Genomic DNA, 247,241 nt, shown 5'->3' on the forward strand with positions numbered 1-247,241 from the left:
TAAAATATTGTATACAATGAATATGTAGATGTATTGTGATGTTTGACTATACATTTAAAATTATTACGATTTGACATTTGTTAAAAAAAATTGAAAGAGAGAAAGAAGAATATCTTATATTTCAATATGTTGTTTTATTATTTATCTTTACAAATAAATAAAAAACTAATATAAATTATTAGTAAATATACTGTAAAAAATACAAACATTCTTGTCAGGTTTACATTACGCCGCAAAAATATTTTATAGGTCATTAAGAGTAATATTGATGAATTGCAAAGGGTTGAAGCAAAGTCAATAGTGATTTATGATTGCAAATATTCCAAGCCTGATGGCCATTAATTATGGGAGAAACTCCCTCCAGTGATGTGTCCACAAAACCCTCTTATCTGGATTATTCCACACCGCTGATATATCAAATCTGAAACCCGTCTGAAATCTGCGATCCATTTATTGATAGTCGATTTGTCCACACGGTATCCTTAATACTTTGACCTCCAACACAAGAAACGTGTCTTAGTGTGGTTTTTAAATAACCTTAACACGTCAAACGCCAATACTAAAATAAGTAAATTTTGAAATTCACCAAAAAAACGGTAATTTACGTATTTTAATAATAACATAATGTATCAGTTTATTTAATTTGTTACATTTGACTATGGGTTCCATAGTTAAAGCATTTTGATTTAGGTCACCAGTCACCCCTATGGCGTTAAACGTGTCAGTAAAAAAAAACTTTGGTGAATTCAAATAGAGCCATTTTCGTAAAAAATAATTAAAAAATAATTTATTATTACTATGCTGCCAGTTAAGCTTTCACTGAAAGGTTTCCATTTCATATTTGCCAATCATACTATCATAGTCATTCTCATATGGTATAATAGAATATATTCATATATTATTATACCCTCTTACACACTTCACAGATGAACATCTTCTCTCATAAATACGTGTTCATTTGTAAGTATGCACTTAATATTATGTACTAATCTTTATGTTAATATTATATATCTTTATGTTAATAATCTGTCCGCCTCCGTAGTGTAATGGTCAGTACGCCCTGGTACCGTTCTGGAGGTCCCGGGTTCGATTCCCAGGGGGCTGTCAAATAAATATAAGTGATTTTTTCGCTCTAATATTTATTCAATATTACACTGGACTGGTACCTGAAGTGGAGGGCTGATCACCTTTCCTTCACGTGTAAACGATCGAGATAACACTGCGTTTATATGAAGCAGTGCCCTATGCACCATTGGGGTGCGGTAAGGGTTTCGAAAATTAGTAACATTCTTTGGGTTGACGAGATCACTTAATAACGAAGAAAAAAAGTAAAGGTAAATTAAGAAGGTACTATCAAGCAGGGGGCGCAGGAACGACGCGAATGTTGTTTTTTTCTCCCAGGAATCGTTTGCGTTCGTAATATTTACGATAGTTTAGTATTCTAGGGTAATTTAGCTTTGGCCAGCTCGAATAAGGCGTTCTCAAGGGTCTGAAATCCCGAGGACCTGAAAAATTACGTCTTCGAAGTATATTTTTATTTTGTAAGATGTCACGTGCTTGAGATGAGGGTAATTTATCATCTGTCACCCGCAGATAAGAAAAATAGTGATTGCATACCCTTCGAAACGGAATGGCCACCAAAAAGCAATTAATTACTTTTAGGTTATATTGAAAAGTAATTCGTACACTTTATTTCAACATGTAATCCATATAAATAAATATGTTAACAACATTTCGAGTGTGTCCAAATACTTATTCACAAATCTGGATTATCTCCAATTACAGGAGTTATTTTTCATATTTTTATTATTTGTATCTGACCAATAGATGTCTCTAGTGATTCAAGAACAAAGTTTCAAAATCGGTGAATGTTACACGTGTGTAAAGTGATCACTTAAACTAGCCTATGACGGTTGTCAGCCCCGTAAATGCCCAGACTTACATATTCTTCTTCATCTTTGATGAGAAGACAAAAAATAATATGAAATATACTAACGTTCACTTTTTCAAAATACTAAATCTCCCATATATATGGTAGTCAAAACATATAAATGAAACACTTATTTAATACCACTTTTTGAGTTTATTAATGCAAATACGACTTTTTTCGAGAACAGCTGTTCTCATGAACAGGTGGAAATACAATCTGGCAAGCAATACATAAATACTCTAAGTTACATAATTATAACTACCGTAACATAAAGGGTTATAAGTAACATTACATTTTCAAACCTTTATCCGCACCCCAATGGTGCATAGGTCACTGCTTCATATGAACGCAGTGTTATCTTGATCGTTTACACATGAAGGCAAGATGATCAGCCCTCCGCTTCAGGTACCAGTCCAGGGTTATATTGAATAAATATAACAGTGAAATAATCACTTATATTTATTTGACCCCCCCGGGGAATCGAACCCGGGACCTCCAGAACGGTAGCCGAGCGTGCTGACCATTACACTAAGCTACATTATCCAAATATCTACTGTAATATGAAGGGTTATAAGTTACATTAAATAGGCGTTATAATTTGCAATTCAGCCTTAATTATGGAGAAGAATTTTAGCTTCGTTCTGTTATGATCTTTTATCGTGTTATCAATTATGAAATTCGAGTACTTTTGACTGGATTCTTTAAGCGTTTGTAGATTTTCTAAGGCCATAACATCTCTTATTACTGAGGGGAAATTTCCTCTTTGATATTTCAAGCCTTTGTTTATTCCTTAACCTAGCGAGATTCATCCTTTTTATTCCATTTTCTTGGATTTTCTTAATAACGGGAAGAAGAATTTTGAACTAAGGAAAACAGTATTACGATAGCTAATTGCGAACTTGTGGCGTTGAAATTTGTACTTTGGCGAAATCGTGTATTTGTTGTTTTTTTTGGTAGATAATTGCGAACATGTGGCGTCAGTTTAACAATCAGATTTGATTCACCAACTATATGACAACTATGGAACTATGACCTATTTAAATGCATAAAAATATCGTTCATGAAGCTAACAGCATCCCGACATCACTTCTAAGATATTCTAAGAGTGTGTCGGACGTGACGGTCTACATTTAGACAAAATATTTTTTTTTTAGAAAACAAATCCGCACTCTTTTCTTTGCAATCGTTTTTGAAATAAATGTTAATCGTTTGCAGTTTATTTTTAATTGAAATTATAAATCTTAATTCTGCCACCGGACACCCTCTACACAGAGCTTTAATGTTGAAATTTATACTTCTGCAAAATCGAGTATTTTTCCTTTTTTGACAAATTACGAACCTGTGGCATTACTTCAACAATCAGACATCAATTCAACAACAATGTGTCAACTATGGGCTATTTAAATGTGTCATTATTATATGATTTATTTATTGTAACTGCAGACACTTGGTAGAATTCCATATTGAATTGGGTAATATATCCAAAATTAAACACGATTTTCGGATTGAATTCTACTTTTATTTACATATATTATATGATAATATGTGACGCGTTTCGTTTTATTAAGACATTATGAAAAACAAAGTGCTAGACATTATGTCTTAATAAGACGAAACGCGTCACATATTATCATATTTACGTAAATAAAAATATAAATTAATCCCAAAACCGTGTTTAATTTTGGATATTTTACCGAACAATTATTTATGATTTTTTTCATTCATTTTAAAACGCCCTAATCATCTTTGTATTACTTTTGTCACTATCTTTATATCTCGAAATTTGATTTTCGACATTCCATTAATATAGCTGACGAAATTTATTTTAAAACGCCCATAATACTTTTCATAATTCGATTTCTGACATTTCCAATAATCTAGTATGATTTTTTATTTCAAAGCACCCTTATTACATTTATAAATTCGATTTCCGATTTTGCAATTAATGTACCTAAAATCTGGCGGTGTCAAAAGTCTGCGTAATCGGAAGGCATGTATGACTAGATGTATGGATGTGAAGGAGGCGAGGAGTGTATGTCAGGACAGAAGAGTGTGGCGTTCCATCCTCTCTGCCTACCCCTGCGGGGAAACGGAGTGATGGTAGTAGTAGTAGGAGTAGTAGCAATTAATGTACTAATTTTAATAGAGTGTTCCATCATTCCATTATTATAAAACTATTGTAAAGGAAAAAGAATTATAAATTATTTTAAATTCAAGTTTTACTTGGTAAATACCATGAATTCTCAAAATCAAACATGTTTTGATGCATTCCGCATCATTTTCAAACACCGAACGTGAAGCTAGTCTAATAAATGGAAAGATATTACCACATAATAAATTAATTAAATTACAAAATAATTTCCACATTATTTAATCGTCGAGTCACGACCGTGGTTATGTTGGCACCAGTGTAAGAGTGACGCTCTTGCGTCACGCGCATATTAAAGTTAATTCGTAAGCGGTTGAAACCACCCCATGTCGGTTTGATAGAGGGACAAATTGAACAAGTAACAACCCTGGAACGCGGACGTCGACACTAATAAAGGTTGCTGCCACATCTTGGCGGAAATGCCTCATTTGGTCTAGACTTTGCGACTGATTAACACCCTTCTTTCATTCCTTCTAGCATTTTTCTCGACACGAGCAAACTATGTATAAGGGAATTATAAAATGCGAAATTTATAAACGTACCTGCATTTTCGTATGTTTTATTACCACAATTGTGTAATTTCAAAATGTGTTTATTATACATATAATATTACTATTTTTTTTGTACATCTTGTCAAAGATGAAGAAGAATATGGAAGTATCATCTTTGATGAGATGTCAAAGATAAAATGAAAATAATTCCTGTAATTGGAGATAATCCAGATTTTGTGAACAACTATTTGGACACACTCAAAATGTTGTAATATTACTATTATTTCTTCACTCATTCGATTCACATGCCCAAACTATTTTAGAATTAAAATTTTACGAATTTAACAGCAAGCAATTTTTAAAAGTATTTAAAAAGTAATAAACATAATTTTGGATTTATTTTCTGACAATTGTATTTAATTTTGTAGTAACTGAATATTTTTTGTATTTTCGAAGTACGAATTAATTACATATTATTTAAACAAAATTTACTTAGGGTTTTTCTAGACTCCTCCTTTTCTAGACTGTCCGCCTCCGTAGTGTAATGGTCAGCACGCTCGGCTACCGTTCTGGAGGTCCGGGGTTCGATTCCCAAGGGGGGTAAAATAAATATTAGTGATTTTTTCACTCTAATATTTATTCAATATTACTCTGGACTGGTACCTGAAGCGGAGGGCTGATCACCTTTCCTTCATGTGTAAACGATCAAGATAACACTGCGTTTATATGACGCAGTGCCTTATGCACCATTGGGGTGCGGATAAGCGTTTTATTATTATTATTATTGTTTTCTAGACTTCTATAAAAATGTTCCCCCGGGTTCGATTCCAAGAAGGAATCAAATTAATATGAGTGATTTTCCGCCTTTATATTTATTTAATATTACCCTGCACGCTTAAGATTTGTCACCTTGCCTTCATGTAAGTAATGATATAGATAGCACAGCATCAATACAATGCAGTGCCCTATGCACCATTGTATGCGGTTAAGAGTTACAAGAGAGAGAAAAAAACAAAAAACATGAATTTTTTGTGAAGAGAAATATTTGTGTTTTTATTATTTAGCATACAAAAATAATTTCATACTATTTCTGTGAGCCTAAGCGTCTCATTATTAAAAATAGGTATCATATTTTGGTACACAGAGCTCGAGCCCAGAAACTCTGACTCAAAAATCCGCGACACTAACCACGACACCACAACCCGACATTTTTGAATAAATAAATTTCTTTCCATAACGTATGACGTGAATACGTACATAGATGTACGGGTGTTGTGATATTTTATTGTACGTCTAAAAGCAGTAAAATACAATTTAATTATTTTATCCCTTATCTTGAGCCCTTCAATGTTATTTGTATCCTTGTTCCAGATAACATCCCCCCGAGCAATTGTTGCTTCGACTGTTTCTCTGTTATCGAATAGGAAGTCGTATAAATGATTTTAGTTTATGACGAATATATCCGTTGTTTATTGAAAGGGGCAAAGTAAAACCATCCCCTGTAATCATTGTAGGCGGTTGTAAAAGAGAGATAAAACAAATTATTTACTACTTTTTTATTGTTTATTGATTTGGCATTAACCCTGTAAAATAACATGATGATTTAAATGTAAAAATAAAACACTTGTTATTCCATATACCACTGTTGAGGTTATTTATGTTAACAAGACTAGTTTTGAGAACGTGTAAGCGAGTGTTTTTGCCTAGAATTTTCACTCATGAATTACATGAAATTATAGTAACTTTAAACATAAAGAGTAAATCCACTCACAAGTAAGCATAGGCTATGAAACTTTTAAAGTTGAAGCCTGAGTAGGGACATGATAAACGGTGTTGCATAAGCCGTAGCTAGATTTCAGAGTCACTTGGACGTTAGGTAATTCAAAAAAAAATATTTGAGAACGTGTTTAAGACTACTTTTCATATTCTCATCACCGTGAAAATACAATTAATTTATTGGAAAACAATGAAAGTTTTTTTTTCACCAAACCATTTTTTTGTATATGTAATTTATATTTGGAGCACTAACTTTGTGATTTTCCATTTTATAATTAAAATGTAACTTTGTTTTAAAATCACTGTAAATATTTTATTATAACTCAATTATAATGTCTACCTGTTTCAAAGCTAACCGCTTCTTTATCAAGACTGATTAATACAAAAACTTTTTTTTTTGTATTTCCACTTGTTGGTGAAAACATATGTAGTTTACAAATTAGTCGTGTACTAGTTTGTAAACTAGTTTGAAAACTCATAAAGTGGTCTTGTACAAGTGTTTTACTTTTGTATTTAAAAATACTTTTTTCATAGTTACTAAATAATTTTTTATTATTTTTACTATAAAAGGTATTTTTTTGTATATTATTAATTATTTTTTGGAAATTTTAACTTGAATAATTTCTGAGACCAAGACATTGTTTGCTTTAGTTAAAATATTTTATTTTTATTTTGTTGTTTCTTATTTAATATTTCTTCCAGATTTATGCATCTCCTCATACATACCCGCCTATTATTCCGACTCCTTACCTGACCACTCCCAAGTATTTGAAATACTTGATCATTACAAGTTTTCATCGGTCTTCCTCTGCTTCTATTTCCACCTACATTTGCTTTATATAAATGTTTTAATTTTAGTTTACTAGAATGGTTTTGTAACGATTTTAGTAGTTATTTTAGTGTGAGGCGTTTTTTACAACATTTTGAGTGTGTCCAGATACTTGTTCACAAAATCTGGATTATCTCCAACTACAGGAGTTATTTCATATTATTATTATTTTTTTGTGCAATTTTTGTAATTGGATTCCTGTAATTGGAGATAATCCAGATTTTGTGAACAAGTATTTGGATACACTCAAAATGTTGTAAATAAATTATCTGGTCAAATTGTAAGCTTAAATAATAAAACTGAAAATGGTATTTTCTGGCGTTTCTCATGTGTGTGATCCAGGATTCGGACCTCACATACTAATAGAAGAGTTTCTGCTTAGTAAAAAGTTTCTTAACATCTCATCAATAGATGTCTCTATTGAAGTTCTAGTGATTCAAGAAAAAGGTTTCTAAATTGGTTCATATTTATAGAACCTCCAAGAATTTTAATAGTGTGGTTGTCAATAATGGGTAGAATTGGTGAATGTTACACGTGTGTAAAGTGATCACTTAAACCAGACTATGACGGTCGTCAGCCCCGTAAATGCCCAGACTTCCATATTCTTCTTCATCTTTGATGAGATGTCAAAAAAATTATAATGAGGCGTTTTTTTTTTACATTTTTAAAAATAAAATAGGAACATTTTCTATAAATAACTGGGTAAAAAGACCAAATTCTACAGCCTGTCGAGAGATAATCCACCCCAGATTGAAGGATGCTATTCCGACAGCTGCGGAGCTACCTAAGAAACTTACTCTAGTAATACAATCTTAGATTTACGTGTAGATTCAGACTGGATTCAGCTTTCGAGAAATAATTAAATTCAGGCTCAGTCTACTGTCTTTAAACAGTACACGACCAGGCTTACCATGGTCTGCAAACAATTTTGTTCCTACATTTTTATGAGCCATATTTCTCTGCTATGTTCAGTGAAGCGATGAAGAGTTCGCCTTCCTTTTAAGTAGGTACCCAACCATTTAAGAAATTTCAGATTCGCGAGTGTTTTTGTCTAGAATTTTCACTCATGAATTACATGAAATTATAGTAACTTTAAACATAAAGAGCAAATCCATTCACGAGTAGGCATATGCTATAAAATGAAAAAGGTTGAAGCCTTAGTAGGGTCATGATAAGCGGTGTTGCGTAAGCCGTAGGTAGATTACAGAGTCACTTTGACGTAAGGTAATACAAAAAAATAAGAAATTTTACAATCTAAGTATGATCTTTTGTATGATCTTATTAAAAACATATATTTTTAGTTTTGTACTGACGTTTGACTTTAAAAACTATATAGTTGTTATTTTTTACATTATTTAATACATTGGTGGAACAACATTTTTATAATGATTTAATAAAAAAAAATAATTTGAAAAATGTCGGGTTGTGGTACCGTGGTTAGTGTCGCGGACTCTTTAAGTCAGAGTTTCTCGGTTCGAACCCACTCTACCACAATTTGATACCTATTTCCAATAATGAGCCGCTTAGGCCCACCGAAATAGTTTAAAATTGAAATATTTAACACAATTATTTCTCTTAAAAAAAAACATTACAGTTTTTTTCATGTATATTTTATTTGATCAGTGACCGGGTTTCATCGTTACCGACAAACATCGTTATTAGACCAGTATGATTATGTCGGTAACGACGAAACCCGGTCACTGGTCAAATAAAATATACGTGAATGAAAAGTGTGGTCGATTTTTAAATACCAAATACGAAGTTTTCTCACATAATCGCTCACTCCTTTCAAGAACGTCATAAATAAAATAAAAATTTTCAGGAGAACGTTTGTAAGTTTAAAAATATAATACAATTTATTAAGAATAAATATCAAGCCACTTATTGCTGTGAAATCTTTTTACTATGCAACAGATCTTTTTAGGTTAAACCTGAAAGTTTTTTCTCCATTTTAAAAATATCTAGTTTAATAAAAAAAATAATCAAAAAATACCTTTTCTTCAAAATGCAAAAACAACACTTTCTGCCCTGTAGCGGGTAAATATTAAGTTAAAAATATGCCTATTTTTCTGGGATATAGTAAATTTTTTGGGCATTTAACATGCACAACTGAAAATGGACGATTTTTGATTTTGACGTTCTTGAAAGGAGTGAGCGATATATTTTATTTGACCAGTGTACGGGTCTTGTATTTTATTATGTTTTTTTTATATGAGGTAAAGGGTATGTGTGAGGAGATGCTTGAACGTGAAAGAGGCGAAAATTGTTTTCAAAGACAGATTGGTGTGGTGTTCTATTCTCTCTGTCTACCCAAGCGGCGAATCGGCATGGTGGTAAGATAGTTATAAACAGTTTAAGAGTGTCATACTCTTTTATCTATTTTGTCCTACGTTTTAATTTTTTTTTTTCATTTTTGTTGTTGATAAATCGCATTAGTACATTTTATATTATTATATGTGCTTATTCTACGAAATAAAACACTAATTTACCTTAATGTGAAATTGAGAGAATTTTCGCTAGCTTATCTAAAGCTTCATAAAATGAGAAGAGCAAACAAACAAAATATGTTTGCTTTTGCGCAGAACTCCAAACATCTGGATTCCACGTCCAGTTGCAAACGACCTCTATGTCGGCATTCAAAATACCCCTTAACACGGGTCTGGTCTGGTGAAAATAAACTTTATGCTTTATTTCCGTGAGGGTGTGCGAGGTTGGATAAAGAGAACAATTTGTACATTGTTAAACGTCTCTGGAGTAATGTCAAATGAAACTGTGAAATAAAAACACGGAATTGCGTTGTTTCTGTGATAAACGTTTATGGAATTACTCGATTTTCAGTTATTTTCAATATTCAGCAAATTGATTCGCTTTGCGCTAAAAATGTAGTGATTCAATATTTTTTAACACATCATTAAAGGGGTTTTGTGTTTATTCCAGAAAAAAAATTTGTGCAATGAATTACAGAAATAAAATGTCCAATAGCCAAAAAATTAGCAATACATATTTTCCAGAAAATTGTCTGATTGTTTAATTTCAATATAAGTATAAAATACTTTTTGAAGGCCACTTTTGGGTCTATTTATGTAAATATGACTAGTTTAGAGAACTACAAACGTACTCATTAATAAAGTCGAGAATAGGAATTTGTATTTAAATCTGTTGAGTTAGTACTTACTTATACAATATTTAATAAAACACTTATTTTTTGACATCTCATCAAAGATGAAGAAGAATATGGAAATCTGGGCATTTACGGGGCTGACTACCGTCATAGGCTGGTTTAAGTGATCACTTTAAACACGTGTAACATTCACCAATTCTACCCATTATTGACAACCACACTGCTCAAATTTTTGGAAGTTCTATATATATGAATCAACTTAGAAACCTTGTTCTTGAATCACTAGAACTTCACTAGGGACATCTATTGGTGAGATGTAAAGAATCTTTTAATTTTTTTTTTATCTGGTCAAATTATACGACAGTTTATTTTTAGATTACTTAAGTTAAAATTTGTAAATGAAGTATTTTTTTCAAAATTGTATTATATTATGTTATTTTTGTATGTATTTTGTTGGTTTTCCAATAAATAAAAAAAAATAAAAAAATAAAAATGAAAACATGCCACACGGCGGGTGCCACCATAAATTTATTACGGGAAAATCGAATTTGAATACCTCTAAAATAAACACCCTTCATAAAACATTGATGCAATACGTATTTTAGAATTGCCTTCCATGACAGCTGGTACGCAGAAATTTGCAATAAGAAAATGCTCCTTGTTACGAGCGAGAGAATTCAAGGGGTGGAAAACTTAATTTGATAGTAATTTCCTGAAAGCGTTTGGTAAGGAAAGTTCGGATTATATTTAGTTGAACTTTGGTTCAGAATTGTCTTCCGCTATTTACTCTCGTAATTCAAAGATGATTGACACCCTTTTCGGATTTACGAACTCGCGTATTATATACGACTACATGTATAGAATGTATATTACGGGTATATGTGATATATTCACAATATCAAACGTTAATTCAAGTACTTGTCGTTGGCAAGTGTTTAGATTACTTCGCAGTAAACTATTTGAAAATAACTATAATCATACATGTATATATATATATATATATATATATATATATATATATATATATATATATATATATATATATATATATATATATATATATATATATATATATATATATATATATATATATATATATATATATATATATATATATATATATATATATATATATATATATATATATATATATATATATATATATATATATATATATATATATATATATATATATATATATATATATATATATATATATATATATATATATATATATATATATATACTTCATATATATATATATATATATATATATATATACTTTATATATATTCACTGTAATATTACACTGGACTGGTACCTGAAGCGGAGGGCTGATCACCTTTCCTTCACGTGTAAAACGATCAAGATAACACTGCGTTTATATGACGCAGTGCCCTATGCACCATTGGGGTGCGGATAAGGGTTTTATTATTATTTATATTAAAATATTTTTTTAAATTATAAAATTAAGTTTTCCTTGGTAATCACCACTATTACTTAGATTCTATTGTGACATGTGTTTCGATGCATCCTGCATCATTTCCAAACATCGTACGGTGTTTGAAAAACGATACGGCATCTCTAGATAGAGAAATAAAATATCTCCTAAATAGCGAAAACCCAGACTTGTGAACAAGTATTTGGACACACTCAAAATGTCGCCTTGTGTACCAATATTTGCAAATAAAACATAAAACAACGAGAAAACAAAATGGGTGCGATAAAGAGAAATGTTGAAATGAGATTTAAACCAATTATTTAAATTGAATAGAATTGCAAAACTTTCTGATGTTACGAGCCCACGAGCTTTAATCTAATTTAAGATAACTGTTCTGCGCTTATTGTTCAAATACAATCAGAAATGGAAAATGGAATTGAAGAGATTTACTTTACGTTAAAAAAATACAATCATCTTTTGTATGGCCCATTTATTTAATATACCTAAGGTAAATCCGTATCAAGAATAAACGGTAGTAAAAAAATATATTTTACCTAGTATTCGATTTTCATCAATTTATTCAGCAGTCACTTTGTAGCTATTCATTATTTATAAATTTCGCGTTGAATTTGTAGAACTCCATTTTAATTTATGTTTTAAATGTTAAACCAAAAAATGATTTTTAGTCTACTGAGTTATATTTTATTGTAAAAAAAAACACATTAAAAAATCAATTTTGTGATAATTGTTTCGCCTCGTTATGCCATGTTTAAACGATTTGCTAGGCGAAATAATTGACACAAATTTGATTTTTTTAAAACAATAAAATACAACTTAGTAGACTAAAAGAATCAGTGTTCAATTTAATATTTAATACATAAATCTATTCATTATTTTTTGACATCTCAACATAGACGAAGCAGATTATGGAAGTATTTACAGGGCTTATAATATGTCATAGGCTGGTTAAGTGATCACTTTACACAGTGTAATATTCACCAATTGTACCCACCATTGACAGCCCCGTAAATGCCCAGACATCCATATTATTCTTCATCTTTGATGAGATGTAGAAAAATAATATTAAAAATAACTCCCATCATTGGAGATAATCCAGATTTGTGAACAAGTATTTGGACACACTCAAAATGTTGTAAAATTAGAGTCACAAAATACTCGGTGTCGGAATGCATAGCTCTCTTTCTCCTTCTCTCTACGTTTATCTTTCGTCTCTCTTATGTGACGAAATGTGCCCAATAAACGTGACCTCGAGTGCGGTATCCAAAGGCGCTAACCACTACTCTACGGAGTCGGACGAAAGAAGAAATGTACTTTAATAAAATATTACATTGGTATGTTATTTGATAATAGCCTTTTTCAGTCTTAATCAGGCTGGCATATTATATATTTTAATTGTAAAGTAGTGGGGTGATGTGACTGAATACAGAATTACCAAAAATCAGTCTCGCTGTTGCGTTTAACATTGTTTTTTTTGAAGACCATGGATATACTGACTGTTACAATTATCGACTTTTGATACTATGGGCAGCAGCAACTGGCTAATTCTTTCTTCTTCTTCTTCTTCTTCTTTTACCATATATTTTCCCCATGTGGAGCATATGGAGTCCACAAATTGTCTCTAGGCTTTTCTGTTGGCCGCCAGGTCGATTGCATCCTCCCAAGTCAGGTCCACGTACCGAAGTTCTGACGAGAACTGCCGACAAATTGTCAGCAGTGGTCGTCCTGGGCGGCGCGAACCTGATGCCTTGTAAAAGAGACAAGCTTGATTAAGGCTCTCGGGAGGCATGCGGAGTACATGGCCCAGCCAACTGAATCGCCTTTTCTTGACGAAAATTTTTGCCAGGATTTGCTGCGTTCTGCGCCTTATTTCTTCATTCCTCACAAAGTCAAACCACCGCACACCTAAAATTCTTCGCAGACACCTATTCTCAAAGCTAAGTTAGCTATTTTTTTCTGGTTCTTATAATTTGCCTTAGCTGATAAAACATGTACTTATTTGTTTTGCGTATTTAAATTTCAAAAGAGAGATCAGAATCTAAAGACACAACTAGCAGTTTGACAGCCAATGAAGTGGTTCAATCAATAATACATGAATTTCATTTGTTTCAAGAATACTTCAATAAATGAATATAAATATTTTGTAATTAGATAATACCGTTAATAAAAAAGTTTGTCGACCCCTGGGTACCAAGGTCGACAAGTCGTGGCTTTTGAAGGGTTCGTAAATATTAGAAAAGTTTGGTAATATACAATATAAAGTTTATACACAGCTCAAACTGAGTTAAAGTTCGTATTGAAAAAGTGTTCACAAATAATGTTTTAGAGATGTTATCAACTGTTACTTTTAACTTTTCGACTAACGGCTAACCGATTGGGATGATAATCGTTCACAAAAAATTATATATTAATTTTGTTTATATCATATATTGTCCGCCTCCGTGGTGTAATGGTCAGCGTGCTTAGCTACCGTACTGGAGGTCCCGGGTTCGATTCCCAGGGGGGTGAAAATAAATATTAGTGATTTTACACTGTAATATTTATTTAATATTACTCTGGACTGGTTCCTGAAGCGCAAGAGTGATCACCTTGCATTCATGTAAGTAATGATCAAGATAACACTGCATCAATTCGATGCAGTGCCCTATGCACCATTGGGTGCGGATAAGGGTTATGAGTTATATCAATTTACTTTGTTCTGTGTTGTATTGCTTTATTATCTATAAATTGTATATTTTCTAATATTTAAAAAAAAATATATAAATGAACGTCATGTCAAGGGATTTGCTTAGTGAGACGTTCATTAAAAAATATAATATCGTAAAAAAATATTACTATTATTTATATGAATAACATATTTTTAGGACATTTTTAAATTCTTTAAAAAAAATATTTATGTTTTTATTATTTACAAAAATACTTCACTTACATACTTTTTCTGTGAGCTTCAATATTAAAAAAGGGTATCAAATTGTGTTAGAGTGGATTCGAGCCAAGAAACTGACTTAAGAATCCACGACACTAACCACAGGACCACAACCCGACACTATGAAAAACTAGAAATACTCTGAAAAACATCTTATAAAATTAATTGAAATAATATACTCATATAATTTTTTTAAATCTATTAAGGAATCGTTATTTTTAATATTATAATATTTTCTTTGAATTTTCAATTGCCGTCGATTTTTTTTTTCAGTGAAAACAGACATTCAAATTGCGGTCTTAGGAAAATTGTATTATTTTGTTTATTTGTTAGCGGACAAAGTTTTAATGTGTTAAGTAGGCACTAAGCAATACTTAAGAGTTGAAGAAAACTTTCGAAACAAGTTCTCATGTTGCCGAGAACGTTCTGAGAATATTCAGACTTTGAAAACAAACGGCGTTGAATATTCACATCAACCAGGTACTCAACATGTACAGGTTGACGCAAAAATAGTCACCCTATCGGAAGATCTTATAATTGTAGCAAATGACGTCGTACGTCAATCGTATTTGACATTTGTAAACAAAAAAGGCGCCGTGGTGTAGTTGGGTAGACGTTCGTCTGCGAAACTGGCGTCGCGGGTTCCAAATAAATTCAAGAAATATTAATTTTCAATTAGTCTGGGTATTTGTAATAGATTTTTCACATTTACCTTCCCTATCTTACTATCATACCTGCAGACAAGATTCTAATAGAGGTTTTGCGGGTTGTTCCTTCAGTAAAAATTATTTTAAATAGACAGCTGCAGTATGCAAACAAATTGGAGGCGTAAAATTAATCGTCCAATTTTGTTTTTATTTAACCTTTTTACTTAATAAAATAAAAGCAATTTTGAGTAATGCATATCTTTATTCAAACCTTAAGAATTTTTACTGTTAAGTGAAAAAGATGATATCCGTCAAGTGTTGATTAATACATATTTGTACTTGTTTTATTAATTGGTTTGTATACTGCAGCTATCTAATTTATTAATGTCAAATATGATTGACGTATGACACTATTTGCAAAAATTATGACATCTTCAGAGTGATTAATTTTGTGCCACTCTGACATTACACATTACGAGCGTCTTAACGCAAATGTCCGTATCTTGGGGTAGGGGTGTTTTTTTTTATTAAAATTTATGTTGTATAGAAATGCTGTGAAAATGTTTTAAAAACCAGTTAATGCACAGAGCGTTCAGAAAGCAATAAATGACGACATGAGACAAACGACGTAAAGGCAATATACGGAGTGGTGACAGATTGCACGAGTACGTTTTACTTAAAGCATATATCGACAACCACCGGCCCGCGGGGCTATTTTGTTTGGCCCCCCAAGTATTTTGTAGAAACAAATTACACGAATTTGCAAGAAAAATCATTTGTCTTTTTGGCAGCACATATTATATACGTGCGAACAGTTTTTTTTATCGAGAATGAAACACAAAAAAATTTAACAGATGAAAATTCTAAACGATTTTCCTTTAGCAATACCAGCGCCAATATTGATATTCTCTTAATTCAAGTTCAAAGCCAATTCTCACATATTAATTTTATGTCGTTCATTATATAAAACTTTATCCATTCTACCTTTTATTAAATATGATTTAAATATGTTTAGTCCAGCCCTCGGAGCCAGAATGAGTTGCCCATGCCTGACTTAAAGGATAAGAACATTTTTAACACTCCCCGTCTGTAATAATATTAAAATTACAATTCAACCGAAGATTACACTGAACACATCTCACAGTATATCAGCAGTTGACCGGTTAAACTCAGTGCAAAAATATTTGCCTTTTCTTTCGTTACATTCAAATACCACAAAGATCGGAAAACTCTAACGACAGATTGAACCGCTTGTTTCTGATGTGATAACTGTCCGTTTTCAGTTGAAGACGTGTCAAGCTCACGGTTTCAGCTTGACTTGATCAGAAAATTTGTATGAAAACGAACGTTTACATCTGAATCCAATCTAGCTGATTGATTTGCATACTTTAGTGTGAAGTTAAGAAACTTTTCAAACTGATAAAATATAACTATTATGAGATTTTTATAACTTTCTCTAATTTTATAGATAAAAAAGAAAATGAAAATGAAATTCTTTTGAGGTGAAAATTTGGCCATCTGGGCATTTACAGGGCTTACGACCAATCATTGGCTGGTTTGAATGATCACTTTGCCATGTCAAAAAATAATATGAAATAACTTCTATAATTGGAGATAAGTAATCCAGATTTGTGAATAACTATTTGGACACACTCAAAATGTTGTAAAGATTTAGAGACACTCAAAATGTTGTGAAAAAATTCTTTCAAATTTTGAAGAAACACTTTATTTCGGTCGATAAGATCTACTTTACCATCGACTTGAGGACACGACAATAAACTAATTTCCCTCTAATTACAACCCCTTAGTAAAAAGCCGCCTTCGGACGAGGTCGAGGGAGCAAATGGCCACTTTATTTTAATACAATTATCATCCCACGATAAGGGGCTCTTCTTTCTGCGTCCCTTTCGTTCGTATTGCGAAGAGCATTGGTGAGGTGAGACGCACTTAAAGTAAAATAATATTGTCAATTAATGGCTCTCAATACTTTTAAAATACCTTTATCTAATAAGCGTAAAACAGTCAAAGGGATGAATATAAAAATATAATTAAAAACGTCATTTACTCACTTAAAACTGATACATTAAAAATTTACATGTCATTTATTGATTCGGTAGTCATTTTGTGGTAATATTTGTTCAATTTTAATTAAGGTTTTACTCGGTAAATACCACTATTCCGTGATTTTCGAAATAGTGATATTTACAAAGTATAACTTCAATTAACAATTTTTAAAAAAAGAGATTGAAAAATAAAAATAATAATAAAAATGAAAAAGAACGACACACAAATAAAAAAATAAAACACTATATGAAAATATTCTGACGCTGAAAATATTCCGAAAACGCTGAAACACATCAGACAAAATTAAATATGTATCACGTTTGGCCAAAAAGAAAGAGTATTTTGCAATTAAGTTCTGCAAACTGTTGTTACTTTCCATTAATTAATTCAATTAAAATAAATACATTAAACATACATTTATATATATATTTATATATATATATATATATATATATATATATATGTATATATATATATATATATATATAAATATATATACATATATATATATATATATATATATATATATATATATATATATATATATATATATATATATATATATGTATATAAATATATATACATATTTATGTGTGTGTGTGAATATTTCTCACATGTATATATATATATATATATATATATATATATATATATATATATATATATATATATATATATATATATATATATATATATATATATATATATATATATATATATATATATATATATATACATATATATAAATATATATACATATATATATATATATATATATATATATATATATATATATATATATATATATATATATATATATATATATATATATATAAATATATATACATATATATATAAATATATATATATAAATATATAAATATATATACATATATATATGGCCAAACGTGATACATATTTAATTTTGTCTGATGTGTTTCAGCGTTTTCGGAATATTTTCAGCGTCAGAATATTTTCATATAGTGTTTTATTTTTTTATTTGTGTGTCGTTCTTTTTCATTTTTATTATTATTTTTATTTTTCAATCTCTTTTTTTAAAAATTGTTAATTGAAGTTATACTTTGTAAATATCACTATTTCGAAAATCACGGAATAGTGGTATTTACCGAGTAAAACCTTAATTAAAATTGAACAAATATTACCACAAAATGACTACCGAATCAATAAATGACATGTAAATTTTTAATGTATCAGTTTTAAGTGAGTAAATGACGTTTTTAATTATATTTTTATATGTATATATATATATATATATATATATATATATATATATATATATATATATATATATATATATATATATATGTACATATATATATATATATATATATATATATATACATATATATATATATATATATATATATATATATATATATATATATATATATATATATATATATATATATATATATATATATATATATATATATATATATATATATATATATATATATATATATATATATATATATATATATATATATATATATATATATATATATATATACATGTGAGAAATATTCACACACACACATAAATATGTATATATATTTATATACATATATATATATATATATATATATATATATATATATATATATATATATATATATATATATATATAAATATATATACATATTTATGTGTGTGTGTGAATATTTCTCACAAATATAAAAGTTACGTTTTAATTCAATGGGCGATACACATCATAAAGGTTGATGTTTATTTATCGTAAGAATAATATATGTATATATAAATATATATACATATATATATAAATATATATATATAAATATATAAATATATATACATATATATATGGCCAAACGTGATACATATTTAATTTTGTCTGATGTGTTTCAGCGTTTTCGGAATATTTTCAGCGTCAGAATATTTTCATATAGTGTTTTATTTTTTTATTTGTGTGTCGTTCTTTTTCATTTTTATTATTATTTTTATTTTTCAATCTCTTTTTTTAAAAATTGTTAATTGAAGTTATACTTTGTAAATATCACTATTTCGAAAATCACGGAATAGTGGTATTTACCGAGTAAAACCTTAATTAAAATTGAACAAATATTACCACAAAATGACTACCGAATCAATAAATGACATGTAAATTTTTAATGTATCAGTTTTAAGTGAGTAAATGACGTTTTTAATTATATTTTTATATGTATATATATATATATATATATATATATATATATATATATATATATATATATATATATATATGTACATATATATATATATATATATATATATATATACATATATATATATATATATATATATATATATATATATATATATATATATATATATATATATATATATATATACATGTGAGAAATATTCACACACACACATAAATATGTATATATATTTATATACATATATATATATATATATATATATATATATATATATATATATATATATATATATATATATATAAATATATATACATATTTATGTGTGTGTGTGAATATTTCTCACAAATATAAAAGTTACGTTTTAATTCAATGGGCGATACACATCATAAAGGTTGATGTTTATTTATCGTAAGAATATACCAAATAAATACAAATATTCCACAAATTCATCCAGTCTCCAATTTCTATGGGTTGGATATTTGACAGACATATCTTTTATGCAAACAGAATACTCGATGACGTAATGTCTGCCAAGTAATATACGAAAATTGTAAGTTTTGTTTAATATTTTTCAATGTAAATATTTGAAAAGGCAAAATAAATATTTTATCATTTTGAGAAACTGTTACATTTATTTAAATAATCCTAGCAACTATTTTCACTTTTACAAAGCGTATCATATTTAAATGCTTTGTTATTCAACCTGTTTTATACACCGGTAAAATATCAAATATCAACACTCCAATTATTTTATAGCACCCATAAAATTTTGTTAAAATCAGGTCTCTTTGTCGAATGTTTTGAAATATTTTATGTGTAAATGTAATCCCAAATTTGAAGTGAAGTATGCTAGCCTCCAAGGAACACACGCTCACTAATATATATATATATATATATATATATATATATATATATATATATATATATATATATATATATATATATATATATATATATATATATATATATATATATATATATATATATATATATATATATATATATATATATATATATATATATATATATATATATATATATATATATATATATATATATATATATATATATATATATATATATATATATATATATATATATATATATATATATATATATATATATATATATAAATATAAATATAAAAATTGTGATTTTTCATATCAATATTCATCCAATATACTTAATAAAACAGTGAATATTTCTCTTCTTGAAGGTTAGTACAAATCCATCCCTAAATATGACGAGATGCATGTTGAAACTTTCGATTGGTACCTGAAGCGTAAGACTGATCTCTTTGCATTCATGAAATTAACAATCTAGATAGGAGTCCACACAATGCAGTGCCCTATGCACCATTGGGTGCGGATAAGGGTTAAAAAAGGAGCCTTTTGCAGCTGTTTGAAAAAATAGGGTGGATAGTATTTGTAAGTCAAAAAGAAAACAAAATACAAAATGGTTTAATTATGAAACTGTAAATTGATCAATATAAGGAAGGATGGAGTACGATCAATCAGGTAAGGAGTTGAAGATATGATGGACTGCTACGGCTCTAAGGAAACAAAAGCATTGTTTTAGGCATTTACATTCCTAGATTAAAAAAATGATTTTAATATCGCGTCGTTCTGATCGGTGCCTTATGCACCATTTGTGTTTGTTTAAAAAATAAAAATAAAATTGCTCAGTATTCAAATAGTAGAGCTTTGCTTTGACTAACTTTAATGTAGTTTGCAAAAGTTATCCAAGCGATAATTTCAGTTAGTTTTAAATAGTTTGTACTAAAAGTCAGCAACGTTGGTCCTTGTTAAACACACTATGTAGCTGTTATTTGAGTTGAAAATAAAATAATTATAACTGTTAACTTTAATAATTGAGAAAACTTTGAGGATTCATTTTAATTTAAAGGATGTTTCTTATGTTATTTGTTAAATAGTGAAATTGTACAGTGTTAATTTCATTATTTTAGAAATATAAACAATTATAGATTCAAAAAAGTATCTTTTCTTTAATGTTTTTTACTGATACTTTGTGGCACTTTATATGCATAACATAAAACTGAAACATTGTTTTTTACTACTTTTTTTTTGGTATTTAATTTCAATCGTTTTCGACTAGCACTTTGTCATCTTTAGGGATGAATACGTGCCAAACTTATTCTTTAAATATTTAAGTATGAATATTTTCACTTTTAAGTTTAGTACATATCCTTAAGATGAAAAGGTGCTTGTTAAAATTGTATGGAAAAAACATACCAAAAAAATATTGACACGGTGCACACACACACACACATATATAAATATATTTATATTTATATATATATATATATATATATATATATATATATATATATATATATATATACATATATATATATATATATATATATATATATATATATATATATATATATATATATATATATATATATATATATATATATATATATATATATATATATATATATATATATATATATATATATATATATATATATATATATATATATATATATATATATATATATATATGTATACATATATATTTATATATTATTTATATTTGTATGTATATTTTAAATAGTAATAAGCGTATTGTTAAAATACACCATATATTCAAGATATATTATTAGATTAAAACCAATATTTTTAGCTTTTCCACTTTATTTGGAAAATAAAATAAAGTGGAAAAGCTAATATCTTTAATTTTTAATCTAATAATATATTAAAATGCAATTCCATCACGAAGTGTCAGTGGATAATATAAATATATTCAAGAGTTAATTATTTAAGGAGAGAAAAATTGTTGAAAATTTAAAAATTAAGATTAAATTAACAACAACGAAAAGATTCAAAGTATGCAATTAAGATTTTTAGATTTTAAAAAGAGATCAATTCCCATCTCTAAGGGGGAAAACTTAAATCGAAAACGTGACGTAATACACTGTACTGTAGTTGTGTAAAATGCTCGTTCAATCGGTTGTTGTTCTTTAGACGTGTGATCGAAGGGAGAGGATAGATTTTTCAAGACATTTTATTTTATAGTAACCGATCTTTAATCATCTCAGACCAAATATGTCCGACGCCGCAGTTCTCTCCCCAGGGCATATTCCATTCAACCCTAGTGAAAATTCAGCCTCAGTATTATCAAACTGTGGCCATTTTATCAACCTGAGCGTAGGTTTGGTATTATTTGAAATGATAATAAATTTATAAAATGGGATTAATATAATCTATCTATATGACGTAGTGAAATGGTCAGAATAAGATAACTGTGATAAAAATCAATCCTAAAAAAAAATACCCTCTCAAACATATTTTTTTTTAAAGTATATAAAATCTTCTTTTTTTTCTTCTTTTTCTTCTTCTTCTGCTTTAGTTAGGACTGTATCTAGCAATCACTCTCATTGAAATTTTAACCCCCTCGTTTTAAAAGAAAGTACAAAAACTTCTAGTGTGAGATTTTTTTTATGTTTTGAATATTGAGAGCACTAACTTTGTGGATCATATTGACATATTATTTTGGGAAATAAAGAAACTTTGTTTTTTGATCCGCTCACATTAATATATAATTTATTTATTTTCGCTCAGGGTAATTTATGACTGAAGAGGGCAACAGGCTGTTGCCGAAACTAGTTGGTTGTTAATAAAAATGTGAGTGGATCAAAAGACAAAGTATTTTTATTTCTCAAAATAATATAAGATTTAAAAAAAATATGTTTGAGAGGGTATATTTTTTATAAAGGATTGATTTTTATCAAAGTTATCTTATTGAACGCAATGTTTTTTTAAGGACCTTTATATAAATGTGCATTATGTGAAAGTAGAGGCAGAGGATACAAGGCAATAAGGATTGGTCAGCGCAGGACTAACGGAAAGGGTTGTAAAGTACAGTTCAGTGCCCGCAAATGATAAAGGCACCGTGCCCTTTCCGCGGTGTGAAAGCTACATATTAACATTATTATCACTTTCAATTTTCCGCTCTCACCGAGTCGAAGTTGCCAATAAAATGTGGTTGTTGGTTGTTTTTAAGATTATGGCGTTGTAAAAATTCTGTTTTGGTATGAACCAACTCGTAAAATTATATAAATATACATATTTAAGCACAACACGAGCGTAAACATATCTTGAGAGATATAATTTTTATGATACAAATACGTTTTTATAGAGTTTAATCACGATTAAGTGTTAATATTCTGAAGTAAAAGCTGTCTTTTTAATCTTTAAATTATAAAGAATGTGTACAAGAAAATGCGTACAAAATGCACTTTAAATTTGGGTTAACATGTACATAAATATGTATACATATCGCTCACTCCTTTCAACAACGTCATATACCAAAAAACTTGATTTTGTAAGACATCGTTTTTAAAGTTTAAAAATATAATGAAATGTATTAAAAATAAATATCAAGCCATTTATTGTCATTTATCATTTGAAAAATATTTAGTATATTTATAAAAATAATTAAACAATCTCTTCTTCAAAATGCAAAAACAACACTTTCTGCCCTGTAGCGGGTAAATATTAAATTAAAAATATGTCCCTTTTGCTGGGATATAGTACATTATCTGGGCATTCCGAAAACATGCACAACTGAAAACCTGAGCATTTTTGATTTATGACGTTGTTGAAAGGAGAGAAGCGATATATACCCACATTTAAAGTTAAAGTTAAAAAACACTTGGCATCGTAATGTAAAGCTCTCTTCATCCTCCTATCTACGTTATGTATTTTTCGAAATTGTAGATAAGCATAATAGTGAAATTTCCTTCCAAGTACAGGTCCAAGAATATTACATTTTTCAGAATCAAAATTCATACTATTAAATACAGCACGTCTTTGAAATCAAACGGTCATGCACAATATGTTTTTGATATACAATAGGAATTACTGGTATTATCATCACTTGATATAGGAATCCGCGTGATACGCCATTAAGGAGAGATTTGTATAGTACATATAATTTCACTTATAATTAAGCTACACAGCCTTACAAAGGATTAATAACCCATTAATTTTGGAGAAACCGTGTCGCTTGAAATTTGTAACACAATATTTTGATAGCAGATTGATACAAGTAACACTAACGATTATAGAGAATACACAAAATGTATACAAAGTATTAAGGGTTGAGGGAGCTCGAGACGAATACGTTTTAAGAAGCATTAGAAAAGAGAAGCAGTCACCCAGTGGAAGGATGTTTCAGCCAGTGTCGAGTATTGTTTTTATTTACAAAGAAAATAACAAAATAATAAAAACAATCAATACAAAATTTCATTGTTTAAACGCGTTTAGTTTTATCATTTTAGAAATTATGACCGCAATTCTAGAATTAGGTTCAGAAAGAAGGGTGGATACTTGGGCAGGGAGTTGGATTCCTGCCTGTGTTAAAATATTTAGGTTTGCATCTTACGTATCGCTCACTCCTTTCAAGAACGTCATAAATCAAAATACTTGATTTTTCAGGAGAACGTTTTTAAAGTTAAAAAATATAACACAATGTATTAAAAATAAATATCAAGCCACTTATTGAACTTTTTACTGTGCAACATAAATTTTTAGGTAAAACCTGAAGGTTTTTTCTCCATTTGAAAAATATTTAGTATGTTTAAAAAAATAATTAAACAATACCTTTTCTTCAAAATGCAAATACAACACTCTCTGCCCTGTAGCGGGTAAATATTAAGTAAAAAATATGCCTCTTATGCTGGGATATAGTGCATTTTCTGGGCATTCCGAAAACATGCACAACTGAAAATTGACGATTTTTGATTTATGACGTTCTTGAAAGGAGTGAGCGATATCTTGTTCACATTCGCAATATGGTGATGTAACCTTATCTTATACACAGGCAGTGAGCAGTGCCCAGATCTATATAGGTAGTGTATAAAGTTTTAGTCTAAGGAGGGTTGTGAAGATCTCAGCTCCGTCCATCATAAATTTTACGAATAACCCGTCATCTAGGGTTTACTGATAAGATAAATTAAATTTCACTTGGTAAATTTTTGTTCGCCTCCGTAGTGTAGTGGTCAGCATGCTTGGCTACCGTTCTGGAGGTCCCGGGTTCGATTCCCAAGGGGGGTAAAATAAATATAAGTGATTTTTCACTGTCATATTTATTCAATATTACCCTGGACTGGTATCTGAAGCGGAGGGCTGATCACCTTTCCTTCATGTGTAAACGATCAAGATAACACTGCGTTTATATGACGCAGTGCCCTATGCACCACTGGGGTGCGGATGAGGGTTATATTATTATTATTATTATTAAATACTACTATTTTATTTACCAAGGTCAATTGAAAAATGCCGAATCAATCAATAATAATAGGAATTAAATAACGACTTCTTTTAAAGAAGTCATTTTCAAAATCATTTTTTTCATTCAAAAGCTCGCGTTTATTTTTAAACTCCTAATATAATTGGGCCAATGACATAGTCCCTATCGTCGGTAAAAAATGGGTAAAAAATGCCCAAACTGGAGAAGTTTGGACGACATTGGAAGAGCCCTACATCCGGCAGCAGAGAAACCGCTGATAAAGAAGAAGAAAAAGCAGAAAAACAGAGCAAAAGTAATGAAAATCATCCCAATCGATTAAGCAACAGTTACCCGTTAGTCACATCACTAATTTAAACCACCGTTTCATTTCATATGCAACGAATTATCTTGGTTTAACCTCTATCCTGTTTTTCCTTAAATAATAATAATCAACCTAGCATCATAAATGAAAATTATGACATGAGCCATTCCAGCCAGAAATCGAGGCGTTCTATTGTCTTTGTGTTTTAGCTTCATCATTTTACTAGCTGTCACTAACAAAATTTCCGTCTGCTATTCAACAAACAATGTCGTATTAAAACCGGTCGTTATATTTTTATTGTTAATTAAAAACGTAATACCACATATTAATGGCCACCTTTTACGTTTAATGCTGCCATTCGATCTAAGACAGGCAACGCAATTATTATAAAAGCTGAATGGTCTTTAAAAACATTTTATTCCCGTTCACAAATTTCGATAAAAAATAAACCACACTAAGTATTTATTTTGAAAATTTTCTTCATGAAGAAAAAATACATTTTTTATTTTAAATATTTTCATCTTTAAGATGAAGAAGAATATGTATGTCTATCATAGACTGGTGAGAGTGATCACTTTATACACGTGTAGCATTTACCATTCTAGCCTTGATTGCCAACCATACCACTAAAATTTTGCATATATATCATATATACATCTTATAATTGACACGACTTTCATATGTGAGTTCTCGGTAGCATTTATGGTTGAATTGAGTAGGCTTTCACTCAAAACTAGCCTTTCAAAGGTTGTATGTAAAAGTAAACGTATGTCCGCCTCCGTACTGTAATGGTCAGCACGCTCGGCTACCGTACTGGAGGCCCCGCGTTCGATTCCTAGGGGGGGGGGTCAAATAAAAATTTGTAATTTTTTTCACTCTAATTTTTATTCAGTATTACTCTAGCCTGGTATCTAAAATGGAGGGCTGATCACCTTTCCTTCACGGGTTAACGATCAATATAGTACTGCGTTTATATGATGCAGTGCCCTATGCATCATTAGGGTGCGGATAAGGGTTTGAAGAAGAAGAAGTATAATGTTATTAGCTTACCCTGACGAAGTACTGCACACTCTCCAGCAGCATGCCGTACATCTTGATGTTTTTTAAACACAGCCAATGATAATTGAATGTCGTCTCAATAGGTAGTTTAATTGTTTAATCGTTACCGGGCAATAACACCGCTTCTGTAATAAAATTAAATAAATTAAAGACATCCACTCCCTTAATTGTAATTGTCACTTGAATTTTAATGGGATATCGATTTTACTCCGAACTTTACGACGGAAATAAAAGAAAATGGAGTTATTAAGTCGTTTGGGTATTAATAAAGTTTTTTTTTCATCGAGAAATACCTTTCTGTTCAAAAGAATGATAATTAAATATTTAAACTTCCCTTCATTGTACATTTAAAACCTGTATTCTTCGTAATAATTAGTGTTATGAGTTTTTGTTTTAATTCTCAATTGATGAATTTTATTTTCTTATAAGATATTCTCGAAAATTAATATTTTTGATCCCAGACAAACCCAAATTTGTGAACAAAGATTTGGACAAGCTCAAAATTTTGAGAATAAAATAAGTGGTCAAATTAAAAGCTACAAAAAATTTTAAATAATTTTTTCAGGCGTGTAAATAAATTGGAAGGAATCTTGCACACAAAAAAAAGTATTTTTTACTCTGTCTAATTTCACGACTCGAATCACTAGGGCAACTAACACTTCTAACGAGTAGAACAAACTCTATACAAGGTTCCTACGTTTATATTTAATCAAAATTGGCTAAGGATAATATGGGGATTTTGATATTATATCTTCAACTCTCCATTATTTATTTATTTCAAAACATATTACATACATAAGTCATATATACATATAATATTCGCGATGAGTAATTTCTATTTCTCATTTTGTGACATGGGATTAAGGTAAACAAGACTGGAACACAAATAATAAAGCAACAAAAAAGATTTTTTCAAATAACCAAAACTAATAATAATACATGGCAAAATATAAAAACAATAAACAGGTGTAATAAATAGGCATAAGAAGCATATTTAAAAGAAATAAATGAGAAAAACATAAGGTAAGAAACATAATCAGCGCTAAGATCATTCTACATTGTCAACTTGTACAATTTGAACTTGACTTGAACTGAAATCTATCTCCTTCTCTCCTTTTCACTCTTCTGTCCCTCTTCCAGGAATTTTTCTAAAGTAAATCACCAAAAAGTAATTTCAAATAAACGAGAATAAGTCCGATTAAATACATTTTCTGTAACCCAAATTTCATATGCCTGTATTCGAAAAATGAACATAAAATTTAGAAATACTCTCAAATATCTCGCGTAACGTCAATTTTGTCAAGCTTCGATAAGATGCCTTTTGTTCCGAGACGGAATATTTTCATCGGTGTTAGAGAAAAAGGTAACATCTCCACCCTCGTTTCTTCCTGTTCGGAACGTTATATATAGGGAAACGGGAATAAATTTGAATACAAATAAAGTCATATCCGGAAAATTCCCTTTCGATATTGAAGGACCAAGAACTTACCTATCTAAAGGAACGGAAATAATAATGTTCTTAGGACTAGGCTTCACAAATATATTTTTTATGATATATTTATTTAATATTTTTTTTTTTTTGTTTATTTTTGGCAAAGCACCCAATTTTGGGTGATACCTGCCATACTAGTGATTTTATATACTTAAATAATTTTTTTTTTTTTTATTGATTTTTTTTGGGGTCACACGCTTTTGCTATACTTTTTTAAATGTTTAATAATCGCACCGTTAACATTTTTCGAGTTCATTGACAATAGGTGTTGGACATTCAGCGGGAAGGACAAACCCTCAGACCGAATGTCCTGAATGAACTCGAGGTTAGGGAGTAAGGGGCAGTCGAAAAATACGTGGTCAGCAGTCTCATCCTCCTGTCCACACGCGCACAACGAACAAGTTAGAATATTAATCCTTTTGAGGTGGGATGCAAGTACTGTGTGTCCGATCCTCAGCCTACACAGAAGGGACACATTCAGCTTGGGAATCCTAACTTTGCGGAACCAAGGGGATTTGGGTATCACGGGTTGGATTGACTTGTAATAGGATCCAGTGGATGTTATGGAGAACATTTCATTCCATTCCTCGCTTGCACCAGCTTTGAGCCCACTAAGGTAGTCAGGAATGGGAAGGGTGAATAGACTGGGAACCACGCCACAGTCCCGGGCTTCCTTGGCCATGGAGTCCACCCTCTCATTACCTGTAATTCCTATATGAGATGGAATCCAAACTATCGAGACAATTTTATTTTCAACATTAACCATATATAACATTCTTTTTATATCACAAAGAATATGATTATTCTTAAGGACAGAGTGATTATTATTTGAAGATAAAAGGTTCACAACGCTGAGAGAATCAGTAAAAATTACTGTCGGTGACAAGGATTGTTTAATAATTATTCTCAGAGCCTCTCTAAGGGCCACACATTCCGCTGTAAATATGGATGCTTCACGAGGTAATTGGAATTGCTCTTCTATATTAAGGGAAGGAATATATAATGCAGCACCACACGCTCCTACGGCACTTTTTGAGCCATCAGTATATACTGCAACGTGGTTAGGCCAAAGTTCTTCCAACTTTTGTATGAATAATCGTTTAACATAAGAGGCATTAAGAACCAACGAGGTCTTATCTATTCCAATAGAAAGAAATACATCAGGTTTATAAATAGCAGCTTCATATGAAATGTTATATAACGGAAGAGTGGCTTCAAGAGGACATGACATGGTGTTTACAATGTGATGCCAGGATCTACAGAGAATAGGAGGACTGTCAGTATTTTTGTTGGAGGTTGATTGAAAAAAAGCATGAAGAAGTTGAAGCCTCGGAAAAATTGGATGATTACTATCGTTAGTCCTATTGAGGATGAATTTGTTGGATAATAGTTTTTTCCTCAAAGAGTACGGCATATCAACACACTCCGCTTGTAAGGCAATCACAGGAGATGATTTCATTGCTCCCAAAATTAATCTGAGGCATTTATATTGTATCCTATCTAATTTAGATTGCAGATACTTTGGAAGAGGGTCCATTATAAAGCACGCATAATCAATATGACTTCGGACAAGAGCGCAGTAAAGCATGTTCATTGTAGTCGGGTGGGCACCCCACCACACTCTTGAAACTGCCCGTAGGATGTTAATATTCTTTTCACACTTAGCCACAATGTTTTCAATGTGTTTGTTCCATGACAGCTTATTATTCAATGTGACGCCCAAAAATTTTACATTGTCCTTCACAGGAATCCGAATTTTCCTCAATTTTATATTTAACTCGGGGATGTTACGCTTTCTAGAAAATACTACTATTTGGCTTTTGGACGGAGCCAATTCCAAATTACTTTCCTCGAACCATGCCCCGACGGGTTCCAGTGCCCTATTCAATACACTCGAAGCGCGAGGTGTGGATTTGTCTGATGTATACAGCACGAAGTCATCCGCATACTGCAAAATGGAGATTTCAGGGGGAATATGTGTTTGAAGATCCTGAGTGTAGATGTTAAATAACAGTGGACTCAATACCGATCCCTGTGGCAGACCTTTGTACACCGTTCTAATCACGGATCCTTTTGGAGTATCTATGGCAATATCTCTATTGCACATCATATTAAATATCAGGCAGCCAACACCACTGGAGATCCCGAGGGCATTCATTCTTTCCAGCAGTAATGGGAGAAGGACATTATCATAAGCACTACTTGCGTCCAAGAAGCAGGCGATTAAGTCGGTTTTACAGGACCGTGAAACATGGATATCAGTAACTAGTACACTTAGGTTGTCGATGCAGGATTTATTTTTTCGAAAACCAAATTGCCAGTGCGGTAGGAGGTTATTTCTCTCTACAAACCACTCGAGCCTAGTCTTTACCATGCGTTCCAGAATTTTGAGAAAACAACATGAGAGGGCAATTGGCCTGTATGAAGTTCCAAGGGATATATCCTTACCAGGTTTGGGGATCGGGACTATGATTTGTCTTTTCCAGGAGTCTGGGATTGTGCAAGATTTTAAAATGAGATTATACATTTTTAGGATTAGGATCATAAATGGTTTAGGAAAGTGTTTGAAAAAGGAATAGGGAATCATGTCATGGCCCGGAGAAGAATCTCCAGAAGATTGGATTGCCATCGATAATTCATCGAGTGAAAACGGAGATGTTAGGTAGTCAGCGCCTGGAAGGATTGGGGGTTCTCTAGGGAGTTCGGAAATACTGGGAACGTAAGATGGAGCAAGTTTCCCAACAAAATCCTCTATCCAGGATGTACATTTGGAAGTGTTCACCTTCGGAGAGTATGATCCTCTGAATCTTCTTATTGAATCCCAGACATCCCCGAGCGGGGTTTCGGGAGACAAAGAGTTACAGAGATTTTGCCAACCCTGTCTTTTTTTTTTTCTAAGAAATTTTTTAGTTAGGGCCTGTACGTGTCTAACCTCCAAAAAGTTGTCAGAAGTTATATTTCTTTTATACTTTCTTATACTGGATGCTCTATTTTTAACCATTTCCGTGCATTCCTTATCCCACCAAGGAGGGGAGTACTTGTGCAAAACCTTTTTAGATATGGGGATAGCAACGTTGGCCACCTCGATTATCAACTCGTGGATTTTGTTAGCTATTGTGTTGGGGTTGTTATTGTCACCATCGATCGACAGGGACTTGGACTTAGCATTCAATGAATCTTCAAAGATTTTCCAGTCAGCCCTACCGATCAAATAGTTAGATCTCTTGGGTTTATGATGACTGTGATTTGAGGAATTAATCATTTTGATGATGATAGGGAAATGATCACTGGAGAAAGGGTCACTCAATAGATTCCAAGAGGACAAGCTTGCCAGGTTGCAGGAACAGATTGAGATGTCCAAGGCGTTTTGGCTATGATTAGCCGGAGCAATACGCGTTGGATCACCATTGTTCAATATACATAAGTTTGATTCCTCCATGAAATCAACGATGGCCCTTCCTGCAGTGTCGGACGACGTACAGCCCCAGGACGTAGAATGAGCATTAAGGTCTCCCAAAATGTAGAAATTTGGGGAGAGACAACTCACGATAGATCTCCAGTATGATTGCTTAAATACGTTTCTGGGAGCTGAGTAAACGGAAACAATTGATAAATCTAGAATTTTTATGGCTAATATTTGCATTCTGGGATGTGATGGAAGTGGAATCAAATCGAAAATTAAATTATTTTTTATTAAGATAGCTACACCGCCCCTTCCGTCAAGGCGGTCGTCTCTGACACAAGAATAGCCAGGGAATGAGATAACTGAACCCGGAGAGAACCAGGTTTCAGATAGGGTCGCAATATCAATTTTGTGAGAGCGGATTAAAAGATTGATGTCATCTCTGTTGGATACTGCGCTACGACAGTTCCATTGGAGAATCGAAAGAGAATTAATTGAAGTGATTTGGGCCATTTTGTATGAAAGCTTGAAGGACAGGAATAATAATAGCAACGTTGGACGGTAAGGATTTTTGGGAGAGTAAGAGATCAAGTAATATGGTTAGAATGGATTTAGAGAAAGATTCATTAGAGAAGGCGAGACTCTGTGATAAACTTTCAGCAGAGTTTGAGTTGATGGCTGGAGAAGAGCTTTGATTGATAGCACATCCATCGGGTGATTGGTAATTTACCGAGCCATTGGGATGGATGAGAAGGGAGTTATGGTTGGATCGGTCGTAGCCGGGAATAAGAGGAGCTCTGGGAGTTTTGTATGTAAATTTGGCACGATTTTTTTGGGGAGCGGTAATTGTGGCGGGTAGTGAATTGAGTGTAGCTTCACCATCTAAAGAGGATTTTGAAATGTTTTGAGAAGGATGTTTATTTGAGGATTTTAAGCTATCCGCATAGGATTTCCCCTTACTAAACGTCTGTTTAGAAGCTTCAAAATAGGAAATATTTAATTCTGACATATTTTTCTTAATCAAATTTTGGCGTATAAACTCTGGGCAATTACGATTGGTAGAAAAATGGTTGCCAGAACAGTGTATACAGCTGGCGTTTTCTAAGGAAGCGGAACATGACTCTCCTAGGTGGTTGGATCCACATTTGTAGCACCGAGGCTGGGAACGGCATACTGGTTTCGAATGACCAAATCTACAGCATTGAAAACATTGCATTGTGGGAAACATATAAAATTCCACCTCTACAGCGGAGTAAAAAAAGAAAATTTTTTTAGGGAGAATTTGTCCTTGAAACGTAAGCACGACTGTTTGGGTCGGTACCCATGTATGATTAGAAGAGTCTGGAGATGTTACTTTCCGAGAGAGACGGCGAGATTTGATAATTCTACCGCAATTATCTGGGAGGGTCACATTCTCCAGAATGTCCTCATGGGACCATTCTGTCGGAATGCCCCTAACCAAACCCATGCGTGACACCATATGATATGGGATGTATGCCTTGTAATTATTTTGATTGAGAATACCTTGTTTCTCTGCAAAACTATTTGCAGCCTCGAATGAATTAAGTTCTATGGCAATCCTATTGCGGCCAATAGCCCGTATACCACCTCGAGGTATGATTTCCTGTATTTTATTATTAAAAAGGAGTTTTCCTACCTCTAAGCTATTGATGGAGGAATTTTCTGCAATTTTTTGAATATAAACAATAAAAGGACCGACATCCTTTTCTGTATACAAATTTTTCATTGTTTCATCTCTCGAATGAGTGTTCATACTTACCTGCTTTGACGGTGGAGGACCTTCTTCAAAAGAATCTGCCTTAAGGTTTCGCTTATACCTCACCGTTGGGTGAATAATGGGCGAACCCACATTGGAGTAATCTTCAAATCTAGGATCTGGGGGATCTGGAGGTTTTTCACCTGCCTCCATATTTAATAAGTTTTAAAGTAAAAGACTTTAAATATAAAGAACAAAAAAAATATATAAAAAAATTATAAAAAAAAAAAAAATAAATAAAAATATTATTGTTACAAAAAAATGATTTATAACTTGAAATGTTTAAAAGGACTCTAGTTTTATAAATAAAGGGCACAGAAAACGATAGTTTTAATGCAAAACTATATAATTTAATAAACTACGATAACATTTGGTTCACAAAACTTCGATTATATTATTTTTAAACACAAAAAACTAGGAGCACTATAACTAAGCAGTTGTATGTTTGACAGTTCGTCGTGTTCCTATTTATTTAATAATACATGTATAATTTGAATTACGAAAAAATGTTACAAAATAATTTCTGTGCAACAAAAAGCTACACTATGAAATTCTAAAAATGTGTAAATAATTTTATTTAATGCTTCGGCAGTCAATTTAAGTTATATTAGTAAATATTACTATTATTACTTAAAATCTATACGGTGTTTAAAAATGATGCGGAATGCATCGAAAAACGTGTCACAACAGATTTTATTAAATAGTGGTACTAACCAAGTAAATCTTAAATTAAAAGTATGTAAATGTTTGAGAAATAACCATTATAATAGTCTCCTACGGATATTAAAAAAAAATTATAAGTTATTGGTAAATTCCGATTTTACATGAGAAATGAAAAAAAGCCATTTTTGAATTGTAATGCAATATATCCATAATAAAGTGCAATAAATAAGTATTGATTGTAAATCCCTCTCCAAGTACAAGAGCTTAGTGCTTTTTTTGAGAGGCACAGCGTAACTAGAATAGGATATTTTATAATGGAAATAATTCTTGTAACAAGATTAAAACAAATTAAAAATCTTTGCTTTTTTAAATAATATACTTTTATCACTAGAAATCGATAAATAGTTTTCGTTAATTAGTTTAAAGACAATCAAAATAAGCAAGGAAAACCCGTCTTGTGATAGTTGAAGACAATATAGTGAATTAAGTTAAAATAATGAAGAAATAAAACTATTAATAAGTATTTTAAAAAAAAAACTTCTCATACTCAAAAATCGTTATATGACCATGTGATTTTTCAAATTTGTTACCTCTAATATATTGTTAAAATGTTTTCAGAATGAAATAGTTTTCAGTGTGATTGTAATTCCTTTATAAACAAAGTTTGATGTAATGATACGATTCATTATAAACTACGTTTTCCAGAAAAATCAGCTATTATTTTATTAACATCCTTACGAGTTTTCCCAAAATATTAATAATTTCCACCTACTTTTGAATAATTGAGACTCGCGAAGTTAGGGCTTGTAGACTCTCCGTGCAAAACTCACATGGGCGGTGTTCGCTCCGCTGTAGGCGGAATACTGACCTCTCCGCCCTGGATTCGCGCTATTTATACGAAAAGTTGCGTGAAGGTTGTTCGGAGGGAATTGTTGTGTTTATTAGGAAGGGCTGCGGTTGTTAAGGGAGGAATGGGGATAAAGCGATGATTAATTTATGATTTGTGAGGAAGATACAATAGAAGAAAGTATAATGGGGAATTGGGGAAGCTAATATTATATCTTGGTGAAGGATATACGAAGTCTTTTTCTTGGGTTTATCTCACGAAGAAAGAGAATTAAATCTTGCGGGTAAACAACATAATATATCATGACTTTATATGTATCTCAACATACATACAGAAATTTACAACATTTTAAGTGTATCCAAATACTTGTTCACAAAATCTGGATTATGTCCAATTACAGGAGTTATTTTCATATTATTAAAAAAAAAAAAAAATAATAATAATAATAATATGAAAACAACTCCTGTAATTGGAGATAATCCAGATTTTGTGAACAAGTATTTGGACGCGCTGGAAATGTTGTAAATAAATTATCTGGTCAAATTATAAGCTTAAATAATAAAAATGAAAATGGTATTTTCTGGCGTTTCTTATGTGTGTGATTGTAATCCAGGATTCGGACCTCACATACTAATATAAGAGTTTCTGCTTAGTAAAAAGCTTCTTTACATCTCACCAATAGATGTCTCTAGTGAAGTTCTAGTGATTCAAGAACAAGGTTTCTAAATTGGCTCATATAAACAGAACTTCCAAGAATTTGAGTAGTGTGGTTGTCAATAATGGGTAGAATTAATGAATGTTACACGTGTTTAAAGTGATCACTTAAACCAGCCTATGACGGTCGTCAGCCCCGTAAATGCCCAGACCTCCATATTCTTCTTCATCTTTGATGAGATGTCAAAAAATAATAGATAAAGAAGTTTATTGAGATGGGATTATAGACGTCTTGGGATTTACAGACATTACGACCCGTAAGGATTATTAATGATTGGTTTTATAATGTGAGGACTTTTTTCAGTCAATAAGTTTGGACAATTTAAATAGCGTTAAATAATTTTCGTAAAATACTACCTCAAAGGATTTTTACTGTGATTGAATTGAGGGAAGGGCGATAGAGGAAATGATTCAGCAAACAATCCGTTTTTAGTTTTTTTTTCTAAAGATTATCTCACTCTCACTATTTCTAACTTCTGGGGGAAGAGCATTCCACGTCATCGGACCGCAACAGCAAAGTCACGCTCGCCAAATTTAGTGCGCTCGTTGCGAGCTGGTAAGATCACTTCGCCCATAGCAGTTGTTGTAGCCGATCGAAGCGTGAGATGTCTTATAATACACCTTCGTGAAATGTGTGTAAGATTCTTTTAGAATTATTTTACTTACGAGACGCTTATAAAGTATGATTTTTTTTGACATCTCATCAAAGATGAAGAAGAATATAGAAGTCTGGGTATTTACGGGGCTGACGACCGTCATAGGCTGGTTAAGGTGATCCCTTTACACACAGTAACATTCACCAATTCTACCCATTATCGACAACCACACTACAAATTCTTGGAAGTTCTATGTATATGAACCAATTTTCAATCATTATTCTTGAATCACTAAAACTTCACCAGAGACATATATTGGTGAGATGAAAAGAAGCTTTTTATTGAGCAGAAACTATTTTATTAGTATGTATATAAAAAAATAAATTAAAAAATAAAATAATTCCTGTAATTGGAGATAATCCAGATTTTGTGAACATGTATTTGGACACACTCAAAATATTGTAAATAAATTATCTGGTCAAATTATAAGCTTAAATAATAAAAATGAAAATAGTGTTTTCTGGCTGATGTCAAAAAATAATATTTTAAAAATGTATTTTAATAAAGGGCGTGAAAAGGTGGTGTCGGCTGGTTATTGCATTCTATGTTTGCGTTGTATCCCATTAACTAATTTGTAAGATAAGTAATATTTAAAACAATTAAGCGGCACTTTTAACTTGGTTTTGTTTATGACCCTAAATGGGGGTTTAAAATAGGAAAGGGCTAAATGTATATGATAAGAGAAATTTACCCAGTATTTGGTTTGAAATATCGAAATAAATCTCACATTAAAAACTTTTTTATTGTTGTCGATATTTGTTTCCAGAAGTTATTATTTGAAAATGACTGCCATCTATGAGAGATAATACAAAGCTTTTGTTTTCGTAATCGTTGGTTTTCCGGCCGTGCTCAATGTCGGTAAAGAAGAAATCTGCGATAAATAGATTCTTCAAGTTAGTTGTCATCTGCGGTCAAACTGTTGGCTATCCTGCAACAGTGTTCAACAGCAGCTGTTCGCGAGATGTTTAGGAAATTGCTTTCTCGCCCGGATTGACATGAGGACAATAAAATGTTAGTTGTTTTGTTCAATCAGAAGTGCTTGAACGTATAAAAACATGTGCGAGTTCTTGTGCTTGTTGTGAATCAGTGAGACGTGATATTGACTAAAATTGTGTTAATTTCTATGTAAGTACCACTGCCTTTCAATATTTTTAGGGCGCAAGGTTTGTTCGGAACTAATGCAACACGTTACCGGGGTACAACGGCAATTATTGTTTGCAAATTAAGAATATTAGCAAGTACACACGCGTATTCTTTTGTTTTAATTATTTAAAATTATGTTTTAAACTTTTGTTTGCATTCGAACGTCAGATACCCACCTTTCACCGTTATATTAGGCGTGCAGAGAAATAAATTAGGTGTAGTTTATTAAATTACGATGTGATAAACGTGGCTGAGAGTGTTTTTAAACAAATTATTTGTGTTTACAAATACCGTATTGAGTGCGCGACATTTCTTAATCGAATCAAAGTTTTATTTTGACATTTCATCTCCTGTCTTCTGGCCATTTTTAAGAATTATTGTCATCCTGTCAGGTAGTATGTGGATTAGTTTAATCTCTCGATTCGTTTGTTTTTAATTAGTTCTTAAGTAGTCATTTTCAAATCTCTGATAATCTGATATGTTGTTGAATACCTCCATATGGGTAAAGTGACATTGCTTGACTAATTGACTAACTGATAATATCTAGGGTCCAATGCTATAAGTAACTAGATTTTTACAATAAATAGCACTCTAAATGAATTAACATAATATATATGTCGGTTGACATATCGCTCACTGCTTTCAACAACGTCATATATCAAAAATCGTCAATTTTCAGTTGTGCATGTTTTCGGAATTCCTAGAAAATGTACTATATCCCAGCAAAAGCGGCATATTTTTAACTCAATATATACCCGCTACAGGGCAGAAAGTGTTGTTTTTGCATTTTGAAGAAAAGGTATTGTTCAATTATTTTTTAAATGTACTAAATATTTTTCAAATGGAGAAAAAACATTCAGGTTTTACCTAAAAAGATCTGTTGCTCAGTAAAAAGTTCAATAAGTGGCTTGATATTTATTTTTAATGCATTTTATTATATTCTTAAACTTTAAAAACGATCTCCAGAAAAATCAAGTTTTTTTGATATGTGACGTTGTTGAAAGGAGTAAGCGATATGCTGAAATATGGTAGTAGTATTATAACTGAACATATATTGATATCAACCTATTTATTGATTGGAATTGTTTTTTGCTGTTGTGAAATTACATATTGAAAAGTGACAAATCAAAGTGCTTCGGAATATTTGAAATAATAATTGTCAACAATAATACGATAACATATTACTCAAATTTGTTTTTAAGCTAATTAGCTTGAAATTGTAATATAAGAGGAGCATATAATTAGAAAGAGTAGAGAACTGTTTATGTACTAATATATGTATTTGTACAGAATTAATACAGTAAGTCGAATTCTCATATTTACGTTAAGGTATTAAGTTTATCTCCCAAATAAGCCCATTGATCATTCATTTATAGAAAACTTTGTTTGCTAGAACGATATTTATATATATGAACAATTCTCTTCATTCAGTTATTAAATATCCTAACAATTTTTATCAATTACTAATTGGAGGTCCCGGGTTCGATTTCCAGAAGGAGGTCTAATAAATATAAGTGATTTTCTCACTTTAATATTTATTCAATATTACCCTGTACTGGTACCTGCAGTGGAGGGCTGATTACCTTTCCTTCGTGTGCTAACGATCAAGATAACACTGAGTTTATATGATGTAGTGCCCTATTCACCATTGGGGTGCGGATAAGGGTTCGAAAAATTAGAAGAACGACAAATGAAACGCCTTTTTCACAGCATTTTTAGTGTGTCCAAATCCTTGTTCACTAATCCAGGTTTCCTCACTTTGGAGTTTTTTTTATATTGACATCTCGACATAGATGAAGATGAAGATTGAAGTCTGGGTATTTATAGGGCTTACGACCCGCCAAAGGCAGGTACTGTAACATTCATTTAGAGAGATTGTCGGCCTAGGTTACCAAAGAACAATATTTATAATATAATATATTTCCGCATTATTTTTATTATATTGTTTTATGTATATCGTTATTAAGTATTTGATTAATTTTTTAACAATAAGCTGTGTAATTTAACGTTTAAATCAGTGTTTCCCAACCTTATTTGTACCATGCCCCACTTTAATGAATCAAAAATCTCACATAATATTTGAAAAAACCGTAAATATCATACAAAAACCGCAAATCGACGTGGGTTACTGCAGCAATAAGATAAAAGAATTTCATAACTGGTTGAGTACGGATTTTTAATCGCAATTTGATCAAATATAATATGTCGTTGCATCTCAAAACAATACTGCCCCCCGCTTACGATGAAATGTTTCGTGTGGTCGTACGGAATACAAAAGAATTTTCATCCAAATTATTGATAACATATCTTCCGAAATTAATGACACATATTCTGAACTATTCAAACCTAATTTTTTTCAACTGGTCAACAACAAGCTTTACGACAGATATAAACTGAATTTTCTAAATGACGAATTAGAATCTATTCACGCCCCCCCCCTATCAATTTTTTATTTACGTCATTACGTTTATAAACGTCAGTAACAAGGAGTATTTCAATAATATTATGCTTAGGGGTAATGATCAATGGGTAATGAATTACTTGCACTTAATAAATAATTACTCGATCATTATTCTCGTTAATATTTTATTGTCTATTTGATTTTAAATTTGGCTAATTCATTACAATTTTAAAGATTGTTACAACATTATTGCAGGGTCATTTGAAAATTTGCCCAAAGGCAGTATTCGGTGGTCCTCAAATAAATGGACTCGTCTGACCTATGGATAATATCTATATACAATACTCATATAAAAATATAAATTGCAATATTTTGAGTGTGTCCAAATACTGGTTCACAAATCTGAATTATAGGAGTTATTTTTCATATTATTTTTTGACATCTCAGATGAAGAATAATATGGAAGCCCCGCATATTCCCAGACTTCCATATTATTCTTCATATATGTTAAGATGTCAAAAAATTATATGAAAAATATAATTATTCGTTTGTTTAAATATTTAATCTTTTAAAAAAAAATGTTATTCGCCGATTGCTTTGAAATTTTGACGGAAAATTTCATTTACGAATACGCTCCTGAATTTATCTTTTTTTAAAAAAAAATCTGTATCTGTATAAACAAAAATAATGTATGGTATCCTTGCTTATGTATTTTGCTAGTTTAGTAGTACTGTGTATGAAGCAGGATCTGGTTATATCTATAATTTAAGCCTGCAAAGTGTAAGCAAAGCACAAAAAAAGGAGCGACCGGGTTTCGTCGTTACCGACATCAGACTGGACCAGTCTGATGATGTCGGTAACGACGAAACCCAATCGCTGGTCAAATAAAAATAAAGTGGAAAAGCTAAAAATATAGGTTTTAATCTAATAATATATTAAAAATGCAATTCCATCACGAAGTGTCAGTTGATAATATAAATCTATTAACAAAAAAAGGAGTTTGTGTGCATCGTAATATAACTCTCCATAAAGGCCAATGTTGGCAAATTTACCAAACAAAGATGATTTATCAAAGTGTTTCAAATAAACGCCAGAAGTTTCATTTGATTTAACCCACCATTTTCATAATTATAACACTTTTAAAAAACCCTTAAATAAACATGAAATTTGACAAAAATGGGCCGGGCACTGGGGAAGTTTTGAGTTTTCGGCCGGGGCGCAAAGAGTTAATGTTCCTTTGTAAAGGTGAAGTAAAAGTTACATCTACGTTTAAAATTTTACATTAAATTTTTGTTTTATTTGATAAAAATACCTCACAGATTCGCTGTACTGTAATTCGAACGCTCCACTAGTCCGAACAGAGGATAAATTTTCGGCGTTCGGATTATAGAGTTCCTGCTGTAAATAAAAATAAAAATTACTCTCATAAATTTGTTCGTATTGTGAATTACTAGAGAGTGTCACACGTATTTACATAACAATAAAATAAATCATAGCACACTCACTGCCGTCAATTTTTTTATTGTTGTTCAAGTAACCTGGTTTCTTTCTGTCGAAATTAATATACTTCGCCCCAAATTAAAAGACAAGCTGTCAGTAAATTGGGCTAAAAGTTTTGTCGTTTCAATTAGAAAACTTATTTTAGACGATTTAAAGCAAAATCAGATATTTCGCGAGAGAGCAGATACCTATTTGCGCTTTATTTCATTCAACCTAGAAAAACAATCTTCATTATTCTATTTTTCATTAAACATAGATAAAACATGTATGGATGAGCAGGGATCTAAAGACGTGTGTGGGGCAAGACACTGTAATATTTATTTAATACTACCCTGGACTGGTTCCTGAAGCGCAAGAGTGACCTTGCCTTCATGTAAGTAATGATCAAGATAACACTGCGTCAATTTGATGCAGTGCCCTATGCACCACTAGGTGCGGGTAAGGGTTAAAAGTAAGTATATACGACATTTCAAACTACTTTGCCAGTTTATAGGACGTTAAAAACTTATAGTATGCATCATTGAGTCAAAATTGCATATTTTAGATTTGACGCTTTTTGCCACCACGATATAAACTTATTGGAAATGCACATACCTGACACACGACCGAAACGGTATAAACTGATAGGAGACGACACGTCACACACGCGTCCAAATAAATATGAGGAAATCCCTTAGTAATAAAAAAAAAACATTTTTCGGTTCCTCGGTGAATCACTGAACAAAAAATGTTTGGATAGAACAGCGTTACGCGGGGCATTACTGTATGCCTGTTTATTATTATTCGGAGTGTCTCGTTTTGCGTGAAAGTTATTTGCGGACCGGATTGCGTTTTGAATCCGTACCGGAATTATCTGCCGATTGAAAAAGCGACGCGACTATTTATCACATCCGACGTGATGCAACTATCGCGACGCCCTCAAACACGCCGAGAAATTAAATTGTTTGGATTGCGAACTTCTCACCTTTGGCCGCTCGAGTGACGAACGACGACGCTCTCGCAAACTTACTTTGTTTACAACATTTTGAGTCTGTCCAAATGTTTGTTCTCCAAATCTGGGTTTGTCCACTTAGGATTTATTTATATTGACATTTCAACATAGACGACGAAGGACGACTACCGGTTTCGGAATAATCATGCCATCATCTGAAAATCGTGCCCTGATGATGGATTTGTAATTCCGAAGCCGGTAGTCGCGAAGTACAGTTTTATGTAGTTATTATACAAAGTGAACGATGAATGATAAGGATTGTGTTTTAAAAAATATATATTTATCAGTAGCCTAAGAAAATTCTTCTTTTTAATCTAATTTTACTTAGTTAATACCACTATTTCTTAAAATCTACCGCGACTTCGGCTGTCCAAATTCAAAACACAGTAAGGGACATTTTTTTGTAGTACGTTTTTTTTTTGCATTTTGGACTTAGTAGATTTTACTTAGTCTAAAAATGCAAAAAAAAATGTCCCTTACTGTGTTTTAAGTTTGGACAGCCGACGTGTTTCGGTGCATTCCGCATCATTTTTAAACACCGTACTAAGTAAAACTTAAATTAAAAATGGATGGATTTTACCACAAAGTGATTGCTAAATCAATTGATGAATCTTGCCTATTATGTACAAGGATTTATAGCATATTTAGTTGATATATCTTAAAATGATGGGGAATGTGTATAGTAAATAATTAACGAATCAGGTTGATCCCTAGAAATAATACAGAAAATACAATGGATTCAATATCTTATATCAATCAATAAGATTAGTTTTATATTACCATACCACAAAGTTTACAATGCTTTTAATATGGAAAATACTAATTGTAATAATTTTAAACCAGAAGCATAGGCGGAAAAACAAGAGGAAGAAAAATAAATTTAAATTCATGGTTTATTGTGTCCGTAATATCCTATGTCCGCCTCCTTAGTGTAATGGTCAGCACGCTCGGCTACCGTTCTGGAGGTCCCGGGTTCGATTCCCAAGGGGGGTAAAATAAATATAAGTGATTTTTTCACTGTCATATTTATTCAATATTACCCTGGACTGGTACCTGAAGCGGAGGGCTGATCACCTTTCCTTCGTGTGTAAACGATCAAGATAACACTGCGTTTATATGACGCAGTGCCCTATGCACCATTGGGGTGCGGATAAGGGTTTTATTATTATTTTTATTATTTAACATCCTATTGAATAATAATTGTGAAGGTCCCCATCAAAACGTTATATTTCAATTATTAAATGAATTTGAGTAATCAGGAATTCTAGCTTGTTAAATTTTTACGTTTTGGTGCGATTTAATGATTTCATATTGGTTTAACACAGGATTGGTCACGTTTTGTCGCAACTTTAATTAATATTCCTATAGAATACAGTAAACAGAACAGATTTGCATTTAATGGATTTTTTCGTGCAATATTGAAATTGTAACTTTTTGGTGAGACCTCCACAATTATCGTGTATGCACCTCGACTCGTGATGTCGTGATTTTTGTACAACCGTAAAGATTTCACAATGGATCATTTTCAGACGGGAGGAATATCTAATTTAACATACTCAACCTATAAAGGATTATATTAGACTCGCTTTGTGTTTATAACAGCCGATGTAATCAATATTTCCATTCGTCATTTTCGTTTGGAAAATTCGCCTTCGCAAAAACGTCGATTTTTGTAAGTTGGTGATGAATGGCGTCACAGAAACGATGGACTTATTTTAATATTGGTGACATTGCTAAATTATTGGCGGCTCTATTTGTTGATGTCTATGGTCCACCCTTCCACCCCCCGTTCATATTATATCACAAACGGTAGTGTAGTGGTAAACAAACAATCTACACTACTAATATTATAGCTATTAAAAGCAGATACATTTTGGGATACGCCGCAAAACACACCCGATGACGTATAGCGGTGTCCGTTTTTCATTTTATTCAAATATCTAAAGTTTAAACCTTCATATCTCCCTTATTTATCTACAGATTTCAATAAGAATCGTACCGATAGTCTTGTGATTTCTCATATTAATTTATTAGCCAATAAGCCAACATCATGAGAAAAATCCATTGTACTTTGATAATAACTGTGGTGCATATCGCTCACTCCTTTCAAGAACGTCATAAATCAAAAAACTTGATTTTTCAGGAGAACGTTTTTAAAGTAAAAAAATACAATACAATGTATTAAAAATTAATAACAAGCCACTTATTAAACTTTTTACCGTGCAGCAGATCTTTTTGGGTAAAACCTGAATGTTTTTTCTCCATTTGAAAAATATTAAGTATATTAAAAAAATAATTAAAATACACCGTTTCTTCAAAATGCAAAAACCACACTTTCTGCCCTGTAGCGGGTAAATATTAAGTTAAAAATTTTACTTTTTAACTGGGATATAGCACGTTTTCTGGACATTCCGAAAACATGCACAACTGAAAATTGACGATTTTTTATTTATGACGTTCTTGAAAGGAGTGAGCGATATGCACCACAGTTATTATCAAAGTACAATGGATTTTTCTCATGATGTTGGCTTATTGGCTAATAAATTAATATGAGAAATCACAAGACTATCGGTACGATTCTTATTGAAATCTGTAGATAAATAAGGGAGATATGAAGGTTTAAACTTTAGATATTTGAATAAAATGAAAAACGGACACCGCTATACGTCATCGGGTGTGTTTTGCGGCGTATCCCAAAATGTATCTGCTTTTAATAGCTATAATATTAGTAGTGTAGATTGTTTGTTTACCACTACACTACCGTTTGTGATATAATATGAACGGGGGGTGGAAGGGTGGACCATAGACATCAACAAATAGAGCCGCCAATAATTTAGCAATGTCACCAATATTAAAATAAGTCCATCGTTTCTGTGACGCCATTCATCACCAACTTACAAAAATCGACGTTTTTGCGAAGGCGAATTTTCCAAACGAAAATGACGAATGGAAATATTGATTACATCGGCTGTTATAAACACAAAGCGAGTCTAATATAATCCTTTATAGGTTGAGTATGTTAAATTAGATATTCCTCCCGTCTGAAAATGATCCATTGTGAAATCTTTACGGTTGTACAAAAATCACGACATCACGAGTCGAGGTGCATACACGATAATTGTGGAGGTCTCACCAAAAAGTTACAATTTCAATATTGCACGAAAAAATCCATTAAATGCAAATCTGTTCTGTTTACTGTATTCTATAGGAATATTAATTAAAGTTGCGACAAAACGTGACCAATCCTGTGTTAAACCAATATGAAATCATTAAATCGCACCAAAACGTAAAAATTTAACAAGCTAGAATTCCTGATTACTCAAATTCATTTAATAATTGAAATATAACGTTTTGATGGGGACCTTCACAATTATTATTCAATAGGATGTTAAATAATAAAAATAATAATAAAACCCTTATCCGCACCCCAATGGTGCATAGGGCACTGCGTCATATAAACGCAGTGTTATCTTGATCGTTTACACACGAAGGAAAGGTGATCAGCCCTCCGCTTCAGGTACCAGTCCAGGGTAATATTGAATAAATATGACAGTGAAAAAATCACTTATATTTATTTTACCCCCCTTGGGAATCGAACCCGGGACCTCCAGAACGGTAGCCGAGCGTGCTGACCATTACACTAAGGAGGCGGACATAGGATGTTACGGACACAATAAACCATGAATTTAAATTTATTTTTCTTCCTCTTGTTTTTCCGCCTATGCTTCTGGTTTAAAATTATTACAATTAGTATTTTCCATATTAAAAGCATTGTAAACTTTGTGGTATGGTAATATAAAACTAATCTTATTGATTGATATAAGATATTGAATCCATTGTATTTTCTGTATTATTTCTAGGGATCAACCTGATTCGTTAATTATTTACTATACACATTCCCCATCATTTTAAGATATATCAACTAAATATGCTATAAATCCTTGTACATAATAGGCAAGATTCATCAATTGATTTAGCAATCACTTTGTGGTAAAATCCATCCATTTTTAATTTAAGTTTTACTTAGTACGGTGTTTAAAAATGATGCGGAATGCACCGAAACACGTCGGCTGTCCAAACTTAAAACACAGTAAGGGACATTTTTTTTTGCATTTTTAGACTAAGTAAAATCTACTAAGTCCAAAATGCAAAAAAAAAACGTACTACAAAAAAATGTCCCTTACTGTGTTTTGAATTTGGACAGCCGAAGTCGCGGTAGATTTTAAGAAATAGTGGTATTAACTAAGTAAAATTAGATTAAAAAGAAGAATTTTCTTAGGCTACTGATAAATATATATTTTTTAAAACACAATCCTTATCATTCATCGTTCACTTTGTATAATAACTACATAAAACTGTACTTCTGCGCAAGCTTATTTCTGCGCAATTTTCTACGGAAAAAAACGGACGAAGAAAGCGAGAAGCGGCCAAGACGAGGCGGCATTTTTCACAAATGAAAGTGTCGCCTTCAAACATGGAAATTGGACTTGTGGATTCCGTTTTCGCTGCCGGATCCGCGGCCGCGGCGAATGCTAATGACCAAAACTATTGTAACAGACTACTAAATGAATAGAGAATAGATATTTGCATAATCGAAAGTGAGGTCAAAAAGCGAAATATCGAAATTCAGCTTCATGCGTTCATTTTCGTAAAACTCGAAAAGCAGACGATGGATCTACTTGAAATCTTCACAAACGCGCCCTAATGTTGAATCAACTTAATAAATATGGCTTTTAGAAATGAGTAAGATATCGCTCACTCCTTTCAAGAACGTCATAAATCAAAAAACTTGATTTTTCAGGAGAACGTTTTTAAAGTAAAAAAATACAATACAATGTATTAAAAATTAATAACAAGCCACTTATTAAACTTTTTACCGTGCAGCAGATCTTTTTGGGTAAAACCTGAATGTTTTTTCTCCATTTGAAAAATATTAAGTATATTAAAAAAATAATTAAAATACACCGTTTCTTCAAAATGCAAAAACCACACTTTCTGCCCTGTAGCGGGTAAATATTAAGTTAAAAATTTTACTTTTTAACTGGGATATAGCACGTTTTCTGGACATTCCGAAAACATGCACAACTGAAAATTGACGATTTTTTATTTATGACGTTCTTGAAAGGAGTGAGCGATATCTTACTCATTTCTAAAAGCCATATTTATTAAGTTGATTCAACATTAGGGCGCGTTTGTGAAGATTTCAAGTAGATCCATCGTCTGCTTTTCGAGTTTTACGAAAATGAACGCATGAAGCTGAATTTCGATATTTCGCTTTTTGACCTCACTTTCGATTATGCAAATATCTATTCTCTATTCATTTAGTAGTCTGTTACAATAGTTTTGGTCATTAGCATTCGCCGCGGCCGCGGATCCGGCAGCGAAAACGGAATCCACAAGTCCAATTTCCATGTTTGAAGGCGACACTTTCATTTGTGAAAAATGCCGCCTCGTCTTGGCCGCTTCTCGCTTTCTTCGTCCGTTTTTTTCCGTAGAAAATTGCGCAGAAATAAGCTATTAACACTTTCCGGTCCTCCAAAATAAAAATAAAAAGTAGGTAGACAGTTATATTCCAATAGGAAAAAAAATATTTTGACCTCTGCTCCACATACTGTTGTTATAGATACGAGTGACAAAAATTTAAGCTTGGCATTTAAGTAAATAATACTGATGATGAAAAAAATGTCGAATAACATCCGACATGGGACCTAAGAGGAAAAAATCGATGTCGAATGAGATTCGACATTGGACCATTAAGGGTTAAGGTTCGTTTCACGTGTTTGTTCGTTTTTTATTTGTTTGTTTGTAGCAATACGTCAAAACTCTGCAGTGAAGTAATTATGTTAGACATTTACGACATTTTGAGTGTGTCCAAATACTTGTTCACAAATCTGGATTGTCTCCAATTATAGGAGTTAAAGTGTAATTAAGCTTAATATAGAGAGAAATTCTCCAGTTCTTTGGACACGTTGCGCGTGGCAACGAGGATAGCCTGGAAAGACTAGTTGTGATCGGTAGCCTGGAGGGAAAGAGAGGGAGAGGAAGATCCCCACACGATGGACCGATCAAATTAAGGCAGCAGCAGGCACCTCAGTGATTGGAGCGCTACGTGCAGCGCAGTCAAGGGATAACTGGAGAAGAGTCATTGCTTCTGCAAGGGTCACAACCCTCAGCAATGAGGATTAAGACGGAGAAGAAGAAGAATAGAGAGAAATATTTCAAAATTGGTTCATATAATTTTTTCTAAATTAGTTCATTTTCAAAACTTCCAAGAATTTGGGTAGTGTGGTTGTCAATAATGGGTAGAATTGGTGAATGTTACACGTGTGTATAGTGATCACTCAAACCAGCTTCCATATTCTTCTTCATCTTTGATGAGATGTCAAAAAAAAATCATACGAAAATAACTCCTGTAATTGGAGACAATCCAGATTTTGTGAACAAGTATTTGGACACACTCAAAATGTTGTAAAATTTTTTTTCTGTTGTTGCTATTTTTGGGTTGAGTTAAAAAAACTAATATAGCTTGGTTTGGAATTAGGCTCAACATGCATCAATACCGGAGCATAAAGAACGAGGCAGAAATGCACACGACATGACAACTGTGATAACATCCTTTGTGCAGTAATAATAAATAAATAATAATCGTCATCCATTAATTAATATCAATTAATTTGACGTCACACAAATGCAGTTTTCGATTATTAAGTGTCTCTTCAATGTATTCTTCAAACCCTTATCCCCACCCGATGGTGCATAGGGCACTGCACCATATAAACGCAGTGTTATCTTGATCATTAAATTATGAAGGAAAGGTAATCAGCTCTCCGCTTCAGGTAGCAGTCCAGGTTAACATTGAATAAATTTTAGAGTGAAAAAATCACTTATATATGTATATATTTATTTGACCCCCCTCCCCTGGGAAACGAACCCACGACCTCCAGTACGGTAGCCGAGCGTGCTGACCATTACACTACGGAGACGGACATTTTCTTCGTATACTTCCATAACTAATAATTCAATTAAAAGTTTGATTTTTGATTCTACTGAATTGATTTATTTTTTGCGATAGCTGTTTCGCCTTACGAGGTCATATTTAAAATCTAACAAAAAACAATTAAATGTATACTTATACTGTATGTATGAACTTTGTTTAAAATGCAGTCAATTACATTGGATTCTACTGTTAATTGGTGAGTGCATTTTTCTACGATGTTCGTTTGTGACATGTGTACAAGGCAATTCGCAAGGTTGAGTCGAAGGTAAAATGCAGCACAGCAAGAAGACGTATATCCTGCCCTAACAACACGGAAAGCGGTTCCACTGTAGCGCTTTGTCATTGTTTTGAGCGGTCGCAGACAAAGTGAAAATTGCCGTGATGATTGCCAACCTTCAGCGTTAAACGGTGCAGCAGAGAAGGAAAATATATTATACGATAGTGTTGAATAACATTTTGAGTGTGTAAATAAATTGTCTGGTCAAATTAAAAGCTTAAATAATAAAAATGAAAATGGTATTTTCTGTCGTTTCTCATGTGTGTGATTATAATTCAGGATTCGGACCTTACGTACTAATATAAGAGTTTCTGCTTAGTAAAAAGCTTCTTTACATCTCACCAATAGATGTCTCTAGTGAATTACTAGTGATTCAAGAACAAGGTTTCTAAATTGGTTCATATATACAGAACTTCCGAGAATTTGAGTAGTGTGGTTGTCAATAATGGGTAGAATTGGTGAATCTTACACGTGTGTAAAGTGATCACTTAAACCAGCCTATGACGGTCGTCAGTCCCGTAAATGCCCAGACTTCCATATTCTTCTTCATCTTTGATGAGATGTCAACAAATAAAAGTGTTGTATAATATGTATGTACACATTGAATTTGAATATTTGTAACGTACATCTTGTTTATCTTAATATATTGAGTTTAAAAAACAATATGCCTGAAATAACAAACTGATATTGAAAAAAATATTGAATATTTAAAACACCTCCATTTTCGTAAAATACTACCTAAACCCTTAATAACTGAAATTTCGTCTGGCGGACTACGCAATAAAAAACGTGAAACTTAATAAAAATTATTTATTGAAATAGGAACCGGATATATAGCACTTAAGTTTGGATTATTGTAATTTTCCTTATTGTTCAGAATACATATTGAAAAAATATTTTTTTATATATTTTTTTACATTCTTACCTTTCACTAACTTTTAATTTTTAAAAGCATTTTATTCCGAAGAAAAACTTATTTTATTCAATACAAAAACGGTGTTTTAAGCAAAAAAATTAATAACGTTAAATGTTTCCTGTTAGACTGAGAAAAACATGGCACGATCAGGTATGCCAAATACTTGAAAGCGGTCAGGTTAGAAGTCGTAATAATCGGCGGGTATGTATGAGGAGATGCATGAACGTGGAAGAGGCGAAGAATGTTTGCAAAGACAGAGTGGTGTGGCGTTCTATTCTCTCTGCCTACCCCTGCGGGGAAGCAGCGTGATGGTTAGTTAGTTAGTTAGTTTCCTGTTAAAATTAATTTGCGGGCTATCGAAATATACCGCCTTAATACTGATGCAGTCGAGACATTTTATTGTTTGGTTGATCATATACCGTTACAATAATCGACTCTAGATACTACAAATCGATCCCTCCTTTCAACAACGTTATATATCAAAAATCGTCAATTTTCAGTTGAGGATATTTTCGGAATGCCCAGAAAATGTACGGGGCAGAAAGTGTTGTTTTTGCATTTTGAAGAAAAGGTATTGTTTAATTATTTTTTTAACATACTTAATATTTTTCAAATGGAGAAAAACCATCCAGGTTTACCTAAAAGATCTGTTGCACAGTAAAAAGTTCATTTCATTAAGTGGCTTGATATTAATTTTTAATAAATTTTATTGTATTTTTAAACTTTAAAAACGATCTCCTGAAAAATCAAGTTTTTTGATACATAGTATGACGTTGTTGAAAGGAGTGAGCGAAATGTATAATGTTTATCTATGGACGGGCAGCATCAACTGGCGAATTCTTGCGAAATGTTGCCATAGCAACTATACGAAATGTATCTAGAATATGATTATTCTCTGAGATGTTTTCTCTTTTCTACTTGTTTATTTTGATGGTGGCCTTACTCAACGATTGTTGCTGATTCGTATTCTTGCACGTTCGCAGCTTGCATAACACAACACAGAACAAACACAAATCCACTTTTATAATACGGTAAAACCTCGATATAGAGGACCTCTTTTCAACGAACTTCGAATATAACGGACAAAATATCCGATCAATACCCTAATTTTAGAAATTAATAATATAAAAGACACAAAAACTAAACAAGATAACTCCCTCTCACTGCATAAAAATGATTTTCCAAGTAATATATTTTTGAAATGTATAACATATCATGAAAAAAATAAGAAAAAAGTCCCTCTCCAAGCACAAGAGCTGTATTTTGTTTGGAGAGGCTCAGCGCAACTAAAATTATAAGATTGTGTTAAGTAGGAACGTATAGAAATTGTACAAAAAAGACTAACTATTATATATTGAATAAATATTTTTCATTCTCTCTTTCTTAAATGTTAACAAAATAAATACGTCCTTTTCATATTTACATTTTACATTCAATTGTCGCCGCGTGTAAACAATTTTTATAATTATGTCTCAAAACTTCAAATGTGCAATCAAAACTTTTCCAAAGCAGAATAACTGAAAGCAAGCGCCTCGATATCTGATAGCAACGTCACTTCACGACTAGTGTCCGAAGACAATAAATAGAATTTTGTTTGTGTTTTATATTGTTTATTTATATCTAAATACAGTGTTCATATTTTTTTTTTAAAATTGATTTATTTTAAACTCATTTTTTATATAACGGATTTTCGGTTTTAACAGACACCACCTCCACTTATTGGTCCGTTATATCGAGATTTTACTGTACCTACTAACACCAGGGATGGTGTACCCATTTCATACGTTCTGTCAATTTGGTGACAGAAAGAAAGCGCACACGAGCATTGCGCACATAAATAAAACTGATTGTAAATTTTCGCTTGGAAAATGCGCAAATTAAAATGGCTATGTGATTAAATAATATAAATATTTTATTTCACTGCCCAAATTATCGCCAATGACTCAAGTCTAATTTTAGAGTAATTTTGATTTTGATTATGTCGGGGATTTTTAAGTAACGGCATTCTTGCGTGTCAATTTTTAAAAGTTTCCAGAGGTCGCACACTTTTTATTGTGAGATTTCTTAAAAGATTTTTGATTTTTTTTTATTTTGCAGTCACATAATCATAAATTGTAATTTGTATTTTTATGTATAGGTATATTGATCAATCTCGTGACACGTATTAGTTGAAACATATTAATATAAAACAGACACACACAAAATAAAATTAAAAAAAAAAACACCATTGTATCACTCATAAGCATAAACAATAAACAATGAGTGTAAGTCGCTCTCCAAGCACAAGAGTTTAGTCTCTTTATTGGAGAGATTAGCGTAACTAATTTCAAGATTGTCAGAAGGAGCAATGTCAAGCAAATTAATTGTATTATAAAAAATACTTATAAGAAAGAATGGAACTATATTAAATAAATAAAAATGAAATAAAATGTTGAGATATGAAAAATGCCTCCTGGACATAATCCAAAATTGTGAGAGTAAAAAAAATATAAAAGTAATAAAATGTGAAGTATTTATATATTTAAAGATTTGGCGTTCAATTTGTAGAACTCCATATAAATGTATGTATTAAATCTTAAATCAAACACTGATTTTTTTGGGTCACAAAAAAAACACATGAAAATCAATTTTGTGACAGTTGTTTCGCCTAGTTTACAAACGAATGCTTGAAAATATGAAGTATGGACAGACAAATGTTTGAAAATAAGAACTAAGAAATTGTGAAAAAGTGCACTCTTTTGAAGATGTGTATTTGGACACACTCAAAATGTTGTAATGTTTGATAAGTGCTACGTCTGGGTCGAGTTGGCCCAAGTTTGCGCACCCCTGCTCCAAGCCGAGTCGGTCACCGGTGGTAGTCAGTAGTAGTAAAACTGTTTACGCCACAAATCGAAAGTGATTCCTTATGCCGACTGGTATACTTAGTATCGGCAACCAGTTTACCCGACATGTGTGTGCGGCGAGACGTTTAGAAATTTAGCACTTTGGCAGCGATTGTTGGAAAAACATAAACACAAGTCAGAAGGCAATTTTAAAAATATAATGCAATATATATATATATATATATATATATATATATATATATATATATATATATATATATATATATATATATATATATATATATATATATTTATATATATATATATATATATATATATATATATATATATATATATATATATATATATATATATATATATATATATTGGCGAATAATGTTTTCAAATACAGAGTGGTGTGGGGTTCTATTCTCTCGGCCTACCCCTGCAGTAACCGGCGTGATGGTTAGTTAGTTAGTTATCTTTTCAACACCATTAATCATTACCCAATTCGCTTTATTCAAATGGTTTTTAAAAAATGTACAATTTTTAAGTTAATTAGCAAAATATTTGAATCCAAAACATGGATTCCAAGTGTCTCTAATTTATCACAAAGTATTAGTTCATTTTTTAGTATACTCGCAGAATATTGATATTTATTGTCCAGGAATAGAAGTAGGGTAAATAGAAAATTGATCTCACTTTTATGAACACGGGAACATTGATATTGGTTATTTTTCACTCTAATATTTATTTAATATTACCCTGGACTGGTGCATGAAGCGCAGCACATATTTATATTTTGTATAGTTGTAAGTGTGTGAATAGGACTATGGTAGAGATGCGTAGTATTGTTAGCATGCTGGTGTAGTGATTGTCCTGACGAAGAGACGGGTACGCCTCGAATCAGGTAGATTATAATATCAGCGTGTGGTTTTATGCCATCAATACTAGCATTTTGTTGAAATGCGTCAAATATTAAAAATATATGAAAGGTCATAAGGCCTGTAGAACCCACACTTCCATATTCTTCTTCATCAATGTTAGGATCTCAAATATTAAAAAATTAACACCTCAGCGGATAAAACCAGATTTGTGAACGAGTATTTGGACACACCCAAAATGTTGTGAAAAATATACATTTTATATCTCCTGAAGTTATTAGACAATCAATTAGAAATTTTGTTATAGCGCATCAGAATACGCTTGTGTTTGTATAAACTCTTTATTATTTTCTTTTTAACCACACTGAGCCACAGCAACGCGTGGCCGGGTACTTACGATGTTATTTAATATAATTACCTTGTGTTTTTATTCTGCAGTGATGAGATCATAATTTTACTTGGAGGTAGTAGTTATATATATTCCATTACATATCGTAGTCGTACAGGAGAAAGTGACCAACTAACAAAACGTAAAATGTTCAGGAGGGCCATTTAAATCACTTTTGCTTGGCAAGAAAATAAACATGAATGCAGTCAGTCATTTTTAAAAAGGCAATATATTATACTTCCAAGTTTTAAATCTTTTGGGATTTTTTTCAGGGCAATATTAAGCTAGTAAGATATCATATTGTCAGTGATCACGTACTTGTACAAAATGCACTGGGTCATTTTCTCCTGTATGACTACGATATATCCGCTATTACTCAAATGTGTGTTCTAATGTCGACGCATTTAATGATACCTAAAGCGAATCGTTGACAATATCATTAGTACGTTTCTTGACGTATAAAGCTGTTTAACCTTCAATTATCAATACGTATAATTAATGCTAAGTAAATGGTTTGGTATTTACATAATATCACACACCATAAAGGGTTCAATAGAGATTCCTCCTCATTAAATAATATTAATATATATTGCTGGGTTATTAACCATTTACGTATGTTCGTTATATGTTAATGATGTATATTGGTATTAATTGATGATAAATGTAGGTATTAATTTATCGCTCACTCCTTTCAACAACGTCATATATCAAAAATCGTCAACTTTCAGCTGTGCATGTTTTAGGAATGCCCAGAACATGTACTACATATATCCCAGCAAAAGCGGCATATTTTAAACTTTATATTTACCCGCTACAGGGCAGAAAGTGTTTTTTTCTTTATTTTAAATTCTTTTGCATTACATAGCATAAATTCAAATACAAAAAATATTAATAATATATAAAAATTAATACAAAAAAGATCCCACAAAGGCATGGCCTGTGTGTGGGTATACAAAATAAATAGTCATAGTACAGGGTATAGGTTTCTAATTAGAATTAGTTGATACAAAATACAAAAAACTTCATATAAAATACAAAAAATGCATGACTCTCAGCAAACAATTTTTTTTAAAAATAAAATTAAAAACTTAAAAACATAAAAAATATGAAAAAGTAAAAAAGTAAAAAGCTAGCGATCATGTGCTAAAAGAAAAAGGAGCTTAAATCTGTCTCTTCTATAAATAATCTAAGCAATTTTTTTAAATTTACGCGAACTAAGGGGAATAAATATCTGACAAATAGTCTTTGTGGATGTGGTCTTGTTTTTGCATTTTGAAGGAAAGGTATTGTTTAATTATTTTTTTAAATATACTAAATATTATTGAAATGGAGAAAAAACATTCAGGTTTTACCTAAAAAGATTTGTTGCACAGTTAAAAGTTCAATGAGCGGCTTGATATTTATTTTTAATACATTTTATTATATTTTTAAACTTTAAAAACGATCTCCTGAAAAATCAATTTATTGATATATGACTTTGTTAAAAGGAGTAGGCGATATGTGATAATTTCATTAAAGAGAAATAAAAAATACGTTTAATACTCACAAAATTTTGAGTGTCTCTAAATCCTTGTTCACAAATCTAGGTTTCTCCACTTAGGGTTTTTTTTTACATTTGACATCTCAACATGTTACAAATGTTTTTACAAAAAATAATTTTATAAACGTTTGTACTTATAATATTAAAATTATAAACGCAGTTCTCTTCAATAAAGAGACTGAGATCGTGTGCTTGGAGAGGGACTTACACTTGTTGGTTATGTTTGTTGGTAATACTAACTAACTAACTAACTAACCATCACGCCGCTTCTCCGCAGGGGTAGGCAGAGAGAATAGAGCGCCACACCACTCTGTCCTTGCAAACATTCTTCGCCTCTTCCACGTTCATGCATCTCCTCATACATACCCGCCGATTGTTACGACTCCTGACCACTTTCAAGTATTTGGCATACCTGATCGTGCCATGTTTTACTCGGTCTTCCTCTGCTTCTTTTCCCGCTAACATTCGCCTCATAAATTTGTTTTACCGTTCTTTCCTCACTCATTCGTTCTACATGTCCAAACCATCTCAACACACCTTTCTCAATTTTATCGATAATGCTTATCTCGGCTTTGCATTCCTTCCTTATTTCACTATTCGTACATCTATCATACATCGTTTTGTCGCACATTCTTCTGAGAGATCGCATTTCGACTGCATTCAGTCTACTTTCATCCTTCTTTTGCCAACTCCATGTTTCACTTCCATACATTAGAGTTGGAACCAGGACTCCGTTGTGCACTGCCAGTTTAGCTTCCGCTGATAGGTATATAATAAATATTAAAAAAAAGATTTTTTAAAAACAAAACTGACTAATCGTTAATTAATTCGGCTAATGGATTTGTAAAAATCTATCAATTTTTATTTTTTTATTTTTTTTACAACATTTTTAGTATGTCCGAATACTTGTTCACAACATCTGGATTATCTCCAATTACAGGAGCTATTTTCATATTGTCAATAATGGGTAGAATTGTTGAATGTTACACGTGTGAATGTTAAAGTGATTAAACCAGCCTATGACGGTCGTCAGCCCCGAAAATGCCCAGACTTTCATATTCTTATTCATCTTTGATGAGATGTCAAAAAATAATATTTTAATTTTTACTTTATAACTATCACTTTTTCTTAAAATCTATTGTGACACGTGTTTCGGTGCATTTCAGATCATTTGTATGATAGAATCACTAGTGCAATATGCTATCGAGGCCGTCATTATTCTTAGGCCTTTGTCTCTTGCGCAAGCGTTCATTGAGATATAAATATTATGCATCCGCGCAATGCACTTTCATCAGCTGCGGTCTAAAAATGTCTCCAAACAATGGTCCGTGCGCGATCACATATTATGGGAGCCATTGCTAGGCCGCCGAGTAATAGTATGGAAATCAGTCGCAAGAGAGAGCACATGTGATCGCTCGAGACGGTTTTTGTTTTTTTACTAAGTAGCTTATTACTCGAGAAGGCACTGGAATAGGTCAACGCGAAACTTGATTGCTCAACAAGATGAATGGAAAATAGACGTTTTATAAATATACGTGAATGTATGTTATTCTCAATATTATTAATATTTAAAGCATTTACTTTGTGGTTAGTCATTTTTACTTATTTATTTTTTTACAAAAATGTTAATAAAATGAGTATATAACCACTCACCGAGATTTTTACGTCTACCGGTTTCGAGACGTACCCGTCTCTTCGTCAGGACAATCACTAGCACAGCATGCAAACAATACTACCCTTCACCACCATAGCACCATTTTCACACTCAAAACTACACAAAATGTCTAACACATGCGATTTTTGGTCGACCCGAAGACCAGTGCATGTTGCGTGTTGGTCTTCGGGTCACTACACATGCACTATAGTGCATGTTGGTCTTCGGGTCGACCAAAAATCGCATGTGTTAGACATTTTGTGTAGTTTTGAGTGTGTAAATGGTGCTATGGTGGTGAAGGGTAGTATTGTTTGCATGCTGTGCTAGTGATTGTCCTGACGAAGAGACGGGTACGTCTCGAAACCGGTAGACGTAAAAATCTCGGTGAGTGGTTATATACTAATTTTATTAACATTTTTGTAAAAAAATAAATAAGTGAATGTATGTATTTAGAAAGCATCGGTTTTATCATAACATTTTAATATTAAATTATTAACTAATGTGTACAGGCAACTAGCCGTAACTCAATTTGCGGCTGTTTGGCTAAACACGGCTCAAAGCATTCTTATATCTGGCCTCTATCTTATACAATCACAGATTTGCTCTATCTCTTTCCTTTACCGAGATATTCACTTTCCAAATAGCCGCAAAATTGTATTCATTTGATACATGTGTTGGCAAAAAGCATCATTTTAAGTTAACAAGAAACTCGTTTATCTCAAAATTACTGTTTTTAACTAGCGACTGTTTGCCTTTGCACATTAGTCAAAACAGGATAATGCAATATAAAGTAAAATGTGTTCTAATGTCAGTTTTGTTTTAAATTTAAGTTTTACTTATAAAATTTTGAGTGTTTCCAAATACTTGTTCACAAATCTGGATTAAACCAGCCTATGACCGGTCATACGCCCTGTAAATACCCAGACTTCCGTATTCTTCTTCATCTATGTTAAAATGTCAAAAAAATGTAAAAATAACTCCCTAGTGGTTAAATCCAAATTTGTGAACTAGTACATATTTGGACACACCAAAATGTTGTATATTATTTGTTACTTGGCGAGTATGTGCGATATTTTTCATTGAATTTTTACATATAATTGTAAAAAATAACATGTTTATAATTATGGAATCGAACCCGGGACCTCCAGAACGGTAGCCGAGCGTGCTGACCATTACACTACGGAGGCAGACAAATGTCCGCCTCCGTAGTGTAATGGTCAGCACGCTCGGCTACCGTTCTGGAGGTCCCGGGTTCGATTCCCAAGGGGGGTAAAAATAAATATTAGTGATTTTTTCACTGTCATATTTATTCAATATTACCCTGGACTGGTACCTGAAGCGGAGGGCTGATCACCTTTCCTTCATGTGTAAACGATCAAGATAACACTGCGTTTATATGACGCAGTGCCCTATGCACCATTAGGGTGCGGATAAGGGTTTTATTATTATTATTATTATAAATATGAATAAAAATCAACATTTGAAGCACAAACTTCGTTATTATCCATTTTAAAGCTTGTGAAATGACCAACAATAATCCAATTACAGATGGCTATTGTGAACTCAATCACGGAACGTCATGTGTTGATCATATGTATATTACAAAATTTGAGTAGTGTGGTTGTCAATCATGGGTAGACGAGTGAATATTGCACGTGTTAACATAACCAGCCCATGACAAATTGTAAGCTCTTTAAATACCCACACTTCGATATTATTCTTCATCTTTGTTGAGATGTCAAGAAGGTAAAATAATATGCATTTTTGGTCGCTCGTTCACGACATCAACGTCACAACTCAAAATTCCTTTACCTCGATTCCTCATACAAACGTTATGCAAATCTTTAGATTACATCGCAGTCTTTTTTTTATCTGACGTCATCACATTGTAACTGGCAAAATAATTTACATTTTTTCCTCTGAGGAAGTAATGACCGACGTTCATTATTTTCCTCTTATGAATATTAAGGTATTCGATTTTTTACAGCAGTGTTTAAAGTTCATGTGTTGTTTTTTTTTCTAGGTTTTTAAGGATTCGTTGAACAGCTTTGTAAGAAAACTCCTAAAAGGTAAGACATTATTTCTATTATTTCGTAAAACTTATTCAACTTTTTGTTTTTTATTTTTTATTTAACTCAACCTTAAATATGTCTTTAAAGATATCGGTTCTTTTTATCGGACATATCTTTCTATGTTCGACTATCACCTTTTCCTTCATGCTATTAACGATCAAGATGACACTATGTCGATAAGATGCAGTGCCCTATGCAACACTGCATGCGGAAAAGGATTAGAAAAAGAAGACAAAGACTCTACCCATTTTCGCATTCAAAATTTTACACAAATTTTGACTTTACGTACCAATACCAGCGAATTCTTCGCTTGGGATTTAGTGCACAATGGAGTCCTGGTTCCAACCCTAATGTGTGGAAGTGAAGCATGGAGTTGAAAAAAGAAGGTTGAACGTGTTGAATGCAGTCGAAATGCGATCTCTCAAACGAATGTGCGGCAAAACGATATATGCGAATGGTGCTATAAGGAAAGAACGCATGCCTGAGATAAGCTTTATCGATAAAATTAAGTAAGGTGTGTTGAGTTGGTTTGGGTATGAAATAACAGTAAAAAACATCAGGCGAAATTTAGTTGGAAATAGCAGTAGAGGAAAACCGAGAAAAACTTGGCATGATCAAGTATTTCAAATACTAGGGCGTGGTCAGTCGGAATATTCGGCGAGTATGCATGAGGAGGTTCATGAATGTGGAAGAGGCGAAGATGGTTTGAAAAGACATATTGGTATTGCGTTTATTCTCTCTGCCTACCCCTGCGGGGAAGCGGTGTGATGGTGACTTTTTTTAAGGGTTTATTGACTTTTTCACATCTTTATTTTTTTCATTTAAGAAAAGTCTGTACGGGTGGTTTGATTTGCCCCTTATATTTTATTTATTAATTTGCCCGTATTAAACTTCATCATCAAATCGGCTGTCCAAATTTAAAACACAGTAAGGGACAATATTTTTGCAGTAGGTTTTTTTTTGCATATTTGGACTAAGTAGAATCTACTTAGTACAAAAATGCAAAAAAAACCTACTACAAAAAATTGTCCCTTACTGTGTTTTGAGTTTGGACAGCCGAAATATCCTTGTGTCCTTATTTGGGATATTTATTGCGGGTCGGTATGATGTTTAATTAATTCAAAATTTAACCCTCATTCTGCCCCGGGCCTTGCAAAACTCGTACCACTTTCAAATGATGATAATGTAACTTGGCAGAAGTCTGCGAGCGACAATGGAAATTAATTTGGATAACTAATAATACTTATCACGAGTCCTAACTCCTGGCCGTGTAACTTGTAAGCTAGGAAGTGTAAATTGGTGTAACTTTGATGCTGTCCTTGAAGATCACTGGTATTCTACCTTTATCTCTCCGGCCTGTACTTTTTTAATGCCGCATTTTTTTACAACATTTTGAGTTTGTCCAAATACTTATCTCTTATTAAAGGAGTTATATGTCCCAAGAAGACGACACGCGTCACTAATTAACATATACATAAATAAATGTAGAATTCAATCAAATAAACCTTGTTTTATTTTGGATATATTACCCAACAATTCAATATGGAATTCTACCAACTGTCTGCAGTTACAATAAATAAGTTATTTTTCGTATTATCTCATTAAAGATGAAGAAAAACATGGAAGTCTGGGCATTTACGGGGCTGACGACCGTCATATGCTGGTGATCACTTTAGACACGTGTAACATTCATCGATTTCATTCCAAGAATGTGAGTAGTGTGCTTGTCAATAATGGGTAGAATTGGTGAATGTTACACGTGTGTAAAGTGATCACTTAACCAGAATTTCACAGTCGTCAGCCCCGCATATGCCCAGACTTCTATATTCTTCTTCATCTATGTTGAGATGTCAAAAAACAATGTAGGAAATTGCTTCTTATCTGCGATCAGCGTACAAAGAAAGGCTACACAATCAGGACATCATGGTATATTAAATTCCTAATCAAATATTTGGACAAGCTCCATTCCGTTATGAATGTATAATGATAAACTGTAAGGGTAGAAGGGGGAGGGGGTAGGTCTCCGTAGACTAAAGAGACAAAAGGCAAATGAAATATTTCAGAATCTGTTGTCACAGTTCTGAACAAGAATGAGTAATCTTAATCCTTTCCACTCTGACCATTTTTTCTCATAACTGATGAGCTACTGGTTTAAGTGATCACATATCTAAATAATTTTATCATGTTATACCACAAAGTAAATGCCAAAACATAAAATAATAATACAAATCTGTGCTTTCGTTTTTCTTTCTTTTCCATTTCACCAGACTGAGCCACATGTACGCGTAGCCGGGTACGGCTAGCTAAAACAAATATTTTCTTATGTAAAAAAAATATATGGAATAAAAATTTGCTAAAGGAGTGTTTTTGCAGATACGACATTGTTTAGTTTTGGGTCCGAAATGACTATTATTATTCAAATGCCTTACGCAGGCCCTGGATATGATATTGGCTTAGGCAGGCAGCACATGCGTGTTACATATTCTCATTCGTAATTCTCTACGTGTAAAACTCGTACAAATACTGCCAATTTGGAATATTTTTTGCCCCTAAAAAAAAAGGCTGTGCTTTGTAGTTTTGTATGGGGTTTGTGCGTTCGGAATTTCGGAAGAGGAAAACGCCGCCGGAAGACTCGCGTGTGCTGGCTACCTTACGTTTGTAATTTTAGCAAGCTTAGCACGGAAATTCTGTTTATCTTTAGTTTCCAGAAGATGTTTTGTTTTCGCCGTATGGCTAAAATTAAGTACATACACATCTACTTCATGCGCCAAACATAAATGTATGTATGGTGTGTGTTTTTTTATAAGCCATTAATAATATATTATTAGATTAAAACCAATATTTTTAGCTTTTCCACTTTTTTATTTGACCAGCGACCGGGTTTCGTCGTTACCGACATCATCAGACTGGTCTCATACCAGTCTGATGATGTCGGTAACGACGAAACCCGGTCGCTGGTCAAATAAAAAAGTGGAAAAGCTAAAAATATTGGTTTTAATCTAATAATAAATCAAAAATGCAATTCCATCACGAAGTGTCAGTGGATAATATAAATCCATTAATAATAAACAGTTTATAATAATAATGAATTTAAATAATTTATACTATGCTATTTTCGTAAAATACTACCCCAAAGGCGCTTCATTGTGTTTCGATTGGGGATAAGGAGATTGTGGATATTATATATATATATATATATATATATATATATATATATATATATATATATATATATATATATATATATATATATATATAAATAAATAAATATATTCATATATATGCATATTCCCTTTTTCCTCCCTCCCGTCCCTATTTCAGGTACTTTCACATATTTACAATTTACAAATGTATTCCACATTTGTAATTTTGTAAATTATAATACAGAACCATGTTTACTGACTTCGTACCTCAGTTGAATGGCATTGATGTCGCTCACTCCTTTCAAGAATGTCGTAAATCAAAAATCGACAATTTTCAGTTGTGCATGTTTTCGGAATGCCCAGAAAATGTACTATATCATTGCAAAAGAGGCATATTTTTAACTTAATATTAACCGCTACAGGCCAAAAAGTGATGTTTTTTGCTCTTTGAAGAATATGTATTGATTAATTATTTTTTTTAATAAACTAAATATTCTTCAAATGGAGAAAAAACCTTCAGGTTTTACTTAAAGATCCTTTGCACAGTAAAAAGTTCAATAGGTGGCTAGATATTTATTTTTAATACGTTGTGTTATATTTTTAAACTTAAAAAACGTTCTCCTGAAAAATCAAGTTTTTTGATTTATGACGTTCTTGAAAGGAGTGAGCGATGTGATAAAGCTGTGGTTGCAACAAGATTGCGCAACATGTAAACATCCTATGCGTGTACTTATTTTGTAATACAAGTACTCGTATTTGTGAACGACTTGATGTAACTATTCTGTAAAATTCTCAAACAAAATAAAATCAGACCGTGTGTCATCTCTGAACGGAGAACTTTCTGCTTCTCGTCAAACCATCTACCTGCCTGCAATGTAGTATAGTTGTAATGTAGAAATCATATAGTAATTCGAGGAGAGTACATACGAGTAAGTATTATTACAATCACCTTATTGAGTTGGCGCACTACTTGGTTCACAGCGCGTGTTGTGTTGCACAATTCGTGTCAATGAAGTATACCTACTTACTTATTATTACAATATATGAATTAGAAAATATTTACTAAATTAATGCGAATTAAATGTATGAAACTACGTACGAGTTTAAAGTACATATCGCTCACTCCTTTCAAGAACGTCATAAATCAAAAAACTTGATTTTTCAGGAGAACGTTTTTAATGTTTAAAAATATAATACAATGTATTAAAAATAAATATCATCTGTGCAACAGATCTTTTTAGGTAAAACCTGAAGGTTTATTCTCCATTTGAAAAATATTTAGTATATTTTAAAAAAATTATTAAACAATGGCTTTTCTTCAAAATGCAAAAACAACACTTTCTGCCCTGTAGCGGGTAAATATTAAGTTAAAAATATGCCTCTTTTGCTGGGATATAGTACATTTTCTGGGCATTCCGAAAACATGCACAACAGAAAATTGACAAATTTTGATTTATGACGTTCTTGAAAGGAGTGAGCGATATATATATTTCTTTTGCCTTTTTCTCTTTATTTTTACATACTAATAATTATTTGTTAGTTATTGGTGATTTATTTATTTATATATGGTTCACAAACAATGAAAAACACAATACAAGAAATGAAATACAGTGCAATGCAAATTGTTTGAATATTTTTCATCAATTAGATGAGAACACAACAAACTTACAGAAACAAATAAAGGCGCAGGTGAAATACGTAGATATATAATATAAAGAATAAAAATTTGGTTGTAAAAAAAGAGTAAAAACAATTCAATGTAATGAAAAAAAATAATGAGTAAAAATTAAAAGTGAAATTAAACTAAGCTGTATAAGGCACAAAATTCAAGACTGTATTTCAAATTGATTTCACCAATCTGGTAATACCATAGACCTCTTGTATTTTTATGAGGCGAATTTAGTTTGAAATGAAGCAGAGGAAGACCGAGGAAAACTTGGCACAATCAAGTATGTTAAATACTTGAAAGCGGCCGGGTCAGGAGTCGTAATAATCGTCGGGTATGTATGAGGAGATGCATGAATGTGGAAGAGGCGAAGAATGTTTGCAAAGACAGAGTGTTGTGGCGTTCGATTCTCTCTGCCTACCCCTGCGGGGAAGCGGCGTGATGGTTAGTTAGTTAGTTGATTTTTCTCAATGCCATCATTAAAAATGTCGATTTGACATTATCAGTATTTTCTAAATTATTATTCAACCTTAGCATCCTATAGTGATATAAGGAAAGAAACCGCTCTTACTTCTCGATCACTCCCGAAACGATTTCGTTGGGGTATTATTGTCTTGTCCGCCTCCCTATTGTAATGGTCAGCATGCTCGGCTACCGTTCTGGAGGTCCCGGGTTCGATTCCCAGGGGGATTTAATAAATATAAGTGATTTTTTCACTCTAATATTTATTCAATATTACACTGGACTGGTACCTGAAGTGGAGGGCTGATCACCTTTCCTTCATGTGTAAACGATCAAGATAACACTGCGTTTATATGAAGCAGTGCCCTATGCACCATTGGGGTGCGGTAAGGGTTTTATTATTATTATTTATTATTATTGTACCGCATATTACTGTTCTGTATTAAAATATCGTCGCTGTGTAAACTATAATTTTACATACTCTAAATTGTTAGACGTCCCAAAATAACTCGAGGAATAACAAACAGAATACGTGCCGAATATATCAATACTATGTGCTTGCAATGATATTCTACGCATTCGAAGAGGTGAAGAGTTATACGTGTATCGACTTGATATGAACCATTCATCGTTCTTTTTATATGTCGCTCACTCCTTTCAAGAACGTCATAAATCAAAAATCGTCAAGTTTCAGTTGTGCATGTTTTCGGAATGCCCAAAAAATGTACTATATCCCAGCAAAAGCGGCATATTTTTAACATAATATTTACCCGCTACAGGGCAGAAAGCGTTGTTTTTGCATTTTGAAGAAAAGGTGTTTTTTAATATATTTTTTAAATATACTCAATATTTTTCAAATGGAGAAAAAACCTTCAGGTTTTACCTAAAAAGATCTGTTACACAGTAAAAAATTCAGTAAGTGGCTTGATATTTATTTTTATTACATTGTATTATATATCAAAACTTTAAAAACGTTCTACTGAAAAATCAAGTTTTTTGATTTATGACGTTCTTGAAAGGAGTGAGCGATGTACGAAAGATGAAAGTCTGAATATTCTTAGAGTTCACGACACGGCATTTGGCTGGCTTAAGCGATCACTTTATACACCTGTGAAACGTTCACCATTCTGCCCATTGTTGAACATCCTGGCAATCATGGGTACAGGGAAAATTGTCAACCTACTAAGATTACAGAAAGGTCGTTTCATCTTGAGTGCCCACAGTGAATTGTAAACAAAAAATTATAACATGCGACGGAATGATATATCGCTCACTCCTTTCAAGAACGTCATAAATCAAAAATCGACAATTTTCAGCTATGCATGTTTTCGGAATGCCCACAAAATGTGCTATATCCCGGCAAAAACGGCATATTTTAAACTTAATATTTACCCGCTACAGGGCAGAAAGTGTTGTTTTTTCATTTTGAAGAAAAGGCATTGTTTAATTATTTTTTTGAAATATATTAAATATTTTTGAAATGGAGAAAAAACCGTCAGGTTTTACCAAAAAAGATCTATTGGCTTGATATTTATTTTTAAAACATTGTATTATATTTTTAAACTTTAAAAACATTCTCCTGAAAAACCAAGTTTTTTGATTTATGACGTTCTTGAAAGGAGTGAGCGATATGACAGAGACAGAATGATTTCCGCCATTTTGATGTGCGACCGAAAACCGACGATGAACGGATCGCCGAGAGATATATCGCTGACAAGAGACACTATAGACCAGTGGTAGCAAACTTATTAGCCAAAGAGCCAAACATGTACATTAAACGATTAAAAAATTATTTATAGCCAAATCTGTTTGCATATTATTTTTTGACATCTCATCAAAGATGAAGAAGAATATGGAAGTCTGGGCATTTACGGGGCTGACGACCGTCATAGGCTGGTTTAAGTGATCACTTTACACACGTGTAACATTCACCAATTCTACCCATTATTGACAACCACACTACTCAAATTCTTGGAAGTTCTATATATGAACCAATTTAGAAACTTTGTTCTTGAATCACTAGAACTTCACTAGAGACATCTATTGGTGAGGTAAAGAATCTTTTTACTAAGCAGAAACACTTATATTAGTATGTGAGGTCCGAATCCTGTATTACAATCACTCACATGAGAAACGCCAGAAAATACCATTTTCATTTTCAATAATTTAAGCTTTTAATTTGACCAGATAATTTATTTACAATATTTTGTGTGTGTGCAAATACTTGTCCACAAAATCTGGATTATCTCTAATTACAGGAGTTATTTTCATATTATTTTTTGTCAAAAATTAATACGAAAATAACTCCTGTATTTGGAGATAATCCAGATTTTGTGAACAAGTATTTAGACACACTCAAAATGTTGTAAATCTGTTTGCAATTTTAGTAAACCTTTATTATAATGTAGACCTTTATTAAATTACGAATGCATCCAATAAAACTTGATTACATGCTTAATACGGATTTTATTCATTGATGAATAATCTTTCGAAAGTAAGATATCCATAAGAACACTTTTTATCGCGAATAATATCCTCGCATCTCCTTTGAAACTTTGATCAAGTCACGTTTGCATGTCGTTATTTTTAGCACGTTTCGAGGTTCTCATCAATAAGACCATTTCTCAGTTTACTTTTAATAAGGTTCGGGCTTGAAAAAAATTGTTTGCATGAATACGTAGAGTCGAAGAGCCTTCCCGCGGATATTTTTCGTGCTGGAACTACACTTTGCCAACCTGTGCTTTAGACCAGTGCTCCGCAACCGGTGTGCCGTGAGCCGGATACAGGTGTGCCGCTATCAAATTCAATGTAAATGACATTTTATGATTACGAATTATTTTCCATAATACGAATACAACATTTCGTGATGACAAATTAATTTTCATAATACGAATACAACATTTTATGATGACAAATTATTTTTCATAATACAAATATAACATTTTATGATGACAAATTATTTTTCATAATACAAATATAACATTTTATGATGACAAATTATTTTTCATAATATTGTCTGTTTTTCAAAATGTAGGATATAATAATTCTCTCTCAACCCTTATCCGCACCCCAATGGTGCATAGGGCACTGCATCATATAAACGCAGTATTATCATGATGGTTAACACATGAAGGAAAGGTGATTAGCCCTCCGCTTCGGGTACCAGGCCAGGGTAGTATTGAATAAATATTAGACTGAAAAAATCATTTATATTTATTTCACCCCCCCCCCCCCTGGAAATCGAACACGGGATCTCCAAAACGGTAGCTGAGCGTACTGACCATTACACTACGGAGGCGGATAATTTTTATTTTTTATTTTGAATTCTTTTCCATGACATAAATTCTAATACAAAAAAATATGAATAAAATATAAATATGAATACAAAAAAAGATCCCACAAAGGCACGGCCTGTGTGTGGGTATACAATATAATTTATTCATAGTAAAGGGTATAAGGGTATAGGTATTATAAATAATACCTATACCCTTATACAATCATTATAATAATTACTACTATCAAATATTTTTTCAATGGTCTCTGTACTTTAGCTTTTAGTGTGCCGCGGAATTCTCGGAAGAATTTAATTGTGTCGTAGATGAGAAAAGGTTGCAGAGCACTGCTTTAGACAATACCAAAATATAGAGACAAAACGGATTCTGCGTCATATGCATTCTTGAAAACATTTGCCACTCTATATGTAGAAGCAATAACGTATCAAGTATGTGGAGATATAAAAATACCACAATGTAACTTGTTTCTCGACTTTGGCCGATATCTCGTTACAGTGGAACCTCTCATAACGAGTAATGTGCATAACGACCAAAAAAATGTCAAAAATTCTCCTTCAACGAGTAACATTTCGCAAAACGAGACAGAAAAGGGCGAGTCCCTTTTCACGACGTTCTCTTGTGAGCCAGGACTTCTGCGCCAGTCAAAACAAAAATGTTTCTATTAACGAGTAAGATTATAGAACGAATTTTGCTCGTTATAAGAGGTTCCACTGTATTACGTTCAAATTTAAACTATTTTTCCGATATCGATCTTAGTTCGGTCGTCAGTCTTAGATCGAGAAAATTCCATCGAATGACCTCACCGAGCAATAGAGATTTTTCTCGAGATAGGGACTGAAATGCCAACGTAAACTTTTGTAATGTTGATTGATCAGGGCTAAAAATTGTGGTAGGTGTGTAAATCTAGACGGGCGCCATGTTGTAGTTGGGCAGACGCTCGACTACGAAACTGGCGTCGCGGGTTCGATTCGCGCCAACTGCAAGGAAAATTGAAGAAATATTTATTTTAAACTATTGTAGCTATACTCGACCACGCTAATCAGTGCCAAAATTTGGTTGCGCAGTATGTATTTATGCGTTTTCTAGGTATATAAATATGTCGATATCATCTCAATCGGTAACCGAAAAAGTAACAGTTACTCATTAATCATTCGATAGTAAAATTATACTAGCTGTTTATGTACATATTTTAAATTTCAATGTCTGCGTTATTCCGTTCGGCCAACGCATATCGCAAAATATTATAATTCTAAGTGTGATCATAATAAGTGATAACAAATTTATTGTCTTAAATTATATCGCGCTAAACTTTTGCTAGTTTCGAAATCTATCTATATAATCTTATCTTTCTTCTTCCGCATTCTTTGTTCATATCTAAAAATAATTTCCAAATTGCTCCTATCTTGGTCCGCGTTATATATTGTTATTATTACATATCGTATAAACTATTCACTGTTCCGCACTTTAAGAAAAGTCGTGTAACTAAGCCTAATATAGAGAGAAATATATTATTTTTTGACATCTCATCAAAGAAGAAGAAGAATATGGAAGTCTGGGCATTTACGGGGCTGACGACCGTCATATGCTGGTTTAAGTGATCACTTTACACACGTGTAACATTCACAAATTCCACCCATTATAGACTACCAATTCTACCCATTTTAGACTTCCATATTCTCCTTCATCCTTGATGAGATGTTAAAAATAATATGAAAAATACTCCTATAATTGGAAATAATCCAGATTTGTGAACAAGTATTTGGACACACTCAAAATGTTGCAGAGAGAAATATATATGTATCCAATTATTTGCTAGATACTTTAATACTTTTTGCACCCCGCAAACTTTCGCTTTTTGCTGATGTTTTCTCTTTCGGAATTCCGGATGCTTGAATCTTATATGAACACCAAGCACGCGATCGTTTTTTTCTGAACGAGTTGTATTCTCATTTCACCGGTCCGCCCTCAAGATTGGCGATTTTTATTATTATGGCAATTTTCACTTTGTCTGCAGCCGCTCTAAGCTGTGACTAAGTGCTATAATAGATCTGCTATCTCAAGTAAGGATATAGTCTTCTTCCTGTGCTGCATTTTTCACTGAACGGAATTCATGCTTTCGGAATTTGAAAGCTGAAAACATAAGCCAAAAAACGCAAACAGAAAACGCCCGTGTCCAGGCAGGCTAAAACTCTATTACTTATTACTTTTTACTCGTAGACTGTTGTGGAATATCAAATTTATATTTTTATTAAAATTTTATGTAAAAATAAAATGTTATGTATCGCCTCATACGATGAGAAAATGAAAATGAAAACTGCCTACGTTTGGGGCAGAATTATCTTTAAACCCAAGTAACATTTATATTTATTGTATTTTATAAAATTAAACACCTTCGTTTTAACCAATTTCTTATTATTACTTAGTACACTTTTTAACCTACCGGTTTCGACAGGAACCTTATCATCATCAGGGTTTATTAAATTCTAAAACATTAAAAAACTCAATTATATTCTTATACCAAAAAACCGGTAGGTTAAAAAGTGTACTAATCATAAAAAAAAGTGGTTAAAACAAGGGTGTTTAATTTTATAAAGTTTATAAAATGTGCCACAAAGTATCTGCGAAAAACATTCAAGAAATTTATTATATTTTTCACTCAAATATTTATTCAAGTATTCTCTAATATTAATTCCCTTCATGTGTTAAGGATCATGGTATCACTCCGTTTATATGATGCAGTGCCCTATGCACAATAGGGGTGCGGATAAGGGTTTAAATATATTTAACTTATTTTTATTAAAACGTTATTTTATTATTGAAAAAATATTTTCCTTTGAAATAGATGTTTTTATAAAAAACTGTTATTGAAAAGTGAGGAGTTAAAAAATATCATTATATGTATATACTAAAAAAAACAAATAAAAAAAATGCGCGGAGCGAAAAAACACGTATGTACTTGAGAGTTCATCTCAATAGTATTTATTCGTAAAATCAACGAGTATTTATATGAAATGGGTGTAAACAATGGAAATTTCCTAATTCTTTTTTCTAATCTTGCACTGCCAGTAATTGGTACACTGCCAATAATCGGTCGTGTCACCCTATAAATTACAATAACGCTAGTCAATCCAGCGCAGCTTGCTTACGAACGGTATGGAGAATGGAAATACGTATTGAAAATAGAACCTGTCTTAGCGAAATCCGCGCGCGTTTTCGTTTATAATTTTGTACCTGCTTGCATAATATTTTTTTTTGTTTTATAAATTGTAATATATTTATACCTTGTACGCCAAACTACATTCGCTAATATTATATGGCGCCGCTTGATGTAACGGATCTATAAAAAAAACAGTAATAATAATTAGTTTTAACCAGTTTTAGAAGATAAAAAGTAATGTACTGTTGTACGGCATTTGAAGTCGATATGAACACAACTTATGACATACAATGTATAAATAGACTGTATTTTTTTTCGATCATTGGAATCGCTTTGCAAACTTTTCATCGAAATGTGTTTAGTAATTATGCAGTACTTAAATGTATTATGAAATTATCTTTGAAGAATGTAAATTTAACGGTCTTCAAAATGCCACTATTTTTTTATTACATCAGATTCTCACTCTTCCAACCCTTATCCGCACCCAATGGTGCATAACTAAACTGGCCATTTATTTTTGTTTTCAAAACGGGACATCTACCATTTTTTACGTAATAGCATGTGTTTTCAAGAAAACACGTATTTTTTTATGTATTAATAAAAAGAAAAGGAATTTTGATGAAGAAAATAAGAGGAATCAATTATATAAATATGAAAAAATTCTGTTGTTTTATTATTTATATAAAGAGTCGGCAGTCTTTATATAAATTAGTTAGTCTTTGCACATGACTCACCAGCCACCTGCTATAGCCATATGCACCGAAATCAAGCTAGGATTTGTTCAGCAAAGTTTTATGAAACGGCTATTCTACAAACTATCGTCGTTTTTATCCACTTTTTTTTTAAATTGTTACCTTGTGTTGCTCTTTTTTTGAAAACGGGACATTTCGACGTCCTGAAACTTCACTTGGGGACAACGGGGCAGGCTATTCAAAATCGGGACGGTCCCGTTCAAAACGGGACGTATGGTCACTTTATGCATAACATACTGCATCTTATTGATGTAGTGTTATTTTGATGATTTCAAATTAAAAATCCTTTTACTACTCTCATTAATTCCTCTCCTTTCAAATTCTATTCAATGCAAATTATATTTTTATACCATACCCTAAGCCTTTTACTAAGCCCTTCCCTAAGCCTTACCCTAAGCCCTTCCTCACACTCACACTGCCACTCTTTTTTGTACATTTTTTTTATCTCTTAATGTTTTTAATAGTTATTATAACATAAATGTGGAATTGTTTAATTGGCTTTATTTTTATTAATGTAATGTAATGTTTATTTTTGTTCATGTAACAATTTTTTATTGTATTCTTTTTTAAATGTATAAATTAATAAATAAAAAATAAATAAAACCCTTATCCGCACCCCAATGGTGCATAGGGCACTGCTTCATATGAACGCAGTGTTATCTTGATCGTTTACACATGAAGAAAAGGTGATCAGCCCTCCGCTTCAGGTACCAGTCCAGGGTAATATTGAATAAATATTACAGTGAAAAAATCACGAATATTTATTTGACCCCCCGTGGGAATCGAACCCGGGACCTCCAGAACGGTAGCCGAGCGTGCTGACCATTACACTACGAAGGCGGACAAAAATAAATGGATAAATTAATAAATAAATAAATTAATAAATTACTTTTGTGAAAGCGAGATGATCACTCCTGCACTTTAGGGACCAGTCCAGGGTAATGCTAAATAAATATTACAGTGTAAAATCACTAAGATTTATTTTCCCCTTATCCTGGAAATCGAACCCGGGACCTCCAGCACGGTAGCTAAATACGCTAACCATTACACCACGGAGGCAGACTAATTTATACATAGCACTGTAATTTTTTTCGTCCCTTGAAATTGCTGGCATTTTGTAAAATTATATCACATTAGTTTCAACAAGTCTTTAAAATAAATGAACAACAATGTTTAGCCATACTTCATATGCAGTCATTTTAAACACAACTTATGACATACTCATTATAAATAGTAATGTAATTTTTTGACCTGGAAATTGCTTGCAATTTTTTTCATTATATCAGATTACTTTCAACAAGTCTTTAAAATAAATTAACAACAATGTATAGCTATACGGCATATGCAGTCATTTTAAACACAACTTATGACAAACCTACTCTTTACAAATAGTACTGTAATTTTTTGACCTGGAAATTGCTTGCAATTTTTTTCATTATATCAGATTAGTTTCAACAAGTCTTTAAAATAAATTAACCACAATGTATAGCTATACGGCATATGCAGTCATTTTAAACACAACTTATGACAAACCTTACTCTTTATAAATAGTACTGTAATTTTTTGACCTGGAAATTGCTTGCAATTTTTTTCATTATATCAGATTAGTTTCAACAAGTCTTTAAAATAAATTAACCACAATGTATAGCTATACGGCATATGCAGTCATTTTAAACACAACTTATGACAAACCTTACTCTTTATAAATAGTACTGTAATTTTTTGACCTGGAAATTGCTTGCAATTTTTTTCATTATATCAGATTAGTTTCAACAAGTCTTTAAAATAAATTAACCACAATGTATAGCTATACGGCATATGCAGTCATTTTAAACACAACTTATGACAAACCTTACTCTTTATAAATAGTACTGTAATTTTTTGACCTGGAAATTGCTTGCAATTTTTTTCATTATATCAGATTAGTTTCAACAAGTCTTTAAAATAAATTAACCACAATGTATAGCTATACGGCATATGCAGTCATTTTAAACACAACTTATGACAAACCTTACTCTTTATAAATAGTACTGTCATTTTTTGACCTGGAAATTGCTTGCAATTTTTTTCATTATATCAGATTAGTTTCAACAAGTCTTTAAAATAAATTAACAACAATGTATAGCTATACGGCATATGCAGTCATTTTAAACACAACATATGACAAACATACTCTTTATAAATAGTACTGTCATTTTTTGACCTGGAAATTGCTTGCAATTTTTTTCATTATATCAGATTAGTTTCAACAAGTCTTTAAAATAAATTAACAACAATGTATAGCTATACGGCATGTGCAGTCATTTTAAACACAAATTATGACATACTATTTATAAATAGTACTGTAATTTTTTTCATTACATCAGATTAGTTTCGACAAATATTAAGTAGAAATAAAAATAAAAGGTTTATACTGTCGTTATGAACCTAACTTATGAAAAAATACTTTATGGAAAGATATATATGAAGTGTTTAGTCATATTTTCTTATTTTGTTTTTACTTTATTTTTTTTTATATTTTCTTTTTTGTAAAATTTTCTCATTTTTTATATTTTCTCATTTGTTTATTTTAAATATGTTTCTTACCTTATGTTTTTCTCTATATTTGTTTTAAATATGCTTCTTATGCCTGTTTATTATGCCTGTTTATTGTTTTTATATTTTGCCATATATTAGTTTTGGTTATTTAAAAAAAAAAAAATGTAACTTTATTATTTGTGTTCTAGTCTTGTTAACCTTAATCCCATGTCCGAAAATGAGAAACAGAAATTACTCATCAGGAATATTATATGTATGTATGACTTATGTATGTAATATGTTTTGAAACATAAATAAATAAATAAACTTATGATATACTTTTTATAAATACAGTACTGTAATTTTTTTCATTATATCAGATTAGTTTTAACCAATATTTAGTAGAAATAAAAATTTAAAAAAAAAAACAATGTAAGGCTTATGTAGCCTGTCGTTATGAACACAACTAATGACGTACTATTTATAAATAGTACTGTATTTTTTTTCGACCCTGGAAACTGCTTGCAAACTTTACATTATAATGTGTTTAGTAATTATCAAATTATCTTTGAAGATTTAAATTGAATGTTCTTCGAAATGCCACTCGAATCTGAATTATGTGATTAAATCATTAATTCAGTATTTTTTTAAAATCTCTTGTATATATTTTTTCATTGATGTACAAATCCGCTCAATTAAAATGTGCATAATCAGCTCACGTTTCGTAGTGGTCAACACGTTTGTCTTCTGTTTACAAGGTCAGAGTTCGATTCTTGATTGAATATGCATAAAACGTATTTTTATAAATTAACTTGTAATTAGTAATGTTTTTGATTTTTATTTATTGTTTCGGCATTAACTTTGTGGTAAGATATGTTACAGTGATTAATTACTCATTTCTAACTAACTAACCATCACGGCGCTTTCCCGCAGGGGTAGGCAGAGAGAATCGAACGCCACACCACTCTGTCCTTGCAAACATTCTTTGCCTCTTCTACATTCATGCATCTCCTCATACATACCCGACGATTATTACGACTCCTGACCCGGCCGCTTTCAAGTATTTGACATACCTGATTGTGCCAAGTTTTCCTCGGTCGTCCTCTGCTTCTTTTTCCAACTACATTCGCCTCATAAATTTGTTTAACCGTTCTTTCTTCACTCATACGCTCCACATGTCCAAACCATCTCAACACACCTTTCTTAATTTAATCGATAATGCTTATCTCAGCCTTACATTCTTTCCTTATTTCATCATTCGAACATCTATCAAACATCGTTTTGCCACACATTCGTCTGAGGGATCGCATTTCGACTGCATTCAGTCTGCTTTCATTCTTCTTTTGCCAACTCCATGCTTCGCTTCCATACATAAGGGTTGGAACCAGAACTCCATTGTGTACTGCCAGTTTAGCTTCCGCTGATAGATTTTTATTTGCTAAAACTGATTTTAGTGCACCATTCACTCATTTCACTCTCATAAATTAAAATTATTACACCTTGTTCCATATAAAGGCCAAATTATGAATTATCTCGAAAATTTAGAAATCCAAAAAAACCTGAATTTTAATAATAATTTATTAAATAATATATCGTTTCAAAATTCTTCACCATTGCTTTCCATTTTTCCTTTGTTTTCAAACTCCGTCCCTTGACTAACCCCTTCCCCTTACTTTCCCCTCTCCTTATTTATAGAACAATTTTATATTTTATATTCTAGTTATTATACAGACCTGAATGATGGAAATTTAACTTCTGAAACATGTAGTCTATAATAAAACTCAAGTGGTAAAAAACGAAGTGTTTTCTTGATCAATGTTTGTGATTCATTCCTTGAATGTGTGTAAGTAAATAGTACTTTTTTTCACATAATTATTTAAATAAAATTGACTGGCGTCTGATTTCTTTTTAAATATTTATATTTATTCATTAATTAAACTTCTCGTACAGAATATATGAACATTGACAGGCTTATTGCTAAGAAGCAATATCTTCCAACAAAACAAAGTTTTCTTCTGTCTGTCTCTGTTTTTATTATCAACCACATTTGCCTCAGAAATTTGTTATAATGTTCTTTCTTCACTCATTTGATTCACATGCCCAAACAATCACGCCGCTTCCCCGCAGGGTTAGGCAGAGAGAATAAAACGCCACACTGATCTGTATGCACACAATCTTCGCCTCTTCCACATTCATACATCTTCTCATACACACACGCCGATTATTCCGACTCCTGACCTGACCGCCTTCAAGTATTTGAAATACTTGTGTCAAGGTTTTTTTCAGTTTTCCTCTGCCTCCATTACCAACCACATTCGCCTCATAAATTTGTTTTAGTGTTCTTTCTTCACTCATTCGATTCAAATTCCGAACCATCTCAACACTCCCTTCTTAATTTTATCGATAATGCTATGCATTCTTTCCTTATATCACCATTCGAACATACATACAACGTTTTTCTGTAAATTAATATGTTTTTTTAATTTGTGAAAATAAAGTCGGTTGCTTTATCTTGATTTTAGATAGTACACTATTCGCACCTCGTAAGTTATATAACACTAAACAATGCCCTATTATCTTTCCCATAAGCGAGTCTCTCGCAGTACGTTATATGATACCTTAACCGAACTCCGACCTTAACCTTTTCACACCCGAATTAATTTACCCGAAAGAGTAATTAATTTTACGCCTGTAATTTCTTTACCTCGTTATTTTTGTAAAAAAAAAACATTTTGTTTTTTCGTCATCTCTTATTACTTATATATCGTAGTCGAGTGTCCATTGGTGGCGTAAAGCTGTCCAATATACGATATGCGGACGACACAACACTTCTGGCCAAAGACCCAAAAGAGATGGTAGATCTCCTTAAACGAGTAGAGATTGAGAGCAAGGCACTGGGACTAGAGATTGGTCCGGAGCTTGGTCCACTCCATTTTTCTCTATGCTGCTGAAACATGGACTATAAAAGCAGCAGAAAGGAGAAAAATTGATGCCTTCGAAATGTGGTGTTGGAGGCGCATGCTCCGAATTCCATGGACAGCTAGACGCACCAATGAGTCCATTCGCCAGGAACTACGCTTGGATGGCTTGTCTCTGGCCAATATCTGTACCCGACGGATTCTCCAGTTCTTTGGACACGTTGCGCGTGGCAACGAGGATAGCCTGGAACGACTAGTTGTGATCGGTAGCCTGGAGGGAAAGAGAGGGAGAGGAAGATCCCCACACGATGGACCGATCAAATTAAGGCAGCAGCAGGCACCTCAGTGGTTGGAGCGCTACGTGCAGCGCAGTCAAGGGATAACTGGAGAAGAGTCATTGCTTCTGCAAGGGTCACAACCCTCAGCAATGAGGATTAAGACGGAGAAGAAGAAGAATCGTAGTCGTACAGGAGAAAGTGACTAACTGACAAAACGTAAAATGTTCAGGAGGGCCATTTATGTCACTTTTGCTCGGCAAGAAAATAAACATCAATGCAGTTAGTCATTTTTAACAAGTCAATATATTATACTTCCAAGTTTTACATCCTTTGGGTTTTTTTCAGAGCAATATTAAGCTAGTAAGATATCAAATAGTCAATGATCACGTTTTTGTAAAAATATACACTTGGTCACTATCTCCTGTATGACTACGATATATATATATATATATATATATATATATATATATATATATATATATATATATATATATATATATATATATATATATATATATATATATATATATATATATATATATATATATATATATATATATATATATATATATATGTAATAAAATAACTAGGTACCTACCTATACATTTTATTAAGTACTTACAAATAGTACCTACACAAAACAGTTCCAGCTCAGAATAAAACAAAAGACTTCCGATAATATTATTAACTGTCAGAATCAGATAGATAGATAGATAGATAGATATAAAAATTATTATAAAGATAAATTAAGAATAAACTTTAATTACAAAGCAACACATTGTTTATTTTATTATTATACACCCACTTTACATATTATTTACACGCAATTTTCAAAAGGAAAATATTACCACGTTATATATATATATATATATATATATATATATATATATATATATATATATATATATATATATATATATATATATATATATATATATATATATATATATATATATATATATATATATATATATATATATATATATATATATATATATATATATATATATATATATATATATATATATATATATATATATATATATATATATATATATATATATATATATATATATATATATATATATCAACATACCCGTCCAACGTGTCCATAACGGTCAGCGTGTTTAGCTACCGTTCTGGAAATAAAAATTAGTGATATTATACTCAACTATTTATTTGATAATACTCTGGACTGGTCCCCGAAGCGCAGGAGTGATCACCTTACCTTCATGTAAGTAACGTCAAGGTAACACTGCGTCTATACGATGCAGTGCCCTATGCATTATTGGGTGCGAATAAGGGTTAGAAGAAGATATGAACATGTGATTACTGATTCTGCTGAGATATTTGTTTTTGTTAAAGGTGTTTTGCCTTGCGAGGGCATTATTAAACTGTTTCGAAACAAAAACAGATATGCTTTTTTAAGTAAAAATTGTCAAGGATGCACTAACGCTAGATTGTAATGAATAAAAATATATTAAATCATCGTTATGTCATTTCACATTGTCTATAGCAAAAAAACGAGTGCAATTTCTCGATCGCAGTGCCACCTACCAGGTCCAATTGGATTCCTGGCCCGGCCGCTCTGAAGTATTTGACATACCTGATCGTGCTGAAGTTTTCCTCGGTCTTCCTCTGCATTTTTTCCAACTACATTCACCTCATAAAGTTGTTCAACAATTATTTCTTCACTCATTCGATTAACATGCCCATCTCAAAACACCTTTCATAATTTTATCGATAAGGCTTATCTCAGTCTTGGATTCTTTCTATATTCCGGCTTCTCCTGAGATGTTTTACGGGGTTTCCTTCCAGCAGCGAACAAATGCTGAGAAGTTTCTGATTGACCCACACTAGATTATCCCTCCTTTTCTCAACATAGATTTAAAAAAATATTTTTTTTAGTTAGAAGTAACAAAAATCCACTAAATGATACATGAACCTTGTACATAATAAGCTAGGTAAAAAAATAAATGCAATTCCGAAGGCGATACTGGAATGATCATGTAAACAGAATGTCTGAAGACAGACTTCCACGTATCGCCCTCCAAGGAAACCCTGAAGGACGCGCAGACCCCCAGGCAGACCTTCAAAACGGTGGAGAGATAGCTGGCAGTCAACATCCCAAGAGCGATGTTGACTGCCAGCGACAGATGGCGTCATGGGCAAATTCCGAGGATCTGTAAAAAGAAGAAGAAGACTTCTCATTAAAAAAAAACTTTCAATATTTCACCATTCCAACATCTATTGCAAATTTGTGCGATTACAAGACACTGCGTCAGAAAGAGTTAAGGCAGTCTTATCTGTAAGCGGTCCCTACAGCCGGCCGCGCGGAGGCCATTTCGAAAGTGAGCACGATTCGCAACATTTTTTTTTATGTATTCCTACACTTTCTCCTTTTATTTCTGCTTCATCTGAACGGGTGTTGCGTAAGCCCCCGACCGCCGCGAGCGCGGCTCGGTTACGGGGCGCGTTGCGTCACCGCTCGGTACCTACGCACGTGTCGGTTACGTGTAATATTTGCCGTAAGTGATTACGTGCTCGTATTGTGTACTGCGGCCGAACTGATTGTGAATGGATATATATCACGATGTGTGATTATTGGCTAGTAAATTAATACGAAAAATCACAAGACTATCGGTAGCATTCTTATTGAAATCTAGAGAACTAAGGGAGATATGAAGGTTTAAACTTTAGATATTTGAATAAAACGAAAAACGGGCGTTCACATACGTCATCAAATTTCCGTCATCGAACGTTTTATGGCGTCATATGGTATATTGTATATGGTTTATAGAGCTGTAATAGTAGCAGTGTGGATTGTTTGTTTACCACTGCACTACCATTTGTGTTATACAAATATGAGGGGTGGAAGGGTGAGGGAGAGACCATAGACATCAACAAATAGAGCCGCCAATAATTTGGCAATGACACCAACATTAAAAATAAGGGTTTGAATTAAATGAATTTAACATGCCATGATTTCAATCACTGCAATGGGGAAGTCCCTCTGAAACAATCGAGTGAGTAGAAGGCGCGTTGGACATTAGAAAATCAATGCCGCGATGATTAACGCATTGATAACCCATCAGTATAAAGATCAAGGTCGCTTATCACAAATATTTTACGATAGTATACTATTGAATACTGGACCCGCGAGTGCGTGAGATGACGTTTGAACCGCATGTGTCCTGAATTTGTTTGGCCGGCAGCTTCACATGTCGCTCACTCCTTTCAAGAACGTCATAAATCAAAAAACTTAATTTTTCAGGAGAACGTTTTTAAAGTTTAAAAAATATATTACAATTTATTAAAAATAAATATTAAGCCATTTATTGAACTTTTCACTGTGCAACAGATCTTTTTAGGTAAAACCTGAAGGTTTTTTCTCCATTTGAAAAATATTTAATATATTTAAAAAAAATACTTAAGCAATACCTTTTCTTCAAAATGCAAAAACAACACTTTCTGCCCTGTAGCGGGTAAATATTAAGTTAAAAATATGCCTCTTTTGCTGGGATATAGTACATTTTCTGGGCATTCCGAAAATATACACGACTGAAAATTGACGATTTTTGATTTATGACGTTCTCGAAAGGAGTGAGCGATGTATGCTGCCGATTGCCGAGATGCGAAGGTCTTATACACTAACCTCGATTGCCATTTATCTAAATTTATTATTGACTATTATGTAAACCTTCGTGGATATTTATATGTCGTTCCATCATTTTTCACACTTCATGATGTTTTATTATTTATTTATTTATGTATTTACGAAGGTTGATGGATGCGAAGAGTATTATTGACTGTAGATTTATAATTTAAAAATTCTAGCTTCTGCGATAAGCGAAATCGAGAAACACAAACATGATTATTTTATAATATTATTTGTATTCACTTAGTTATTTTAATATTTATTTAGACGTCGTTTTTTATTTACGAACTAAGCTAACACATGATACCATTTTAAAGCAGGAATATAAAAATAAGATGGAATTTAAAATGTTCAAATGTTTGTTTTGTCCATTTTGACATTTCAATATGGATGGAGAAGAATAAGAAAATCTGGGTATTTACAGAGCTTATGACCTGTCATAGGTTGGTTAAGTGATAACTTTACACACGTGTAACATTCATCATTCAACCCATGATTGACAACCATACTGCTCATTTTTTTGGAACTCTACATCTCCTGACTCAAAAGATAAATAAACCGGTAATTGTCCAAATTTTAATCTGCTAACTGTCCAAAGGGTTTATTGTGCAAAAAATATAATTCACGTATTTCGAGTGATTTTTCACTATAATTTATAAGTTATTTAATATAATACCCTGAAGCGGAGGGCTGATCACCTTTTGCTCATGTTTGAACGATCAAGACAACACTGCGTTTATATGATGCAGTGCCCTATGCACTATCGGGTACGGATAAGGGTTTGAAGATGAAGGTTTCGACTTTTTACGATTTTTTCGATTATCTCATTGCATCATTACTTTTGAAAGTTTTTTATTCTAAGCACGTTTTTGAATTTGGACCCTTATGGCCGGAGACTAGCTTATGAATTCATTCGCAAATGTAACAAATCTTGAAACATTGTCCTTTATTGCTGTCTCCCGCGCCAATATGCTAATATGTATTATTACTGCTAATAAAAATAACACGGTACTAATCTGTATTAAATAACAGTGAGTGTTATTTAATACAAAACAACGTCTGATGTATTTCTGAACGCATTCCCAACGCAACAGGAGCATGTTGTCACATACATTTTTTTCGATATCTTATGAGTGGTGAATATTGGATAGTTACATGTTTTCCTCGATAAAAAAAATTACTGTATTATATCCATCGCTAAAACATATGTTCTTGACCCTACCCGCGGCCAATGGTGTACAAGGCACCGCATTGGGTCGAAGCTATGACAATTTTTTTTTTAGTGTCCATTGTATATGCAGTAAGTAAAGGAACTAAGGGTTGATGATATGCGAAATATGTAGTATAATATGGAGGAATTACGTGAGAAATTAGAATAGCAGCTTTGAAAATAAAACTCGAGGTTGCATAGACATAAACTCAATCATTGGATTTTTTTCAATTATTGATTCGGCAGTCACTTTGTGGTAAAATCTATCCATTTTTAATTAATGTTTTACTTAGTAAATACCACTTTTTCTTAAAATCTACCGTGACACGTGTTTCGATGCATTCCGCATCATTTTCAAAAACCGGTTTTTGACACAGTAGATTTTATGAAATAGCGGTATTTACTAAGTAAAACATCATTTAAAAATTAAAAAAATTGGAAATATTCTTTTGTTTTATTTAAACTTTCCATTATTCAATGCTTTAAAGAAACCTAAAAGCCTTTTATGTAGAACACTTCTTTATATATTTTTTCCTATTGTTTATTTAAAAAAAAAATCCATTTCACTTCTCATCATTTGTTTACATGCATTACGGCTGTCCAAACTCAAAACACAGTAAGGGATATTTTTTTGGTAATACGTTTTTTTTGCTTTTTTGGACTTAGTAGATTCTACTTAGTCCAAAAATGCAAACAAAACGAACTACAAAAAAACGTCCCTTACTGTGTTTTAAGTTTGGACAGCCGATTAGTTTACATAATTTTCAAACATCTTTTTGGTTGTTATATTTTTAATTATCAATCATTTAATGCTTTAAATAATTGAAAGTAAAAATAATAATTCCGAAAATGTATTATTTCGTGTTGAAGACTCCAATATATTTTTATATATTTTTGAATCCATTTGACTTCACGTCAAATAAACAAATTTACATACATTTTTAATTTAATGGCAAAGCACCCAATTTTAGGTGATACCTGAATTTACATACATTAATTTACATATATTTTAAACATAAACAAGACATCCCTCATATTCCTGTGCGTGGGCACACAACATGTATAATGCAATGTACCCAATGGTACGAAGCAAATTGCGATGATTTCAAACCAGCAAAATGGGTGGAAAAACAAGATAAAGAGTGAAAAAATCACGACTGTCGAGAAATGCTCTCATTTTAGAGCACGAAGATATCGACAGAATTGAAAATATCGCACGGCGTTATTTTTATATATGACCCATTTGTTTTTATTCAACGCCGACCGACCGGCGGGAATAGCGATTGTCTATTATCGATACTTATTTTTATCTGCCAGCTTGAAAACAATGCGTGACCCACAAAGCGTTTGAATGGAATAATGGAGTAAAGATGTCACAAACGCAGACTCGGTTGCGTTATCGAGTGCATTATTGCGGAATTCGGCTGTCCAAATGTAAAACACAGTAAGGGACATTTTTTTGTAGTACGTTTTTTTTTGCATTTTTGGACTAAGTAAAGTCAACTAAGTCCATAAATGCAAAAAAAACGTACTACAAAAAAATGTCCCTTACTGTGTTTTAAATTTGGACAGCCGAATTGTGTGTCGTATTGGCCGACGGTTGACCCGGTTTGGGTACCTACAGCCGCAATGACTCTGGACTCGAAAAACAGTCATTCATTCGAACCCTTATCCTCACCCCAATGGTGCATAGGGCACTGCAGCATGTAAACGCAGTGTTATCTTGATTGTTAATACACGAAGGAAAGGTGATCAGCCCTCCGCTTCAGGTAATATTGAATAAATATTAGAGTGAAAAAATCACTTTTATTTATTAGACCCCCTCTGGGAATAGAACCCGGGACCTCCAGAACGGAAGCCGACCAACCGGCGGGGATAGCGATAGTCTATCATCGATACTTATTTTTATCTGCCCGCTTGAAAACAATGCGTGACCCACAAAGCGTTTGAATGGAATAATGGAGTAAAGATGTCACAAACGCAGACTCGGTTGCATTATCGAGTGCATTGTTGCGGAATTGTGTCTCGTATTGGCCGACGGTTGACCCGGTTCGGGTACCTACAGCCGCAATGACCTGTTGGTCAATCGGGGTCATTTTGAAACATATTCTGCCTACTCTTCCACAAAGCTGATTCCCTGGTATTCGAAGTGTGTCTGTCGGTAGTGTGTTTGTGCCTCACTTAAACAAAGTGACTATTTATCTTATATGAATTGATAAATCATGGTCTATCACTTCATTCTTCCCAAGAAAGGACACTTTCTATTCCTCGCCATAACACATCATTCTTCAGTAATTCCTTATCTGTCCAAGCGGCCAGACTATGGAATGAATTACCCTGTAAAAATGCACCTTCTCTAATAACTTTTAAGAAATGTCTGAGACATTACTATTTATCATTAAAATCCTAACGGTCCATCAAACCTCCTCCCTTAGTTTCTCCCTCTACCTCCTTTATCATCTTTTATCTTTTCGATGTCGATTTGTAATGAATGTTTTTTAAATGTGTTTTTTTCGTCCGCCTCCGTAGTGTAATGGTCAGCATGCTCGGCTACCGTTCTGGAGGTCCCGGGTTCGATTCCCAAGGGGGGTAAAATAAAAATATTAGTGATTTTTTCACTGTCATATTTATTCAATATTACCCTGGACTGGTACCTGAAGCGGAGGGCCTGAAGCGGAGGGCTGATTACCTTTCCTTCATATGTAAACGATCAAGATAACACTGCGTTTATATGACGCAGTGCCCTATGCACCATTGGGGTGCGGATTTTATTATTATTATTTATTAAATGTGCAAGTACTATCAACCCTCTGATTGCAAACGGCTATATTTAGCATCAAACGTTTTGATAAATATCACTAGTCTGTTTTTGATTGGTTGGAAGATATTGCTTTTTAGCAATAAACCGCCAATGTACTTATTTATTTTCTGTACATAAAGTTCAAATAAATAAATTAAATAAATAAATACTATACGTAAAAATAAAAATAAATAAATAACATAAGGGTGTATCATAGACATCAACAAATAGAGCCGCAAATAATTTAGTAATGTTACCAATATCAAAATAATTCCATCGCTTCGGTGACGTCATTCATTACCAACTTACGAAAACAACGTATTTACGTAGGCGAATTTTCCAAAAGAAAATGTTGGATAGAAATAGTGATTATATCGGCTATTATAAACACAAAACGAGTCTAATACAATCCTTTAAAGGTTGAGTATGTTAAATTAGATATTCCTCCCGTCTGACAATGGTCCATTGACTTTTGATACATTTTTCTTGTAAGTTTCGATCAAGTGCTTTGCTCATTGAACTTCACAGTCTGGTAGTCTTGTCGTGAAATTGATTTTCACCCACGATGACGACGACCTTTATTATTAGGTTCATGACGTTCTGTTAATATTAATGTATTTTTATGCATAAGAAACGTAAAGCCTTGATTTGACAGACTAAGGATTAATTGTTGAATACCCGTATAAAAAAATCCCATTATTATTTGATCTGTTACGAAAATTCCAGAATTTTAATCTCAATTCCACCGCGTAAAACGAGGCATCATAGCTGTGCAGCGTTGAGCGGTGTCTAACTGTATACTCATCCGTTAACTCTTACCTTTTCAGGGACGATTTGTACGTGCCTAATAATTGTCGTGCAAGATATTCAGGGTTAAAAGCTGGATATGGCCAGTCAGCATGTATTACTGTTATAACATTCGCAGTTTACCCTTCGCAAATGCACGAGATTGTGTTACGTATACGAGTCGTTCGCGAGACTCGCAAATAAATATGATTAAAACTGCCCACTGTTAGGTCAAGGCGGAATGCCGACTCTCTAGGCTGCGCTGTCGTAAAATGTATAATTTTTTCCCTATTTTACATCATTTTGACATTGATTTTGTTTTGCGTCATACTCACGCTAGCGACGCAGGGACGTTCGTGCGCAGTGCACACGCACTCCACCGTCGGAACTTCGAACTCTGGTACAAATGATCAATCACTGTTGAATTAACTCCAATTGTCTCTTTTTATTTATTTATTTATCTAATATAATAAAAAAGGAACAACTTTTTTTTCATTTAAGAAAGAGAGAATTAAAAACTAACTTACTAACCATCACGCCGCTTCCCCGCAGGGGTAGGCAGAGAGAATAGAGCGCCACACCACTCTGTCCTTGCAAACATTCTTCGCCTCTTCCACGTTCATGCATCTCCTCATACATACCCGCCGATTGTTACGACTCCTAACCTGACCACTTTCAAGTATTTGGCATACCTGATCGTGCCATGTTTTTCTCGGTCTTCCTCTGCTTCTTTTCCCACTAACATTCAAATATAAAATTAAAAATATTTATTTAATATATACATATTAGTTATAAGTCTATAACTATGAAATCTTTAAAACTAAAATAATAAAAAAAAATATATATAAGACTCACCCCTACCTTGACTCCATACCAAAAAATATGTTTATTTTAATTTTAATTTACTTTGTTTAATTTACATTTGCTTAAAAAAAATGTAAAACGAACTACCTCTCTAAACACAAGTATCTACTTTATTAGAGAGGTAGAAACGCTATACATGAAATGTATTGCATATTTACCAACTAGTTTGTAATATTTAAATATGTATTTTGTAAAAAAAAATAAAAAATTAATCCATACATTTCTACTTAATACTATCTTATAATGTTAGTTGCGCTGAGCCTCTCCAAAAAAGAGACTGAGTTCTTGTGCTCGGAGAAAGACTTTTTCTTCTTTTTTGTTTTTTTGTTAGTTTATAGCAAGGGTGGCCAACCCGCGGCCCGCGGGCCGCATGCGACCCTCCGGTTGTCTACATGTGGCCCGCGTAGCATTCCACACCTTTTTTCTTTAAGTATACATAAAACCACCAAAAGAAAAATCTGTGTGCGTAGTTCGTATCATATCCCATATATGGAAGTATCTCACTATCGTGACAATTTCTTCCATGGTTTATTCGTGTAGCAACCAAACACAACATTATGCGGACGACTTTTAAATACACATTAAATATAACTGAATGCTAGAGCGACTCAAAGTCAAAATGCTATGTAAAAGCTAATTATACAGTAGCCATGATACTAGTCGAATGAAGCATATTAAAGCCGATGGACTAAAATTTCAGCGAGATGTTTCATCACCAACGTTTTGTTTAAACGTATGGATAACAAAGTTAATATTTTAACTAAATAACTAACTAACTGTCACGCCGTTTCTCCGCAGGGGTAGGCAGAGAGAATAGGACGCCACACCTATCTGTGTTTGCACACCATTTTCGCCTCTTCAAGATTCATGCATCTCTTCATACATACCCGCCGATTATTCTACCACCTGATCTTACCATTTTTAAGTATTGAAATATTAAATCATGCCAAATTTTATTTTTGTCTTCTTTCTCTCCTTCTATTATTTTATGCATTCGCCAGTAAATTTGTTTTACTATTATTTTATTAAAATTAAACACTTGAATAAATAAATATAGCAATGTAAAAAAAATGAGAGATGAACTAAAATGGTTATCTGTAAGAAGAAGACTTAAATTTAATATGTTGATATTTATACATAAATTTTTTCACGATAAATTACCAAAATATTTTAAGGATAAAGTTGTCTTAAACAAAAATTGTCATGAATATGCTACTAGACAAAAGGATAAAATAAGACTACCATTATTGAAAAGAGCTGAGTCGCAAAATTGCTTGATGTATAAGGGTTTAAAAATGTATGATGAGATGCCTGAATGTATGAAGAATGAAAAATGTCTGAAAGAATTTTAAAATAAATGTCTAAGTTACTGTAAGGAAATGTAAATATATAAAGATGATGTAAATGTATATAATAGTTTATATTAGTTTTAATATAAGCTAACTTAAGAAATAAAATAAAAATAAAAAAGAATATACCACTTTAATGAGTTTTATCTTATTTACGACTAGTTTCGAAAACGACAGATGTTTTCATCTTCTGGTACAAATTTAAACAATAATTGAATTAAAGTTTTAATTTGTACCAGAAGATGAAAACATCTGTCGTTTTCGAAACTAGTCGTAAATAAAATAAAACTCATGAAAGTGGTGTATTCAAGTATTTAATTTTAATAATATAATCATGTCATTCCACAAAGTTAATGCCGAATCAATAAATAATATGTTTTAATTTTCATTTTTCGCACATTCATATGATTCATTGCTACAAATTTACGCCAAGAGCCATTGTTAAGTTACAAAATATTCCTAGAAGGAAATAAATAAATAAAATCACGATATTTGTAATTGTCTAAGCAATTATCGATCGCGTATTATTGTCGGTTGTTGCATTCTGAGAATTTTTCTCTATGACGTAATTGACGATGAAATCAGTAGAGGAGAATCCCCGCAAACAAATACACGAATTAACTTTTGAAAATATAAAATAAAAAAAAACAACCATTGAATGGCGTACAATGAGATTCAACGTTATTTATTTTTAATTTGTTTATTTCACTGTAGTTTTTTTAAACGCCACGCATGTCATGGGTGCTGCAGAAAGATAACACGATTCGAAGGCATGGCCTTGGTGACGTTGTCCAGGATAGAAGGACCTATAACCTGAGGACGAGGAGAGCTGACCCCAGCAGTCTACAAGGACAATAAGCTGGGATTTAGCCAGGAAGAAGACAGTAGCTATTTTTAATCTACTAATTTTCGAGTCCAGAGATCAGGGGTGGCGATCCTTTACATTTCTAAAGGCCACATTCATTTATCTGATGCAACATAAGGTAAAATAGTCAAACCATCGGCTGCTTTTCGAATTTTGCGGACACAAAAAACGGAAGCTGAATTTGTTTGAGTTTCAAGTTTTTGCGGAAGTCAGCTTCGATTGAGGCATTGGAAGCCAACATTATAAAAATGCTTTAACGCGTCATCGAAAATTTAATCTTTAGATTGGACGTTCCAAAACGCAGTCGTGGCCAACATTTGAAAGATATTATCTTTAAAAAAAAACTAAAAGTAAATGCCAAAAACTGTTCATTACGATGATAATAAAGATACCACGGTTAAAATGAAATATTTGGATGTTTATTAAGAATAAAAAAAGGTCATAACGATTGATCCTATATTATATATATATGAGACGAATGTAGTTGGAATAAGGAGCAGAAAAAAACGAGAAAAACTCATATAGGTATGTCAAATACTTGGAGATGCACGAACGCGGAAGACGCAAAGAATGTTTGCAAAGACAGAGTGGTATGGCGTTCTAATAACGCCTGCGGGGAAGCGGCGTGACAGTGATACGTCCAGCAGCTTAGTACAAAAAAAATTGCAGAAAAACGACATATCATCCGAGGAATGCGAGATAATCATTCCCAGTGGGAAAATTGACACGTCATACAAATAAATAAATAAAATGTCGATATGTTAAAAACCACATCACGTATACAAAAGACAACACACCTATACGAATGCTATATTTGCGGGCGACAAATATTTTTTTACTGATTGAGAAAATTCATCTCCGAATGCGTCAACATCACTCGGGTGAGGTCACCATACCACATTAGCCTAACGAGCCGACTTCTGGCAATTACGGGATGCATGCACTAGTGTTATCGATTCAATATTTAAATCAGCTCACGTTAAAAACGGAAAAATGCTTGAGCAAAATTGCACAACTCTGACAGCCTTCAAAGCGACAATTGTTAAGGCCCCATATACGATAAATCGCAACATAAGGCCGAGATCTCGAACGCTGAAATTTATAACGCGGACGACTACGCTAGAGGTGCGACCCGTTTACGTGCGCGATTTAAAAAAAATAATATATGTATGGTATATTGGAATGTTGTTTCTTCTTAGAATGTACGAGTACATTGGATTTTGTTTTTTTTAGAACGTACGACTATATTGGAATTTGACTTTTTTTAGAATGCGTATATATATATATATATATATATATATATATATATATATATATATATATATATATATATATATATATATATAATATAAATTGATAAAATTGTTTTATACATGTGTATTTTTTAACTCCTTACCTTATAATAACTTTTCAAAACCACATATGTTTATTTCGAAGAAAAACTGTTTTTGAAAAAAAGCTGTTGAAAAACAATACATAAACGGCGTTTTCAGAAAAATAAAATTACGTCAAATGTTACCAGGGTAATGCTGCACGTGAGTAACATGGCGGTCGTAAACCCTGTAAATGTCCAGACTTCCTTATTTGTCTTCATCTTTGTTGAGATGTCAAAAAAAATAAGAACTTGTTACAATTATATCGCTAAAATTAAAAAAAAAAATAATAATAAAAAAATAAAAAATAAAAATAATATTTCTGCAATAATTTCAGCTAGCAATGATTTCTTTCCTCTACTCAACGATACTTACTATGGGGCGCCGGTAATGCAGTTGCGAATTTAAAGGCAATATTCGTGTAACGTGTAATTTTGACAAGCGACTCCTGTACTGCCGAAATTGAAAACGGGGTCACATCAAAAATATTTTAATATTACCCTCCATTAAGTTACTTTTTTTTCATTCATTCTCTTGATGCCGATTTTTGTAGCTTCTCGGTAATTCTTTGATATGTTTATTTGTGCGGAAGTAAGTTTATTTTATAATGATATTTATATTATTTATTTATCTGGCATCATCTCTGTGGAATAAATAACATGATGATGTAAATATTAAAAAAAAAAACACTTTTAGAAGGCCACTTTTTCAGTTTATTAATGTAAACACGACTACTTTCGAGAACTACAGAAGTTATCATCAGTTGAAAATGCACACCTTTGCATTTTCACCTGTTGATGAAAACATGTGTAGTTCTCAAACTGGTCTTGTTTACATTAATAAACTCAAATAGTGCTCTTATACGAATGAAATTTACGTGAGAAAATATACCGAAGTTTTTTTTTTAATCGGTTTTGTATAAAATGGGCTAACAATGTTGGGTCGTGGACTCGGGAGACGATAATCCGTGGTTCAATTCCCATCTACCACAACTTGATTCCCATTCTCAAACACGGGCTGCTTAGGGCCGCTTATTGTGAATTTTTTTCCCCGAGGGGGAGATATAAATAAAATACACATAAAATAAATAAAATAACAGATTTTATTCAATACATGCAGTGCCGACCACCACAATTGTGGCAGTCGGTAAGCGCAATTATCGATAAAATTAAGAAAGGTATGTTGAGATGGTTTTGACATGTAGAACGAATGAGTGAGGAAAGAACGGTAAAACAAATTTATGAGGCGAATGTTATTGGGAAAAAAAAGAGGAAGACCGAGAAAAACATGGCACGATCAGGTATGCCAAATACTTGAAAGTGGTCAGGTTAGGAATCGTAACAATCGGCGGGTATGTATGAGGAGATGCATGAACGTGGAAGAGGCGAAGAATGTTTGCAAGGACAGAGTGGTGTGGCGCTCTATTCTCTCTGCCTACCCCTGCGGGGAAGTGGCGTGATGGTTAGTTAGTTAATTTACAAAGAAAAATATTACCACGTTATAAAACGACTACCTGAAAAACGTAGTTTTATTTTGAAATATTAATTTATTAAAACATTGGCAGAATTTTTATACGACCTCGCATTGTACGTATGTTTTGTGTATTTAGATATCATATTTGTTTTATTTTAATTTATTCTTAAGATAAATATCTATGTACGAGTATGTGTAACTATGCTTAGTTACCTATTATGTTTGTACATCATAATGTGGAATTCATTAATATTTTTTTTAATTTTTTGTTTGTTTTTTGTAACATAATTCGATTAAAATCTAAACACTTTCAGAAGAATCATACCTCGCAAATTATATTACATCCATGCATGAAATTTAATTATTTATTTTTTTGATTTTTTTATTCAGTAGGACAGTGTGGCCATAAAATATTGACATTAATTGATTCGGCAGTCACTTTGTGGTAAAATCTATCCATTTTAATTAACGCTGTACTTAGTATATACTTATCACTAATTCTTAAAATGTACTATGACACGTGTCATTTTCAAACACCGTATACGGTATATTATTTCGAGAAATAAAAATACTTTGTGTTCTGATCCACTCACATTTTTATTTAACCAACTAGTTTCGGCAACAACCTGTTGCCCTCTTCAGGGTTACATTTATTACTAAATATATACATAAAAGAAACAGTGTACAATTTGTTGGGTTTCAAAAGGGTAGGGGTGGGGGTAATGGTGTTTTAAGGAGGGGTAAGAGCAAGGAAGGGGATAACTCTGTTTAGGTTGGGTTTGATTTTATGGTACCGTATACGGTGTTTGAAAATGATGCGGAATGCATCGAAACACGTGTCGCAGTAGATTTTAAGAAAAAGTGGTATCTACTAAGTAAAGCATTAATTAAAAATAAAATATTGTGTCAAGATTTTTAGGTTGGCGTACTTTTAATTACGCAAAGATACTTTTGAGCTATTCGACCCATTGGTATCACTTTTCAGTCATACGCGCCTAGCGCGTGCTCCTAACCGGCGAAAATGATAACTGTACGCCCCTGGTGCGTGCGCCGCACCCAACGTGTTAAATGGTCGAATTCAAAAACCGAATAAACTAACGATTTATTCAAAAGAAGTTGTCATTTCATTCGGTTTTTTAACTGTCGATTGAAAAATATTAATATATCGCTACCGAGAAAATGTATTTTTTCCTTTATTAACTGCCGTAGTCAATTTGTACATAATATCGACGTGTCCTACGTAAAGTGCTCTAACTACATTTTTGACAATTTTGAGATATTTGGTTATGTTATCAACTAACCGTTATCTGCAAATATAAACAAACAAAAAAATATACATTAAATAAATTACGCTTGGTTTTCAGGCCTATAAGACGCTATCTACATCGAATTTTTTAAATGAACTGAACTAAAATGCTAACTACTTAATTTTGACAAAGCATAAAGTTTTAAAACGATTTAATAATTTTATCGTGTTATTCAATTATAATACTAGTTTGGAATTTCGGATAAAAACGTTAATTAATAAAAAAGAATACATTGAAAAAATCTTCTAAACTCTCTCCTGTAAAGTAACAGATTTGCAGATAGAGTACTTTACGTAGGGGCCGTCGATAGATTACATCGCTCACTCCTTTCAAGAACGTCATAAATAAAATAACGTGATTTTTCAGGAGAACGTTTTTAAAGCTTAAAAATATAATACAATTGATTAAAAATAAATATCAAGCCACTTATTGAACTTTTCACTGTGCAACAGATATTTTTAGCTGAAGGTTTTTTCTCCATTTGAAAAATAACTAGTTTATTTATAAAAAAAATATTAAACAATACCTTTTCTTCAAAATGCAAAAACAACACTTTCTGCCCTGTAGCGGGTAAATATTAAGTTAAAAATATGCCTCTTTTGCTGGAATATAGTACATTTTCTGGGCATTACGAAAACATGCACAACTGAAAATTGACAGTTTTTGATTTATGACGTTCTTGATAGGAGTGAGCGACATGTTGTATAGTTTACGATAAGATAAAATAAAAATATTGTATAAATTTAGTTTGAATTGTTTTGAAATAACTAAAACTAATTAAAATAATGAAACAGCATTTTCGATTCATTGGTTATTATTGTAACGTCAGTAATACCTACAAATTTCCTATGTACAACTTAATAAATACGATCTGAAGGTATTGATCTGTATTCGAAGAATTGGTAGCATTCTTGGAAATTGGCGTTTCCACGAATCCAATATTGAAGCTTATTATAGATATCCTTTTACAAGGGAATATGGAAGTCTGGCGTTCACTAGAATTCATTAAAACATATTGAACATCACACATTTTGAATACTTTAAAACAAAAAACAAAACAATGTATTCTTCTTCTTCTTAGGTTACAGTCTTTGTTATGATTGGTTTGCTTCTTTCACGATTAGTCTCTGTCCTCCGCACGTCTCTTCAACTCGGCGTACCCGCTACAACGCATGTCGGAGATGATTTGATCCATGTAGGTTAATCGGGGTTGTCCTCTGTAGTTAGTGCCTTCGCACACGCCTTAAGCAATCATACGAAGCAGGCCTGGGTGTCTTATATTATGTTAATTTTTATTATTTAAGCTTAAAATTTGACCAGATATTTTTTTTTTAGTAGTGTGGTTGTCAATAATGGGTAGAATTGATGAATGTTACACGTGTGTAAAGTGATCACTTAAACCAGCCTATGACGGTCGTCAGCCCGTCTTATATACAAGTATTTGGACACGTTGCGCGTGGCACCTCGGTGGTTGGAGCGCTACGTGCAGCGCAGTCGAGAGATAACTGTAGAAGAGTCATTGCTTCCACAAGGGTCACAACCCTCAGTAATGACGAATTAGACGGAGAGAAAAAGAAATATCATCTATTTATTTGTTCCTACATTGATTGTACCTTACTCCTTTTTTTTCTCTCTTCCTGTTTATCAGCTTTTTTCGGTACAATAATAGATTAGGGATAATACACGCGGAAGGCTTTTTGAATTACTCGCTTTTTCTTAATAATCCGAATCTTTTTGTATCCCCCAATTCTCTCCAATCTTACCTTTTTATCTGACAGTCTGATTATCCCATTTTCGTTATTAACATCTTTAATTTAAAAATTCCATTACCGAACAGATTTTTGTAATAGGATTTTCATTCGACGGTTATAAAAGCGTTTTTTTGCAACGATATTAAAATTTTTGCGAAATATTTTCTCTTGCGTCACAAAGATACGGTTCCTTCTAGAGCAGCGGTCGCCAACGTACGGCGTGCGGGCCGGATCCGACCCCGCGAAGGTTTCATCCGGCCCTCCGAAAATTAACAATTTCTGCGTATAAATAATTCATAAACATAGGATATATTAAATTTAAAAAAAAGTTATTTGGTTGGTAGTAGCTATACTTCATTCATTCAAACCCTTATCCGCACCCCAATGGTGCATAGGGCACTGCATCATATAAACGCAGTGTTATCTTGATCATTAACACATGAAGGAAAGGTGGTCACACCTCCGCTTCAGGTGCCAGTCCAGGGTAATATTGAATAAATATTAGAGTGAAAAAATCACTTATATTTATTTGACCCTCTCTGGGAATCGAACCCGGGACCTCCAGTACGGTAGCCGAGCGTGCTGACCATTACACTACGGAAGCGGACAACTCAAGCTATACTCACCAACCAAATTACAAGTATTTAAGTTCATCAATAAGTATTTGCTTGGGTAGTAGATAGTAAAGCCAATGTTGAGTATTTGAAATGACCAGTTTTCGGTGTTTTCGGGAATGGATTATTTTCAGTGCTCTGCCATGTATTAGGGTTGGAACCAGGACTCGATTTATACTGCCAGTTTAGCTTTCGTTGAAAGGTTTTTATAGTCGATTTCAATGCACCGTTCACTCTCTTCTAAGTATTCACTCTCCTTTCTATATATTTATCAATCTTTCCATCCGTACAAAATTTCCTTTACAAATGTACGAAATCGTCTATCTGTTTCAAAAATTCTTTATTTACTATTAATTTTACTCCCAGATCTATATTTATTTCTTTCTAAAACCGTGACTTTGAAGTTTTTATCATCAGCAAATCACTTTCCTTGCACACATTATACAAAATGCATTTGCAAAATCAGCTTTGTCAAAATGTAAGTATGTTTACATACACGTTAGCATTTTTCTTCATTATTTTATTTGTATAAACGTAAGTGTATCTCTTGATAATTTTATTTGTGTATTCGTATTTCTCTCGACTATTTTATTTGTATATACATGAGTATTTCTCTATTATTTTTTGACATCTCATCAAAGATGAAGAATAATATGGAAGTCTGGGCATTTACGGGGCTGACGACCGTCATAGGCTGGTTTAAGTGATCACTTTACACACGTGTAACATTCACCAATTCTACCCATTATTGACAACCACACTACTCAAATTCTTGGAAGTTCTATATATATGAACCAATTTAGAAACCTTGTTCATGAATCACTAGAACTTCACTAGAGACATCTATTGGTGAGATGTATTAGTGATTCATGAACAAGGTTTCTAAATTGGTTCATATATATAGAACTTCTAAGAATTTGAGTAGTGTGGTTGTCAATAATGGATAGAATTGGTGAATGTTACACGTGTGTAAAGTGATCACTTAAACCAGCCTATGACGGTCGTAAGCCCCGTAAATGCCCAGACTTCCATATTCTTCTTCATCTTTGATGAGATGTCAAAAAATAATATGAAAATAACTCCTGCAATTGGAGATAATCCAGATTTTGTGAACAAGTATTTGGACACACTCAAAATGTTGTAAGTATTTCTCTAGATTATTTTATTCGTATACACGTGAATATTTTATATTTGTTTGTATATTATTTTTCTTGATTATTTTATTTGTAATTCAGTAGATCAAACAACAACCTCGGCCTTCGGGGAAAAAATAATCATAATAAATTTAATACTTGTAATAAATTACGGAGATAGTCGAAAAAATAAAGTGTGACGCAAATTAGTTTTTATGATTTGAATACATACATACATGTAGGACTTGTGAAAATACTTAAAATACAATTGACGCTAGAAACCTAAAATATTTTGGCATATTTTTTTCATGTCGCTCACTCCTTTCAAGAACGTCATAAATAATAAAAAAAGATTTTTCAGGAGAACGTTTTTAAAGTTTAAAAATGTATCACAATGTATTATAAATAAATATCAAGCCACTTATTGAACTTTTTTTCTGTGCAACAGATCTTTTTAGGTAAAACCTGAAGGTTTTTTCTCCATTTGAAAAATATTCAGTATATTTAAAAAAATAATTAAACTATACCTTTTCTTCAAAATGCAAAAACAACATTTTCAACCCTGTAACGGGTAATATTAAGTTAAAATTATGCCTCTTTTGCTGGGATATGGTACATTTTCTTAGCATTCCTAAAACATGCACAACTGAAAATTGACGATTTTTGATTTATGACGTTCTTGAGAGGAGTGAGCGATGTATGTAACATACTCGTATGTACTTTGTACGGTTTTAATCGGATTATTTTTTTTGCGTTTCGTCCATGTGGTTTTGTGTGTTTGGTACACGTAGTGCTTCAGTCGTGAAAAATCCTCTTACTAACTAACCATCTCGCCGCTTTCCCGCGGGGTAGGCAGAGAGATTCGGAAGCCACACCGCTCTGTTTTTGCATACATTCTTCGCCTCTTCCACGTTCATGCATCTCCTCATACATACCCGACGATTATTACGACTTCTGACCCGGCCGCTATCAATTATTTGACATCCCCGATTGTGCCAGGTTTTAATCGGTCTTCCTCTGCTTCTTTTTCCAACTACATTCGCCTCATACATTTGTTTTACCTTTCTTTCTTCACTCATACGTTCCACACGTCTAAACCATCTCAAACACTTCCTTTTCAAAACAAATTTCAAAACAAAATCCTCTTACAACGGGGTATTTTCAGCCGGGAGGAATACCTAATAAAACATACATACATAAAAGCATGGAGTTAGTAAAAGAAGGATGAAAGTTGACTTGATGCAGTCGAATGGCGTTCTCTGACGAATGTGCGGAAAAACGTTGTATAATAGATGTTAAAATGGTGATACAAGGAATGGATGCACGGCTGAGATGAGAACTATCGATAATCGAAAAATATCTTTAAAAAAATACTGAATTAAACCATTGATGTTGCCTGAATTTCACGCATGAAAAGATATGTGAATTATACGAAATATGTTTATATAACTTCCAAAAAAATTATTAGTGTGGTTGTCAATCATGGGTACAATGGTGAATTTTACACATGTAAAAACATTTTTGTTTGCCTCCGTAGTGCAATGGTCAGCACGCTCGGCTACCGTTCTGAAGGTCCCGGGTTCGATTCCCAGGGGGAGGTCAAATAAATACAAGTGATTTTTTTTCACTCTAATATTAATTCCATGCTACCCTGGACTGGCACCTGAAGCGGAGGGCTAATCACCTTTCCTTCATGTGTTAACGATTAAAATAACAAAGGGTTTACCATTGGGGTACGGATAAGGGTTTGAAAAAAGTATGACATTTCGTTAAGTCTTGTATATTCCCAGACTTCCATATTCTTCATCATCTATGTTGAGAGGTCAATATAGTTATAACAATAGTTATTTGAGTGTAAGCCTTGGCAGTTGGCAACCGGTAGTAATAAATGATAACGTATGCGGATGGTATAAGGTTGAGGCCGCTGGAGTATTGCGTACGAATTGAATTATACATATATCTACATACTAAATTAAAGGTCTATTTATATCTAATTGGTAAACTTAATGATCTCATTGTTGTCTCAAAATAATAAGGAAGGAAAATGGCAGTAATTTTGTTATTTTGTCGAACGACGAAACCCGGTCACTGGCCAAATAAAATAAAAGCGGAAAATGCTATAAAGTTGTTTTATTTAATTTATTGATATCCATAAATATTAATGAACAAAAAAGTTTTGATTTTGCTTTAATATTAAATAAAAAGTAGTTTTTCAATTTGTTGTAAGGAGTCGAATTTCACATTGAAATAAATAACAATTTGTTTATTTGTTTTATTGTTACGATTTTGTTAAAATATTTTATTAAAATTCATTTTTATTAAATAATTGTTGATATGTCGCTCACTCCGTCATAAAAAAAACTTGATTTTTCAGGAGATCGTTTTTAATGTTTAAAAATATAATAAAATGTATTAAAAATAAATATCAAGCCACTTTTTGAACTTTTTACTGTGCAACAGATCTTTGTTTTTTCTCCATTTGAAAAATATTTAGTATATTTTAAATTATAATTAGACAATACATTTTCTTCAAAATGCAAAAACAACACTTTCTGCCATGTAGCGGGTAAATATTTAGTTCAAAATATGCCTCTTTTGCTAGGATATAGTACATTTTCTGGGAATATCGGAAACATGCACAACTGAAAATTGACGATTTTTGATAAATGACGTTGTTGAAAGGAGTGAGCGATGTAACCTCATATTAGATAAAAAGATTTGTATAAACACGTACTATATATCGGCTCATGGAATTGTCGATTTTTGTGTTAAAACCGATATTTCGGTTCAAGGATTAAACTATTAAAGTATTAAATTATTAAACTTAACCTTACATAAAAAAACATTTTCTTTCAAAAACATGTTATGTTAAAAAAATGTTAATAAATAGATTAAGCATATTATATATCGGCGCTCCATTTTTATTATTCTTAATATCAAGGCTGATATTTCAACCCACCCTTCTTTCTGAACCTGATACTAGAATTCTGGTCATAATTTCCAAAATATGAAGGTGCATTTAAACTATGAAAACCATTTAAACTGTGAGGTTGTTGAAAATTCTTATTATTTTTTGACATCTCAACATAGATGAAGAAGAATATACTCAACTGCAGTCTTGCAAAGTCTAGAACATTATACCGAATTTATGTATTATTTTAATACAACATTTTGAGTGTGTCCAAATACTTGTTCACAAAATCTGGATTATCTCCAATTACAGGAGTTTTTTTTAATATTATTTTTTTGAAATCTCATCAAGGATGAAGAAGAATATGGAAGTCTGGGCATTTACGGGGCCTACGACCGTCATAGGCTGGTTTAAGTGATCACTTTACACACGTGTAGCATTCACCAATTCTACCTATGATTGACAATAACACAACTCAAATTCTTGGAAGTTCTATATGTATGATTCAATTTCGAAACGTTGTACAAGAATCACTAGCATTTTCACAAGAGACATCTATTGGTGAGATGAATAATTTTTTTATTGAACAGAAACTCTTATATTTGGACACACACAAATTTTTTTTATGAAAATTGTATCAATTGTTATTATTATTTTGTTTGTAAATAAATGTAAGACTTGACACTGGCAGAAACATCCTCTCACTGGGTGACTGCCAAAAAAAGTCGATATTTCGGCTTAACTAACTAATTAACTAACTTTCCCGCCGCTTCCCCGAAGGGGTAGGCAGAGAGAATAGAACGCCACACCACTCTGTCTTTGCAAACATTCTTCGCCTCTTCCACGTTTATGCATCTCCTCATACATACCCGCCAATTGTTTCAACTCTTAACCTGACCGCTTTCAAGTATTTGGCATACCTGATCGTGCCAAGATTTTTTCGGTCTTCCTCTGCTCCTTTTTCCATTTACATTCGCCTCATAAATTTGTTTTACCGTTCTTTCCTCACCCATTCGATCCACATGTCCAAACCATCTCAACACACATTTCTTAATTTCATCGATAATGCTTATCTCAGCTTTGCATTCCTTCCTTATTTCACTATTCGAACATCTCGACTTAAGGGTATTCAAAGTGTTAAATAAGTTTTTTATTACGCATGAATTGCCAATGAGATTGAAATTTTGTTTTAAAGTATCGTGCGTTAGAAATTGTTCGTTCTTTATATAATGTTATCTGACTCGTAAACTCATCACTTCCTGTTTTCGCGTTCGAGTCACGTATACTATTTTTACAACGATTGCTGAAATTTTATCACTTTTATTGATAAGGTTATATCCTAGTCGTACAGGAGAAAGTGACCAACTAACAAAACGTAAAATGTTTAGGAGGGCCTGTTTAAAATCCTTTGGGATTTTTTCAGGGCAATATTAAGCTAGTAAGATATCAAATAGTTAAAGATCTGATTGTCTGCCTCCGTAGTGTAATGGTCAGCACGCTCGGCTACCGTTCTGGAGGTCCCGGGTTCGATTCCCAGGGGGGTCAAATAAATATTAGTGATTTTTGCACTGTTATATTTATTCAATATTACCCTGGACTGGTACCTGAAGCGGAGGGCTGATCACCTTTCCTTCGTGTGTAAACGATCAAGATAACACTGCGTTTATATGACGCAGTGCCCTATGCACCATTGGGGTGCGGATAAGGGTTTTATTATTTTATTATTATTAAAGATCACGTTTTTTTAAAAAATGCACTTGGTCACTTTCTCCTGTATGACCACGATATTTTCGTCGAAGATTCCGTTAAACATTGACGATTTATTTTATAAATAGGAATTTTTCTTTGTAAGTATTTTCCTTTTGAAATGTGCATTTTAAAGGCGGAGACTGACCGACGCATTTCGTCGTAACGTAACACGTTACGATGCGAGCATTCAGGCAGTCAGTACACCGAGCCGAGCGCTCCATCCATAGTTTCAGATGCTCGCCGCGAGCGATGTTACGACGAAATGCTCCGGTCAGTCTCCACCTAAAATATAATCTATATAAATACCACTATTCCAAAAAATCTATCGCGTTTCGATGCATTCCGCATCATTTTCACGTACGGTGTTTGAAAATGATGCGGGACGCACCGAAACACGTGTCACAATAGGTTTTGTGAAATAGTGGTATTTATCAAGTAAAACTTAAATTGAAAATGGATAGATATTACCGCAAAGTGACTGCCGAATCAATTAATGAAATAATTATTTCTATAGACCAACAACTCCAGTAGATGACTCTCGATGGGTCAAAAAGAGAAGAATGAAAATAGACAGAGAAAGAAAGAGAGAGAATGTTATTACATAAAGTTAATGCCAAATCGATAAATAATATCGCTCACTTCTTTCAAGAACGTCATAAATCAAAAATCGTCAATTTTCAGTTGTGCATGTTTTCGGAATGCCCAGAAAATGTACTATATCCTAGCAAAAGCGGCATATTTTTAACTTAATATTTACCCGCTACTGGGCAGAAAGTGTTGTTTTTGCATTTTGATGAAAAGGTATTGTTTTTTTTTTAATATACTAAATATTTTTCGAATGGAGAAAAAACCTTCAGGTTTTACATAAAAAGATGTGTTGCAAAGTAAAAAGTTCAATAAGTGGCTTGATATTTATTTTTTAATACATTGTATTATATTTTTTAACTTAAAAACGTTCTCCCGAAAAATAAAGTTTTTGATTTATGACGTTCTTGAAAGGAGTGATCGATAAGTATTCTCAACTATCATCACTAAACCGAGCTGTACGCCATTTCGGTGCATAACTTCCTTCATTCTCTTTAGAGAACATCTTTAGTTGAACGTCTTTAAAACTTTGTATCGTATTTTATCATCCAGTGTTTAATAATAAATTATCCAAGAATTAATTGGGGTTATTGCCCCGATTGGAATGAAATTGGAAGAATATAATTAGATTCCTTTGTACCATCTCGACACGCCATTCTTAATTTTATTTATAATACTGATCTCAGCCTTGCATTATTTCCTTAATTCACCATTCGAACATCTTTTATAAATTGTTTTGCCGCACTGAGATATAGTATTTTCAACATTTTGAGTGTGTCCAAATACTTGTTCACAAATTTGGATTATCTCTGCTTAGGATTTATTTTTACATCTTTGACATCTCAACATTGATGAAGGAGAATATGGAAGTGATCACTTTACATGCATGTAACATTCACCAATTCTTCGATATTCTTCTGAATGTTACACGTTTGTAAAGTGATCACTATGTTCTCCTTCATCAATTTTGAGATGTCAAAACCGTAAAAAGAAGTATTTGGACACTTCAAAATCTTGTGAAGAAAATAACGCTTTATAAAATATTAATAACCATGTTTTCTGTCGGATCTCAAGTATTTGAATTTTATCCAGGATACAAACCTTGCATACAAATATAAAGAGTCTCTGCTCAATAAAAGCTTTTACTATTCCAACGTAGATGGCTATTGTGAACTCACTGGGACAAAAGTTTGATCCAAAAATTGAGTAGCGAAGTTGTCAATCATGGGTAGAATTGGTGAATGTTTCAAGTATGTAAAGTGATCACTTTACCAAGCCTATGACGGTCGTAAGCCGTCCTAGTCCTAGCTCTGTAAATGTCCAGACTTCCATATTCTTCTTCATCCATGTTGAGATATCAAAAATATAGTATTTTGACTAACTTCAGTCGACTTTCGTCCTTCTGTTTCCAGCTTTACTTCCATGTATTACTATGTTGTATCGTATTATATTATCCTGTGTTTAATAATGAATAATCCGAGAATTAATTGTAGCCTTTGCCTCGAGTAGAATGAAATTGGAAGAAAATAATTGGTATCCTTTGTACCGTGAACACAAAGAATGTTACTGTGCCCGATCGATAATGTATGGATGATTTACCTCGACGCTGGATTTTACCTAGGCCATAGACAATATTAAAATGTTACGAAATGTTTAATTAAAATTCATTTTATCGAGTCCAATGAAACGCTTTGTGATCTTCATTGTATCGTCAGTCAAATGACGAATTCAATATTTGTTTTAAATGTTATTTTTAATAAGTTAAAATCTACTATGACACGTGTTTCGATGCATTCCGCATCATTTTGCATACGGTGTTTGAAAATTATGCGGAATGCATCGAAACACGTGTCACAGTAGATTTTAAGAAAAGGTGGTATTTACTAAGTAGTACATTCATTAAGAATTATATCTATTTTTAATCATTTCAACCCTGTTTATTTTGATCTTAACAAAAAAAAATGAATAGCATTGAGGTTATCTTATCAGCTACTTTATTTTTTTTTAACCAATATTATCCGCTTTTTCGACCTTCAGTGTACATCCATATATCCGCTTGACTGCATTATCGCAAAACATCCAAGGCCCAACTTGAAATTCCGCTTTAAGTCATTTAAATATTAATCAATGAGGACGTGTCTTCGCGTATAGATAAAATAATCGCTAAATTTCAATGATTTCATAATATAATATATCTTACATATCACCAATTTTCATCAATATAAATAACACAATTTGGTAGTGTAATGGCACAGGGGTATGTATATTTGTAAAAAATTTCATTTTCTAAGCTTGTTCCACAAAATGTCTAAAATAGTGTATTCCATAATCTGGCAAAAGGATATAGCTGTAGTTGCAATACTTATTTAGTTTCATTGAGATATGTTCATATAAGAACTCAAGTAGTGGATGCTACTCAACGAATAGGCACACTCAAGTGGCAATGGGCAGGACATATCTGTCGAAGAGACGACGGTCGATGGGAAGAAAAGTATTGGAATGGCGCCCAAGAACTGGCAAACGAAGCATCGGCCGACCCCCTACAAGATGGACTGACGATATAAGAAGAATAGCGGGAGTGACCTGGATGCGGAAGGCGGAGGATCGAAGAGGATGGAGACTCATGCGGGAGGCCTATGTTCAACAGTGGACGGACACAGGCTGATGATGATGTTCATATAAAAGTACATAAAACAAATGAGTTATTTAATTTCACAAGTTTGTTTTTGCTCTCCTTTGCCTTGACACTACCGTATTATTCTCCATGATTAGTATTATATTTGATGTGATTTGTTTTTGTCACCATTACGCAGTATGTAGCGTTAGTAATTAAGAGTTTAAGCTTTCCCTCTCGGTGCTAAAATAAAAACGCGCGTCCCGGTGTTGGGTAGTCACTACACAATAAAAAAATTAGCGATTTTTAATCGAAAAAATACGGACATTCATAGCTGATCCCCTTAATTAATCATTAATTATGTAAAAAATTATAATAATTCAGATGTATTTGCTAAAAAACCATCTGGCAACGCTCACGGAACAAGCAAAGGTCCACTCTTGTCGGAAGCCCAAGAGTTACTACCGCTAGCCGGAGAACATTGAGTTTTGAGCCCCTCACGATCACTTTTAACATACTGCTTGCTAAGCAATGAAAATATTAAAAATATATGAAACTACCATGTAATTAAAAATATTGGAAATGCTAAATGACAGCAGTTTTAAGGATCAACGAAATGTGGAATAAGCTAGAAGTTGTATCGTTCAATAGACGGCGCTGCCATTTTTGTAAGAAATGTTATTTAAAAAAATGTTTTTTTTAAAACGCCAGTCACAGGTGTAGGTGTATATATTAGGAGTTTTAAGATTTTGAACAAACTAACATACACATTTTTTGTATAGATTATTACCAGAGATATTATTTTTAGCGTTGCGTAACGGTCTTCGAAAATTTAAAATAATACAAGGTAATGTAATTTTAAAATTATTGTAATTATATCACACCTATCATTAAAAACCTGCCGGAAATATTCGATTTAATGTAATTCGTGCCAATTTTTTTTTTTCTAGAGTAGAGCATAACATTCATGAAATAATTCAAGTCACGCGTTGGATTTAATAATGTGTACAACTAATTTGTGGGATTCTTATTTATCTGCGCACATTATGATATATGTAGCTCCTCCAGTCGCGAGATGGTCATGACACGGTCCCGGGTAAAGCTTTTTTGGTGTATCCGAATCCTTGTTTACAAATCTGGGTTTCTGCATTTAGGAGTTGTTTCTACATTATACCATATACATAAATATATTAAGAAATAATTTTTCCAGCTTTATTTAAATAATGGATGGGTGAATCTGGAAGCGAGGGTTAATAATACCTTCTACAAGATCACACTTCTCTATACAATTCATTAATGGATTGTCACAACCTACGGTTCCAGATTCATCCATACACGATTTAAATATAGCTGCAAAAATCCATTTCTGTAATAAAATCCTGCTTAAAAACCCTCACCATACTTAATGTTTAATTATTATCATAGTACACTACTTTAATTCATTCAATTTAATTTCATGTTGTCAGAAAAATTATACATTTTCATTTTAACGCCTGCCTTGTGTATCATACATGATAAAAATAGTTAAAGACATTGGCACCATAAACCAAGCTAGGACACAAAATGCCGAACCCTCTTCTAGTGGAACGGAAGGCGTTTTGACGACAGTCAACAGTCCGGCTTCTCCTGAGGAGTTTTGCGTGGCTTTCTCCCAGCAATGAGCAAATGCTGAGAAGTTCCTGATTGGCCCACACCAGTTTATCATTCCTGTTCCCAACAGTTTAAAATAAACATGTCTTTAGCTAGAAGAAACGAAAATCCACTATTTGATCTATAAACCTCGTAAATAATAAGCAAGGTAAATAACAAATGCAACTTCTATTTCCAAAAAAAATCTCTACCTTGTGTTACTTGTGCCAGCCTGATGATGTCGTAACGACGCAACCACTGAACAAATAAAATAAAAGTGGAAAAAAGCTTTATGTCTGTTATTTTATTACATTCTTATTATCAATATAATTTTAGTCATGCCTTGGGTTAGTGTGGTATAATGTGATGAATATTTCTGGTGTTTGATGCAATGATGGGTCATAACATACTGTTATCAGTACATAAACTTCACACATGTTTATATACTAGAGGTCGCTATTATTAGTTTGTGTAACTTGTCTAAATTAAAAGATTATATTTAGAGTAATATCTCCCAGCGTGATTTTTTTTTCATCATTTGCGATGCGGACGTTTTCGCAAGTGTAGGTATATATTGTAGCATGTTATTTATTTATTTGACATTAAATTTATAAAATGATGATTTGAACATATAAATAAAACACTTAATCAATGTAAACACGACTAGCTTCGAGAACTACAGATTTTCTCTTCAATAGTTGAAAATATTCATTATTTACTTTCACCTTCATATATTAAAATCAAATGCATTATTTCGAATGTTCTCGAAAATTTTTTTTTTGAAGACAGATTTCGAACGCTTAAATGCAACACGTCATTCTGCGCTCATTTTTTTAGAATATGTACTAGAATTAGAGATTTAAAAAAAAAAATAAAAAATTATATATATATATATATATATATATATATATATATATATATATATATATATATATATATATATATATATATATATATATATATATATATATATATATATATATATATATATATATATATATGTATATATGTATATATGTATATATGTATATATGTATATATGTATATATGTATATATGTATATATGTATATATGTATATATGTATATATGTATATATGTATATATGTATATATGTATATATGTATATATGTATATATGTATATATGTATATATGTATATATGTATATATGTATATATGTATATATGTATATCTTTATATATATATATATATATATATATATATATATATATATATATATATATATATATATATATATATATATATATATATATATATATATATATATATATATATATATATATATATATATATATATATATATATATATATATATATATATATATATATATATATATATATATATATATATATATATATATATATATATATATATATATATATATATATATATATATATATATATATATATATATATATATATATATATATATATATATATATATATATATATATATATATATATATATATATATATATATATATATATATATATATATATATATATATATATATATATATATATATATATATATATATATATATATATATATATATATATATATATATATATATATATATATATATATATATATATATATATATATATATATATATATATATATATATATATATATATATATATATATATATATATATATATATATATATATATATATATATATATATATATATATATATATATATATATATATATATATATATATATATATATATATATATATATATATATATATATATATATATATATATATATATATATATATATATATATATATATATATATATATATATATATATATATATATATATATATATATATATATATATATATATATATATATATATATATATATATATATATATATATATATATATATATATATATATATATATATATATATATATATATATATATATATATATATATATATATATATATATATATATATATATATATATATATATATATATATATATATATATATATATATATATATATATATATATATAATATTTCGTTAAATGTTACCTGGTTTTAACGAGAATTAAGTTGTGGGCTATATATAATATCCCGTCGTAATATTCAATTTTGTGATTTTGTCACCTTTGCTAAACTTTTCATTATCAAATTTCCTCTTAAATTTGTAATGATTCGGTGCTTTTCATTTATTTACGGATATTTTTGACCAACGGTAGGTACTTTAATTAGCATGAATTATTTATGCGTAGGTTTCGTACATTTTCGTCGTATTTATTTTTGTGGAAGACCATATATATTGTCGCCAAAGACCTTATTTATTTTTGCGAAATACCTTATTTATTTACGCGTTAATCTACATTATCAGAGTGGTTTGTTTTGTGCGTATCTCGCTTGTGCATAATGTATCACCTGTTGGGACGATCCGACAACATCTAATGCGACCTTTTTGATAATTGAGAATACATTAATGAGATACTTTACGCAGTTATACATCACGAATTCCTATTTTTTAACATCGTTTGGTCTTTGCATTTAAATGGTGCATCGGGCACCGCGTAAGATCGAGTAGATGTTCTCATAAAAATTGCTCAGTTTGACTTATTAACTAACCATTAGAGCAGAGAGATTAGAGCGCTACATTACTTTGTATTTTCAAATATTCTTCGCCTCTTTCACATGCACGAATCTCCTCATACATACACATACCTGGCGATTATTCCAATTCCTGTCCTGTTCAAGCCCAATCTCCTTCCGTCTTTTTCTTTCAATCCTTAGTTATATTTCTCAGGTGTGTATTCTGTCCATTTTTTTATTTAGATACAAACACAATATTTCTTTTTTATGCTAGTTACTCTGTGCCTCTCCAAAAAACAGACTAAGCTCTTGTACTTGGAGGAGGACTTATAACAATATTTATTTTTGCACTTTATTAAGGATACAATATAATATTTTTTCTGTTATGTTTATTTTGGTTTTTCAATTTACTATTTGAAATAGGCATTTTTTAATTTATAATAACTTAATATAGATATGTAGTACAGCATTTCAATAAAAAATATACTTTAATATTTTTTTACAAAAAAACTAAACAAATTTCTTAAATGCATTCTTAACATAAATAAATTTCTCATTTAAACTTCTTAATTAAGTATTGTTCGTATTTTTTGTAAAGATTTTTATTTTTAAAATCTAGCCTTATAGTGTTCAATATGAATCTCTCATCTCACTCTCTTATATTTTGACCGTCGAAATCCGCATCTCTTTAAACTAATTCAATCAAATTGATATCTAATTTTTAATTTTATTTGTTTGTTCACAGATCTCGTTACCATAGCAGCTACCGACAACCAAGTGAACCACTCAGCCGCATCTTCAAATCCAATCGTGCCAAAATATATACTGCCAATAAAATAACGTGTACATTATCATATTTTTAATAATAATAATAAAGTATTTGTTCAGTTACCAAACGTGACACTTTTCCAGGCGATAGTGATTGGATGACGCATTTAAAAAATTGTCCCATGTATTTGAATTAGTATTTATTTTTTATTTAAATCAACTACTGAAAAGTTATCTTGTTTTTGTGAATATTGTTCATGCATTTACCGTGTCGAATTTAGTGATATCATTTCAACTGCCTCGTTTCGCCCTTTGAAAAAGTGATTTTAATATAACGTGTTACGTTTAACGCTTTTATAGCCTCCATATTCGCCATAAATCCATGTGTAAAGCACCCTTCGATTTCACATATCGACATCCTATCGACAATATAACGCGTGGTGATATATCAGTAAACTTAGCGTGTTTTTAACTATCGTGACGAATTACTTACTCATTTGGCAAACTGGGTGACTTTACGAAATACGTAAGAAAAACTATTATACATTTTACCGTTCAGATAACTGTTTGTCTAATCGCGAAGGCGGTTCCACTTATGATTAAACGTAACTGAGAAATCGTGCAAAAAATATAACCTCAAAACAATTTTTGCGTAATCATTATATCGGATTAACATAATATTCGACAACACAGCCGGTGAATTTGATAACAAAAATGTCTACGAGTGTGAAATAAAAATAAAAGACTGAATAATTTGGTACAATTATCTTCGCAACTTCGGTCTCGATACCAGGAGCCCATGTTGTTTGAAGAGGTTGGCCGCTCTTGAAGGATGGGTGACCGCAAGGGCGATGGCCCGCTCAGTGGGCTCGGTTGCGGCGGCGGAAGCTCCAACAGCGGAGGCGGCCGATTGTCCCTCCGAAGGCTCCTGCTTCACTCTCCGCTCCTGGGAAGGCGACTGAGATCTGCAGCTCACAGAGGTAGACAATGCCAATTTAACACTATCCTTATCATTCAGCTCATTATTAGAAATAGGTATCAAATTGTGGTAGAGTGGGTTCGAACCGAGAAACTCTGACTTAAGAGTCCGCGACACTAACCACGGGACCACAACCCGACACTATGTAATGTATGTTTTGTCCGCATGCTCAGCTACCGTTCTGGTGATCTCGGGTTCGATTCCCAGGGTGGGGGGGTTAAATAAATATAAGTTATTTTTTCACTCTAATATTTGTTCAATATTACCCTAGGCTAGTACCTGAAGCGGAGGGCTGATCACCTTCCTTCATGTGTTAACGATCAAGAAAAACACTGCGTTTATATGATACAGTGCCCTATGCACCACTGGGGTGCGGATAAGGGTTTGAAGAAGAATTAATGTAAACACAACTAGTTTTAAAAACATCGTTAGTTTTCGAAATTTATCGTGTTTACATCAATAAACTCAAATTTTAATTAATATTTAAATCATGTTTTTCCACAAATTAAATGCCAAATCAATAAATAATTGTATTTTTTTTATTTCATGTAAATATAGAAATATATATATATATAATATACCAACCAGTCTACATTGATTACCAGGCGTTAGATTAAACGAATTCATAAAAAAAATACAGTAGATTTTTAAAAATATATATAGGTGTTTTATACTAGGCTTAAACCACAATATACTAAAAAAAATATTTTCTATTTCTAGAAGCAGTAATTTGTTTTCTGCGGTTTATTATAGGTAGGTACGTCAAAGAGAAAATAATATCTCTTCATTAGTCAAACAAAATTTGTCTTACGGCGCCTTACGGTAAAAGCGTCATATTGCGAACGAATGGAGTCTCCATTATATTTGGGGCCTCGTTTGAGCTTTGTAATTAAATTCTAGATAGTTTCTTTGACCCAGACACCAAAAGTCTAGACGAGTTAGCCGGGGAATACACTAGCGGGTCGGAACCGACGCGTTAGTCGTCATTTTAGGTTTCAACACGATAATGGGCGTGCGTTTGTTCGCCGGCTGGGATTTTCGTATTGAAAACGCGAATGCAACATCGACTGCGGCAGCTAAGAGCCGCCTGTGTGTTCCAGGACTAACTTAATTAGAACTTTTCACGCCTACAAGACGCAAAAATCACAGAAATTTTGAAATAAGTAACTTTATCTAATAATAAATAATAAAACCCTTATCCGCACCCCAATGGTGCATAGGGCACTGCTTCATATAAACGCAGTGTTATCTTGATCGTTTACACATGAAGGAAAGGTGATCAGCCCTCCGCTTCAGGTACCAGTCCAGGGTAATATTGAATAAATATTACAGTGAAAAAATCACTTATATTTATTTGACCCCCCCCCTGGGAATCGAACCCGGGACCTCCAGAACGGTAGCCGAGCGTGCTGACCATTACACTACGGAGGCGGACAAAAAACATTCGAAAGATGTTCGTTAAATCTGCTTACGTTTTCGTTATTTATATATCTTTATTCCAATCTTTGGGGTTGATGGTCATACTAAACATAAATAATTTAAGTGTGTCCAAATACTGGTTCACAAAATCTGGATTATCTCCAATAATATCTAAATTTTTGGATTGATAATTTACTTTTCTTTGCATCTAAACAAAGATCTAGAAGAAAATGGAAGTCTGGGTATGCAAATTTGTATGAAAACTGCTGTACTTTTGATGTACCCTGATACTATTTTCAATAAAGATTATATTTACGTATATCGAGATTAACATTTTGTTTGGCACTTTTTTAAGCAATATGTATAAATTTATTTTTTTTCTACTTTCTACTGCCCTCTACCCCTTTTTAGCCTATATCGCTCACTCCTTTCAAGAACGTCACAAATCAAAAAACTTGATTTTTCAGGAGAACGTTTTTAAAGTTCAAACATAAAATACAATGTATTAAAAATAAATATCAAGCCACTTATTTTACTTTTTACTGTGCAACAGATCTTTTTAGGTAAAACCTGAATATTTTTTCTCCATTTGAAAAATATTTAGTATATTTAAAAAAATAATTAAATAATACATTTTCTTCAAAATGCAAAAATAACACTTTCTGCCCTGTGGCGGGTAAATATTAAGTTAAAAATATGCCTCTTTTGCTGGGATATAGTACACTTTCTGGGCATTACGAAAACATGCACAACTCAAAATTGACGATTTTTGATTTATGACGTTCTTGAAAGGAGTGAGCGATAACATTCTTAGACGAGCTTTAATTTAGTATTCGTTCAAATTGAGCTTTGAATTGTTACTGGCAGATAACAAATCTCACGTTATCGTTAGAATGCTTTTCCGTGCCACAAAGGATGACTGTCAACTATCATGCTATGGATTCGAGTCTCAATATAGCCGAGAACTCAGTCAATAGGTCGTCAATCAATATCGACAGGTCAACATACTTTCAGTTGACACCTCAACTAAACAATTGATTAATTTTTGTTTACGCTTGTTTCTCTGAAATTATTGACTCTGAGTCATGCGATAGTATACTATAATATCTCGAAATTCTGACTTATGAAGCATTTTTGTTTCTTCTTATTTTAAAATCGTAAAAAATACAATCATAAAGTCATAAAGCCCCATTCAAAAATAAAATATTAAAGTCTTGAAATAATATGTACATCATAATCTACAAATCACATATTATGTCCTTATATTTAAAAATCCAGATCACACACCACTTACGTCATAAACCACACACAACACATACCACAACACACACACACCACAACACACACACCATATACCAGAACACACAGACACCATATTATACACCACACACACCACATTATATACCACACACACCACATTATACACCACACGCACACCACATTATACACCACTCACATCACATTATACACCACACACCCGCGCGCGCGCGCTCGCACGCGCGCACACACACACACACACACACACACACACACACACACACACACACACACACACACACAGACACGTACTTATACATATAAACGTATAAAAGTATAAAAATAAAATAGTAAAAAATAATAAATAAATATTACCATCAGAACATCTCCTCGACCAACCAATATCTCTACATGAAATAAAATAAAGCAAATTTTTCATTCTGTTTACATTGTAAAATATGTTTTCTTATTTCGCTGTTGAATTCAATTTTCTAATATCAGTGACACAGTTGAAATATCATTTTATTAAAACAAAATTTCATCACAAACATTATACCTTAACCGAATTTAGCATCGAAAATGATAGTGTGTGTCGTCATTTCCGCAATTATTTCTTGCAAGCCAAATAATTCACGTTTATCTCTAAATACCCTTAATGACTGCGAGAGAGGTCTGCCCTCAAATTATTATTAAGTATGGAAATTTCGAAATACATAACGATCGTTTGATTAACTGTGGGGCACAGTACACGAATGGCAGGCGCCATTACGTCTAGTCGGGTGACTCTATTAAGTATTTATTTATTGTACGGAGTGGATATGCTTTGACGATCGATATAATCGATGAATCGATTAAGCCAAACGATCATGTAGTGACCGGTTGATCTCGGAGGACAGAATCTTAGTTAATTTGTGTCGGGTTGTGGTCCCGTGGTTAGTGTCGCGGACTCTTAAATCAGTGTTTTTCGCTTCGAAACAACTCTACCACAATTTGATACCTATTTCTAATAATGAGCCGCTTAGGCTCACAGAAATAGTATGAAATTGAAATATTTGTGTAAATAATAAAAACACAAAAATTTCTCTTTTTAAATTAAAAAAAAATCTGGATACATCTCACACACAGATACACACAGAGGCACATACAGACACACACGCATGCGCATACACACCACACACACATCACATCACATCACACCACACACACATCACATCACACCACATCACACACACACACACATATATAAACGTATAAACGACGCCAATTTCGTTTTAATTATTGTACCAGCTGTGCTCGACAGTGCATTTCTGTGGCTCGGTCCGGTGAAATGGAAAAGATTTGTTTTATTTCACAATGCTTGTGAAGCAATGGAAATATTAAAAATGTATAAAAAAACAATGCAATGCAATAAAAAAACGTTGAGCCATATGACAGCAGCTGTCAAGAAGCACGCTGTCCGCCATGAGAAATGTTTAGTATTACTTTTATTTCTGTTACGTTCAATAAAGGTAGCGGTAAAAAAATAACTGCTTTCCAAAATGTAACCAACAATCATTATTATTTTTATAATTAAGCATAAATTTTCAAAACAATTATTTATAAAAAAAAACAAATTTATATCTGATCTTGTTATTTTCAGTTGTGGAGGGAAGATCATCGAAGCGATCTACTACCCCATCTACCTCTGCCCCGTCCGTTCCTCCCTCAGGACCCCCAGTTAAGACCGTCCATCTCAAAGGTGGAGGGGATGGTGATACCTTATCCGAAGAAGAAGTGGTTAGTAATTTTGCTTCATCATTTTGTTACATTATTGATAATCTTTTTTTTTTAAATGTGTTCCCTCAGACGAATGTGTGGAAAATCGTATGACAGAATTAAAAATGAAGATATTTGAAAGGAATACAAACTAATGAATAAAAAGGAATGAAAGCGAGTCCTGGTTCCAACCCTAATATATGGAAGTGAAGCATGGAGTTCGCAAAAGAAGGTTAAAGTAGACTGAATGCAGTCGAATTGCGATTCTTAGACGGATGTGCGCCAAAACGATGTGTGATGGATGTTTAAATGGTGAAATAAGGAAGGAATGCAAGGCTGAGATATTATTATCGATAAAATTTAAAAATATGAATGGTGTGTGTTGATATCGTTTGGACATATGAAACGAATGAGTGAAGAAAGAGTATTTAAATTAATTTATGAGGCTAATGTAATAATAATAATAATAATTTTGGATGATATATATAGCGCCATTTTTGTAAAATACTACCTCAAGGGCGCTTATACAGATATGCATTATGATATGGAAATGAAAATGATAAAAAAATATATATTAAGAAAAACGTTGTCAATCCACTGAGTCTGAAGGGGGGAAAGTGGAGCCGCCGTATTATTGCGCCTTCTTCTCGGTCTTCTTGGGCTGCAGCATGGTCAAGATGTTGGGCAGGACGCCACTTATTTGCCTTCTATTAGCTTACTTTTCTCAGAGGGCGAGAGATGCCAAAAAAAAAACATTGTACAGATGGGAATTGGGTTTGCGGTTACTTGTGACTAATATCGACTATCTATACTTGTGACTGTCCGCCTCTGTAGTGTAATAGTCAGCACGCTCGGCTGCCATACTGGAGGCCCCGGGTTCGATTCTCAGGGGGGGGTCAAATAAATATAAGTAATTATTTCACTCTTAATATTTATTCTAAATTACCCTGGACTGGTACCTGAAACGGAGGGCTGATCACCTTTCCTTTGTGTGCTAACGATCAAGATAACACTGCGTTTATATGATGCAGTGCCCTATGCACCATTGGGGTGCGGATAAGGGTTCAAATGAAAATGTGACTAATATACTGAGGGTCGAGGGGCAGACTATCTGAGTATGATTAGGGTCGAAGTGGATTAAAAAAAAACTGTCCGACACCAATGTGTTAATTCGGTAAGTTGTTGATAATGCGATAGCAAGTGCGGGGTAAGCTCAGCTGTTGATGCGTTTCAGGATCTGCAGATGGAGTGTCCCCTCTGCCTGGGCATGTTCGACCCGGGCAGCTTCCCGCGCCTGTGCTACTGCCACCACCGCTCCTGCCGCCAGTGCCTCCGCAAGTACCTGACCATCGAGATCCAGGAGTCGCGGGTGGCCATCGCTTGCCCGGAGTGCTCTGAGCCCATGCACCCAAGTGGTAAATACCGCACGCCACATAAACCTTACCAAATAAATTATCTAAATATAATTTTATTCTTTTCGGGAGTACAATAACACTGGCCTACGATTTACAATTTTTATTTTGTAACTAGCATGACAATGCCTGATCTGTATGCACTTTGCATAGCTGAATTTAAAAACAAAAGCGAAAAAAATGTAGCACGTCAGGTTTTTTATCTATGGAAATTATATTGTTATCATTAGGTATTAGGTATTCTTTCACACAAACATCATGGTTAGAGGTCCGCCTCCGTAGTGTAATGGTCAGCACGCTCGGCTACCGTTCTGGAGGTCCCGGGTTCGATTCCCAAGGGGGGTAAAATAAATAAAAGTGATTTTTTCACTGTCATATTTATTCAATATTACCCTGGACTGGTACCTGAAGCGGAGGGCTGATCACCTTTCCTTCATGTGTAAACGATCAAGATAACACTGCGTTTATATGACGCAGTGCCCTATGCACCATTGGGTGCGGATAAGGGTTTTATTTTTTATATATATATATATTAGGTATTCTTTCATTGCTGTGGCAAGTATGCAACTATTTTTATAAATTATTTTATTTGTGTTCAAAACACATTTTTTGCATTGCCAACACGTAATATTGGCTACACTGCTTTTAATTGATAAATGGCAAGTGGTTAGTCATCAGTTTTAGTGGGAAAGTGCAGTAGAAACTATTAAAATAATACATAAATTCCGTATAATCTTCTAGACTTTGCAAGACTGCAGTTAACAGTTTTTGTCATATAGTGGAACATTGATACCAATAGCTCATGCTGTCAATATGAAAGAAACCTACAACAGTATGTTTCTTCTGATAAATTTGATAAACTGCTATGATTTTCATTGGAATATTTGTGGCGACTTGTAAGTTATTGCATTATTGCTAGGTTTGCAAGGAATATTTACTAAGTATTGCTGTTTTTGTATTTATGGGATAGCAGAGCAACACATGAGTATTATAAAAATAACGAATGACCACAGAGGATAGAATTTACGACTGGGAAAGGGAATATTAAATAAAATCCACTTTTAGACCCAGAAAAAAAAGACAAAATAACATACAAATATCCACAGATGTCATTGCTATACAAGTTACATCATACCAACTGACAGACGGACTTCGACATTCATTAACATCGATTTTCCTTTGAGGAAAATTCGCAACAATCCATTTACATCTATACTCCCGGATAGGTTAACAGAGAGATATTCTTTTTTTGACATATCGCTCACTCCTTTCAAGAACGTCATAAATCAAAAATCGACAATTTTCAGTTGAGCATGTTTTCGAAATGCCCAGAAAATGTACTATATCCCAGCAAAAGAGGCATATTTTTAACTTAATATTTACCCGCTACAGGGCAGAAAATGTTGTTTTCGCATTTTGAAGAAAATGTATTGTTTAATTATTATTTTTAAATATATTAAATATTTTTCAAATGGAGAAAAAACCTTCAGGTTTTACCTAAAAAGAACTGTTGTACAGTAAAAAGTTCAATAATAGGCTTGAATCTATTTTGAATACACTGTGTTATATTTTAAAACATTAAAAACGTTCTCCTGAAAAATCGAGTTTTTTGATTTATGACGTTCTTGAAAGGAGTGAGCGATATAAGTGTTAGGTGTGATAGATTATACCTAGTATATAAGTAAACTCATATCCTATGTAAACTCACAAGTAAAATCATATACCTACATAAGTGACTTCATTGCTGACATAGAATCATTGAACAGGTTGTAAGCTCTGCAAATACCGAGACTTCGATATTCTTCTTCATCTACGTTGAGATATCAATATAAATAACTCTTGAGTGGAGTCTGGCTGCAAACAGCAACCGACCAAAGGAAATGGATGTATTCAGAAGAGGCCTTTATCCGGCAGTGGAAAACAGAAAGCTAGAGAAGAAGAAAAAGGATTGGAGATAAACCTAGAATTTGTGTTTTGGAAACACTCAAAATATTTCAATTTATTTTCAATTTATTTATTTATAGATAATATACACATTACAAACATAAATTTAAATCGTATACATTAACAAAAATAGGAAATAAGCAAGAATACTATTGCTAAAGGCGTAGAAGAATCCCACTTCAAAAGACACATGGAACAGATCAATATCCAATAAGATATTGTTCAACATAGCGGTAGCTCTTCCTACAAGCATAACCATCGGCAGGTTGGTCCTGTGTATAGGAATGTGAAACAATCTATGTCGACGCTGTCTTAGGTAACTATCGAGAACATACAGACCAATGTTCTGGATAATTTCAGTATTATCGATCATACTGCGCAACAATTGCAACAATCGATATTATGTAGTACCGTTTTAAAACTTAAGTTGTAAAAAATTATCTACGCAATATTAATATTCAGTCTTGATAAAGAAGGGGTTAGCTTCAAAACTGGTAGACATTAAAACTAAGTTATAATAAAATATTTATAGCGATTTTAAAACAAAGTTATATTTTAATTATAAAATGGAAAATCACAATGTTAGTGCTTCAAATATAAATTATAATATCTACGCAATGCTCAGTCTAAATATGCATTCATTACTGATTTCAGATATCAAAATTATTCTCAACAACAAGGCGCTGTATGAGAAGTACGAAGATTTCATGGTGCGTAGGGTCTTGGCTGCAGACCCTGACACTCGCTGGTGTCCTGCGCCCGATTGCAAGTAAGTCTGACAGCTTAGAAGCATAAGGAAGCCAACAGCATCACATATTAAATATTAAAACCAAACACTAAAATTTAGAGTCTATTAAATTGTATTTTATTACTAATCTTTCCCTTACGGTGCTAAAAACTTCCGCGTGCACCGGTGATATGTATTTTGTACTCCATATGAAAATGTGAATATTCCTAAATGTTGCTTTTATTGAACATATTTGTAGTTAAAATGTAACAATTTCGTAATGTTACCTTTGGTCACTATCTGAAAAATAGAAGAAAAAAATACATAGCAAGTATCCGCAATATCTGCTCACTACTGGTAGAGTAAACACGTTACGACATGAGCGTATACTTATAAAGCAAGCCACATACAAACATTTGTATATTGGTGATTTTATTCCTGATTTTTCACAAATTATTTATTTCCGTGGCTGCAAATGAATAACTTTATATTATAATACTTTCATGTAATACATAATTATACTTCGGAGCAGTGGCGTGCCTAGGGTTTACCAGTAAGGCAAGCCCATTATTTTTCACATTCGTGAATACATGATGTACCTATAATTTCTTCACCTCATATCATTCCCAGTATAGTAAGCACCCAGAAAGTATTATAAATATAAACAATGTATTGTAATCATTGTAAAAATATGCTAACATGTAACTTTTGTAAGGTATGGCCATCACCTTGAAATAAAGAAAATGTTCACTAAAATAAAATATCTTCTTCAGATATTAACCATAACCAATAAGTACAATCACCATATAATGGCATGCATAGTGTTTAATAATCATGTGAGCGTGCGATAATTTAAAAATAGTCATACATTAATTATGTATTTTTAATCATTTGGTCTAGATTTAGTAATTTTTATTTGGAGTTGTTAGGCAAGCCGGGCTTTTGGGCTTCTAGGGAAGTACCGCCACTGCTTCGGAGGAATACAAAAACTCTGAACCCGTGTCTATTATATTTTATATTGATATTCTCATTTGAAGAGTTGTAATAAATACATATCACCGGGAGGGGAATGTTGAAAACACATAGAAATAAAGTTTGTGACAATTATTTCGCCTTGTTATGGCATTTTCAAACGACTGTGAAGATTTAATGGACTGAGCTATACAATTTTAGGTACTTTAAGTAATAGTTATAACATGTGCAGCAATAATAATAATAAGAACCTATAATTGTTTAGCTATATAAGGACCCTCAGTCCATTTAATCTTCACAGTAGTTTTAAAATCCCAGAAACAATTGTCACAATTTATTTTTGACATGTTTTTAATAATAAAATACAATTTAGAAGACTCTAAAACCAGTGTTTGATTTTAATATTTAATTAATCTAATGGAGTTCTACAAATTAAATTCCAAATCTATTAATAGCATTACATATAAATGTATACATCTTTAAAAAATTCAAGCAATATGGATGTTCAAACGATGGGCAGAATGGTCAACGTTACAGAAGTGTAAAAACTGATTTGTCCGCCTCCATCGTGCAATGGTCAGCACGCTCGGCTACCGTACTGGATGTCCGGGTTCGATTCCTTGGGGGGATCAAATAAATATAAGTGAATTTTCACTCTTATATTTATTAAATATTACCCTGGACTAGTACCTGAAGCGGATGACTGATCACCTTTCTGTCATGTGTTAACGATCAAGATAAAACTGCGTTTATATGATGCAGTACCCGATGCACCATCTGGTGCGGATGAGGGTTTGAAGAAGAAGATAAAGTGATCACTTTAGCCCATTCCTAGACTTCTAGACTTCTTTCGTATAAAAGACAATAGATGATTTATCTCATCTATTTTGAGACATCTGTAAGTACTTAAAAGTTACCAATTTAGACGCTTTTTGATATCTTATCTAAGTCTCGTAATTTGAACAATTTCTATGGATAATGTATCAGTTCCAACAATGCATTATTACTTTTCCTTTCCAAATTGTTTTCTTATCCATTGTATTTTTCATTACCAGACCGACGATTACATTCAATGCCAATGTGATGTTTATTATCTTATCTCAATGCTAGTGTTATTGATATTTTTAATGAATTTTATTGCCTTTTTGCGAATATTGATGCAATCAAAACCATTGATAATAAGTTGCACAATACAAGCAATAATTGAATGGTAATCATGCAGAAATCTCTTATTTACTTCATCCATTTTAGTGGTGAACAATTTTACCCATACTATGGGAAAAATGCTGAATAAGTATTTACACTAAAGGCAATTTAAATGACACAGACAAAATGGTGAAAGTGTCTTTTAAATATTAATCAAATACTGTATTTCTTTCTGATATTCATTGAGAACATATCATGCTACACAAATAAAATAACGTTCTTACAATATCAATAAAAAATATATAAAAAATGTACAATGAAAAAGAATCATCCCTAAAAATGTTTCCACACATACACCATGAACTCCCTTTTTACAGCGAGTGTAAATGGGCCCTGTTCGTGATTTTCCCTTTCTCTACTTATTGACACAATGATGTCGGGCAGTTTTATCAACAACCCTGACCCTAATTAGTACACTAATTACGGTCATTTACTAATCATAGGTAACCGTAAACCCTACTCTGATATGTACAATGTTTTTTGGCGTCTTGCGCTGTATCATAAGTAAGCAAATAGAATGCTTATAAGCATCTCCCACTCTCTACTAACAGTAAGTTAAAGCTGCTTTGAAGCGTTTCCTGCAAACAATGTGTTAATGCACACAGCGCACCGCCTTTCCTTACTCCCTGGTAATTTTTCCAATCCATTTACATTGTAACTAACTAACTAACTAACCATCACGCCGCTTCTCCGCAGGGGTAGGCAGAGAGAATCGAATGCCAAACCACTCGGTCTTTGCAACCATTCTTTGCCTCTTCTACATTCATGCATCTCCTCATACATACCCGACGATTATTACGACTCCTGACCCGGCCGCTTTCAAGTATTTGACATACCTGATTGTGCCAAGTTTTCCTCGGTCGTCCTCTGCTTCTTTTTCCAACTACATTCGCCTCATAAATTTGTTTAACCATTCTTTCTTCACTCATACGCTCCACATGTCCAAACCATCTCAACACACCTTTCTTAATTTTATCGATAATGCTTATCTCAGCCTTACATTCTTTCCTTATTTCATCATTCGAACATCTATCAAACATCGTTTTGCCACACATTCGTCTGAGCGATCGCATTTCGACTGCATTCAGTCTGCTTTCATCCTTCTTTTGCCAACTCCATGCTTCGCTTCCATACATAAGGGTTGGAACCAGAACTCCATTGTGTACTGCCAGTTTAGCTTCCGCTGATAGATTTTTATTTGCTAAAACTGATTTTAGTGCACCATTCACTCTGTTCCCAGCATTGTAAGGGATGCAATATCAATTTTTACAATAAAATTAGATAAATAAGATTTTTTTACATAAAATTGTTTTTATCATCGATTACGGTGAAGTTTGTCAAAAAAATGTAATCTGACACAGGTCATATTATATTGCATCGAAAGAATCGATGCAGCAAAGCAAATATGACAAATAATCAGACGTTTAAGAAGTATGTATTTTTGTATCTGAAGGTAAAACACAAAATGTGCACACCGCCGCAATATAAGGTTTCTAAAATGCACAAATATGTGCATTTTAGAAACAATGTATTAATAAATATAACGACAACACAATAGTTGCAAATTCAACAGATAAATATGTAGTACTTAGTATGATAAAAACTTATATTGCTGACTACAGCTAGCTGTGTGACTATGTGTTAAAATTATGGCAAATAGACTGATTCCTTCAGGCGATTTTTTTAAAGCTTTTCTTTTAAAATAAAACAAGCTCAGTCTAAATATTATTACTTTTATATTTTTTTTTGCAAAAATGTTAGTAATATTATTATACGACCATTAATTGAGATTTTTTGTCTACCAGTTTCAAGACGTACCCGTCTCGTCGTCAGGACAATCACTACAACAGCATGCAAACAATACTACACGTCACTACCATAGCACTATTCACAAACTTATAACTAAACAAAATGTTAATCACATGCGATTTTGGTCAACCGAATGACCAACATTCACTAGGGATTGCAGAATAAACATGCACTAAGGGCCGAGGTCTGACATACCATAGTGATACAAAAGAATGGATGTTTTTTAAAAAAAAATGCATCTTGTTCTGCAATCATTAGTGCATGTTAATCCTTGGATTACCCAAAACGCATGTGATTAATATTTTGCGTAGTTGTCAGTATGTCAATTGTGCTATGGTAGTGATGTACAGTATTGTTTGCATGCTGTTGTAGTAATTGTCCTGATGAAAAGACGGATACGTTTCGAAAATAGACAAAAATCTCAGTGAGTGGTTATGTATTAATATTACTAACATTTGTCAAAAAAATATAAAAGTAGAAATGGCTAACCACAAAGAAAACGCTTTAAATATTAATAATATTGAGAATATAAATATTATTGTTAAATAGTGTTGTAATTTTCTGTTTCCAGTTTTGCGGTGATTGCGCACGGGTGCGCCTCGTGCCCGGAGCTGTGGTGCCGCGCGCCCGGCTGCGGGAAGGCCTTCTGCTACCACTGCAAGGCGGCCTGGCACCCCGACCTCACCTGCGACGCCGCCAGGCGCATGCGCGCGCCGCCGCCCGTCGCGCCCGCGCCCCAGCAGTCCCACCAGGACTCCCATCACACGGGTAGGGTGGGGAGACTGCGTCTGGCCGGTTGGCACGCGAACGTAGTGACAGTGTCTGGCCGTTTAGTACATGAGTGTAGTGACATCACCTAGCACACGAGTGTAGTGACAGTATCTAGCCATTTAGTACATGAGTGTAATAACAGTATCTAGCCGTTTAGTACACAATTGTAGTGACAGTATCTAGCCATTTAGTACATGAGTGTAATAACAGTATCTAGCGGTTTAGTACACAAGTGTAGTGACAGTATCAAGCCATTTAGTACATGAGTGTTATAACAGTATCTAGCCGTTTAGTACACAAGTGTAGTGACAGTATCTAGCCGTTTAGTACACAAGTGTAGTGACAGTATCTCGCCATTTAGTACACAAGTGTAGCCACAGTATCTAGCCATTTAGTACATGAGTGTAGTGACAGCATCTAGCCATTCAGCACACAAGTTTACTGACAGCATTTAGCCATTTAGTATACAAGTGTACTGACAGCATCGTTTCATTTAGCACACAAGTTTAGTGTCAGCGTTTAGCCATTTAGTTACAGTAAAATATTGATAGCATTTAGCCATTTAGTACACAAGTGTGCTGACAGCATCTAGCCACTTAGCACACAAGTGTAGTGACATCATCTAGCCATTTAGCATACAGGTGTAGTGAAAGTCTCTAGCTATGGAGCGTACAGATTTACCCCGCATACACAAACTTAAAAGTTAGTTCTATTTGACAAATGACAAAAACTTACCCATAAGATCTGTAATATAGGGACGACAGTTCTGACCAATCATCACCCCAGTTCCCACAGGGATTTCGCAAATATTATTCGTCTCTTTTACATTCATGGATCTCCTCATTCATACCCTCTGATCATTCTGACTCCGGACCTGTCCGCTTTCACGCAATTGAATCGCGCTCGATCATACCAAGTTTTCTTTGGTCTTTCTATATTTCTTTTTCGAACTACATTCGCCTGATATATTTGTTTTACTATCCATCCCTTACTCATTTATTCCATAGTTAAAGCTATCATTACACATCTTTTAAAAAAAATTACCTATAAGCTTATCTTAAGGCCGAGATCTCAGATGATCGAATTCAGAAAGCGAATGGCTGCACTAAGAGCCAGTCATGTTTTAAAAATTCAATTACGTCAAATATTTCTTGGGTTTAAAGAGAATCAAGTTGCGATTTATCATATCGCTCACTCCTTTCAACCACGTCATATATCAAAAAACATGATTTTTCAGGATATCGTTTTTAAAGTTTAAAAATATAATACAATGTATTAAAAATAAATATCAAGCCAATTATTAAACTTTTTACTGTGCAACAGATATTTTTACGTAAAAGCTGAATGTTTTTTCTCCATTTGAAAAATATTTAGTATATTTAAAAAAAAAATACAATTAAAAAATACCTTTTGTTCAAAATGCAAAAACGACACTTACCGCCCTGTCGCTGGTAAATATTAGGTTAAAAATATGCCGCTTTTACTGGGATAAAGTATATTTTCTGGGCATTCCGAAAACATGCACAACTGAAAATTGACAATTTTTGATTTATGACGCTCTTGAAAGGAGTGAGCGATGTGTGCTGCTGATTGCCGAGATGCGAAGGTCTTATACACTAACCTCGATTGCTATTTATCTAAATTTATTATCGACTATTATGTAAACCTTCGTGGATATTTATATGTCGTTCCATTATTTTTCACACTCTATGATGTTTTATTATTTATTTATGTATTTACGAAGGTATAACTGGAATTTGTTGATTTTTAGACATATGACGTTGTTGAAAGCAGTGAGCGATATGTTAAGCCTTAATGTATATTTTAAAATTTCCAGGTGTCGTGAAGCCATGTCCTCGGTGCTCCGTGCTGATAGTGAAGATCGAGGATGGCTCCTGCAACCACATGGTCTGCTGTGTTTGCGGCTCCGAGTTTTGTTGGCTCTGCATGAAGGAGATCTCTGACCTTCACTATCTCAGGTGATTGCATTGCAAATTATATACAATTTTGCTTGAATAATTTTAAATTTATTATTAACATTTAAAGCAATTGCTTTGTTGTTAGTCATTTTTATTATTTATTTTTTTACCATAATGTTTGTGTGTGTATTGTGTGTAAACCCTTATCCGCACCCCAATGGTGCATAGGGCACTGCGTCATATAAACGCAGTGTTATCTTGATCGTTTACACATGAAGGAAAGGTGATCAGCCCTCCGCTTCAGGTACCAGTCCAGGGTAGTATTGAATGAATATTACAGTGAAAAAATCACTTATATTTATTTTACCCATCTTGGGAATCGAACCCGGGACCTCCAGAATGGTAGCCGAGCGTGCTGACCATAATGTCAGTAATGTTTTATTTATTTTTATTTTTTACCATAATCTAGTCAGGTTTTCATGTCTCTATTTTAAGGACATTTCCAGGTTTTCGTCAATAAGACAATTTCTTTTGCATGAACCTTTTTTTTTCCTTCTTTTCGAGACGATTTCTTTTGCATGAACCTTTTTTTTTCCTTCTTTTCGAGACGATTTCTTTTGCATGAACCTTTTTTTACCTTCTTTTCGAGACGATTTCTTTTGCATGAACCATTTTTTTAAAACATGAACCTTAATACAAAATTTTAGTTTTTTTTTGTATTAAGGTTCATGTTTTAAAAAGATTGTTTGCATGGATACATAGAGTCGAAGACTTTTTTCGCGGATATTTGTGCTGGAGTCACTGGAGACACTTAAAAGGTCAATGCGGCGTGGTTCTTCCGACCTTTGTGCTAATCAATATGGCACCCTGCTTTGCCCTTATTATGAATTCACAAGGAACTCTCACGAGAGGTGATATCGTACATGATAAAAATAGTGAAGGATACTGGTACCATAGGACAGTGTTCCGCAAAGTGTGTGCCGCGGCACACTGGTTTACCGTGGTGATTAGTTGGTGTTCCGCAGAAAAAAGGTAATCTCCAGGCTTTTCTGTCGGCTGCCAGCTCCCTTGCATCCTCCCAAGTCAGATCCGCGTCCCGAAGTTCTGACGAGAACTGCCGACGAATTGTCAGCAGTGATCGTCCTGGACGGCGCGAACCTGATGCCTTGTAAAAGAGGCAAGCTGGATGGCGGCTCTCAGGAGGCATGCAGAGTACATGGCCAAGCCAAGGGCTTATTATTGTATCAACTGCGTATTATTTAAGGTTTTTTTTTCTTTGGTGTACCTCTAAAATTTATTCATTTGGCAGATGTACCTTGAACAGAAAAAGTTTGCGATACACTGCCATAGGACACCAAATGCCAGACCCTCATCTAGTGGAACGGAAGAACTGTTGACTTTAGTCACCAGATCTTCTGTTGCTGGCCATTACACTACGGAGGCGGATAAGAAATAATAAACAAATCAAAAATGGAGATGCCCTTTTGTAAAGTGAGTGTGTGATGTGTGTCGGTAGCCCGTCGGGCTGCACGTTCTGGGGCAAGGCGCCGTGGTCGCGCAAGAAGAAGCTGCTGTGGCAGCTGGGCACGCTGGCGGGCGCGCCGCTGGGCATCGCGCTGCTGGCGGGCGTGGCCGCACCGGCGCTTCTGCTGGGGCTGCCCGTGTGGGCTGGGCGCCGCGCGCGCGCCCGCTGCCGCCGCCTGCCGCCCGCGCGCCGCCGTGCCATCGTGGCCGCCGCCGTCACCGCCGCCGTGAGTACAGCCCTGCCCTACACATACGAGCATATTCCATAAATTAATCTAATTTTTCGGCTACAACAACTGCTCGGCTGTCCAAACTTAAAACACAGTAAGGGACATTTTTTTGTAGTATGTTTTTTTTAGTCGAAATGCGATCTCTCAGACGAATGTGTGGCAAAATGATGTTTGATAGATTTTCGAATGATGAAATGAGGGAAGAACGCAAGGCTGAGATAAGTATTATCGATAAAATTAAGAAAGGTGTGTTGAGATGGTTTGGACATGTGGAACGTATGAGTGAGGAAAGAACGTTTAAACAAATTTATGAGGCGATGTAATTGGAAAAAGAAGCAGAGCAAGACCGAGGAAAACCTGGCACAATCAGGTATGTCAAATACTTGGAAGCGGCCGGGTCAGGAGTCGTAATAATCATCGGGTATGTATGAGGAGATGCATGAATGTAGAAGAGGCGAAGAATGTTTGCAAAGACAGAGTGGTGTGGCATTCGATTCTCTCCGCCTACCCCTGCGGAGAAGCGGCGTGATGGTTAGTTAGTTTTTTTTTGCAATTTTGGACTAAGTAGAATCTACTTAGTCCAAAAATGATAAAAAACATACTTTGTACATACAAAAAAAATGTCCCTCACTGTGTTTTGAGTTTGGACAGCCGAACTGCTATGGGTAAAGTAATCCTGCCAGCTTCCAACCAGCGCACTAAATTTAGCGAGGGTGCCTTTGCTGTTGCGGGACCATTGGTGTGGAATACTCTTCCACCAGTAATTAGAGATAGTGAGAGTGAGATAATCTTCAGCAAAAAACTTAAATCTCATTTGTTTACTAAATCATTTCCACTATCTCCTTTTTCTAATTCAATCATAGTGATGCGCCTTTGAGGTTGTATTTTACAAAAGCATATAAAAATATAAAAGCATATATTATATAAAGCAGAGGTGTCAAACTCAGATGGCACCAAGGGTCGCATAAGGTATTTTGGGTACGCCGGCGGGCCGCATCAAAAAACTCAAAAATTTCATTATCATTTTTATGTAACTTTAAGTGAATAATTTACAATCGAAGGCAGTCACATGAGGTAGATCCAACTTAATGATTTTGTAAAAGAATATCATATGTTCTCATACAAAAAAAATACATTTCAATGAAGAATTAAAATAAATGAAAAATATAACTGCAGGTATCTGCGGGCTGCAAAAAAAATACTCCGCCGTGAGTTTGACGTGCCTAATATAATATATCTTATATTATTTCGAGAAATAAAAATACTTTGTGTTCTGATCCACTCACATTTTTATTAACCAACTAGTTTCAGCGACAACCTGTTGCCCTCTTCAGGGTTTAATTTATTAATAATAAATTAAACCCTGAAGAGGGCAACAGGTTGTTGCCGAAACTAGTTGGTTAATAAAAATGTGAGTGGATCAGAACACAAAGTATTTTTATTTCTCGAAATAATATATCAATATGATCCACAAAGTTAATGCTTTCAATATTCAAAACATAATATATCTGAAAATATTAATATTATTGTTTTATGCATTAGTTGCCTTTGCACACAGTTCTCACTTTCTTGCATTAAACACTAAAAACTATTTGCACTGAAGTGCATATAAATAAAATACCTTTGCATAAATTCATGATGAATATCATTTTATTGATAGTCACCGTATATATATATCATGTTATTTACAGCTTATAATTCTATATATAACCGCCTTAGTGCTGACATGTAAGATAAATCACCATTTTTGCCTTAGTTACTCAGTTTTAACACTGATCTGATGAAATTGGAATTTCAGTCATTATTCATTATAATGATTACAGAAAACACTTCGTTTTTTACCACTTGAGTTTTATTATAGACTACATGTTTCAAATTTAGAAATACAAATAAACCTGAATTCTAATAATAATTTATTAAATAATATATTGTTTCAAAATTCTTCGCCATTGCTTTCCATTTTTCCTTTGTTTTCAAACTCCGTTCCTTGACTAACCCCTTCCCCTTACTTTCTCCTCTCCTTATTTTTAGAACAATTTTATATTTTATATTTTAGTTATTATACAGACCTGAATGATGGAAGTTTAACTTCTGAAACATGTAGTCTATAATGAAACTCAAGTGGTAAAAAACGAAGTGTTTTCTTTAATCATTGTAATATGTCTTACCACAAAGTTAATGCCGAAACAATAAATAAAATATTATTCATTATTATTATTATTATATATTATTTATTTATTTTACAATCATCGCTCATTGATTTGCACACCATTGAAAATATTTGATCAAATTATAAAATTTGGTACCATTTCGGTTAGTGGGGAAATTCACCTTTATTTTTGCCTGACATCTGTTGGTAAAAATATGTTTTACGTTGTGCCTTTATTATGAAGTGAATACTTTTACTAGGAATCTGAAATCAAGATGTCTCGTGATACAGTATAGCTATCTCAGATGTTGAATTTGTGATACTCATAAATGGCTAGAAATTATTTAAAATGATGTTTTTCAACATTTCTTTGCATAAGTAAATGCCTTTTTTCTACCGAGGCCATTTTGCTACTTCTTCAATTGTGCATAGAACACTGCATCCCATCGACGCTGTTATATTTATATTGTAACTTGCGTGAAAGCAAGATGATCGGTCCTGCGCTACATGTACCAGTCCAGGGTGATCTTAAAAGTCATTAGAATAAAAAAATTGCTTCTTTTTATTTTGACCCGCGATAGCCAAACTCATTTAAACACTACACTACAAAAACTACTACTACTTTACATCTCACCAATAGATGTCTCTAGTGAAGTTCTAGTGATTCAAGAACAAGGTTTCTAAATTGGTTCATATATACAGAACTTCCAAGAATTTGAGTAGTGTGGTTGTCAATAATGGGTAGAATTGGTGAATGTTACACGTGTGTAAAGTGATCACTTAAACCAGCCTATGACGGTCGTCAGCCCCGTAAATGCCCAGACTTCTATATTCTTCTTCATCTTTGATGAGATGTCAAAAATAATACTACACTACAAGGTGGTCATAGTCATAAATATATTTAGGTCTTTAACACATTGTTATCGGGTGGTTTTTTCATCAACCCCGACCCTAATTATACTTGGACAGTCTGCCGCCCGACCCTCAGTATACTAATCACAAGTAACCGCAAAACCAATTCTCATCTGTACAATGTTTTTTGGCGTCTCTCGTGCTATTCCAAAAGTAAGCAAATACAATACTAAGCATACAATACTAAGCAAATACACTATTAAGCACCTCCTGCTCTCTACCAATAGTATACAAAAGTCGCTTTTAAGCGTTTCCCGCAAACAATGTGTTAATAGATAGCAATTTTCTCTTCTTGCATTGTTATTTTTGCCTTTTTTAATTTTAAATAATGACTGTCCTTAAAATTGAATACGTATATTAGAACATAATTTTGATGTCAACTGGCTTCGAAGCAAACCTTCCTCAACAGTTATTAGTACCAAAAACAATCTACTTAATAAAATATTCCACGTCGCAATCCTGCATTCATGCGCTATCCTCTTCTTTAGGTGTGTTGAGATGGTTTGGACATGTAGAACGAATGAGTGAGCCAAGAACAGTAAAACAAATTTATGAGGCGAATGTAATTGGAAAAAGGAGCAGAGGAAGACCGAGAAAAACTTGCACAATCAAGTATGCCAAATACTTGAAAGTGGTCAAGCTATGAGTCGAAACAATCGGCGGGTATGTATGAGGAGATGCATGAACGTGGAAGAGGCGAAGAATGTTTGCAAGGACAGAGTGGTGTAGCGTTCTATTCTCTCTGCCTACCCCTGCGGAGAGCAGAGTGATGGTTAGTCAGATAGTTAGTCAATAAGATATCTTCTAAGATACAATTGTGTTAACCTTTTAACCGCGTCAACTTTGTACCTGAGAGACGCCCGTACGCGCCGTTTTTAAAATGATTACTTTTATCATGTATTTAATTAAGAAACGATTTATATTCCTAAACAAAAACGTTCAATGGGATGTATTGTGCCTTTTGGTACTCTATAATACACTTGTGTCACATTATTCTTGAAATACATCGTAATATAAACAAATAAGATCGTAACATAAATAAATCAAAGCACGCATCGTGTGTCACTCTTACCCACTGGCGATGCGTAGCGTCGAGAGTGAGACAGATATTGGGCATGATAATGGCGCGGACTAATTACCGACTGCAAGAAAAATCAGGGATCTGTTCTTTTATTTATCCTTGTGATGTTACGAATTATTAGTCTGATATTTCAACAGATGTCATAAGGCCAAGGATTGACGTATTATTTTATCCAAAGTTCCACACCATGAAAAAATCCCTCCAAGTTGAACTGAGGTTCGAAACTTTGCAATGTAAAAACACAAACGGTTATGTCAGCCGCGTATGGGACATGTTTTATGAAAACACATACGGTTATGCGAGCCGCGTGGATCCGGTTAACACATTGTTTGCGAGAAACGCTTAAAAGTGTCTTTTATATACTGCTGGTAGAGAGCGGGAGACACTTACAAGCGTTCTATATGCTTACTTTTGGAAGAGCGCAAGAGATGCCAAAAAATACTGTGCGGCGTGATGGTTAGTTAGTTAGTTAGTTAAATAATGGCTTTCTTTATTATGAATATTTATATTAGAACATAATTTTGATGTCAACTGGCTTCGAAGCAAACCTTCCTCAACACTTATTGGTGCCAAAAACTATCTACTTGATAAAAAATACATGTATTTGGCGGTTAATAGGGGTTGCGTAAGAATCTCAATGGCTTATTTGTTTGTCTTGATAGGCAGTTAAAAATGACGGAATCAAAGGTGGAACACTTTTATTAAGGGAAAAATTATTCATCTAACGGTATTATTTGTGCTTCAAATGATAATTATAAAATAATGACATTAGTTTGTTCTGCGATTAAATTTATTTCTTTAATTACATAAATTTTATCTGAAATTTTTTTAATCATATCTGTAAATTTATATACATACATATATTATATTAGAGGAACAAACACATGAGAACAGAAAGTAAAATGAAAATATACAAAACATGTGTTCGACCAATAGCCACTTATGGGATTGAGGCAAGAGCAGATACTTCTAGAACAAAATCTCGACTTTGAACTTCCGAGATGAAGACTCTCCGATCCATAACCGGAAACATATTGCGAGACCGAGTAAGAAATACCGACATCTGGAGCATGTGTAAGACGGAGGATATTGTGAGGTGGGGACGACCAAGAAGGTGATACTGGAATGATCATGTAAACAGAATGTCAGATGACAGACTTCCACGTTTCGCCCTTCAGGAATCCCTGAAGGACGCAGAACGCCAAGCAGACCTCCAAAAAGGTGGAAAGACAGCTGGGAGTCAAAATCCCAAGAGCTACAAGCGGAGGCATAAACAGATCCTTAGGATCTAGAAAAAGAAGAAGAAGAAGACGATTATGATCATTGAAATAACAGTTGAAGTTTTTTTTGTGATGATTTCATATGGTTTGTAGTATTTTTTTTCAATCGATTACTCAAAATGTTGGCAGTCAAAGAAAAATTAATACACATGTTTTTATTGTTTTTATTTTTCATGAACATCTTTTGTGGTAAATCAAAGTGCGGGTAGATTTAATTACTTTTATTAATACACAATTTCACTCTCCCAATTATTTTTAAATCACCGTTGATCAATGAAAAATAAGCTTTTATGTTGTCTGTATTTTAATTTCTTTTAAATATCTTCTCTATTAGTAAACAAAAGATTAATAATATTTTATAAATGTGTCCTATTAATTTCTAAATCGTATACTATGTTGAAGGCTCAGTTACACTCAAGCGCATAATTTAAACTGAAGACACAAGCAATATTAATTGATCAATGAATTTATTCTCAATTTCGTATTTAATTGCTGTACGTATATTAGTTATTGAATCAATATATCAAATAAGATATCATTTCATTTTATGAAAAAAATTACAAATAGATTTTTTATTTAATTGCTTTATTTTTCAATCAATCATCGTAGGTTAGTGGACTTTATTATTTGGCAATGGATATATATTTGTTATAATTTCTAAGTTAAATTTATAATTCATCGATCTACGCCAGTTGCTCGTCGATAAACTCTTCGGCGAGCAATCCCTGATCCATGGCGTCCTTCAGGGCTTCCTCCAGGCGCGTCTCGGCCTTCCCGTCTCCCAGGGCCACGTCCACACTGCCCAGGCAGAGCAGGAGCGCCAGCAGGCTGGACCTCCTGTACTCCTTCCTCAGCGCGGCCTTGGACCAGCCCAGGTCCTCGATGTTCTCGCCGAGAGACCGACAGGCGCTGGACACCCGCGAGAAGTAGTAGTCGAGCAACGGGTATTCGTGCTTTCTGCGAATTTCTCCGCTGACTGAAGATACTAGCAACAGAGCCAGATCGTTTGTGGGCCTAAAATGAAAAGTGGGATTTTAAACAAGGGATTCTAACCACTTCTAAAATATTTAAGTACCTCAATTACACAAAGACTATATAGAAGTCTGAAAGATAGAATCGATACCTTCTCAATATGCTGAGATCTTGAGAAGACGCTTAATGTGTTATATAAAAGATAGCAGACTCTCCTCTTTCTGTTTGAAAAGTTCCCTTCAGTTACATCGTCAAAAGAAACGATAATAGCCTTGAAAAGTTAATGGTTATTGGAGTGGTCGAAATTAATAGAAGAAGAAGAACGTACTTACTAGATAGACTGGCCAAATCAAGACCGGAGACGTATGCTCCAAATTCCCTGGACTTCGAGAAGATGCTAAATATGTAATAGATAACAGAGTATCCTACTTCTATTTGAAGAGAGTCCTTCAGTTTTTCAGTCAGATTGCCAAAAGAAGCAATTACAGTCTTGATAAGTTAATGGTCATGGGAGGGGTCGAAGGTAGTAGAGAAAGAGGTTCCCTACTAGATAGATGAGACCAAATTAAGATCGCCACAGGTCCATTCGTGGTTGGAGCGATGCAAACGTAGTTGTGTCGAGAGAAGAGGTGGCTTAAAATACAGCCGATCCTCCGCGGTGACGCAGAAGAAGATGAATTACACATATTATGGCAAACAGAATTGGCAATAATTAGATATCTGATAAAGTAAAAAAAAAACTTCATCAGATTTTGAAGTGGCTCGTGTAAAGTTAGCATCCGTATATTACAACTACAAAATACTACTAAAAGCCCTGAGTAATTATGATGCATTCAACTGTTGCATTCACCTGCTCAGTGTGACCATTTGCCAGTCCAATATGCAGCAGTCGTGTTCGCCGTCCTTCTCCCTGAACATGAGGTTGTTGCACCAGAAGTCGGTATGGGTGATGACCGCCATGGGAGGGGCCGGTCGCAGCAGGGCCTCAATCAGCTTCCGAGTCTTGGGCCTCAGTGCCTCCAGCGAAGATTGGACATTTGCTAGACCTGAAATACAAGCTATTTGAAAATTCTCATCTCAAAATATTATGGGTCTATTTTTTTATTCCCGAAATTATATGACAATTCGAGATCTTCTTTTTCCATGGTCCTTCATTGGAGGGTCACCATAAGCCATCTTGAAGCTTTTTTTTAGATAGGAGTTGCATTTATTAATTACCTTGCTTATATTTACAAGGTTTATAGATCAATTGGTGGATTTTTGTTTATTCTAGCTAAGAACATGTTTTATTTTAATCTGTGTTGGGAACACGAACGATAAACTAGTGTGTGCCAATCAGGAACTTGTCAGCATTTGCTCATTGCTGGGAGAAAAAACATGTAAAACTCCTCAGAAGAAGCCGGACTGTTGACTGTTGTCAACAGGCCGTCCGTTCCACTAGAAGAGGGTTCCGCATTTTGTGCCCTAGCTCGGCTTATGGTACCAATGTCCTTCACTATTTTTATCTTATATGATATCAAATCTCAAAGCTTGTCCATTGGACATCTTTTGCATCTGACCATCAATTGTTGAAAAGTTGCTTTTTAGCAATAAGCCCGCCAATGTATTAATTTCTTTTCTGTACATGAAGTTAAAATAAATAAATAAATTATTGAATGGTCTTTAGCGGTCCACCATGGCATTCAAATTGGCATAAAATACGCAAAGAGAATTCTCAGAATGTGTTCTAGTCATACCAGGACGGTCCTGCAGGAACCTTGCCAACTGCGGCAGTCCCCTTTCCAGCAGCTGTTGGTAGCTGTCTGACGCTCGTTCGCTCTGGAATAGGAACGGGTACCGAGATCCCAGAGGAATTGTAGTCGTTGAACTCAGTACCAGCGACAGGGCGTGAACTCTCGCTACTGCGTCCATTGCTGCTTCGGCCTAGAATCATATACACCAAATATGATTAGTAACATCAACTCTTTGATTAGTGTGACCAACTAGCTTTTTGAGGAATGACTTTGTAATTATACCCATGTGTATTTTAAGCGATATAAATTGACTGTCGTGACTGGCTAATTAGTTTCTTTATCAAAATGAGTAGTCTCTTTTTGTGTTTTTGAAATGTCATTATGGATAGTACGATTCAACTTCTTGACGCATGTAGGAACTACGGTAATATCTATTATAATATTTACCCATTAAATGTTTGTCATCAAGGAAATAGGTTATTCAGGAAATAAATAGGAAAAAGGCTACCTGTTATTTTAATCTAAAAAGGATAATTTTACTTTTTGAAAAACTTTATCTTCTTTGAGATAGTCCAAGCATGACTTCCGAAATGCCGATCATTTAAGCAAGTATGTATTACGTTTTCTTTATTATCTTAATTGAACAATTACTTGATGATGATAAAGTATTTCAAATACTTGGACATGGTCAAGTCAGGAGTTGGAATAATCGGAATAGAACCAAAAGAGAGGATATCATGGATCGCGTGGCAAGACTCAAGTGGCAATGGACGAGATATATTGCAAGACAGGACCCCACAAGATGGACCCAATTTTTTTGTTATATGGCAACCTTGGGAGAATAAATGACCCGTCGAAAGACCCTTAAAAAAGATGGTTCGATGACATAGCTGCTGGGAGGGGGTATGAACTTGGCTGGCTGCAAACAGCAACCGATTAAAGGAAATGGAAGAAAAAGAAAGATACGGATGAGGCCTATATCCAGCAGTAGATAACACAAGGCTAGAGAAGAAGAAGTGACTATAGTCAATTGTCTGTTGCCAATCACCTGTTGCAAGGTGAGTCCGTCTGAGAAGCTCGCCGTGCGGTAGCCCAGCGGCCTTATGTCCTCCAGGATGAGAGCGCTCTCCGGCCTCTCCAGCGCCTCGTTGTCCTCTCCCCTCCCGTAGTGGGCGTGGTAGCACTTGGGCACCGGCAGCACCACCGGCCTCTCCTTGTCCAGGCATTGCACCCCTTCCAGATCCGGCACCACCTGGAATATATGGCACCTTTAGATCTCTGTAGAGCAACTCACAAATTAACTAATATTGATCACTAGGAAACGTGACACGTGTTTCGATGCATTCCGCATCATTTTCAAACACTGTATGTGAAGCTAACTTTATAATCATTATTAATGTTTAAAAAAGCATTTACTTTGTAATTTTTCATTTTTACTCTTTTGTCCTGACGAAGAGACGGGCACGTCTCGAAACCGGCAAACGAAAATCTCGTAGAGTGGTTATGTACTAACATTATAACTGTCCGCCTTCGTAATGTAGTAGTTAGCGCGTTTGACTACCCTATTAGACGTCCAGTGTTCGATTTCCAGGATCGGTCAAAATAAATTTTAGTATTTTTTTACTGTAATGTTTACTTAACATCACTCTAAAATGGTACCTGAAGCGCAGGACTGATCTAACCTTACTTTTGAAACCTCACAATCGCACTGCCGAATCCGATACAGAAGCTTCTAGGCTCTTGCAAATCAATTTTTTATGAACTAAATATCGAAAATTATAAGAAAATATCGAAGGAATTTGTATCACGCTTTTACTGTGTATTCACAATAGCTTTCAATGTCCCTGTCGCTGCCAATCTAAATATGTATATACAAATATGGAAATGCCTCGTTTTAATGCATTTAACAATCAATGTATAAGACTAACTACGTCGATACGATGCAGTGCCCTGTGCACCAGAAGAAAGAGGAGTCTTAATAACAGTCACGTCGGGATTCTGAGTATAAGGCGTCCGTCCATCTTGATTAAAATTTTGGTTAGTTGAAATAGTAGTCTAAATGTCCCAGATAATTCATGCCTCATTCTATCCTGCCTTCGCTAGAGCCATAGCGAGAACTAAATGGGAATATCTAATGAAACCATGTATCATCCAGCAGGTCTAATTAACATGTCAATTAAACAATATTTTTATCCACCCGAAACCAAATACGTTCATCATCACTGGTCACCGCTAAGTTGCGGATCACAGGCTCCCAAACTTTTTCAGTCTGGCGCCCACCTATCAAAATTTCTCGTCTACGGGGAAAAGAAAATCGATAGAATTTCCCCTCGTAGAAAAAAGGGAAGGAATAATACACTAAATGCTCTTTGCGTACGTTTTCGAAATAATACGGCGCAAAAAAGGAGAGAAAAAAATTACATTGCGTAATTTGGAATTTCCTACATCCATCGCATATCGCTTACTCCTTTCATGAACGTCATATATCAAAAATCGTACATTTTCAGTTGTGCATGTTTTCGGAATGCCCAGAAAATGTACTTTATCCCAGCAAAAGCGGAATATTTTTAACTTAATATTTACCCGCTACAGGGCAGAAAGTGTTGTTTTGCATTTTGAAGAAAGGGTATTGTTTAATTATTTTTTAAAAAATATACATAATATTTTTCAAATGGAGAAAAAACATTCAGGTTTTACCTAAAAAGATCTGCTGCACAGTAAAAAGTTCAATAAGTGGCTTGATATTTATTTTTAATTCATTTTATTTTATTTTTAAACTTTAAAAACGATCTCCTGAAAAATCAAGTTTTTTATATATATGACGTTGTTAAAAGGAGTAAGTGATATATGAGCTTACTTCTCAGTATGCTATATCCAGAGGAAGAGTGTGAAAAGAGGGGTTAGTTGAATTATGTTTTCCTTTGATTTTTTAATCAGAAATTAAAGGTACAAAACATTATTCACCCAGCTTCTTTTCCGCATACTTTTCAGGCATACTACTGAGTAGTAAGTACATGCAAGGGATATAGGAATTTTCAAATTACTCTTACGCATTGCAAAATTAATGTTTGATTTTTTTTCCTTTTTATTGAAAAATACTCAAAAAGTATTTTTCTAAATATTTATTTTATTTTTTCATCAATTGATTCGGCGGTCACTTTGTGGTAAAATCTATCCATTTTTAATTAATGTTTTACTTAGTAAATACCACTATTACTAATTACTTACTTATTAGGTATTTACTATGTAAAACTATAATTAATTATTTTATTTTGTTATGTTCTAAATTTTTTTTATGTAGGGGAAACTGTCCACCATATTTTTTTTAAATTTTATGATATTTTAGTATACTTTTTTTACACGGTATCGCGTGGAACACGTGTACCGTGTAAATGGGGAGTTTATTATTTATTCAGTACTTTTCGGCACTTTCTTCCGTCTTTTCAGGCCTTTTGTGTCCTCTATAGCGCTCACAAGGGGGCGACATCGCCCACTTTGAGAAAGACTGTTGCACAGATGGTCGTTGCCCTCAATTTGTATCGTTCTGCCTCTTTTTGTTGTGTTGACGATTTGTAATAACCGGACAAATTACAGTGGCGATTTGCGGTCTCTTCGGGCACGTGTTTTTGTATCGCAAACCGCGAAGCGTCACTAATGTTAGACGCTATTGTTGCCGGGAAATAAAATCATTTCGAACAATAAATAAACGCTGTTGCCCCTTTGTGCATTTCCTCGTTTTATTTTTTATTTTTTTCCTGTTTTCGTAGCAAGTTTACACATCGTATTACTCCAAACATGCAACGTTTCGTGTTTGGGGGATATTTTTGTCCAATTTTGCCGTTAATTTGATGTTTTCGAACACTCTCGAATTCCGTCATAAAATCGTCCACTTTTGCATACATTACTTAAACTATTATTTGAATTTTTTCCTTTTGAAAAAACATACTTTTTCGTGTTTTTACCAACGGATAAAATGATTACAACAATTGAATATCCGGGACTCTCATATAACCCTCTATCTTCGGTTGTCGCGTCCGCTGCTCTACCTATTGAGCTATACAATAAATTCATAATTCCCCACCTCTATTGTATTTTTGATTTAACTACGTCAGCCATCTTTATATGATTGGATACACGAATCTTTATATTTCCCCGGAGTAGGCCAGTTTGAAAAAAAAAATGTTTTTAACCGCAATGGCAGTGCCATCTGTTGAACGCTACAGCAATATACGCAATACTAACCATTGCTCATGGGGGCAGCGTACTTCTTGTCAGCTGCTGTAACTTGTCATTTTCAATGTTTTAGATTGCATTGTCGTTTCATTGATTTTTTAATATTTTCACTGCTTCTCAAGCATTTTAAAATGAAACATATTAGAAATGTGCGCTTTTCTATTTTCTTTATTTTCCATTTGACCAGACTGAGCTACAGCACGGCTGTCCAAACTCAAAACACAGTAAGGGACTTTTTTTTTGCATTTTCGGACTAAGTTGATTCTACTTAGTCCAAAAATGCAAAAAAAACATACTACAAAAAAATGTCCCTTACTGTGTTTTAAATTTGGACAGCCGAGCAACGCTTGGCCGGGTGCATCTAGTTTAAAACATAAATTAATTTATGCTCTCCGATTTGTTCCTGCCTTCAAAACTGTATCTGTCTGTGACGGAAAAACCAATTGATCAAACCGCCGATCATTTGGGCTTCCCTGCGGTACACCGTTCCATGATAATCGAATTACAAAACCGTCAACCACACATTAGAGTATGTATTACCAGTTAAAATACTAACCTCGGTGTAGAATTTGATCTCTCTCAGATCGAATTGCGCTTCGGCTACAAAATATCTGCTGAACGGATCTCGCGGTGGCAGCTTCACGACCAGTCGCAACGATCTAGCATTTCCTTCTTCGCCGTTCGCCTCTTCGCCGAGTGTGTACCTAAAAAGCAACAAGTGATCGTAGCTGGTATCGATATATCTTTAAACCACCAAAACGTCTTCCTCCATCTTCCATCCGAATAATAATGTTTTGGAGATGCCAATAAACGAAAATACAGTTTCGTTTATATGAGAAAACTAAACATGGACGGTTACATTTTATATTAAAAAATCCACTCCGCACACTTCTTCAACATTGTGTTTGACAGGTTTGTTTGCTCGTTAGGTACGTCACAGATGCATTTAAATGTAGCTCTAAAACGGTTCTCATCTCCATCCAATCTCGTATATTCCGGAGCCAGGAGATCTGTCTTCTGCCCAAACCTCGTCGACCCTCTATTTTGCCTTTTATGATTCTGTGCTCATACTTCTAATAGCTCGTACTTCTCTCCTCTACGCACATGCCCCAGATAAGACATCTTCCGGACTTCGATATTAGTTAGCAACTGTCTTCCTACTCTTACTCTTTGGAGCACATTCGCGTTGCTGACCATATCGATCCATGGAATGAGTAACATTCTACGATGTAGCCACATTTTGAATGCGTCTTACTAGTTCACAGTGCAAAAAAATATTTAATCGAGTAGAAAAAGTTGAAATCGGGTTTATATGAAAGGTAGTAATCTAATATATTCAAGAGTAAAAAAAACACTGGGGATAAATTATATCTAAGTACTATCAAAGGCCAAGGTAAGCACTGCTGGAAAGAATTTAGAGGCTAAATTTATACCCAGAATGATTTTGATGACCAAAAGTAGTTGGGGCCATCTCACCTCCTGCTTACGGTCAACCTTCATGAACAAAAGCAGTTAGGTCATCTCACCTCCTGCTTGCGGTCAACCTTCATGAACAAAAGTAATTAGGTCATCTCACCTCCTGCTTACGGTCAAACTTCATGACCAAAAGCAGTTGGGGTCGTCTCACCTCACGCTTACGGCCAAAATGTCGCTCAGCGCCGCCTGGCCGGCCCCGCAGCCCGGCCTGACGTCCGTCTGCCGCAGCCGCACCTCGCGGACCGCGTGGTACTGCGCCAGGGCGTCGGCCAGCCAGCTCTCCCCGATCGGGCACTCGCCCTCCACCTCGGCCCCCGTCGGGCTCGAGCCCGAGCTGCCCGACGACCCGGAGGAGTTGCTACCCTCGCTGTCGGACATGGCAAAGTTGGTGGTCGATTCACTTCTGTCCGGAAATTTCGATCATCGAAGTCACAGCACCATAACTCGAGGGTGAATTTCACTTCATTACACAAGCAATGAGAATATTATGATCAAGTTTACTCGAGGGCGAATTTCACTTTATTACACAAACAGTGAGAATATTCTGATCGAGTTTACTAGAGGGCAAATTTCACTTTGTTACACAAGTAATGAGAATATTCTGATGAAGTTATTCGAAGGCTAGTTTCACTTTGTTACACAGGTAATGAGATATTCGAGGGCTTATTTCACTTTGTTACACAAGTAATGAGTTATACGAGGCAAATATCACTTCAATACACAAATAATCCGATCATTCTCATCAAGTTATAATAATTATTTAATCTCCTTTATCGCGTTTTGGGCCTGCAAATCAATATTAAAGTCTATTTTAACATATTTTGTATATTGAAAGCATTTTTAACTTTGTGGTATGGTAATATAACACTCCCCTTATTATTCATCGTTCACTTTGTGTAACTAAAGTGGTAATACACAAAGTGAACGATGAATGATAAGGAGAGCGTTACTATTTGAATACATTTTTTCAGTTTTAAAATTGCTTCTGCTTTTCAGATTTTCAATCCGGAATTTGTGAAAAAAAAATTGAACACGCACAAAATATTGTGAATTTAGGCGCACTTTATATATCGCTCACTCCTTTCAAGAACGTCATAAATCAAAAATCGTAAATTTTCAGTTGTACATGTTTTCGGAATGCCCATAAAATGTACTATATCCCAGCAAAAGAGGCATATTTTAAACTTAACATTTACCAGCTACATGGCAGAAAATTTTGTTTTTGCATTTTGAAGAAAGGGTATTGTTTAATATTTTTTTTAAATATACTAAAAAAAATTAAATGGAGAAAAAACATTCAGGTTTTACCTAAAAAGATCTGTTGCACAGCAAAAAGTTTAATAAGTGGCTTGATATTTGTTTTTAGTACATTTTATTACATTTTTAAACTTTAGAAACGATCTTCTGAAAAATCTTTTTTTTTTTATTTATGACGTTCTTGAAAGGAGTGAGCGATATGTGAAAAGTAAATGTTTACGTATACGGACGATTTCCGCCAGCAAATCGGTTTTTCCGTTCTACGTCACACAAACAGCTGACTTTGTGGAGAAGCAACGACCCCCCTAGCCAGACGGGAACCATCCCCCAGCCGGTAGTAATAATATATCGGGAAAACAATCCCCGCCCCCGCCCACGTTGTCTGATGGGCCCAAAATGGCGTCGTTAATTACCTCGTCGACGTTGATTAGCTTCTGTGCTTCCGAACCACTCCATAAAACCACTTTTACTACCCGGTTAACTTTTTTCAATTACTGAAACATTTTCACGAAATAATGGGTTTGTTTGTTTTTTTTCTAAAACTTCATACTGAATGGCATCGAATCTTTGTATTTTCGTAGATATTTATTTTATCATTACGAACGATATATTTTAACCAACTATCTCACTAACGACCACGCCGCTTCCCGCAGGGATAGGCAGAGACAATAGAACGCTACACATTGGTGTGGTGTTATAGTTTTTTTTTTATAATTTTTTATTTATTTTCATAATACATAGATACATTCAATATACATATTCATTTCATATACACATTTATTATACGTATTACGGCTCTTTAGGCATGGCCTGTGTTGAGCCGAATACTAACATGGTAATACAAAGTTTATATATATTTTTTTTAATGATTAGATTATAAACATAAGATACAGGAGATACAAAAATAATTTATGTTTTAAGGTTTTTCAATGTGATAATTACACCTGGACTTTAATTAATTCACTTTCCACCTTGTCCCTTCCAATGTTAAATATATTTGCATACAATATTCGTATAGATTGCTATATTTGCATACAATATTCGTCCCTTCCACATACATGCATCTCCGCACATATACCCGCCAATTATTCAGACTCCTGATTTGATTAATTTAATGTTTTTTAAATACTTGATCATGACAAGTTTTCCTAGGTTTTCCTCTGCTTCTCTTGCCAACCATATTCGCCTCATAAATTTGTTTTACTGTTTTTTCTTCACTAATTCGATTCACATACCCTAACCATCACAACAATACACCTTTCTTAAATTTATTTATTTAGCATAAATTAGATTACCTTGTATAAATTTCACTAACGGACCTACTACTATAAATAACTGTAAAAAGAATAAACACTTTTTTTTACGTTTTTATTTTATTATAAATTTTATTGCATCAATTGATTCGACAGTCACTCTGTGGTAATATGTCTTCATTTTTAATTTAATTTTCAACTGGTAACTACCACTATTTCTTAAAATCTAACATGACATTTGTTTTGATGCATTACGTATCATTTTTTAAACACCATAATATATTTTAAGAAATATTGGTATTTACCAAGTAAAGCTTATTGTTTAAGACTTGGCATTTACCGAGTAAAATATTTATTTTTCATTTTAAGTTTGTAGTCCTTCTTAATGCATTCATAGCCCCAAAACACTTCGTGGAATAAATACATAAAATTACGTTTACCAACTCAAAGGGAAAGATTAGACCCTCAATTTGCGTCAAGAACTGGTATTATTCAATGTAAAATTTCTTTTTTACGCGAGAATTCTCTAACAATTTTACGTTAACATTTAATTTTTTATTTATGATACAGGATTTTCAAATGAAATTAAGAATAATGAATGCTTTCACTCTACACGCTTTGTTAATATGTCTGCGAACAAAAATATTTTATGAGCTTTGTAATATAATATTCTTAATAATTCAAAACTAACGCCAAGGTAAGGCCCTTAAAATTACCCTAAAAAGATCATAAAAATTAAATATTGAAAAATATCTTTACTTATCTTTTTTGATACGTGTTTTGATGCATTCCGAATCATTTTCAAACATTGTATATGGGGCGGGATGCATCAAAACATATGTCACAATATTTGATTTTTATTCATTTTTATTTTTATTAGGTTAACAACAGCAACATATCGCTCACTCCTTTCAACAACGTCATATATCAAAAATCGTAAATTTTCAGTTATGCATGTTTTCGAAATGCCCAGGAAATGTACTATATCCCAGCAAAAGCGGCATATTTTTAACTTAATATTTACCCACTACAGTGCAGAAAATGTTGTTTTTGCATTTTGAAGAAAAGGTATTGTTTAATTATTTTTTTAAATATACTAAATATTTTTCAAATGGAGAAGAAACCTTCAGGTGTTACCTAAAAAGATCTGTTGCACAGTGAAAAGTTCAATAAGTGGCTTGATATTTATTTTTAATACATTTCATTATATTCTTAAACTTTAAAAACGATCTCCTGAAAAATCAAGTTTTTTTTTATATATGGCGTTGTTGAAAGGAGTGACCGATATGTAAAACAAAACATTAAAAGAGAAAAATTAAACAAGCCAAATATAGTTAACCACAGAAACATAAAAATGAGTACAAAATATTTAGTGTAGATCTAGCAAATAAACTCGTATTTCAAGAAATAGTGGTATTTACCAAATGAATTTTGAATTCAAAATGGATTTATACTACCGCAAAGTGACTACCGAACTAATAAATGAATGTGTTCATCGTAATGTCGATTCATTTAGAAATTGATATGAAATTCATCCATATGTGTATATACAAGTATTTATAAACTTCACTGTGTCGACATTTTAGCAGCCTTCACGCATGAAAAAATTGTTATTAATAAATATAGCCAATTTATGTATATAGCGCCATTTTCTTAAAAAAAAAACACCGTAAGGGCGTTTTATAATTTACTTATTAAAACTTCCTTTTTTTCAATTTTATTCCTCTTAGCTTCTCTTATATGGCATTTTGACTTTTACCAAATTTAAAAAAAAATGCATATCTTGTATATCGAAATTCAGCTTCATGCGTTCATTTTCGTAAAACTCGAAAAGCAGACGATGGATCTACTTGAAATCTTCACAAACGCGCCCTTATGTTAAACCAACTAAAGGAATATGGCTTTTAGAATTTAGCAGGTTATGCACCCCAGTTTTTTTTAGTTATTATCAAAGTACAATTCGCGTAACATACGTTCTGTTTTCGCAGTTAGGCAACAATACATTGCAGATTCGCCATTTCGGCGTCGTAAAAGAGCGAGCTAAACTCCTAAGCATTCCGAAGCCGCGGTCGTTTAGTGCTCCGTTATATGTGCATTTACCCGAGATGGGGAGAGATTTCCCTCCATTTCTGTCTCCGTCTCGCTCGCGCGCGCCCCTATGCGCGCGGGTGCGAGCGAGACGGGGCACCCCGGCAGTGCCGGCGGGAAAAGCGCAAGTAAAAGGGGTCCTTTATTTGGAGTAGGTAGGTACCTGCCTTTATTCGAAGTAGGTACTTTTTCATACAACTTTTTTCTAAGTACTTTCTTGGCGCGAACTCATGTATTGTACCGTCGCACCAGAACCGGGTTGTTTCAAGTCGTAATTTTGTTGAAATATCTTACAAAGTATTAGCTTCAAATATTCAAAAATGTATATTTTTTAAATTACTAGCTATTGTCAATAGTAATGATAATTACTAGTTATAGTTATGACAGGCGCCGTGGCGTAGTCGGGTAGACGCTCGACTGCGAAACTGGCGTTGCGGGTTCGATTCCCGCCAATCGCAAAATTAATTCAAAAAATATAATATAAATAATTTTCAATTGGTCTTGGCAGAATGTGTTTTTTTTTAATTTTGAAGAAAAAATATTGTTTAATTTTTTTTTTTAAGTGCTAAAAATTTTTCAAATTGAGAAAAAAAACATTCAGGTTTTACCTAAAATGATCTGTTGCACAGTAAAAAGTTCAAAAAGTGGTTTGATATTTATTTTAAATTCATTTTATTTCATTTTTAAACTTTAAAAACGATCTCTTGAAAAATCAAGTTTTTTTATATATGACGTTGTTGAAAGGAGTGAGCGTTATGTGTAGAGATGCACGGATGTAAAGGAAGCTTATTAGAATGTAAATAAAGGCAGAATAATATACTCTCTGCCTGCCCCTGCAGCGCAACGGCGTGATCGTAATAGTAATAAGTACTGGTTATTTTAAAATTCAGATAAGAATTTTTCATCGTTGAATGTTAATTTTCCGCTCGTCCCCTTTTTGGGTTATAATAAAGTTATTTTTTTACGTGCCCAATTTGCCCGACTGAAAAAAAATATCGCGTTCCATTAGCCCCGTCCGAACGTCCGTTATTATTTTTTTTTTCAAGGAATAACCCGCAAAGCCTCTATTAGAGGCTTGTCTGCAGATAGGATAGGGAAGTTAAATGTGAAAAATACAATCAAAAACACCCAGACCCATTGAAAATGAATCTTTCTTGAATTTATTTTGCAATTGGCGGGAATCGAACCCGCGACGCCAGTTTCGCAGTCGAGCGTCTACCCAATCACGCCACGGCGCCTGTCACGTGATTGCACTTCCGCCCAGCTAGGGCACAGGTAAACTGTGACGCAACGCCCGCAATGCAGCTTCCCTATGTAACTCTTCCCGCTCTCCCTCTGCCCTCATGTTCTCCTGCTCTCTCGCGATGACGTACTATGACCACCTCCCTCCCTTACTTGCAATGCACGACCCTACCCCCCTGCATGCACAGCATACTGTATATTTGATGCCCCAATGAAATAATAAACAAGTTTATGTTGAAGTATTAGGCGTGTAAGTATGTAAGTAAATCTCGGTATTACGAACTTCACGGGACAAAAAAAAATATTTCGCTATAATGAAAATTCGTTACACTGAATGTATAGGATATGACACATTTTAAATTTATTTTATCACTTTATTATTATTATACCCACTCTTATTAGAAAATTAATATTAGTTATTACTGTTACACTGCACCCGATCTTCCGGCCAGTGATCAATACAATATAGGTAGGTACCTACCTACCACAGGACACGACAGAAATGAAAGTATGATTTTCAAACTGCGAGAATTTATTGGAAAAAAGAAATTTATTAACAATGAAAACAAAGTGAATTAAAAAGCAAGTTCAAATAGGTTTTTAATTTTTGATAAAAAAAATCGTAAATTTTCTTTTGGACTTCTCTATGTTTCAAAATGAATTGTAACGTCATTTTAAAGTTTTGAAAAAAATGTTAGTTATTCTGAGACCGGCTTCGCTACATTGAATTTTGGTGCAGTACATTTTATATGGAAGTTTTCCGGGGACGAATTACAGATTCGTCAAATTTACGCGCAACGTGTTCACGCACCGATCAAGAGCACCGATCCGACAAAATATGGACAAAAGCACAAGCCATCCAAGCTAATTATCGTATTAAAACGCTAACTGACGTGCCGGACGGTAAATTCCGTGTAATTCCGGGTAGTGTGCAAGCGTTCTTAGTGAACACGATTTCGGTATCGTAATGGCAAAGGGGTATATCTGTAAAAATTCTCATTTTCTAAGTTTGTTTCACAAAATGTCTAAAATAGTGTATCACATAATCTGGCAAAAGGATATAGCTGTAGTTGCAATACCTATTTACTTTAATTAAGATATGTTCATATAAAAATACATAAAAGAAATGAGTTATTTAATTTCACAAGTTTGTTTTTGCTCTCCTGTAAAATTTGGTCTGAGACACATATACTCCTTTGCCTTTACACTACCGATTTAATTCCCCCCTGAACCCGACCCCATATCTATCAGGCTCTGAATATGATGAGTCTCTGAATAGAGGCTTCGCGCCGAGTTCTTGATTTATGCCCGTCTACGCTCGCCGTTAGGGAGCGGATAGCCCGTTGTGTTTGCGTTGCTAATGCGATTGGCCCTTAAATCAATCACAAACGGCCATGAATACGTCCGACTCCGTTACTTGTTACTCTTCCCCGGCTCCTTATCTCGATTTGATTTAGGTATATAGGTACGAAAGATGGTTCGAGGTTTTTCATCTCGCTCAGAGAGGTTTTACTTTTTGTGAACCCACATAACTCATACGGAGTATTTCATCGTAGCGATTTTCATGAGTTGAACCGTTTCATGATATTTGTTTTCAGAGGTGAGAATTTCCTTTTCACGTTGAAAGACCGCTTGAATGTGTAAACTAACATCTCAATGTTTATATATATATATATATATATATATATATATATATATATATATATATATATATATATATATATATATATATATATATATATATATATATATATATATATATGTATATATATATATATATATATATATATATATATATATATATATATATATATATATATATATATATATATATAATAAAACCCTTATCCGCACCCCAATGGTGCATAGGACACTGCTTCATATAAACGCAGTGTTATCTTGATCGTTTACACATGAAATCAGTGTTCAGTTGAAATCATATTACCCTGGACTGGTACCTGAAGCGGTGATCAGCCATCTGCTGCAGGTACCAGTCAGTGCAGGCTCCAGGGTAATATTGAATAAATATTACAGTGAAAAAATCATTTATATTTATTTCACCCCCCCCCTGGGAATCAAACCCGGGACCTCCAGAACGGTAGCCGAGCGTGCTGACCATTACACCACGTAGGCGGACTATATGTATATATATATATATATATATATATATATATATATATATATATATATATATATATATATATATATATATATATATATATATATATATAATAAAACCCTTATCCGCACCCCAATGGTGCATAGGACACTGCTTCATATAAACGCAGTGTTATCTTGATCGTTTACACATGAAATCAGTGTTCAGTTGAAATCATATTACCCTGGACTGGTACCTGAAGCGGTGATCAGCCATCTGCTGCAGGTACCAGTCAGTGCAGGCTCCAGGGTAATATTGAATAAATATTACAGTGAAAAAATCATTTATATTTATTTCACCCCCCCCCTGGGAATCAAACCCGGGACCTCCAGAACGGTAGCCGAGCGTGCTGACCATTACACCACGTAGGCGGACTATATGTATATATATATATATATATATATATATATATATATATATATATATATATATATATATATATATATATATATATATATATATATATATATACACATGTAATATATAATAATAGATAATACCTACAGTTGTATTGACAGATACAGTTGTAGGTATTATAAAATGAATATTAAATAGTAAAATAACAATTAGTTTTTTCCACATATATTTTATTTGATCAGTGACAGTTTCGTTGTAACGATGATGTCGGTTGTAACGGAAACAGGTCATTGGTCAAATAAAATATATGTGGAAACCACAATATAAGTAGTTATTTTATTATGTAAAATACGGTGTCACCAAGAAATATCAGCACAAAATATAAATCTAAAAAATAAATAAAACGTCTATAATATTTCCTATATTTAAAAAAATGTATAGTATATATAATTCCCGATTTTCAATAACTGTGAATTGTGATTATTCTTTAATAATCTCCTGCCTATTTAAAACGTAAATTGTGCATAACTTAATCGTTGTTTTGAAGAAGGCTATGCAACAGGTTTGTGGTTCGGATACCAACGGTGTCTACATTGACAATTATTTGTACAATTATATTTAAGTAAGGTTAGTTATTTTTTAGGTAAAGCTGTGGCCACCGTATTTTGGGGATGCGAACGGTATTTTACTCACCGATTACCTCGAGAAAGAAAGAAGAACCTTTACAAACTTATATTATATGGCGTTATTGGTGCGTTTGGACGAAGAATTTGATAAAAAACGACCCCGAATGGAGAAGTTTTTTCAGTCATCCCACGAACTTTTACCAATACGGTGGTGGAATTGGGTGTAATATTCTATACGAAAATTACTCAGACGAAATCGATTTTATTGCTTTGGAAGGTAGCCAGAACGGCTCCATATTTTATAGGTATGTAACGTAAACAAATATTATTTCAGGCCGAAATCGGGAACAAAGTAATGTTTATTTTTGTAGGGCGCAGTACGAAAATTCAAAACAATTTTTAATTTGTTTGATGTTTTAGTTCGTAAATGCCACTATTTCTAAATAGCGGTTTTAACTAAGTTAAACCTAGATAAAAAATATTGATATCACCATAAAGTGACTATTTTTTATAATAATTTTTATTAGTAAAATCAAATCCCATTCGGATTTATATCGATATAAATATGATTGCGCAAGTGACAGTTGTTTCATCTGTTGAGTTTGCTTTGCTCAAAAAATGGGGTAAGATGATTTTTCAAAAAGATACGTCGAATATGTAATATGTCGGACGTTGGGCGTTTTAAAAGATCCCCTATAGTGCACGACTGTTTGGATTCCAGGCGCACATGAGTGACAAGAGTGTAATTACGCAGATTAGGCTATATTTCCTGATTACCTGAGTGGGTACATGCGTAATTTCCGACCTTTTTTAACGTACCCTTATACGTATTTAAACTCTGTAAGGGTGTGTTTGGAAACAAAACAAATAAGTTTATTATTCATACCCTCTCGCCTAATGAACTTTCTCGAAGTGGATATATCGGGAAGCGTCGTCAGGCTAGATTTACATTCCTGCTTTATACTGTAACATTTTATTTTTCCTGAATTTACGTTGGAGCTTTAATAACTTAATGTCGGGTTGTAGTCCCGTGGTTAGTGTCGCGAACTCTTGAGTCAGAGTTTCTGTGTTCGAACCCACTCTACTACAATTTGATACCTATTTCTAATAATGAGCCGCTTAGGCTCACAGAAATAGTATGAAATTGAAGTATTTTTGTAAATTATAAAAACACAAATATTTCTCTTTAAAAAAAACTCGTTTATTGACTTTCTTGTACCATAATTTTTTTGTTTCATTTAAGAATATATTGATTTTAGCGCATTTAATGATGTGTTAATGGAAATCAATATATAATTAACCCTTTCACTGCGAAGTGTTAAATAAAATTCATTTAGATTCCTTATCGGGGTTAGGTACCTCAGAAAACTGACACCTATAATTAATTCTGAACACGTGTACCGGTTTTCACATTTATCCCTCAATTAACCGTTTTCTCTGTAAATTGTGATTTCCTGACGGCTAAGTGTCGTGTTTCTTTCAAAATGTAACTGATTTTCACTCAGAAATCCGTCGCAACTCGTAAAAATTGCACTTATTTTACGAATTGAACTTTTGCGATTCGATATCCGGGTCGACCGTACGGTGGAGCGCGCCCGGCGGCGGTTCGCTAACGACTGCCGGCTTCTACGCGATGTAACAATATAAAGGTTCAATTACCGGACCCATCGCGGATGTGCCTCTCAAATACGACCACTTACAGAAAAGGAACAAGTTTTCACCGTGCAATTGTGAAAATCCTCATCAGAAAATTGAGCTTTTTGACTCTGGGCGTTTCCAATTTCTGACACGAGTTAAGATGGGCGTGGAGCCTCCTTGGTAACAGCTGAATCGAATCATCGAAGACGTGTATGAAAAAGGTATTAGTTTCTTACCCCCCTCTTCTCTTATTACCAAGGAGTTGTGTTTCCCCTTTTTGCGATGGTTCTGTGTTTTACATGGGGTTTTTCCGAGCCCCGCTATACGGGCCGCGACCGTAGGGGTGGATATGCGCGCGCACTGCCAAAGAGGGGTTGCCAATGTTGGGTCGCGGTTTCGTAGTCAGTTTTGGCGGCTGTCCAACTGGGACAGTGATTATTATTATTACCGCTGTGTTCTTCATCCCTTACTACCGATTTCAAATACATTGCGCGCTCTATTTTCTAATAGTTAATACATTACTACCTCTGACTAACTCACTGACACTCATATACACGTGGAAAAAACTATATCTTAGTTGTTATTTTATTATATAACTCGCTAACAATCGCGCCGCTTTCCCACAAGGGTAGGCAGAGAGTATAGAGCGCCGTATTACTCTGTCTTCATTAAATCAATGTCGAACATTCTTCTTTATGAAAAATGTTTGTTAAACTAAACCTTCCCGTGAAAACGCGTAATTAAAAATAATGAAAGAAAATGTTAAAATTTTCTTTCATAATTTTAAGTCTACATTGGCTACAAATAAAAATAATGAACTGACCATCACGCTGCTTCACTGCAAGGGTAGGCAGATAAAATTGACCGCCACACCAATCTGCCTTTGCAAACAATCTTCGCCTCTTCCACATTAATGCATCTCGTAATACATACACGCCGATTATTCCGACTCCTGACCTAATCACTTTCAAGGAGTTGAAATACTTGATCATGCCAAGTTTTCCTCGGTCTTCCTCTAGTACCAGTTTCTATTATCAACCACATTCGCCTCATAAATTTGTTTAACTATCCTTTCTTCACTCATTCGATTCCTAGCCCAAACCATCTCGACACATTTTTTTTTAAATTGTATCTATAATATAATTTATATTTGAAGCACTAACTTTGTGATTCTTTATTTTATAATTAAAATGTAACTTTGTTTTAAAATCACTTTAAATATTTTACTATAACTTTATTATAATGTATTTGCCGCCTCCGTGGTGTAATGGTCAGCGTGTTTAGCTACCGTGCTGGAGGTCCCGGGTTCGATTCCTAGGGGGGGTCAAATAAATATGAGTGATTTTTTCACTGTAATATTTATTCAATATTACCTTGGACTGGTACCTGAAGCGGAGGGCTGATTACCTTTCCTTCATGTGTAAACGATCAAGATAACACTGTGTTCATATGAAGCAGTGCCCTATGCACCATTGGCGAATATTATTGTGCGAATAAGGGTTTTATTAAAAAAAAATACTTATATATATATATATATATATATATATATATATATATATATATATATATATATATATATATATATATATATATATATATTTATATGTATATATAATGTCTACCAGTTAGCTTCGAAACCGCTTTTATTTTATTTATAGTGATTTTAAAACAAAGCTACATTTCAATTATAATTATGAATCGATAATGCTTATCTCAGCCTTGAATTATTTCTTTATATCACCATTCATACATCGTTTTGCCGAACATTTCGAGCTCTAGTAAACTGAAAGGAAAGGGGTTTATTTATGAAAGTAATTCTCACCCTAGCGCCTATTTAAAAATACATTATCGTATTCACATCACCCAGACGTATTCAGCTTGTCAAGCTATCTGGGTGATTGACTCCTCACTTCGGTATATTGAAATAGGACACCATATGTGGCAGTTCACACGAAGAAATAATATCATCGTTTCGTCTAATGGTACTGGGACACTTATGATATGGAAGACGGAAACGCGCAAATGAAGACAATCATTTATTTATTTATTTTTTTACAAAAATGTTAATAAAATTAGTATATAACCACTCACCGAGATTTTTACGTCTACCGGTTTCGAGACGTACCCGTCTCTTCGTCAGGACAATCACTAACACAGCATGCAAACAATACTACCCTTCACCACCATAGCACCATTTACACACTCAAAACTACACAAAATGTCTAACACATGCGATTTTTGGTCGACCCGAAGACCAACATGCACTATAGTTTTCAATACAGACATGCGTTACGAGCCGAGGTTAAACGTACATTAAAATTAAACTAGGAATCGAATCTACTTATATACTTGTAGGATGAGAGGAGTGGGGGGGGGTTCGAATTGGATATTGACGAATCGTGTTTAATCGATGTCGAATCAAACAATGGACTATATGTAAAATTTATTTGGTTGTTAATTAGAGGAATATTATTTTTAAGTGCTTTCCTAATATAAAAAATCTCCATATTATTTAGTTTTAACCCTTTATTATTAGTGTTTATTATTTTTACTCCCGTGTCTTTTTTGAAGACGTGATTTGATTCTATGAGGTGATTGGCAAATTCGGATTATTTATTGATCAAAAATTACAAAACACTTATAAGGGCGAGAAGAACAAAGCGACGCCAATAGAAAAGCGCGAGCGCGACGTATACACGTTTGAATTTTAATCTTATCTGAGCACACAGAAATTTGCCCTCCACCCTTTATATGCGATTTTAAAGGAGTGGGGACAATATTGTAAACAAAATTAAAGACGATGAACTGCGTCTCTTTGTTCTTCTCGCATACATTTATGAATACAATTTTAATACACAAATTTTTATAAAAAATACACAAATTTTATGAAAATACACAAATACAAAAATACACAAATACGATCAAACCTCCTCCCTCTACCTCCTTCCCTAAACTCCCTTCTTCCTTTGCCCTCCTTATTATCGTCTTTTGTTAATTTATGTTTCTTTTAAAATGTCAATTTGTAATTTATGTTTTTTTAAATGTTCAAGTACTATCTGCCCACTGATTGCAAACGGCTATATATGGTATCAAACGTTTTGATCAATATCACTAGTCCGTCTTTGGTCGGTTGGAAGATATTGCTTTTTAGCAATAAGCCCGCCAATGTACTTTTTATTTTCTGTACATGAAGTTTAAATAAAATAAAAAAAAATAAAAAAAATAAATTTGGAAGGAACAATCATGTATATTTTTTAAATAAATATTTATATATTATTTAATTTCCCGCTAATCCTCTATTTTAGAGGCTTGTCATCGATGCCATACGAGAAGTTAACGTTTAAACTTTACTTTTATTCATGTAAATATCGTCCAATTTGATTTGTAGGGCGTCCAATTTGGTTTTAAAAACGTCCAATTTGAAGTGATAAACCTATATTTGTCGGGTTGTGGTCCCGTGGTTAGTGTCGTGGAAACTCTTGGGTCAGAGTTTCTCAGTTTGAACCCACTCCATCCACAATTTGATACCTGTTTCTAACAATGAGCCGCTTAGGCTCACAGAAATAGTATAAAATTGAAGCATTTTTTGTAAATAATATAAAAACACAAATATTTCTCTTTTCTTCGAACAAATATTTGTAATACATATTTCCTTTTCTAATTCGCTTGTGTTTATCGTGTCGTCCGGGCAAGGCCGAATGTTCCCTGCGGTAACATGAGATAAAATTAACAAAACGCGAAATATTTTGTAAGTCAAGTATATAGGGTGTATATAAAGTGTGTATATAGGGTGACACGATGTTCCCGTCTCTGGGGTCAGGGGTCAAATGATACATTCACGACGCCCACGCGAGACGTCTCAACAAACTGACATTTGACATTTAAGCCATTTAATCTGGGCTCCTCTGTCACGCAGAAACAAACGTCCCAGCGGCGACTTCAGATAATACAAAGAAAACATTTCTTCTTTTGACATATTTTGGTGAAATGCGACAAAACATGGGTGCAAAACCATTGAATTAAACATTTTTTTATCAGATTTAGTGGTTTCTTATTTAGAAAATATGACAAGACGAATAAGACAAATAAATGAGCTATGTGACAAATCATGTCCGCCTCCCTAGTGTAATGGTCAGCACGCTCGGCTACCGTTCTGGAGGTCCCGGGTTCGATTCCCAGGGGGGTCAAATAAATATAAGTGATTTTTTCACTGTAATATTTATTCAATATTACCCTGGACTGGTACCTGAAGCGGAGGGCTGATCACCTTTCCTTCGTGTGTAAACGATCAATATAACACTGTGTTCATATGAAGCAGTGCCCTATGCACCATTGGGGTGCGGATAAGGGTTTTATTAATTATTATATGTAAGGCTGAACAAGGAATATTTGAAAAGATTAAGAAGTGTTCTTTACGGTGGTATGGACTTGTGGAGCGAACGGATAACGAGAGAATGACTAAGAAAATATATGTGGCAAATGTGAGCGGGAAAACAGAACGAGGACGACCGAAAAAGACTTGGCACGACCAGATCAATCAGAACCTAAAATCTGGTCGTGTAAAAGTCTGCGTAATCGGAGGGCATGTGTGACTAGATGTATGGATGTGACGGAGGCAAGGAGTGTATGTCAGGACAGAAGAGTGTGGCGTTCCATTCTTTCTGCTTACCCCTGCGGGGAAACGGCGTGATGGTAGTAGTAGTAATAGTAGTAGTTATATTTTTTTTATTTGCGGTAAATATTGGATGAAGCAAAAAAAATGCTGTCGGAAAATGTGAAACCTATACTAAAAATTGGGAAAATTAATAATACATATTGTATTGGATAATCAATTGATAATTTTTTAATCAATTTTCATATAGTACATGTTGTATATTCCAATACGTCACTTTTGCTGTTTTTCGTTATGTCATAAATTAATCGTTATCCAATAGACCCATATGCGAGTTGTTCCAATTACAGAATATCGATTAAAGGTCGGCTTTGTATGTGAAGCGTGCGTTATGAATCTTTCTTCCCATCCCCGATTTTCCCGTCGGCTTTGTTCCTTTCTCGTTTGTGCGCCGACAAAAACTAATATCGTATAATGATCGTGAAAATTGTGCAAACAAACGCCATCTGTCAACCCTCTCTTCACTTCCACACATGTGTGTGCTCACTAGGTATCTCTCGCGGTGTTAACTTATTGCGGTAATTATCCCGCTAATGACGCCATACCGACTTAATTGGAGCGGGCCCGATATGTTTTCATTATTATGTATTACGCGAATTACCTTTCTTCACAGTGAATCTACATTTATTTTACCCCTAGTTATTTTTTTGTAAATATAAATCAGAGGTAAAATAAGTGTGATCATAATAAAATAAAATAAAATAAATATGAATATAAATAAATCAGAGGTAAAATAAATATGAACGGACAGTAATTTTGAACCTACCTACGCCCCATTTTTTATTTAATCATAAACATTATTACAAATGGCAATTATTTTATTTTTTGTTTCGGCATTCACATTTTGCAATTTATGATAAACATATAGGGTAGTATTTACAACATTTTGAGTGTGTCCAAATACTTGTTCACAAAATCTGGATTATCTCCAATTACAGGAGTTATTTTCATATTATTTTTGATATCTCATCAAAGACGGGGCTGACGACCGTCATAATGAAAAATCGTGAAAATAACTCCTGTAATTGGAGATAATCCAGATTTTGTGAACAAGTATTTGGACACACTCAAAATGTTGTAAATAAATTACCTGGTCAAATTATAAGCTTAAATAATAAAAATGAAAATGGTATTTTCTGGCGTTTCTCATGTGTGTGATTATAATCCAGGGTTCGGACCTTACATACTAATATAAGAGTTTCTGCTTAGTAAAAAGCTTCTTTGCATCTCACCAATAGATGTCTCTAGTGAAGTTCTAGTAATTCAAGAACAAGGTTTCTAAATTGGTTCATATATATAGAACTTCCAAGAATTTGAGTTGTGTGGTTGTCAATAATGGGTAGAATTGGTGAATGTTACACGTGTGTAAAGTGATAACTTAAACCAGCCTATGACGGTCGTCAGCCCCGTAAATGCCCAGACCTCCATATTCTTTTTCATCTTTGATGAGATGTCAAAAACAGTATTTTACAAGTTTTATTCTACTGTTACTTTCTAATGTAAATATAAAATATAGCTTCGTTATTTTAAATCATCCGTTTTATTAATTCAGTTACAACCAGTTTAAAACCACATATTTTTTAAAAATTTTAATACGTTTTATTTTTTATTATTTCATCATACACATAATTACAAATTACAATAATGTGCCCTCATTGGGTTTTCCCGTGCCGCGGGCACATATTGCAATGTTTTTTTTATAAAATTATCAAATTGTTCATGTTGAATATCGTAAACACGTTTCTTTCTACTTCATCATAATTTTATTCCTACCGATTATCATTTAGCGCTTTAAAATTTAAACCGAATATAAAACACTTGTGTGTCGTTGAAATTCTACCCTCTCTAAGAAAATTTCTCACCCTTGCGTCTAGGGGTGGTATCCCTGTATGGGAAAACCCTTTCCTCCTTCAATATTCATGAGGAGTGACCGTCTGGGGTATACTTCTGACCGCTGCCTCTATCAAATATACCAAAATATGGCATAACGTTACGTGGATACAACTTTTAGTTTGTCCAAATGTCTGTTTTTAGTTTGTTTCCAATTCCCAGGAGACGTGTTTTCTATCATTTTATTACGCAAACAGGGTAATTCGACGTTTATCGAAATTGCCATATTTTATCGAGGGCATTGAATAATCGTATTATATAAATGATTAATTGATATCTCAACATTATGTAGAAGAATATAGTATAAAACGGTTTATTTTGTATGTACACTCGTATTGCGTACAATCGATTTAATAATGATAATTTAATAGCAGTATTTTTTATTGAAATCTCAACATAGATGAAGCAAAATATGGAAGTCTGGATATTTGCTGGCTTACGGCCCGTCATAGGCTGGTTTGACTGATCGCTTTACACGCGTGTAACATTCACCATGATTGAAAACCGCACTACTCTTTTTTTTATTTCTACACATATCATTGATTACATGACGAGTGCGTTCACTGGAGCCATCTATGGTTGGTTTTAGAAGTTTTTATTTAGCAGAGCCTTTTTTATTTAGATATAGCATCCCATGGTACATAAAGCACTGCGTCATATAAGAGCAGTGTAATCTTGGCCGTTAACACATGAAGGAAGGGTGATCAGCCCTCCGCTTCAGGTACCAATCCAGGGTAATATTGAATAAATATTAGAGTGCAATAAATCACTCATATTTATTCGACCCCCCCTGGGAATCGAACCCAGGCCCTCCAGTACGGTAGCCGAGCTTGCTGACCATTACACTACGGAGGCGGATGTATCCAATATACTAACCGGATTATTTTTACATACTGGGAAATCCTTGTCATTTTGTGCGCAGCTTACACATATTATTCTTGCACAAAAAGCACGTAATGTGCTTTCTTTTTTTCTTTTCCATTTAGATAGACCGGGTACAGTTAGTATAAAAATATAATTATCATTTATATTTGAAGCACTAACTTTGTGATTTTCCATTTTATAATTAAATTGTAACTTTGTTTTAAAATCACTATAAATATTTTATTATAACTTAATTATAATGTTAACCGGTTTCGAAGCTAACCGCTTCTTTATCAGGACTGATTAATACTTCGAATTATAATTAAGTTACAATAAAATATTTATAATGAATTTAAAACAAAGTAACATTTTAATTGTCCGCCTCCGTAGTGTAATGGTCAGCACGCTCGGCTACCGTTCTGGAGGTCCCGGGTTCGATTCCCAAGGGGGGTAAATAAATATAAGTGATTTTTTCACTGTCATATTTATTCAATATTACCCTGGACTGGGTACCTGAAGCGGAGGGCTGATCACCTTTCCTTCATGTGTAAACCATCAAGATAACACTGCGTTTATATGACGCAGTGCCCTATGCACCATTGGGGTGCGGATAAGGATTTTATTATTATTATTAACATTTTAATTATAAAAATATAATTATCTCACACCTTGTGCATAAGGTTTGATGCTCGTGCTCGATAAATTTGCTACCTCGCGAGAGACAATAAAAATCTGGGCAAAGACCTTCAACAACTAGGGGTGTGTTAATCTTCCTCAGCACGTCAACACTGGGGGGTGGGGAGTTGCAGCCCCCTATCTCACACACTCGCCCTTCACACCTCACCATGGCAACACTTCCAGCTCGCATTTAGCGTAGTAAGTAGAGGTTAAGTACCTACACAACCGGAAACGTGAGTTACGCTGCACGTTGAACCGCGACAGCTTTAGTACGAACAGGATGCAATCATTTATTTATTGCGTAATATATGTAGCGTTGTTTTACAATACAAAGCAATATAAACATTTAAAGTGACTTAACTATTTAGTTTTACTTAGTAAAACATTAATTAAAAATCTAAAATACGAAAAACAGAATTTTAATCAATGTTTTACTTAGTAAATACCACAATTTCTTAAAATCTACTGTAACACGTGTTTCGAACACCGTATGCAAAATGATGCGGAACGCATCGAAATACGTGTCACAGTAGATTTTAAGAAAAAGTGGTATTTACTATGTAATACATCAATTAAAAATGGATAGATTTTACCACAAGAAGCCTGCCGAATCAATTAATGAAATTAGATATTATTCATTGAGGAATGTAAATATACATATATACCTATATATATATATATATATATATATATATATATATATATATATATATATATATATATATATATATATATATATATATATATATAATATATATATATATATATATATATATATATATATATATATATATAAATATATTTCATATATATATATAAATATATTGTTGATTTTACACTATAATATTTATTTAATATTACACTGCACTGGTCCCTGCAGCCCCTATGCACCAATTTGTGCAGATTAGGTTTAGAAGAAGATCAGAAACGTGTTTTTAAAAAAATCAAAAGTAATTTCTTCAATGTACATAGTTTCGAAATGACGCTGGATAGAGATGGTAAATTTTATCTCTGGAAAGTTCGACCCTTAAGCGTCCGCCGGCGCCGGAAAAGTTCTTGCGAACTGGGAAAGTATTAACAAGGGCTGTTGCGATACAGATCTAGGGGTTGTTTCAACATAACACCGATAAGGGCTGTTCCTTCCGATATAAAATCGATCGTATAACACCCGGAAACAACTTTGAAATTATTACATATTATTTTTTGACATCTCGTCAAAGATAAGAAGAATATGGAAGTCTGGGCATTTACGGGGCTGACGAACGTCATGGGCTGGTTTAAGATCACTTTACACGCCTAACATTCACCATTCTACCCTTGATTGACAACCACACAACTCAAATTTTTGGAACTTCTAATTATATTAAATAATTTCGAAACAAACTGTTTGAATTAACTAGAATTTCACTGGAAATATCCATGATGAGATGTGAAAAGCTTTTTATTAAGCAACTCTTTCCACTATTTCAAACAGTATCAATTAGTCTTGATACAGAAGCGGTTAGATTTCGAAACCGGTAGACATTATAATTAAGTTATAAAAATACAACATTTTGAGTGTGTCCAAATACTTGTTCACAAAATCTGGATTATCTCCAATTACAGGAGTTATTTTCATATTATTTTTTGACATCTCATCAAAGATGAAGAAGAATATGGAAGTCTGGGCATTTACGGGGCCCCGTAAATGCCCAGACTTCCATATTCTTCTTCATCTTTGATGAGATGTCAAAAAATAATATATAATAAAATATTTAAAGTGATTTTAAAACAAAGGTACATGTTAATTATAGAAACTCTTTCATTTGTATGTGAGGTCCGAATTCTGGATTATATTCACATACTCGAGAAACGCTAGAAAATACTCTTTTCTTTTTTTTAGCTTATAATTTGACCAGTTAATTTATTGACAACATTTTGAGTGTGTCCTGTTTTTAGACAGATTTGTAAACAAGGATTTGGACTCACTCAAAATGTTTGAAATTTCTTATTCTTCTTCGTCTAAATTGGGATGTCAATATAAAATAACTAACTAACTAAACATCACGCCGCTTCCCCGCAGGGGTAGGCAGAGAGAATAGAGCGCCACACCACTCTGTCCTTGCAAACATTCTTCGCCTCTTCCACGTTCATGCATCTCCTCATACATACCCGCCGATTGTTACGACTCCTAACCTGACCACTTTCAAGTATTTGGCATACCTGATTGTGCCAGGTTTTCCTCGTTCTTCCTCTGCTTCTTTTTCCAACTACAATCGCCTCGTAAATTTGTTTAACCGTTCTTTCCTCACTCATACGTTCCACATGTCCAAACCATCTCAACACACCTTTCTTAATTTTATCGATAATGCTTATCTTAGCTTTGCATTCCTTCCTTATTTCACTATTCGCACATCTATCATACATCATTTTGTCGCACATTCTTCTGAGAGATCGCATTTCGACTGCATTCAGTCTACTTTCATCCTTCTTTTGCCAACTCCATGTTTCACTTCCATACATCAGAGTTGGAACCAGGACTCCGTTGTGCACTGCCAGTTTAGCTTCCGCTGATAGGTTTTTATTTGCTATAACTGATTTCAGTGCACCATTCACTTTGTTCCCAGCATTCACTCTCCTTTCTATGTCTTTCTCAATCTTTCCATCCCTAGAAAACATACTACCCAAATACATAATATTATATGACTCCCAAAAATATACAACATAAAATGACTCCCAAAAACCCTGATTTTTGAACAAGCTTTTGGATACGGATAAAATGTTGTGACTAATTTTTATTCATCGTGCATTTTGCGTATATTTATCCATAACCCTTCCTCTGCCTCACCATTCCCAACATTGCCGTTTCCTTTACCTTAACTTCCTAAGATTTTCATACATCAGGTCGTGACAAACTTTCGTAAAGGAGCGCCCCTAACGACTTGAAATTCTGCCGTTGCTATTAATTTATGTGAACAATTTTCTGAGAAGCGAGTGGAAATTCCCTTCTTGGAACTGTTTAGCTCGCAATCATTTCTAGATTATTAAATAATAAATAAATATGAAATTTAGAAACATGACGGAGGGATTATCCATTTTAAAAATCTCATTTTGACCCGTCAAGCTGTCTGCGAAATTGCTTGATTTTTAATCATATTTATGGCCTCCCTCAAACGACGATTTTCTGACTTTCATCGGAAAATTGACACATTTATTAAAATTAATGGTTATTTTCCTGATGTTTATGGGGACGCTTCTTAGGTTGATTTTAATAATTATCTTTGATTACACTTTCTGAGATAATGACATAGTAAATTCGTTCAATCTAGGCAAATATAAATGGTAATGTTAGTTTGTTTAAAATCTCATTAAGTAATTCATGGATCGCTTTGAAATTTTAACACAGTGTTGCATTTAAATATCCGCGTGTTTTTGTACAAGTATACGTGTATTATATTTTATTTTATGACTGGTGTTTTTACATGTGAAAGGTAATAATAACACTTTTTTAACGCAATGGCAGCGCTTTCTGTTAAACGTTACAGTATGTATCATGAACATAAGACAGCTAAATTAAATACAACAAAAAATAACGACATTCAACATTCTCTCAACAACTCCCAAAAGCAGAAACCATTTTTTAAAATAACAGTGTTTTAAAGTATTTAAGGGTGAAAAATACTTGAATCTTAATAAAAGTTCATCTTTTAGGTACAATACCGAAATACAATACCAAACATTTGCAACAGATCATAAAATACTTGGGAACCAGATATAAATTTAAATAACTGTACATTCTGTAGGAATACAGATGTAAACAAAATTCAAACATCAAATTGCTAAAAAATAAATTAAATGCCGTATAAATGTTAATTTAAGAAAAAAAACGCAAAATTTAAAAAAAAAACATACAAAAAAACAATTCAAAATTATATCACACAAAAAATAAACAAAAGATAATAAGTGTAAGTCCCTCTCCAAGCACAAGAGCGAAGTCTCTTTGTAGGGGAGAACAGCGTAATTAATTTTAAGATTGCGAAACATAAATTTCAAGAAAATGTTTTTTTTAAAACCCTTGTAAATGAAATAAATAAATAAAATAAAATAAAATGAATCAGGTGGTACGTATTGTACAATAATTTGAATGTTTTAGAATTTAGTGTATAATATTATATTCGTCAGTCCTTAAGCAAATTGAGTCCATATTTATTTTTCATCAGAGAGCAAGCCGAAATGGTGCTATGCTGAATAGCAATATTTTATAAAACAACCTGTCATCTGGCAAGCGCATGTAAACATCCAATAGGTTACAACCGCTTTTCACTTTGTAATTTATTTAAATGTCGTTCATTTTGTACTCGGGATTTGCTTCTGTCCCATTCAGTCAGTGAATTTACCCGTTTATTAATCTTTGATGATGATGTCCGCCTCCGAGTGTAGTGGTCAGCATGCTCGGCTACCGTACTGGAGGTCCCGGGCTCGATTCCCAGGGGGGGTCAAATAAATATAATCACTCTTATATTTATTCAATATTACCTTGGGCTGGTACCGGAAGCGGAGGTTCGATCACCTTTTCTTCATATGTAAACGATAAAGATAACATTGCGTTTATATGATGCAGTGCCCTATGCACCATTGGGGTGCGGATAAGGTATTGAATGAATGAATGAATTAATCTTTACGATCATTTGAAGGATCTACAATTCTTGATCTTTCATTATTTCTTCAATTATTTCTGATTGCATCGTTGCAGGTTTAGCAACTATTTAAAAGTTAGCATTCGAAGAGGAAAAAAAACATTATTTTTAAAGTATCGAACATTACAGAAAGAAAGATGTGTTGAGATAGTTTGGACATGTAGAACGAATGAGTGAAGAAAGAACGGTAAAACAAATTTATGAGGCGAACATATTTTGAAAAAAGAGCGGAGGAAGACCGAGGAAAACGTGGCATGATCAGGTATGTCAAATTCTTGAAAGCGGTCAAGTCAGGAGTCGAAATTATCGGCGGGCATGTATGAGGAGATGCATGATGCATGAATAATACGAAGATTTTTTGCAAATATGGATTGGTGTAGCGTTCTATTCTCACTGCCTACCCCTGTGGGGAATCGGCGTAGTGCTCAGTTAATTTTTTATTTTATTTAATGTTTTACTTAGTAAATACCACTATTTCTTAAAATCTACTGTGACACGTGTTTCGATGCATTCCGCATCATTTTCAAACACCTTTTCAAACACATTTTCAAACACATTTTACGGTGTTTGAAAATGATGCGGAATGCATCGAAACACGTGTCACAGTAGATTTTAAGAAATAGTGGTATTTACTTAGTAAAACATTAATTAAAAATGGATAGATTTTACCACAAAGTGACTGCCGAATCAATTAATGAAGTTTTTTTTAGTTTTAGATTACTATATATTGAATATCTACAAAAAAAATGCACAAAAAATAATACTTTTATAATGAATAATGAGAAAATAAAATTTTATTCGTTAGAAAACAAAAAAAATGTCAACAAATGATAACCATTTTATAAATCTCTGTATTGTAACGGCTTTATGGTTAGTTAGTTAGTTACTATGGTATGTATCTCAGGAAGCTACTTAATATCTTGAATTATCTAAGTGCCCCGACTTCCTTTGAAAGTTTTCTAAAAACAACATAGTTTTACGGTCGCGATGAATAAATCAGTCGATCGGATCGCCGAAGTTTGCGAGTGGAAGGCGCGATTCATTGACCCACGTCAGTTGCATCTCGCGGGCGGGGGCTAGGGCGGGCGATGGCGGGTCCAGGGGAGCAACGCGCGCAGCCTCCCTGGATCGATGCGCCCGCCGCGGCAACATCTAGAGCAGTGTTCCGCAAATTGTTTTCTGTTTCAATTTTAAATTTTTTAAATTTTATTCAAAAACACAATATTCAAGGCGTATATGTTAAAAGTAAGCAAGAAGACTTAAAGGTGTAGAAGAATCCCGCTTCGGAAAACTCCTTCGGACACATGGAACAGATCACTATCCAATGTGATAATGTTTAACATAGCGGTAGCTCTTCCTACTGGCATAACCATTAGCAGGGTAATCCTGTATATAGGAATGTGAAACAATCTATGCCGACGCTGTCCTAGGTAATTATTGGGAACATACAGACCAATGCTTCGGATAATTTCAGGATTATCGATCATACCGCGCAACAATCGATAAAAATGCGTAATCAAATACACGTTCCTTCCAGTCTCTAAACTGTTCAAGGTACAAATGCCAAATCACGAAATTTTAGAGGTACACAAAAGAAAAAAACTAAATTTATTTAATATTGATTTATTATTAAAATTACTAAAATGTAAAATGTACAATATTTAATGCAAAATCTACGCCCGCTTAATTGAGCACAGGCGTTCAAAATTTTGAGCAATTGTTGATAAGGCTCCTCTCATCTCTTCGTTGGTCGTACTCAAGCGTTCCCTTTTTTTTTATTTAATAGTAGCCTGAGTCAAAATCCCAATTCGCACGCTCTTCGTATAACAAAGCGCCTCGCTCGTATAGCTTTCAGCTATTTCTTGGTGGTGTTATCTTCACAAAACTAGACGTTTTTTCCGCGGCACACCAACTAATCACCACGGTGCACCAGTGTGCCGCGGCACACACTTTGCGAAACACTGGTCCAGGGACCGTGCCGCCGGACGCGTCTGGACCCGGGATGCAAATGTGAACGCTGTCTGACGTACGGATCGAGATGCAGGAGGCTGTGTATGGACAATAGGCCACGTGTAGCAAAAAGCTAAGAATTCACTCGGAGTGCTATTTTGAATGTGTTTGTTTAATATCTTAACATAATTATATCCAACTAGGAGTTATTTTATATTATTTTTTGACTTCTCAACATAGATGAAGAAGAATATGGAGGTCTGGGCATTTACGAGGCTGAGAATATGTAGGCTAGTGAAATTCTAGTTTAAAGCACTTTGTTTCGAATTTTAACAATATATTATATAGAAGTTCCAAGAATTTGAGTAGTGTGGTTGTCAATCATGGGCAGATTTGGTGCATGTTACATCAAGTAAATCTAAAATTAAAAATGCATAGATATTACTACAAAGTGACAACCGAATCAATGAAGAAAATTAGATAATTTCATTTCCATACAATTTTGAGAATTTCATATATGTGTAAAATCACTTAAACCAGCCTATGATGGTCGTAAGCCCCGTAAATGCCGAGACATGCATATTTTTCTTCATATATGTTAAGATGCCAAAAAATAGTATAAAAGGTATATACTTTTATGTCTGTAGCAAAAGACACTGTTATATTTCTTTCCTTTCCATTTAATCAGACTGAGCCACGGCAACGCGCAGTCTGTTAGTCTGTGTAATAAAAACGCAAGCAAATCGTCAGACAAGACAAGGGTGACATTTTTCTTCTCCGTACCAATACATAGGTTATTTGATGAGGGTATGGGGTAACGAATCGGTCCTGAGAACGCGAGTTTGTTCTGAAAATACAATCCCCCCCTAGACTAGTTCGACTCCCATCGAATTCTGTGCTGAAATCGTATTACACCTTTCAAATATCGTGAACTTTTCATTATTTCACACTTTTTCGTTCTGTTGTCTTATTATCACGCCGTTTGTTTTTGACAGTCGCTCTAAAAGTATGAGTATTATCAAACTGTGATCATTATCAATCCTTCATTGCATGACTTTTTACATTTTTAATAATAAAAAATTCTAAAGTATCTTACTCTAAACATTAGAGGAAAAAATATAAAAATTAACGAAAAACTTTAAAAAAAGAAATCATGAAAATACTTTTGTATCAAATTTGCAACAACATGCAATTGTAATCCTTATGAGATATTGATATATGTTTTAACACTAACTTTTGGCCATGTGACAAATTTGATACACGATGCAGCGAAGGGTTTTAAAGTCATATTAAAAACTAGCTGCAAGCAGCAACCAACCGTAGGAAATGGAAAGAAGGGGAAGAAGCCTATATCCAGCAGTGGAGGTCAGAGGGATCATAAAGAAGAAGAAAGAAAGTGATCATTATTCAATTATTCACATATTTTCGGCACATCGATTTTGTATGTCCTTTTTTAAAAATTTAAAATCACCTTTATTTAATATTTAATTTAGCTTCTTGAGTATTTTTTGTTTATCCTTTGTGGCGCATTTTATATAACTTTATATATAAACTTTTTAGAAAGGAATGTAAGGCTGAACTAGGGATAGTTGAAAATATTAAGAAGAGTTCTCTAAGGCGGTATGGACATATGGAGCGAATGGATAGCGAGAGAATGACTAAAAAGTATAGTCAGCACGCTGGACTACCGTACTGGAGGTCTCGGGTTCCATTCCCAGGTGGGGTCAAATAAATATAAATGTTTTTTTCATTCTGATATTTATTCAATATTACCCTGAACTGGTAACCTGAAGCGGAGGGCTGATCACTTTTCCTTCACGTGTTAATGAACAAGATAACACTGTGTTTATTTGATGCAGTGCCCTATGCACCATTGGGTGCGGATAATAAGGGTTAGTAAAAAGTATGTAAAAAAAATATGCAGGCTTTAAACGACAGGGATTATTCAAACAGGGATTTTAGAGTTGACGTTTTTTTGCCAGTATACCCACGATATCAAAGTTTCGAATTATTTTACACTCTAAAATTTATTTTCGAAATTAAATATAACGTATGTTGATATTACGTATTATACCAAGGAAATATTAGGATTTTTAATAATAAATTGAGCGAGGCACCTCTGAAAGGGGAGGAAATCGCTTCATGTTTCGCGTGCAGACCGTAAGAGCAACCATGAATAAAAGATTTATTAAGTTTTTTCTCTCCGACAATGCGTGCTTTACGCGGGAATAAGCGACTCTTGTCTCTGGCTGGCGGCGGGGAGAGAGGGGTGATGTATTACGTATTCATCCCGACTGCCGCCGCACCCATGTCGGCTATAAAACGGGTGAATTGACGCGAAAGCTGCCGTATTCTTCTAGATAAGAACTTGGAACATGCGATTCCGTTTTGAAAATGGCGCGCGAATTGTTTTTTTTTTTTGTTTTTGCTTTTTTTTTTTACTGGCAACATTTTATAGGGTGTCTGTCTTATTAGCATAGACAAAGTGCATTGATGCCCTATATGAATTACAGTGGAACCTTTCATAACGACGACCTCTTATAACGGGTAATTCGCGAGTTTCAGAGAAAGGTCAAGTGCATTTTTCACAAATTCATTTGTGAGCCGGGACTTCAGCGCCACCAAAATAATAATAATTTGGATAATTTGTATAGCGCCATTTTCGTAAAATACTACCTCAAGGGCGCTTATAAAGACATGGATAATAATGATATTAATAATACGATGATGACAATGATATACAAAAAATAAATGGATTAAAACGTCGTCAATCGGTCTCGGGCCGTCGAGTCTGGAGCGGGGAAAAGATGAGTCGACAAATTAAAACGCCTTCCTCTTGATCCCGTGGGCTGGAGAATGGCCAAGGTGTTGGGCAGGACGCCTTCCTGAGCGATGGTCGTCACGCTGGAGGGCAGCTTGTTGAGCTCCTCCATTGAATGTTTCGCTTAACGAGTTTAAGATTCTGGAACGAATTATGCTCGTTATGAGAGGTTCCACTGTATTTTAATTTAAGAAATTAATGCATTATCTTGATATGGTGTTGATTATTTTCAACATATGAAGATAATGCATCTTGAGTGTGGTTCGATATGTTTATTACGCCATTTCCGATGTTGAGTTTAGCTCGACATTAATATGGCGCTATTTATGCGATATAATAAATAAATAATTTGTACAACCCTACGATTTTCAAATACAATACTTATATGTGAGACCTGAGGAAGGATGAAGGATGAAGGAAGACCTGAGGAAGGATGAAGGAGTAAAAATGACAAAAAATTTCCAAGAAAATATAAAAATTTTCTGGAAAGAAGTCAAAAACTCCCGAAGTCTAAGCTTGAATGGATGTACGAAATCGATTGCAGCGAAAGACGGAAAAATGGTGACGAATGAAAAAGATATAAAAGAGAGATGAAAAGAGTATTTCGAGGAGGTGTATGAAACACATACGATTAATAACGTTAGTGACGTAAGTACATTTCCCCGAATATGTGTGAATGATGTTTCAAGAGAGATAAGTATGGAAGAAATTAAGAATGCCACTAAGTCTTTGAAAAATGGAAAGGCTCTAGGATTCGACAATTTTGCCGCAGAATACGTCAAGAATGGTGGCGAAATAGTTCTCACATGGTTGCATAGGCTCTTTAACCGTTGTCTGGAGGAGAGTTATACTCCGGTGGATTGGAGAAGGGCAGTTATAATGCCTCTCTACAAGGGTAAAGGTTCTAGGGTGGAATGTGGGAACTATAGAGCGATCAGTCTATTGAGTGCTGTTGGCAAGATGTATGGTCGAATCCTTATTGAAAGAGTGAGAACCATAACAAAGGACAAAGTGTGGGATGTCCAGAGTGGATTTATGAATGGGAGAGGATGTACGGATCAAATTTTTGCCTTGCGCAACATTACTGAAAAGTTTTTGTCCAAAAACCAAAAGCTTTTCTGTGCTTTTGTGGATTTGCAGAAAGCGTATGACCGAGTTGATAGAACGAAGCTATGGAAGGTGTTATCTGAGTATGGGGTAAGCAGTAAACTTATCCAAGGCATAGCATCCTTGTACGAGGATAGCACTGCATGCATAAGGGTGAGTGGTTCATTTTCATCCTGGCTTAGCATCTCTAAAGGTGTTAAGCAGGGATGTGTAATGTCACCGTGGCTGTTTAACCTATACATGGATAATTGCATGAAAGAACTGAAAGATTTAAATGTTGGAGCCAGAATGAATAATTTGACTGTCTGTTGCCTTTTGTATGCTGACGATGCTGTTCTTCTTGCCGATAGCAGAGAAGACCTGCAGGCGTTGGTGACAAAAGTGTATAATGTGTGCAAGGAAAGTGACTTATTGATGAATGTTAGCAAATCTAAGATTATGGTTTTTGAAAGAGAAGAATGCAGATCTGAATGTGAAATATTGGTAAACGGAGAGATTCTGGAACAGGTAGATGATTTCGTGTATTTGGGTAGTATGTTTTCTAGGGATGGAAAGATTGATAAAGATATAGAAAGGAGAGTGAATGCTGGGAACAAAGTGAACGGTGCACTGAAATCAGTTATAGCAAATAAAAACCTATCAGCGGAAGCTAAACTGGCAGTGCACAACGGAGTCCTGGTTCCAACTCTAATGTATGGAAGTGAAACATGGAGTTGGCAAAAGAAGGATGAAAGTAGACTGAATGCAGTCGAAATGCGATCTCTCAGAAGAATGTGTAACAAAACGATGTATGATAGATGTGCGAATAGTGAAATAAGGAAAGAATGCAAAGCTGAGATAAGCATTATCGATAAAATTAAGAAAGGTGTGTTGAGATGGTTTGGACATGTAGAACGAATGAGTGAGGAAAGAACGGTAAAACAAATTTATGAGGCGAATGTTAGCGGGAAAAGAAGCAGAGGAAGACCGAGAAAAACATGGCACGATCAGGTATGCCAAATACTTGAAAGTGGTCAGGTTAGGAGTCGTAACAATCGGCGGGTATGTATGAGGAGATGCATGAACGTGGAAGAGGCGAAGAATGTTTGCAAGGACAGAGTGGTGTGGCGCTCTATTCTCTCTGCCTACCCCTGCGGGGAAGCGGCGTGATGGTTAGTTAGTTAGTTTTTATGTGAGACCTCATCATCATCATCTTCTAAAGGCAGCGCCTTGTTGTGTCAGCCACTTGTCTCTGTCAGTCGCCATCCTCTTGAGCTGCGAATAGGAGGAGACGTCCATGAGCCGCTTCAAATCCTGGAAGTATGAAGTTCTTGGGCGGCCTCTTGTTCGTTTTCCCAAGATTCTTCCTTCGAAGATGTTGCTAAGAAAGGTGCTATGTCTAATTGAGTGCCCTATTAGCTTGGCCTTCCTCTTCAAAATATGATTTATAAGCTCTCTTCTTTCTTTTACGTCCTGCAACACCTTTTCGTTGGACTTCCTTACGACCCATGATGTTTTGGTCATCTTCCTCCAAACCCACATCTCAAATGCTTCAAGCCGGTCTTTTTCGTACTTTTGGATGGTCCAGGTTTCACACCCATACAACAAAACACTCCAAACAAAAGCCTTTATGAATCCTTTTCTTACTTCAATTTTTAAATGTTTGTTTGATAGGAGGCTGTACTTTTTCATAAAAGTTTGCTTGGCTAGCGTTATCCTCTTTTTTATGTCTAGGGTACATTTATTGTTATATGTTAGCGTGCTACCCAGATAACAGAATTGATCCAACTGTTGAATTACTCTATTTCCGAGAAGTATTGTTGGATGGAGGTCAGGTTGCTCTTTTTCAACGATCATTGATTTTGTTTTGGCGGCATTAATTTTCAAATGGAACTTATCCAGAGCATTAGAGAGAGTGTTTAACATGTGGTTCATGTCACTCTCGTCCTCTGCTATCAGGGCGATGTCATCAGCGAATCTTATACAATGTATTTGTTGACCGTTTATTTTTACTCCATTTGTTTTTTCCTTCAACTCTTCAATGGCCTCCTCTATGAACAAATTGAATAGATAGGGTGACAGCGGATAACCCTGTCTCACACCTTTTCTTATCTTGGCTTCTTTTGAGGAACCATTAATATCTATGAGAGTGGATTGGTCCTTGTACAATTTGAGGATGGTTCTTCTGTCCTTCCAATCAATTCCTCTTTTCTTCATGACTTTAAACAAGAGGTACCAATCCACTCTATCAAAAGCCTTCTCTAAGTCTATAAAGGTCGTGTATGTTATAAGATTCACATCCAGTCGTCTTTCCAGTATCTGTCTCAGTGCCAAAATTGCCTCTCGTGTTCCCACTCCACTTCTAAAACCAAACTGATCCTCTCCAAGCTGTTCCTCCACTTTCTTTTTCAACCTGCCCTTTATAGTGTTCAGGAGCACTTTGGATGCGTGGGATAGAAGTGTTATGGTTCTATAGTTGTTGCAGTCTGCTGCATTTCCCTTTTTAGGTATTGTTATAGACTTACTCTTTACGAAGTCGTTGGGCAATTTTCCCTTTTCATAGCACTCACTTATGATGTTATATAGTGCTGTCTTCGTCCGTTCGTCTACATTCTTTAAAACCTCAGCAGGTATATCATCTATCCCAGTTGCTTTTCTATCCGTTAAGGCCTTCACTGCAAAATCGAATTCAGCCCTTGTCAAGGGTGGTCCCTTGCAATCGGGATCTACTTCTTCTTCTGGTTCCAAATAAATCCTTTCGTCTTCGATATCATTTCCACAGTACAGATCTTCTAGATATTCCTTCCATCGCTCAGCTACCTTTTCATTTTCAAATAATAGGTTTCCGTTTTTGTCTTTAACAATATTGCTCTTTGTTTTGGGTGTATATTCTAGGCTTTTAACTCTGTTATATGCTTTATCGATATTATTTTTGTGTAGTAGGCTTTCGATTTCTTTACAGTTTTCACGTAACCATGTGAGACCTATAAAAATGTAAATCAGTATAGTAATTTTTGCTAGGTAAAAATAAATTAATATTATTAATAAAATACTCGTGCCAGTACGCCACTGGCATGAATATTTTAATTTTTATTACATATTTATAATTTATTTATTTTAATACATGTTTATATATATTTTTTAAATCGATCGAATTTTTTAATCGATATTCGGCGCGTAGCAAAATTGCCCCAACTCTACTTTAAAACTATTTTTTTTATCTATGTCTCTTTTCTTATGTAGTTTGAATATTTCGTAAATTTTCCACACAAATAAAAAACATATTCCACCTTGGTGCCTTTTACATTTTTACTTGCGTTGGAGAGGGTGAATAAATATTTAGTCTCTGCCTATCCCACCCTTTCGTTACTAAGTAATGTTATTTACGAAAAACATCCAACCAAATTGGGAAAACCGCTTCAAACATTGCCTTCATATTGTGCCCATTTATTTTTTCCGTTATGTTTTTCCTTATTTTGGTCTGAGAAGTTATTCAATATTTCGGTAGTGTAAAGGCAAAGGGGCATATCTGTCACGGACCAAATTTTACAGGAGAGCAAATACAAACACGTGAAATTAAATAACTCATTTGTTTTATGTATTTTTGTTTACACATATCTTAATAAAACTAAATTAGTATTGCAACTAAAGCTATCCCTTTGCCATATTATGGAATACACTATTTTAGACATTTTGAGGAACAAACTTAGTAAATGAAATATTTGACAGATATACCCCTTTGCCATTACACTACCAATCTATGTTTTGATCATTATTTTAGTTAACTTATTTTTATTAATATTTTTTTAAGCAAGTTGCATATTCTTCAATAAAAGTGTTTTTTTTATCCCTTAAAATGAATACTACAAAACGAAAATAATTATTTATTTTTAAATGTTATTTATTCTGTTGCTGCGGTAAAGTGGTTAGCGCATTTGAACACGTTCTGGAGGTCCTGGGTTCGATTTTTATCTCGAATTATTTAATATCATCCTTGATTGGTATCTGATGTGGAGGTTTGATAACCTTGCCTTCAATTAACTAACCATCAAAATAACACGACATTAGTTTTTTGCTGTGCCCAATAAGAGCTAGAAGAAGATGAAAGTTATTTAATTTTCAACAGAAATCTATCAACAGTTATCTGCCTCCATAGCGTAGTGGTTACCGCATTTGGCTACTATGCTGGAGATCCTGGGTTCAATTCCTAAGGGGTTAAAATACATACCAGTGTTTTTTTACTCTAATATTTATTACCTTGGACTGGTACCTAAAGTACCTTCATATAATTAACGATCAACTTAATATTGCATCAAATTTATTCAGTGCCCTATGCGTCATTGGGTGCGGATGAAGAATGGAAGGAGGAAGAAATAGAAATTCATAACTTTTCAAATTAATGTAAAGTTAAATTTAAAAATAATAATAAAAAAATTATCTGCCATCAGGCATTTTTGTGACAAGACATAAACACATTGTTTGCGATAAACGCTTGAAAGCGTCTTTTACACACTGCTGGTGGAGGGCGGGAGACGCTTATAAGCGTTCTATTCGCTCACTTTTGGTAGAGCACGGGACGCCAAAAAACATTACACAGATCAGAATAGTAGTATTATAGTATAATATTATAGTATAGTATTTGTCCGCCTCCGTAGTGTAATGGTCAGCACGCTCGGCTACCGTTCTGGAGGTCCTGGATTCGATTCCCAAGGGGGGTAAAATAAATATTAGTGATTTTTTCACTGTAATATTTATTCAATATTACCATGGACTGGTACCTGAAGCGGAGGGCTGATCACCTTTCCTTCATGTGTAAATGATCAAGATAACACTGCGTTAATATGACACAGTACCCTATGCACCATTGGGGTGGGGATAATGGCTTTATTATTATTATTATTATAGTATAATAACCCAGACCGTAATTAATATATTAGTATTCTAATTAGGGTCGGGGTTGATGAAAAAACCACACAACATCAATGTGTTACAAAAACAAATACAGATTTTATCTTAAATTTCAACAATTTAAACAATTTGTGTTCTGCTGACGTATTAATACGTGTTTCTTATGTTGTTGACAGTAATAGTGTGACTGACAAGTGACAATGTTTTGTTTTGGTCAGACAACGCCATTATTCTCACGTAAAAAAAAAACATTTTCAAGCACATCGGGTGTTTTACCATTCATCTCTAAAAAATTCTGTTCTAAGATATTCTTTTTGTTGTTCCAGATTGTGGCCGCTCCCGCAGTTGCAGGTCTTGCTGTCGGTATTGGAGTTCCGATACTGCTATTCTACGTTTACGGGGTGGTCCCCATATCCCTGTGCAGGTCGGGCGGCTGCGGCGTCACCACGAGCCCCCGCGGAGGCGTGAGGTTCGATTTCGACGAGGACGTACTTCCATCTAGAGGTCACGGTAAGAAAATCTCACTATAACATTATTTTATACTAAAACATTCACAGCTTTTAAATGTAAATTCACAGTAAAATCAGGATACAATTTTATATTGTTTCACATTTTCAATAAATTTCGCAACTTAGTTAAAAAAAAAAAAAATTGCTTAGCAAGAGCAGATCTGTCAGGAAGCCTAGATGCTTCTGTATCAGATCTGGGCATGCGGTGGGACAGCTTTCAATATAACATTATTTAAAAATCAATAAAGCAGAAGAAATGATAACAAATCGAGCTTATTCTAAGCTCTTAAAAAGACCAAGAGACTTGACTGCAACAAAAATTAACTCAAAGCTCCCCTCTTTTTTTGGTTTTGATTTGATTTTTTTTAAGAATTTAATTTTTTTTCACTGTAGTAAAGGTTCATTGTTCATAAATAATGTCAAATGCATGCTTACTTAACACACTTCAGACGGGAATGGTATTTCTACCCGTTCGGTTGATTGATGAAAAAGGGAAGGGTATTTTTACCTTCTGCGCCGGCCTCGTTTCAAAGTCAGCAAAGAAGGAATTGTATAATGTTTTTATGTAAATAATACATTGTTTAAGGTCTTAACTATGTTAATTATTTTCAAATCCCGACGCCAGCGATCCGCAGGTGTAAAAAATACCCTTCTGAAATGCGTCATCAAACCGTTTTCATAATGTCATTTTAAATATGTATAAAGTTTTCGAAATTCTCTTAATAATTATGAAAATCATTGTTTATGAACAACCGATGAATATTTATAAAAATTAAAATAATAATGAAATAGTTCTGATCTCGGCATTGCCAGAGGACTTGACTATATTTGAAATATAATTCTTTCAGACGCCGGAAGTCCGGATGGCTTGAATGCCAGCCCCGGAGGAGCTAGCGGCATCAACGGGGGAGCCAACTCTCCCGGCGGTAGTGGCGGAGCTCAGCAGTCATTCACTCCGCCACCTCTTCCCGATCGTAATGCGCGTCACAGGTAACATACATTTTTTCAAATATTCAAATCTTTAAAGGTGGAGACTGACCGGAGCATTTCGTCGTAACATAACGTTGTAACATCGCTCGCGGCGAGCATCACCGACCATCCGAAACTATGGATGGAGCGCTCGGCTCGCTGTACTGACTATACGAATGCTCGCATCGTAACGTGTTACGTTACGACGAAATGCTCCGGTCAGTCTCCACCATAAGGCCCAGTAAACAATAGCCCGCAACTTAATTTTCTTTAAACCCAGGTAACATCTAATGTAATTGTTTTTTTTGTATGTTTTTAAAACACTGTTTTATATTGAAAAAATAAGGTTTTCTTAAAAATAAATTTATGGTTTTGAAATGAAAAGAGTTATTGAAAGGTAAGGAAGGAGTTACAAAAATTTCGCAATTCAATATATATTCTAAAAAAAAAATATAGTCGCTTACTAAATTGGATGTACTCGCAAACAATGCACACTCACCCTTAACATTGTGATCAGACATTTAATACAATATTAATTTAAATATAAATAAACATAGATGAAAAATAATATAGAATTGTGAGTATTTACAGGGGGTTAAGACCTGTCATAGGCAATAAGTAATCACTTTATACTTGTATTACATTCATAAACTAATATGGAAATAAATCACTTGAGTATTTTAACATGCATTATTTTATATTATGTATTTTGTATCTCAGGTTGGAAGTTACTGCAGATGTGGTGTCGGCTCTCCGACTCAGTCTCTCATCCGAAGCAGCGAGCTTGTCAGAACCCATTCCACCGGATGATGCTTCCACTAAGGCCTTGGCTGGCTCTCTCAGGGACTATAAGGTATATCATTGAATCGTTTTAGTGCATGTATGCTAAAAAGTCCTTTTTATGAGGTGTGTACAAAATTTACAGTATTTTTGTCAAATGTTGATTGATTTTAGTTTTTCTTTCTGGTATTAGCGGAGAACAAACTACTTAAATAAAATAGCATTGTGTAATAAACATACTAAGATATATTTAAAAGTAAATGTTATTTGAATGGAGAAAAATCATTCACAAGAATGGACCAAGGTTAAGGAAATTGGGTCATCCTCAATGTTTTCAACATCGCTTGTACATCCTCTGATTGGTAAACATTCTTATTTCACCAACATTCTTTGAGTATAACATTCATTTTTGTGTGATACAATCGCTTTCAATATCACTATTGGACGTATAGAAAATGACAAAAACCAAAAATAACAGGTTATTACAAAAAATGTATTTCACTAAAATTAGTCAAATTTGTTTATTTGTGAATATAATTGACGAATCAAAACTTAAGCAACCGCAGGCTACAACACAAACTCCCAGCTTGACCGCCAAAATACACTGGTGTCATCGTCAGTATGTCGACGGGCCATGCTTTTTGCAAAGTATACCAGAGAGGATATATTGATTCCCAGCACTGTAACAGTTAATTTAATTATTGTATTGTGTATTTCATTTATTTTATTTGTTGTGTTTCAGCAAAACCAGTCTGAGACTGTGTCGTATTCAGCTGTAGGAGAGGACGGTGCATCGGAGCGCGTTCGCTTCGACGACAATGTGTCCATCATCGGTCCTTCCAGTAACGCCGAGTTCTTGCCAGACACCCTCACCGACAAGCACAGCATCTGCAGCTCTAGGTCATTCAGGAGTTTGGGGAAGAGTTCAATCACCGAAGAATTGTCCGAAAGCTTAGACAAGTCCAGTATAGGCAGTGGCGCCCGTAATGTCATATTTGAAGAGAATCTGGATGACAACGAAGACTGTCGAGATTCTCCCAAGTCCCAAAGGAGCAATAGTCAATCTTCGCTGTCCGGTACGAAGAGAACCATCTCTAAGATTCCCATCAAATTGATCCACAAGCATTTCACTTCCTTCGAAGAGGACGTCGTGAGCAAGACGCCGCCTGAAATTGCCAAATACCTCGAAAGAACTGACAAAGTTGTAAATTTAAGATCGAAACAGAATAGATTAATTTATTCTCCGGAAGGAGTGTACATTTTAGCGGGTTATTCGAATACGAAAAGCCCTTACAGTCCCTCGGGTAGTTCTACCGAAGCTCCGTTGACAGAACCCCTCGAATCTCCCATCACTCCTGTCAACGAGGTCGAAACGAGGAAGCCCGTCGCTGCTACCACCTGGCAGAAGTCTCCCGACCGAGATACCGAGGCCGCAAGAGAGATCCCTCAAAGACCCTTGTCTAAAGTGGCCATGCTTCGGAATATCTTCTTCCACGGAAGCTCGGGAATCGACTTCGAGCCGGTGGAAGACGACCCCCTCAAGCCGAGCACCAGCAACACTCACACCCAAGCTGCCAAGGAAGAATGTAACGAAGCCGATGAATACGTCACTATCGCTATAGAAGAGGCCCACGAAACCTAGACAGGAACATGCGACGTCTTCTGTAAATGTGAGGCATCTCGACAGTTATTAAACAACGAAGTCCTTCAAACTATGTATTTAATCCGATAACTGACTGATAGTTTATTTCTTTATAAGAGAAACATGAATTTGAGATTTACATATAACTTTTATATCTAACCTGAGTTGGTGTAATGTTATCTTTTTTATCTTTTTTTATCATGAACTTTCCCACATTTACTCACTTTATAATGTAATCCGTGCGGTAGCCCTGGATGTCTCTAGATGAATGTTGTGCAAAATGTATAATATGCGTATCCCATTAATGTCTAAATGTGTAGCCACTTCGACTGTCATAACTGAATACATCATTTATTTTGTTGTACTGTCTTATTCACACCACTGTGAAGTGCTTATCTCAGTTTGTGTCGCGAGCTTAGATCGGCTTCCTGGAACCGAAGAGTTTCATCAGGAAGAAGTACTGTTTAGGTGAATCGGTGTAGAATGCTGTCACCACTTGTAGGATTGTCTCATACGTGTGTATGGTTTTCCTATTTTGCCAAATTGATGTGCTCATTTTCCAATAGTAATAAATATGTGTGTTTTGTATTTTAGTGATATTTATTTTCACAAAATAGTATTCTACTCGCATACATGATTATCGGTGTTGTTTATCACTCAAATTTGTAGTGTATTAAATATGAATGTTTAATTATAATACATTATCTTGTATTCGGTGCGGTTTGGTTGAATTTTACAAAGCAAGCGAGAGCACTTGCAGACCTCTGAATGGTAAAAGTGCATTTGTGATAATATCTGTTTGCTTGAAATTTTGTTACTTTTTTAATGATTTATCAAAGGATTAAATTACCCAAACATTGTATTATATAATATTGAGATTCATTTGCAAATTATAGTATTGTCTCTAGGTGTTAAATAAATGTATTCAAATAAATAGCGTGTTTTAATTTTGTCTTCGTTTGTACTTGATTTTTTCTGCAATAAAATAAATGAAACATACACTTATTTGATTTTACGGGAAAGTGGATAATCTGTGATGGTTTATTATTCCACAAACACTGAAAACCACCAAATAATATTGGCAAAAATATTTCAAATTTTAAGAATATGGTCAAATGGATCAACTATGAAAATGGCGACAAATAGTGTATTGTGCTCTAGTTTTTGTGAGGCTCAATATCAAATTTTTAATCCCAACTCTGATGTCGAGTTTAGTTCGATGTTATATGGCTGTGATTCTACAATATTTAAAAAGAAAAAAATAACACATTCTTAACTGTCTCAATACAAAACCAATGTGAGCCCTCTTTTTTGTACATTTTTTAAATCAATTTAGTAATTTGTGCCATTAAAAAAAAATAATATAGAAGTTAAAGAGTGCTAAGGGTTGAGTACATAACATGGATGGTTGTTTTCATATATATTTTTTTTAATAACTCATCAAAGATGAAGAAGAATATGGAAGTCTGGGCATTTACGGGGCTGACAATAAATAAATGCCCAGACTCCCATATTCAGAGTTGTTAAAAAAAATATATATGAAAAATAACTCCTCTAATTGGAGATGATCCAGATTTTGTCAACAAGTCTTTGGACACACTCAAAATGTTGTAGATGGTTCTTGTTCAAATAACGTAAATAATTATATTTTTCTACATATTACGATACCCAGAGAATTGATTTCATATTTGGGAAGAAAATTACCATTCCCCCTGGTGAAAAAAATTGGGTGCTGTGCGAACTCAATTTACAAAGGATCCTGCTGCCACCAAGGACATCCTGCTCAAATGGGGAGGGGTTCCGGAGTTTACCAACACTCACTATCCGAATTCACCTGAGGCCAAAAGGATTAACCATCTCTTAAACAATACCCTTGCCCGTCATATCCGGTAGGTGTTGAATACGAGGGAGATGTAGACGACCTTAGAAAAGTTTTTCAAGAAGCCAGCTGCCTAAAGCAAAGTAGAGAACAAGAGGATTTGAAGCCTCAAAGACTCCTAAATCTGAGTCTGGCTAAAAAATAAAAATAAACCGACTTCCTTTTTTTAGTTACAGTACCATATTTTATTTAACATAAGGAATTCATATTGTTATGGGAAAACGGGTTTCACACAACGAGCTTGCTCCCACAACGAATTAAGTATGATATGCGAGGCATCACTGTATTATCACACCTCCTTCGTATTATTATGATCACTTTATTATGTAATAGAATATTCAACAAGTCGTCGCGATAAAAAAATACATCCCTAACGTAAACCCCCTATAACGTTGAGATTGGTACCGCGTTATCGGAGGGAACGTTGTAGAGGATTAATGTTTTAAGTTGTATTTTTACATTTAAACCAGCGGAAATGACTAAAATTAGTCGTTATTGAATTGAAATGCAATTGAAAAACATTTATCTCCTATACCGCGGTCCAACAAAAAGGGGTTTTACTGTAATATAAAAAAAAAAACTTGAAGTGAGAACTTTATTTTTCATTTATCGGGTCTCGTATTATGGTAACACTGAATTCTAGTTAATGCTAAATCTTCACCAAGATTTACTTTTTGTATTTCGTAAATAATATATAGACTTGTTTATTGTCAAAAGACATTATTACTTTCCTTTGAAATATTATATTATTTATGTTCAATGCTGAATATTGTATGATTTTGATATTTTTATAATAATTTAAACATTAAATAATTATTGTAAATATTTTACAATGTTTTAATTTAGTCTTTATTTTACATGTCCGAAAGACTAATATTGCACACATCATTATTTAATGAGAGATATGTATCCGTTTTCCTTCAAATAGCTGACAGTAGTGGGTGACAGATACGAGATATTTACAAGATGGCTTCCTTTGTTCCGACATTGGGGGCCAGGTGATATAGATTTAGAAAACATTCAACTTTAAGCCAAAAGGAATTATTTGTATATTGTACATATTTTCATTATGATAATTTACAATTAGTCAGCATAAATGGAAGTGCACAAGAGATCACACGAGTCCAAAATGCCTAGCATCAGGAAATACAGACGTGACACAAGTGAAGTCAGCTGTTGTTTAAAATATGTTATATTTGGATTCAACGTCTTATTTTGGGTAAATACTTTTCTGTTTTTATTGTATTGCAAAGCATAATTAATCTAGCTGCATATGTTTCTTTCATTCAAATGATTTTCATGCGCATGGATTTCCGTTTATATTTTTCTTCAAATGTCATTCAGTAAACAAATGGGATCTATTGATCTTCCCTTTCTTATTATTCCTACGGAATAACATAAATGTAATTATTGTTGTTTTACTAAGTCATAAATTTAAGTTAATAACGCCTCGATATAAATATAACAGCCATCCGTTTAATTTCATTATTTAATTATTTCATCTTTATCTAATTCTTCAATACGCAAATAAAAAGTAATAATTGCAATACATATACATTTATTTAACATTGCGTAATTGATAAAAATAATGCATATAATGCACATAAGGAAATATTTCTAATAAAAACGAGTAAACAAAAAAAAACACCTTGATTGAAATTGGGCCTTGTAATATTTTTTACTGTAAGAAACTTGTTATTTCCTGAGTTCGTGCTCATTCTTAAACTACGTAATTAAAATTAAGTAATTTACTGTTTTTATTTACATTAATATCAAATATTTCAAATTAATTCAATAATGTTTTATAATCTTGATGTAGAATGCCCGGTTATTTATTTATAATTTATATATGAAATATTCAAATCAAACACTGATTTTTAAATATTAAAAAATTATATTTTATTATTAAAAACACAAAAATTAAATTTGTGACAATTGTTTCGCCTTGTTATGGCATTTTCAAACTACTGATTATTTTATAATTAAAATGTAACTTTGTTTTAAAATCACTATAATTTATACTGATTTTAAAACAAAGTTACATTTTAATTATAAAATGTAAAATCACAAAGTTAGTGCTTCAAATATAAATTAACTAACTAACTAACCATCACGCAGCTTCCCAGCAGGGGTAGGCAGAGAGAATCGAATGCCACACCACTCTGTCTTTGCAAACATTCTTCGCCTCTTCTACATTCATGCATCTCCTCATACATACTCGGCGATTATTACGACTCCTGACCCAGCCGCTTTCAAGTATTTGACATACCTGATTGTGCCAAGTTTTCCTCGGTCTTCCTCTGCTTCTTCTTTTTCAAATATAAATTATACTGATTATTTCTTAAAAGAGATGTTATTTTTTATAATTTAAGTATTTATTCATTATTCTGTGATAACATATGTTTATTTGATTTTTGATTGATTGAATATGTGACAATATAATTTATTTGAATTCCAGTTGCTGGGGCTATGTATTCTTGCTGTAGGGGTATGGGCTTGGAATGAAAAGGACACATTCAATAACCTCTCTCGTCTCACCAACATAGCTTTAGATCCCGCCTTCATACTAATATGTGTCGGTAAGTATCACAATAATATGAATTTTGTTTTTTTACTTTAAACAATTGTGAAATTAATTACGAAATTATTGTTATTCGGAATTCATGAGTGCTCTTTCTGATCCCCAGATCTTAGGGATAGCCATGACCTTCAGCCTTCCTGTCAGGTTGTAAGCCTTGAAATGCTCAGACTTCCATCTGTCTTTCATATAAAACAATAGATGCTTCGTCTCAGTTGAGGCACCTATAATATATATCTTTATGTATCATCTGTTGGATAAGAAAATCCAGATTCTGATAGAATAAATATAAAATTGTCACAAAAACAGTTAATAATTCATTATTTTGATTAATATTATTTAACACTCATGATAAGTCATTCATCATTCACTTTATGTAAAACCTCTTAAAAACACTACTTCCTGACTACCAGATTTGGGTAACCATTCCGTTATCAGGTAAAATGTAGACTTGACCTTGTTGTTCCCATACCGACAGTCATGAATTTGTGTTTTTAAGTGATATTACACAAAGTGAGTGATGAATAATAAGGAGAGTGTTATATTACCATACCATAAAGTTAACGATGCTCTTTATATATATAAAAAATATGATTTATTTTTCTAGGTACTGTAACTTTTATCATCGGTTTCACTGGGTGCGTCGGTGCGTTACGAGAGAATACCTTTTTACTAGGATGTGTAAGAATAAAAAAAAATATCCATAATTATCTTACAGTTGTTTAAATTTGTCTTTTTTAAACGTAATAATGATTTGTATTTTTTCAGTATGCAGTTTTCCTTGCGTTACTTCTTTTATCGGAAATGACAGCAGGAATTTTGGGATTCGTTTTCAAAGACTGGGTACGTTTTTGTCATTAATAAATCAATATTCATTGTGCTATTTTTTATTATTGTTATGCTATTTTTAATCAACAATTGAACACACTCTACAATGTTACAATACAGAACTAATGTAAGACCCCTTTTAAAATTTTTATTTTTAATCAATTAAGTAATTGATTTAGAAAATAGTAATAAAAAAGAATAATTGAGAAATTAAGGAGTGCTAAGGATTAAAAACATTTGAAAAAATTAAAGCAATATGTGCCGTGCAAATGGAATATTAATATGAAGATTGTTTTCGGGCGGTTTTTTCATTAACCCTGACCCTAATTAGTATACTCAGTAGGGGTGTGTAGTAATCACAAGTAAATGCAAACCCAATTCCAATCTGTACAATGTTTTTTAGCGTCTCGCGCTCTACTAAAAGTAAGCTAATATAACGCTTTTAAGCGTCTCCTGCTCTCTACCAACAGTATGTAAAAGACGCTTTGAAATGTAAAAAAAAAAAAATTAAATGCCAAATCCTAAAAGGCTTTATTTGAACTCGGTTAATAATCTATCTGGATGAACCACAAATATAGGTGACAAAAGAGAACATAGAAATGTGGCTCTACTTTGGGTATGTCTTGGGTGAACTAAACAACAAATGAAGAGATACTAAGTAGAGTTGGGAAAGCTTGCAACGAGACATGACCAGTACCATCTTCTCCGAGATATAGAGATGAGGAAGATGGAGGGCAGGAAAAGGAAGTCCTGGCTCCGCGACATATAGGAGTGGACCTGGTTACAATGTACTTAGGATCTTTTGACGAGGAACCATTCAAGATGTGTATTTTAAACCTTCAGTTATTGTATAGGAATTATATGGTAGAAAGAAGCTATGTTAGGGAAATTATGCAAGCTTTTTATATTGTAATTAAAATGTAACTTTGTTTTAAAATCACTATAAATATTTTTTTATAACTTTATTATAATGTCTACCAGTTTCGAAGCTAACTGCTTCTTAAGAATTAAGAAGCAGTTAGCTTCGAAACTGGTAGACATTATAATTAAGTTATAAAAAAATATTTTTAGTGATTTTAAAACAAAGTTACATTTTAATTATAAAATGGAAAATCACAAAGTTAGTGTTTCAAATATAAATTATACTTTTTATTATTTAATTTTTTTTACAGATAAAGCAGCAAGCCACAAATGGCTTCCAAGCATTCATCACACATTACAGGGAGGATCCTGACCAACAAAATCTAATCGACTGGATTCAGGAAGATTGGGTTAGATTTCATTTGATTTTTCAACCGCCCTACTCTCAGACTATTTTCCAATAAACAGGAAAAAAAAACAACTTTTTTTTTCTACAGAATTATGTTGTATTTATACCTGACAAAATAGGTGCATTTAGGATGAAACTTTCTGGTTATAATAAATAATAATCATTTTGGATAATTTATGTAGCGCCATTTTCGTAAAATACTACCTCAAGGGCGTTATCGCGTCCCCCCTTTCTTTGTCTTGCCCGGATGTGTACTCATTAAATATTTTTGGCACATATATTTTTCTCGTGTGCGTACGTGATATTGGTTATCGCAGAATGGTGCAGAAAACATCCACGCATCACATATCGCTCACTCCTTTCAAGAACGTCATATATCAAAAAACTTGATTTTTCAGGAGAACGTTTTTAAAGTTTAAAAATATAATACAGTGTATTAAAAATAAATATCAAGCCACTTATTGAACTTTTTACTGTGCAACAGGTCTTTTTAGGTAAAACCTGAAGGTTTTTTCTCCATTTGAAAAATATTTAGTTTATTTAAAAAAATATTAAACAATGCCTTTTCTTCAAAATGCAATAACAACACTTTCTGCCCTGTAGCGGGTAAATATTAGGTTAAAAATATTGCCGCTTTTGCTGGGATATAGTACATTTTCTGGGCATTCCAAAAACATGCACAACTGAAAATTTAAGATTTTTGATTTATGACATTCTTGAAAGGAGTGAGCGATATGCTCGTATGTGTAGGGAATTTGATTCTCCCTTTTAAACCTTTTTACTACACACAAACATTTGTGATAAAACGAAAGTTGGTTCTTATTGTAATATTGATTTTATCTCTCCATCAATCAATTCTACCTGTTTGCAGTTGCAATGCTGTGGCATCGAGGGCCCCCGCGACTGGGACCGGAATGCCTATTTCAACTGCTCCTCACAGTCGGTGGGGTCCCGCGAGGCCTGCGGAGTCCCCTTCAGCTGCTGCAGGCGGCGAGAGGCCGTCAGGAACAAACAGTGCGGCTACGATGTGCGGAGACCCACTTTTGTAAGTCTTCCAAACCTGTATTACAACTCCCTTTGTGCGAGGAGATTTGAAGACTAAATAGAAACTCAGCAGATCCTGATTAGTCACTATGACTATCTTCTGGAATATTTCGAAATTCTTGATTTTTTTAAAACGTGTCATAAAGTTATGATAAAAGAGTTTAAAAAATAAGTCCTTTCCAATGTCTTATTTTTGTCATTTTATCTACAAAAACTATATATGTATTTCTTTGGAACATAACCTCCCATCAGTTTGGTTTTGGAAAATGAGTGGATTTTTATTTTGTACTTTCGAATGCGGAAATCAAAATATTTGTCATATTTTGATCCCTTTATTTTTAATTCAACAAATTTTTACTGTATCGTTTTGATTATAACGCCTATACAGAGTCACAAATTAAAGCTCTATTCCAAATTCCACCTTCAATTATACATATATAAAAAAACACTCCACAGTAATGGTTTCTGACTTGCAGTGAACCGTTGTCGGCTTTACTGCAGTCATGAATGTACAAAGAATGGTCACACTAACAAAAATACTAGTTGCTTGTCTCTCAATTCTCCGTTTATCCAATCAACTTTATTATTATTTGAACTTTAGATTGGTATTTATACTTTGGTTATTATTGGATTCGATCAGCCTGCCGATAGGAATATATACGAGCGCGGCTGTCTGCGGGCAGGTTCCGAATGGTTGGAAACCAATCTTCTAAATGTGGCCGTGGTCGCCATGTCTCTTGTACTTCTGAAGGTAACCGGCACTCGCCAGTAAAGTGCTCGCATGGGACTCATTTGTCACGTATTTTGTAATATTAGTGTCACTGCTTTTTTGTGTTTTATTTTGAAAATTAATGATTTACCTGTTACCAGTTTAAAAATGATTTTGATTGTAATTTTTTTTTCTTTTTATTTGCTGAAAATATAGTTTTTTCACCCTAGACTACGGGACCTGTCTCAATGTGCGTTAATATGGGACTATTGTAAGATATACGACAAGAAATTCACATGTTACCAAAAATGTTAGCTTATTTTTTGTTTTTAAATAAGTGCAACATGTTTTTTGGGAATTTCATATAAAAAAATGAATATAAAATATTGGTAAAAAATTAAGGTACATGCTAGTTATCACTACATTCTTTACATGTGTTGCCTCGGTGCTTGCCACAGATTGGATGATCATCGTAAATTTTACGAATTTTCCGTAATCTAGGGTTAAAGAAAACTTATTGTCACCTAAATGCAGTACTATCCAACATTGCACACAAGTCAATTTAGTTTTTATTATTCATTGATTTGGCATTAATTTTATGAAATAACAGGATGTTTCAATCACTTGTAAGAGACTAATTTAATTGGGATTATATTTTCACCTTTTGATAATAACATGTGTGATTATCGAAACTAGTAGTGTTTACACTAATAAACAGAAACGCGATCTTATGGAACTGTTTTATATTTAGTCTTTATACATTTTTTGTATTTTTAAAGCATTTATCAACTGAAATATCCTTTTAAAAATTATAAATCTGAATGTTCAAAAGAAAATACTATTTTTTTATATTAAAAGCATTGTTAACTTTCTGGTATGGTAATATAATGAATTGATACAATGTTAATTTGATTGTTCATTTTATAATGGCAAGTTGCTTTGTCCTGTGCTTTAGGTACCAATCCAATTTTTATTCACTGTTTTTAATACCTTTTTTCATTATTTTATTTTCTTTTGATTTTATTTTTGTTTATGTTCTGTTATTATTTTTTCCCAATTTAGACATTAGATGTGGCCAAGATAATATATGAAAAGGGGTGTATTGAGGCAGCTGAAGAATGGTTTGATCGTAATTTATTGATAGTGGCGTCAGGAGCTGTGTGCACCGCATTTGCTCAGGTATACTCTTATGCAGTTACTATGCCTACTACATATCGCTCACTCCTTTCAACAACGTCATAAATCAAAAAATGTCAATTTTCAGTTGTGCATGTTTTCGGAATGATCATAAAATATACTATATCCCAGAAAAAACGGCATATTTTTAACTTAATATATACCCGCTATAGGTCAGAAAGTGTTGTTTTTGTACATATTTTGAAGAAAAGGTATTGTTTAATTATTTTTTTAAACATACTAAATATTTTTCAAATGGAGAAAAAATCTTCAGGTTTTACCTAAAAAGATCTGTTGCACAATAAAAAGTTCAATATGTGGCTTGATATTTATTTTGAATACATTTATTTTATTCTTAAACTTTAAAAACAATCTCCTGAAACATCAAGTTTTTTGATATATGAGGTTGTTTGAAAGGAGTGAGCGACATAATACATTATTATCACTGGACCAAATTACATTCTCATTTTATGGAGATCATTTTCTTATTAGTACACATGTTCTCATGTAAATATACTTTGTCTCAAAAGAGACAAAGTATATTTTCATTGTATGTTTAATAATTATCATAGTAATTATGGCCATCTGTATTAAAAATGACTTTTTTTAATATACAGATTTAATTTTTATTTGCATTTTTTAACTATGTACTTTTACACTTTATGTACTTTTAATATTATTTGATAAATTACTGTAGACTAGAAATAGTGCAAGAAGCATGTTTTTATTTTTATTAATATTCTATTTTAAATGTTGTTTTTCCAAAGCACTGTAATCTATCAGAAGAAACATTGTAAATCAATTTATAAATTTTTGGTTTGGACATTTTGTTAAAAAAATAATAAAAAATCTACTATTCAGAGATATCAAATTCAACGATTCGTACGTATACATATCTTTATAATATTTATGTGGTTCAATGTCAGATATTAAATTATTTCTTTGCTTTATAAAAAAACTATTGTCTATTTAATAATCGACAATACTTTTTTTAGTGTAATCCCTATTTTAATTTCCATCTCCAGCTAGATTCTCTTTGCTTTTCTTCTACTATTTCTAGAACATACTGTAAAAGCTGATCATATGACAACATGTTTTATAAGTTGCGAATAATACTTTTTAAGTTGATAAAATTACATATACAACACCATTGGTCAAATCATGAAAAACTTTTGAACTTTGAATATCACGCTAGAAGCTGTATAACCTGCTTCCATTATTTAATAAGTCATTAAATAACAAAAATATGGATAAAAAAGCCATTCTTACTAATTGAATGATGGAGATGTATAGATTTGAAATAGATAAACACGACTTAATAAAAAATAAAAAATCAAATAATTAAAAAAAAAAAAAAAATTGTAAAAATGAGAAGTGAGAGTCAAATTTATGAAAAAATGAATTAATGAAATAAAAACTGGAAACTAAGATGCCAAAACAATATTCTTATTAATTTTGATATTAATGTTTACAATACCTTGATCAATTATTCAAATAGGATTTCTTCAAAATCACATGAATTAATTCAATCAGTTTTCACAGTATGCTCATAATTTGTATTTTATACGCTTTTGATTAATTTTTCGACTGTATTGGATTGTCATTTTTTACTTTGACTGTCTCTGCTCATTATTGCCTGGTCAATGACGCCCACAATCACGATAACTGCGTGGCTACGTTGTGACTGACCGGGCGATAGCAATCGGAGACAGCAAAAATGTAATTTCTAGAAATTGCTGTTGAAAAAAGCTGTTAGCAGCTACTTTAATGCAATCTTGTAGAAGCTCAGCCGAACTAAAACAGAATGAACTCCCAAAATGTCAATAGTGTGGTTATAAAGCACATTAAAAAGTATGGCAAAAACGTTTGAGTAATGTCAAGTGAAATCATTAAAAAACGTTCAGTTAACGTAAGTAAAATCATTATTATGTAATGAAAGGTTGCATGTATCACTCAATTTACGGTGCTTTGCCAATTAAATTATCCGCCTCCATAGTGTAATGGTCAGCGAGCTCGCCTACCGTACCGAAGGTCCCGGGTTCGATTCCCAGGTGGGGTCAAATACATATAAGTGATTTTTTCACTGTAATGTTTTTTCAATATTACCCTGTACCGGTACCTGAAGCGGAGGGCCGTGATCGGCCTGATCCTTTCCTTCATGTGTTAACGATTAAGATAACACTGCATTTATATGATGCAGTGCCCTATGCACCATCGAGGTGAGGATAAGGGTTTGAAGTGCCAATTAAAAAAAAAAAGTTCTGACGAACTATGGCTCACCCATCTTCTCTACACCCCTCGTAACCATGTCTTTTCTCTGGCAGGTGTTGGGAATATGCTTTGCGCAGAACCTGCGCGCCGACATCTTCGCACAGAAGGCCAAGTGGCACTGACAGTTGCCCGCCCCCGCGGCCGTGTGAGGTCCGCGCCGCACTTCTCCCGCCAGCCGGCTGTGCCCGTTCCGGGCTCTGCCGCGAGACGACTCCTACCCCGGACTCTACTCCCAGTCCTGCTACACCTTCCCGGAGAGAAGCACTCCCATCTTTGCGTGATTCGAATCGCAAACAATCGATACTCATTCAATCAAACTGAATCCGCAAACACTCCGACATTAAGGATGTTTTATGATTTAGTGGCAATAACAATGAATCTCTGAACAGTTTTAATTGAATTGTTGGGTAATATATCCAAAATAAAACAAGGTTTTTGTTGGATTGAATTCTACATTTATTTATGTATATCTTAATACGTGACGCGATTCGTCTTCTTAGGACATTATCAAACACTTCTTAGGACATTATCGAGTGTTTGATAATGTCCTAAGAAGACGAAACGCATCACGTATTAAGATATACATAAATAAATGGGGAATTCAATCCAACAACATGTAATTCTACCAACTGTCTGCAGTTACAATAAATAAGTGTTAATTGATTAAGTTAAATCTTTTTAGTGTGATGAACATTTGCAACAGGTATTTAATTGAATTTTGAATCATCATAGTAAAATGTCAAAACATCCAGTTTCTCGAGGTCTGTATATTGAAGGTTCTTTTTTAAATAAATGTTTTGTACTTACATTTCTTTGTGGAACTGCATTTTATAGAATAAAATAACAACTTTGTAGTTTATGTTTTGAAATGTGAGTGGATCAAAACACAAAGTCTTTTTATTTCTCAAAATAATATAACTATGTAGTTTTTTCCGTAACCGACTGGTGACCAGTCTAATGATGTCGGTAACTACGAAACCTGGTTGCTGGTCAAATAAAATTCATGTGGAAAAAACTACATAGTTGTTATTTTATTCTATTGAAGGTTCTATTGTATGAATGTTCACATTTTCCACAGATGTTAATCACATTTCGGATGGGTATTTTTACGTCTGCGGACCACAGGCGACGGGATTCGATAATTATCTACATGTGGTTAAGACCTTAACAATGAGAATGGTATACAATATTCATATAAAAGCATTGGATAATTCCTTCTTTTCTGGTTTTGAAATGAGGCCAGCGCTGAAGATAAAACTACTCTTCGCGTCCTGAAGCATCCCACCCAACCTGACGGGTAGAAATGTGAATGTGTTAAGATCATCCGAAATGTGTTAAGATCCGTCATCAAATAAGACCAACAAACCTTCAAATTAAATGCACCTATTATTTCTTTAGTGATTTTAATTGTACAAAACATTTTTGATATTTGAAAACATCTCTCTTCGAAGGCTTAGTCTAATCTTTGTGTCACAGAATTGAAAAGTGAACTGCCAAAATAGATATCAACCGTACTGTTTAAAAAATGAATGATACTAAATACTCACAATAAACAAAGTATTGTGGTCGGGATAAGGAGACATTGCCAGCTGGCGTTTGTGTATTAAGAAGTGTGAAGAAGTCGCGGGGGCAACTTATCTACAAATTGATAAGTGAATTGTATATTTTATATTAACCTTTTTTTACAAATACTAAGTATATAACGTATTGTTCCATTAGATTATATGGCATCCGGTCACTGCCAAATATATAATATCTCCAATTTGTACTAATCATTCGTAATTTTAACAGACGAAAAAAATATGTATGTTAACTGTTGAAAATCTCTAGCGTAATATCAGATATCGTCAGTTTAATATGCGAATCACAATTCTTTATCTCATATATAGTATTTATATCCAAAGGATATCATATATTTTAACGTTTGATGGAGGACATTGATAAAATTTAGAAAGGTGTTGAGATGGTTTGGGCGTGTGAATCAAATGAGGGAAAAAAGTAATAAAGAACAATTTTGAGGCGAATGTAGTTAGTAATGGAAGCAGAGAGAGATTGAGGAAAACTGTCTTTTTTTTTTGGAATAACCCGCAAAGCCTCTACTTTCAGAGGCTTGTTTGCAGGTAGGATAATAAGAAGAAAGGAAAGGTAAATGTGAAAAAATACATCACAAACATGTAATCACGATCATGATCAAGTATTTCAAATATATTTGAAAGTGGACAGATCAGGAGTGGGGTTAATTGGCGTGTATGTATGAGGAGACGCATGAATGTGGAAGAGGCGAAGTTTGTTTACAAAGACAGATTGGTATGGTGTTCTATTTTCTCTGCCTACCCCTTCAGTGAAGCGATATGATGGTTTTTGTATGAAATATTAAATATCTTGCAATTTTCATCGGACACTTGTTTCTTGTGACGATATAATTGCCCCACTGGTGACGACTTATATTTGCATGTTAGACTGACGATGTATCAATAATATACCCTGCATATATCATATTTTATACAGTAACAAAATAATTACATATATCAAATTTGCATTATATCGTATTTTATTTAAACAAGTTTTTTTTCCATGCTTTCAGTTGTTTATTTAAAACAAATATCCTTTCCACATATTATTTTAAAGACACATTTAGGGAAATAGATGGGCTTAATTCATATGTAAATTTGAATTAATAGATACAGCAAGCAAATAATTCATTGTTTTATTATTTAGTTATTTGTAAGATCTGATTTTATACTTTAAAAAAAATCATTGGATGAGATTATAATCTGAACTGATTTTCACAAAATTGCGCGTTTCAACTGATAAACGAGGCAAAATGTCACATTCCATATCTGTCACCGTGTACTGATATAATTCTCCATGAAGGTTGACAGATTTCGTCTCATTTTCTACTACCGTATTTGGTAATCTGATATATTTGTACCATTAAATAATACATATATGTGTTACATATAAGGCATTGTGCAGACTAAGTATTATTTTTCTATTTATTATTTATATTTTTTCTAGTGATGTTTACATAATACATAATTATATTGTACTTTTTTATGAATTTTTTGGATTATACAGGTGGCGCAAAATTAATCACCATATCGGAAGATGTTTAACCTTTTAACCGCGTTAACTTTGTTCCTAAGAGACGCCCGTGCGCAGCGGTATTTTGCCGTTTTTTAAATGATCACTTTTATCATGTATTTAGTTAAGAAACGATTTATTTTCTCAAACAAAAACGTTCAATGGCATTCATTGTGCCTTTTTGGTACTCTATAATACACTTGTGTCACATTATTCTTGAAATATATCGTAATATAAACAAATTAATCGTAATATAAATACATCAAAGCGCATCATGTGTCACTCTTACCCACTGGCGATGCGTAGCGTCGAGAGTGAGACAGATATAGGGCATGATTATGGCGCGGACTAATTACCGACCGCAAGAAAAATCAGGGATCTGTTCTTTTATTTATCTTTTTTATTATTAGATTAAAACCAATATTTTTAGCTTTTCCACTTTTTTATTTGACCAGCGACCGGGTTTCGTCGTTACCGACATCATCAGACTGGTGGAAAAGTGGAAAAGCTAAAAATATTGGTTTTAATCTAATAATAAATTAAAAATGCAATTCCATCACGAAGTGTCAGTGGATAATATAAATCTTTTATTTATCCTTGTGATGTTACAAATTATTAGTCAGATATTTCAACAGATGTCTCAAGGCCAAGGATTGACTTATTTTATCCAAAGTTCCACACCATGAAAAAATCCCTCCATGTTGAACTGAGGTTCGAAACTTGGAGCAAAGTAAAAACACATACGGTTATATCAGCTGCGTATGGGGCATGTTTTATGAAAACACATGCAGTTATGCGTGGATCCGGTTAAAATTTTACAAATGGCGTCATACGTTAATCATATTTGACATTTGTGACATTTGTGACACAGCTGCAGTTTACAAACAGATTATTTTACTAAATAAAACAAAATATTTTGAGTGATACAAATCTTTATTTGGTTCTTTACAATATATTCTGTTAAGTGGAAATGATGATATCCGTGAAGTGGCTGCCGCCACAGTATTGACACATATTTGTACCCTTGTTTGTTTGTATACTGCAGCTGTCTAAGGCCACAAATGTCAAATATTATCGACGTATGCCATTTGCAAAAATTACAACATCTTCCTATAGGGTGATTAATTTTGTGCCACCCTGTAGATGAAAATATTTTTATTTTGAGATTTTCAACCATTTTTATCTTAAATTTTTTATTTTCACACAAAGTAAAACAGAACAATAACAAATCGGTGTGAGGAATAATATTTAACAGTATTTTTTAACATCAAATAATTTTTGTATTTTCTAGCTACTTTAACTATCAATAATTGTCATTAAATCTATATTATACGGAATTTGATGGATACATATCCGCACTTTATCACTCAATCAAATATATTATTTTTATAGAATAGAAAAAAAAACCTCCAATTTTTTAAAAATATATTACTGTAGATTGTATGAAAATATCCAATAGTTAGATCAGAAAACTTACATACTGAATAGGAGGTAAGCCAAATTAAGTATAAATCAGTTTTGTGGCGCTTATGTATAATTCCTAGATAAAGCAAGCATTTTAAGTCTTCTCAAATCTGTAACATAAATTCTCAAACAAAATATCTCTGTACATAATATATTTACCTACATTTTGAATATAAATACAAATCATAATATATTGGGCTGTAATAGTAATAATAATGATGCATATATTTGTCCTGTTGTTTTAACGCATTGGTTATGGTGAAGCTTGATAAAGAAATGTAATTTGTTTATTTATAGATTTGACGTTTAATTTGTAGAACTCCATTTTAATTTATGTATTAAATTTTAAATCAAACACTGATTTTTTGAGTCTACTAAGCTGTATTTTATTGTTAAAATCCGTCAGTCCATTTAATCTTCTCATTCGTTTGAAAATGCCATAACTAGGCGAAACAAATTTGTTTTTTTTTTTTTTTAACAATAAAATAGACTAGTAGACTCAAAATATTAGTGTTTGATTGATACATGAATATAATTTTACCCGGGCGATGTTAGATGTTAGATCGCATTAAAAGAATGATGTGTTTAAGCCATATTTTGAAACCAGATAAGAATCGATAATGTTTTTGTATTATAGTGACACCTATCCGCTGCACAGCAAAGCAAACATGACAAGAAATTAGATGTTCAAGATATGCTTTTTGTATATGAAGTTGAAGGTAACCAAAATGCACATAAATGTGCACACCGCTGCAACTTAAGGTTTCTGAAATGCACAAATATGTGCATACCGCCATTACTTAAGGTTTCTGAAATGCACAAATCTGCGCACGCCGTAAACAATGTGTTAATATCATTTATAAGTTTATTCCGCAAAAATATTAAAACAATAATTCATTATAACAAGTCCGCCTCAGTAGTGTAATGGTCAGCACGCTCGGCTACCGTTCTGGAGGTCCTGGGTTCGATTCCCAGGGGGGGGTCATGTGAATATAAGTGATTTTTTCAGTGTAATATTTATTTGATATTGCCCTGGACTGGTACCTGAAGCGGAGGGCTGATCACCTTTCCTTTGTGTGTTAACGATCAAGATAACGCTATGTTTATATGTTGCAGTGCCCAATGCACCATTGGTGTGCGGATAAGGGTTTTAAGAAGAAGAATTCATTATTACAATTCATCACTCTCAAAAAAAAAAAGGAAATCAATAGTGAATATTTTGTTTATTTGATTTTCGTTTTGACGAGTTAGAATATTATGTTAAGATAGTATCTTATGACTACTACTATTACGCCAATTTACTATAGGGGTGTACAGAGAGGATGGAATGCCACACGTGTCTTCCATAAACATATAGCCCTCTAGTCATGTAGACCTTTGCGACAAACATATTTCACATTCAGTTGAACGCAGGACAAATACATGTTGCAATACGTTTTGTAATCAGCTGTCGGCTCGGGTTGTAAATCATATATTATTTCGAGAAATAAAAATACTTTGTGTTCTGATCCACTCACATTTTTATTAACCAACTAGTTTCGGCGACAACCTGTTGCCCTCTTCAGGGTTTAATTTATTAATAATAAATTAAACCCTGAAGAGGGCAACAGGTTGTTGCCGAAACTAGTTGGTTAATAAAAATGTGAGTGGATCAGAACACAAGGTATTTTTATTTCTCAAAATAATATATCAAAATGATCCACAAAGTTAATGCTTTCAATATTCAAATCATATTTGTTCATTTATCACAATGATTTATGACCCGAGCAAACAGTTGATTGAAACGATTCTAAAAAAAGACATTTTAGGCTGCAATTTTTTTTTTGCACGATTAATTTATGGATTTTTTACAAAATTATTTTTAAGTGTACAATATTTTTTTATGAGATAAACGATGTTGGAATTTTGGCACTGCACAAAGTATGCAATTTTTCATATTATTCCTCGGTATGTATTTATCATCTGCTTAATGCTCAAATGTTTTATTTTATTCTAATGTTTACTAACAAAAATTGACTATTCTGTATTATTAATGTGTGTACTGTTAATATAATAATGATCTCTTGACAGAATCAAATAAAATATTTCTTTATAATAATTTGTTTCATTTAAATTTCACCTCCAGCTCCGTAGATTAATGGTTAGCACGCTCGGCTACCGTACTGGAGGTCCCGGGTTCGATTCCCAGTGGTCAAATAAATATAAGTGTATTATTAGATTAAAACCAATATTTTTAGCTTTTCCACTTTTTTTTATTTGACCAGCGACCGTCAAATAAAAAAAAGTGGAAAAGCTAAAAATATTGGTTTTAATCTAATAATATATTAAAAATGCAATTCCATCACGAAGTGTCAGTGGATAATATAAATCTATTAAATATAAGTGATTTTTCACTGTAATATTTATTCAATATAACCCTGGACTGGTACCTGAAGCGGAGGCCTGATCAACTTTCCTTCATGTGTTAATGATTAAGGTAACACTGCGTTTATATGATGCAGTGCCCTATGCACCATCGGGTGTGGATAAGGGTTTTTTTTTGGGTTCAAGGAATCTTGCATCCCTTATGTCACTGCGACCATATTAGGTCTATTGTGACCTCCCGGATAAGGGTTGTAAAATTTCATAATAAAGAACCGCACATAATGAATATAAAAGAAAACTCATCTACCATTGCATGGTGGAAAGCATGGAACCAGAAGCATTGACGCATGTTCGTTCAGGAGTGGCACAAATGGAAGTTGATCAGAGATATAATCTGTGAAGCAAAAGACTGATGATCCATCCAAGCAAGATGAGGCAGTCTTTTTCTGGAACAGTGCCCTATGCACCATCAAATAAAGTAAAATGTTTGTGTTTTAAACCTTTTATTTGTGAAATTGTATAAAATATATAAAATATGCTTAAAAATAAAATAAAATTTGAATACTAAATCAATAAAAAAAAGTATTCCATTATGCTACAAAACAATATTCCCATAAACATTGTATGAGATAACAAAATTATATTACAGAATTGTGCGTTAAATAAAGCTAAGTCAGCATGAAAACTTCAGCATTTGCAGGAAACTGGAGTAAATTAGGTGGACCCTGAAAAGAAATGTAAACATTTCAGTACGAACACGTTATTTACTTGACTAAAGGTGGGGACTGACTTCCACATTTCGTCATTACGGCGAGCATCCGACTTCATATGGAGCACTCGTAACGAGCGGCTCGCTGTACTGACTACAAATTGACTCGATTGTTGCGCGGTATGATCGATAATCCTGAAATTATCCAGAGCATTGGTCTGTATGTTCCCGATAGTTACCCAAGACAGCGTCGGCATAGGTTGTTTCACATTCCTATACACAGGACCAACCTGCCGATGGTTATGCCTGTAGGAAGAGCTACCGCTATGTTGAACAATATCACATTGGATATTGATCTGTTCCATGTGTCCGAAGGAATTTTCCGAAGCGAGATTCTTCTACACATTTAACAAGAGTCTTCTTGCGTAATTTTTAATTTGTTTTTTTAATGTATACGCCTTAAATGTTTGTTTGTAATGTATATATTAATTATTAAATAAATTGAATAGAATTGAAAAAAAAAATAAAAAATGCTCGCATCGTAACGTGTTACGTTACTACAAAATGACTGTGGTCAGTCCCCACCTTAAAGTTCTTTAACCCTTAGAGTGTGAACCGTCGATAGATGGACTCTCTATTAATGCGTATAAAGTGCGGAGCGTCGGAATACCGATTATTGCGCAGTTTTAAATAAATACAGTTACATAGCATTTAAATAAATACAGTTATAGTAAAAAATATGTTTCATTTGAGTAGTTTGATATGTCGCTTACACATAACAGAAAGAATTACGAAAATTCATCTACATTTGAGGAAAATAATTAAGATCTGTGCACACTTAATTAAAAAAGTACTTTTTTCAAAAATCCTATGGCAATTTATGCAAAATATGTTAAAATAAGCTCAGCACTATAAGGGTTAAATTAAGGAGCTCAAAAATATCTGCACTTCTATAAATCATTTGTAACCTTTTGCGAAACAGTTACAGCCGTCCTACTACATAATAAGACATTGGCCATACAAAATTTCCACCTTTACATGTGACAAACTCTGTCATTTTATAGACCAAGATCAAAAGTATTTGACAATTTCAGAATTGAAACATGCAGAAACATCATTTAGGATCATCATGACTTACATTAGTATTAACATGACATGCAGAGACATCTCAAGAGATGTCAAGATTTCTTGCAAGCAAGAAAATGACAATTTCTGCAAAAAATCCCGTTTAGTAGGTACTAATCCCGGCAGTTAAAAACTTCATCATTATTAACACATTAGCGACCACACTTACACTGTCACGGACCAAGGAAAATTTACTCATACAGTAGTTCATATTGTACACTACGCTATGTATTACCAATGAGTTCAACTGGATCGTGCCAATCTGCTTTAGTATACACTCAGCAATGAGAATAGATGCCTGCGAAGACTGAGGAATGAGAAAATACAGCGTAGGTTGCAGCAACTCATGGTCATAACTATTGCCAAGAAAAGGCGATTCAGTTGGCTAGGCCATGTATTTCACATGCCTCCAAAAAGCCGCCATCAAATTTGCCTCTTTTACAAAGCATCAGTTTCTTGCCGCGCAAGATGTCCACTACTGACAATCTATTGGCAGTTCTTGTCTAAACTTCGGAACACGGACCTGACTTGTAGGCGTGTAAGGAAGCTGGCGGCTGACAGAAGAGCCTGGAGGCAGTTTGTGGACTTTATATGCTTCACATATTGCTAAGAAAGAATCTGTTTCAAATAAATTTCTAGTGATATTACTGGGTGTCGGATTTGCGCATCGCTGCTTATTACAAGATGGACTTACTTTCCACTGGTGACCGTGTCTAGGAGGTTAATGATGTAGCGCGGACACATCTCGGGGTGCATGACGCGCGCGTGGAACAGCAGCCCCTGGCAAAGAGCGTACAACAGTTCGGGAAGTGGCCATTTCTCCGGCAACAGCTTGTACTCGTACATCCGGCTGCAGAGAATCTGCAATAACAAAATCATTTACTAACAAATATATTTGTTACGGCGCAATATTTCTAGCAACTTGAACTATGACCCCAAGCGCCCGCTAGGAGCAGGGCGGGGTGCGGGGAATGTTTACGTTATACCCTTATGAGATTGATGCAGGGGAGACTGCACACACTTGTCCTTGTACTGTTATAGCGACCTGTTGAATAAACCGATTGCATCCTAATTATGAGTTATTATTACCTATACTCGAGCCCCGTAATAATATACATCATTTTCTGAAGTACTCAGAGGAACATCGGGTTGCTGGACTGACCTGGGAGGAAGCCAAGGAAATGGCGCATGACAGGGTGGCTTGGACACAACTTTAAGTGGCCGTTTACTCCATCTAGAGAGTGAAAACGGATGAAAAACATTTACAATTCTGTCCGGTATTGAACAGAGTATGCAAGACATCAAAAGAAGCTTGATAAATTGCAGCAAAGGCATCTCAGGTCAATGATGGGCATTCGTTGGTATGACTACATGTTTAACCAGAAGGTTCTGGAGAGGGCGGGTTATTGTCCTGTCTCAGTGGCAATAGCGAGGGTTCAGCTCAGATGGGCATGTCATTCCTATGGATGACTCGCCCCTGATCAAAGCTGTTTTGTTTGGAGAGCTTCTCGGAGGAAGGCGAAAGCGAGGTGAGCAGTACAGGAGGTACAAGGATCAACTGAACGCCACATTGATGGTGAGTTGCAGGCTAGAGACAGAGATGGATGGAGAAGTTCCGTGAACGGTATTCACGAGGTCTCTGCGCGCGGTTACCGGCACAACAGAAGTGAATACGGAGTACGCAGTGTGTGCTCGAATTATTAAGTCAAAGATTGGCATGTTCAGACACAACGCACTCATAGATAGTCCCACATCTGAAGACAACATACTGGAGAGCGAGTTGGGATACAGAGATAATATACAGAGCATCTTGACTTACGTGCAATATGGAGGTGATGGATGCCAGCGAGAAGGACAGGTTGGGCTTGAACCAGAAAGCTGCGCCGGCGAGGAAGCCCGCTGGAAGTGCGTGCTCCGCAGCATCCTTCTTCCGATGGCGACATAAGAGACATGTTATCCACTGTAAAAATAGCAAAAAATATTAGCTACAAGTATTGTGCTTACATTTCTTCAAATTGTACGACTGTCCGGGTTATTTATATACCAGGTTGTTCTTCTGTTATCTGTTATCCACTGTAAAAATAGCAAAAAATATTAGCTACTAAGTATTGTGCTTACATTTCTTCAAATTGTACGGCGGGTTATTTATTATACCAGGATGTTCTTCACTTTTAGTGGACATTACGAACCCCATTACATTCATAAACTGGACCAAAGCAAATATTGAGAATCTTCTGACATTCTGTTCACATGTTCACTTCAGTATCGCCTCCATTGTCACCCCTACCTCATAATATCTTCCGTCAAAATAAATAAATGCACATATTATGATCTGCGGAATAGTGGTATTTACCCTATAAATTCCAATGTATCCACCCAGGAACAACCCGAGATTGAAGTGTTGTCTCGTGATAGATTTGAGCGCCTTCATGGGAGATGTTAATCTCGGTACAACCGTTCTCAGCATGGACATTGCGCAACCGAGTCCAAACATTGAAATTGTTCCCTAAAAATAGAAAAAAACATATACTTATGATAATAATAAAATAACAGAATACACATTGAAATATAGTTATTGTCATCACTTTAAAACCTGCGAGTTTTGGTAACTGTTATGTTCTAAGGTGGGGAGAGATGATCAGTAATAACTCGCTGGTATTTTGATTTTGGGTTATTTTAAATAAGTATTTTTTACTAGGTACCTCTAAGTGAGTGACTGCTTTCTAGGGGAAACAAGTCTAGAGTGCGCTTGCCAGACATTGCAGATAAGCCCACAATTGCGGCTATATTGTTGTAACCAATATGTCATAACATACACGTATTCCTTACAATAACATTAACACATTCACTGCGTTCAATATATCGCGAACAATCATGAAATGCTCACAAAATAGCTGATTTTAAAAAACGCTTAAAACTATATCAACTTGTCTACAGTCTGTTCACAGTTATATTACATCTAGTTTTATTTTTATTTTTATTATTTATTTGGCAGTATAAATAATTAAAAAAAAAATAATATAAAAAAACTAGAGGTAAAATAAGTGTGAATATTTTTTTAAAATTATTTATTTGGCAGTATAAATAATTTATTAAAAAAACCTAGAGGTAAAATAACTGTGAACAGACTGTACCTAACCATATTATTTAAAAAGTAGATTAATAAATCCTCAGTTTTTTTTCATAAGATTTCTGAGTAACAATACTTATTTGCAATGTACCAGATAATTTTTTTTTAACAATGGACCTATTTATGACCCTTTTTATATCCTTCACATTTTAGAGGCTCTCAACATAAGATGTGGCCGTAAAGTTTATAAATATATTTTGTATTAAATGTAATATATCAATCAGCGTAATCTCGATAAATTCTGCAAATGACATAGCCAGCGATACTGACCTCGAAGTACTAAACATGCCATATGACGTATTCATATGCGTAGGTCAAGTAGGAATAATTTGATGTAACACAAACGTTTCTGCGGTTGTGGGTATACTTTTTTGTACCTGAACATATGGGATACGGCTTGTTGCGTTTGGGCGATAATATTGCAAGCATATCATGTATATTGATATGAGTAGGGCGGTTAAAAATGTGAAATAATATGAAATTTCTTTTTGTAGATTGCTTTGAGATTTGATTGCTTTGCTTTGCTTTGAGACAAGCGAGTATAAACATGTCGATCACTCCTTTTAACAATGTCATATATCAAAAATCGTCAATTTTCAGTTGTGCATTTTTTTGGAATGCCCAGAAAATGTACTATATCCCAGCAAAAGTGGCATATTTTTAACTTAATATTTACCCGCTACAGGGCAGAAAGTGTTGTTTTTGCATTTTGAAGAAAAGGTATTGTTTTATAATGTTTTTAACTAACTAACTAACTAACCATCACGCCGCTTCCCCGCAGGGGTAGGCATAGAGAAAAACTTGCAAACATTCTTCGCCTCTTCCACGTTCATGCATCTCCTCATACATACCCGCCGATTGTTACGACTCCTAACCTGACCATATACCAAATATACTAAATATTTTTCAAATGGAGAAAAAACTTTCAGGTTTTACCTAAAAAGATCTGTTGCACAGTAAAAAGTTCAATAAGTGGCTTGATATATATTTTAATACATTTTATTATATTTTTATACTTTAAAAACAATCTCCTGAAAAATCAAGTTTTTTTATTTACGACGTTGTTGAAAGGAGTGAGCGATGTGTCATCAAGGGGACTAAAGCTGAGTTATATATTATAGTTAAAACAGTCCTCTTACACAATTTTGTTTATTTTTTTATTTAAATCATCATATTGTTCCGCAAAGTTGAAGCCAAATCAATAAATTAAGTATTTTATTTGTAATAATTTAGTACGCAGGGTTTCAAACCTGACTGGTTGTGATAACAATAAGCGATCGATAACATTATCCGCGATCACAACAATACATTAAAGATCTGTAAAGTGAGCAAGGACAGATTACATATTACTTGAGATTACTTGAGGCACTACTTATGCAAATTACTATTTGTTATGTATGTTATTTATTCAGGCTTAAGTACCTAACAAACATAAGTTACAATACAGATTATGACCTTTGATGTAAGGCTCAATACAGGAGATAAATAGATAATCATGTCTATTGCAATAATTGTTGATGAGAAAATGAAAATAAAAGCAAGGCATGGTGGATAATCCTGCGCTTCGGGCACCAGTCCAAGGTAACATAGTAATTACTAGAGTGAAGTCACTAAAATTTATTTTAAACCCCTTGGGAATCAAACTTGGTGCACCCAACACGGTAGCTGAATGCGCTAACTATCACACTACGGAGGCGGGCAAAAAACATATTATTTTGAGAAATAATATGTTTATTATTCATATTATTCAAACCCTTATCCGCACCCCAATGGTGCATACGGCACTGCATCATATAAACGCAGTGTTATCTTGATAGTTAACACATGAAGGAAAGGTGATCAGCCCTCCGCTTCAGGTACCAGTCCAGGGTAGTATTGAATAAATATTAGAGTGAAAAAATCACTTATTTTTATTTGACCCCCCTGGGAATCGAACCCAGGACCTCCAGTACGGTGGCCGAGTGTGTTGATCATTACACTACGGAGGCGGACAATAATATGTTTAACCCAACCTAAACACAGTTATCCCCTTCCTTGCTCTTACCCCTCCTTAAAACACCATTACCCCCACCCCTATCCTTATCGTAACCCAATAACTTGTACACTGTTTCTTTTTTATTTATATGTTTAGTCATAAATTAAACCCTGAAGAGGGCAACAGGTTGTTGCCGAAACTAGTTGGTTAGTAAAAATGTGAGTGGATCAAAAAACAAAGTTTTTTTATTTCTCGAAATAATATATCAATATGATCCACAAAGTTAATGCTTTCAATATTCAAAACAAAAAACATATTATTTGCACATAATTTTTTAATTATATTAAATATTGTTATTGAGAAATCTTTTGGAAAAAAGGGAAGAATTTTTTACTTTTTGAATAATAACCCAAGGGTTAAAAAGGCGACTCTTTAATTTATTTCCCCCCCCCCCTGGGAATCAAACAGCATTATCGATAAAATTAAGAAAAGTGTATTTAGATTGTTTGGACATGTGGAACAAATGAGTGAGGAAAGAGCGGTAAAACAAATTAATGAGGCGAATGTAGTTGGAAAAAGGTGCATAGGAGGACCGAGAAAAACTTGCAACGATCAGGTATGCCAAACACTTGAAAGCGATCAGGTTAGGAGACGAAATAATTGGTGGGTATGTATGAGGAGATGCATGAACGTGGAAGAGGCGAAGAGTGTTTGCAAAGACAGAGTGGTGTGGCGTTCTATTCTCTCTGCCTACCCAGCGAGAAGAGGCGTGATGGTTAGTTAGTTAGTTAGGGAATCAAAAATAGCAACCACTAGACCAGTGCTCCGCAACCGGTGTGCCGTGGCACAATGGTGTGCCGTGAGCAGGATCCAGATGTGCCGCGACTAAATTCAATGTAATTGACATTTTTTAAATTTTACATTATGTAATTAAATACAAAAATAATTGGTCATTGTGTGTTAACACACAATGACAAATTATTTTTCATAACATTGTCTTTTATTTCAAAATTATAAAATAATTATGAATACATCATTTTTCAACGTATTTTATGTATTAATTGTTAAAACACAGATTTTTTTGTGTCTACTAAGTTGTATTTTATTGTGAAAAAACACATAAAAATTAATATTATGACAATTGTTTCGTTTCTATAGTATAGAGGCCGACGACAATTAGGGAATTGGTTCCTTGCTACAATTATTACCTTTAAAATGTAATCCTTGCACATCCCGGAGTGAGGACAGCACAGGGAATCCTTAGCGCCTATGTAGCCACTGGAAGATGGTTGCTTATTCACTGTTGGAGGTGTGAAAAACCTGAAAGAAAGAATGCGCATGAATATATCTCACAACATTTAGAGTGTGTCCAAATACTTGTTCACAAAATCTGGATTATCTCCAATTACAGGAGTTATTTTCATATTATTTTTTGACATCTCATCAAAGATGAAGAAGAATATGGAGGCCTGGGCATTTACGGGGCTGACGACCGTCATAGGCTGGTTTAAGTGATCACTTTACACACGTGTAACATTCACCAATTCTACCCATTATTGACAACCACACTACTCAAATTCTTGGAAGTTCTGTATATATGAACCAATTTAGAAACCTTGTTCTCGAATCACTAGAACTTCACTAGAGACATCTATTGGTGAGATGTAAAGAAGCTTTTTATCAAGCAGAAACTCTTATATTAGTATGTGAGGTCCGAATCCTGGATTATAATCACACACATGAGAAACGCCAGAAAATACCACTTTCATTTTTATTATTTAAGCTTATAATTTGACCAGACAATTTATTTACAACATTTTGAATGTGTCCAAATACTTGTTCACAAAATCTGGATTATCTCCAATTACAGGAGTTATTTTCATATTATTTTTGACATCTCATCAAAGATGAAGAAGAAGATGGAAGTCTGGTCGTCAGCCCCGTAAATACCCAGACTTCCATATTCTTCTTCATCTTTGATGAGATGTCAAAAAATATGAATATATCCCTCTCTCTGGTCTCAATCCTATGGATTGGTCTGCAGCAACCTACACATTTTAAATTAATTTTATTTAAACAAATAATTTTTTAAATATTTAGTGGTTAGCATGCTAGGCTACCATGCTGGAGGTCCCGTGTTTAATTCCCAAGAGGGTCAAAATAAATATTAGTTATTTTTCAGTCTAATATTTATTAATTATCACCCTGGACTGGTACCTGAAGCGAAAGGCTTATCACCTTTCCATCGTGTATTTACTGATCAAGATAACACTGCTTCTATATGATGCAGTGCCCTATGCACCATTGGGTGCGGATAAGGATTAGAAAAAAATTACATTAATCAATTGATGTAAATAATGACATAAAAAATGCAGTAAATTTAATTTTCAAAAGATTAAATTTTGTTTACAAATACTGTCCGCCTCCGTAGTGTAATGGTCAGCACGCTCGGCTACCGTTCTGCAGGTCCCGGGTTCGATTCCCAAGGGGGGTAAAATAAATATAAGTGATTTTTTCACTCTAATATTTATTCAACATTACCCTGGACTGGTACCTGAAGCGAAGGGCTGATCACCTTTCCTTCAAGTGTAAACGATCAAGATAACACTGCGTTTATATGACGCAGTGCCCTATGCACCATTGGGGTGCGGATAAGGGTTTTATTATTATTATTATTACAAATACTGTATCCCTGATCTGAACTTATTGTCATGTTTCTATGCAAAATGTAAGTAAGTTGATTATTCAACATATAAAAGGTGGAGACGGAGCATTTCGTCGTAACAAAACGTCGTAACATCGCTCGCGGCGAGCATCTGAAACTATGGATGGAGTGCTCGGCTCGCTGTACTGACTGCCTGAATGCTCGTGTTATGCTATCTTGACGTGTTATGCTACGACAAAATGCTCCGGTCAGTCTCCACCCTAAGAGGTATGTGTAAGATTTAGTTTGATGTGGATGAGGATATTTACCAAAGGAGTGACATCCTGTGTCCCTTCTCCAGTTCCTGCCTCATCAGATAAAAAAGGAACGAACTGCCAATCATGAAGAGTAGAGTCTCTCTGACCACTGTTCTCTTCAGTAGTCCTTTGTATTCCAGTGTCCTCACCCAATACTCAAAAACCTGAAAAATTCCATTAAAAAACCACATATAAAACAATTCCCAATAGCTGTTTTCTTTAAAAAAAAAACACAATATTTTAGGGTATTATTTTTTTGACATCTCATCAAAGATGAAGAAGAATATAGAAGTGTAGGCATTTACGGGGCTGACGACCGTCATAGGCTGGTTTAACATTGACAACCACAAATTTCTTCTTCATCTTTGATGAGATGTAAAAAAAATAATATGAAAATAACTCCTGTAATTGGATATAATCCAGATTTTGTGAACTTGGAAGTACTTGGACACACTCAATATGTTGTAAAATTTTATCTCATATTTCAAAAATTATTTTCATAAATTCTTTTAATTTTATTGTTGTAACACATTGTTGTCGGGTGGTTTTTTCATCAACCCCGACTTTAATTAGTATACTAATTAGGGTATATTAACTAGGGTCGTTTAATCACAAGTAACCACAAACCCTATTCCGATCTGTACAATGTTTTTTGGAATCTCTGGCGCTCTACCAAAAGAAATCAAATATAATGATTAAAGGCGTCTCCAGCATTCTAACAACAGTACATAAAAGACGCTTTTAATCGTTACCCACAAACAGTGTCGGGTTATGGTCCCGTGGTTAGTGTCGCGAGCTCTTGAGTCAGTTTCTCGGTTCAAATCCACTCTACTACAATTTGATACCTATTTCTAATAATGAGCCGCTTAATAATAATGAAAGGCTCACAGAAATATTATGAAATTGAAGTATTTTTGCAAATAATAAAAACACAAATATTTCTCTTTCTTAAAAAAAATATATCTGTATCTGTACCCGACGGATTCTCCAGTTCTTTGGACATGTTGCGCGTGGCAATGAGGATAGCCTGGAGGGAAAGAGAGGGAGAGGAAGATCCCCACACGATGGACCGATCAAATTAAGGCAGCAGCAGGCACCTCAGTAGTTGGAGCGCTACGTGCAGCGCAGTCAAGGGATAACTGGAGAAGAGTCATTGCTTCTGCAAGGGTCACAACCCTCAGCAATGAGGAATAAGACGGAGAAGAAGAAAAAAAAAAGTGTTGATATTTTTACGAAAATTATTACACCTTAATGAATTAATGAGACATTTTCAAATTAAAAATATCTTTTACTAGTAACGCTGTGCCTTAACAAAAAAAAGACTAAACTCTTGTGCTTGGAGTTCGACTTAATCACACAAAATATTTATTTATTCTATTTAATTAGATGAATTGCTCACCAAGTTGACAAATGTATCAACCACTAGATATCTCCTGTGGGGCGGTTCGCAGAAGATCCCTGCTCCTCCGAGGAAAGAAGGCAGGAACACGGTGGAGTAGTAATGGAATTTGCTGAATACAAACTTCCTGAAACAAATCATATGTAATTTTAATTTCATAGATTTAACAATAAATATGGGAGTCGAACACTGCAATATATCGTTCCTAACATTTTTAATTTGTTGCCGACGGCTGTTAGAGGTCAAAATAAAATATGGAACAAAGGCAAAATGGGTAAATGATCAAGAGTTAATTTTATGAAAATTGTAAAATGTTAATATATTAGGTTAAAATGGTTAAAAACAATGAAAAATATATTCAAAAAGAACTCCACCGACAAGACACACAAGGTGCTTGGTGGGTTTCCGCAATTTAAAAAAAAATATGTTTGAAATTGTGATTTAAATAAATGTATACAATTTATGTTAATTTAAAAAAAAAAATTACATCCCAACAAAGATGAAGAAGAATATGGAAGCCTGGGTTTACGGGGCTGAGTTTGCGGTTACTTGTGATTAGTACACGACTCTCATTAATATACTAGCTAGAGCTGGGGTAAAATAGCATGACAACAATGTGTTAAGATGAAATACCTATTGTTTTTGTATTAAGATAGATGGAAGTTTGAGCATCCCAGGGCTTAGGACCTGGCATTTGGCTGGCACTTATGAAACAATCACCCTTCTGATCATTATTGAATATGCATTAATTTTTTAAACTTGTATAAATTCAATGCTGGCCGATTCTTTTCACCCGCCAGTTCTTATTTCATAAATTTGGAAGTATGGCTAAATGTGGTGCCATCAGTTGAGAAATTTGCATGGTTATACTTACGTATGTGTTCATTTCAACATATCGCTCACTCCTTTCAACAACGTTAAATATCAAAAGTAGGAAATTTTCAGTTATGTATGTTTTTGGAATGAACAGAAAATGTACTATATCCCAGCAAAAGTGCCATATTTTTAACATAATATTTACCCGCTACAGGGCAGAAAGTTTTGTTTTTGCATTTTGAAGAAAATATATTGTTTACTAATTTTTTTACATACATTTTTAACATTTTTTACATACATTGTATACTTAATATTTTTCTAATGTAGAAAAAAACTTTGAGGTTTTACCTAAAAAGATCTGTTGCACAGTAAAAAGTTTAATAAGTGGCTTGATATTTATTTTTAATACATTTGATTATATTCTTAAACTTTAAAAACGATCTCCTAAAAAATCAAGTTTTTTGATTTATGACGTTGTTGAAAGGAGTGAGCGATATATGTTCATTTCAACATATGTGGATTCATTCCAAATTAGTTCACATATATTTTTAGGAGGAGCCCTAAATAACATCAATTTAGTGTATAAAGTGATCACTTAAGCCAGCAAAATGTCCGGTCAGAACCCTTGAGGTGCTCAAGGTCTGGGAAGAATAAAAATTATTTATGGAATTTACCTTAATAAACAGTTAAAAGTGACAAATGAAGTTCCAACTAAGAATCCAAAGGCTCCAGACCACATATAGGAGTGTCCTTGGCGAATCAGATAGTCTTTGTTGATTTTTTTTCCCTTTAAAATTATTTGTACCTGCGAACAATAAATTAAATTGATTAATAAGATTGTACCTTCAAGAGAACTAATCACTTCTATGACAATCTTTAGGACATAGGTGGCCAACCTTTTCAGCAGCCGGGCCAAATTTTAGAAACGATATTTCCTACCGGGCCGTAAAGCAAAATTTCTTTAATTATTCAAAGCAAATATGAAATATATTGTTTTTTTTTAAAGACGATATAAAAAATGATAACCAAACATGTTTATTAGATTAGAGGTAGGCAATAATCAAACATTTAAAACAATTAGAAACAGGAATTTTGAGATATCGCTCACTCTTTTCAAGAATGTCATAAATCAAAAATCGTCAATTTTCAGTTGTACATGTTTTCTGAATGCCCAGAAAATGTACCATATCCCAGGAAAAGAGGCATATTTTTAACTTAATATTTACCCGCTACAGGGCAGAAAATGTTGTTTTTGTATTTTGAAGAAAAAGTATTGATTAATTATTTTTTTTAAATAAACTGAATATTTTTCAAATGGAGAAAAAACGTTCAGGTTTTATCTAAAAAGATCTGTAACACAGTAAAAAGTTCAAGAGTGGCTTGTTATTTATTTTTAATACATTGTGTTATATTTTTAAACTTTAATAACGTTCTCCTGAAAAATCAAGCTTTTTGATTTATGACGTTCTTGAAAGGAGTGAGCGATATCAGTTTTCTTTTTTGGACACAGAATTTTAACGACACTCCAAACGTTCCTTAACCATTACACAATCTGAATATTGGTTCGATTTTTTTGCTAGTATCATGGCGTAACTAGCTTTTACAAAGTATTTTGACTGTTGAATCACACTATTCAGTCAGGTATAGCAGCATCAATGAGTGTTTAAAAGTCTGTCGCAAAATGTTGTGATTGTGTATTAAAACGAATATACCAAAAAAGAAATTGTCACGATAATGAGTTACTTCTAAATATGGATATGATACGAACTACGCACGATGGAATGTTCTTTTGGTGGTTATATGTACACTTAAAAAAAGTGTGATATGCTCCGCGGGCCACAAGAAGACACCCGGCGGGCCGCATGCGGCCCGCGGGCTGCGGGTTGGCCACCCTTGCTTTAGGACAATATATAGGGTGTTTTTTTAGAGGTTTCGTTTTTAAACTGGCAACATGGTTTTTACAGACTGTCAATTAGACAGTTGACAGTTGATTCATAGTCAGTATGTGTTGCCATTTCACCATGAATACATTGAATGACCATTATGCGCGTCGTAGGTTAGGTGAATGTGCTGAAAACAATATTCAGCTAGATGCTCTTTATCAGCGCAAAAATTTGTTAACCTAGGCACATTTTTAGTTAAATGGCTATGTCAATAAGCAGAATTGCCGAATTTGGAGTGGAGAAAACCCAGAAGCCTTTGTCGAGACGCCCTTACATCCATTTAAAGTCACTGTTTGGTGTGCTTTATGAGCAGGTGGAATCATTAGCCCATATTTTATAAAGACGATGCCGGCCAAAATATTACGGTCAATGGAGAGCGCTACAGAATCATGATTACTGACTTATTCGTACCTCAGTTGAATGGCGTTTATGTTACAGAGCTATGGTTTCAACAAGATGGCGCAACATGCCACATGGCGGTTGCCGTTGTTTTGTAAAGAAAAGAGTTATTGAAAGGTATGAATGAAGCTTAAAAAATTATAAAATATTTTTTTACCATATATTCTAAAATAAAGTCAATATACAACACATATACTAAAAAAATGTACGCAGAAACACGTCTGGCCTCTAGCGTAGCCGGTCGCGTCTTGAATTTGAACGTTCGAGCCTTAAGGCGTAATAATCGATAGCCCGCAACTTAGTTTTCTTTAAACTCAAGTAACATTTAATTTAATTGATTTTTTCGATTAAAACGACATTTTTGTATTGAAAAAATAAGTTTTTCTTTAAAATAAATGTACGGTTTTGTAAAGAAAAGATTTATTAAAAGATTAAAAAATACATAAAAATATATTTTCAATACATTTCATCAAAAAAAGAAACTCCAATATTATATTCTAAAAAAATAAATATTGTGCGCAGAAACACGTGTGGTTCCTCGCGTACCGAATTATATACTTGAGAGTACGCCCTTGACATTACCACTGTTCAAAATGTTTTTTTCTTCAAACGCTAGTAATTAACATCAATTTTCCAAACAATGTAGGTACCTATACAAGCAATACATTGTGAGATAAACACGTGTGGAAAAGAAAATTCAACAGTCACGATGAAAGAATTAGAACTCTAAAAGTAATTGCAAGATGACCCAGAAAAAAACAAACAGTTGACCAGACTTCGAACACCGAACACATCACTGGATTGTGGTTGTCAATCACGGGTAGAATGGTGAACGTTATACGTGTATCAAGTCATCACTCAAACCAGCCTATGATACCCCAGTAAATACCCAGACTTTCATATTCTTCTTCGTCTATGTTGAGATGTAAATATAAATAACTCCCAAGTGGACACAATCGAAATATTGTCAATATCGATTTATTTTCAACATTTTGAGTGTGTCCAAATACTTGTTCACAAATCTGGATTATCTCCAATTACAGGAGTTATTTTTTATATTGTTTTTTGACATCTCATCAAAGATGAAGAAGAATATGGAAGTCTGGGCATCTCACAAATAGATGTCTCTAGTGAAGTTCTAGTGATTCAAGAACAATGTTTCAAAATCGGTTCATATATATAGAACTTCCAAGAATTTGAGTAGTGTGGTTGTCAATAATGGGTAGAATTGTTGAATGTTACACGTGTGTAAAGTGATCACTTAAACCAGCCTATGACGGTCGTCAGCCCCGTAAATGCCCAGACTTCCATAATCTTCTTCATCTTTGATGAGACAAAACAAAACGCGCTAACGACAACACCGTTCAGGTTGACATTCACGCTGCGTGATCACCATAACCAACCTTTGGAAACGGTAGTCGCACTTTGTTACCAAGCCTCAGAGACCACACCCTACTGAATGTCACTGGACTTCCAACCCAGACGCAAAGGTTATCACGAAACACAATTTATTAAAATAAGAGGTTAATTATTTAGCAAAAAGGTCGCATATAAAATCATTTTATTTATCGCTCACTCCTTTCAAGAACGTCATAAATCAAAAATCGTCAATTTTCAGTTGTGCATGTTTTCGGAATGCCCAGAAAATGTACCATATCCCGGCAAAGCGGCATATTTTTAACTTAATATATACCCGCTACAGGGCAGAAAGTGTTGTTTTTGCATTTTGAAGAAAAGGTATTGATTTTTTTTTAATAAACCATATATTTTTCAAATGGAGAAAAAAACAATCAGGTTTTACCTAAAAAGATCTGTTGCACAGTAAAAAATTCTCTCTCAAATACATACCGTTTTATCAAAATACACCAAAACTTGTGAAAACATACAAATTTTTTATCAAAAAATAAGATTTGTTCAAAATATGTTTATATATATTTTTATGATGATATTTTCATCGAATTGTATATCGTTTACATTTCTTTTAAAAAAACGTCCTTTATAACAAAATAAGTATCTTTTTATCAAAACATCATTTTTAAATAATAAAAAAATACAACTTTTTGGAATATATGATCTTTAGGTGTTAAATATATACACATATAATTTCTTGTCAAACTATCGATGTTTACGAGTAATTTTTTTTATATACATAAAAAGCATTTAATAAAAAACATTTAAATAAAAAGTTTTTTTAATGAATTTCAAAGTTAGGTAATGTGGACTTAGCACATCTTAGAAATAGAAGAAATATAATTTCTTGTTACATGACTATCGATGTGTACGAGTATATCCTTTTTTTATGTAAATGAAAAGCATTTAATAAAAAAAAACATTTAAATAATAAGTTTTTTTAATGAATTTCAAAGTTAGGTAATGTGGACTTAGCACATCTTAGAAATAGAAGAAATATAATTTCTTGTTACATGACTATCGATGTGTACGAGTAAATCCTTTTTTTATGTAAATGAAAAGCATTTAATAAAAAAAACATTTAAATAAAAGTTTTTTTAAATGAATTTCTAAGTTAGGTGATGTGGACTTAGCACATCTTAGACATAGCAGCGTAAAAAATATCATTAATTTTCAAGCGTGCATGAAGCTTCATCCTTCAAACATGAATATATTATATATTATACACATTCAGTTCCTTATATTCAAAGCATACACATTTAAAGGCAACATAAAATATGTTTTATAAATTACTTATTATAGACGTTGACCGTATTATAAAAATAATGTATGGTATTTTGAAACAGGTTCTATTACGTACTTTATCCTGTTTTTTTTTTAAAGGAAGTCGCGTCTGATCAAAAAATCTCTGCACTGCAGCTAATCAATACAACTCCAGAATAGGGTGGCACAAAACTACATGATATTAAATTAAATGCTAGTAAAATAAAATAATTTGTCCGCCTCCGTAGTGTAATGGTCAGCACGCTCGGCTACCGTTCTGGAAGTCCCGGGTTCGATTCCCAGGGGGGTAAAATAAATAAAAGTGATTTTTTTCACTCGAATATTTATTCAATATCACCCCGGAATGGTACCTGAAGCGGAGGGCTGATCACCTTTCCTTCATGTGTTAACGATGAAGATAACACTGCGTTTATATGATGCAGTGCCCTATGCACCATTGGGATGCGGATAAGGGTTTGAATGAATGAAACATAAAATAAATTTAAATTTCAAAGCAATCGGTGAATAACTGTAGGAGATTTTAGATTTTGAACTATGGAATATCTTTATTCCAAACCTCGACGAGATATCCGCCATACAAAATAAACTACTATTTAATTATGGATTTACTCACAAAAAGTTCAAAAGTTAAAAAAACGCACAAAAGTACTACATATTTAACTAATGTGTAAAGGCAACTAGCCGTAACTCAAGTTGCGGCTGTTTGGCGTAACACGGCTCACAGCATTCTTATAAATGGCCTCAATCATACACAATCACAGATTTTGCTCTATCTATTTTCTTTACCGAGATATTCACTATCCAAATAGCCGCAAAATTGCATTAATTTGATACATCGCTCACTCCTTTGAAGAACGTCATAAATAAAAAAAACTTGATTTTTCAGGAGAACGTTTTTAAAGATTTAAAATATAACACAATGTATTAAAAATAAATATCAAGCCCTTATTGAACTTTTTACTGTGCAACACATCTTTTTAGGTAAAACCTGAAGGTTTTTTCTCCATTAGATTTTTTTTTGTTTATTTAAAAAAATAATAAAACAATACATTTTTATTCAAAATGCAAAAACAACAGTTTCTGCCCTGTAGCGGGTAAATATTGAGTTAAAAATATGCCGCTTTGGCTGGGATATAGTACATTTTCTGGGCATTCCGAAAACACGCACAACTGAAAATTGACGAATTTTGATTTATGACGTTCTTGAAAGGAGTGAGCGCACATGTGTTGGCAAAAAGCATAATTTTAAGTTAACTATAAACTCAAAACTACTGTTTTTAACATGCGGCTATTTGCCTTGGCACATTAGTTGAGGCCGAATGTACTATAAATCAGGTAAAATATAACGTAATTGAATTTTCACTTAAAACATCGTTTTTGTTGTTAATATGGTTTTGAAAAAAAAAAGAGTAAAAAAATTTATAAAAATATTTTTTTCAATATATATTTTCTTTAAAAAAAATATACAATATATATTAGTATTCCAAAAAAAATCTGCGTGAAAACACGTCTGGCCCATATCGGGGCCAGTCGTGTTCTGAATTTAAATGTTTGAGATCTCATCGTTAATAATACTTACACGCGTAGTAATTATTTCTATTACATAATCTATCATTCCAATTTTAAACGACATAAAAATAAATACTTAAAAAATTAATATCTTGATAGTGATAATTATATAACTTTGATTATTTACTTTCGATAACTATTGGAAAATTGGATAAATGATAACATTTTACCAGGTAGCCGAATGGCGCAATGAAGCGGCCAGTCGCAAAGGTCGCAGGTTCGATCATTTTAATTAGAATTCATTGATCCGGTGAGCTGATTGACAGAGAAACCCAATTTTTTGTGATGCAATCGAATCATGGTGCAGTTAGAAATTTAAAATTAAATTTTCCAGCTTAGATGTTTGGTTAAGAGTCTACTCTCAAATATATAAAGTTAGTACACGACCGGCTGCGCGAAAAAACCGGACAATAAAGGAAAATTTTTGCGAAAAAGTCTTCAGATTTTTTTTCCATACTTACGTACATGTGAGAATAAATCTCTGTATTAAAACGTTTTAATATTACGTAATGCGTGTTGTGTCGGTTCATTAATATTTTTTTGATTTTTCCTTAAAGTTATTATTATTGATGACTTTCGTTATTATCATATTATTATTGGTGACCTTCGGATCACTAACAATTTTTTTTCTTAATATATTTATAAAAAAATATTTTTCACATTTTTCCTACATTTTTCATGGAACTTAATCACCTTAATTTCGCAATATATTGTGTTATATCTCTCACTCCTTTCAAGAACGTCATAAATAAAAAAAACTTGATTTTCCAGGAGATCGTTTTTAAAGTTTGAAAATAAAATGAAATGTATTAAAAATGAATATCAAGCCACTTATTGATCTTTTTACTGTGCAACAGATCTTTTATGGTAAAACCTGAAGGTTTTTTCTCCATTTGAAAAATACTTAGTTTATTTAAAAAAAATTATAAAACAATACCTTTTCTTCAAATTGCAAAAACAACCGTTTCTGCCCTGTTGCGGGTAAATATTTAGTTAAAATTATGCCGCTTTTGCTGGGATATAGTACATTTTCTGGGCATTCAGAAAACATGCACAACTGAAAATTGACGATTTTTTTTATTTATGACGTTCTTGAAAGGAGTGAGCGATATGTGTATGCAACACTTTGAGCGTGTCCTAATCATTGTTCGTAAATCTGGGTATATATTAAGAAAATGTAAATAAATAATAATCAAAAGCCCGCAACATTTTCGGAACAATATTTCATTTATCTCCATACTACTAGTTTTGTTACCTCTCAGAGCCAGTGTTGTTTTAAAAAACAACGTTAAATAACTTCTAAACTATATGGAGGAAAAAAAAAATAAATTTAAAATATTATCAGTACACACTTTGAAGTGTCAAATATTTTTTGTATCCATAGGTAGAAATAAATTCGGATGAGAAACGGTTAAGCCCAGGTAACATATTAAATGACGTAATTGCATTTTTTTAAATATTATTTTTTGACATCTCATCAAAGATGAAGAAGAGTATGGAAGTCTGGGCATTTACGGGGCTGATGACCGTCATAGGCTGGTTTAAGATGGCTCTAATACCACCTGGCATCAATAGATGTCTCTAGTGAAGTTCTAGTGATTCAAGAACAATATTTCAAAATTGGTTCATATATATATAAAACTTCCAAGAATTCGAGTAGTGTGGTCGTCAATAATGGGTAGAATTGGTGAATGATACACTTGTGTAAAGTGATCACTTAAACCAGCCTATGACGGTCGTCAGCTCCGTAAATGCCCAGACTTCCATGTTCTTCTTCATCTTTGATGAGATGTCAAAAAATAATACGAAAAAAACATTATTTTATCATTCGTTTTTTATCACCAGATAAAATTATGAGATAATGAAAATTAAAATTAATTTAAAATAATCGTGCTAATTGATGAATATTCATATTATCTTGACAATTGAACAACAAGGATTATAGGTCAAACTACAAACGGAATACACATACTTATTCGTATTTTTTATTACCTATATAAATACTACTATGTATACACCAGTAGCGTACAGTCACGCTGTTCCTGTTCAAAAAGAGACTAAGCTCTTGTGCTTGGAGAGGGACTTACACTCATTGTTTGTTTATTTATTTAAACTTCATGTACAGAAAAGAAATAATTATATTGGCGGGCTTATTGCTAAAAAGCAAAATCTTCCAACCAACCAAAAACAGACTTGTGATATTGGTCAAAACGTTTGATACCATATCGCTCACTCCTTTCAAGAACGTCATAAATAAAAAAACTTGATTTTTCAGAAGAACGTTTTTAAAGTTTGAAAATATAACACAATGTATTAAAAATAAATACTAAGCCACTTATTGAACTTTTTACTGTGCAACAGATCTTTCTAGGTAAAACCTGAAGGTATTTTCTCCATTCGAAAAATATTTAGTATATTTAAAAAAATAATTAAACAATACCTTTTCTTCAAAATGCAAAAACAACATTTTCTGCCCTGTAGCGGGTAAATATTAAGTTAAAAATATGGCTCTTTTTCTGAGATAAAGTTCATTTTCTGGGGATTCCGAAGACATGCACAACTGAAAATTGACGATTTTTGATTTATGACGTTCTTGAAAGGAGTGAGCGATATCTGTTTGCAATCAGAGGGTAGATAGTGCTTGAACATTAAAAAAAATACAAATTACTGCTGTATTATTTAAATAACTACTTTATATTTTAATAAATATTTATGAGAATTGCAAATTTATGATTGTGGGAAAGGCAAAGGAAAAAGGGAGTTTAGGGAAGGAGGTAGAGGGAAAAACTAAGGGATGAGGCTTGATGGACAGTTAGGATTGTTCTGATAGACAGTAATATTTTTTTAAATGTATTAATAGTTACTTATATCAAAAGATTTTTCGAGTTTACTATGTTGTATTTTTTTTGTTAAAAAAACACATAATAATTAATATAGCGACAATCGTTTCGCCTAGTTATGGCATTTTCAAACGAATGTCTATACGAAACGAAAATGCAATACCTAGGCGAAACAATTGTCACAATATAAATTTTTACTACTACTACTACTACTACTACTACTACTACTACTACTACCATCACGCCGTTTCCCCGCAGGGGTAGGCAGAGAGGATGGAACGCCACACTCTTCTGTCCTGACATACACTCCTCGCCTCCTTCACATCCATACATCTAGTCATACATGCCCTCCGATTACGCAGACTTTTGACACCGCCAGATTTTAGGTTCGGATTGATCTGATCATGCCAAGTCTTTTTCGGTCGTCCACGTTCTGTTTTCCCTCTCACATTCGCCACACATATTTTCTTAGTCATTCTCTCGCTATCCATTCGCTCCACATGTCCATACCACCGCAAAGAACTCTTCCTAATCTTTTCAATTATTCCTCGTTCAGCCTTACATTCCTTTCTTAATTTTTCCAAATTCTTAATTTTTATGTGTAATAAAATAAAACTTAATAATAAATAATAATAAAACCCTTATCCGCACCCCAATGGTGCATAGGGCACTGCTTCATATAAACGCAGTGTTAAATTGATCGTTTACACATGAAGGAAAGGTGATCAGCCCTCCGCTTCAGGTACCATTCCAGGGTAATATTAATAAATATTACAGTGAAAAATCACTTATATTTATTTGACCCCCCTGGGAATCGAACCCGGGACCTCCAGAACGGTAGCCGAGCGTGCTGACCATTACACTACGGAGGCGGACAAATAATAATACAAATAAAACTTAGTAGATTTAAAAAAATCTGTGTTTGATTTAACAATAAATACATAAATTAAAATGGAGTTCTACAAATTAAAGGCAAAATTAATTAAAAAAAATAGATTTTAATATTGTTCATACTTATGAATGATGTCATATATTTTTTTTTGTATTATTTATTTTGTGTGTGTTTTTATATGTACTTATATATAAAATATCCCTTTACACGTACATTCTTTACTGCGTGATTTTGCGCGACTAAGCGTAAGCGTAAAAAAAAAACAATTGCTACTACTTCATTCAATAAACAAGAAAAAAAAAGACATGATTTTAAAAAATAACTTTTTATTTGGGTTTGTGTAAAGGTAGCCAATATGAAAAAATATGCTACAAAAGAGATAATAATATTTATGTAATAAGTATGTATTGTTTTTTAACATCTCATCAAAGATGAAGAAGAATATGGAAGTCTGGGCATTTACGGGGCTGACGACCGTCATAGGCTGGTTTAAGTGATAATATGAAAATAACTCCTGTAATTGGAGATAATCCAGATTTTGTGAACAAGTATTTGGACACACTCAAAATGTTGTAAGTATGTATTGTACTTACTGCGTTTACCAATGATATTATTTATGTATTAAGTATTTATTAACGGAATAATGTGTTTATCTTATCTCGCTTAATTTTTATGTAAGTCATGTTTACGTTTGATATTTTGTGACCTTTAATTTATTAATTTTTATCGTATAAATAAATATGCAAACAAAAGAAATTAAAACGGAAAACAGAACGAGGACGACCGAAAAAGACTTGGCACGATCAGGTCAATCAGAACCTAAAATCTTGCGGTGTCAAAAGTCTGCGTAATCGGAGGGCATGTATGACTAGATGTATGGATGTGAAGGAGGCGAGGAGTGTATGTCAGGACAGAAGAGTGTGGCGTTCCATCCTCTCTGCCTACCCCTGCGGGGAAACGGCTTGATGGTGGAAGCAGTAGTAGTAGAAATTAAAACGAATTTCTATCACTAGAATAATCTAACTTTTAAAATTATAATCGAGTACTTCGCAGGTGTGTGATTAACTTGTTCATTGGCTAACATTTTATAAAGGTTATAAACTTATTTTAATTATACATGACATACAAATAATTTTATTATGAAAATGAAATAAAAATAGTATATACTTATCGCGTCGCTCACTTCTTTCAACAACGTCATATATCGAAAATCATTCATTTTCAGTAGTGCATGCTTTTGGGATGTCCAGAAAATGTACTATATCCCAGCAAAAGCAGCATATTTTTAACTTAATATTTACCCATTACAGGGCAGAAAGTGTTGTTTTTGCATTTTGAACAAAAGCTATTGTTTAATTATCTTTTTTAATAAACTAGATATTTTTCAAATGGAGAAAAAACCTTCAGGTTTTACCTAAAAAGATCTGTTGCACAGTAAAAAGTTCAATAAGTGGCTTGATATTTATTTTTAATACATTTTATTATATTTTTTAACTTTAAAAACGATCTCCTGAAAAATCAAGTTTTTTTATATTTGACGTTGTTGAAAGGAGTGAGAGATATAACACAATATATTGCGAAATTAAGGTGATTAAGTTCCATGAAAAATGGAGGAAAAATGTGAAAAATATTTTTTATAAATATATTAAGAAAAAAAATTGTTAGTGATCCGAAGGTTTAATGTAGTCATCAATAATAATAACTTTAAGGAAAAATCAAAAAAATATTAATGAACCGACACAACACGCATTACGTAATATTAAAACGTTTTAATACAGAGATTTATTCTCACATGTACGTAAGTATGGAAAAAAGATCTGAAGACTTTTTTGCAAAAATTTTCCTTTTTATTGCCCGGTTTTTTCGCGCAGCCGGTCGTGTACTAACTTTATATATTTGAGAGTGCACTCTTAACTAAACATCTAAGCTGGAAAATTTAATTTTAAATTTCTAACTGCACCATGATTCGATTGCATCACAAAAAATTGAGTTTCTCTGTCAATCAGCTCACCGGATCAATGAATTCTAATTAAAATGATCGAACCTGCGACCTTTGCGACTGGCCGCTTCATTGCGCCATTCGGCTACCTGGTAAAATGTTATCATTTATCCAATTTTCCAATAGTTATCGAAAGTAAATAATCAAAGTTATATAATTATCACTATCAAGATATTAATTTTTTGTGTAATGTGTGAATTTTTTTAATAAAAAAAAATTATAGGGGGGGCGTGGAGATGTTTGATTCGTTAAAGTGGGGCATGGTACAAATAAGGTTGGGAAACACTGTTGTATATGAAGGAGATGACATGATAATTAGTTAGTCGTAGGTAGGAACTATAAAAATCTGAAGAGACTACGATGTCCATTTTTTTATTGGTCATGCAACACTGATTTATTTATAGCCTCATAAGCCAATTAACCTTTGTACCTAAATTTGTTTATTGACCTTTACTTTCTTAATTAAATGTTCCGATTTAATTGATGCATGAGCATATAACTGTTTAAAGTTTGAATAGTAATTTATGAAAATGTGCTAATTTATGAAAATGTCGTTCTCCATCTGAAATGCCAATTTCAGATGGTATTTCAGATGGAGAAATATTCGCGAAAATCATGTTCCTAATTAAATAACTAACAATCGTGCCGCTTCAACGCAGGGGTAGGCAGAGAGAATAGAACGGCACACCAATCTGTATTTGCAAATAATATTCGCCTCTTCCACATTCATGCATCTTCTCATACATACCCGCCAATTATTTCAAACCCTGACCTGACCACATTCAAGTATTTGAAATACTTGATCATGCCAATTTTTCCTAGATCTTCCCCTGCTTCTATAACTAACCACATTCGCCTCATAAACTTGATTTACTTTTCTTTACTCATTCGATTCACATGCCTATCTCAATACACCTTTCTCAATTTATCTTATTTTTTTGCAGTGTTCCAATGTATGTATATAAATAAAAAAGTTAACTTTTAAACTTTTTTTTGCAAAAATGTTAGTAATGTGAGTATATAACCACTCACCGAGATTTTTGTCTACCGGCTTCGAGACGTACCCGTCTCTTCGTCAGGACCATCCATATCACTACACCAGCGTGCAAACAATACTACGTCACTACCATAACCGGTAGACAAAAATCTCGGTGATTGGTTATACTCGTATTACTAACATTACTAACATTATGTAAAAAAAAAAAGTGTAACCACAAAGTAAATGGTAAATATGTATTAATATTTTAAATATTAATAACAAAAAAATGTCATTCGTTAAAAAGTCTTAAATCCCTTCCAGTTTATCAATTGCTTTGAAATTTTGCATCATTCCGCATCATTTTCAAACACCGTGTGTGAAGCTAAGTCTTAATTTTCATGTTGTATCCTTTGGATGTTTTATTTTTTTCATTGCTTCACATGAAAATTTAAATATTACAAATGTGTACTTTCAGTTTCCTTTCTTTTCTATTCTAATATAGCGAGCCACGGCATGAAGTGGCTGCGTACAGTTAGTCTACATGAAATCACACTTATATTTATATTATCTGCTGTAAATAAAACAATAACAAGTGTAAAAGATATGAAGTCAAGAAGTTAGGAAAGGTTCGGTTAAATTTGGACATTGATCCCTGATTTTGTATGGACAGCTAGTACATTTTTAGGTAGGTCTTTGGTTCATATTTTTTAGCCCATAGTATGTTTTAACACATTGTAGTCGGGCGCTTCGAACAATAGACCCTAGTCTAAATTTTCAAAGAAATCATATTTGACATTTGATCATCAAAATAAATCATAATCATAATTTTTAATTAAGTATTCCATATTTCACAATTTTAGAAGCATTGTAAACTCTAAAAAATAGTCTTCCCCTCCGAGGTATCATTCCCTATACAATGCTAATATATTCAAATAATAAAATACCAAACAGTAAACAAAACAGTGTGAGCGGTATGAAAAATAGTCCAATACATGAAATTACTCAAACTAAACTGGAGATTGAGATCGCATAAAAACTCTAGATTTCTGGCGATGCCTTTACAAGCGACACACTAGCCAATCCGGACAAGGCATCTCAAATAACGTCAACAGACTGTCGCCTAGCACCCAGGTAGCAGATTACCCTTCAACGCGTTTTATTTCACGCTGATAACAAACCCGTATATTGCCGTTTCCCGCCGATAACCGACAGTCGACAAAAAATGGCATTTGCCGTGTCCCGCAGTTGACCGACAGTCCGCAAAAAACGGCAAATGCCGTGTCCCGCCGACAACGTGTTAATATAAATATATAGGTTTCATAATAATATGAAATTATTTATTTAAAAAAAAAAACACAAAATTCCAAAACAAAAAAAAATCTTAATATATATATATATATATATATATATATATATATATATATATATATATATATATATATATATCTATATATATATATATATATAAATATTGAATGTAAAAAATAATATAAAAGAAGAATAGCAATTACCTGTGAGATATTTGGACATGTTTAAAAACATGTTCAAAATACTGTATTTTCTGTATGCCAATCCTATATTTTTTGTTGCTGTTAAAATTTACAGATGTTTGCGATTATTGACTTCCATATTTCAAATTCGATATATCATAGTCGTACAGGAGAAAGTTACCAAGTGCTTTTTTTTTTATAAAAACGTGATCATTGACTATTTGATATCTTACTAGTTTAATATTGCCCTGAAAAAAATCCCAAATGATTTTAAACTTGGAAGTATAATATATTGACTTGTTGAAAATGACTAACTGCATTGATGTTTATTTTCTTGCCAAGCAAAGGTGACTTGAATGGCCCTGAACATTTTTGTTTTTGTTAGTTGGTCACTTTCTCCTGTACGACTACGATATATGTTTTATAATTTCTTCACCTATGTTGAAATGTTTGCGGTAAACGTTTAAAAGCGTCTTTTACATACTGTACGCTTGTGAAGCTTATAAGCATTCTATTTGCTTAATTTTGCTAGAGCGAGAAACGCCAAAAAACATTGTACAGATCGGAATTGGGTTTGTAATTACTTGTGATTAGTATAAGACCCTTATTAGTATACTAATTAAGGCTGAGATTGATGAAAAAAGCGCCTGACAACAATGTGTTAGTAAAAAAATTGATAGTACTGTAGAACTTTACTTGAACTTTGAAGAACTTGACCCCAGTACAAAAAATATATTAAGATCTGTATTTGGTCTACAATAATCAACGTATCGACATGATTCATTGTTTCCCTGACAGGTGACACTTATTGTCACGATACGTTCATTATTGTAGACCAAATACAGATTTAAATCTCTTTATTGTACTGGGCTCAAGTAACACATCAAAGTTCAAGTAGCCCCGTTCTACGGTACATCTTACATTTCATCTTGGTAACAAGATGATTGACATAAAATACAAGTTTCGAATGTGTTATTAGAGAACTGTTTAATTTAGTTGTGATTATTGAAGAGGTTAAAAATGATTACTGGACAGTAAAAAGGAAAGCAGGACATTCAAATCAAAATAGAATAACAGTTATACAATAGATGGAGTAGAGACAGACGCTGTTATTCATCTTCATGGACCGACTAACAAATCAATTGAAACAATCATCTCAGGATGGTCAATAGTTCAAAATGGTCGACAGCTGTGCAGTGTCAATTGAAAGACATAAAATTTAATTGATTGGTAGAAAATAAAAGTGAAAAAAATGCTTTGCATTTGGACGGGAATGATGAGTTTTCTGAGTTGTCAGCTGAACTACTGAATACAGTGAAATGCCAGAAGGGTAGCATGTGATTCTCAGAGGTAAGATAGAAGGAAGATGTGTCAGCAGAGTATTACAATAGTATTTTTTAAATTTCGTTTTGTATTTGTCCACCTTCGTAGTGTAATGGTCAGTACGCTCGGCTACCGTTCTGGGGGTCCCGGGTTCGATTCCCAGGGAGGGGGTCAAATCCGCACCCCGATGGTGCATAGGGCACTGCGTCATATAAATGCAGTGTTATCTTGATTGTTTTACACATGAAGAAAAGGTGATCAGCCCTCCACTTCAGGTACCAGTCCAGGGTAATATTGTATAAATATTAGAGTGAAAACATCACTTATATTTATTTGAGCCCCCTGTGAATCGAACCCAAGACCTCTAGTATGGTAGCCGAGCGTGCTGACCATTACACTATAGAAGCGGACAAAAAAATACATACTTATAATAAATACATTAAAAAATATATAAACCCTTATCTGCGCCTGATGGTGCATAGGGCACTGTATCATATAAACGCAGTGTTATCTTATTATTAACACATGAAGGAAAGGTGATCAGCCCTCCGCTTCAGTCCAGTATGATACTGAATAAATATTAGAGTGAAAAAATCACTTATATTTATTTGGTCCCCTCTGGAAATCTAACCAGGTGTGAGTATTACACTACGGAGGCGAACTTCTTGGCTTCCTATATACAAGGTAAATAAGTATACTATTGTATTTACAACAGTATTATTAATATATTATACTAGTAATTATATTATATACAGATATCATTATAATAGAAATACAGAGATATTATTAATATAATAATGTACAGAGTACATGTTTAACCCTGATGATTACAAGGTTCTTGTCGAAACCAGTTGGAGAAAAGTATCAAAATCAATGCATTTGACATTTTCTAATTTTTCATTTTGTATTTAACACATTTCAGATCTGTATTTTTACGCCTGCGGACCGCTGTTACATATAGTTAAGACCTTAACAAAGAGATTGGTATAAAATATTCATATAAAAACATCGGATAATTCCTTCTTTCCGAATTTTGAAATGAAGCCGTCGCAGAATGTAAAAATACCCTTCCCGTCCTTAAGCATCAATTGACGGAACGGGTAGAAATACCTTTCCCGTCCGAAGAGTGTTAATACACAATGAAAACTAATTTGTCATAATATTGTCTATTTTTCAAAATTTACTACGGAATAATTATTATTACTATTATAATCAGGGATTTTTTTTACCCATTTAACAGAAAATAATTTTTTCAATTTCCAAAATCGATTGGACAAAACAATGTTTACTCTTAAGTAATTATAATATATGTTTATATAATTCATCGAAACAATTGTCACAATATAATTTTTTATGTGTTTTTGTTAGTAAAATACAACTTAGTAGACTCAAAAAAATCTGTGTTTGATTTAAAATTAATACATAAATTGAAATGGTAAAATACGGTATTCTAATGAACTATTTTTTTTTTGTGAAAAAGGCTTGACTTGAAGCGAGTTCTGGGACCTTTTTGTATTTAAAAAAAATCCCTGACTATAACTAAATAATTTTTCTATGGTCTACATATTTTACCTGTGTATAGTTTTTGGTTTGCCGCGAAATTCTAAGAAGGAATTCTAGGTAGGTGAGATAAGGGCGCTGAGCACTGGTATATTGGATAGATTTAAAAATTAAGCAATGTTAAAATTATTTTTATAAATACATACCGCATATAATGCAGCGTAGAACTTGTAGCTTCCCTTTATGGAATGCAAAAGCATTGATATCGTCCCATTCCAGCAACCCTTGGTCCAAGGGTGAATGAGATCACAGCATTCCATCCCCTGTGTTGCTTGTTCAAACATCATTTTACTCGCTTCAACCATTTTGTCACTTTAAATATTTTGCCGCGGTAAGTAAAGAATAATCTAAATAATTTGATAACCACGCACAAGGCTAAAAGTCAACAACCATCACTCTGTTGTTACTCGTAACTCATGGACACTTCATATCGCAATTCAATTAAACTAAACGGTAACAATTACCTTTATCAATTAATTTTAATTATAATTTAAATATTACAAGAATTAGCCTAATCGATGTAACCAGCACACTATCACAATATAAGGCGCGAACTACTTATAAATCACAGCATTGCCTTTTGATGCAAAGGTAAGAGAAAGCACCTATTTTCGGTTTACAGCTATTAAACTAATCACTACTAAAATATATAATTATGTATACAAATCTATTTTTGTATACAGATTAAATAATTGTTATCACCATGACTCGCGCGATCACCACGAGCGAAGGATAACTTGTATTCTCTGTTGTTGGTTGTCTGTCAAACACTTGTCAAATAAATACGTTCATTTTTTAATATAATGTTGCCATGCTGAGAGTTACTAAAATACCCAATATAACTGACTGGCTAAGGCCCTAGACAACATGAGCTTTCCGCCGTCCGTTTCCCCTTTCGGAATTCTGAATGCATGAATCTTGTACAAAACTACGCACCAAGTACGTATCGTTTTTTTTTCAGACGTTTCCGCGTTTTGAATTATAAAAAATAAATAATCGTGAAATACATATTTATAAAATTTAAAAAATACTTCATAAATTTATGAGATGCAGTAAAACCTTGATACAACGGACATATGAGGGGAGGGGTGTCCGTTCAAGCTGAAAGGGCGTTATATTAAAAAGGTTAAAAAAAAACTGAAAGTTAGGATCTATCACATTGCATTTATATTATACTGATCAAAATAATACCATGTTGATCCAATACTGTGTTATTTGCATCATTGTGTGTGGAAAGAGATTTAAACAAAAATTGAAAGAAGCGTTTTTGATTCATTGTTCTTGAAATTGACAAAGCTATGTTTTTTTTTATCTGCTTTTATTCATATGTTGTAAAAAATCTCTACGATAAAATAAAAGAACACAATTATCTAGGGAAATCGGTATTGCATACAAATATCTCTTTTAGCATATAGCAGTGATATCCAAAACAAGTAAATTTGATAAATTTTACTGTTAGATCTGAATCTGCAGCGCAGAACTTTGTTTGCAAGTATTAACCTTTTAATTCAGTTCGATTTGATGTTGTGCCCTTTACACCATAGGGTGAAGGATGAAAATAATTTAATAATTTATTTTTTAGATTGGATTTAAATACATTAAAAACTGACATCTCGAATTACTTGGCAATACTAAAAATGAAACTCAGTGCTGCCAGAAGAAAATTACGATTCCTTATTAATATATTTTGATAGGGTTACCATATATACGTTCCGCTCAAAATTTGAAAAAGACCCTTTTATTGAAATTCATATTTATCGCTTTCCATCAAAACTATAAAAATATCTACCACAATTCGGCTGTCCAAACTTAAAACACATAGTAAGGGACATTTTTAAATAAGTTTTTTTTGGACTAAGTAGAATATTCTTTCATATAAAAACGAAATATGCTTCTTCTCAGACACCTAAAACATATACTGAAAATTCAATATTTAATATAAAAATTAAAGTTGTTGCAACCCTTATGACAGTGATGGGATTCAAAATTTTCAAGAACCGGTTCGGCTTTTAGATACTACCCCTACCCCCTCACCCTATAAAAAAATAGGTTTTACATTAATTGATTTATTTGTTTTCTATTCTGCACATAAATAGAACATTCACATAACAACTGAGAATGCTCCGAATGCTGAAGCGTTTATCGTAAGCCATTCAGGATAAAGTGACCAATTGCATTTTTTACAAAAACGTGATCATTGACTATTTGATATCTTACTAGCTTTATATTGCCCAAAAAAAATCCCAAAGGATTTTAAAATATGAAGTATAATATATTGACTTGTTAAAAATGAATGATGTTAATTTTCTTGCCAAGCAGAAGTGATTTGAACTGCCATCCTGAACATTTTGCGTTTTGTCAGTTGGCCACTTTTTCCTGTATGACTACGATATTTTTCACAATATTCTTTTTACTAAGTGCAATAACTTAACTGAATTTTTCCATTTATTTTTTTTTCATATTTCCAATATTATTTTCTCTTTGTGAGGTTCAAATATTTTTGAAAAGTGGCGGACCAAGTAAACCAAGCATGCTCCGATACATGATCTCAATCGGAATATTGTGTGACAACAAAGGGTTAAGTACCGGTTTAGCGAACTCTAAAAAATTTAAGCACCGGTTCTAGCAAACCGGCTGAATGCCACCACTGCTTATTGATAATATGTAGTTGCAAAACTAGTAATCTGATGTGACTGAAGGAAATAAAGGATCAGGTAATTTTTCACTTTCTTATACCAAAAATAAATAGAAATATGTATTTTTACATGAATTTTATTGTAAAAGTAAAATAAATCTTTGTAAACAAAACATTCAAAACCATTTGCAATTAAAATCGAAAATTTGGTTAGTGGTAACTATAAATTAATAAGAAGTTTTATATCTTATGTATGTATGTATGCTGTATGCGGTATGCACCAAAACTAACAATTTTAACACTACTTGATAAATTTTATGTGAAAAAATAATCATTAAAAAAGTAAAGAAAAATTCTTACAGTTCACAATATCTTTTGTACAATGCAAAATAATTATGAGTTTTTTTTAAGTAAATTTAGAGGAAAGTGTAATCATTTTCATAAAATAAAACTAAAATATATATTTTTATGATGAGACAAATGGGTGTTTTAAACTTAAAAAAATAATATTAAAAAAAATCTGAGTCGAAAATAAATATACTTAAATTCATTAATTGTAAAATTTCATTTAATATAATATGAAGTTTCATTTTAAGATAGGAATTTTAAAAAAAAATGCAAATAACGAACAAAAAATGCTTCTTACTGTTGTCCTGGTGATTTCATTGAATATAAATTTTAACAGCAATTGGTACATCTAAGAGACAATCAAGCAGAATCATAAAACATATTATTTAAGCTTAATTTCTTTCGGTGGCTATCAAAAATCAAAACCTTATTTAGATGCTTGCGATTTTTAAAATAATTCATTTTGTTTGTATTTGGATGTACCGTAATGTGGGTATACATTGCACCAAAATACTGCATTTTTTCAAAAAATTGTCTATTCAGATCAGGTTTTTTACTTTTTCTGAGGTTTCAACTATTGCAATGTAATAACACATATACCTGTAACATGTCTGATACGTTTTTAAATTTTTATCTATTTTGCCTGTATTTTTTTTTTATATTTATATTTTGGTGCAAAGTATCCCGGGGTAAAGTACAACTTTGCACCATGATATTTTCTCTACACTTTTCGTACTAGAATCCAAATTTATGCAAAGTAAAGGCTATCCTACAAGTTTTGTTGCACCTTATGAAGGGTTTTGGCTCATAGTTCACTAAATGCAGATTATAATATTGTATAATTATGGAAAAATAAGACAGTTGATATAAATTTTTTAAAAAAAATATTGAAAAATCTAACAAAAATGTTTTTTTTTTCAATACTGAAGGTTTAAAATTATATAAAAATAAAAGGTGGATATTAAAACATATCGTACTATATAGATAATAGGAATTAAAATTAAATTAGGTCTAAATATGGTCAAGTTCCGGGACGGTAAAGAAACTTCTTTTGGATTGCATTTTCGGTTCTTTTATGTAACCCGCTACATCCTTCCAAGAATATAGAAGAAAGTCATCCTTCATCGGCCACTTCCACGATTTGAGACTCTCCTGCATGGATTTAACAGCTCTGTCTTGCTTTATTTCCAAAATCTGTCCCGGAAATTTTTCTCCTTCATAATGAAATACGACATATTTTCCCACCTTCTTTTTTACTGGTCCTAATGAAACGGAAGAACAAATACGATAACTGGTTTCAGTCATCGTTTTTGTTCTTCTCCCTCTTCTTCAAAGCTTCCGTGTGAACTATAATCAGTTAATGCTAGATATGCTGGAAGTTTCGATGTGGAAGGTGGGATTATTGATGTAGTTGGTTCAGGTAGCATTTGTGTCTCGTCAACGTTCATTTCGACATTTGGATCGTGAGCAATGCTCTTACCTGGTTCTATCGGTATCGTTTTCCTGCGTTTTAAGACTGAATTCTTTGGGTTGAATCTGTTTTCTTCCAAAAAACTGTTGAAAACTCTGGCGCACGTCATCGTCATACGCTTTTAATGGCAACCGATTAAGCAACTGACTAGTTTTAGCAACAGTCAAGGTTTTATGTCTTTGCATAAATGATCTTATCCATTCAGAGCCTGGTACGTTGTTCTTTAATATTCGTACTCTTCTGCCAAATCTATCCAAATAGGCTATTAGAATGTAGCGAATGTTAAAAACACTCACTGGGAAACCGTACTCACTCATGTCTACTATGCAGTTTACGAAGGATTGTTCTTCGCCCTTGTCACATATTGGAGGTTTTCCCACAGGTTTTTTGTGCTGACCTTTGAGCTTATAGTTAATCGTCCTTCTGGGGATTTTGAAAATTTCTTCGGCCTTTCATTGACTGATTGTACCATTTCGAATGGCCTCCAAACACTGCTCCACTCTCTTCGGTGTAAAATCGCAGTATCGTCTGGCATAAGGCCGCTGTTTGTGTGTTCTTGACATTTTTGAAAAAAATATACCATCAGGAATTAAGTAAGTACACAAAACCAATAGATATTTAGCAAACATGTCAAGTTGTTTAAACCGTTTTAAGACTTTTCATCAAATTAATTAACTATGGCCTTTTGTGGATACTTTGCACTTGGTGCAATGTTACCCCAAATGTGGTCAATACAAGTCAGTTCTTAAAAAAATATTATTTTTACATAAACTTGACAACGTAACTAAAAAATACAGCATTTGAGAAAAGCAGAGCCTATCTACCTACGATTTAGAAATCACTCACTTGTTGTAACTAGTTTCAGTATACTGATTCCACTGGATTTTTTCGGACACAATTTTCAGACAGAAAACTTTCTTTACGTTCGGACAGGTAAAACGCATTGAAGCAATAGCGACCGACTGTTACTTCTATAAACTAAAAAGTAGATTGATGTGCCATCTATCAGAAACAATAGAAAGTAGAATGAAAAACGACATGTATCAGAGATGACCAGCTCTACAATTTCTTTACAGAAGGTGGTGCAAAGTATCACCCATGGTGCAAAGTATACCCACTTTACGGTATCCGACTTTAGTTACAAAATAAAATACATATTTCATAGTATATTCACCTCAACGGTGTATTTTAAAATGAATGAGATCTTTCCTACTTAGTTACTACACAATATTTAACAAGGAATACTCTTAGAATCCATGTGCAATTGCATGTGGTTCTATGTTCGCGTAGTTAAATCGTAAAATAGGCGCATTTCGACCAAACCTCAAAATAATTTGAAATTTTATATTGCAATTCGATAATACCGCTGAACTGTTATGTTCTAAGTTCTTGATTTAACAAATATCCCATTGAACGGGTGAAGGAGAAGGAAAGAAAGAGTATTAGAGTGGCAATTGATTTTAAATTTTGCTAGCAGATCCCGCTAGGTTTTGATTTTTGACCGCAGATCGTCTATTGACATTTCTTTTATAGAAGGTAGGGCAAAAGTAATATCATTATGTGAATGTGACTTAATTTTTGCACAAAGCGTTATTAAGTTGAAAAAATTTAATCGGTCAAACGACCACCACGAAAACGAGTTGATGCACATATGTGCTCGTTATACGACATTTTGGCTCCAAATTGGTGATTTATTCTTCACTGTTGCCTTTAACAACATTTAAATAATCTTTTGGTGAAAACGGAACACAATTTTTTTTATTTCTAACAAAATGGCAGCCAATTTACATAATGATATTACTTTTGCCTCGCTTGTAGTTTTTAAAATCTATATGTGCGATTCCGTGGGTAGTTTAGTCAACTTCCTCAACAGTGGGTCCTCCCTTTCCCTGATGCAACTTGACCATGACGGGTTGGCAAACGTTCTGGATGTCCTTCAGCTTGTGTTCATACTCTTCCTTCTCGGCCAGACTATTCCCTTCCAGCCAAGTGAGCCCGGCGCTGCAAGTGTCCAGGACTGAGTTCTTCTCCTGGTCCGTCAGCTTACCGGCAGCAGCTCCATCCACGGCCTGAAATAAATACAAGTAGACGCTAAATCACAGAGTAAGGCGGTGGAGAACATGTGACATGAAGAGAGGAATAGACCGAGCAAGGAAAAGATGGGCTGATGACATTGTCCTCGTTGCTGGTAGTAAGTGGAATAAGCCTAAATGAGAGAAGTCTGTAAAAACTAGAAGATGCCTATATCCTGCAGTAGAGAGACGGTAGGCAAAGAAAGAAAAGAAGACATTAAATGTGCTGTAAGGTTAAAAATGATGTATTTCAGTAAGGTTTAGGGGTACATACGTCGACAGATGTGGCATTGGCAATATGTTAGATAACTGTTTTGGCTTTGGAATATTTGTCATTGAACTGGGATCGATAAGATCAAGAGCTTTTCATAAAATGAACAAGATATTACAAAATTTAAACAATTAAGAATGTGCTAGAACAAACATTTTCCACATCCAAAGTGTAATAGACAGCACGCTCGCCTTCCTCGGGAATCGAACCCCGGACCTCCAGTCCCGGGTTCGATTCTCAAGAGGGTCAAAATAAATATTAGTGATTTTTCAGTCTAATATTTATTTAATATCATCTTGGACTGGTACATATGTACTATGCACCATTGGGTGCGGATGAGGGTTAGAAGAAGAAAATATGTAGATAGATGTGGCATTGGTAATATCGACAGCTGGGAATCGATATCGCAGGAGCCTAATCCTTCTTAAAAACAAGCCACAAGGCATACACCAAGCAGACGAAGAAGAGATTGTGTGCAAACCTGTTTGGCACTGAAGATGTACGCCTCCAGCTGGTTCCTGCTCTGCACTCGCTCTCTCTGCTTATCGTCTTCCTGCTTGTACTTCTCAGCTTCATTCAACATCCTCTCAATGTCATCCTTAGATAGTCTTCCCTTGTCGTTAGTGATGGTAATACGCTCCGATTTTCCGGTGCTGTTGTCCTTAGCTGACACATTCAGGATACCATTGGCATCCAGGTCGAAGGTCACCTGGAGATTTGTAATTAGGTTAAAATATTATGGATGACTATTTAAGGAGTCTGAGAAAAATGTTTAATATTGTAAATGTATACCTAATGTATGGAAGTGAAGCATGGAATCGGCTTAAGAAGGATGAAAGTAGACTGAATGCAGTCAAAATTAAATCTTTCAAACAAATTTGCGACAAAACAATGTATGATGGATGTTCAAATGGGAAATAAGGAAAGAATGCAAAGCTATGCTTATTGTTAATTCATAATTCAATAAAATTAAGAAAGGTGTGTTAGAGATACATAGTTTGACTATGTAGAACAAATGAGTGAAGAATAGTGGAATAAGGAAAGAATGCAAGGCTGAGATAAGCATTATCAATAAAGATTATCAAGAAACATGAGTTGAGATAGTTTGGACATGTGGAACGAATGACTGAAGAAATAACAGGAAAATAAATATATGAGGCGAATAGAGTTGGAAAAAAGGAACATAGGAAGACCGAAGAAAGCTCGTCCTGATCAAGTATTTCAAATACTTGAAAATGTCAGATCAGGAGTCAAAATGCATGAGGTGTATGGTACGAGAAGACGCATGAATGTGGAATACACAAATATTGTTTGCAAAGGCAGAATGGTGTAGTGTCCTTTCCTCTTTGCTAATCCCTGCGGAAAGCAGCGTGATGCTAAGTTTATTTATGTCAATGGAGAAATCATACCTCAATTTTGGGTACACCTCTTGGCGCTGGCGGTATACCAGTAAGATTGAAAGTTCCAAGCAGATTATTATCCTTTGTCATTGCTCTCTCTCCCTCAAAGACCTTTAAAAACAAACAATTTTCATTTATAAATGAAATGATTTAAAACGCAATTTGAATGAGTATTGTTTTTTCTGTATACCTGAATGGTGACGGCGGGCTGGTTGTCAGAATAGGTAGTGAAGGTTTGCTGCTGCTTGGTGGGAATCCTGGAATTCCTTTCCACCAGCTTTGTCATTACTCCTCCGGCTGTCTCGATACCCAGAGAAAGAGGAGCTACATCTACTAGAAGGACGTCTTGGATCTGAGAGCTGAAATAATATAATACAAAATATATTCTCATTGAATTCCGTGTTGTCATTTTTATAATATCATGATTTGTCATTTTTAAAGGCATGTGCACAATGAGTTGCTTTTAAAGCTTTTAATCTTTTTATGCCCCTAATTTTTCCACAGATTTACTCCATAATAATTATTCATCTTTAGACCTATCTGTTTATAAAGTTTTATTGACATCATAACATACATGAAGAAGAATATGGAAGTCTGGGTATTCACAGGGCATACAATCTTTCGTAGACTGGTTAAGTGAACACTTTGCACACACGTGTAACATTCAGAATGGTGAATAAATGACAACCTTTGATTGCCAACCATTCTACTCAAAATTTTGGAACTCCTACATATATCATCAATCTAATGACACCGTATGCAAGAGTTCACTGGAGCTATCCATGTTGGGTTGAGAAAGCTTTTATTTAGCAGAGACCCTTTATTTGAATGTATGCTGTTTGTATGTATGATTTTTTTATGCAGCTTATAATTTAACCAGATTATTTTATTCATAACATTTTGAGTTTGTGTAAATAATTCTTCACAAATCTGGGTTTCTCTACTCAGGAGTTATTTTTACATATTTTTCTTCATTTATGTTGAGATGTCAAAAAAGTAAAAATAACTCCCAAGTGGAGATATCCAGATTCGTGAACAAGTATTTGGACACACTCAAAATGCTTATAAGATGTTTCAATATAAAAACAAGTACGTAATAAATGAAAAATAGTTTTTGAATTTTACCTTGTATCTCCGCTGAGAATAGCTCCCTGAACTGCGGCTCCATAAGCAACAGCCTCATCTGGGTTGATGGAAAGATTTAGAGACTTTCCTCCGAAGAAGTCTTGAAGCATTTTCTGCACTTTAGGGATCCTGGTTGAACCTCCTACTAACACCACTTCATTGATAGATTTCTTTTCCAACTTGGCATCATTCAAAGCTCTCTCGACTGGAGTCAGGGTTGATCTAAACATGTCCATGCACAGCTCTTCAAATCTGGCTCTGCTGATCTTAGAATAGAAGTCGATTCCTTCGTGAAGGGCGTCGATTTCCAAGCTGGCCTCAGTGCTGGATGAAAGAGTCCTCTTGGCCCTTTCGCAAGCAGTTCTGAGACGACGCAGGGCCCTGGCATTTCCCTTGATGTCCTTCTTGTGCTTGCGCAGAAACTCTTCGGTGAAGTACGTCAAGAGGCGGTTGTCGAAGTCTTCGCCTCCCAAATGGGTGTCTCCCGCTGTGGACTTGACCTCGAAGAGAGAGCCATCACCAATGCCCAGGATGGACACGTCGAAGGTTCCGCCTCCAAGGTCGAAGATGAGGATGTTTTGGTCTCCCTTGAGATTCTTGTCCAGCCCGTACGCGAGAGCGGCCGCGGTGGGCTCATTGATGATTCGGAGGACGTTAAGTCCGGCAATGGCACCAGCATCTTTGGTGGCTTGTCGCTGGGAGTCGTTGAAGTAAGCTGGGACGGTGATGACAGCATCAGTAACCTAAAAAAAGAAACATATTTTTTTAATAATGTTTTTTGCTGTTTTTGATATTTTTTTATACTTTGTAGGACATTTTATAAACTTTAAATAAAATAACACAAAAAAATTGTTTTTAACCACTTTTACTTTTTGTACTTTCTTCCAACTGGTTTCGACAAGCATCTGGTTATCTCACAGATGGCTTCAGACTCTTGACCTGATCACTTTCAAGTATTTTAAATACTTGATCGTGCCAAGTTTTTAACTATACTTAAAAATGAAATATTTTACTAACTACATTTATTATTATAGGCTTGTAGCCAAAAAGTTTCTGTTGAGGTTTTTATAAAGATTTTTCACTTGTTTTTTGTATTCATAGAATCGTCTCGTTAATTTTTGGCGAGATTGTGTGACCATAGAATATTTTGTAATATGTCAATTTTAGTTTTCTGTACTTAATTTTGCTATCATTACAATATCATGTTTTAATTTACTGCTCACCTTACCGCCGAGATAGGTCTCGGCCACCTCCCGCATCTTGGTGAGCACCATGGAGCTGATTTCCTCGGGAGCGAAGGTCTTCTTCTCACCCTTGTACTCCACCTGTATCTTGGGCTTGGTGCCGTCGTTGACAACCGTAAAGGGCCAGTGCTTCATGTCGTCCTGTATCTTGGGATCGTCAAACTTGCGTCCGATCAGACGCTTGGCATCAAATACGGTGTTGCGAGGGTTCATCGCCACCTGGAAATCAGAAAAAGCTACAATTTATATGATCTGCAACCACTCGTGCCTAGAGGTCCAGCAGCCCTTGGTGTTGAATAACCAGCTCATCAAAAGAGTCGAGAGTTTGAAATGGTTGGGAGCGTACAAAATCGAAAATGGTAGCCTTCAAAATGATCTGGGAGTGATTTAGAAAGCTAATAATTCATGTGTTATGAAACTACTTATGGCTAGATGCCCAGCAACCCTTGAGTAACCAGGTAATCGAGAGTGTCCAGAGTTAAAGTACTTAGGAATATGTGGAATATCATTTATCATATACTTAGGAATATCATAGTGGAATATGGCAGCATAAAAAATTACCGGAAGTGCATTTAGATAGCTAATATCTCATGCGCTGTGAAACCACTCATGCCTAGAGATGTCCAGCAGCCTTTAGTGATGAGTAACTAGCACATCGAGAGGGTTGAGAGTTTCAAGTACTGGGGAGTGTACAAAATGGAAAATGGAAGCCTTCAAAAAGCACTGGGAGTGCGTTTGGAAAGCTAATAACTTTATTATTTAAACTTCATGTACAGAAAATAAATAAGTGCATTGGTGGGCTTATTGCTAAAAAGCAATATCTTCCAACCAACCTAAAATTACTGAAGAATGATGTACTATGACGAGGAATGGAAAATATTTTTTCCTGAGAAGAATGAAGCTTCTCAAAGTAATATACATATTTTTAGCTAAATAACGATATTTTTTCATGAGAACAACATGTGATAATTATTTTACCAACATTTGTTTGCAAGTGACTCTGAAATCTAGCTACGGTTTATGCAACACCGCTCATCATTGCCATACTTAGACATCACATTTATATGATTTAAAGCCTTTTCCTACTTGTGAGTGGATTTACTCTTTGTATTTAAAGTTACGATAGTTTCATGTAATTCATGAGTGAAAATTCTAGGCGAAAACACAATGATCTTGGCCGTGAATATAAAATTCACACATACTAACAAACATTACATATCACATCACTATAGCCTTGAGTCGGTTTTTATTTAGAAGTTGCTTTGTAGTTATTTTTCATGATCATGTATTTATTTTCGTCTTGTAAATATTACACAATGATACAATAATTTAGAATTGGGATGGATTCTCTTAAAATAAAACTGTGTCTAATTTTATAATATAATAAGTTCTATTATATATTGCTTTTTAGAAAATTATTTTACCATTGTCCATTGAATCATATAAGTTGAAGTTTTCATATTATTTTTTGACATCTCATCAAAGATGAAGAAGAATATGGAAGTCTGAGCATTCAGTTCTAATTATTATTCCCGTAATTGGAGATAATCCTGATTTGTGGACAAGTATTTGGACACACTCAAAATGTTATACTTAGTTTAAGTGAAAAATTAGTAATATATTCATTGTGTCTATTTTTTTTCACACAATTCGTTTTGATTTTCTGTCAAATTTTGAAACATACATTTTAAAATTATTTGAAAAAAAAAATGCATTTAAATTGAAGAGGAAAAGGGAATTATTTTGATGTTTTTTGTTTGCCTTTATTTTTTAAATAACAAAATGAGATGAGAAACGCTTACCACCGTAAATACCCTACGTCAAGAATATAAGATTTTTTTAGTGATCATGTCTTTAGGAACAGTGTCCGTAGATGGTTGCTTCTCGTTGGAAGGGACAAGGTAGAAAGTCATTTAATTAAAGTCCAGGTGTAAGTATTTTACTGTAAAACCTTTCTACTGTAAATTGTTATTGTATCTTTTGTCCGCCTCCGTAGTGTAATGGTCATCACGCTCGGCTACCGTTCTGGAGGTCCCGGGTTCGATTCCCAAGGGGGGTAAAATAAATATTAGTGATTTTTTCACTGTCATATTTATTCAATATTACCCTGGACTGTTACCTGAAGCGGAGGGCTGATCACCTTTCCTTCATGTGTAAACGATCAAGATAACACTGCGTTTATATGACGCAGTGCCCTATGCACCATTGGGGTGCGGATAAGGGTTTTATTATTATTATTATTTATTATCTTTGGTATGAAATATATATATAATCTAATAATTAAAAAAAAATAATAATAATAAATTGTATTAACATGTAAGTATTTCGGCTCAACACAGGCCATGCTTAAAGAGCCGTAATAGATATAGTAAAAAAATGGATGTATCCATGAAATAAATAAATAAATAAAATAAAATAAAATAAATAAATGTTCCAAATAATTAGCTTTTCGTATTTTAATATAAATAAAGCTTTAATATTCTGAACAGCTGTTATTTACCGATGACATGATGCTATCAATAATTCTAATAAATTTAGACCTAAAGTCGAAATCGACCCTATCAATAATTCCGAAAATTTGAGTAGTTTCGCTGTCAATAATGAGTATAATGGTGTATGTTACACGTGTGTAAAGTGATCACTTAACCAGCCCAGGACAGGGCTCTGTAAATACCCAGACTTCCATATTCTGTCATTTATTGATTCGGCAGTCACTTTGTAATAGAATCTATCTACAACATTTTGAGTGTGTCCAAATACTCGTTCACAAAATCTAGATTATCTCCAATTACAGGAGTTATTTTCATATTATTTTTTGACATCTCATCAAAGATGAAGAAGAATATGGAAGTCTGGGCATTTACGGGGCTGACGACCGTCATAGGCTGGTTTAAGTGATCACTTTACACACGTGTAACATTCACCAATTCTACCCATTATTGACAAGGTATATAAGAATAAGGTTTCTAAATTGGTTCATATATATAGAACTTCCAAGAATTTGAGTAGTGTGGTTGTCAATAATGGGTAGAATTGGTGAATGTTACACGTGTGTAAAGTGATCACTTAAACCAGCCTATGACGGTCGTCAGCCCCGTAAATGCCCAGACTTCCATATTCTTCTTCATCTTTGATGAGATGTCAAAAAATAATATTAAATCTATCCATTTTTAATCTAAGTTTCTTCTTCTTCTTCTAACCTTTAACGGCACCCAATGGTGAATAGGGCACTGCATCATATTGACGCAGTGTTATCTTGATCTTTACTTACATGAAGGCAAGATGATCACTCCTGCGCTTCAGGAACCAGTCCAGGGTTATATGAAATAAATACTAGAGTGGGAAATCATTAATATTTATTTTTACCCTCCTCTCCTGAGAATCGAACCCGGGAAATCCAGCACGGTAGGTAAACACGCTAACTGTTACACCACGGAGGCGAATTAATGTTTAACTAAGTAAAACTTATTATTTTTTGACATCTCAACATAGATGAAGAAGAATATGGAAGGGCATTTATGGGACTTACGAACGTCATAGGCTGGTTTAAGAGATCACTTTTCACACGTGTAACATTCACCAATTCCACCTATGATGTCTACTCAAATTCTTGGAAATAAAAAAATAATAATATGAAAAATAACTCCTGTAATTGGAGATCATCCAGATTTGTGAAAAAGTATTTGGACACACTCAAAATGTTTTGTAAAACTTTTCAAGCAAAGCATTTATAGCTAGTTAAAAGCTTAGCTGTCCAGAGTGGTGTAAAGTAAATATGCTGGAATTAATCTCAGTTTTCTGGTCACCTATTTCGGTACCACGGCTTGCTCTAGTATAGGAGCATGTGTATTAGAACGCACACACGTATTGGCGACTCGTGTATAATACAGTCACTCTAACTTTGCTGTTGAATCGAGAGGAATTTGGAGTGGGCGGTGTCGTGGTAAAAATATAAAACATCATTTAAGAGGAAATCATTCGAAATTATGTCATTAGCTATTGATATAATCAGGTAGTATAATCTAAGTAATTGGTACATATTTTTGTTTCCATCACATTTCACATTTAAATCTGACAAGCTTCGTAAAAAAGGTTCGTTAGTGCAAAATCTTAAGTCCTGCCACGAGTAAAGCATCATGTGTTGGACGTAAAGGTGGAGACTAACCGGAGCATTTCGTCGTAACATAACGTCGCAACATCGCTCGCGGCGAGCATCAGCGAGCATCCGAAACTATGGATGGAGCGCTCGGCTCGGTGTACTGACTGCCTGAATGCTCGCATCGTAATGTGTTACGTTACGACGAAATGCTCCGGTCAGTTTCCACCTTAAGAGCAACACACTCATACTATATAATACTCATGGCCAACATCGTGCTTCTTGACATATATTAACGCTTAGCATTTTCTTAGCATGTTTTGGAATGCATTTAGTTTCATAAGTTATTACTATTTTCATTGCTTCACAAGCATCGTAAAATGAATAACATAATTAAATAGCATAACAGAATAGTATGCTTTCATTTTTTTCTTTTGACTACATTAAGCCACAGCAACGCGTGGCCGGGTACAACTAGTATCTAATAAAACATTTTTACAAAATAATTTCGAATACAGAGTTAATTTAAGGCCCAGTAATCAACAGTCCGCAGCTTAATTTTCTTTAAACCCAGGTAGCATTTAACGTCATTGAATTTTTTGCTTCAAACACTATTTTTGTAAAAAAAATGTTTTTCTCTTGGAAATACAGTAAACCCTCCTATAACGTTGAGATAAGTGCCGCGTTATCGGAGAGAACTTTAAAGAGTGTATATGTTTTTAAATTGTATTTTAATGAATAATGACTCATTACAATAATTTTCGCTGCTTAAAATGTAAAATTACATTTTAAAATATGCTTATTACCTTAAGTTTTTCTCATTTATTTCTTTTAAATATGTTTCTAATGCCTATTTATCAAACCTGTTTATTGTTTTTATATTTTGCCATGTATAAGTATTAATAGATTTATATTATCCACTGACACTTCGTGATGGAATTGCATTTTTAATATATTATTTGATTAAAACCAATATTTTTAGCTTTTCTACTTAATTTTAAATTAAGTGGAAAAGCTAAAAATATTGGTTTTAATCTAATAATATATTAGTATTAGTTTTCGTTATTAAATTTTTTTGTTACTTTATTATTTGTGTTCCAGTCTTGTTAACCTTAATCCCATGTCCCAAAATGAGAAATAGAAATCACTCATCGGGAATATTATATGTATACATGACTTGTGTGTAATATGTTTTGAAAAAAATAAAAAATATTAACTCCTCATAATGCTCCCTTCGATAGCGCGGTACCTATTTCAACGTTTTAGGGGGGTTTACTGTAAATATATGGTTTTAAAAAGAGTTAATAAAATGTATTATTAGGAGTAAAAAAACATGTAAAAATATTTTTTCAGTATATTTAAAAAAAATACAAATTTCAGTAAAAATTCTAAATAAAAATACGTTTGACCAATAGCGCGGCCGGTCGCGTTCTGGATTTTAACGTTTGAGATCTCAGCCTTAACGAATGAAATGCATTTTGTAATATTGTTAGGGAATGTTGATCGTTCAACAATAATTCATTCGACAAGTTACATAAATACAAAAAGACCACTAAAAAAATAGAAATGTGTTGTGTAAGTATTCGTATAAGGAGTGTGTGTATGACCATGTGTCATGGTGAATTTCATCGCAAGAGAGTTATAGCAGCACCATTTATATCACTTTCGACCGCTTTATTGAGTAGGTATATACCTTGATTGTATTCCGATGGTTTTGATCATGCCCATACTAGGTGTTGTACGCCTTTGTATGCCTTTTGAGGAAGGTGATCGGTTATGATTCACATTTAAAGGACGCAGCATCCAGTGTACCGCGAAATGATGTTAGATCAATAAAGAATTAGTTATGGATGGAGTGTCTTATTGGGGATAATATAGGTAAGTAGGTCTCCTGGGAGTCCCGATGCAGCCACGATTTTACCGATTTAATAAATATTTTTTTAGCTCCCAATTAAATAATAAATTATAAATGTATGTAGGTACTAAATAAGCAAACAGTTAAGCCGCGATATAATGTATACTAAGACATCAATAATGTTCCTTTTAAAACGTTTAAAAGAAATATTTTTGATGTCTATTTGACTAGTTGATAAAGAAAATTTCTATTATTTGATGAAAACATGTAATGTAAGTTTATTATATAGTTATACTTTTATGTACATGAGAGTTTATTTTTATTTTTATATTGCTTAAGTGAAAACCTCTAATTCGAATGTTATTTTGAAAATTTTTATTATATCATGTTATTTTTGTTAAATATTCTGTTTTTCAATAAATAAAATAATAAAAATAAATAAAAATAAAAAGGACCTCACTTTGCGTCGTTGATACGTTCCAAAATATCGCGACGCAAAGTGAATTGCTAATTTTCATTGGAAATCATATAAACATCTAAGATAGCGAAAATGAGTCTTAGTTCAGTAACGACGCAACTTAAAAAAAAACGCAAAGTAAAAGGAAGCAAAGCGAGTGTACTTATTGCGGGAAGGGGGTTGTTTGTTAAAGCCGAAAATCCGTTGTATAAAAAAAGGTTTATAATAAATTTAAAAAACTTTTTTTGAAAATATGAACACTGTATTTAGATTGTTTACATGCGGCGCCACTTGAATTTAAGCATGTACATATAATATTGACTACGTTTTAATTTTTTTTTTACATTTGGTCGAATTTTTTGACCGTTATATATCAATTCGGTAAATAGAATCCCTTATATTGAGGTTTTACTATATTATCAAAGAAAAATGCTGGTATTACCAGTGAGCATCAAAGTCACCGTTATCAAAATATCACTCATTCCTAAATCCGGATCCCTGTGATGTGTACGGTTTACTATAAATGCTGATTTCCGCCTCCATAGTGTAGTGGTTAGCGCGCTAGGCTACCATGCTGGAGGTCCCGGGTTCGATTCCCAAGAGGGTCAACATAAATATTAGTGATTTTTCAGTCTAATATTTATTTAATATGACCCAGGACTGGTACCTGAAGCGGAAGGCCGATCACCTTTCCTTCGTGTATTTAACGATCAAGATAACACCGCTTCTATACGATGCAGTGCCCTATGCACCATTGGGGTGCGGATAAGGGTTAGAAGAAGAAGAATAAATGCTGATTAGGCTCATATGAAAGAGTTTAATTGTTGTTTTATGCATAAACGAGTATCTCATACATCGCTCACTCCTTTCAAGAACATCATAAATTAAAAATCGTCCATTTTCAGTTGTGCGTGTTTTCGGAATGCCCAGAAAATGTACTATATCCCAGCTAAAGCGGTATATTTTAAACTTAGTATTTACCCGCTACAGGGCAGAAAGTGTTGTTTTGCATTTTGAAGAAAAGGTATTGTTTAATTATTTTTTAAATATACTTAAAATTTTGAAATGGAGTAAAAACCTTCAGGTTTTACCTAAAAAGATCTGTTGCACAGTAAAAAATTCAATAAGTTGCTTGACATTTATTTTAAATACATTTTATTATATTTTTAAACTTTGAAAACGTTGTCCTGAAAAATCAAGTTTTTTTGATTTATGACGTTCTAGAAAGGAGTGAGCGACATGTAAAAGGCTCTATGGCTGATAAGTTAAGTTTGCCGACTACTGGTGTAGCTAGTCAGTATGCTATAGTTTCTCTGACGTTTCCAGAATAAGACGAAATACGTCTTGTTGCTATCCTGATAATGATTTCCAATAACTACACAACGCTCACGCGAGCTTT

General features: G+C 33.5%; 6 protein-coding genes across 15 annotated transcripts in view; 2 read left to right on the plus strand and 4 right to left on the minus strand.

Moving 5' to 3' along the window:
* Nucleotides 1-27,330, minus strand: part of LOC148311445 (soluble guanylate cyclase 89Db-like) — a 60,168-nt gene extending 32,838 nt beyond the window's left edge. Inside the window, exon 1 of the mRNA XM_088256640.1 lies at nt 27,206-27,330. Coding sequence (XP_088112766.1) covers nt 27,206-27,247 — 42 coding nt within the window. The 5' untranslated portion in view covers nt 27,248-27,330. The remainder of the gene's footprint in view (nt 1-27,205) is intronic.
* A 10,376-nt stretch (nt 27,331-37,706) lies between these two features.
* On the plus strand, nt 37,707-181,332 carry LOC148311446 (uncharacterized). The gene is made up of 13 exons (XM_088256748.1): nt 37,707-37,891; nt 60,303-60,348; nt 110,552-111,554; nt 115,869-116,005; nt 117,219-117,399; nt 119,995-120,109; nt 124,626-124,822; nt 126,663-126,804; nt 128,261-128,495; nt 176,825-177,008; nt 177,856-177,997; nt 178,697-178,829; nt 179,499-181,332. Exons 3-13 carry the CDS (start codon nt 111,407-111,409, stop codon nt 180,396-180,398), a joined length of 2,514 nt encoding a protein of 837 aa, XP_088112874.1. The 5' UTR covers nt 37,707-37,891; nt 60,303-60,348; nt 110,552-111,406; the 3' UTR covers nt 180,399-181,332.
* LOC148311447 (uncharacterized) lies at nt 133,494-155,659 on the minus strand. 7 transcript variants are annotated; one of them, XM_088256751.1, is made up of 7 exons: nt 155,585-155,659; nt 142,486-143,120; nt 141,415-141,562; nt 137,674-137,877; nt 136,629-136,815; nt 135,743-135,938; nt 133,494-134,934 (listed from the first exon to the last, which is right to left on the minus strand). In XM_088256751.1, exons 2-7 carry the CDS (start codon nt 142,710-142,712, stop codon nt 134,604-134,606), a joined length of 1,293 nt encoding a protein of 430 aa, XP_088112877.1. In that variant the 5' UTR covers nt 142,713-143,120; nt 155,585-155,659; the 3' UTR covers nt 133,494-134,603. The 7 variants fall into 7 exon arrangements, with proteins under 7 accessions (XP_088112877.1, XP_088112878.1, XP_088112879.1 ...); XM_088256752.1 differs by lacking the exon at nt 155,585-155,659 and adding an exon at nt 155,045-155,574; XM_088256753.1 differs by lacking the exon at nt 155,585-155,659 and adding an exon at nt 152,807-152,933.
* A 1,896-nt stretch (nt 181,333-183,228) lies between the features above and the next one.
* Nucleotides 183,229-198,793, plus strand: LOC148311448 (tetraspanin-5-like). 4 transcript variants are annotated; one of them, XR_015837271.1, is made up of 9 exons: nt 183,229-183,496; nt 184,736-184,856; nt 185,463-185,536; nt 185,624-185,698; nt 186,856-186,954; nt 187,825-187,998; nt 189,769-189,885; nt 192,207-193,027; nt 198,349-198,793. XR_015837271.1 is itself a non-coding variant. In XM_088256757.1 (9 exons), exons 1-9 carry the CDS (start codon nt 183,374-183,376, stop codon nt 192,273-192,275), a joined length of 963 nt encoding a protein of 320 aa, XP_088112883.1. In that variant the 5' UTR covers nt 183,229-183,373; the 3' UTR covers nt 192,276-193,309. The 4 variants fall into 4 exon arrangements, 3 of the variants coding, with proteins under 3 accessions (XP_088112883.1, XP_088112882.1, XP_088112884.1); XM_088256757.1 differs by lacking the exon at nt 198,349-198,793 and adding an exon at nt 188,638-188,748 and having other exon boundaries at nt 192,207-193,309; XM_088256756.1 differs by lacking the exon at nt 198,349-198,793 and having other exon boundaries at nt 192,207-194,695.
* Nucleotides 198,794-199,551: 758 nt separating this feature from the next.
* On the minus strand, nt 199,552-229,670 carry LOC148311449 (transmembrane protein 135-like). The gene is made up of 9 exons (XM_088256641.1): nt 229,015-229,670; nt 211,855-211,985; nt 210,365-210,491; nt 208,978-209,129; nt 207,213-207,324; nt 203,253-203,405; nt 202,719-202,859; nt 201,594-201,760; nt 199,552-199,790 (listed from the first exon to the last, which is right to left on the minus strand). The coding sequence occupies exons 1-9, from the start codon at nt 229,171-229,173 to the stop codon at nt 199,739-199,741; spliced, it is 1,194 nt and encodes a 397-aa protein (XP_088112767.1). The 5' UTR covers nt 229,174-229,670; the 3' UTR covers nt 199,552-199,738.
* Nucleotides 229,671-231,630: 1,960 nt separating this feature from the next.
* LOC148311450 (heat shock 70 kDa protein cognate 2-like) lies at nt 231,631-239,669 on the minus strand. Its single transcript, XM_088256759.1, has 6 exons — nt 239,414-239,669; nt 238,191-238,933; nt 237,256-237,424; nt 237,075-237,176; nt 236,147-236,374; nt 231,631-235,391 (listed from the first exon to the last, which is right to left on the minus strand). The coding sequence occupies exons 1-6, from the start codon at nt 239,645-239,647 to the stop codon at nt 235,176-235,178; spliced, it is 1,692 nt and encodes a 563-aa protein (XP_088112885.1). The 5' UTR covers nt 239,648-239,669; the 3' UTR covers nt 231,631-235,175.
* Between the last annotated feature and the right edge of the window lie 7,572 nt (nt 239,670-247,241).

The sequence above is a fragment of the Brachycentrus maculatus genome, unplaced genomic scaffold (assembly GCF_059751285.1).
Source record: "Brachycentrus maculatus isolate JH-2025_06_01 unplaced genomic scaffold, ASM5975128v1 h1tg000065l, whole genome shotgun sequence".
NCBI classification, from domain to species: domain Eukaryota; kingdom Metazoa; phylum Arthropoda; class Insecta; order Trichoptera; family Brachycentridae; genus Brachycentrus; species Brachycentrus maculatus.

What these genes read in the sequence shown, in the direction of transcription:
- LOC148311449 (XM_088256641.1), bottom strand. Translation starts at nt 229,173, where the DNA reads ATGGTTGAAGCGAGTAAAATGATGTTTGAACAAGCAACACAGGGGATG. An exon ending in TCTACGCTGCATTATATGCG is followed by an intron (nt 211,986 to 229,014) that starts GTATGTATTTAT and finishes TATTGTTCGCAG; the next exon opens with GTACAAATAATTTTAAAGGG. An exon ending in TTGATACATTTGTCAACTTG is followed by an intron (nt 209,130 to 210,364) that starts GTGAGCAATTCA and finishes GGAATTTTTCAG; the next exon opens with GTTTTTGAGTATTGGGTGAG.
- LOC148311447 (XM_088256751.1), bottom strand. Translation starts at nt 142,712, where the DNA reads ATGTCCGACAGCGAGGGTAGCAACTCCTCCGGGTCGTCGGGCAGCTCG. An exon ending in ACGGACTCACCTTGCAACAG is followed by an intron (nt 136,816 to 137,673) that starts GTGATTGGCAAC and finishes ATATGATTCTAG; the next exon opens with GCCGAAGCAGCAATGGACGC. An exon ending in GTTCCTGCAGGACCGTCCTG is followed by an intron (nt 135,939 to 136,628) that starts GTATGACTAGAA and finishes CTTGTATTTCAG; the next exon opens with GTCTAGCAAATGTCCAATCT.
- LOC148311450 (XM_088256759.1), bottom strand. Translation starts at nt 239,647, where the DNA reads ATGAACCCTCGCAACACCGTATTTGATGCCAAGCGTCTGATCGGACGC. An exon ending in AGACCTATCTCGGCGGTAAG is followed by an intron (nt 238,934 to 239,413) that starts GTGAGCAGTAAA and finishes TTCTTTTTTTAG; the next exon opens with GTTACTGATGCTGTCATCAC. An exon ending in ACATCTTCAGTGCCAAACAG is followed by an intron (nt 235,392 to 236,146) that starts GTTTGCACACAA and finishes TATTTATTTCAG; the next exon opens with GCCGTGGATGGAGCTGCTGC.
- LOC148311446 (XM_088256748.1), top strand. Translation starts at nt 111,407, where the DNA reads ATGGGTGACCGCAAGGGCGATGGCCCGCTCAGTGGGCTCGGTTGCGGC. An exon ending in GAGATCTGCAGCTCACAGAG is followed by an intron (nt 111,555 to 115,868) that starts GTAGACAATGCC and finishes TGTTATTTTCAG; the next exon opens with TTGTGGAGGGAAGATCATCG. An exon ending in TGTCCTGCGCCCGATTGCAA is followed by an intron (nt 120,110 to 124,625) that starts GTAAGTCTGACA and finishes TTCTGTTTCCAG; the next exon opens with TTTTGCGGTGATTGCGCACG.
- LOC148311448 (XM_088256757.1), top strand. Translation starts at nt 183,374, where the DNA reads ATGGAAGTGCACAAGAGATCACACGAGTCCAAAATGCCTAGCATCAGG. An exon ending in ATACCTTTTTACTAGGATGT is followed by an intron (nt 185,537 to 185,623) that starts GTAAGAATAAAA and finishes GTATTTTTTCAG; the next exon opens with TATGCAGTTTTCCTTGCGTT. An exon ending in GATTCGTTTTCAAAGACTGG is followed by an intron (nt 185,699 to 186,855) that starts GTACGTTTTTGT and finishes TTTTTTTTACAG; the next exon opens with ATAAAGCAGCAAGCCACAAA.